Source organism: Toxorhynchites rutilus, chromosome 2 (genome assembly GCF_029784135.1).
Source record: "Toxorhynchites rutilus septentrionalis strain SRP chromosome 2, ASM2978413v1, whole genome shotgun sequence".
NCBI lineage: Eukaryota > Metazoa > Arthropoda > Insecta > Diptera > Culicidae > Toxorhynchites > Toxorhynchites rutilus.
Window position 1 is genome coordinate 57115870 of NC_073745.1, and position 288358 is coordinate 57404227.

A 288358-nucleotide genomic window follows, 5' to 3' on the forward strand; every position below is an offset into this window, starting at 1 on the left:
ATAATTCAGAGTTTAGACAAAAACTCCGAGTTTTTTGTTTAAATTATAGGAACAATACAGGGTTTTCCAACTTTAAATTCCGAAAGTAAATTGAAATAAAACACACTTAGAATTCGAATTTCGATGAAACTTTTATTTCAAATTAAAGTTTGGTTTATGCCATTATGTGTGAAATACAACATCATTCAAATGTCCACCTAGGGCTTCCTCGCACACCTTGATCCGGAACAGGTAATTTTCGTTTACTTTTCGGCACATATGGGGCGGTATCTCGGTCATAACTTCACGAATGTTGTCTTTCAAATGTTCAAGAGTTTGCGGAGAGTTGGCATAGACACAGTCTTTCGCATAACCCCACAAAAAAAGTCTAGCGGGTTCAAATCGCATGATCTGGACGGCCAATTGGCATCACCAAAACGCGAAATTATGCGTCCCTCAAATTTCGTTCGCAATATGGCCTTGTTCGGTCGTGTTGTGTGGCACGTGGCGCCGTCCTGCTGAAACCACATGTCATCCGTATCCATATCTTCAATTAGTGGCAAAAAAAATCGGTTAACATGCGGCCATAGCGCTCACCATTCACAGTTACCGTCTCGCCGTCCTCATTTTCAAAGAAATACGGCCCGATGACTCCACCAGACCATAATGCGCACCAAACAGTGACTTTTGGCGGATGCAATGGCCTCTCAACAATCACGTGTGGATTTTCTGAGCCCCATATACGGAAATTTTGGGTGTTCACATAGCAACCGAGCTCGAAATGTGCCTCATCGCTGATGAAAATTTGATGCGAAAATTCAGCATTTTGCTGCTGTTGTTCGTTCACCCAATCGACGTATGCCCGACGCATTCCATGGTCACCACGCTCTAATTTTTGTACCAGTTGGACTTTATATGGATGTAGGTACAAGTCCTAATGCAAAATTCGCCACAATGATGTGTTTGACAAGCCCAATTGCTGAGCACGCCGTGGAATCGAAACATTCGGGTCATCCTCCACACTGGCAGCAACAGCAGCAATATTTTCGGCCGAACGCACATTACGATGATGCGTAGGTTTCACAATATCCGCTACGGATCCAGTTTGTTCGAATTTACGCACTACATTAGCGATTGTGTGCTCTGTAGGCCGTCCATGACGACCAAAATCCGTCCGTAATGCTCGAAAAACATTTGCCGGTTTTTCATCATTCTTATAGTATAATTTAACAAAATTAACACGTTGTGCGATGCTAAAACGATCCATATTGTAAAATGGCAGACATTCAACTAACGATATGAGGCTTTGGTTGACAGCTATGTCAAACGGTTGTCAGCGCAGGGCTGTATACCTTCGAAAGCCCGAAATGGAAACCCCTGTATATTTCAATTCTTTTTTGCATTTTCACAAGTCCATCCAATATGCGTTTGAGGTGTGAAACTATTAGATAGATAGTGGATCTTCATTTTTAATCTTCTTCAAGATTCCCGAAGACCTCGTCATCATGATCTGGATTTAAGTTGTTGTGCTGTGGTGGCTTCGCGACCATTTTCGTACATCGACTAGGACAGTATGGCCCAATGCGACTTGGTTGCCGGCGCCTGGGGTATGTTTGGGGGATTGTGCTCTGAGCGCTCAACCAATCCAGAGTGGCCTTTGCGTAATGGTACGAAGCTAAGTCCGGCCATAAGACAATACCTTCATCCTTATGGTGATTTTTTACAAAAGCAACCTGTCTCCGCAGAGCGGAGTTTCAGAGATCAGAGAGATGAGAGTAGACTGGCTACCTGATGAGATGAGATCGAATATAAACAAAGCAGGTTTGATGCAGGATACTTTTTATATAGAAAAATTGAATTCAAACACACAATTTTTTCATTTTATCAAATACACCATTTATTTTATAAAAAAAACTGCATGATCTTAATCAGTAGATCCTAAATAGAACGCTTACAGTAAAACAAATATCAACTTGTTGCATATTCAACGAATTTAAACAGAATGTTCTGCCATCGCTCTAAAATCGTGGATTTTCTACTTAGAAATGGCTCCTAAATTAATATTTTACATTTTTGGCAGACCTAAAAAATTGGAGTATTACCAGATACATTTAGATAGTTGCAATATAGTTGTAACGGCCTTATAGAGGGTCAGAGCGCAAATGTATATCGACTGTTATACAGCGATATTCTGTTAGGAGAATTCGCCTAGAAGTATACCAAACATTAGTCATATCATATGAGAAACCAATCTTCAGCACATCTTTCCATACATATACTAATATCTGGGGCCATCCATATATCACGGAGATAGGAAAAATTAATATTTAAAAATGTATATATTTGGTTGAGGAAAAAGAAACCCATTGTTTTTATTAGATTTGCATGTTACAATTTCAAAGATAATCCAATTATACAAACTCTCGTTCTTAGTGGCAGAAAACCGGGACAATCGATTCTTACGAGCTTCTCTAAGAAGCAAAACCGTTTGCTGTAGACAGGAACAAAGGTTAATCACTTGTTGTCAGGTCTGGATTATAACGATAAGGATGCATAAGAATATTCAAATCAATCTTCAGGAGCTCCTGGCTATCGATGCGGCCTGGCGCTGTTCTGATTAGGGATTGTTAATCGGTTTTACCGGTAATACCGGGTAATTTTTCGATGCCAAATTACCGGTAATTTTACAATCAATAACCTGTAATTTCGATAATTTTTATTTTTACACCATGAATAATATTTGCCTTTATGCCGCTTTGAAATATTACTCGAGAATCAAATAAGATCGAAAAAAACACAACTGGCAATGTTGAACCGATTCTACGACCTCCGAACTTCAGTTCAAAAATAAAAAAAACACCAGATAGTCTTCAGCGATGAAGAACTGACAGTGACAAAGGAATTGGTTGATGCCCTTGAACCAGTTCTGGTCGCAGTTGAACTGCTATGCACCCTTTATGCACCCTTTATGAAGCTGACGTTAGATTGCAATTTATGATAGAACAACTATAGGAAATTTCGAAGCAGCTGCTCGAAGCCCCGATTGGAAGGATTGCAGAAAGACGTTTCGTATAAGCAGATTTGTTCTTGTATATGAACAATGGGGTCGTGACACGATTGATGATGACTTTTTGTTTCTGACTTAATTAAATTTGACGATGATGATATTGATTCAGTAGCTGAACAACAGGGGAAAAAAAATCCTCTGGACGATGCGAACCCTGCAGAACAGTTGAGTATCAAGAAAGAACTAGAACGATTGCAACAATCAAAGGTATCAACGTCTAGCCCAAGCTCAACGTCTATAAACAAATTGATGAAAACCCTCGGACAAGAGTTTTCGTACAGAGGGCATCAGTAGGAAATACATGACAATGGTATTCGATGCTCTTCGTACTGTACGCCCAACATAATTGGACTCTGAACGGGCGTTCTCCTCTTCTGGAAACTTTATTAATGAGATCCGATCTAGATTAGAAGACGACAAAATTAACATTCTCTGTGTCCTTAAGTATTACTATAACCAGCAAAAACATGAAAAATGTTTTTTTGTAAACTAATCATTATAAATAAAAGCCGTTTCTTCAAGAAAATGGTTTATTTTTAAAAATATTTTTTTACCGGTTTTACCGGTAATAAAGTTTTTATTACCGAATAACCGGGCATTGAAATTTTGGCACGGTAATGCAATCCCTAGCTCTGATGCACTTTCTCCTCTATTGGCAAAAGCTGGCCGTTTTTTGGCGATTGCTTCCCTCGGACGGTCAAATTGTGTACAGTTAAGGTTAAGTACGGTTAAGTACAGTCAAAAGTATGGGAAGTGTGTGGCATGTCCAGTTCTGGCAACACGGGCGTTGCCAGTTTAGCGATTAAGTGAGCTGGGCACTCGGCACATCTTACACCATCTTATCAGCAGGCAGTCCCCGTTCGGCTTCGGACGGTCCCGATTTTAGCGATCCTGCCAGAAGCGAGAATTAAAGAGAATCATCCGGGGAACCGCCTTGATCTGAACTATTTTCAGGGGCTCTTCGTGGGAGTTGGGTGACACTAGGGTTGCACGTTTCCGAAGTGCATTTGGTGTGATTCCCACCGTGTGTGAAATATTCCGAACAGAAATTAGAAAAAATCTGTTTCCTTTTTCCATTCAAGTTTGTATGTGTGAAAAAGCGCAGTAGAACCTTCCGGGGAAACAACTTGAAATTACATTAATGCATGAGTGGTCATCCCGGGACTACCCCCTTAGCGGAAAACTGCAAGTAGCAGAACTGTCCTACCATGGGAGGCATGAAGATTGTAAGTCAGTAAATGATACGTTTGAAGGGAAGAACAAATTAAACAGCGTAGTTCACAGAAATTACAGGGTGGGCCATTTAAAGTGGAAGGATTTGTTTTTGCAATAGCAAAGTAAAGAAGTGGAATTTTAAAATTTTTTTTTTTGAAATTCATTTATTTTGGTCCACGGAGATTTGTTCTAACTACTTTTTGATTATGATATCTCGTAAATGACCGCCTCTGGCCTTGACCGCAAAATGTGTTTTTTCGGCATTTTCCATCACTTTGCCCAATGTTTCGGCCGATATGGCAGCAATTACTTGTCGGATATTGTCTTTCAGCGCAGCCAGGGTCCTTGGTTTACCAGTGTATACCTTGGATTTTAAATATCCCCATAAAAAAAAGTCAGGAGGCGTCAAATCAGGTGATCTCGGTGGCCAGTCATAATCGCCGTTTTTCGATATTAATCTTCCGGGGAACATTTCGCGCAATAATTTGGTCGTGGCAGCCGCTGTATGGCATGTAGCGCCGTCCTGTTTGAACCAGTAATTGTCCAATTCATTTTCACGAACAAATGGCAATAAAAAGATGCCTAACTCTTGCGAACGATGGCGACCTGATGTCGATGGAGTCTCTGCAACACTGGCTCGAACGGCATCAATATTCTCGTCGAAACGTCTTGGTCGTTGTCTGGACAGATGACTGGCATTACCAACACTACCAGACGATATAAATTTGGCATATAATCGACGTATAGTGTTGTCTCCAGGCGATGTTTTAACTTTATTTTTATTTTTCCACGCACGTTTAGTTAACACAATTGAGAAGTTATTTTGAATGTACAGCTGAACAATTTCAGCGCGTTGTTTCGGTGTGTATTGTTACATGGTTAAAATTGTACTGAAATGACGCTTCCAACGCGGTATGACATTTGTTGATCTGACATCTCTGTCAAAAGTTATGGGGTTGCCAGATGCTTCCACTTTAAATGGCCCACCCTGTATAATGCTCCATGTTAAACAGCAGGTTGACTTTAATAATAACAAAATTGAAACTTGTTGCCGGGAAAAACGATTTATTTTTCAATTAATGCAGCTCAATGCTTTGGATGCTATAGGGTAACAAAACAAAATGTTTTTATTAAATTATGTTTCTATGTTTGGTAGGCGATATTAAAAAAAAAGAACTGATGCACACCAGCCTTGTAAATCCATTGCATTAATACCTATTACTTCGCAGTAACGCATCGAAACTCAAATTTTACTGGTCATATATTAATAAGGAGCATTGCTCTAAAGAAGCACAAAGAAACTTTTTTTTATATAGCAAGGTAAGAGTAGATAGATATTTTATAGCGCGTACGGATCGAGACGACCGTACGATGAAGCCTTAGAATAAAAGTGAATAAGCGCGGATCGAGACGACCGAACAAACGGGTGCGGCTTGGGACGATCGTATGAAAGGGTGATAATGATAAGAGTGCAAATCGGGACGACCGTGCTGTGTAAAAATGGAAGTGAAATTATTTGCGGATCGGGACGACCGCGCAGAACAAATACGGGCTCCCTATGGAGAACAGAACTTGACTCGATATTTGGTTAGTTAAACGTTATCAATTAGCTCATACATCTCAAAGGTGGTACAAATGTGTTATGTGAAGGAAAATACACTGAAAAAAAACATGTATTTGTTTTTTCGTCTTTTTTGGAAAAAGAGAGAAGATGTGTGGCATGCCCAGTTCAGGCAACACGGACATTGTCAGTTTAGCGATTAAGTGGGCTGGGCACTCGGCACATTTTAAACCATCTTATCAGCAGGCAGTCACCGTTCGACTTCGGACGGTCTCCGATTATCCCGCGGACGCTCAGGGACACACAGAAAGCACCCCATAGTAGATGAATCCATACCAAATCTCTCTTGCTTAGCCATCGTTAGCATTGATTCACCTCTTTTTTACCACAACCGTTTTTACTTGACACTGCCAGCACTGTTCAGCAGCGATTCACAGATGGAAATTCGGTCCATGAGTATTTTTTCAGCATTATTGAAGTGGTTCCAATCGGCTTTTTGTGTAATGTTTATCTCATGAGCAATTGAAGTAATGTTCACATGACGGCCATACCCGACGTTTCCCATTATTTTGTCGACCTTTGCGGACAATTATTAGATCAGGGGTTGGTGTATCTCATACTTGAAAATTAAAAATTACCAAAACGGAATCGAAGCAATCAAAACTGCGCGTGATTGGCTGGCACCATATAATGATCCTAAAAACTATCCATATTTTAAGTCGCCTTGCTAGGATTTTCGTTTTTATCGAATTTAAACAATGAAGTATGGGTTGATTTACGTTTACTGGCGCATGTCAATCTTTGACAAGACCCTCGATGTCACATCCATGCAGGGATGCCAGGTTTGAAGACATTTGTTTTGTGAAGACATTTTGAAGACAATATGAAATATGTGAAGACATTTCAGTATGATAGCGTATGTGGATTTTTGAGTGATATTATTTCCGTTAAATTCTAACTATTGGCCGAAATTATCGTCAAAAGAAGTAGGGCTTTTGTCTTTTGTTCGCTTTTTTATCATTGTCACTTGTTCACTTTTGTTCTTAGTAATCAACGGAGACTTTTGTCTCGGGGTTATTAACTTGCTTTTTTCAAACTTTTTCAAGCAGAAAATCCACATGCATATAGAATGAATTAAACAACAAAGCGACTTTTACTCCAAATACTAGAGAACTTCCAGCGATCTGAATGCAAATTGCCCCTTCATTTTTCGAAGGTTTTCCGCTTAAATACCGTTTCAATAATTAGTTTATGGAAATGGTTTGAGTTACAACCAAAACTTCAAAGCTAAATAAAACAAATTGAGTTATCACAGTTCCGTTTTTGTGGATGAACTGGGTCTATATTACCTTAATCGACGGTTTATCAAGCCAATTATCATTTCTAAACTCATAAAATTTAGTTCGCAGTTGCGCAATATATTCTATGTTCACATTTATTGAAATAAACTTCAAAACCTAAAAGTAAGTTTGATAAAATACACTGTATAACCATACCAATTTAAATAAACATTGAATTAGCTATTAAACTTTGTTCAAAAGTAAGTTATGAATTTTAGTTTCATCCGATATAATTGTGAAGACATTTGAAGACATTTTTTCGTACCATGTGAAGACATTCTAAAAAATCACCTGGCATCCCTACATCAATGACAATAGAAAGTATCAACACATTTCATTATCATCATATTCAACTTTTATCATTTCTGCTGACAAAGATATGAAAACTGTTATGAACAAAAAAAATAAAGACAAATCACTAAAACTAAAGCTTCGGGTCTAGCTTAACACGTTCGTCGCCCCGTCACCCAGCTATGAGTGACACTTTCGATTTGATTGAGTTACATGATCGAGGGGCATGTAGAAAAATTATGAAATGAAAACCATAAACATATATTGTTTCTTCTATACTTTTTTAAAAATTTACATTACGGATGGTTGGTACTACTGTTTCATGCGAAACCCATATAATATGACATAGGCATGAGTTATTGTTGTTAGTTTGTCTTCAAATAGAAAAAAAAAATTGCTAGATTATGTATAAGATGTATACAAACAAATTTTGAAATTCAGAAATTTAGAAATTTTGATTAATTTAGTCGCAAATTGTGACCTGCAAGAAACTCAGCCGGATCGCGTTGGGTGACGAACGTACGAATTTAGCACCAAATTCGTTTACGCACAGATTCTTTCTATTAAAAGGGGTAGAACAATTCCGAATGTGTTCATGGTGACACATTTATTGCTTCGTTTTCATCTCACTTTCAGATAGTCAAGGTAAAAAAAAGAAAAAAGGCTCTTCCCTCTTGAGAGGTAGGCTCTTCAGACGGTTTGTTGGTAGATCCTTTATATAGAATCCACGGCGAAAGGGGTGGGGATCAACCATAACGTCCAACTGATACTCAGTGCATCCGCAATATCCCGTGGATGATCGCAGACTAACCGCACGCCAGCACATCCCTGAATACATTTGGGACGTTGCTTAGTTTAGGCGGTCGTCATCCGAAGCCTTCGGGCTTTCCTTCAACTTAGCTTCAAAAGGTCTAATTGCGGTAAATGCTCGCGCACTACCCCAGGTTTTCTTGGTAAGGTTTATAGTTCTATTAATATAGATGTGGGGAGATTTTATAGTCCAATAACAGCGATCTCGAAGACCCAAGCCATTATAAGGTGCTCTACTATAGTCGTAGACAGTTTTTATGAAATTTCATGTTCAGGATAACGACTTCATGGAGTAGGGTTTATTATGAACTTGAAATACCCTGGGAAAAAGATTATGTCGAACCCTTGAAAGACACCTTCCCAAAGTAATTATTCTATTTTTCATTTGTAACCTATTAAACAACGATCATAATCTTAATAAATTCTTTAAAAATAAATAATTTTATTCATTTAACTTAGAACGAATTACAGACATAGGAATCATTGTCGCAACGAAACTGACCATTGGCGCTTCTTTAGAACTTCGAATATTTGAGCTAACAACCGCGACAATAAGGACTCTCAAAGAATAACAAACACCGTTTACATCACTTTTATACTAATAATAATTTATTTTGTCTCTTAATCGATACAATCGATACACAAAAAATGCTGTTCGATTTTGACATTTTTTCCGGTTCGTTATCCAATCTAAATCTAAAATGATAAAATTATTTTTTCTTCTTAACTATTTACGCTTTCACTTTGAGAAGAACATTCTTCCACAACACCCACCAGCTCCAATCACTTTAGCCCTTCACGTTATCATACGGGCGTAGCACACCCGGGGGACCACCAAAGCTACCGGTAAAGGTACTTCCACTACTCACAGGTCGCGAGCTTGATGCGGTCGGTACAGTCGGTCCGGCGGCAGGAGCGGTGAAGCCTACCCCTGGGGATGATGGTGGGAGTATGGAGCCATCGGGTTTCACGTGAGTGCCGGGTTGTTTCTGATTGCCCAGCAGCCCGGGGGATCCACCGAAGCTTCCCGAGTACTGACCGGGTCGCTGTGTGCTAGCACCAAAGGTGAATCCAGGACCACCAGGAGCTTTTGTGGGTTGTGGCGCTTGTGGAGCTGGAGGAGGCTGGAAAGGACTCGGTGGTTTGATGGCGGATGGGGGTTGGGTTTGGGAAGGAAATGAAGGTGTTGGTTGCAGGGGTTTCTGCGGAGTTTGCGGGATTGAGGTTGTAGGTTTGTACGCCGTTCCGAGGTTTTGTTGGCTGCCCAGAAAACCGGGTGCGCCTCCGAAGCTTCCCGTGAATTTATTCACTGTTTGGGTGGTACTCGCGGGTTTCGTTGTTGGCAGGAATTGAGTTTGAGTCGGTGTTGGGACAGTGGGTACCGGAACAGGTTTGCTTGACAGAGGAGTTGAAGTGTATGCTGTGCCGATGTTCTGCTGGCTGCCGAGGAAACCGGGAGCTCCACCAAAGCTTCCGGTATACTTTTGAACGGGGGCTTTCGTAGGCTGGAAGGGAGACTGCTGAGGAATCTGTGGGTGAGGTAGCGTTTGGCCGGGCACCTGCAGAGGTGTTTGAGGAACAAGAGATGGTGCCTGAGGAACTTGGTTGAAATTTACTGGCGATTTGTCGGACGGTGGAGCTAGTCCCTGATCCAGGGGTGGTGAACCAAAGGTATCCTTCACAAAGAACGGCGATCGTTCAGTGCCAACGTTTATCTTGTATGTGGTGGTTTGCTCGCCTGGAAAAAGTGGAGGAACTAGTCCATTCGTCGGCTGTTGAGCGAAAAGAATGTCATCTCCATCTATGGTGGGTATTTTTGCGTTTGGAACGAATTGGAACGCTGTGGTGGGAGCTGCTGTTGTTGAGACTGGTAGTTGATCGGCAAAGCCCGCTGGAGAATTTGGTGGGAGCAAAACCGGTTGAATAATACCCGAAGCGTAGCTGGGGACTTTAAAATTAAGTTGACCGAATTGATCACTCTTTCCGCTTTGTGGACCATCTTTGCTAACATCGGTTAAGAATCCAACGGAATCTAAGCCAGTAGTTCCCAGTGCCGAGAACGGGGTGACCGGATTCCCATAGCTATCTTTAGCCACTTCGGAAGGCGTTGATGCAGGATCCTTCAAGTCAACATTCGACAGTTCATTGTTTAAACCCCCGGGGATAGAATTTAGTGAAACGTCTGGCGTAAATCCCAAATTTCTGGCCTCTCTTGTACCGGATGTATCCCGTTGCTGGTGTGGTTTGATCGATAGGTTGATGACTTTACTGTCAGCAGCCGGAGCGTCGTTTGTGAATTTGCCAATCGAACGCGCAGAAATCGCTACTAATGGAGAAGATAATAATTTATGAGCATACATTTCCATAACTCAGATTTATCGCGGCGTGGAATCAATCGAAACGTGATATTCCATTGCAATAAATGCCACACCGCATATCATACCTGGATGTGCATTACCGCCCGTTCCACCTCCATGGTCCGGCGTCGTGAGTGATTTGGCTCCATCATCCTTAGCGTCAGCCGGTAATATCGCTGCAATGAGAAGGCATTCGGGAAGTTAATAAAATCAAGCACCCATTAATTATAGGAACTACTATTCGTCTTGTGGAGATTTTTTTTGGTTCCCGGAATAAATCGCCACAGAAAACGACTGCAACAGAAACCACCGCTTATAAAATGTGTAGTAGGCTATAAATATTGTGGCGCGGTATTGTATTTCAAAACAAGAATTAACCGGGCAAACGTATCGCCCCAGGCAAACGTAACGCCCCGGGCAGACGTATACCGTCCGACGCTCGCTAGAGCTCGGTCGGACATTGCTAAAGGATCGTATCCTATGTTTCAAACTAACCGGGCAATCAGTGGATCCCAGGTTTGCGTGCGAGACACCGCCGCTTCCGACGGCGGGTCGGCGGTGGACTCGGATTGCGTCATCTTGGCGGCATGGGCCGCCTCGATTCCTTATCCTCGCCAAATGGGGACTTCGTCCCCATTACATTGTCCTCAGAATAAATTTCGAAAAACGAGAACAAGAGAATAAATTTATAATAGAAATGTGAGGCACATGATGTTTTTCCCGCGCCAAATATTTCTAGCCTACTACACTTTTTCTAAGCGGTTGTTTCTGTTGCAGTTGTTTACTGTGGCGATTTATTCCGGTCACCATTTTTTTTAATATGCATGGTTCTAATTATTCCTAACGGTGTATAACTCGCCATGGAGTGACGTTATGTGAGTCGTAGAAACATTTGCCATATAAACATCCGTTTGTGTTGTTTACACAAGTGGGCGTACTGAATCTATCTTTTTTGTCTGCAGTTTGGCCTTGAGCGCAACGGAGCTCAAAAACGCCATTAGACCATTAGACAAGAAAGTTCCTGCAGTAAATTTCATATGAAAAAATTATTTGGCCGGGTTAGATTTGATGCAATTTCGATGAGGCGGAAGCGTTGGCTGTGGTGGAAGTGAATCATGTTCATCAAAATGCAACAACGCTGAGGTATGTGAGGGACATTCGATTGTATGACTCGCTGGAACAGTTTTTGAAAGTTTGAAAAAAATAATTGGTTGGATTCCCAACATGTATAAGATTGAGGATGAATAAACAAGACGCAAACTAAATACCGAATATTGTGAATATGCATCGAACAATGGAATTTATCTATAGGGGGTCTTCGTAGCCACTTGGTTACGCGTTCGCTTACTAAGCGATCGATCGTGAGTTCAAACTCTTCTTCTTCTTCTTCTTCTTCTTCTTCTTCAATGGCACTAACGTTCCTAGAGGAACTTCGCCGTCTCAACGTAGTATTACTTGCGTCATTTTTTTTTTTTTTTTTTATTAGTACTTAGTTGAGATTTCTATGCCAAATAACACGCCTTGAATGCATTCTGAGTGGCAAGCTCTAGAATACGCGTGATCACAGTGCAAGTCGGAGGAAATTTCTTTGACGAAAAATTCCCCCGACCAGAACGGGAATCGAACCCGAACACCCGGCATGTTAGTTATGACGCTAACCACTCGGCCACGGGAGCACATGCAGATGCTTACCGGTACTCCTATTAAAAAGTTATTTTAAAGGGTAGATTAGAAGATCAATCAATGAACAGTTCTGCGATTGGACCCATGAACGTGCGCTTTGTAAGAAAACGTGAATGTGATAACGAAAAAAGGTTCCCGGAATAAATCGGTAAGTAAATGAAAGCAACAGTAATAACCGTAGAGAAAAAAGCATTAAAGGGTGTGTCACATCAAATTGCATCACGGAAAAAACGCTGTAGAAATTCGCCCAGTAGACCGATCCTTTTGAAAATTTTAGACAGTAAAATAAAAACTATTAAACAACTTTTGGCATTTTCTTTTTATTCATACTTCGAGCACAAGCCCGTATGCTCGCACCTTCCTCTTTACCCCGTCCATAAGGTTCTGTACGTCAGGTTGTAGTTTTTTTTGAACAGAAATCCATTTTCTCTTGAAGTCCGCCTCCGATTTGACAACTTTTGGGTTCTTCCGGAGGGCCTGCTTCATAATCGCTCAATATTTCTCTATTGGGTGAAGCTCCGGCGCGTTGGGCGGGTTCATTTCCTTTGGCACGAAGGCGACCCCGTTAGCTTCGTACCACTCCAACACGTCCTTTGAATAGTGGCACGAAGCGAGATCCGGCCAGAAGATGGTCGGGCCCTCGTGCTGCTTCAATAGTGGTAGTAAGCGCTTCTGTAGGCACTCCTTAAGGTAAACCTGCCCGTTTACCGTGCCGGTCATCACGAAGGGGGCGCTCCGCTTTCCGCAAGAGCAGATCGCTTGCCACACCATGTACTTTTTGGCAAACTTGGATAGTTTCTGCTTGCGAATCTCCTCCGGAACGCTGAATTTGTCCTCTGCGAAGAAGAACAACAGGCCCGGCAGCTGACGAAAGTCCGCTTTGACGTAGGTTTCGTCGTCCATTACCAGGCAATGCGGCTTCGTCAGCATTTCGGTGTACAGCTTCCGGGCTCGCGTCTTCCCCACCATGTTTTGCCTTTCGTCGCGGTTAGGAGCCTTCTGAACCTTGTATGTACGAAGGCCCTCCCGCTGCTTGGTCCGCTGGACGAATGAACTTGACAAATTCAGCTTATTGGCGACATCCCGGACCGAACTTATCGGATCACGTCTAAACTGCTTAACTACGCGCTTGTGATCGTTTTCACTGACGGAGCATCCATTTTTGCCGTTCTTCACCTTCCGGTCGATGGTTAGGTTCTCGAAGTATCGTTTTAGTACTCTGTTGACCATGGATTGGACGATTCCCAGCATCTTACCGATGGAAAAATGGACAAACGTACTTGGAGATGTTTAGTATTTTAAAAAGGTTAGTTCCGCATATGGCTCCTGAGAGGATACTTCTGGATTTCGAAAAGGCTTGTATGAATGCTGCGAGAATTGTTTTCCCGGAAACCGAAATTAAAGGTTGTTATTTTCATTTGTGCCAGAGCATTATAAGAAAAATTAATGCAATTGGTCTAAAATCGGAATTTGAATCAAATATTGATACAAGATTAAAGTTGAAGTCATTGGCAGCATTGTCGTTCGTTCCAAAAGAAGACGTACAAGATATTTTCAATAGCCTTGCTAGTACTTTTCCTGATGAAGACAGATTTTTTTTTTCCAAAATATATATTTTATTAAGGCACATGTGGCGTTAGCCTGACGGGCCGGGAGTCCAATATTTTGACAATTTTTGTCTTACAACTATGTTAGTAATATGTAACCGATTACTCGCGGTTGGCTCGAGGTTAGTATTACAAGTGTTCTCATAATTGGTATGTTGCAGTCTCCGATGCTCATCCCGTGTGCCCGACACGGGATACTTCCTATTGGGATGCAGCTGACCATTAATCAGCAACGCCCCCTAGTCTGTACCCCATATCTAGCGTGGTGCGTCTTTCTCGACTCGAGGAATCCAGGATAGAATGGTCACTAGCCGGCGCAATCATCAGCTCGTGTAGAGTTGTCATGAGCGGTACAACCTTTGGCTCTTGTTGAATGAAAGTGGACTGCACAACCTTCGGCCCGTGCATCTGTAAAGAGTGTGTGTATGTATTGCCGCGACTAAGTAAAAGTTTATCGATCGGATAGGAGGGATATGAAACGGGGACACAACGAAGGAAACATCATTAAACGTTGACATCGGCGTTTCTGAGGAACAGGTATAGATGAAGCAGAAGATCAGGATCACGGCTACCTAAGATATCCCGGACGGGGATATCCGATTGTCTGCCTTTTGCTCTCAGTGCTCTAGAGAGCTGAGAGCGAGCAGCATGGAACCGGATACACGACCAGACAACATGCTCGATGTCGTGATAGCCATCGCCACAATCACTAAGATTGTTTGCTGCGAGCCCAATGCGATAGAGATGCGCGTTTAGGTTGTAGTGATTGGACATAAGCCGAGATATCACGCGAATGAAATCACGACCTACATTCAATCCCTTGAACCATGCACTCGTCGAGACCTTAGGGATAATCGTGTGTAACCAACGACCGAACTCATCACTACTCCACATGTGCTGCCAACTTACGAGCGAATGTGGAAAAATTCATTATAAGCAATTTGCCTTTCAAAAAGTGTGCCTGCTAAAGCGCCCACCTTAGCTAGCGAGTCCGCTTTCTCATTCCCCGGAATCGAGCAATGAGAGGGAACCCATGCTAAGGTAATCTTGAATAATTTTTCGACCAAAACACTCAATAGTTGTCTTATTCTTTTTTTTTTTTTTTGACGTAGGACTACGTCTAACCGGAAGATATAGGGGGTGAAATGGAAATCTAGTCACTGAACAAGTAGGAAAAAATGCAAGATTTGGAACGCTTATAACTCGAGCATTTCTCAATAGATCGCAAAGGTTTTTGCATCAATAGATAGGAAATATATCTACGCATCTATCATAACGAATAACATTTCATTTTTCTTGAGATAAATAATTGAATAATTGTGAAATATCAAGCATTGTCAAAATGCACTATGTGCCCATTTTTGATTGGTCCATTTTGTGCTCCTCAAATCGAACCGACCAAAACGGGCAACCAGAGCAGCAGTGAAATAGAATGAACCACGATTGGAAAGGAAAAAGAAAAAAAATGAACGAAACATTGGTCGCAGTCTCACACATGCGTAATTCTCGAGCCAGCCAGTCAGCTTAAAAATCCCCGCTCCGCTGCCGTAACTAGTGATCCCCGTTTTTTGAAATTAATCGTTCATCAGCTAATCGAATAGTTTTCAGCAGTTCGTTATTCGATACGATTAATAACCCAAATAATCGATTAATCGATTAATCGCAATACTGAGAGAAATAATCCGTCAGACTAATATTTCTCATTTGCTAGAAAGCCATATAGAATCAAAAATATGTTAATTCCACCTGAAAATCAATTATTATCCTTTACGCTCCCCTAAAGTCGTAAAGAATGCTCAATTCGCGTTGACGGCATTGAGCTTCGTTTATGAACTTAAGGGAGCGTCAAAGATAATGATTGATTTTCAGGATAATGTGCGATTCACATAGCACGTTACGGAGAAGAACGTCTACGCTCCGTCAACGTCTCACACACACACACAACACAATTCACACATGCAGTCAATGCTTCCACCAGCACCGTCACGTCAAATGCTAAACGAATGATTTATTTAATTTTATTCATGGTGTCGCCACCTACAACAATTTTAAATTGCAATGCCCTCTTTCAAATCAGCATGCCTAGAATCAGTTCTAAATTTTGAAAAATTCAATGAATGATTCTCATTAAATTTTTCAAAATTCAATTATTCAATTCAATTATTTAAATGCTTATACCCCGTAGTCCGACCCTTATGCAATAATAATAATAAATAGAATAATTCTTTCAACTAGTCGCGAATGATTTTCACTCCGAAATTTGGAACTAAGAGATGTGTTGGCATAAAAAGTACAGTAAGTCACTTGTAAAGCGATATGCTGAGGCACCACTCAGTGTCGCATTGGAGTCTGTTTTGACCAGTAATTGGACCTTTGCGACTGGTGGCGACTTTCAATGTGGGGCCATAATTTGGGCCCCGAACTCAATGTTTAAAAAAATGCCCAACTAGAGGTAAAAATGTCTAATTAAACGTGTTGCGTCATAGATCTGTTCAATTAGCTTAATGTCGATGTAGATGTAAATTACTTTACAATCAAATCAAAACAAAAGCCGAGACACAAAGCCCAGACAAAAACCAAACGAGCCGTCCGTCTCCGTCAATTATTCTTTTCTATAAACCCTGCCGGTCGTTTTCGTTGAACGTATGCTGACGGGTCGTTACGTTGCTGGTGTATGTGAATGTTTTCATGAGAATTGAATGGTAGAATCATTGACGTATCGTGACGTGACGGGACGTGAACGTGACGTGTATGTTGTATGTGAATCGCACTTAAAACTGCAACGGCCGTACGTTTTTTTCTCTCAGCGTTTGGATCGATTAATCGACGTAAATTATTCGTTCGCTTCGATTATTGGTTGTGCAGTATTCGTTCGATTAATAATCGATTTCTGTAGGAAGTATTCGATTAATCGATTAATCGAACGATTATCGGGGATCACTAGCCGTAACGATCATTCTCATCTAAACCGTACACCACATCGGTTCGCATCACAACACATCAACAAACCAACACAAGCAGCCATGTCTGGACATGGTAAAGGAGGAAAAGTGAAGGGAAAGGCAAAATCCCGCTCGAACCGTGTTGATCTGGAGTTCCCCGCAAGGGTAGCTAGGCCGAGCGCGTTAGTACCAGTGCACCAGTCCACCTAGCCGGCGTTATATAGTTTCGGCCGCCGAAGTGATCGAGTTAGCTGGCAAAGCTGCTCGCGACGATAAGAAAACCCGCATTCGGAACAGAACACATTCGGTTCGGTGGACATCAAGACAACAGGCAGTTGAAGCGAGTGGCGAGTGGCAAATGCAATCGCAAAACGGCATCAGGTAGCAGAAGAAAAAAGTTTGTTATTTATACAAACTGCTTTGGTGGCAAATCCAGAACAAGCCGGCATCGAGAGCGTTCGAAATGGTTTTTTTCAAAACCACGAGTAATAAGTTTTCTAAATTTGAACCATTCCATGAAAAAAGGCACTTTTCAGGGCATTTAAACCTTCCAAAAAAGAGTTTAGGAAATAAATTTCAATGCTTTCTAAAACATTATCCAAAATAATAATAAAACACAAATTGATGTTTTCATAATTTGTTTGCCAGGATCTGATGAGTATGTGAATTTGGCAGTTGTTCTGAGCTTATTGATAGTTGGGGATTTTCCTGATTATTCAATTTTCACCAATTCTTAAATTGTTTCCAGATTGAAAGTACAGTAATTTACTATTGGTTCGACATTTAGCTAATTGAACGGACATGTAATGCGACTTATTTAGTTGGACATTTTTGTAAACATAGAGATCCAAATTATGACCCCACATTGAAAGTCGACACTGTACCACTGTCATCGCAAATGTTCAATTACAGGTTAAAATCGCCTCCAATGCGATACTGAGTGGCGCTTCGACACGTCGCATTGAATGTAATTTACTGTACAACATGTCACAAAGCTGGATGGGAAGAAATTTTCCAACTGTGAAAGCTGTGGCGAGTGGCAAACGCAATCGCTAAACAGAAAGGTTTAGCCGAACAAGATGGGGATATCGAGTGATAACAATACAATAAACTCTTTAGATTGAAGATAATTTTGTGATCCTGAAGAGGACCCTTTTTAGCCTGCATGTGAATCCAACGAGCGAACAAATCGTAATGAATGTATTTTTTTTGCCATCGCTCCCTTTTAACGCTCATTCGTTCGTCTCGTTGGACTCGCCCCTCTGGCTGAGTCTGCCGATTTGTCTCTATCCTGTGAGTGTGTATAAAACACGTAGAGTATAAAACACGCGGACCCCAAAAAAATATCTTATTTTCTTTCAAACCGTAAACCCGTGTGGTTGTACGGCATCGGCATCGTGGACGTAACAAAGGAGGACAAGTTAAGGGAAAGGCAAAGTCCCACTCGAACCGTGCAGGTCTCCAGTTCCCTGTTGGTCGCATTCACTGATTGCTCCGCAAGGGTAACTAGGCCGAACGGATTGGTGCCGGAGCACCAGTATACCTAACAGCGATTATAGAGTTTGCGGCTTGGCTTGCAAAGCTGCTCACGACAATCAGAAAACCCGCATCAAGAACAGAGCAGCTTCGGTTCGGCGCTCATCAAGGCAACAATTAGTTTCAATGAGTGGCAAAGTGTTTCTCCGGCACGTCGCATTAAATGTAATTTACTGAACAACATGTCACAAGCTGGATGGGAAGAAATTTTCCAACTGTGAAAGCTGTGGCGAGTGGCAAACGCAATAGCTAAACAGGAAGGTTTAACCGAACAAGATGGGAATATCGAGTGATAACAAAAACACAACACCAAAGGTTCTTTTCAGAACCATCAACATGTTCATAAAGAGTTAACAGTAAACTAATCCATTTTTCAGGTGGATAGATAGGTATTCACGTAGGAGAAGAAAATAAAACAATATATTTAAAATATATATTTAACAAAAGCTGTCCCTTTTGTATAGTCCTACGTCACTCCGGTTATGTCCCCGACATTACCCACCCGTCTTTTTTTTTCATTCTTTATTAAAGAGATTTTCAGCCAAAGGCTGGTTCATCTCTAAAACGTCTTATTCTTGTTAGGAAATAAGATGAGCGTTTATCAACTTTCAATGAGCGGATTGCCTCTATTGAGCTGAGACTGTCTGAAAAAATAAAATAGTGGTCGATGGGCAATGTTTCAATGATCCCTAATGCGTAATATATCGCACCCAGTTCAGCGACATACACGGAACAAGGATCTTTGAGTTTGAAAGAGGCACTGGAATTTTCATTGAAGATGCCGAAGCCAGTGGACCCGTTTATGAATGAACCGTCAGTAAAGAACATTTTATCAGATCCAACTTTCCCATATTCTGCCGAAAATATCAGCGGAATAGAATCGGAGCGTAGGTGATCTGGGATTCCATGGATTTTTTGTCGCATGGACAGATCAAAAATGACAGAGGAATTGCAGAAGTAAGGGAAGCAAACTTGGTTGGAGATGCCTGGTGAAGGGTGCACGTCGTGGGTAAGGTACTCATGGTATAAAGACATAAAACTTGACTGAGGAGTCAGTTGGAGTAGATTTTCGAAGTTATCAATCACCAATGGATTCATGATCTTGCAACGGATGAGAAATCTGTAGGATAATTCTGTGAACCGAAGAGTAAGCGGGGGTACTCCTGCCAAAACTTCGAGACTCATCGTATGTGTCGAATGCAAACACCCCATGGCTATACGCAGGCAACGATATTGTATTCTCTCCAGCTTGAGAATATGAATCCTGGCAGCTGATCGGAAGCAAAAACTGCCATATTCTAACACTGATAATATCGTTGTTTTGTACAACTGAATGAGGTTCCTGGATGGGCACCCCACCATGTTCCGGTAATTGTTTGGAGAAAATTGATTCTTTGCTGGCATTTCTGTTTCAAATACGCAATGTGTCTCCCCCAGGTACACTTAGAATCAAAATATACACCCAGGTATTTGAAAAATATAGAGTGTTGGATCGTTTTGCCGGATAGGTGGAGCTGGAATTGGGCGGGTTCGTGCTTCCAGATTTAACGAAGTTCTGTCCTATTTTTTTCAACAAGCTGCCGCCGGAAGAGGTCCACAATTTCATCCTCGAACATGGAACCACTACGATGCAGCTCTCGATCGATCACCAAGGACTACTAATTGTTGCGAAGGATTTCACAATGCCGTCAATTCTATATTTCATTGCAGTCACCCAAGTGTGTGGACTCTTTTCGATGGATTGAGAAGAGATATAGCCTATCACAAGCTTACATTAGTGAACTCTGAAACTAACCAGCTGGAGCCTACTAAAAGGAAATACAGGAAACTTTACGCGATTGTAGCCAGTTCAATAGAAAAATATCATGGAACAAAGGACAAGTTCTGTTATTTAAGCTAATAGCTAATATACAATAATTAATATTCCTCTTTATCAACTATTGCAATGGACTTCAAATGAATTTTCGATATGAGGAAATATTACATTGTTCTTCGAAAAAATAAAAACATATGAATGACATCTATAATTTTATTTTACGTGACACTTCATATTCCTTTAATAACTCATAACTCATGATCGATTAGCCAATATACTAAAATGTACAATGTAATGTCCATCATCTTAACCAAAACTCAAAACGACATAAGATCATGTTCTCATTTAGTACTTCCCTGTTATCCTGTTTTGTTCCGTGTTTTGACCTGCAATGAATATTTCAAAGAAAAAAGATACCGGGCAAACGTCATGCACTAGGTGAACGTATGCCGTCCGACGCTCTCTAAAGCTCGGTCGGACATTGCTAAAGGATCGTATCCTATGTTTCAAACTAACCGGGCAATCAGTGGAACATAGGTTTGCGTGCGAGACAGCGCCGCTTCCGACGGCGGGTCGGCGGTGGACTCGGATCGCGTCATCATGGCGGCATGAGCCGCCTCGATTCCTAATCCTCGTTAAATGAGGACTTCGTCCCCATTACATGAGCCTTAGAATAAATTTCACTACGAACAATAAGTATTACAATTTACTAATAATAATAATATAAATATTACTCCACACTTCTAATTTTCTAATATTAAGATTACGCGCTAAACGATTTTTCCATAAGGAAAATCTGCTACATGAACAAACCAACATTGTATTTTTTCGTTTGAAATAAATTAATAATAACAATTGCGCTTTCTGTCGTGCAGAAATTATACCCATAATGTTTTTTCAGCGTGTGCTTCATTCGGTGTCCACAATTTTTCACATCAGTCTATTTTTAGTAGGCTTGCATGATATAAAGCTTTTTTCTCTGCGGTTGTTTCTGCTTTTTTCTTTTACTTGGCGATTTTTTCCGGTCGCGCGAAAAATATATTTTGGGCGGGACGAAGTTTGCCGGGTCAGCTAGTTTAAACATAAATTAAACCTGTACAGGGTTTCAAAATTCTAAAAAAAAATGAAATTTGGAAATATTTTTTCGTAGCGCGACATACTGTTAATCTTCAGAAAAAATTACACATATCTAGAAAAGGCATAGGAACTCATTTCAATAATTCAGTACATTAGAGTAGTGCTGAATCTCAAAATCCCCAAAATTTTTTTTTCATTTTTAGGATCATACCCAGCCAGACCCTTTCTCCGTCAAATGAAATCCGAAGAGTAGCGATTCTTTGTACACTGACATTATTTTTCTAGTCTCATCTCCTGCATGTATTTGGTGTGATACTAAAAGTCTGGGAGAATTCTAAATGATACTATATTAAAACCAATCTCAACAAACTACATATTACTACGATTCGTATCAAAATCTCGATTTAAATACACACAAGATTTAAACTAATAAATACACACAAGATTTAAACTAAATGGCTATCCTCAGTGAAATATACTACTGGGCTCTAATGTATCGCGTCATAACGGCATCGAGAGTGAAACCGGTATACTAAATCCGCATATGACTAAGCAGATCGTCACGATTACAACTTTGTCCAATAACGTTACTCGATTACTGGGAATAATATACCATGTAATTAAATGCACTCAAAAGCGCAGTGCTTGCGAAGGTAAGAGATGTGAGAAATCCGCTGATAAGATAAATCCTAGCGGGTTAAATTTAAGTTCAAACTGTGGTAAATTTCCAATCGATAACTATACCTAGAGCAGCATTACGATAGGTTAGAAATCAGCACAAACTATTTTCAATCGGAGCAGAAAACAATCGCTTGCCATTAGACGTATTCGTTTCACGTGATTATGTGTACAATGAGTGTGAGAAATTCCTCCGCGTTCGAGAGGATTTAAACTGTGACACTGGATGGTTCGTTCTCAATTGAAGGTATTTCCAGCAGCACATAATACCGCTGACGATAAGGTTCGGAGATGAATCGATACCGGGGTGCCACCGGTGTTACCGAAACCGACAGGTCTGCTGCTATCAGCAGCCCACATTTTGTACTTGTCAATTCGTAAAGGGAAAAATATTATAAAAACTCTCCAACGAAATGTTATCGCTCGCGTTTCTCACAGAGGTTCATAAAATTCTTATCATTCAATTAGGTTGTTGGTGTTGTTAGAGACAGAAGTTCCCTAGATTTGGTTCCTTCAACTAGACAACATTGTGCATTTTGGCTTCAGTCACACGGCAGCTTGCCAACCGAGCTCTTCCGGCGGTTTAAGCGAACAGGCTAAACAGTGTAGCAGTTCAGGGAAATTATAAAAAAATAATTGGATCGGTTATTTTGCAGCACGTGTGTGTGATTACTTCTCGTTAGTTTGAAGGAATTAGATATGCTGATAGAGAACTGCTGCTAGTTGGAACACTCGGAATCGCAAGATCAAACATGGCGGATGAACCGAAGACGGGAGGTTTGTTTTGAAATAGTGATCTGACGAATACTGCCTCTTTAGATGATATTGTAGTTTTGCCTATTGATTGATGCTTGTCGTACGATAATCATCTAACCAATCGATTACTAATGGATGCTGGAAGTGATTGATCATCGGAATTAGTTGCCGGAGTTTGCTCACGTTATGACACACTGAATACAGGGTTTATCCTTTTGAAGTGTGTCATCGTCCCTGGCTTTCTATCAAAGTCCGATATTGTATACCAACAGCATACCAACATATCTGCTTCAGAATATGAGCCTGTTGTTATCATAACCAACAAACTAGCTCTAGAGGCTGGTTACATTTTTAAAACAAGATTTCGCTATTAATACAGCTTTTGTTCTTTAAGAATCACGTTTACCGATGAATATTTGTGAAGCTCGGAATTCGCAATCTTTCCCAACCTCGGTGACGTCTCAAAGTGACAATCGAGTGTGGTGTCGATTGCTTTCATCTTATCTTGAATTGCCAAATCTAGGACGCATTGACAATCGATGAGTTATGACACTAATCCTATTGCACGAATGCCACCCTCACCTTGGCTGATTAGGTACGATAAGAGAAGCATTTCGAGCACTACAAAATCGGCTGACGCGAGTGAGGTTTGTGTTTGTTTGGCGTTTGTTTTAACAGCCAAATCATGAAGCACTGTTAGCAGAATCGGTACCGGGCGTTACAAGTGTCTGCTAATTTTCGCGATAATGAATTCGGTATCATATTTGGGGATTTTCATCGGTTCTAATGCAGTTTTAATGAACATAAACTATTGTTATTGTTACAAATGACGCTACTATTAAATGGAACTATAATCTAATCATTTTATATTACTAGGTTGCGTCATAAGTTCTTAAACAATATGTTTTTTTGGGGAGAAGCATTAGTTTCATAATTTCTGATCTACAAAAGCCTACACGTGAAAAAAGGAGGTTTACATTAATTTTTTATATCCTATATTTAAATTTTTAATATACGCAAATTGTTTACTATTTTGGACTCCCTCTTTCCTACATAACATGTAACAAATTGTCATTTGCATAAAAATGTTTAGACTTATTTGGATTTATTTCTAAGCAATTCTCCACAAGGCATCCTCACCTTCCTTCCTGTGTGTGTTACGTAATATATGAATATTTTAATGATCCCATAAACCTCATTAGTTTCCGTTTTGAGTGGCTCTACTCTGACATAAAAGCGTCTGAAATAGTTATTGTTTCGTAATTCCTCCACATCTCAAGCGTGGAGAAACTTTTTTTTCCAAATGTTTATATGTAGTTCCTTCAATTTAACGTTTCATAAATCAGTTGTAGATAGTTCGAAAAGCAAAACCAAACTCATGTTCCGCGTTTCAGCTTACCCCGCTCTACGATGCATATGAAAACTGGACATTTTAAAAATTGACTTTTTTTTCGAAACATCTCGTGTGAATCTATATTTTTTATCGAAAGTCATCTGTCATACCTTGTATATGCTGCAAACAGATTTCAATTTAGTGGTTTAGTGAAGATAACTTCCAAGTTGAACTTCGAAAAAAATGGTTGCTACTTGCCCCGGTGTACCTTATCGGTTTCACATGGAATGATTGAATTGATAGTTTGGAAAGTTTTATACAATCCATGAACAAATCTTCAACGAACATTACTGCCGTTCTAAGCATAGTTGTCCCGTGGTATTTTATTTTGGAAATTTTAACTTTTCTTCATAAAACGGTGTTTTTTGCACAATATTCCGGAAAAGCACAAACAACTTATTGCTTTAAAAAAAACAACATGTATTTTTGTATATCCATAATAAATTAATCGGTTCAAGTACAAGAATCTTATGTGCATTATTGATATGATAATATAAACTGATTGGACTGCTTCTGAAAGAAAAAGGGTCATCCATAAACCACTTACACACTGATTAGAAAACTTATAAAAATAATTGTTCAGCCAATTGTACAGTGTTGCCAATGATAATAAAAAAAAATTGGGCAAGGGGATAAAGTTCAAAATTTTCAGTTTTTATCGTGTTTGGCATCAAAATGTATGTTTTCGGATACGCAGAGTTCATTTTTCAACTCGGGTTAACCAAACAACTAAAATAGGAGGTGATGCGAAGGGGAAAAGCGCAATATTTTTGATTTTCCTCACCTTACAGAAAAAATACGGGTCTAATGTTTTGTGATAAAGAACAAAACTACCACTTTTCACGAAAATCTGAGAACCACTATATAGGTTTGGCATGGAATGGATGATTTCGGGTTAATATTGAGAAAAAATACATTTTTTTCGGATTTCGTATTTAAAACTCAAGTGCTGAGTAATAAAATACACTTTCAGGAACACTTTCATTAAAAAGTTTTGCGGGGAAATGCGGGGCAAAATTAAACTTTCAAAATAGTACTTACTTTGTGTAGAGTTAACACATACTACAACCAACCGAATTTTGAAACTGACAACAAATGCAAATTCTCCGTTTAAAATGCTTCAAGAAACATAATGAGCCACAAAAAATCGTCCAAAAACTTCACCAAAACACATGTTAGAAAAACACACGAAAAATAGTGGCACCGGCGAGCATACGAAACTGGTATCTTATCGCGTTGCCAGAGCAATGATGCGCGCGCGGGAAGGGGTAAAACATGTGATCCTAGAGGCCTTGAACATCCTAGAATAAGGGACTGTAGGATTTTTTTGTTTTTATGCAACTTAATTTTTGGGGTTTCGGCCGCCTAAATTTTCTCAGAGACCACTGTGAGACGGAGCGATCAAAGTGTTAAAATGTTTGAATGCATGGGAGCAGACTTTTCTTCCTTTTTTTTCATTTTTCATCTCTTCTGGGATTGTATAAAAAAGAAGACTATACGATGGTCAACGGGGATCGAGCCATGGCCAGATGGAATGCAAGGCTGTTTAACACGACCACGCTATCCACATAGCTACTGGCGCTGTTGTATAAATGCGTGATAATAGTACACCTCATTATAGAACGAAGTTGGAAAGTGTTTTCTAAGAGTTAAAAGAACAGCATAAACGATAATCTTTATCTTTCTCGGTCTGAGCCGTGTATTTGGCAAACTATACTAAAAGCTTTCATACGTGCTTATTTGCAACGTGTCTCCTGTTTAGCTCGCTCGTATCGATCATATTTTTCTATAGCATATCTATATATAAAGGGTGTGTCACATCAAATTGCATCACGGAAAAAACGCTGTAGAAATTCGCCCAGTAGACCGATCCTTTTGAAAATTTTAGACAGTAAAATAAAAACTATAAAACAACTTTTGGCATTTTCTTTTTATTAATACTTCGAGCCCAAGCCCGTATGCTCGCACCTTCCTCTTTACCCCGTCCATAAGGTTCTGTACAACGTCAGGTTGTAGTTTTTTTTGAACAGAAATCCATTTTCTCTTGAAGTCCGCCTCCGATTTGACAACTTTTGGGTTCTTCCGGAGGGCCTGCTTCATAATCGCTCAATATTTCTCTATTGGGTGAAGCTCCGGCGCGTTGGGCGGGTTCATTTCCTTTGGCACGAAGGCGACCCCGTTAGCTTCGTACCACTCCAACACGTCCTTTGAATAGTGGCACGAAGCGAGATCCGGCCAGAAGATGGTCGGGCCCTCGTGCTGCTTCAATAGTGGTAGTAAGCGCTTCTGTAGGCACTCCTTAAGGTAAACCTGCCCGTTTACCGTGCCGGTCATCACGAAGGGGGCGCTCCGCTTTCCGCAAGAGCAGATCGCTTGCCACACCATGTACTTTTTGGCAAACTTGGATAGTTTCTGCTTGCGAATCTCCTCCGGAACGCTGAATTTGTCCTCTGCGGAGAAGAACAACAGGCCCGGCAGCTGACGAAAGTCCGCTTTGACGTAGGTTTCGTCGTCAATTACCAGGCAATGCGGCTTCGTCAGCATTTCGGTGTACAGCTTCCGGGCTCGCGTCTTCCCCACCATGTTTTGCCTTTCGTCGCGGTTAGGAGCCTTCTGAACCTTTTATGTACGAAGCCCCTCCCGCTGCTTGGTCCGCTGGACGAATGAACTTGACAAATTCAGCTTATTGGCGACATCCCGGACCGAACTTCTCGGATCACGTCTAAACTGCTTAACTACGCGCTTGTAATCTTTTTCACTGACGGAGCATCCATTTTTGCCGTTCTTCACCTTCCGGTCGATGGTTAGGTTCTCGAAGTATCGTTTTAGTACTCTGCTGACCGTGGATTGGACGATTCCCAGCATCTTACCGATGTCCCGATGTGACAACTCCGGATTCTCGAAATGAATGCACAGGATTAATTCACGACGCTCTTTTTCGTTCGACGACATTTTTCCAAATTTACGAAAAATTGACAGTGAAGCATGGCCAACGTGATCTATACACTCTTATCTGATTATAAGCGAAAGCTGAAGATATAATTCCTAAAAATTAAATTTCTACAGCGTTTTTTCCGTGATGCAATTTGATGTGACACACCCTTTATATAAAAATGGAGTGATGTCTGTCTGTCTGATTCTTATAGACTCGGAAACTACTGAACCGATCGACATGAAAATTGGTATGTAGGGGTTTTTGGGGCCGGGGAAGGTTTTCGTGATATTTTGAGACCCCTCCCCCCTCTCTAAGGGGGGGCTGCCATACAAATGAAACACAAATTTCTGCATTACTCGAGAATTAATCAAGCAAATGAAACCAAATTTGGCATGTGGAGGTTTTAGGATGCAATAAATGTTTCTATGGTGTTAAGATACTCCTTCCCCTTCTCTTAGAGGGGGCTGCCGTACAAATGAAACACAAATTTTTGCATTACCCGAGAATTAATCAAGCAAATTAAACCAAATTAGGCATATGGAAACTTTAGGGTGCAATGAATGTTTCTATGGTGGTTGAATACCCCTCCCCCCTCTCTTAGGGGTGGCTGCCATACAAATAAAACACAAATTTCTGCATTACTCGAGAATTAATCAAGTAAATGGGCGGGACGAAGTTTGCCGGGTTAGCTAGTATATTATACAAATGATATACAAGTATTGGGGAGTAGCGCATTTTCTGTTATTTTTAGGCTTATTTAATGTAATGATGCCAAAACATGTGTTAAAAAATAATTTTGGGTGTAGGGTAAAAGGGGGGAATTTCGACCACCTAAGCAAATCGCCTAATATTTCCAAACTAATACGGTCTAAATAAAAAATGTAACATTGAACACTGAGCTACACTTGTTTTCTCTCAATCAATATTGTTCAATCATTATATAAAGCTTCGATCTACTCAATACACGAGGGTCACTATTTATATTTCGGGAATTGGCAACACTGATGTCATGTGAGTCCATCTGACGGTTCCATCGTAAAGTTTGACATTTTTGACGATATACGTACTCAGAACATTTTGTCATACGGACACTATTTGTTTATTTTATATTTAGTTGAAAGTTTGGTCTCGGCAAAAAAATGGAACTGAATCGTGAATATTTTCGTGCGATGATTTTTACGACTTTCGACGTGGATTATCACAACAAGAGTGCGTCAATCAACTTAATTTGACTTTTGGCGATGAAGCTCCATCAAAAACCACTGTGTATCGCTGGTATAGTGAATTCAATCGTGGTCGTAGTTCGCTGTCCGACGAGTTTCGTGAAGGTCGTCCAAAATCGACTGTAGTGTAAGAAAACATCGATGCTGTGCACGAAATGATTAAGCAAGATCGTCATGTAACCTATTGTGAGATTGAGGCATCCCTAAGCATTAGTTCCACCAGCATATATGCGATTTTACATGAACACTTAGTTGTGCGAAAATTATGTTCACGTTGAATCCCACATAATTTGACAATCGCTCAAAAAAAGGCTCGTGTCGATTGGAATAAATGCTTTGAAAATTGGTTTAAGCGCAAAAGTGTATCGATCATCGTGGCGAGTACTTTGAAAAACAATAAAAATATATTCGCAGCTTAACTATTTGGTTTTGTTCCTATTCCAGAAATATAAATAGTGACCCTCGTATCATAAAACAAAAGAGATGATTTTTGGACATTAAAATATGATGCGGGTGATTTGGAATGTCTGTGGGGTGATTTGGTCCAGTGTGTGTTTCATCAAAAAAAACATGCTTATGTTTATGTAAAGTATTTTGGGATAATGTTACAATCTGTAACAGTGTTTTGGAATCGATACCAGCTGTCTTGGCCAGATTCCAGACCAGAAAAATTGGATTGAGACCATCTCGAATTCTGCATGGATCTTTTCACTGTTGTTCGAGCATTTTCAAACACTTTCGATGATTAGTCAAAGAACATTCGTTTTTGATGGCCTGCGTTGATTCTGGCCATTATCTTTTTGTAATTCAGCGGCATCTGGAATCAATTAGACTAAAGAAAAGCCTCAAACCTGTAGGACTATTCACCCCACACAACATGCAAAAATTCAAATGAAATTAATTTAATTTATTGTTATCAAACTTATAGTTTCGCTGCATCAAATTCTTCCTCTTCTGTAGGCGAACAAAACTTTGCTGCATAATACTCGAAAAGTTTGTTTAATCAGCGGGAAAAACCTTAAAACCACGATCGGAAAACTCAAATTTTTTGTCAATCAAAGTGTTTGTTGTGTTCATGCTACCGTTTCCTTCCAGCTGTCGAATTTCACCAATGTTTTTATACGTTAGGTACATACGGTTCAACAATAAATAGGAAGGTATGACATTATAAAAATCCAAGTTGAGCCGTACTTTTTGAGATAAATGGGTGGTCCAAATCACCCCATATGTCCAACTCACCCCGTGTTACTCTAATAGCGTATCCGTTCTCGCCTTCGATAAGCTCAAAGTTGCTTTATATTATTATTTATAGTTCAATTACAAGAAATTTTCCCGTGCTTCTCACATGCTGCATCGCCTAATTGAACACTCTTTGTAGAATTTTTGGCAAAATGGGTTTTTGTCTTTTTTGTACAATCTATCGAAAGCAAATTTTACCAAGACATCGCATGACTGATTTTTTTTTAATTTTTGGAATATCAATATTCTTTGTCCAGAAATTTATACAGGGTGCGGCAGCATAACTTCCTTTTTTCAAAACTCAATAAAAACAATTGTATGCATCGGAAAATATTTATTTATTTTTTTTAATGTAGGTACATGTCTAAAGTTTTTATTTACATTGTTTTGAAGATCAAATCTGTTAGGTGCCGTCTCTCATTCTCCATACATTGCGTAAACCGATTTCTGGCGTTTGTCATGAGTCATTGTTAGCATAGCAGGTGTTATGTTGGCAATTTCTTCTTGGATGTTGGTCTTCAAATCTTGTAGGGTTCTTGGACGGTTCACATAAACACGGGATTTCAAAAAACCCCATAGAAAAAAATCACAAGGGGACAGATCGGGAGAGCGTGCCGGCCATTCCAAATCGCCTCTAATCGAGATAAGGCGCTCTGGAAAGTGTTCCCTCAAAACAGCCATCGATGCTCTTGAAGTGTGTGCTGTTGTACCGTCTTGTTGGAACCAATTGGCCTCCAAATCCAAATTTTCTAGCCGTGGGAAAACAATTTGTAGCATGTTTACATACCGGTCCGAATTCACTGTCACTGTAACCTCATTTTCCTCAAAAAAACAAGGGATCAATAATTCCAGCTGAGGAAATTGCACACCACACTGTGACTTTGGGTGAATGCAAAGGCTCTTGATGCAATTCTCGAGGGTTGGTGTCAGCCCAGTAGCGCATGTTTTGTTTGTTAACCGCCCCACACAAATGAAAATGGGCTTCATCGCTAAAAAAACAATAGCACCCTCGGGAACGACATCAAGAAGAAGCTCACACGCGTTCATCTGAGAATTGAAGTCACGTTCTGAAAGTTCCTGCACTATCGCCATATTATAGGGATGAAAATGAAGATTCAATTCTTCTCACAGAACGATCGGACAGTCCAAGGGCAGATGCGTGTTTGCGCGCAGAACGCCGTGGCGATCGCAACATTGACGCTCTCACTGCTTCAATATTCTCAGGTGTTCTAACGGGCCGAGGGACTCCAGTTCTTCCTTTTGTCGCACTTGCAGTTTGTCTGAATGTAGTGACCCATGTAACAATTGATTTACGATCTGGGACGGGAGCCAACGGGGCTAAATTAAAGCGATTCTGAAATGCACGCTGTGTTGCAATAACCGAACATTCGCTTGAAAAGTAAACCTCAACGACAAACGCACGCTCCTCACTATTCCAGCGCATGATGATGACTGAACCGTGTCGGGACAAAACTTTACAGCATCCCCTCTTGAACGAGACCACTAGCGCTCCGCTATGACATCAACTAACTGAGTGGCATTTTAAAAAAGGAAGTTATGCTGCCTCACCCTGTATAATGCAGATTCATGCACAGTTTTCGAGAAATTATGAATAATGCGCTATATTTTTTTAATTTCGAGATAAATAAGAAAAAAAATCGCCTTAAAAAAATGTTGAGAAGTTTCTATGTTTTATTTTCATTACTTTCCTAAGAGACGGATGACTTTTGTGCTAGATGCTGTTATATATTATGGCGGGTTTACATTAGGGAGATCTATAGCTATAGATGGATTTATCCACGTGAAAATAGGTGTAAACGGGAGAGAATAAATATGATACACTTATTCGAGGTATATATAACTTGAATAAATTCAGCATATGTAAACGCTTGTGAATTTCTCACTGGTGAGAAATCACTAAAGTTGGATGCAGTTCTACTTTAGGTGAATAAATTCACCGAAAATATGAATATATTCATTATAGAAGTTCATGCTAGTGTAAACGGTTGATGCGATTTCTATAAATCTCATCATATTTCTTCACATGAATATATCACTAGTCTAAACCCACCCTTAGATTGGAGGAAAAGGAACCCATTATTTTTGCGTGAAATTCAAAACATTATTTCATATGTTGATGATTGTCCGATTTGGGTCTATATTTGCATATTTTTTGACATTTCAAAGGTAGCTTCATAATGCCTCTATCATAGAAGTCTTGTTCCTTATTGGCGAAAAACTCTAGTGGTTTGTCCGATTCAGGGTGTTTTCACGCAACTAGTAAATGCAAATCGCTATTTCTTCATGAAAATCACATATAATCAATATTGGGAGTTTGGGTTTGTTAGGAAGCCCCAAGTCTCTAGTTGCTAATACTACCATAAGGCGTTGAAATTATTAAAATTTTTATGTTTTTTAAACGATTTTCCTCAAAGAGAGATTATGATCATGGTTTGACCACCTCTGATCATGGTTTGTCTAAAAAATGATAAGGTTTGTCCGGTTTCAGAAATCACCATTTTTGAATGAAAAATTCGAATTTTCAAGTAGATTTTACATTTCTCATTGCTTGAGTTTGCTGTCATCATATTGATCCATTCATAATTTAGGTTTTCTCCAGAATATTACCTTTTCTTGGGCATTTTCAAAGTGTTCACTTCAAAACACTCAACACAGAGAACTTTATTTTTCTGCTATACGCGAAGGACACAATAAACAAACTGCAGCGCGCCAAGCGGTTGACATAGAAATCATATGGACAAAACGGTGACCGGAATAAATCGCCACAGTAAACAACTGCAACAGAAACAACCGCTTAGAAAAAGTGTAGTAGGCTAGAAATATTTGGCGCGGGAAAAACATCATGTGCCTCACATTTCTATTATAAATTTATTCTCTTGTTCTCGTTTTTCGAAATTTATTCTGAGGACAATGTAATGGGGACGAAGTCCCCATTTGGCGAGGATAAGGAATCGAGGCGGCCCATGCCGCCAAGATGACGCAATCCGAGTCCACCGCCGACCCGCCGTCGGAAGCGGCGGTGTCTCGCACGCAAACCTGGGATCCACTGATTGCCCGGTTAGTTTGAAACATAGGATACGATCCTTTAGCAATGTCCGACCGAGCTCTAGCGAGCGTCGGACGGTATACGTCTGCCCGGGGCGTTACGTTTGCCTGGGGCGATACGTTTGCCCGGTTAATTCTTGTTTTGAAATACAATACCGCGCCACAATATTTATAGCCTACTACACATTTTATAAGCGGTGGTTTCTGTTGCAGTCGTTTTCTGTGGCGATTTATTCCGGGAACCGGACAAAACAACATTAGGCGTCGTGCACAAATGACGTAACGCTAAAAATCCGGATTTTGGACCCTTTCCCCCCCTACGTAACGCAATTCCCTATCTCTAAAACACAGAAAGTAACGCTTAGCGCGCTGCAATTTGTTTATGGTGTCCTTCGCGCATAGCAGAAATAAAGTTTCTCTATATTGAGTGTGTTGAGGTGAACACTTTTAAAATGCCCAACAAAATGTAATATTCTGAAGAAAACCTAAATTATGAATAGATCAATATGATGACAGTAAACTCAATCAATGATAAATGCAAAATATAACTGAGAATTCGAATGTTTTCATTCAAAAATGGTGATTTCTTAATCCAGACAAACCATGATCATTTTTTGGACAAACCATGATCAGAGGTGGTCAAACCTTGATCATAATTCCTCTTTGAGGAAAATCGTTAAAAACCATAAAAAATTGAATAATTTCAATACCTTATGGTAGTATTAGCAACTAGAGACATGGGGCTTTTTAAAAAACCCAAACCCTAGAATCTTTAATACTTCTCAACCAAGCTTCCGGAGTTTATGGCGAGTCACTACAAGGAACCTGATACCTGATGGAATATAACACTCCTTCTGTTGGTCAATTCTGGCCGTTCCTGGCCAATCGCTAGCTTCCGAGGGATATCCACTATTCCGAGTGTTGGGAAACACTGCGATCGATCGGACATTCGTTTTCAAAGATATTGGCAGCTCCGAAAACTCTGATCGACATAAAAATAGCACATACTTTAATGAGATTATAGAATCGTACCCATCGATGTACGAAATAAGTATCAACGGAAACGATCCAGTTGTTGTCAATAGAGGTCTAAATTTAGAGTTAGTCCCATATGGGAGCAACTCATAATATATGATTCCTTTCAAGTACCTCCAAATATACAGTACAAGCTTCCGGGCCGTTAGTTCTGGTTTGGCCACCGTTTGAGCTGCTTCACCACGCTTTGACCACAACCGTTTTCGCACAATATTGACATATGTGGCCCATCTATCATCCCCACTCACTATCCGTTTAAGAAATAGGTCGATTTCATTCCGTTTCACCTAGGCTTCTCAGATGGAAATTCGATACATCGTGTTTTTGGTGTTAATTGGTGTGGCACCTAAACATCTAGCTTCTTTGTGAGTTTTTTGATTAATACTATATGAATAATGGATTCCTGTTTTTCTCATATGAACACAGAAAAATACTTTTGAAACATTCGATGTAACAGTAAATAACGCAGATGTGAAGTTCCGCAATACAAAAAAAAAATAAAAACTAGCTAACAGTTTGAAAAAAAAAACTCTCTGAATTGTTCATCAATTCAACAAAACATTCTACTTCTTTGTTCAAACGTGATTCCTTCAAAAATTATAGTAAATAATAAATTGATATTACGAGATTGATATAATCAGTGCACGATACTAGCTTTTGCAGTATAATTTGGCTTACTACCCACGGTTTTTTAACCCTTTTCGCGTACAACATTGAGTCTTACTCGATGTAAAATGATTGTGCCAAAACGTGAAACATCGAGTCCCTCTCGTGATGCGCTTGCATATCACAAGGCGCTAAGACGTTCAGTAGGGTAGGGAAATTATTCGATGCGTGACTCATCGAAGCGTTTTCATTTGGTGCGCTCTTTTGGAATTTTTTTTTCTTCCTTTATTAAAGAGACTTTCATCCGAAGGCTGGTTAATCTCTGTCTTTTGGAAATTAATGCGGTTGAAAACGCTGACCTTCTCATAACTGAGAAAGGAAAAATATTATTCCAAAGTCCACCGACAGAATTGAAGATAAAGATGAAATCATGAATAGAAAGCTGCGATTTGATTGTTCTTTCTGCCAAACAAGAGATATGATTCATAAATTTTTAAACTACTGTCAGTAGTTATACTCATATCTATTTCTCGCAGAGTTGATGTAATTGAATAGCCCAATTTTTGATGCAAATAAATCCCCGTCTAATGAACGCACAATACCTCCAATTAATCGATCAATCACGATAGCATCCAATTTGACAGCAAAATACCCCTCCGCAGTGTATTAGATACCCCTTATCAATTGTTTTGAGCTACATAATCTTATTCGGCCATTACAATATTACAGAGGTTGTGCCCACCAATGGCGAAGCGAAGGATGTGGAAGGAGAATCGAAGGTAAGCGGGCTACAATTTAGCCGAGATTTCATATGCATTAAATCTCCCTCTATTTTCTCTCTATTGTAGAAATTGAAGTACCCACGTGCGATTCCCTTCATTATCAGCAATGAGTTCTGCGAGCGGTTCAACTACTATGGCATGCGAAGTATGTGTACTTCCCGGGTTTGAGCCACTTTTTACTAACCCAAATTTTTACCCCAACAGCCGTCCTTGTGCTGTATCTGACGCGAAAGCTGGATTACGACGATGACACCGCCACCGTTATGTACCACTCGTTCACGACGCTGGTGTACTTCATGTGTGTCATCGGCGCCATCATCTCCGACAGCTGGCTGGGTCGGTTCCGTACGATCCTGTACCTTTCGGTGGTGTACGTGTGCGGAAGCACGCTGATTGCGTTGGGAGCCATCCCAACCTGGAATCTCGATGCCCGAGCCATGACGATCGTGGGACTGCTGCTGATCGCAATCGGTTCCGGAGGTATCAAACCGTGCGTTGCCGCCTTCGGCGGGGAGCAGTTCAAGATGCCCGAACAGGCCAAGTATCTGGCCGTGTTCTTCTCGATGTTCTACTTTGCGATCAATTTGGGTTCGTTCATATCGACCATGATTACGCCCATTCTGCGGGAAGATGTGAAGTGCTTCGGAGACGATGACTGTTTTTCGCTTGCGTTTGGTGTTCCGGGAGTTCTTATGGTGGTGTCCATCATTATTTTCTTGTTCGGCAAACCACTGTATAAGATTACCGCCCCGGCTGGCAACATGTTCGTGAAGGTTTCCAAATGTATTGCGGTAGTGTATTATTGAAATGATCAAGACAGAATCAAAGCAATTCGTAGCTCTCGTTACAGACAGCCATTCGAACCCGATCGAAGGAGAAGGACGTAAATCCTCGTGAACATTGGTTGGATTACTCGGAGAAGCGATGGGGTCAGCAACTTGTCGATGAAACAAAGATTCTGCTGAATGTCCTGAAGCTGTATATTCCTCTGCCAATCTTCTGGGCGTTGTTCGATCAGCAAGGCTCTCGTTGGACGTTCCAGGCCACCCGTATGGACGGAGATCTTGGATTCTGGACCATCAAACCGGATCAGATGCAGGTTATCAACCCGTTGTTGATCTTGTTCTTCATTCCTCTGTATGAGGTTGCGTTTTATCCTTTACTGTCGATGATTGGCATTCGTCGCCCGCTGCAAAAGCTTACGCTGGGTGGAATTTTGGGCGGAGTTGCGTTTGTTATTTCCACCTTTGTTGAAATCGAACTGGAAAGCACGTATGCCGTGTTGCCGAAGGCTGGCGAGTCCCAGATTCGAATATTTAACGGGATGAACTGTTTGTACGATGTTCAGACGGACATCCCAAACCATGGCAATTTCGTTCTCGATGGAATGAAAATGTTCGAGGAGAAATATGTATGGGTTGGGGGTAAGAAATCATTCAAGTATACCTTTACTTCGAAATCAAGCGGGGCTGGATGTAGCACTCCAATAAGTGGTCAATTTGAATTGGAGGAATTTGAACAGATTTCGTACTTTGTTAATAATCGCGGGGGACAGCCCAACTTGCTGCGTTATGTGGACAACACAGATAAATCATCCAAGGGATATCCACTATTCCGAGTGTTGGGAAATACTGCGATCGATCGGACATTCGTTTTCAAAGATATTGGAAGCTCTGAAACATCCGATAGACATAAGAATAGTACGTACTTCAATGAGATTATAGAGTCGTACCCATCGATGTACGAAATAAGTATCGACGGAAAGCCTGTGATGTCAGAATACCCGTTGCGACTGGGAGGTGTTTACGCATTCATATTCTCCGAGGATGATGGAAATATCGTAAGTACTATCCAACAACCATCTTGATCCAAGCATAAATATACATTTTTCTATTGCAACAGAAAGCTGACGCCATCATCGTAACCGAGCCCAACTCGGTCAACATGCTTTGGTTGGTGCCACAGTACGTGGTTCTAACGCTGGGCGAGGTCATGTACTCGATCACCGGGTTGGAGTTCTCCTTCACCCAAGCGCCGGAGAGTATGAAATCCGTGCTGCAGGGCTGCTGGCAGCTCACGGTCGCCGTCGGCAATCTGATCGTGGTCATCGTGGCCGAAGCGAGAATTTTCGACGCCCAGAAGTGGGAATTTATGCTTTTCGCTGCTCTGATGTTTATCGATATGGGCATATTCGCCGTTCTGGCTTACTACTACAAACCGATTCCGCTGAAGGATTATACACAGGAATCCGATGCTGTTACTACAAGGAAAGATTCTGCACAAGAGAATGACGATCCAGCTGACGCGAGTACGACACGAAAGCGACACTTCCCTTAGAAAACCAATAATCGACAGAAATGAATGACGATATAGTTAATTATGTTTTTATGGGTGCTGTTGTACAGCCGACATTTTTTCCATCGCTGAGTGTGTGGATTAACTATGTTACAGATTAAATGAGATTTCAAAACATGAAACTTTGTTTGATTACCCAGCGGCGGATGTGATGAAATATACCGTGTCGTGCCCAAATATACCACCTCACAGTACATGACTGGCTAAAAAACTCGATTATCTCTTTCCAATTCATCTTCGTCGGGATTTCCACCAGCACGATTCCTGTCTCATACATCACATCAACACAGATTGTGTTAACCCTATAGGTAGCTTGATTATATCCTGATTATGAACGATGTTTTGATTCGGTTGAGATTGAGTGGAATTCCCCTCGTGAGTGGTTTTGCCGTTACGTGTTAACTCTCCGAAGCAGAACTTTGAATTCGAAGATTGAAGGAAGCTCTGAATCATTATAAAAACATGTTATTGTGATATTTTTCTACAACTTTTTTGTAATTAATTCAGTTTACAACAGTTTACAATTGAAAATGTCAAGTGGTATATGTGCATTGATTTTGAAATCATATTATTTAGAATTCTGTTATAGTTATCATTTCGTTTTTTCATACGTTGTGAAACACTCAATCCGATAGTGATAGCAAACATTGAAAAATTGAAAAATTAGGCACTCAATCTAAGCGAATGTCGCTATATAATAAATTTATGACTCTGGAAAGCCCGTCTGCTGTATATGATTTCCAGACCATTCCTTCAATTTTGTTCAATCCTTCTATTAATTTTGACTTGTCAATGAAAGTTTATGTGAGTGGTATTTCAGGTGATCTCCGCCAAATAGTCATGCCTGCAATTTTTTTGTCAAGATATAAACATATTGACTCAACCAAAACTTTTTTACTGATGGATCTAGTCTTAATAGTTCCACAGGCTTTGGGGTATTTAATATTAACTTCTCCATATTCCGTATGCTTAGTTTACCCTGTTCGGTGTTTGTTGCGGAATTGGCTGCAATATACACTGCTTTACAACATATTCAGACCTTGTCACCTGAACATTTTTACATTTTTTCTGATAGTCTCAGTTCTTTAGAGACACTTCGTTCCGTAAGGGCTAGATATTCTTCGTATTTCTTGTCTGGAATCCAACAGCTTTTGAGTGTTTTGATGAGTAGATCATTTAATACAACTCTTGTATGGATTCCCTCTCATTGTTCGATACCAGGAAATGAAAAAGCTGATCTTCTTGCTAAGAAGGGCGCTATGGAAGGACTCTTATTTCATAGGCCCATTACTTTTGATGAATTTCTCCATTTTCCGCGTGAACGTGCACTTCAATCTTGGCAGACAAGTTGGAATGGTAGTGATAAAGGTCGGTGGCTGTATTCTATCATTCCTAAAGTTTCCCTCAAACCATGGTTCAAAGGATATAATTATTCCCGTGATTTCATTCGAGTAGTGTGCAGACTCATGTCTAATCCTTATTCCTCGAATGCACATCTTTTTCGAATTATCATCAGTGATAGTAACCTATGTATTTGCGGTACAGGTTTGTGGTAACCTGTATTGAGCACATTGTATGGCATTGCAATGAATTTCAAAATAACAGGTTATCTTTAATAGAAAATTTTCGCAAAAAGGGAATGCCACTCAATGTTTCGATCCGCGACGTTCTGGCTACTCGTAATCTCGATGCAATTATGTTGATTTATTATTTTCTCAAGTCCATACACTTTCAAGTATGAGTATGTGTGTATTTTTTCTTTTATTTATGATTATCGTTTACTGCTCCAACTTTTTTGTTTTTCGTTATGAATATTTTTATCATTTATCAATAATCTATGGGTATTAACGTTTCCATTTTTCTTCAACTATTTCCCTCAGAACTCAGAAATACTCAGATGCACGCAATCACACGCAATCTTCAAGGAGGTGGTTATCTTTATGAAAAAATCCACAAGAAGAAGCCTTAAATAATATTTTATAATGAATTGTTATATAATTATTTCTATTGTTCCATTTCTTGAAAAATCCATAGGGTTTTTATGCCTTTTTGAGAAAGAACATTTGCATAGTTATACTCACAGATGCTTTTCCCTATTCATAAACACGGCTCATCGATGTTTAACGTTGCAGAACTAGTTGAAAATAAATTAAATTAAAATAAAGAATTCTGTTATAAATAAAGCAAAAAATTTATAACTTGAAACTCAAAACGGAAAAAAATCATAACTTCTCAGAATTTTTTTCTAGAAACATTGTGTCTAGCCAAAGTTGATCCTATGATCCCTGACTTTAATGGGATGACAATAGTTTAATTCACAATGTTATCGCTAGGGCGCACAGTGCTAAAAAAATAGTTAACTTCTTTTTCGAAACATGGTGTCTTCTGAAAAGTTGGTCTTATGATCCCTAGCCAAAACGGTCGCTTGGGCGCACAGTCTGAAAAATCAAAAAGTAGAAAAATTTATAACATTGTTTCTTCTACAAAGTTAATCCTATGATCCCTGGCCATAACTCTTTCACGAAGGCGCTCAAAAAGTTGCTTCCTAGTAACCGAGAATAGCTTCATTCGGCTATAAACAAATAATAACATCAATCTTCACTAGGTATATCTTTTCCATACGTTTATTAATCATAATTACCTGATTTGGTCACCAAATAAATGCTTCCGGTTTACAAATTTCAAACACCACGTCTTGTACTGAACGTAAACAAAACAAATAATACAGCTGTTTGAGTTGAGTCAGGCGTCTTAGTGTGCGCGATGCTTTGACTTGAACGGTACAGCAGGATGTGAAGAAAGTTGATGGGTCTGAGTCTAGGGCCACGGACGGGATCTTGACATAGGACTGTGATTGTGGGTAATAATTGCATTTAAATTGAGTTTTTCATTGTTCAAAATCTGTATTTTTTTTCTCTTTTGATACGTCAAATTGATGCCCTGGAAAAAACGTTTCCTGTATGTACTTGTATCCTTTGAACGGGTTAGATGACATAACGTGGTAGAATTCGGTACCGCATTCTGTCCAAAAATGTACACAAAAATACCATTAAAGCCATTACTACCCTTTTCTTCTGTTTATGGAATCATGCAGACGAAGACAAAGAGTCATCATGTATCATTTTTAAATACAAGTCTAAATAGTTAAGACCTACATATATATAAGAATGAGTCAAATCAATCTATGACTACAAAAATATATTATAGATAAAAATAGCATTATCTCCTTCGTTACCACGTTGTCCGGAACATTGTTTGTAATAACTTTATAGCCCTGTAGGATCGCGACTACTCAAGCTATCATAATCTGATTTACGTGGGTATACCCTCTCGATCTTTTAAATCAGCAGCCATTTAAATTCACTTGTTGCATTTTCACATAACCAAACAACATACTCGGTATTATGACACCGTGGACCACAATTACACAAATTGTTAGTAGTGAGACCTACATGATAAAAACATGAATTGAGCTCAAATTGATTGGACAACATACAATATAACATACATTTAATGCCTATTATCGGTAAACGGAGAATAATTCATTTTACGCATCTCATCAACTCACATTATGGGCTAACGCTCGGATTTAGGCAAAAAGATTGCTCGTTGCGTCGGGAAGAAGCGAGTGGATAGTGCAATCGAAAGAAAACATACCCAATTGAATCGTCAAATTGTTAACTTTTTTCACTATATTCACTGTTCTTGTATCGGCAAAAAAATACTGGATAAATTTCCTGTCTATAACACAACATATGTCGCAATAACCATTTTGAGTAATATGCGTTTGAAAACTCTTAATAAATCGTTACATTTTTCGTAGAGTGACCCCCTATATAGAAATCAAAGACATAGTCCTATGTCAAAAATGGCCGGTGCGGTTGCGCGTCATACAATTTTTTCTTCCTTTTGATCGCAATATGGTTTAGACGGAAATTGCCCAGAATTTTTTCACAACCTCTTAACATAAACTGACCAGACGTCCCGCGTAAGAATCCGTCCCGCGAAACGTCCCGCATTTGGCAAAAGAAACGAAAATGTCCCGCGATTTCAATATATGTCAATATCGCAATTTGATCATGTCGATTTTCTTAAATGGATGAACCTAAAAAAAAACTGTTAATTTGGCAAAGTGCTCAAGTTGAGCTGGTTTCATCACACCGACATTGGGCTTTTTGTTTAGAGAGTGTCAACTGGAAGCGAAAACAACAAAATTGGAAAATGATTTTTATAAAAGTCCCCTATTGATCCGCAGAGACGTGACGTGAGTCAGACGAAAAGTTTATTTTTGGTCCCCTAGCTCGGTCAGGGCTTTACGTTTTAAATAAGCCGGAAGAACGAGTGTATACTCGACAGGAAGAGGCAGAGTTATTTGATGAAGTATCGTAAATGAAGCGCTGGACGGTCTTACGGAAGTTGGCCGGAACCTGAACCATGGCCGATGAAAAGATGTGTATCGACGTGTTATTTTACGTATTCGTGGCTTTGGGTGTCGTCTGTATCTCTATTTTGGCCATTCGCCCAAAAGTTTTTTATCGGGCGCAGCTGGGGAATGTTGGTAAGGCTGGTGGTCTTCGCGACAATGTTTATCTCCAGCCGTTCAATCCTCCAGTGATCTTTTGGCATAATGGGTTGATCCCAGATTCGGCATAAAGACCACATCACCTTCCCAACTCCGGCAAGCACTGCGTACTATATATCTCCCCGTTCACCACTCGAAATAAGAGCGGCTTGGACATTCCCTTCACGTCTGTCAGAGAAAGACCTTCTTCGAGAACTCGATGTGAATGATATATTCGACGTCATCGTTTACCTGGGGAACGCAAAATTACCCGGTCCCCTGTCATTCGTTGAATTCTAGCATCCAGTACGTCTCGTCTTTCATTATGAGTACGAACAGAAGTTTTTCACTTCTTTTGTCGGAAAGAAGTTTTTCACCAGTACCTCAAGCTACTCCTTCTGGGTGGTTGCCTGCTGCTCAGATACGACCGGTCTCATCTGACGCTCCCGCATAAAAATGTCCATTTTGGCCAGACTCTTCTCCACCGTTTGGCCGGTTGCTTCGATCTCCCGGTTTAAGGAACGGCAAAGAGACGATATTGTAAATACCAGATCGGCTATATCTGGCGGACACAAAGTGCCTCAAGATGTCCAACTCCTTCTCTGTGGGGTGGAGCTTGCAGTATGAAAAACTCAAGTTGCTTGAATCAACAGCCTTGAATCATTTTTGTTGTAGACCTCATAAACGTTTAAAGAAAATTTGTTCCTATGAATTATCTTTCATCACCATCCAAATTAGTTCATTTTTTTTAAATGAATACGTTAACACTAAAATCTATGAAAAATGAATTGGAATTTTCGAGCATGCCATTCGATAATTTGGAGAAAATCGTAAAATTTAAATCGTGCTTGCCAGGCATAAATGCTCTGATTGAGCGAGTGATTTTCGGGCGTAAACAAAATCTAAACCACCGAAAAACCACAACTGAGTGCCCAGAAAGAAATAATACTGATCAGTTTAGACTCGCTAAACTATGGTTTATGTTCACATAACGTGTATACATAACGTTTTGTTTTTTGTGTCCCGCGTTAAACCTCTGACCATCTGCACACTTTATCTTAACATGAATACTAAAGAGCATCTTGAACGTTGTTAGAGCCCGGGAACCGTTGTTAATCTTCTATTAATAATTACATATCAGCTAATACAACAAGATGCCTTTTACCTCTTCCTATCTCGATGTATTTAATATTAAATGTGTATTCAAGCTATAAGATTTGTGAAGTACATCCATTCGAATAATTCGACAGGTTTTTGACGTAGGATTACGTCTTTCATTTCTGTACCGAGGTGTAAGTTCAAAGTTTCGACAACGAAAGAGTGACGTTAGATTGCGAGGTTTTCAACGTTAGTACATCTTTTCCGGCTGAACGGAGTGGTATGATAATTATTTCATTCAAAAGACAAAATGTCCACGAGTTATTTGATTGTCAATTATTGACCCGAAAAATTGTTTCAATAGCTTTAAAATAGCTTAGAAAACAGGTTATTGAAACCGTATATAAACTCGCATAAGCTCTGGAAATCCATTCAGTTGATGCGGCGATGTGAAATGAGGACGGTCGCACTAAGACGACTATGCATTATGGTCTTCTTTTCCAATTTCCTTTCTCTTTTACAGTTGGACCGAATGGATGGCTATAAAACATGACGATTCCTTTGCTTTCGTTCATTTCTACCTCTACTCTCGCACCGTGAGGACTGGTTTCATTGGGACCGAGCAGACAGCTCAGAAATCTACCGGTGGTAAGGCACCACGAAAGCAGCTCGGAAAAGCGCATCAGCCACAGGAGATGAGAAGAAGCCAAATCGCTATCGCCCAATCGAAATTATCGACCGGGAACCGACGCTTTGCGTGAAATTCATCGCTATCAGAAGTCGACCGAATTGCTGATCCGCAAGCTACCCTTGCAGCGTTTAGTTCGTGGAATTGCCCATGACATCAAAACCGCACTTCCAAAGGTTATGGCACTGCTGAAGGCCTATTCGAAGATACCAATTTGTATGCTATCCACGCAAAACGCGTCACAACATGCCCAAGGACATTCAGCTGGTCCGTCGTATCCGAGGAGAGCGTGCATATAATCTAGCATATAATCAACGGCCCTTTTCAGTTTTTATATGTGTACGAATGCCGCAATCGATAGTCGATTCTAATTTGCTAATTTGCGATGGGTATTTCCTCGCCAGACTCGATTCCTCCTTTGAGAATTAATAATCTCTTTCTGGCAAATGATAATCACATTATTCGAACGATCAAATGCGGAAGTTTTCTGCCAATCCCCTTTCAACCTCCAACATCTCTTTCTCCTGTTTGTCGTTTTTCAATTCCATTTCTCCTCTGCAGTCGGACCTAATGGAGCATTTAGCGAAAACCGAGATATCGATGATAATTCGATACCGATGGGTACCATTGACTATGGATTTGATAGTGAAGAACACGATATGATATGGTATAGTGGATATTATATCACATATCAATATTTGTTTACGAATGCTGCAATCGATCGTCGTTATTGGGAAGTTGGAATTGTTGGGAAGGGTTGGAAAGATGAAATGTCTAAGATTTATATGCTTATTACTTATTTATTGCTAAGTCAACGTTAGTCCTACGTCCGCCTTGCGGTTATATCAAAGATATCTTCTTCTTCTTCAATGGCACTAACGTTCCTAGAGGAACTTCTCCGTCTCAACGTAGTATTACTTGCGTCATTTTTTATTAGTACTTAGTTGAGATTTCTATGCCAAATAACACGCCTTGAATGCATTCTGAGTGGCAACCTCTAGAATACGCGTGATCACAGTGCAAGTCGGAGGAAATTTCTTTGACGAAAAATTCCCCCGACCAGAACGGGAATCGAACCCGAACACCCGGCATGTTAGTTATGACGCTAACCACTCGGCCACGGGAGCACAAATATCAAAGATATAACCCACTTCTAGTTCTTGCATTTTTCATCACATTCGATGCGTATCATAACACTTGGAGAAACGTTGTTAATAATGCACCTTTTTTTGAATATATCAAGTTTACTATTTGAATAACGAATTTAGTATGAAAATATTCGTAATTTTTACTTCAAGATGTATTTTGTGTTAGCAATAATAAAGTGGGGGCATCATTTATGGTAACGCCGTCACTACACCGCAATGCTAGCAACATTACAGAGAAAAAAGAAACGACAGGGAAAGTTAGTCCACACACAGTTCACCTCAGTTAGTCCACACACGAAACGCATCCAATAAAGACGCATTAAAATAAATTGTCTCGGGAATTAAAACGTTTTATTTTCCTTTGACACAATCACGTAATCCGGAATTATATCCGAAATTCCGCTGGCCTTTTGGGTTGTCTGGTGTTCTGACGGTCCACTCTGTTGTCCCACATTTTTATGACGTTAAGGTACTATAAAATCAGTTTCTTGTGATAGCTGGATAGCAGTGTTGCCACACTTACAGATTTATCTGGAAAAGTACAGATTTTTTCGTTATTTTTGGTACAGATTCTGTACGGTACAGGGTACAGATTTTCGTCAAAAAGAACAGATTGGTACAGATTTGTTACGCGTGTGAAGTTTCTTATTTTTGGACAAAGGAACATTAAGGTACATGACGACTTCTACGCCACAGTTGCTTTTTTGGAGTATGTTTGCCACAGATCAACAGATTGAATCGTTTGTTCCAGGCTAAAAATCCTGAATTCACGATGCTAAATGAAGAGCTGAACGATTTTTAATAATATCTGCGAGGAATCTTACGTTGTTTCAATATCCAATGCTATTAAATTTGAAGATCATTTGAAAAGCGGCAAGACTTTTTAGGTTGAAATGGCAGCAGAAGAAACTATCAGAACAATTAATAGCGAATAGCAGATAATTTTTAACAATTGAAAAAAAACTAAACTGAGAAAAAATATTCATAACTAGAATAGTTGAGAGCTGATGAAGTAAGAGGGTTAAAAAAAGTTGTGCCATGGCGTACACGATTCCAGCCCTTCTGGTTATCCAAAACAAAAAAATCGTACTAATTCTGAATTAGTAAAGATCCCGCTATCGTGTGAAGCTCGGACAAGTCAAAAACATCTTTTTTGACTAAATGGTGGCCGTTTGAAAAACAAAATGCGGCTTAGAATGTTTCTTCTTACGTTCCCCAAAAGTTGTCAAATCGGAGGCGGACTTTAAGAGAAATTGGATTTCTGTTCAAAAAAAACTACAACCTGACGTTGTACAGAACCTTATGGACGGGGTAAAGAGGAAGGTGCGAGCATACGGGCTTGGGCTCGAAGTATGAATAAAAAGAAAATGCCAAAAGATGTTTTATAGTTTTTATTTTACTGTCTAAAATTTTCAAAAGGATCGGTCTACTGGGCGAATTTCTACAGCGTTTTTTCCGTGATGCAATTTGATGTGACACACCCTTTATTGTAATGTGTAGCATATCAAACCAATCTTACAGAATTTCCGATTCGATTGATATGCAAATCATGAGAATTCGTTCACAGTGAAAATAGTTATTAACATTAATTTTATTTCATGAAAACGTGACCTGTTTTTTGATTTGGCACCCTTCCGGAAAGACGTAGTTCTACGTCAAAATATCATATTTTAAAGGTTCATATGATAGCGAGATGCCTGCAGAATGAATCCATAAAAATTCGACATGAATCAGTTCAGCAGAACATGAGATATCTTGTACGCCAGTTTGAAAAGACTAGTTTCGAGAAAAACGCGTTTTAAGTATATTTTTATGTCAAACGTGAGAATTTACACACAAAAACGTTACGAGCAAAACATTATTTTTTCAGGAGTCTTCATACAAAAATGACTTATGTCCCAAAACTATAACAGATAGAAAGTTGACGTCTTTGACAAAACTTTACATTTTAATAAGATCTAAAACTTTGTCGAATACATTCTATCGCTATCTTGACTTTAAACATAATTAGGATTAGTTGTATTTTTTTCGAAGAAAATATAAAAAAGTTGTTGTTAGAAAAACTTTTTCCCTGTAAAAGTGCCTATCTTTCGATGTATGGACGATTTGTTGGAAATTTTAAGGGTTATTCATATATGAGGGGCTCAGAATGCAAGGGGTGTAAGTGACTTGATCGATTTCTCTTCATCAACTTTCTATTTAGTTGATAACTCAACTGCAAAAACGTTCCAATTTAAGTTTGTTATAGAATCCGATAGATGAGGTTCTGACCTATCTTCCACATTGTCAAATACAGCTGGGAATGTATTTGCAGTTAAATTATGACCAAAAGAGAGTGTCGATGTAGAGAAATCGATCAAATCACTTACACCTCCTTCATTCTAAGCCCCTCATATATATATTTTTGGGAATTTAAAAAAATACGTTTCTGTGAAAAATGAATTTTGATTTTTAAAATAATTTTTTTTCAGCGAAATTTTTTTCCAAAAAATTTTTTGTATTTTGTTCGTAAAAATTTAAACAATTTTCTACATTTCATCCTTTGACATGAATTTTGTAGGTATCATAGTTTTTAAGTTATACATTTTTGTAAAAAATTAAGAAAACAAATTTGGCTTTTTCCAAAAAGTTGTTATTTTTCGAATATTTCAGGTATGCAAAGTTGCTTAAATGAGCCATGTCTTTACACCCACAACGTTCCACTGCTATCTGAGATGGTGCTGCCAACGGCCAGTCGAGTTGGCATGAATTTCGTCTGTAGTATTTGTAGTAAATAAATGATTTTTTTAAATGCTACTATAATAAAGTCTTCTTCATCTAATATTGGAACACAAACAATTGCGTGTAGTTCAGTCATTTATTAACGAATTCATAATTTGTTTTTCATACAAATGTAGCATTTTCTTTACTCTTTCATAAAAAAAAATAAAAAAATTATTCATTGCTGTTTCGAAGAAATTCTCGTACTTTTCCCGTAATACGGCACATTAGGCGGCGCACACCCTTTTCGTCCACCGTTTTGGCGATTTGATTCCACCAGTTCTTCATTTGAGTCATGTTCCTAACAAGTTTTCCCTTTGCCTTAAGCCTCCGCTTCGTGATTGCCCAGTATTTCTCTATCGGCCGGAACTGGGGGCAGTTTGGGGGGTTGAGGTCCTTCGGTATTACGCTGACCCCGTTCGTTGCGTACCATTCCATAACCGTTTTGCTGTAATGGCAGCTTGCGAGGTCCGGCCAAAACATTACTGGACGGTCGTGGGCATGAATAAACGGCAGAATCCGTTTCTGTAGGCACTCTTTTTTGTAGACTTCTGATGTCATTGTCTTGTCAGTGAGAAAGACTTTGGTTTTCTGTCCACAACTGCATATCCCCTGCCAAATCATGTACTTGCGGGCGAATTTATCCGCAAACACGAACTTAAATTTTGCAGGTTCATCCCCCCGAGCCGTCGCCAAATAAAATTTTTGACCTGGAATTTGTCCAAAGTCCGCCTTCACGTAGGTCTCATCGTCCATCAGAATACATCCGTCGAACTTGGTCAGCACTTGGTTGTACAGCTTTCGAGCACGGATTCTGGCCACATTGTTCTGCTTCAGCATCCGATTTGGCTGTTTGCTGGCTCGGAATGACCTTATTCCTTCCCGGAGACGAATTCGTCGCACCGTACTGTGAGCGGCCTGGAACTTATTGGCCAAATCGCGGTCTGAAAGATTGGGATTCCTCTTGACGGCCTTGATGACTTTCCCACGCAGTTTCCGGTCGACAGTTCCACTCCGACGCTTCGAATGCGGCTTCCGAGCCGTCGTCAATGTTTCCTTGTACTGCTTGATAACACGCCATACGGTATTTCTGGGCATTTTAAGCTGTTTAGCTAGCTTAGATGCCGACAACAATGGATTTTCAAGAAAACTGTGCACAATTTTATCTCTCCGTTCGGCTTCCATGGCGGTTGTTTACAAAATGCTATCGTTTGGTGTTATGACATAAATACATGGTGAAAGGTAATGAATTTCTCGACACGTGGGTGAAAAAAGTTTCCAAATCCGTCCACTAGGAGCGCCACAATGAGCAAAAGAATTTGTTCCAATATTAAATGAAGCAGACTTTAGATTTTTATCTAAAACGAATAATCCCGATGGTACAGATTTTTTGGTACTCTGAAAATGTGGCAACACCTGTGGTACAGGTGAAAATGTGGCAACACTGCTGGATTGTTTCACTATATTTAAAGGGGTAGTACATCATGGAAACTTGAAAAAAACTTTAAAAAATATTTCTGTTCTCTGGGATGTCTGCTTTACTGTAGTTTTGTGTCCCAGACTTGTCCGATTCTCCGTTCTAAAGTTACAAGCCAATTAGTGGACCCAAGTCGAAAGGAGTGCGGATCCAAAATTTAAAACGCGTTTTTCTCGAAATTAAGGTTTGCAAACTGGTGGGAGTTCTGCCTCCAGAACGGTCCATCCGATTTTGATAAAATAGGTTTTTCCAGATGCTCCACTAAATTTCCTGTCATCATATGTAGGACTTTTTTTTTGATATTTTGAAAAATAAAATTTTGGTGAATGTTTTTGTCTCGATTTTTGAGGCAAAAACGCATTTTTTTTACAAAAAATGTCGCCATTTCGTCAAAAATCAATATTTCGAAAAAATCCTACGTACGATGACTGGAAATATATTCAAAATTACGGAAAAAAATTATTGATTGAAATCGGTCTACTAGAAAAACTTGTAGAACTACCCCCAATGTACAAGGTTTTGTCTGCAAGGGTTCGACAAACCGGTTGGTGCTATTCTGGGGGCAGTTTAATTGACACCAATTTATTTTTTGTTTGTTAAGTAATATATACCTAATAAAACTGTGATATCAGATTAATGATAGTAATTTATTTTCTCGTTGAAAAAAATCGCGAAAATCACATACTTTTTATATTGTTCATAGTGTCCTACCCCCTTAAGAAAGGACTTCTTCATGATTTTTTTCAGTTTCGTACCGTTGTGCCTTGAGGTCCACTAATTTTGGCACAACTGATGATAAGGAATTTGAGTTGTTGGCTGTGGAGGCTTCCCAACCATTTTCGTACACATGGACAGTATGGCCCAATACGACACGATTGGTCACGCCTAGTGTACGTTGTGTAATGTGTAATGGGTGGTCAACAATTCCAGAGTGGCCTTTGCGTGATAACACGAAGCTATAGGTCCGACCAGAATACAATATCATCATCCTTATGATGCTTTCACAAAAGCAGCCATTTTTGGTCGTTCTTCGTGTAGCCACCTTCGATTTCGGATACTGTCCAAGCATCGGAAAGACGCGCTCCCGGAGAAAACTCTGTCCACGATGTTCATCGTAAACAAACGGAGATTTTGGGAGAGGTTAGGGGTTAGGAGGAGTTTTGTATCCAGACAGTTTTTTCCTAATATTTAGCTATTGGGCAAACGAAACAGTGCTTACATGACGGTTGCACTGGACAATTTACATTATATTATGAACGTTCTCGACAATCAGGCGGCTAGAGTGTGATGCATCTTTGATATTAAAATTACCGGAACGGAATCAACGATACCAAAATTGATTGATATCAAGGCCATAAACTCGATTCACATTTCAATTTCAAAACTGTTTGAAAGCTGTAGCTAGTAGGGTTGCCAAAATTACAGAAAATTATTTATAATACAGGTCGGACTCGATTATCCGGAGTATTGATTTCTTTTTCACTCCGGATAATCGAATCCTCCGGATAATCGAGTCTTAAAAAACCATTTTTTTTGTCGGTAAACGTAATATAATTATGATTTGCACTTATTTATTAAACGGTTTTATCTAGGTTGACCCGTTTGTATGTTTGTGACTTTGTAACTTTGTCTGTAGCACTGTACCACATTAATAGAAATTTAACCCCCTTTCTGTTGACCGATTGATCTGAAATTTGGAAAAATAATATTTGCCTTTATGCCGGTTTGAAATATTACTCGAGAATCAAATAAGATCTATGATTTCCGACCTAGGACCTAAGAACTTCAGTTCAAAAAATCGCTGCTCGATTGAAAACGAAACTCAAGATTCAGCTTCAGCGATGAAGAACTGACAGCGATAAAGAAATTGGTTGATGCCCTCGAACCAGTTCTGTTCGCTGTTGAACTGATATTGCGGAAGAAATGCACCCTGTATGAAGCTGACGTCAGATTGCAATTTATGCTAGAATAGCTATCGGAGCAACTATAGTAAATTTCGAAGCAGCTGCTCGAATCCCCGATTGGAAGGATTGCAGAAAGACGTTTCGTATATGCAGATTTGTTCCCGTATATCAGGGATGGCCAAACGGTAGTCAAGGGTCCACCGTTCGCCAGCGTAGGTACTCCTAGGCTCCCACCACCTGGTCTAGGATGGTGACACTATTCAAACGCAATGGATTATGATGTAAAACTTGATATTTCTTCTTCAAAGTTTTCGTTTAAATATTTTTTCTTAAATTGTTAGTTATTAAGGCATATCATTTGTTAAATGCCCAATTGAAAATTCTAGAAACATCCGGCATAAGGTTTCGACAATCAATAAAAACTAAATTTTTGGAGAAAACTTCGATTTTGAAGAATGCGAATGTGAGGTTAAATGAAGTAAAGGGTGTGTCACATCAAATTGCATCACGGAAAAAACGCTGTAGAAATTCGCCCAGTAGACCGATCCTTTTGAAAATTTTAGACAGTAAAATAAAAACTATTAAACAACTTTTGGCATTTTCTTTTTATTCATACTTCGAGCCCAAGCCCGTATGCTCGCACCTTCCTCGTTACCCCGTCCATAAGGTTCTGTACAACGTTAGGTTGTAGTTTTTTTTGAACAGAAATCCATTTTCTCTTGAAGTCCGCCTCCGATTTGACAACTTTTGGGTTCTTCTGGAGGGCCTGCTTCATAATCGCCCAATATTTCTCTATTGGGCGAAGCTCCGGCGCGTTGGGCGGGTTCATTTCCTTTGGCACGAAGGTGACCCCGTTGGCTTCGTACCACTCCAACACGTCCTTTGAATAGTGGCACGAAGCGAGATCCGGCCAGAAGATGGTCGGGCCCTCGTGCTGCTTCAATAGTGGTAGTAAGCGCTTCGGTAGGCACTCCTTAAGGTAAACCTGCCCGTTTACCGTGCCGGTCATCACGAAGGGGGCGCTCCGCTTTCCGCAAGAGCAGATCGCTTGCCACACCATGTACTTTTTGGCAAACTTGGATAGTTTCTGCTTGCGAATCTCCTCCGGAACGCTGAATTTGTCCTCTGCGGAGAAGAACAACAGGCCCGGCAGCTGACGAAAGTCCGCTTTGACGTAGGTTTCGTCGTCCATTACCAGGCAATGCGGCTTCGTCAGCATTTCGGTGTACAGCTTCCGGGCTCGCGTCTTCCCCACCATGTTTTGCCTTTCGTCGCGGTTAGGAGTCTTCTGAACCTTGTATGTACGCAGGCCCTCCTGCTGCTTGGTCCGCTGGACGAATGAACTTGACAAATTCAGCTTATTGGCGACATCCCGGACCGAACTTCTCGGATCACGTCTAAACTGCTTAACTACGCGCTTGTGATCTTTTTCACTGACGGAGCATCCATTTTTGCTGTTCTTCACCTTCCGGTCGATGGTTAGGTTCTCGAAGTATCGTTTTAGTACTCTGCTGACCGTGGATTGGACGATTCCCAGCATCTTACCGATGTCCCGATGTGACAACTCCGGATTCTCGAAATGAGTGCACAGGATTAATTCACGACGCTCTTTTTCGTTCGATGTCATTTTTCCAAATTTACGAAAAATTGACAGTGAAGCATGGCCAACGTGATCTATACACTCTTATCTGATTATAAGCGAAAGCTGAGGATATAATTCCTAAAAATTAAATTTCTACAGCGTTTTTTCCGTGATGGAATTTGATGTGACACACCCTTTATTGTTATTTTTTATTTTAAAACTATGTGAAAGTGATTTAATTATGCAGATTTCTTTCATGAAATATAATCATGAATAGAACAACATTGATGAACGAGAAATTAGAAATTTCTAAAATTAAATATTGAATTCTGAATAACAGAATTATGCTCTATTTTGTCGGTATAATTAATCGAGCTTTTTGGTTTACTTGTTGCATTTCTGATATTTTGCTTTGGGAGAAAAATCCCAAATTTCGTTTCAAAATATGCAATTGACCGTTCGATTCAATTTACATAATAGGAGCCAATATTTCTGACCGATAGTTCTTATACCTCTAGGTAATTGAGAAATATAATTATCATGTTGGATGTATTTTTAAGGAAAATAAAAGTTTGAATCATCAGAGAGGCAATTTTCTCAAAAAAATCAACGATATCGATTGATGAGATTTTACACAAAATAAAGTATTATTTATCAATGATTTAGAAACCGATAATTATTTTTATTTTATAAAATAATTTGTTATTGAGTTTTTATTAGTATGACCTATTTTTTCCTTTAATTAACCATCCTGTACTCAAGCATACGATCTCACAGACCGAGAATAAATAATTCTGTTCTGAAAAGGCTGAATTGAATTACTTTTAGAACTGAATGAAGTTGAAGAAAAAATATTTTCTGGAGTTTGAAGATTCAATTATATATTTTTTTACTTTAATTAAATACCATCACGCAAAATTACAGTCTGCGACACCGTGCGCGAATATACGAGTTATGATTTTGCGCGCGAATACAGGAGAGTTAAAACTAGAGTTGAAATGGACATCCGGTAGCTATCCGGTAAATATTTGCTACCCGGCCAGGTACCGCATAGTGACCGGATATTACAAATAAGAAATTTATTAACTTTTATCTTAAGACAATAAACAAAAAAAAATCTTTCACAAGTAAATAAGGTGTGATTACTGACATGTCAGAAATGTTATTATGTAATTATAATTTTATTATATATTAAATATTAATTATTATCAACTTATAATAGTATTAACTTTATAACAGTACTCAAAATTAACCAGTGGTAAGTTATGATGAAATAATGAATTTCCAGCAGAATAGATACTTTTTTGATGCAACAATATGCAAAATTACCTCGAATATATAAAAGCTATAATAAAAATATAAAAGCGAACTACCCCAACCGCCGGTCGCCGGTCATAATAATTTAGATTTGTAGTGAAATAAGCGTACCCCCTCTCAGATTACCATCTCTGAAGACAACTCTAAATTTTTTTCACTGAATAAAAATAATTGATAGCAATAATTATCTTACTTCTTATTCGACCAATATCAGAATTATTTCAATACACATACAATAATCTCAATAGTATGATATAAAATCATAATCAGGAAAAAAAAAACCGTTCCAGATTCATTGTACAAAACTTGATACACTATTAAATAGGATATTTATTCTGAACGAAAAATTTAATATTCGTTCCAATTCTTATTTAAAACTGTGTTTATTTATTTCTAAAAATTAACGCTTCATTTGCCTCATATTCGCCTGTTCTCTTAATCTTGTATAAGCTTATAAAGGGCCTAGGCTCGAAGCTGGCCTTATCAGTTATGACTTTGGCGTCTTCTATCAAACGTCACAGACTGCATTGATCAAGCAGGCATTTTAAATTGTTCCTGTCTTGATCAAATTTGACGATGATGATGTTGATTCAGTAGCTGGACAACAGAAGGAAAAAAATCCACTGGACGATGCGAAACCTGCAGTTGAGCATCTAGGAAAACTCGAACTACGATTGCAACAATCAAAGGTATCAACGTCCAGCCCAAGCTCAACGTCTGTAGGCGGATTGATGAAAACCCTCGGACAAGAGCTTTCGTACAGAGGGCATCAAAGGCAAATACATGACAATGATATTAGGTACTCTTCGTACTGTACACCCAACATAATGAGATCCGATCTATATTAGAAGACGACAGAATTAACATTCTCTGTGTCCTGAAGCATTACGTCAACCAACAAAAACTTGCAAAATGTTTTTTTTTTGTAAACTAATCATTCTAAATAAAAGCCGTTTCTTCAAGAAAATGGGGTATTTTAAATTATGTATTTTACCGGTGATTTACCGGCTTTACCGGTAATGAAATTTTCGTTACCGAATAACATGTTATTGAAATTTTGGCACGGTAATGCAATCCCTAATTCAAACATACATACAAACAGGGCAAGCTGAATGGAACCATTTAAAAGTAATTGTTGTAATTGAACTGCGGTCACCTTGAAATTGGATTTTTCATGATCTACTGTGTTCTACCAGTCAAGCCCTTTCATTTGATACCCATATTTGCTTTTCAATATAAAATTATTATACAAATTATTCGAAATTTCCGAAAATAAAAAATAAATTACCTCGGATAATCGAGTCTAAAATTCCGGATAACCGAATCCCGGATAATCGAGTCTCCGGATAATCGAGTCCGACCTGTATATGAAATCTTTTTGAAATCAAGAACATGTTGTTACTTCATGAGTGCCAAATATTTGTTGTAGCCTCTTTCTTATAAAAAGTGGGATGAAAAAATTGTTCAGACGATGAACATTCATTTTTGCAACGCTGGTGCTTAATAATGAGATGATATCTTTCGAACGTTAATATTTCAATATCAGTTAAAATCAATGTAATTTTCCTTTACAAAACTTTTGGTATTTTATTATGAAAATTTAAACAATTTTTGAACAAGAATTTTGTAGATACAGTCAACTCTCCCTAACTCGATGTTCTGTATCTCGACATGTTCCGTAACTTCATGGTCCCTCGGATATCGAGTTAGGGAGAGTTGACTGTATTATAGTTTTTTAGTTATGAATTTTTGTAAAAAATAAATTTAAATTAGTCTAATTCTTTTTCGAAGATTCAAGTATGCAAAGTTGTCCAAATGACCAATGCGTTTACACCCACACCGTTTCACTGCAACCTGAAAGGTTGCTGCCAATGTCCAGTCGAGTTGACATGAAATTCGTCAATAATATTTTGTTTTTTTTTTGCAAATAAACAAAGGGCCCGGCCGGGTAAGGGAGTTAAAAGTGCCCCCAAACCAAATCACCAGCTGTATGGAAAATATTGTATAGGATATTTAATAAGAAATTTTGGCGGTTTATTTGAACCCCTATGTGGTTTAACATGGGATTCATAGTGAAAAACGTACTTTTTCGTTTATTTCACGCCATCCTCAAAAGCTACGAGATAAAAATTTGAAAAAAAAAACTGAATGTGCATCTTACTACGGTGTATCAAGAAAAAATATTTTAAAAAAAGAAGTACTAAAAAATATGTAGATTTTGATTTTTTTTTTGTGATTTAGAGATTCAGTACTACTCTAATTCACATTAAAATGTGTTCCCACGCCTTTTCTATATATGTGTGATTTTTTCAGATTTCAGATTTCAGTGTTGCGCGGTTCAAAAATTTTTTTTTTCATATTTCCATAAAGTCTGGCTGGGTAAGGGAGTAAAAAGTCCCCCAGACCAAATCACCAGCTGTATGGAAAATATTGTATAGGGTACTGAATAAAACATTTTGGCAGTAGTACCATATATTTGAGTCCTTATATGGTACACCATAGGATATATGGTGAAAAAAGCACTTTTTCGTTTTTTCACGCCATTCTCAATAGCTTTGAGACAAAAATACTGAAAGTACACCGTACTTAGGTGTATCGATCAATATTTTCAAACATTTTTTTTCATCAGAAAATCAAACACTAAAAAAAATTAATTAACTTTTATTTCCATTTTAAATAATTTTTTTTTTTATTTTGATATTCAGTACTACTCTAGTTTGTATCCAAATTCAATTAGAGTAGTACTAAATCTCTGAATCCCAGAAAATTTCATTTCAAAATTTCAATATTTTTTTTAGTACAGGTCGGACTCGATTATCCGGAGTATTGATTTTGTTTTCACTCCGGATAATCAAATCCTTCGGATGATCTAGTCATAAAAATAAAACAATTTTCTCTCGGTAAACGTATTATAATTATGATTTGCACTTATTTATTGAACGGTTTTATCTAGGTTGACCCGTTTGTATGTTTGTGACTTTGTAACTTTGTAACTTTGTATGAAGCGATGTACCACATTAATATAAATTTCACCCCCTTCCTGTTGACCGATTGATCTGAAATTTGGAACACATCTTTACCTCTGGTGTCATTATGGAACTGCGTATTCCATGGTCTTGAAAATCCAAGATGGCGGCTGCTACAAAATGACGGATTACATATTGTCTCAGAACCGCTTCAATGTGGGTATCACATGAAAGGGATTGACTAGTAGAATACAGTTATTTATGAAAAATATAAATCCAAGATGGCGGCCACTTCAAAATGGCGGATTACATATTTTCTCAGAACCCCATCAATATATATTTATCTTTTTTTTCAATATATTTTTTTTTCAAACCCTCTTCAATATGGATATCAAAAAGAAGTTCTCGACTAGTATAACATAGCAGATCATGAAAAATCCAATTCCAAGATGGCTGCAGTCACCAAACAACTAATTACTTTTTAAATGGTTTCATTCAGCTTGACCTGTTTGTATGTATGTTTGAATGTTTGTATGGTTGTCCCACATTAATAGAAAATTGAACCCGTTCCTGTTGACTGATTTTTGGAAGATTTTTGGAAGACACCTTTAATTCTACTGTCATTATCAAACTACGTATTCCATGATCTTGAAAAATTCAATTTGGCCATCGCTAAAAAATTGCTGAATTACGTGGCATGGAGAACACGAAACATAATAAACAACATAAATTTGAAAAGGTCACCGCCACTAAATGGCCGACTAAGTATTTTTTGCAATTCCCTCAATATTGGTATCAAATGAAATGGTTTGACTTACAGAATACAGTACATCATGAAAATATTCCGAAGAAAATTAGGTAAGAAACAGACGTTAGATTTCCATTATCCACAGTTAGTTGTTTCATCATATACCCCACGATTTTATTTTAGTCTCATCATTGCCCTAGATCAATGAAGGAACGGATGTGATAACTACTAATTGCCACATACCAAATTATTTTCTAGCTCTTAGTACATTAAACCGTTTAACTTAAAATTTTTTTTTACTTATTCTATTTTCTTGTTTTTTAGTAAATTATCTATATCATTAGTATACTTCTCTACATTAAAACCATGCAGAATACTTATGTTTTTTTCAATTTTTGTTTCTTACCTAACTTTCTTCGGAATATTTCGATGATGTACAGTATCCTATTAGTCAAACCATTTCATTTGATACCAATATTGAGGGGATTTAAAAGAATACATAGTCGACCATTTTATGGTGGTGACCTTTTGAATTTATGTTGTTCATAGTGTAGTGTATTCTCCAAGTCAAGCCATTCAGCCATTTTTTAGCGTTGACTGTCGCTAAATTGACTTAAATTTTTCAAGAACATGGAATACGCAGTTTTATAATGACAGTAGAATTAAAAGTGTGTTCCAAATTTCAGATCAATCAGTCAGCGTCAATTTTCTATTAATGTGGGACAACCCTACAAACAGGGCAAGCTGAATGGAACCATTAGAAAGTAATTGTTTATTTGGGAACTGCGGTCATCTTGGATTTTGATTTTTCATGATCTACTGTGCACTTTCATTTGATACCCATATTGATGGGGTTGTGAGAAAATAGGTAATCCGCCATTTTGTAGTGGCCGCCATTTTGGATTTGCATTTTTCATAATTGACTGCATTCTACTAGTCAAGTCCTTTCATTTGGTACCCATATTAGCTATTCAATACGGAATTATTATACAAATTATTCAAAATTTCCGAAAATCAAAAATAAAATACTCCGGATAATCGAGTCCGACCTGTACTAAAATTTTTGATGAATTTTTTTTTTTGATAATTTTTCTTGATACACCGTAGTAAGATGCACTTTCAGTACTTTTTTCAAATTTTTATCTCGAAGCTTTTGAGGATGGCGTGAAATAAACGAAAAAGTACGTTTTTCACTATAGATCCCATGTTAAACCACATAGGGTTCAAATAAACCGTTAAAATTTCATATTTAATATCCTGTACAATATTCGCCATACAGCTAGTGATTTGGTTTGGGGTCACTTTTTACTCCCTTACCCGGCCAAGCCCTTTCACATATAAAAAAATAATAAAAACTTCACAACACTGAGACACTTCCATAGAAATCATTTACAGGAGGAACCCATTTTTTCCACACAATCACTTCAACAAGTTGAAATATATAAATTATGAATGCTAAGCATGTAGGAAACGTCATATCATTTTACGATTCAGATTCAACTCGCAATTAGCATTGTTCGACAGAATTTCAATTAATATACATGCAAGCAACATAGGGTTTTTAGTCTATAATGGAACAATTAAACGCTCATTTGAAATAAAACAATCAAACCACACAAAAGCCATAAAATCTGATGCGAAAGCATATATTCCTATTTGATGGCGCCCAATGAATCAGCAAGCAACAAAATTCCGTTGCAACAATTTTCTTTAAGGCTTGAAAAGAAGTATCAACAGTTATAGGTCAAGGGAGGTCAAGGCGAAGTGTGTTTATTGCTCTACTGCTCCAATGCATTCGCGAGAGGAATCATTAGTGACATTTGCTCACTCCCTTCTAATGCTTTTATATGATTTGTGGATTTATGTTGAGCACAACAAAGTAATCGGCTGAAAATCGGCACTGTGTTGTTGAACGTCCAATTATAAGGAGATAAACTTGTTTTTATATCTGATAAAATTGGCAAACATAACCTGAGCTAAAGATGTCAGTCAGAAGAGCGATGACATTTTTCGAAATACTTGTGGCGTGTGAACATCAGGTATCAACACAGTTAGCTCACACCATTTTAATGCCAAAGAAGTCAGAGCTCTGACAAATATCCACTCACTCAATACAAAAATTACGGTTTACGTTTTGTGGCTTGAACAACGCTCAATACTTTCATTCATCTTGGGGGAAGATACAACAGAACAAACCAACTACAGCGCGAACCCAACTCTGCACACGGTTGACATTTTCACCTATTTTTACGTCTCAAACAAAAACCGAATAATCACCCGCGACCGCCAAAACGCACGGACTCTCACCGCCGCCTGTAAAGGCCAGCTCTCACCGATGTGATCATACACAACGTATTTGTCTTTTTTTTTTCTCTGTCGTGTTTCTGAGGCTCGGCACCGAATGTCAAGCACCTTTGACCACCCAGAAAGAGCCTCGGCGAGTGATCTTAGCCGACCATTTCTGATTAATGTACGCGCGCACAACAGATCCACTACCGTTCAGTATGTACTCGACCGCTCGATTGATATCGATTGCGAGTGCCGGTTGAATGCCGCGCGAAAGTTGGCGTTCTTGACCGGTAAGGACCATGTAAAGGCGACTTGATCGACGCTGCGCGCATTGATCAACGCTTGAAGCGGGGTGCAGATCATCAACAGAAGAACAGATCTGATTCCATTCCGAGGCAGTTTAAATGACACCGTCTCGTGTTTCGAATGCAATCTGATTTTTCATGCTAATAGTTTTCGGAAAACAACCACTTAATGATAGATGAAAGACATTAATACACGTCTAATGACGTTACGTAAGCCTCGCTTTGCGCGTGCTTCAACCTCAAATGTCAAATTCTATGAAGATGCTAGAGTGAAAAATATATGCAAACCGTGTTCGGGTTTCAGAATTCAAATCTCGCGAAGCGGTGAAGCGTAAAAGTAAACACCATTCTCTCAAACTAAGCTGAATTGATGTGCACCATCAATACATCTCGTTTGGACAGTTTCCACACGCTTTCCTGACCTGTTCCAATCGCAATGAATTATTCATGTTTTGGGTGTGAACGTTGTGTGATAGAATTCAAGTTCATGGGATCGATGAATCAAAAATCACCGCCATCATTATATCATCAAACGTGGAAAATAATTCGATCTTGTTTTGGTGTCTGACTTCCTGTTCGGGGAGAATGTTTACGGATACACATCGGAACAATGCGGAGAGAAAAAAATGGAAATAAAAATAGACACGTGCGATAGATGTATTATGTTTTTGGATTCCTAATGGCATTTATTTGTACTCATAAACATAAGAAAACAAACGTTTTTGTAACGGTAAATTTGTTTTGCAACTTGGAAGGCTGCTACAAGCGATATAACCTTCCGGAATATCAAATCATCGTAGATTGTTTGTGCACATCGTTTGAATAAGGTTGTGACACTACACTTTGTGACGCTACACTTTCAATCTTGGGCGTAGAATTTGAGTACAAAATTTATGGTTTTTGAGCAATAAATGTTCTTGTTCAAAATTTTGTTTTGAAGGAAGCTATTTATGAAACTTGTATTGGGTGTAACTCAGGATAATCAAAGCAAATTCCATCTGCATCTACAACCGTCGACCATCTTCTGAACTATGATGGGTTATTTGCCTGAAGAACTCCTGTTCATTGAAGGTGATCTCATTACCAAGCCAAGTCTTTATACAGTACTTTATACATTGTTGTCCTAAAATTAAATTATTAGTCATCGTCAGTAATGAAATGAACTCAGCGCACCTTACTTTAATCAATCTTATTAATAAAATGAACGTGTCCCTGCCCTTTTTGAAGAATGACAAACCGATATAAGAAAATCCGGATTTTCGTCATTATTGCCAGTCATTCCAACTTTGTGTAATTACACGATCATTTTTAATGTCATTCTGTTGAACTAATGAAATTAGCTATTGCTATGTAGCTATGCAGAACTATGCAGAATAACCGTGGATGACAATCATGCACAAATCATAATTTGTTGCATGCATTGTTTAGAGCAGGAGTTCTCAAACTCTTTTGGGCAAGAGACCCCTTTTCCAGAATTAAGTCATACCTTAGACCCCCATATTGAACTTGTTAAGAAATATTGGAAATATATTTTTATCAGCGTAACGCGTTTATTTCATTTTTCGACACTACTGTCATTCATTCGACGTCAAACAAACTTACATATGGTGTTCATTCATATTCATTCTGTTCTATCTGAACTTTCTTAAAAGTTCGAATCATGGGACTTCATTCACATTTATCCATTGCCATTGAATTGTCAGGAATATTGTGACTGTTCATTTTCAACATCCCGATAATAGTGTGATTTTCTGATTGAGACAGTACCTTGCTTATTTAGTTATTTCTGAAATTATTCCGAAATGGCATCGCAAATCGGTGGTTTAAGCGGAATTGTCAACAAAAGCGCAAGATCTGCACGCACATTCACAAAAATTTCTAAGGATTACATAGGAAGCATTCTGCAAAATCGAACCGACAAGCGAACTTCGTCCGCCATTCTAAAAGCACAGTTTGACCTGTCTGCGAAAAAAGCTCGAATTATTCTCAATGCGGTCGTGTCTTGAACACCATTTTCAATTTTTTTTTGTTTGAAGATGCGATCTTGCACCTCTGGTTTTTTTAACCTGATTTTCAAAACTGTTTAGTTTTCATCATAGAACTAAATAAACCTATACAATTTGACTCATATTCCGAACACTTCATTTTAAACACTAAATTTACTGATCATCAATGTTGTAAATAATTGAATAATGAAAACCCCGATATTCTTAGGATATACCCTTCCGTATAACAACATTTATAAGTATCAAAACAACATTGATGCTCGGTAATTTTAGTTTTTAAAATTAAGTGTTCGGAATTTGAGTCAAAACGGTACTTTTTTACTTCGGAATTGAAGTCTTTTGAAGCATTTCCGACAATTGGAATTCATATTCGTATTCACTATGTAAAATGATACCATTTTAATTGAGGAGGAAAACTTGCTTGCTTGAACAATTTAAAAATTCCTCTTCCTCGGCTTACACTATCGATTTCTTCACACTCCTCAGCGCTCATTTGTTGTCACTATTAAAATTTTCTGTGCTTCCTTATCCTCCTCGATGAATTTTACCGTTTTGTCAGTGTCCGAGAACGATGTTGATATTGAATGAACCGGTATATGAATATCAATGAATGACAAAACTAGGGATATTTCCTTTTGTTCACATTCCGTGAACGCAGAGCAGAACGAAAAAGAGAATGAACGAAACTGAATGAATCAACTGTGGGTGGCTTGCTGGGGTTGTGAGGTTTGGAGTTGGTTCATTTGCAGGTATCCCGAACGCAAAGATATAATGATCGAATGTGGTCTGAAATTCAGCTGAAATGATTGATGTGAAAGAGATATTTCCAAGCACTGGTCTTCATATATGTAGCAAAAATCAGTCCTTGGCACATATTTTCATCTTTCGTATATCGAACATACCCAAAAGGGCGAACACGAAATTATTGCGACACATTCAACAGGGCATAACTTTTTTACCATTGGGTAAAAATCAACCAAATTTTGCACACTTTCTCATTGATGTGTATTGTCTACATGCTGTCAAACTAGAAGTCGTGTTTTTCGATTCAACGAAAATGGAGGTGAACCAACGCGAGTCGAGAGAACAAATTCTTTCCAAACACCTGGAATTTCCTGATCTGTCGCACCGGCAGTTGGGAAAAATGTTGAACATTCACCATTCAACCGTCTCCAGAGTGTTGTAGCGGTTCCAGGAGCGGTTGACGTTGGACCACGGCAAAGGAGCTGGGAGAAAACCGGGACCGGAGAACAAAAAGACGGAGGGAAAGGTGAAGCGGATGATTAAAGCAAATCCCAACGTCTCAAGCCGTGATTTGGCTAAAAAGATCGGCATGTCGCAGAGCTACGTCCAGAATGCAAAGAAGAGAGCTGGACTACATACATACAAGGTACAGAACTTCCCAAACCGCGATGAGCGGCAACAATCGACGGCTATAACTCGGGCACGGAAGCTCTACGAGAAGATGTTGACAAAATATGGTTGCTGTGTGATGGACGACGAAACGAATATAAAAGCCGATTTTAAGCAAATTCCGGGGTTGGAGTTTTTCACCGGCAAGAGCATGTTCGATGTGGACGACAAATTTAAGAAGAAGAAAATGTCGAAGTTCGCCTCCAAATATCTCATTTGGCAGGCCATCTGCTCTTGCGGACTGAGGAGTGAGCCTTTCGTGACAAAGGGCACAGTAAATGGCGAGATCTACAAATCTGAGTGCCTCGAGAAGCGCTTTTGGCGTTCTTGCAGCAGCACGACGAAGCTCCGCTATTTTGGCCAGATTTGGCATCATGTCACTATTCTAAAAGTGTCCTGGAGTGGTATGAGGCCAATTCTGTCCATTTTGTTCCAAAGGACATGAGCCCGCCAAACTGTCCGGAGCTGCGCCCGGTGGAGCAGTACTGGGCAATAATGAAGCGGGAACTTCGGAAGAGCAAGAAGACAGTCAAAGACGAGAAGGACATGTTAAGAAAATGGAAAAAAAACTGAGAAACTGGTACCGGATGACACTGTAAAGACTTTGATGGAGGGCATCAAGCGAAAATGCGTTCAATTTTACACTCAAGGCTCCATCGATTAACTTTTCTTTTGATTTTTGAAGTAAATATATGTATAAAACTACCCTAAAATGTTGGTTTGATTCTAAATATTATAAGAGAATTGGCATGATATTTTCGGTGTCGCAATAATTTCGTGTTCGCCCTTTATCAACAGAGCTTCATTGTTGGGTTCATTGTAGACTCGTCCAGCTGTTGGTCTTTATTAAATTGAATATAATTTATCTCTCTTCGCGACTCATCTCAAGTTTCCTGAAATAATTAAAACAAAATTTTGTTACGCCATGCACATAGATGACCAAGCATTTTTTAAATTATTTTTCAATCACTTTATTTTAGTTCACTTCATTTAGCTATGTAAATACCTTGTAATCTCTTGAATTAAATTAGAAGTTGAGTACATTATAACTCTAGCTCCAACGTATTTCAAAACACATATGAAATTGTAACCTAAAGGCAAGCTTGTTATGCAGTAAAATATTAGGAGCATGTTTGGGCATGAATTTGATGGCGGCTTCCTTCGTGTTAAATCGCGTATATGTTTAAAATGCAGAGAAATGTTAAACATGCCTGAAGGATTCGTACGCTCAAACATATTATCTTGCACGAACCTGTTCACGGTTTTTCTACTTGTCGAATTTTTCATTTTCTGTTCTATGTACTTTTTTATTTTCATCTTGTGCGCACTCATCGTCTTGCTGAGATTTTAAAATGTACAGCAATAATATTGTCTACTAAGATATTAGTCATTCTCAGGGTTGCCACATATACAGAATATTCTGTATTTTACAGATTTTTCGCCAAATTTCAGATACACAATCTGTATACACAGAATTAAGCTAATTCTGCAAAGATATAGAATTAAAAGATATTTTTTCAAATTCAAATTTAAATGTTAAATTAACTACAGTTCACTTTCTCTGTCTACCTTCTTACTAATAAAATTTGTTTTTTATCGTTGCGTCATGAAGTTATGTACCTTGATTTACAAAAATGTTGAACCGTATGAAATGTCACCTCACTACTCCATTCCTGCTGAGGATGTTTTTGGGGCACTTTTTGATACTTCCACATTCATCAGCGTGTTTTGAGTGAATATTCTCGTTTTACAATGCCAACAAAACAAAGCTCTGAAATCAGTTGGTTTCCACAATGATGGACTTTATTTTGAAAGCAAAGAACTATGTATCGGCTCAAGGAGGAGCGTCAAGGATGAAATTGACGGAAAATTTAGGAAAAGCAAAGCTCAACAAAACCATGTGAAGGGCTTAGAATGAAAGGGGTGTAAGTGATTTGATCGTTTTCTCTACATCGACTCTCTCTTTTGTAAGTTATGACCATTCCCAGCTGTATTTGACAATGTGGAAAATAGGTCAGAACCTCATCTATCAGATTCTATAGCAAACTTAAATTGGAACGTTTTTGCAGTTGAGTTATTTACTAAACAAAATGTTGATGAAGAGAAATCGATCAAGTCACTTACACCCCTTGCATTCTGAGCCCCTCATGTATAATTACATCATACATTTATTATGAGAAAACTTTTTTATGATTTATTTTGTTGTATTGATACGACATAAGCAAACCATAAATAAGAACAATTCAAAATTTAAATAAACCTTCCTTTCCATTTTTTCGGTTAGATTTTGGATACAGATTTTTTTGTTAATAATAATAATTTTGTTAATAATAAAGACACATTTTTTTAGAAAATTTTACAGGATAAAATGTGGCAATCCTATTCATTCTTATAGCAGAGTGGTTCACGTAACACAACTTATGCAGCATCTTAAATATATCAAATAAGAACTTGTGTTATTTTATAGGGGTCAATGTTCAGACCCCGTCGACCCACAAAATAAATTTTCGTTTCTGTCGGGAAACCGAAATCGACCCCAAGGGGTCGATATCGACCACTTTGAGAAACCCTGGTTTAGAGAATACTTATTCAACAGAAAACAGATGCCTGTCGTCCTAATGAATTAAAGTACAGAACTAATGAACGAACCTCAACGAACCGCATATTCGACTGCAATATACGGTAAACCACAAAGTTTCCCAATGAGAATGACGACCTGTAAACAATCTAACATCATTAATATCTATTAATATTACCTTCACCAATGTAGTGAATAAAAATAAGTTTAAAAAATCCCGGACGTTGCTGGATTCAGGAAAGAGGAAACAGAATATCAATAGCAATATCAATATCTGTTATTCCCTATACTTATTTTGCTGTCAAGATGTCGGCAAAAATGATATAACACAAAAATAGACAGCGATAATGAGAAACTTATTAAGGAGTTCAACAACAACAAAAAAAAGTCAATAAATTATCCACATGTCGATCGTCCCATGTAACAAAAACAAGCAACAGGGTAACAGGATATCCCATCCGTACAAAACAACTGTCTGTTTCGAAACGCCGCAATAAACGTTCTATTCAATAGCGAGTTTTTTCGTCTGCAAGAATTTTCTTAATGATGCATAAAAAAAGGCAACCGGTACGAACATATTCTAAAACTTCTTTGTTGTGGGACACAAGAATCGGATCACGAGTAACACTTGGGAGGAGAAGTTTTAGGATGAATGATTGATTGAACAGAGGTTAGCTGTATAATGTACATGAAATTAATCCATTACCACTCATGCATGTTTTTATACAGCTAATCTCTTCAGCAAACATTATCTTCGGAATCGTTTATCCGATCATTTATTGCGTCCAAGCGGTAATAAATGAATATAATCAGAAAATTGTCCTAAACTAGTTCCCATTCGAGTACATTGATGGTATGTAGCATTGAATTAATCACACAAACGTATCGTTTCGCAGCAATACACGAAAAGCTGCCGTGCGAGAATGACTCCAATGCATCCCACACAACAAACGAGAAACCTTCGGCGCAAGCTTCGAGTTCTTTCACCGGGTTTTTTTTCCTTCTACCGCCCGGCTATCTTCAATAGTCGTCGCCCGGCTTCCAGCCCGCTGTAAGCTGTAGGCTTTCAGGATGATGAAGTCCAGTATGGAAGCCATCATAAAAGTGACCTTCAAACATTTTGTTATGAATGTAACTCCTTCATCCGTGAAACTGATTCATATCTTCTGAGAAACAGCGCAAATGAATATTTGACAGTGAGCTGATTAGTTCCAAGCCGGTGATTTGCCGACACAATGTATAAAAGAATAAACTTTCCTAGAATCTGACGCACTAAATAAATGTTTTTGACGTCCCTCTAAAAACTAAATAAAAATCGGTGGGATAATTACATTTAACGCCAGTGTACTGCTGACCAGGAACTAACGGCGCCGCCAGGAGAACAAAGAACACAATTCTTGCACCTAGAAGATTCATCATTCGGACACTTCGGCTAATTTATTCTTCTTCAAACACTCTCACGGTCTGCAGGACTATTGACACTTGAATCACGATTTATTACTCCGGTACCTTCCTATTAGCATACCACCACAGTTTGTAAAATGATCACAGATAAATTTTTAAGGTGTTCCACTACTCGATGAACTCGCAGTTCAGACTGCTTCAGACTACAACCTACTGGTGCTGGCGACGTGCAAATAATAACTGAGCAAGTTGCAATGCTGAAATCATGTTAAAATATAATCTTCCAGACTTCTGCGTGTCATAGTGCGGTCACTAGCGGCACCCAAACCGCTCTCCTCGTAGGTGTTCTCTCACCGAGTCGAGGTGTTCTCCCAGAAGAGCTCGCAAAATTCTCAGCCCGGCTGAGTCAGCCAGCTACTTTTGAGTGACTTGTGATTGATCTTATCAACACTGACCGGGGCGGCGAGCTCATCTGTGTGCTCGACCCGAGCGCGCTGCGCGCTAGGTGCAGGCTCTGCCCACATACGTTCCGCAAGGTCGCAGATCGGAAAAGGTTGCAATCAACAACATTCTATTAGGCTTGATGAGTATCTTTCAATGGATTCAGTTGGTGATAAATCTGCCCGAGTGAAGCCGGTCACAGCTGTTGCGGCGATGGCGTTTTCATTTATTGATACAGTGAACTATTGCTGGGAGAGTTTGTCGTTTGTGTTGTTCGCAGTTTTCGTTGCTGTTGAATTAGTAACTGGTAGTGTATTTCTAATATTCAATCAACTTAATTGATAGATTAGTACTACCTGGGCTGTAAGGTAAATCACGTTCTTGTGGTGCGTCTGGGCAATGGTGGCCCGAAAGCCTGACAAAGGAACCACAACGCCTTAGAGCTAAACGCACGAGTATCAAGTGGTTGAGGTAATTGGCGAACGACTGTCGACAGTAGGGTAACACGGGGTGATTTGGACCACCTCTTTATCTCAAAAATTACGGCTCTACTTGGATTTTTTATAATGGCATTTCCTTCTATTGTTGAACCGTATGTACCTGAAGTAAAAAAAAACTTTGGTAAAACTTCACAAGTAGAGGGAAACGGTAGCAGGAACACAGCAAGCACTTTGATCGTCAAAAAATGTGAGTTTTCCGATAGTGATTTAAGGTTTTCCCGCTAATTAAACAAACTTTTCGTGCATTGTGCAGTACAGTTCTGTTCGCCTACAGAAGAAGAACAATTTGATGTAGCGAAACTGTAAGTTTGATAACAATAAATGAAATTAATTGCATTTTAATTTTTGCATGTTGTGTGGGGTGACGTGGACACGTTTCTGTGGGGTGAATTGGTCCTACAGGTTTGAGGCTTTTCTTTGGTCTAATTGATTCCAGATGCCGCTGAATTACAAAAAGAGGATGGACAGACAACGTTGGAAGAAGGAGGAGCTTGAAAGAGCAACGCAGGTCATTGAGAGAAAACAAGTGTAGCTTAATATACAATGTGACATTTTTTATTTAGACCGTATTGGTTTGGAAATATAATATTAAGCGATTTGCTTATGTGGTCAAAATTCCCCCCTTTTCCCCTACTGGACAATTGTAGTTCTTTCGGTGCAGGATCAGTAAAGATCAGTTGTCATAAAAGTAAACTTCGTAAGTAGTTCTAACATTGGAAGAATTCTTGTGTTAGAGTTCTGAGTATCGTAAGAATTGTGTTGTTTATTATATACATAATGTTGTAAAAAAAATTGTCATTCTGAAAGATGAGCATGAAACTCAAAGCTTTTTAATCATTTCCAAAAGCTATTCGAATTCTTTATTCCAAGGTTTCATGAAGAATTCCCGATAAAAAGGTTCTTTCTATTATTTAATTTTGACGCTTCAAGGAATCAATTGATTTTAGCAAAAAATGTTTTAATACGAAAAAATGTAACTCTTAAGTCTAAATTCAGGGATAGGGTCCTAAGGGTCGCTTGCCGGCTACAATCTTTATCACGTCTGACCGTTTGAAGACGAGAGCTGACGACTCCTTCAGAGCCCGGTGGGCGATAACAGTGAAGGAAAAGGAGTAGTAGAAGAACACGATTATATTCCCTTGGTTGTACTGTAATTTGGGAGCAAATTGATCATTTTAAAAAAAATGTAAATATTTCCCAAATTTCTTTTCAATTTATACTCAATTATTTCTACGACCAGCATTGGAGCTAAGGACACAAAACGTTATGAAAATTATTGTTGAAAAATTTCCGCAAGCGTTAGTTTGGAAAAAAAATGTCGAAAATTTTAAAACATAGCTTTGGAGTGAAATTGATCAATCTATTTCTCACGATTTTCTAGTGTAATACACTGCATTTCACAATTATAGAACTATTAATTTTTTCCGAGTTTCCAAAGATATTTAAGGATTCGGATGAATTGAAGTATATAGTGTTGGACTTTTTTTTTTCCAAAATATATATTTTTATCAAGGCTCATATGGCGTTAGCCTCACGGGGCCGGGAGTTCAATACTTTGACAATTTTTCTTATTATCTATGTTAGTAATATGTAACCGATTACTCGCGGTTGGCTCGAGGTTAGTATTACAAGTGTTTTCGTAATTCGGATGTTGCTGTCTCCAATGCTCTGTACGTGTGCCCGACACGGGATACTTCCTATTGGGATGCAGCTGACCATTAATCAGCAACGCCCCCCTAGTCTGTACCTCATATCTAGCGTGATGCGTCTTTCTCGACTCGAGGAATCCAGGATAGAATGGTCACTAACCGGCGCAATCATCAGTTCATGTAGAGTTGTCATGAGCGGTACAACCTTTGGCTCTTGTTGAATGTTCAGTGGACTGCACAACCTTCGGCCCGTGCATCTGTAAAGAGTGTGTGTATGTATTGCCGCGACTAAGTAAAAGTTTATCGATCGGATGGGAGAGATATGAAACGGGGACACAAGGAAGGAAACATCATTAAACGATGATATCGGCGTTTCTGAGGAACAGGTATAGATGAAGCAGAAGATCAGGATCCCGGCTACCTAAGATATCCCGAACGGGGATATCCGATTGTCTGCCTTGTGCTCTCAGTGCTCTAGAGAGCTGAGAGCGAGCAGCATGGAACCGGATACACGTCCAGACAACATGCTCGATGTCGTGGTAGCCATCGCCACAATCACAAAGATTGTTTGCTGCGAGCCCAATGCGATAGAGATGCGCGTTTAGGTTGTAGTGATTGGACATAAGCCGAGATATCACGCGAATGAAATCACGACCTACATTCAATCCCTTGAACCATGCACTCGTCGAGACCTTAGGGTTAATCGTGTGTAACCAACGACCGAACTCATCTCCACTCCACATGCGCTGCCAACTTACGAGCGTGTACTGACGAGGAATGTGGAAAAATTCATTATAAGCAATTTGCCTTTCAAAAAGTGTGCCTTCTAAAGCGCCCACCTTAGCTAGCGAGTCCGCTTTCTCATTCCCCGGAATCGAGCAATGAGAGGGAACCCATGCTAAGGTAATCTTGAATAATTTTTCGACCAAAACACTCAATAGTTGTCTTATTCTTGTTAGGAAATAAGATGAGCGTTTATCAACTTTCATTGAGCGGATTGCCTCTAATGAGCTGAGACTGTCTGAAAAAATAAAATAGTGGTCGATGGGCAATGTTTCAATGATCCCCAGTGCGTAGTATATCGCACCCAGTTCAGCGACATACACGGAACAAGGATCTTGAATTTTCATTGAAGATGCCGAAGCCAGTGGACCCGTTTATGAATGAACCGTCAGTAAAGAACATTTTATCAGATCTAACTTTACCCCCATATTCTGCCGAAAATATCGGCGGAATAGAATCAGAGCGTAGATGATCTGGGATTCCATGGATTTTTTGTCGCATGGACAGATAAAAAATGACAGAGGAATTGCAGAAGTAAGGGAAGCAAACTTGGTTGGAGATGCCTGGTGAAGGGTGCACTTCATGGGTAAGGTACTCATGGTATAAAGACATAAAACTTGACTGAGGAATCAGTTGGAGTAGATTTTCGAAGTTATCAATCACCAATGGATTCATGATCTTGCAACGGATGAGAAATCTGTAGGATAATTCTGTGAACCGAAGAGTAAGCGGGGATACTCCTGCCAAAACTTCGAGATTCATCGTATGTGTCGAATGCATAACAATCTTCATTTTAAAGACTGGCCATTTGAACTTTATTGTTGCGTTCAGGCGCGAAACTTTCCAAAAACAAAAATTCCAGTGTTTCATAACTATAGAACCAGATGGAAAAACACTCACTCCTTTACAAAATCAACATCAGTTTCAAAGAATTACATTAAGTTTATAATTGATAGATCATCTTCAGTTCCCAATCAGTTCAAATAACCCATTGGGTGTGGTTTTGAGCAAACTGCGCAATGTTGTAGTGTGTATTTCGTTCTACGCAAGTGATACTGCTCGTTTAAGCTCCTCAAATCATTCATACTACTTGTAAGCTGCATCTACTATTCATCCGATCACTCTTGATAAGTTCCTGACAGGGTTTTGATTTGGTAAACAATCTGACCAGTCCAGAATCTGATGCCCCTATTCATTCAACCATGCTATAACCTTCCAGATTTTATGAATTGATGCCAAATTACCCAATTATCACGTGGTTTTTGATCCAAAAACAGAAGTAGACGATTCTGAAGTACTTCGTTGCACTTCGGACTGTACATTGGTGTTGATGAAAAGCTCTCTGAACTAGGCCGTTTTGAAAATATTATCCTCAAACCATAAAACTGTCGCCTGCAAGGTTACCAGTTGAAAAACTATATGACACGTTCCGTAAATCCTTCCATTATGAACAAATTCTATTCAAGTTGTATTCATTTTTAACAGAGAAGTTCTCCAGATATAGTGAAACCCATGGGATCAGCTTTCACATTAGTTTTTGGAGCCGCAGCTTTCGAAATGAGATTTTTATGGTTTAGGGAGAAATTTCTCAAAATGGCCTGGTTTAGGGAGGTTACCATCAACACGAATGAACAGTTAGAAGTGCAAAGAAGTTCTTCAGAATCATTTACTGCTGTTTTTACATATCAAACAATGGTATAATTGGGTAATTTGGCATCAATTCATAAAATCCGGAAAGTCAAGTTTATTGAATAGGGGCTTCAGATTCTCAGATTGTCAGATTGTCAGCTTGTTTACCAGATCAGAAACCTATCAAGAACTCATGAGGAGTGATCGTACGAAGATGCATATTACAAGCAGTATGAATGATTTGAAGAGCTAAAAAAAAAGGATCAACTGATACAAACTACAACATTGCGCAGCTTGGTCAAAATCACCCGAATGGATTATTTGAACTGATGAAGAACTAAAGATGACCTACGAATTAGAAACTTATTGTAATTCATGTTAAATTAACGTTAATTCTGTAAAGGAGTGAAAGTTTTTCCATCTGGTTCTATAGTTATCAAACACTGGAATTTTTGTTTTTTGAATGATTCTCGCCTGAACACAACAATAAAGTGTCACAAATGTTACTGGACAAATGTACAGTAATTTAAATGAAGATAGTTGTTATATCCTACACTATAAACTTCAATTCATCCGACTTCTTACATATCTCTGGAAACTCAGAAAAAATGAGTAGTTCTATAGTTGTGAAACACAGTGTATGCACTGATTTCTTTGCCTACGTTCATTCAAATAATAATTCAAAGGTTTGAATATACGAAATTCTGATTCAATCCACCTAAAAATGTAGTCGTGCCTTCCTCATATCTCGATTAGAAGCTTGATTTGCAGGTCATATGAAATCCGGCCAGGTTATCCTTATGTGGCCGAAAACTCTTGAAATGATCAACAATATGCTAGAGTTTTGGTTGTGGCCAAAAAGAGGTCGCTTCCTTCGGAAACCTGATCCGGAACCTATCCAGGTTAGATAAATGAGGTCACATACACTCTGTCCAACTTCTATAAGACCAGGTGATGATCTTGCTGCTTTGTGTCATTGTAAACAAACAATGCTTCAATTTATATTCTAGTTTGTAGGTATTGGTGACTACCATACATTGCATGATTTCCATATGTGTGTGTGCAAGCGCTGAACGTAAACGAATGATTTTGTATTTTTCAGGTGTCAAGTTTCTATAAGACCAGTTACATTTTCCGTTGTTTTAGTTTGTTTGATCAATAAATCAGGAAAATTCAGAAGGGAAAAGAGCTCACGGAGAGAGAAGAGAGACAAATCAATGCTTTTCATCAAGAAAATATTGCTATCAGAGGAATTGCTCGTCGGATTGGATGATCCCATCAAGTAGTGCTCAGTTATTTAGCTAATCCTCAAGGATACGATAAGAAGGAGAGAGCTTCACGTAAACCGAAGTTCTCTGACCGGGATAAGCGGGGAATAGCTAGAACAGCTTCGAATACTTCAAAATCGCATATGCAAATAAAGCAGTATTTCGATTAAAATATTGCTCGGGTGACAATTCGTCAAGGTTTGGTAAAAAATCTTCACATAAAGAGGGCTTAAAGGTTAAAGCTCCTCATCTTACACCATCTCACATCGGAAGACGTCTGTGTTTTGCCAAAGCTCACAGGAACCGATAGTGGGACATGGTATGTAATGACAAAAATGTTTCCGAAAGAATACATTTTGCTATATACCATAACGAAAAGTTCTTCAATATTATCTTCACAGACGAAAAAAAGTTCAATTTGGATGGTCCTGATGGTTTCAACGGATACTGGCATGATTTACGGAAGAAGGAACAGTATTTTTCAACCAGGAATTTTGGTGGAGGCTCGTGCAAGTTTGGTCGGAATTCTGTCCAACCGGAAAGCTCAAGATAGCTTTCAATTCATTCAAGGATTACATACATATTCTGGAATCCTTTCTCCTACCGTTTTTGCGTGGATATCGTTACAAAAAATCACATTCCAGCAAAACAATGCTACTATTCATACCAACAAGGAAACTAAACAATGGATTAAGGATCAAAAACTTAATTTTTGGGACTGGCCGGTTCGCTCTCCAGACTTGAATCTTGTTAAAAATCTTAGGGGGATTTTTGTACGTAGAATCTACACTGAGGGAAAGTGGTACCCCACTATTGAAGAGCTCAAGGTCGCAATTTCGGAAACAAGCAAAAATGTCGAGAAATCCGTTCAGCAGAATTTGGTAAATGGTATTCCAACACGAATTTTTCAGGTTTTTGGCCGAAATGGCAAGGTGGCAAATTATTGACATGTAAATCAGTCGATCGCTTTGAATTTTTCATTGATAATACCAATGAATTTTGAAATGATCTTATAGAAACTGGACAACTGAAATTATCATATTTAAGCACAATAAATAGACAAACGAATCTTTCGAACGAAATTGGCGTTAAATATACCTTATTCTAAGCATTCAACAATATATGAATGTATCTTGTTGAAATTCTAACTGTTTGTGTTGCAACGAAATAAAATCAGGGTGGTCTTATAGAAGTTGGACAGAGTGTAGGTTACAATTGGACTGATGACATCGCTTTTCCAACTGTTGCGGATGAATAGTTGAGATCAGTTCTTGCACCAAATTTCTTCTTGGAAGTTCGAGTCATTTTAAACGAAAATAAAACTTTTGGTTTGGTTTAAACAACACTCAAAGATTTTCCGAACGCAGGATGAAAAATGAAATAAACAGTATGGTTACTTCTGAAGCTGATTAATATTAATGATACTGTTTGAGTAGAGAGTTCCTAGTTAAAGCATATTAGGATAAAGCAATTTAGGTTAATTGGTTAAATAAAAATGTTATGCTGTTTTTGTAAAACTGATTTTTCTAACAGTTTGTATACTTTTTGACCTCGTAAACAATCGGCTGGGTATGAGTTTATATGTTTAGCGTCTAACAATATATTTTTCATTTGTTGAGAATATGTTTCTTCGCCATGCTTAAAAATGGGAACGAAAATGCTGTTCGGAAAAATATTAATTTTTATGCAATTTAATGAGCGATTCATTGGAAACCATTGACAAACAGTATCTTCAAAAGATTATTGAACATAATCCCTCCAAAAATTAATGCTTTTTTTCAGTAGTACGTTTGACAATTTCACCCCGGTGATCAATTTGCCCCCGGATGACGGTACATACAACATTTTATATCTCTTTATTTTTGCAGCTATCTATTTCCTGTCCACATGTCCCTATTTCTTCTTGTGGAGTTGCTCAGCTTGTCAAGCTAAGAATAATCTAATACGTAAAGAAGGCCCGATGAACGGGTGTACGGGTCAAAATAACTATTGAAATTTAACACTCCAAGAATCAACTGATTCGCTCGGCGGCTCAGAAGGAAAAAATCGAGTCGGTTTTGTTTCGTGAATTCGAAACCTATCGAATATTCTAGAATACTTTTTTCTGTCCTTTTTCCTTACTGCTTCCGGTTTCACGAATATTGTTCGTGACCACCTGGTGGAAACAATTTTTTTTTTCTCTGTCTAGTTGACAACCCAGTTCGATAACTTTAGGCCAACTGGATAGTGTACCACGGTGGTTCAAGCCTCGGAGTTCTATGACAATTTAAAAAAATAGATCGATTTACGGTTCTTCTGAATATACAAAAGGACCTTTCCATAATGCCACAGAGCCCAACAAACTAGTTCAGGAACTGCCCATTTACTTAAGTAAGTCCTGTTTGTGGAATACCCAGTAATTGTATAATAAATTCGGAATGTTTATTAAAATGAAAACATTATTTAAAAAACATTCCATTTTGGTCGTATCAGCTATCTGAGCGGTTTTTATTGTATTGTGCATTCGCATGTACTGTATAATGTATTGTGGGGAGAATCCGTCTTTGAGAAGGTTACAAATGGTATTGAGCATGTGAACAACACAATCGGACCACCAAGTGAGCAAAATCCATACCCGTAGGACTAATTGCCTGGTGTTGACAAAGGTGAAAAAAATCGGTTTGTTTGGTTTGAATGAAATCGCGAGTTTTTCTTCGAATACCTTGCACTGTTTTTTAGTCACTCGATTAGTCAAAATGACCGGCCAATTCATGCTACCATCTCTTCATATCTTCAGCAACCCTTTCCAGCTCTCTTTCTCTCTCAGTTCTCTTTCGACCCTTTCTCTCAGTCACTCTTTCCAGCTTCCGTATAACAATTGCCCGATATTTCTCGATTCGGAGAACTTGTACTAGACAAATCTGGCACATAGGATATTTGTTTTATTTTATGCATGATAGCATGCGTTTTTTCAGACAATTGCGCTTCTTCATAAGATTAACATATCTGATTTGTAACGAAAACCACGGTTTTTCAGTCGCAGCAAAATATATCTTGCAATAAAAAACGACTACAATTAATGATTACGAAAATAAAATCCCTTTTTTGTCGCAAGTTCAATATTTTTTGACAAAAGGCTCATTAGTTTCAATTTGATATGTCGATTATTCAAAGTAGTTCAGTGGTTCAAAAGTTATAATTTTTTGAGAAAAGTCATTTTTGGGAAAAAATGGAAAAAAATATTTTTTCAGGCCACCCTAAAATGTAAATGGGCACCCTAACAAAAAAATAAAAAAATACGAGTCTAATGTTTAGTGATTAAGAAAAAAATTACCACTTTTGACGAAAATCTGAGAAATACTATATCGTTTTGGCATGGAATGGCTGCTATTCAATACGACATTGGCGACACTTAGAATTCGAATTTCGATGAAACTTTTATTTCAAATTAAAGTTTGGGTTATGCCATTATGTGTGAAATACAACATCATTCAAATGTCCACCTAGGGCTTCCTCGCACACCTTGATCCGGAACAAGCAATTTTCGATGACTTTTCGGCACATATGGGGCGGTATCTCGGTCATAACTTCACGAATGTTGTCTTTCAAATGTTCAACAGTTTGCGGAGAGTTGGCATAGACACGGTCTTTCGTATAACCCCACAAAAAAAAGTCTAGCGGGTTCAAATCGCATGATCTGGACGGCCAATTGGCATCACCAAAACGCGAAATTATGCGTCCCTCAAATTTCGTTCGCAATATGGCCTTGTTCGGTCGTGTTGTGTGGCACGTGGCGCCGTCCTGCTGAAACCACATGTCATCCGTATCCATATCTTCAATTAGTGGCAAAAAAAATCGGTTAACATGCGGCCATAGCGCTCACCAGACCATAATGCGCACCAAACAGTGACTTTTGGAGGATGCAATGGCCTCTCATCAATCACGTGTGGATTTTCTGAGCCCCATATACGGAAATTTTGGGTGTTCACATAGCCACCGAGCTCGAAATGAGCTTCATCAAAATTTCAAAATTTGATGCGAAATTCAGCATTTTGCTGCTGTTGTTCGTTCACCCAATCGACGTATGTCCGACGCATTCCATAGTCACCACACTCTAATTTTTGTACCAGTTGGACTTTATATGGATGTAGGTGCAAGTCCAAATGCAAAATTCGCCACAATGATGTGTTTGACAAGCCCAATTGCTGAGCACGCCGTGGAATCGAAACATTCGGGTCATCCTCCACACTGGCAGCAACAGCAGCAATATTTTCGGCCGAACGCACATTACGATGATGCACAGGTTTCACAATATCCGCTACGGATCCAGTTTGTTCGAATTTACGCACTACATTAGCGATTGTGTGCTCTGTAGGCCGTCCATGACGACCAAAATCCTTCCGTAATGCTCGAAAAACATTTGCCGGTTTTTCATCATTCTTATAGTATAATTTAACAAAATTAACACGTTGTGCGATGCTAAAACGATCCATATTGAAAAATGGCAGACATTCAACTAACGATATGACGCTTTGGTTGACAGCTATGTCAAACGGTTGTCAGCGCAGGGCTGTATACTTTCGGAAGCCCGAAATGGAAAACCCTGTACTTGTGGATCTTCTGCTTGGAAAAGTTTGAAAAAAGTGAGTGAATGACCCCGTAACTAGCTTTGCGCAGTGGCGATATCATAACCATCGAGGTTCATTCGAGGTGTGATTATTGCTAGTTGAACACTAAAAAACCCCGAGGCAAAAGTTTCTGTTGATTACTAAGAACAAAAGTAAACAAGTCACACTGATAAAATAGCGATCTAATGACACCGATACAAAAACCTTACTTCTTTTGACGATCTTTCCGGCCAAAGAAAGAAATTCATGAAAATAATATCTCTCAAAAATGCACATACGCTATCATACTGAAATGTCTTCACATATTTCATAATGTCTTCAAAATGTCTTCACAAAATCAAATGTCCTCACGGTAAGTCAAATGTCTTCAAAATGAAGACATGTCTTCAAACCCTGCCGATTAGTTTGACGATGACAGCTAAATTGACGGTACAATGATACACTTTTTTTTTTTTTTTTTTTTTTTTTTTTTTCTTTATTATAGTGACTTTCAACACATTTCGGCTGGTTCGTCACTTTTACTTCCATTTTTGGAAGAATGTCGGGAGTGAGAATTGAACTCGTGATCTCTGCGTGAGAGGTATGGATGTTACCACTACGCCAGATCGCCTCCTAATGATACACTTATTCGAGGTATATCTAACCCGAATAAATTCAGCATGTGTAAACGCTGGGGAATTTCTCATTGGTGAGGATACAAAATTGCCTTTCATCATTGTTTAATCCGCTGGACCCACCGTTAGTACGGATTTGATACCTGTATTCTCATCTTGTAAGTAAATGGAAATACCTAAACCTCGGTTATTTCCTTGGCTTTCCGACCATCATTTAACTCTCACTCCTCTAAATTGAAAATGAGGCATGTAACGATTGTTAAGGGATTTTCAATGCATAAAACGCAAAAACGTCATAGTGATATATGTTATACTGTATACTATTAGACGGGATTTTTCAGCTAATTTGCTACCTAAAACACAAAAAATGGAGATAGTAAAATACATCGAGTTAGGGAAAATATCGAGATACAGAACATCGAGTTAGGGAGAGTTGACTATAATTATTACGATTCTTTACGGGCTATTTTTTTTATCCCATTTATTTATTTAAGGCTCATTAGCATTTTAGCTGTAACAGAGCCGAATTTTAATCGTGTACATGTCACATGGTTATCATATCTATAATTAGCACATTACACAGTTGCCATTCGCCAGTATTCCTTCTATACCATTACATATGGTACATTCACACAGTAGCCATTTAGGCGTAAGGGTATTCTTTCTGTTCTTCCATTATCCAGTTGGACCACCGGACAGCGGAGACAGTTGTTTGATCATTGTTGAGTTATTTATAGAACAGTAGCCCGATGTGTCTGGCAGAGCAGAGCAGTTGTATGGATGAATCGATCTTATTTCGACCGTGGATCGATCTCCATCGCTGATGATTGTTGCGTGGACGTAGTTATTCTGTAACAACACAAAGATGGTCAATGAGGGCCCTGAGTTTTGAACTCACGATCGATCGCTTACTAAGCGAACGCGCAACCAATGTGGCTACGGAGACCCCCATACGGGCTATTTAAAGTTAAGAATATACCGAAAGAAGAGTCATCCTTCTTGACCTATTCAGCCAAATTGAATAAACAAGAAAAAAAACAGACGAACGATCGATTAGTATTTCTGTTTTATCAATAGTGATTTTTATGTACATTTATGAACATCGATATAGGAAAGTCAGAGAATGTAGAGTTGTTCGTGGCTAAGTTTGAATATCTATATGATTTTTTCAACTATTTACTACTGAAAATAAACAGGATTAATAATTAACGGTTCCGAATTCGGCTTCCCCTTACAACCTTTAAACTTATACAACCGCAATAAAAAAAAATTGTGTATAATTCGACGTATAATATGCATAATTCTTTGGAACTCTTCGTCTTTTTCCAACGAAACCAATAAACGTTTATTCTTTTAACCACGGAATTATCGTACGCACAATTTAGGTAGTTTCATCGCACCTGGAAAGGCACGACCGAATATAAAAGTTTTGCTTCCGAAATAGGCCGTGGAGGTGTGAATTCGATAATCGCGGAACGTTATCGAATGATGATCAACGTGCGCTAAGCTGTTGACATAACGTTTGCGACACGCTTGATGATTTCCGTATGAGTGACACATCTATCGGTCATTGCTATTTTGCCTTTTTTTATCTTCTAGACATCTGTGAATGTTTAAAAACAGAGTCATTATTTCATGCTCGAAGTGGTGGGATGGAAAGTAGGGCTTTCATCACGTTCTGTTAATATGTTGGAGCAACAATTTGTTTTCAATTCAATTAAAGTTTGAATAAAGCACTTTTTGAAACATTTTTTTTAAATTACAGCGGTATAGCCTAGCTTCTATTATAACTATCTTTACAAAATAAGAATCAAATCATGCCTCTTCAACGCAGGCAATCGTTCTGTGTTGTGTTATTTTTTTTACGATCAGCTTCTTGCAGAGCAATAATGACTGCTGTATATCATTACGGTATGACATCATAAATCTCGCCCCCTGGAAAGAAGTGCTGCTACTCCATTCCGGCGACGATCGAACCAAGCATTCTGCATTCATTTCTTGAACTCTACAATGACTTGGCGTGATTCCCACGCATTTTGAAAGAGTTATCTGTTTCATACTATCTAGTGCGATGACTATTTAATAGACCTTGAGGTCTTTCTCTCAAAACATTCATGCGAAACTCCCCCTTAATCCGCAAAGAAGCACCGCTAATCGAATAACCTTGGCCGTCGAATGGCTGATTTTATAATTGCTAATGCGGAGTTAGAGGTATAAATTATAACGTTTATTTAATTCATCTGCAAAAAACTGAAAAGAAACAGTCAGAAGCTGCCGTTTGTGAGTCACTGCTGCGCCCAGCATGGCCTGTCACGAATCAAATGTTCCAACGAAGTGCATAATAATGAAGTTAATCTTCCAAAGCTCAAATGGTTCAAATTTATAGGTTTTTCTTGTCGTCTTTGTTGTTAATTGACTATAAGATAAATATTAATTCGCACCATTAGATGCCGTAAGGCGTTTGTGATGGATGGTGTACAGGAACAGTGATTATTGAAATGAGTGCTTTCATGAGAATAGTGAGAATAGTATATTCAATAGTTGTTTAAAAAAAACAACTATAATTTCTCTCACTACAAACGGTTGAGTTCCGCTTAACAAATCAACTTTTATTCATAGAATGGAATTTGAAGAGTTCATAATATACACTTTGAATGAATGCTATTTTTGATATTATCACATCGAGTGGATATTCAATTTTATTTGAGGAAATAGTTAACATATATTAGGCTGTCAAAAAAGTCCTGCGGTATTTCCGCGAGGTGTCGTTGTAAGCGCGTAGTTCTAGTTGTATTCATTGTATCGAGTCATACTATAACTAGTTGGAAAGGTATTTTTGCGCGCTACAGTGTTTTGTTTGGTTAAGTCGTTCGTGAGTTATAGTGTCGCAAATATGGAGCAAAATAAAGAGAAAATCCGACATATTTTACAGTACTACTATGACAAAGACAAAAATGCATCTCAAGCTGCCAATAAAGTTTGTGCAGTTTATGGACCCGATACAGTTTCCATTTCCACCGCACAACGATGGTTTCAACGTTTTCGTTCTGGTGTAGAGGTCGTCGAAGATGCGCCACGCTCCGGAAGGCCTGTCGTCGAAAATTGCGACAAAATCGCTGAATTAGCCGAGAAAGACCGGCATAGTAGCAGCCGTAGCATCGGCCAAGAGCTGGGGATAAGTCATCAAACCGTTATTAACCATTTGAAGAAGCTTGTATTCATAAAGAAGCTCGATGTATGGGTGCCACACACGTTGACGCAAAAAAACATCTTTGACCGTATCGACGCATGTGAATCGCTGCTGAATCGCAACAAAATCGACCCGTTTCTGAAGCGGATGGTGACTGGCGATGAAAAGTGGGTCACATACGACAACGTGAAGCGCAAACGGTCGTGGTCGAAGCCCGCTGAAACGGCTCAGACGGTGGCCAAGCCCTCATTAACGGCCAGGAAGGTTCTGCTGTGTGTTTGGTGGGATTGTCAAGGAATAATCTATTATGAGCTGCCTCCCTATGGCCAAACGCTCAATTCGGACCTGTACTGCCAACAACTGGACCGCTTGAAGGTAGCACTCATGAAGAAGAGGCCATCTTTGATAAACATAGGCCGCATTGTCTTCCATCAGGACAACGCCAGGCCACACACATCTTTGGTGACGCGCCAGAAGCTCCGGGAGCTCGGATGGGAGGTTCTTTTGCATCCGCCGTATAGTCCGGACCTTGCACCAAGTGTCTACCACCTGTTTTTGTCCATGGCGAACGAGCTAGGTAGTCAGAAGTTAGCCACAAAAGAGGCCTGTGAAAATTGGCTATCCGAGTTTTTTGCCAATAAGGAAGCGAGCTTCTATAACAGGGGTATTATGAAGTTGGCATCTCGTTGGGAACAAGTCATCGAACAAAACGGCGCATATTTGACTTAAAACAGATGATTGTAACTAATTTTATGAACAAATGATAAATTTAAAAAAAAACCGCAGGACTTTTTTGACAGCCTAATATAAGTAATAGCGCTCTCGAATATTATACATTATTATTATAAAGTTATTTTCCTTTGAATTAGATTTCTTTTTCAACTTGCGCAACTCTGCTTTCTACTATTTCTGTTATCCTCTTCTGACAGTTCTCTTTCATCCGTATTCTGCCAATGTACGGAAGAGTTCGTTAACATTCCCCTGCCCGTGTAGTTGCAGTACGCTTGAGACCTCATCTTACAGAGTATCTCGAATGACCAACAGTGCTAACTTGATTGCTGGTAGACTCATCGCTCCTTTCGTTGTATACACTACTGCTCGTCTAACTAGCCCGCCCTATTTCTCCATGACGTCCATAATGCGACCCCGAATCCAACCGTTTCTATACCCTTCGACTACTACAACCACCAGATCTCCGAGTTCCAACGGTATCACCGGATGGAACCATTTGGTGCACCGAGTCAGCATCGGCAAATGTTCTCGGAACCAGCGTCTCCGGAATGTATCAACTAGGTATTGCACCATATTCCAGCTAACCCGTAAAGTTTCAGAATCTCTGGCCAGGATCCAAAATGGTCGCCTTCCGTTCCATAAAAAAGGTAGTGATTCGGCGTCAGTGCCTCTTGTGACCTCATGTGAGTGGTCTCGAATTTACCACCGATTCAGATTCAAGCACTACCGTTTCCAGGACCTCATCACTGTGATGATGCGGATGATCCGCAATCGCCGCCATTGCTGTCTTCAACGATCTGACCATACGCTTGGTGTCGCAATTTGTAAATGTTAAGTCGCAGTCTTCGTGGATTGCTTTGAGTTGTACTTGTTGTACTCTGAGCAAAACGTCGCTGTTGAACCTTCGTGCGCTACGAATCTTCATATGGTCGTTACGCAGGACTTAGTTGACAGGCTTTGTTTTAATTGAAAATGCACCGCTCTGATTGACAGGCACGTGAATAGCGCTATCCAACGCTTGCTCAGACTACGGCCCTGCTACACGGAAACCGGTCCGAAAAAGTCCAAATCTGATTCATCCAGCTGCTTTGGTTTCATTTCAGGATGCTGTACACGAGCGTTGCAATATTCGTCTACGTACTTCTGCATCAACGCATGACGCCAGTCCAATGTTTCCGCTTCCTTCAACTTTTCGTGCGTCAGAGGACCCTCCTGGTTTTATCTGAAGTTCCATAACAACCGTGAGAGAAAAACTGACAAACGGTTTGAAAGAGCTGCCAGATTATGAATATTTCGGAGTGGACATATCCTCGCTCACAGGCGATTATATATTCGTACGACCATCACCTCTATTATTTCAAATTAATTAAGATTGCAGTATTCTAGCTTCGGTAACCAATGAAAATAACAACAATGTATTCGTGTGATGCGAAAATACTAACTATCTCTACCAGACGTCATAAAAACCGGCGTGGTGTATTATCTCATTGAGCCACCACCCTGGATTTGTAGTCGCAAACAAAATCGCACCACGATATGACATCAGGTGTATCAAGTAAAACCGCTGTGTATGTACATCAGCATTAGGAACAACTGTTGTAAATGAAAACGAGATTGTCTCCTTCTATACCTTTTTTAGTTATAAACTAATTAAAAATTTTAGAATGGAGCAAAAGCAATTATCAAAATGCGAAACCTTTTTAAATGCGCGCCGGAAACATATCAGTTGATCGAATGTTCGCACGACGATGATTGTTTATCTAAGACAAGAGTTTTCCCATGATATAAGGTAAATGATATTGGTTTGTCCGATTTTGGATGTTTTCACGCATCTAGTAAATGCAAATCGATTTTTCTTCATGAAAATCACATGTAAACGAGCTGAGTTCGGGCTTGTTGAAAAGCCCCAAGTCTCTAGCTGTTAATAATACCATAAGACGTGCAAATTGTTAAATTTTTATGTTTTTCAATCAATGATTTTCTTCAAAGAGAAATTATGATCCACCTCTGATCATGGTTTGTTCGCTTTTAGAAATCCCCATTTTTGAATGAAAAACTCGAATTTTCAAGTAGATGTTGCATTTTAGCACAGAGAAACTTTTAGCGAATTCGTTTTCAAAACTGAGTTAGTTGCAAAGTGATTCTGTAATAAAAAAAACGTTTTCAGTTTCACGAATGCGGTGGTTTGTTGGTTTGCGTTATATAGTATGGTTTGTTTATATTTGCGATGATAAATGTACAGTGTCGACGTCTGGTGACGATATCAGTGCTTGGGAGGTAAATTATCAGTTCAGAAGGGCCAACTGCAGTGTATAAATATAAAAATTTGAATGAAAATTTCTACTTCACATTTTTGAATACCTAACACATGTAGTCCTGACCCTCACTTAACCATTTGTCGATGCATTTCTTGTTTGTTCCACAAATAATTACTATTATAATATAAAATCATCATCAGACACAGTTTTCGTTCAATATGTTTTTGCAATCTCGGAAAAAACCTCTTATCTCATCACATAAAATAAATATTCAATACGTTAAAGTAAATTTTCATTCATAATTTTGATTTTGAAAGTATGTTTATTCCACCTGAATATCCATCATTATTTTCGCCTCCCAATGAAAGCACACGAAGATAAATGTCGTCTACGCGAATATACTCCTCAAAATCAGAATCCGAATTGGATTACGATTCCAATAATACAAAAGCAAAAGCAACAGGTTTTCCATTTTCATAGTCTTTATTTTTAGATGTCCCAAAACAATACTAGGATCTTGACAGTTCAGTATAGTTGTATTGGTGAACCCGAGTGCCAACCCGTGAAACATCTCAGTGCGAAACCAACAGCTTTCGGGGCGAACTAGTGCGACACTGAGTGCGAAACTGAGTGAATAAAAAAACGTTTTGACAGCAGTTAGTGCGGCACTGGGGTTGAAACTGAACAAAAACGAATTCGCTAAGAGTAATACCAGGGACAGACATACAGCTGTACTAGCGCTGTACGTGTACAGCGTTGTACGAGTACCATCGTAGCATGACAGACATACTTTGGTTGTTCATTGTACCGCATGTCAAACTGACAATCAGGAATTCGGCCAATTTTCATCAAATATTTCAATGAAAAGGGTTTTTACTTAAGGTGGCCGTGCACTGTTTGCCCGGAGGTCAAATATTTCTTATTTTTTGACAGATAAGGTTTGATTTGATATTTGTACAAACACTATTTTGTTTGCCACTCTTCAATTTTCAACAGTAGTAAACAATATCAAACACCGAACATGGAAAAAAATCAACTGAAATATTCAAGGTAACCTAACCATGTACCGACAGGTTCGAAGAACAGACTGAAAAAATATTTTAGGCATCCAATAATTGAATATTTGGTTGTCGTGTTTTGTGTAGAATATATTTGATCAGTACACGTTGACCAAATTTTATCTGTCAAAAAGAGTCAAATATTTGGCTTCGGTCAAACAGTGTATGAGCACCCTTAGCGTCTAAAGTATCAAACACAACAAACAAGTCTCCAATCTGAGTTATTGACTCAAGAGGAAGTCAATGAAAAGAATTTTACCAAGTGTTTTGATTCGGTTTGTTCATGCTATCCACCACTAACCGTCTATGGCGCTGCGCACAGTACAACTGTAGCCATGTACAGCGGTGAAACAGGTCGGTACAGGTACAGCGATTGTACCGAGTTGCTTGCATGGTTCTAGCGCTGTACATGGTGACAGACATACAATTTTCGAAGTACAGCGCAAGTACAGTTGTATGTCTGTCATAAGTATAACACGGACCGTGAGAAAAAAACTGACAAACGGTTTGAAAGAGCTGCCATATTATGAGTATTTCGAAGTTGACACACTCTCGCTCACAGGCGGTTATATATTTGTACCACCACCACCTCTATTATTTCAAATTAATTAGGTCACAAAAAAACTGGAAAACCCAGAAAATTTGTATTTTTAAGCATTCATCTTGTACGGTCATGGAATTATTCAATCAAATAATATATTGGAAATTAATTATTAGAAATTCAACAACTGATACTCATCCAGAACTCCGCTGACAATAATCTCATAAAATCCAATCGTGCCATATGTCTTGCATTTAGTTGAAATCTTGATAGTGGTCCCAGTTCTAGAAAAGAACGTTTCAGCTAGATCTGATGTCACCTTCCAATTTCGTCACAATTTTCACTGTCAGCTTAGTGAATATGATTGGGTAAATATAACTTATGACTGCTTGTTCTGTAATGACCAAACTTACAAAGCTGCTTCTGCTCAATTTACGGCCAGTTATTTGACAACCTTGAAAAAGATCCTATGATTATGAAATTTATCAGGTGGTTGAGAGAGATTCAAATGTTCACTTAAAAACAAATTTACAAAAACAAATCTACGATCAAAAAGATCGGAAAGATCTTCTAGATATCGATCCAAGATCGCCCAATCCTAATTTAATCCATATAAAAGATGTAGCCGCGTTTACGGCATTGAGCTTCGTATTACGGAATGGCATGACAATAGGGGTTTGCAGAAGAAATGAACACACTTTTAAAATAAAAATTATGAATGAAAATAATTTTTCCCAAATCAAATTAGTATTCTATGTAAATGAAAATCACTTTTCCTTGCAAGTAGTGAAAAAATATCATACGAAAATTGTGTCTAAAGATAATTTTATATTATAATGGTAATTTTTCAAATTTCATGCAAATTTTAGCAATTTAAAACTGCCTTAGGGCCGACTAATCTGATACCAAGGCCATCTACACACTAGGCAACCTAAGTTGGAAACCAACTTAACGAATATGTCAAAAAAGTTGAGAGCATGTATAATCAAATGAGGGCATACATACTAGGCAACTGGCAACTTAGGTTGGACCAACTATTTCGATTCAAGTCAGCATGTAGAGTCGCGCGCGATATATGTTGCCAACTTTTACGTTCAATTACTTTTGATGTTTTGATTCCTGCGTTCGTAGAATTTCAATTTACATTCAAGAAACAAACAAATGACAATCTTACATTTGATTTTTTAAGAATATCTAGAGCAACATGTCGAAAAAGTTCATCTTCTTTGATCGATTCTCTTCATCTACACTCTCTTTCAATAATAACTCAGCGGTAAAAGCATTTACTGATGTACTTGATGATAAGGAGTGTGAAAGGTAACCTAGATATCCTCAGATTACGGTTAACTCCAGAGATGCCAGATGACTTTTTTGAAAGTTTTCGACGAAATTCTGAATTGTCGATGTGTATAAATATCTGCCAGCTACCTTTGTAACCGCGAGAATCGCAAAGTCATGTCTTAAAAAAGAGGTTGTAAGCGCAGGGAGCTGAACCAAACCATAAAGAAAAGAAATACCATATCCCTGCAGTCTGCAACCGGTTCTGTTTGTTTCGGCAGTAAAAGAAATGGTATCTCTGCCAGTGGTAATGCACTTTATGTTGACAGATAAAAACTTAACGATATCATCACGTTTGAGTTGTCTCAATGTGCAGAGCTGAGTTGGAGATCCGATTGACATCGCCAATAGATCGGGTTGCGGTTGCCTAATGTGTAGAAGGCCTAAGACTAATCGAATTGAATCCGGTGGAAACTACCATGAAAAAAATTACATATATTTACACTGTGTATCAGGATAAACTGCATCATTTGCTTTTGTTCGGGTTTGGCGAAGAGAAATTAGGTGTAGTGATTTGAGTGAACAAAAACTAATATAGTAATTCCTTTACTTCCTGTCACGTAATCACACATATATTTTTTGGCACGATAGCGCAAATATCAAAGGGCCTACAGTATATTATTACTAATTTTCTTTCTGAGTGTAGTCCCCCACAGTTTGATTTTTGTTTTCATTGAAAAGCACAATAATGCCAGCAACAGTGTTCATCTTTCTCGCTTCCACCACCGAACATAGCTCGTTTGTTTACCGGCTTTCGCGGCATTTGCTATCTTCTTCTCTCGAATTCATCTTCGCCGGATGAACTCAAATGAATAATTTTGCTTGAGTTGGCAATGAACGGTTTGCCCGTCTCATGTTCACTTGTCATCGGGAGCTGCTTGATGTTGGCAGAGATTTTGTAAGCAGAAAATTTGAGGACGCGTCTCTGACCTACAAAATAGGAAATTTCAAACAAGTGTTACTTTTTGAAGTAAACGGTTTTGAGTGGTAAAAGGTGAATAGATAGTTTGAAAATGTTCTTATTTACTAAATAGGCTGATCCACGAAAACAATTCCGTCTAGCTCAGCGCGTTGCATCTTGGTTTTTTTGTATGATTTGTTATATACAATTATATGTTGTTACCGATTTGAAGTCGAAAACAAAAGGATTTCGTCTTTTGTTCTTGTAAAGCTGAATCAGAGAAAAAAGATGATCTTTCAATGCACAACCAAAAGTTGAAAAAAAATCAATACACCCTAATTGAGGTTATGTTTGAACTTTCTAGCAGCCCGTTTCGGCCAAGTTATTCAATCGAGAAAAGATGGCAGATTCTGATGATGAGTATGACCGCAAGAGACGCGACAAATTTCGCGGTGAGCGAAGCGCCGGTGATAGCTACGCCCGTGGAGCGGATCGCGCTGACCGGTCCCGTGGTCGGGATGATTGGCCGGAAAGGTTTGCATAGCATCTAGTGATGGTGTAGAGAGGAAGGTGAATCGTATGTTTACCATTGCAGAGGCAGACCAAGGCCGGACTATCGGGACTACCGACCACCGCCACGAGATCGTGGCTATTCGCCAACTCGCGAAGGCCCTCCAATGAAACGAATGCGTGGTGATGCGTGGGGCGACGAGGGAAGGCAACGTTTCGTTGGTGAGTTTTCCAGAAGTAGTTATATAGAATCATTTTGTGGAGTATATTTACACTACAGAGGAAATATTTGTAGGACACGATAATTACGGGATGTATGGCTACGGGCATGATCATTTCGGGATGCACCCTTCCGCAGGACCATACGGTCATCAAGGTCCTGCGCACCAAAGGTATGGAGTTACATTACGTTTAAAGTAGATTTTCAATAATGGCGAAATGATGTATAAAGCACATTTTACTAATGTATCATATACGACCATCAAATCTTTTCAATAAGTGTTTCAGTCCTCCAAAACGCTCATACTGTGTTCAAGTTCTCAAACTCGAGTATGAGTTTTCGAGTATTTATTTTTTTTTAGAATATTCTAGAATATGACGCTAAAATACTCAAATAGTCGATTCATGAAAAAGTGGAGATCATTCTTCCCACTAAATATATTTTTTTCAGTCTTCAGTTCTCTAATTCACGATTTATGAAACTTTTTTCAAGGAAATTACTTCTCTCTTGCAATGGTATACGCGTACAATCAATCTTTCCACTCAGAATACAGTCAAGTTGGCATAAGAGTATCTTTGAGTATCTCTTGTTGGTTTCGTTGTTAGTAGATCCTCCTGATTTGGACGTTTTTAGTCCAAATTTTAGTAAGTTGTTTAGCGCACCATGTATCCAGTTGAAGATGCATCGCATTTTTTTCCATAGCTCCGCTTCTAAAGTTGTCAATATTAAGAAAATATACATTTGGAGAAATTCCTTTAGCAATGACAGATTTGTTTATTTTTGAAATCAACGTGTGAAGTGCTGTTTCAGTTGATTTACGCGCTCAATGGGCAATGGAAATTTGTTCAGTTATTCACTCTCCAAATGTAATCTTCATATCAAGACCAGAGATTTTTTGTTCCCATTCTTGAAAAAAAAAAGTTGTTAACGGACCCCTAGCCATTGACTTAGATTGTAGCAATGGACCTGATTCTCGAATACACTTCACGGTGGAAACGGAATGAAACGTATTCGCGATGACAACGGTATGATGTCGACATCTGGATACGAGATTAGTTTCCCACTAAACTTAGCATTATAATATCAAATTATCTTCAGATGAAATTTTTGTATGAGATTATTATACCACATGAAGAAAACAAAGTTTTCCACTCACATTAAACACCAGTTTGATACGAAGAAGTTAATTTTCATTAATGATTTTTATTTGAAAAGTGCTCATTCTGCCTGAAAACTCATAATTATCTTCGACACTTCACTAACTCGTAAAACGTAGTTCAGTAGCGTGCCGTTTATTTCGTTTGCGCCGTGAAGTGTATTCGAGAATCAGGCCCAATGTCTTCCATGTTTTTATTTCTGAGTCACTTTCAACCTTATTGGCTGGTTCATCACTCGGACCACGGCTTTACTTCCATTCCCGAAGAAGACTATCGCGAGTGAAAATTGAACTCTTAAATTTAGGAAGTTTGAAGGACTTTAAACGGACGGAAGAGCTTGATTTGGCACTTTTTAACAGGGGTACGGGTGAATTGGGGGTAGAAAAATCTAGATTCTATCGCTCATCCATTTTTCGATGGATTTAACACCGCTCACGAGCTTTCTCGTTTTCGCGTTCCATCTTTACGGACTTGTGTGAAATTAGTGGATAAATGTTTCTGTTGCGTATAAGCTTCTGTTCAACGTTTTGCTGGATTTAATGAATTATGAATTACACTCAGGTTTTTGCCTACGCGTTTTTTTTTTGCACGGTACCCGTAAAAGACTAGCGCAATATCACGTCTCCCCCTCAGCGCACATTTTTGTCTCATGTTCCCTCAGAGCATATTACGGTAATTAGTGCTTGTAACGGAGCTTAGTGCTAAGTGCCGCACCTTATCACGATTCTTACGTGGATTTTAGGTATTGGGTAACGGGGAGCTCGCCGGGCGGTACAACGGGACGGGGGTTTTACTGCGATTCGTGAATGTCTTCCCCTGTCTACTTAGCTCTGGACGTTCCAACAGTGGTACTGCACGTGTATCGGCAGAATTGTACAAATTACTAGGGAATCTTCCAGCAACAGCAGATGACCTCATTCGTGAGGAAAACCGAACTATAGCTACCAGTAACCAACGAAATTGCAGGAAAAAACTACGGGTTTTCGGGTTTTGCGAGGTACGTATCCCCCGCGTAAAAAAACCTGGGTGAGTTTCAATTGAAATAAATTGATTGTTTATCAAGTAACAACCAACAATCATGCTCATTAGATAAAGAATTAAATCATTCATCTTTCCACATAATTCATTTTTTTTCTTGATCGTGACAGAGAAAAGTTAAAGACTGAAACGTGAGCATGGGTCAATGTAGGAAAATTTACAGAATCAATCCAAAAATAAAAGTCACAGGAGGGTTGTGTCCGAGACACGACCGCATAGTTGACGTAGGATTCTGTTAGGCTATCTGTTTATTTTAGATATGTTTGAAGAATTACATCGTTAAACTCTTTGATAATGATTTGGTGGCCCTGGAAAAGGCAATTTTGTTTGGTTGTTGGGTATTATTTGTTCACTCCACCAGTGTTTATCGAGTGATGATGACAGAAGGATGGTAAACAGTCGTTAGATGGTGCGTATCAGATAAAAGATACTGCCCTCTGTGATCCTAGACGAGATGCCTCCTGTGTTATGTATGGATGAAATAAAGAAAAAAAAACTCACTAATGTAATATGAGATAATTACCAATACCGAACACAATTATCAATTTTTCTCATAAGTAAAAACATGTTACTTTAATATAGAGAAAACATATTTGAAATGGAAAAGGTAATTTTGTTTTATATTTTTTACTTTCTGAATGTTTATTCAACCCAATGCGAATTTTAATTGGACTAACAACACCTAATACTATATGTAGAGCATATATGAAATAACTTTTTCGAATATTTCTTCATTTTTCCAATTTTTTCTCGCCGCATGAATTTTCCTTGGATGAAAATGAACACAACAAAACAGACAGCTTAAACCGAACGACCCGTTCTCGAGCGGGAACACACCTTGGTTTCATTTTTGAAAATAGAAATAACTCGTTTCATATATCAAGTCATTTTTCACACAATTGCTACCATATACAATTACACTTGTGCTAAATTTTTCACAATACACAATATTAAATTTCCAAATTTAAATTATATTTGCTAGAATTAATCGTATCACTCAACATACTTGCAATATAAAAATCCCCCCGACTATATTTGCAATGTCGATTTCCCTCGGGCACCTTGGTTTTGATGTCTCTGTTAGGGAACACATTTCGGTGGGAACAAAAGCTCCTCCTACTTTCATGTATTTACAATGTCGATTTCCCCCAGGCAGCTTGGTTTTGATGTCTCTGTTAGGGAACCGCCGCATGTGTCGTCAATTTCGACCAATTAGAAGTGGATATTTCCGTTAGGAAAGGGGTTGAGATTTTTCAATTGTTCGATAGTTAGTTTCATGACATATATTATTTTATTCAATATAAAAAATTGTTATGGAGTGCCGAAATCGATTGACGCAAAACTTTCATCAATCCATCATGAAATGACTGAGCAATAAACGTTTCAAATTGGACAATTTTCACGATGTGCTCGATTTTCGGTTTTCAATTTGTACCCCAATATGTTCCCGAAAGACGTAATCCTACGTCAAAAAAAAAGTTGTTCGAATAGAGTTATCGAAGTTATTTTACCTATCTTCCAGCCACAATTTTATTAATCGTAAAAGGGTATGAGAAAAGTTATAAGTCAAGTTGTATGGAAGAAACTAATTATGTTAAAGAAAATTGAAAAAAGTTATTTGAAAGGACCCAAAACACATTTTTGAGATAATACTCATTGGAAAGAGAATACTTTTATCCATCTTCAGCCAAATTTTCGTTGGCCGGAAAAGAGTCTGAGAAAAGGTATGGGCCAACATGTATACAAATCATAGAAGGGAAATTAATAAATTTATCGAAAATAAAAATAGAACTTTTTTACACTCGAAAAAAAATTACGGAACAGAGTTCGAAGTCGAAATTTTTAGGCTATTTTTGAAATGCTTTAAAATCGTGAAATATTCACGCATGGGTATTATGGGGTATAAATCTCTTTAAAGCACAATTTACATGGATTTACAAGGAGACGATCCTTTAGTTAGGCCCGACCGAGTGTTAGCGAGCGTCGGACGGCATACGTTTACCCGGTTAAGTTTTGTTTTGAAATATATCATTTATATTTCATTTCATAAAATACGAAAGTACCGGAATATTTTACAGAGAAATTTGTATTTCGATGTTTGTAGATGTAGTGGATAAAAATGTCGGGAAGAAATGAGAAATCGATTTCTTTCTGTTTTTTCAAAGATAGCAAATCCAATTAACGTTATCAACTATCTTTCATTTGATTTCTATAACGTTGTTGTGGACCATTCAGTAATGAGATATTATTGTATGAATGAAAAATTTCGAATTCGTATTCGATAACAAATAGTTCAATGTATAATCATCGAAAAACAGTTTTGAAAACTCTAATAAATTCTATACACCCAGGATTTTTTTTATGCAGGGGATAGAATTTTGTTATAATTGGTCCCGGTACACCATAGTAGATGTACTTTGAGTATTTTCTCAAATTTTCATTTCCAAGCCTATTGAGAATGGGGATGAAAAAGAAAAACTATTTTTTTCACTATAGCTCTTATAGTGAACCATATAGGAGAGTTATATTATTATCATCTGAAAAAAATCACACAAATCCATAAAAGCGCACATAAAAGAACACATTTAAAAACGAATTATAGTAGTACTGAATTTCTAAATACTAAAAAAAATTCAATGTTTCAAGATTTTTGTTAGTACTTCAATTTTTTAGGAATTTATTTTTTGATTATATTTATCGATGTATCATAGTAAGACGCACTTTCAGTATTTTTTTTTTTCAATTTTTTATCTCAAAGCTATTGAGGATGGCGTGCTAAAAATTGAAAGGTACGTTTTTCACAATAGATCCTACGGATGGGATTCGAAAAATAGTCAAAATTTCTATACAACAGAAATTTTTACTTTTTACTTCCTTACCCAGCCAGACCCTTTCCCCCGTACAACTCGTGAACGTTTTGGCCAATGACTTTTCTCTCAATACCCTTTTCGGACCAATGAAAATTTGGCTAAAGACAAAAAAAAATATTCTTCATCAAATGAGTACTATCTCGAAAATGTGTTTTGGGTTCTTTCAAATAACTTTTTTCAATTTCCTTTAAATTAATTTATTTCACCCATACAAGTTGTACCAATGAAAATTTGGCTAAAGATAAATAGGAATATTCTTTATCGAATGAGTACTATTTCGAGAATGTGTTTTCGGTTACATAAGTTTTAAGGAGTTGAATTCTTAACTATATTTTTATAACTATATCTGAACAATTTCCTAATTCTATGGTTAGTAAGGTAGAAAACCCATTACTCGCGGTTGACTCCCTCCCAAACAACTTGGCCTATAACTTTTCTCAGACCTTTTTCCGATGAATCAAATTGTGGCTGGAAGATAGGTGAAATATTTCTCTATCGAATAACTTCGATAACTTTATTCAAACATTTTTTTTTATTTTCAAAATTATGTATATTTTTCTATATTGACCCACGTTACACGTTTCATTCTATAACTTTTCTCTGTCACGATCAAGAAAAAAATTGAATTATGTGGAAAGATGAATGATTTAATTCTTTATCTAATGAGCATGGGTTTGAAGATTGTTACTTGATAAACAATCAATTTATTTCAACTGAAATTATTCATTATTTATAAATCCAGCAAGACGATGTACAAAAACTTGCACGCAACAAAAACATTCATCCGCTGAACTTTAATCCGCAAACTTCACACATAGAGACGAATGAACTGCAAAGTTTAAAGCCTCCTTGCAAGCAAAGCAAGCAACTTCACACAAGCCAAAACGTGCGGTCCCAGGCGTGTGTCTTACATATTTCTTCCCGGTTCTTAAAGTGTTAAGAGATTTTTTGCACCAATCCATCTTTTCATATACATATAATTAAGCTCATCCGCATGCTCACAAAAATTGTCCCGTACCCAAACTGTTAAGGAATCAACTGCCCATTCAATTTTCGACTTTGTAAAGATAGCTCTTTGGCTTCAATTTTGTCTCTTGGCAGGATTGAGCTGTATTGAAGACCTGCGCGTTTTCGGGAGTTTTCGGGAGTCATTTGGATGAAAATGCGTATCCATCACAATACTGAGTGCATCCTGAGAATCGGTTGTGAACTTTTTCGTTTTCATATTTTGGACTACCAAGTCCATTGATATGATCTGTTGAAAGAGCTTTACAAATTGCTTTACGTATTGCTTTCAACTCACTCACAAGTAAGCTTTTATTTCCTTCATTATTATTGAATGGCGCTAACGTTTCCTGTGGAACTTTTGCCGTCTCAACGTATGCATTAACTAGCGTCCTTTATTAATACTTAGTTGAGATTTCTTAAGCCAAATAACACGCCTTGAATGTATCCCGAGGGGCAAGCTCTAAAATACGCGTGATCACAGTGCAAGTATTTATCCAATGAATTGGAGAATTTATGGTACCTTTTGTGAAAAAAGTAGAAGATCGCAAGTCACATATATATGGCTTGCCAGACAAGCAGCTGTTTTTTTTTGTGTAAAACGAAGGTAGCTCCGATAGCTTTCTTGAGTCCTTTGGTAGGAGAGGGGTGGTAAAGACGGATACCCTAAGTAAAAGTTGATTTTTTTTCGTGAGTTTCACGAAAAATATAAAGCTATCTCACCACAAATCGATAGACTAGGTCTTTTTTAAAATAAAATTTATCTTTAAGGCAGAATTTTTTAAAAATGAATGTGTCCGGCATCTTTGAAAAACTAAGATTGATTCGGGAAAGACGGACATCTGGGGTGGGAAATATGGACACTAACTGAAAATTCAAGTTTATGTAATCCATAAGTTTAGGACACATACAGGACGGACTCGATTATATACAGTCTCGGATTTCTTTTCATACAATCTTTTTATAGAAATCCTGTATATAATCGAGCCAAAAAATTTTTTTTCGATTCGTTTTTTATGCATATATGTTTGGTTTTTTGAATATAAAAGAAGAGTTTAAGTTTTGATTCATCCCCTTAAAGTCAGAAAACGCCTTTCTCACATGAAAAGAATACTTTTATCCAGAATCTCTCAGAAGATGATAGACGATTATATTTGATGGAACAGTCCTTCTACGCATATGTTCGAATTTCAAAAATGACAGAGTCTAGAACTTTTTTACTGTTTCAGACTCTGTTGCCTCAAACAGACTGTATATTAAAAAGTACGCTACGGAAAACTGTTCTGTTGCTTCCATTTGAAAGATGAGAAAATTTATTACGAGATGTAGTAGTGAAACATCTGAATTAGTGGATTTAAATAACATTTCGGAAGTGAAAACTTAAAAGTTAATAATTTTGAATGTGTTATTAGAAATTTTATCATAAAAAATCATATTAAACTTGACTGTTTCTATCAGTTAAATTGAAGCTCCGTAACCGCTCTACAATTTGTTCTTTGACACCAAACTACTCGAGTTTAGAGGGATACATCTTTCAGGAAAGGGATGGGATATAAGGGAATTGTTACAATGTTGATGATCACACTCGATTCTTAAATCTATTGTATATTTACATTTCAACTTATTTTACTCTTTATACCAAGGGGGCCAATCGCTCGCAATGGATGAAAAGGAGGGTATAAGGACATAGGTACAATCACACACGAAGATCGATAGCTTTAAGGAAAACATATATTTGGGTCATGTAATCAAGGTCTAACCGAGCCAACACATCTCTCACCGGCACATTGGGCTGTCTTCCTCGGGCCACTTCAACGTTGAAAGGTTACATTTTTGCTTGAAATGAGTCGTTTTTGCAATGTAAAAAAAATTGCTTTTTTTTCAAACTGTATATAATCGAGTACAAAATTGTATATAATCGAATCATATATAATCAAGTTTGTATATAATCGAGTCCGACCTGTATTGCCCAAGTCCATATCATCCAATTCGGGCCAAAAATATTCGGTTATCATTGAACGGTAGCGATTTCCATTCACAGTAACGTGCCGCTCTTGATAATCACAGAAGATGTACGGCCCAAAGACGCCGCCGGACCATAAACCGCACCAAAGCGCATGCAATGGTGACCCATGGAGTACGTGTGGATTGCTGCCTGACCAATAAGGCATATTTTGCTTATTGACGAAGCCATTCAGCCAGAAATGAGCCTCATCGCCCGTGTTTGGATTTCGATCAATATCGAATGATACACAATGTGTCATGCAAGTAACCTCTCACGAACAAATAACCAAATATGAAAGGATCATTCAGATACTTGTATGAATGACAGTAATCACTTGTGTAACATTACATGATTAAACCAAGAGAGAAACGAATACTGTTGTTTGCATATTCGAGCTGTATCAAATATCGCAAACCATTTTCGAAGCCTGCATACAAGTTTGAACCGCATATATCGTCTCGCTCTACTATAGCGAAACCCACTGCACAGACAAGTGCAAAGCAATAAATGATACAAGAAAAATTACGTCATCATTTCGTCACCATTTGCGGAGAGCAACGAATGGGAAAAGAGAGCGGTGTTGCTGGTAAAACTATGCGGTCTATATGAATATACATATTTCAAGGGACAGCAGCGTTAAAAATGGAAAATATAATCTGACTACCCTTCCCTTAGGCTCTATCGAGTTAAATAATCATATAGTTTGCACTCTCTGAGACTTAAAAATCAGTATCTGCTACATTAGCTGAATATGAATCATTCGCTTTGCGTAATCCGTACGATCCTGCTGTTTCATGGTGCATGGAGAGGTCGATATACATATGTTAGAGGCAAAGAAGAAAATATACTTTCTGCACCGAAAGTGTATATGATACTTCTGCTTGCGTGTCGGTGTATCATGAAGTGCGAACCGATGCAGAGTTGTCTCATTCTCTTTTGTGTCATGATTTGCAGCACGTAACAACAATAGGATGCCGCAGGGGGGAAATGATTTGTGTATGATCATATTTGAACGAACGAAAGCGATTTTTTCAGTGAATGGATCATTTGGCAAACACTGCTCATCGCTGAAGATGATTTTTCGATGAAAATCCGAATCATTTTCAAGTTGGTGCTCAGCCCAATTCACGAATATACGACGCTTCTGGTGGTCAAATGGCTTCAGTTCTTGCGTCAATTTGATCTTGTAAGTATGTAGGTCATGATCTTTTAGCAAAATTCACCACAACGACGTCACAGAGATGCCCATCGCTTATGTGTTGTCATTCATTTGGTCGTACCGAGTTTGGTGTGAATTTGTGCGTTGACACTACAACAAATATGCGCAACAATGGTATCACGATAACAGAGTAGACGTTATTTAGAAAGAGATTAACCCCTCAAACTACTAAAAAACTCCGCCTAATCGAAATGAATTGCGATAGCATTAAAGCTAAACTTACGAGGAGATGAAACATAGCTTAAAATGCTTCTTCAATGAGGATACTGCAAGAAAGCAACTGATGAAGATGATCATCAGCTTGTGCAGAAGTTGATGACACGTAACAATCTCAAAGTTCGAATCTTTAAATTGCTATAAACATAGAATATTTTCACGTTTTCAATAAAGTTTTTATTATAAATCAGGCAGATTACGAGATATATAGGATAGATTAAAAGCTTCTAAATTGGCAAGGTTTTATATTGAAATCGACAAATCATTAACATTGTGAGTCATTATTTATATCAATACTTATTGGAAATAATATTATAATATTATATATTGGAAATAACACAATAAAACAAAAGAACGATTTAAAGCTGCATCAAAGAGACCATTTGTTGTATTTTGGCTTCGTATTTGAAAAGGAATAACTATTCCGCTGAAAATCATAGGGCAATTCATTAGATGTTGATTGTTACTGTACAGTGTTAAAGTAATGAACTGATGATCGTATTAACAATTTGGCTCTTAAATATTATTGTAAAGATTGCTACTCAGGCCGTTCGAAAGGCGTAAAAGGTTGATCATAAAATGTTCTTTTTTTCTTCCTAGGGGACAACAACCCGCCGGCGACATGCAAACTCAGCCCTGCATGATGAACCTCAAACAGTTCTTGGACATACAGGATGATTCCATTGATGATTCGGTTGCTCTCCAGAAGTACAATGACTACAAGTTGGAATTCAAGCGCCAACAGTTGAACGAATTCTTCGTAGCACACAAGGACGAGGAATGGTAAGACTTTAAGCAGATTGGTTTAGAGTGGTCGTGATTCGAGCGCGTTTCCAATGATTGAAGCCGTCCCATGTTTTATAGACATGAGCTTTTGGAGACACTTTTGTCGACTGCGCCTATCCTTCTTTTGCGTCCGTGCATCATCATTCGCAGCATCAGCGTCAACAGCAACGGCTAAAACTATATATTCTTTGTCAACAGAACAGAAGTGATACCAGCGAATGCAGCGCGAACATCATTTCACACACACCACTCTTTTACGGAAATGCATCACTGGAATGTCAACTCCTGTTCTGTGTTCTAATAATAATTTTTCTCCTTGACAGCGCTAGGGCGGGGAACAGTCTTCGAGCGGTGCTCCAACTGCTCGGCTGTTCTAGATGCACACTGTCTGTCACTTTCCCCACTGGCTAGGAACTCTCTCCCCCCTATCCGCGTGACTTAAACTCGAACAAGTATTACGCGCGTTGTCTTGGTTAGGGACCCAAATACCCCAACGCTTGGCGAGCAATGCCAGACGTTCAGCTTTAGCTACCTACCTTCGTGGTCGCGTTTGATCTTTCCCAAATAAGATACCATAGAGGAGTGAGAACGCACGCTCGCTATGACAGAGACAGGTACTTACATTTCTTAATCACGGTAAACAGCTATAAAGACGGAAATATGCGAATGCGCAACCTTTGGTTGCGCCATAAACACTTTGAATTGTAGGATTACAATAATCCACTTGGGTAAGCTCTTCCAGTTGTGATGAAGTGGATTTTTCGAGACTGTCTCGCGTACTCTTTCTCTTGGATTTTTTCATTATCGATACATTATTAATCTGATATCTTTATATTCTTTTTTCTCCTAAACATCGAATCAGGTTCAAAATCAAGTACCATCCCGAGGAATCGATGAAACGGAAGGATGAGCAGCTGGGCTTTCTGAAGGTGAGTTCGTATACATTGCGCGATTTCGCATCCAACCGAAGCTTCGATACTTACAGCGCCGCTGCGATGTTTTCATTGATCTGCTCGAGTCCAACGATGTCACGAAAGTTACAGTGGACACGACCAACTCGGACGCGCTGCTTCGACTGTTGGACACGGTTGTCATCAAGCTGGAGGGAGGCACCGAGGAGGATCTAAAGGTGCTCGACGAGAAGCCGGTGGAGATTGTAAAGCCGTTCCTTCCGGAGAAACCCAAGGTTGTGATCAGGACGGATCCGATTGAGGATTTGATAAAGAAGGAAAAGATTGACGAGGAAAGGCCAAAGGGTGAGAATGAAGACGAAATTGAGTTGAAAGAGCCAAAACAAGAAGAGGAAGAAGAAGAAGCGGAAGACGAGAGTGAGAAGCCGTTGTCGCTGGAAAAGAACTCTGAGGAGACTGAACCGGTCGAACAGGAGGAACCCAAAGAGCCTGACAATGAGGACGATTCTGCAAGAAAAAAGGATCGTCGGAAGAGGAGCCGCTCTGATTCGGCCTCCAGCTCATCGTCATCCTCGTCGTCAAGTTCAAGCGACTCGGAAGATGAGAACAACAAGGACAAGGAAAAGAAAGATGACAACGAAGAGAAGAAGGACGACGAGGAGAAAATCGCCGAAAGTCCGAAGCCAGTGGAGGAGGAAAATGTGACTGAAAATAATGGTCACAAGAGTGGTGGCGAGGAAGAGGAATCCGCTGAAAAGGATAACAGCGAGATACAGGAAAAGATGGATACAGGGGAGAACACTTCAGTTGAGGACAAGAAAGACGATGACGAACATAAAAACAACACTTCAATGGGGGAAACAGATGAAGTCGCTAAAAAGGCCACTCACGAGGAGGAGGGAGAGGAAGGAGACAAACCGGAAACCATCGATTTGGTCAAAGATACCAATTCAAATGGCGCCCCACGTGCTTTGCATCGCACCAGTTCCATTTTCTTGCGGAATTTGGCACCCTCAATAACGAAGGCGGAAGTGGAGGCGATGTGCAAACGTTACAACGGATTTTTGCGTGTGGCCATTGCGGACCCTCTTCTTGAGAGAAGATGGTTCCGTCGCGGTTGGGTTACTTTCCGACGGGATGTAAATATTAAAGAAATTTGCTGGAACCTGAACAATATTCGTTTAAGGGACTGTGAGTTGGGGGCGATTGTTAACAAGGATTTGAGTAGACGGGTTCGGCCGGTAAATGGAATCACTTGTCACAAGACGATTGTGCGGAGTGATATAAAGCTCTGCGCGAAGATCGCTCACAATTTGGACGACAAAGTTGGCTTGTGGAAAGACTCGGAAGGCAATGGAGAGGAAAATAATGGTGAATCGTTTGGATTGCAATCGAAAAATCCCGTTCTGCAGAATATTACGGACTACTTAATCGAGGAGGCTTCAGCGGAAGAGGACGAACTGCTCGGGCTGTCAGTTGACACCAAGAAAGCTAGCGACGGCGAGTTGGTGGAACGCGATCCGCAACTGATCGAAGTGTTGGACAAATTGATTCTCTATCTTCGCGTGGTTCACTCGGTTGATTTCTATAACCACTGTGAGTATCCGTATGAGGATGAGATGCCCAACCGTTGCGGAATCATCCATGCCCGGGGTCCCCCACCGCAGAATAAAATTACCTCCAATGAAATCCAAGAGTACATCCGCACGTTCGAGAACAAGATGGGATCGTTCCTGACCAGAATTGGCGAAGTCCAGTTGGAGGAACTGCAAAAGCTCGGAGCGAAAGATGCCGAGGCCGAGGTGGAAAAGTTCATCCAAGCTAACACGCAGGAACTGGCCAAGGACAAGTGGCTCTGTCCGCTGTCGGGTAAGAAGTTCAAGGGTCCCGACTTTGTGCGGAAACATATTTTCAACAAACACGCGGAGAAGGTTGATGAGGTGCGCAAAGAGGTGGAGTACTTCAACAATTATCTGAAGGATATTAAACGGCCGCAGCTACCCGAACATCCGGGTAACACTAAGAAGCCATCGACCGAGGCGGCTCTTCCCCAAGCCGGGTAGGTTTTTGGATTGGTTTGGGATGGAATATTCTTTGTATTGTGAATGTATTATTTGTTTTCAGTTATCGTCCACCTTATGGAATGTCTCATGGGTATGCACCGATGTATGCTCCCTATGCACCACCAATGATGGCCCCAGGAGGCCGTGGTAGGCCAGGATATGGACGCGGTGGAAGGTTTGTGGATTTTGATTTTTATATTTTCATTCTGAACAAATGTTATATATTGATGTATTTTACGTGCAAATGTACCGAATGCTTTACTATCAATTGACTGCGTAAAATTTATAATGAGAATGGGGCGGTCAAAAATGGAAATACGTAATTTTCAAGTTAGTTTTGCTGCGATAATTTACGAAATCTCGATGCTGTAATAGACGGCATTGATCACAGCGGATAGCTGGGATAAGGCGCTCTAAATCGGTGGAACTATTTATCCAAATTGCTGTTCATAGTGGCGTCTCGTAAGTAAATTGTCTAGTTGTGCACCTACTCGGTGGCCCAAAACTTTTACTCAAAGTTGCAAAATGGGGGTTAATCAGTGCTCGAATATTGTTTTCTTGATATAAGAATCTTAATCGATTGACTGAACTACCTCGTGTTTCATCTTATTTCAAACATTTCTGAGTCTAGTTCTAATTTTGAGCTATTTTTCATAGTCGTGCGTAGTTGGTATATGTTGTATATAAATTCAATATAACACTGCAAAAGATTAGATGCGTAATCGAGTATGATAGGATGTTTCTTTAATATAATATTACAGTCTTGTTTACGGAGACAAATTATTTGTTTAACCGTTTGAGTATGGGGCAAATTTTGTGAGGTATATTTTTATGACTAGATCCCACAAGTTGTGTTAAAGTTAAAAAAAACACATAAAAAGTAATATTTATAAAATTTATAAGCATTGACTTATTTATATAAATCTTTATTTTTTTAAAATAATGTTTAAATTTTAAAAATTATAATTAAACATTTTTTCACAATTATGGTTTGCTGCTCAAAGCGCATGAAGTGAGCAAGTTAGATGTGATCTTTTCACTTTTTTATCCTCTTGATTATTACACTCTACACATCGCTTTAAATTTCGCCCTGGTAGCTTTTAAAGCGCTTTTCAAAAATCTCGCAAATCGATCGAAAACTGGATGAGCAATAAGGGATAGAATTTATATTTATTCAGTTTGTACCTCCAATATGTTACGTCAAAGGTGCCGAGCATAAAACAAGAAGAGCACTATCGCGCTTCTGCCTGCTCAAACGGGTAATTGAATTTCTTCTAGCGATACAGTAATGGAATAATTCGTTCAGTACGAAGGTCAAATCGGTCGATTATGTTTTCCAAAAAATTACTGTGACGTTGGAGCTCAAGATACATTTTGTTTTCAATAGCCATAAGTATAAGCTTTTCGAATCGCTGCTCTCCCATCATTGATCTTGAGTAGGTCTTCGGTCTATGAAGAACAGAAAAACTTCGTTCGACCGATGCTGTGGTTGATGGAAGCGTTAGCGTTATTAGCTTTGCGAGTAAAATAATTTTCGTAAAAAATATCGTCAAGGTAGCTATCGATCACTGTTTTTATAATCTTTGGTTTTTTCTTCTCGGCAAATTCTGACTTCGTATAGAACACTCGCAGTTCATTACCTAACTTCACTTTGTCGAAATTAGAGAATCGACAGCACACATCAGCTATTAGCTGTGAGGAGCGATCTGACGTAGTGGTTACATTCGTACCTTCCACGCTAAAGATCACAAGTTCAATTCTCACTCCCAACATTCTTCCGAAATGGAAGTATAGTGTCGAACTAGCCAAAAGTGTTGAAAGTCACTATAATACAGAAAGAAAAAAAAATCTATTAGCTGTTTGGGAAACTCCGTGTTGATGTGTTCAAATTTTGAGCAGTCGAGCAAACCTGAAAAGCTTTGCTTATTAAAATCAGCAAACTGCATATTCAGCCCGTGGAGGATGCAGTCGATAATTAACACGTAAAATTCAACATACAATTTGATCTCCGCGAGTTCTCGTTGCTGTAGTGTATGATACAGAATGTCAGTGAATAAGAAAATTGATGCGAACTCTTTCAGAAAGAAAATTGTATCAAAATCCAGCATGTATCCATGCAGCTCCCATACAAGTGAAGTATTACCATCCCACCTAGATACATTTCTCCAAGACAAGTAGTATTTTTTATTATATTTCTCAACCAGAGATGCCAATCTTCTTGATTTTTCAGGATTTCCCAGACTTTTTGGCTCGTATCCTGATATCCTGACAACCATTCAATTTTTCTGAAATGATCGTGATTCGTCCTGATTTTTGAGTTTTTTACTTTATCACAATAAAAACTATCCGTAATGAATATACCGGGATTCCTTTCAAAGTTTCCCTGATTTGAAATGAGAACTATCAGCCTACATAAAAAAAGCTCAAAATAGAATATAATGATTGGTCTTTCTTTGGTTAATTATTTATTCCGAGGCGATTCACGTTTTTGAAAGTACAGTGTCGACATTTATAAAATTTTGAAGTTGACGTGAAAAAAAGATTATTAGATTGAAACGCTCGAATACAGTTTCAAATTTGTATATTTTGAAAGAAAATAATTAGTTGGTGTTTTTTGAATGTTTAAAACACGTAGTGCATTTTTCCACCTGAAAATCCATTATGATTTTTTCATCACTATGACAGAAAATGAAGCTCAATGTCGTTAACGCCAATTGAATAAATGAACCATTGAGGATAATTTTGCGAGATCTTTTTTTCTTTCACTCCAAAATCCAGTTCATGCCGCCACTGATCCACCGTTGATGAGCATCTGGTGAAGCTTGGCCTCGTAAATCTTTACGATATGAAGGTTCTACACAATTTGATTGAGATACCTTCAATAGATTGCATTTCAATCTGCGACTCGCTTGAAAAACGCAACGAAAATGTCGTTTTGAAGAGTGACGCTTCATGAAAATGGATAATTTACAACAATTTTGATCGGCGAAAAAGATATACGCGAAATAAACAACCTTAAGCTAACCCCAAAAGTCGATCTCCAGCCGAAGAAAGTCATGCTCTGTGTCTGGTGCGATTGGAAGAAATTCTGTACAAAAACTTTCTATCAAGTAACCAGTCGATAAATTCCCATAAGTACTGCCTAGCAGATGAACAAATTGAAGGTAGCGATCAAGGCGTAATCTTCCCATCAGACCAACGCAAAACTTCATATCACTATAGATTACATAATAAAATATTTTGGAATCTGGCTGGGAGGTCCTATCTCACCAGCTAAACTAACCGGTTATTACAACCTCAGATTATAACAGGTTCAGGTCTCTGCAGAATTATTTTATGGGCAAGAAGTTCGATTCTATGGACAATATAAAATAATACCTTGGACAGTTTTCGACGTGAAGGCAAACATTATCTGGTAGGAAAGAATTTTTAAACTGTATGAAAGAGAGATTGTGGAGCAAACCTAAGTATATAAATTTAAACAAATGTATGTCTATCTATAAAAATTGTGCTTTTGTTCTTTGAAAAATTGACACAAACATTCGGGATAACACAATATGAGCTATTCTGATTATTCCTGATTTAAATTTCCATTCTCCCTGATTTTTGAATAAAAAAGTACAGTAATCGTTCGCTAACTGGTCCTGGTTTAACTGGTCTGCTATTTAACTGGGCGAACGTTAACTGGTCCTTGGACCAGTTAAAAAGCACAATTTCGTAAACAATCGACGCCATATTCAAATGGAAGATTTGCTGTGAGGGGTATTCGAATGTAATTTTAAATGTTATGAAAGTTGACATTATTTTCGCACGACAAAAACATTGATTAAACTACAGAAAAACAATTTTCTCAAATCATATATCATACCTGTTGTCGCACTCAATGCGAAACTTCCATTGGAATCCTTTTATTTATCCAATTACAGGAACTAAGCGAATCAAACAATTCATTGAAGTTTCCCTCGATTTTATTTGACGTTTAACATGCCGGACCAGTTAAAACGCGAATGTCGATAAGTGGTCTTCTCTTTTCGCCCAGTTAGTGAATGTTTACTGTAGTTGGCCCTGGTCTCAACTGTTGATCATCCTAGAGCTGTAGACCCGCTTGACTTGGCTCACGTTCGGGATCTTTTTTTTTCAACTCGCAATCGCGCTTTGAGCTTTGAATGAGGAATGATGCCAACGAAGAGAAGAAAGAAAAACGTTTCCGTGTTTCCATGCCTTCCATATCCTTCACAATTGAATTACGCTTGTTTCTTGCGACTTCATTAGCATGATCTTCAATGCGAGTTTTCCTAAAAGTGCGGCATGTCATGTTGTTATTGATATGTTCTTTGGTAGCTGAATGAGCTTTCATAGCGGAAGATGGATGATTCAAATCTACATATCCTCTTTTTTCCACACACTGTTTTCTGCTTCGTCCTGAAAAAGTAAACAAGGCCAACGGAATAGCTTTACGCTGGTCTCTGAACCACATAGTCACTTCGCGTCGTAATCTTTGGCATTAAAGTTCGTTGTAGTTATTTTATCCTTTCCAACACAAGTCGTTTTCAACTTGTTTAATTTTAGCCGCAGAATATCCATTTTCGCAAAGACTAATTGCACTTCCACAGTCCTTTTCGCAAACGGCCTTTTCAAAAGCTCGTCAACAACATCCTGTCCAACCATGTCCTTAATTACTTTTAATTTGTGATGATATATCGCCATACATTGGCGCCGTTCTATCTGTACTTTAAGGGGGTAGCTATGAACATCATAAAAAGTATGTGATTTCACATATTACATACTGATATCACAGTTTTATTAGGCATAGGGTAGTGGGGGTAATGTGCTCACGTGGGGTAAAGTGGTCACCTGCTTGTTTGGTAGAATAACTATTGACTATTAACACCGCATTGATAGTTGATAGTCATATGTTTGAAGAATTTCATGACTTTTGAGTTACCCTGTACTACAGTGTAGCTGTCGCCTGTCAGGATATAAATAAAAACAAAAAACGCTCTCTCGGTAGCCATTCGGACATAGTTTTATGCGTTTTGAATTTAAGGAATTTCTAGAATTTTTTGTTCAATTTCAGCGATTATTTCGCATGAAACGTTATGTGTTTCCTACTACGTTTTTGTACGTATGAGAAATTTTCAATCACGATTCTAGGTGAATAGGCCTAGCTCATTTCATACATGTACTTACTATTTCAATAATGATTTAAACAAATTTGGCCAAGAAAACACGCATAAATATATCTTTTCTAGCGAGATATGTGCGAGTGACCACTTTGCCCCCCTCAGGTGACCACTTCACCTCCTCACTAAAAAAATTTTCGATTTTTCAACCTTCTAATAATGAAAAATGTGAAAACGGATTTTACAAGCGGTTCAAGAACTTACATCAAACTCGTCGTACGGAATTCTCAACATTGGAAGCTCAATACGGTTCATAGTTCTTTCAAGGAGGGGCTGAGGAAAACCGAATGGAATTTGGGTGACTTTTTGAGAGCATTGTACAGTCTGTTTAAAAACATTTCTATGAGAAGGGCAGATTACACGGCTGTAACGGGTTCAACTGTATTTCTGTTGAAGTTTTGTATTCTTCGCTGGTTGGAGAACGAACGTGTTGCGGGACGTGCAGTTCAAATGCTACCACACCTGGGAACAAGAGGAGAATAAGCTTAAAGGAAGCCATCCAAACTTTAAACGGAATTTTGCATCAGTTTCCCGGTCAAAGGTATTTGAGATTATCGCCAATGTTGCTTGGACAGGAATTGACTTTTTTTTGTTACGGTCAAGCAAACCATTTGTCATGACAATGTCATGCGAAAATGCGAAAACAGAATAGAAACTGAGAGAGGTTGGCGCTCATACGGTATGACTCATACGGTATGATGTCGACGCCAACCTCTCTCTCAGTTTCTATTCTGTTTTCGCATTTTCGCATGACATTGTCATGACCAAGGATGGAAAACAAGGGAGCATGATGTGATTTACGATTAATCGCAAACTGCACAGATCGTAATCTGTGCAAATTGCGACTAACTATTAATTCAACTAACTATTAACCCATCATAACCAAATGATTTTCTCTTGGTAACTCTGAGTTGACCAAAGCATTGCTAGACTGAAACTAGTTCGAATAATTGAGATACTCTCCTTTCTCGTTTTGCTTTCAACTCCTAACAAGAATTTGCTCCATGGGAATGAGTGTCTCTATGACGTACGATTCTCGCTCTTTCATCCGGGCGTTAAATTTTCTTTTCCGAGCGCGTTTACTTCGATGAAACTGGGTAAAATAAAAAAAATGCGCTACAGCAGATAGATAGGATTTCTCAGATGGTGTTTAAATTAATCAAGAGACTACAAACAATAATCCCTCTCAAATCACTAATTTTATGAGTTAATGTAAATGCGTTATTGGCCAAGGCTTTTACGACATCGAACACGTGGTCTTGCGAGATATATTTTTCCGCCTGCCCAAATACAGACCACTTTTTTCGGGCCGAGTAAACTGGTGTCTAGAAAAGACCTTGATTACCTTGAATTAATAAAAAAACATAAATTAGCGCAAATATGTCAACATGTGTTTTTTTGTTTAAGCACGTAAATATTTGCTCATATTTTTTTTGGATTGTGGCACTCTACATAATTTGTATGCAGATAGACTATCCACAGTTTGTGGGGGAATTGAATACTCATACAACTCAAATGGATAATGATTATCTGCTATCACAAAGCTGAGAAATTTTTTGACGTTTTGTTTTACTATTGATTCATTAAAAAAAAAAGCTTTATTTTTAAATGTTTTCTTATCCTGAGACTGGCTCACCATATTGCACTGCTACTAAAACCGTAGGCTAACTTCAAGGATATTTTTTATTCATTTTCGGCGAATAATCAATAGAGTGCCGTGTTATGAAACATCAGAATAATAGCAAAAACAATATTACGATCATAAGGTGTTGGACAGGTTATTCCAGACGACATTGGAATATATTCCATCTAATCATCTTTAGAAAGGTTAATGACCTTCAAAGGATAAATTTATCTTGGGCATATTGAATTGATGTTCATGATTTCCAGTCGGACGTTTATTCGCTCTGATAATTGTGTGGTCCTCACAAAGCATATATTCCAATGCCGTCAGTTCACTGAAATTATTCGTATACCGTTTGATGATAAGGTAGGATGTTGATAATCATTTGCTGCGATACCTATTGTTCCAACAGTATTCATTCGACAATATGAAGACTGAATACCTGAAATTAACCAGATTCTACCATGCAAATCTGCGGTCAAAGCAGTATGTACACTTGAGAGATGCATCAAGTTTGAAGGGATATAAAAAAACATTAGTCGTTCGACAAATCTACTGCCACATATGTCGGAAGTCCGCGATACATGAATATCATACGTCCATACTATTTCATTACATTTATTCGCAACGAAGAACGTAACCACACAGAATTGAATTAATCAAATATGTGATCCGTTTTATCTACAAAATAAAAAAGGGTCTGAAATTCAATCGAATTCGAAAGGTGTTTCGTGAAGTCACTAATTGAATTACTGTTGGAAAAATTATTTGGAGAGAAATGTGAATGTTCAGAATTATTGGAATCTAAAAACGATTTTGGGCGGGATGAGATTCGCCCAAATCTGCTGGTAATAAAATTAATCAATTGCATCCATTACCCGTCTGCTGTTTATCGGGCGGGAGACGACAGCAAAATAAAATCGACACGAGACTGAGTCAGCCACTCACTGCGGACAGTGCAATAGAGAATTAAAAATCCCTCGACGAGTGTCGTAAGATTTCAGTTGATCGTCTCTTGTAAACTTCCCGTTCAAGAACTCATCATCCGCTGTATGGGATGGGATTAATTGTTTGTGGCTTGCACTCACGATAAAACTTGAGTAGTAGAAGTAATGCTTCGAGAGTGCAAGCAGTGGGGATTCCGCTCTCATATTGCTTTTTTGAGATCTTGGTAGCTCACCGTTCCAAGTATTCTCTCTGTGTACATATGAAGAATAAAAGAGCATCGCCTGCTGGGGGTGATTTAAAAACATCCGACTAGAGGGATATACTTATTCATTGATCGTTGAATGTGATTTTTTACCATCCCTGGTCATGACAAATGGTTTGCTTGGTTACGGTAACATCGACAATTAAATCGTGATTGCATGAATATCAGACAGAAGCACCGATGGTTCTTTTCCTTTTCGAAGACATAACAGGACTTGGGAAGAGCTGTAATGGAGAAATTTATGAAGCCCGAACGACTGAAAGTGAGATCTAAATCACTTGTTGAATTTGAACTAGGATTGAGTGTTCTTTGAAAAAAAGATTGATCTTGCCGAATCGATTTTCTAAACGGCGTAGGGATCCACTGATTAAATCGGTAATGAAGAATCGATCTTTGAAAAATCAAATTTCTTTCTCACAATTTATTTATTTATGAGAGCCGTCTTTTCTTTAAACAGGCAATACAAATTTCATCTATTCAATCATCAAAGGCATTTCATTTTGATTTTCAATATGAAGGCCACAGAAAAACATTAAACCCCAGAAAAAATGCATTTTCCAGAGCATTCATCTTGTAGTGTTATGGAATCATTCGTGCCATACGTCTAGGATTTAGTCGAAACCGATTCATAGCCGTAGCGGCCAGTAGCTGCCGCTAGTTGTGATCACGGTATCACTTGTACGAAAGTCAATTTTAGAAGAATCAGACTGACTTGGACATTCCCCTTTCCTTAGCAGTTGCAAGGACGTGGCCAGGACAGTTCTTAACTGTTGAAAAAAGAATGCCTTCATCTTAGAGATATTACCAATCATCAGCTACGGATGGAGGCTAGTTTTTTAACATAACAGTTTTGAATTCGTACCACGTACCTAGCTCAATGCTAATGCTAATGCTAATCAGACTGACTTGGACATTATGTTTATAGAATTCATTAGGTCTTTGGTGAAATTAAAATGGATGTGCACTGGAAAACAAATCTACAAACTAATTTTCTAGGATAAAAAAATCGGAAGAAGATCGATTTTTGCGATTTCTTCGAATACAAAGAATCGATCCAAACGATCGGAAATCGAAACGGATCTATTAAATATCGATCGAAGATTACCCAATCCTAACTTTAACTCATAAAACCAATCTACTGCTTCCTGGAAGTATTGAAATCAAATTTGCAACGAAACAGCAAAGGATTCCGTCAAAATTTTCATATAAAGATCCTCATACTTCGAACCACCTGCAATTGTTCATAGGATTACCTTTGACGTATCCCATCACTCATTACCTAGCGTGTATGAAACCGGATGTGATTTCCAACTGCCCGGATATAGCGAAGAAACAGATGGAATTATGCTTGGAAGTATTCGTCGCTAAAAACGAAAGCGGGAAGCAGCAAAAGAAGCGAAGGAACTTGAGGCTAAAAAATGAAGATGCTGGCGGACGCCCAGAGAGATGTAGCCTTGATGGACGAGAAAATTAAAATGCTCAAAAAGTGTTGAAAGTTGAACTGAATTTGCAATAACGCTTAATAAACATAATAAGAATACTTCACATTATTCTCTGTTATGGTGTTCTTATGGCATCCAATATAATCATTCGATGTAGATCCAGGATAGGGGTCTGAACAAGTCATTAAAATAAATCAATTAAGAAAGTGCTACTCACTTCGTATCAGTGGCGTAGAGTGAAGTTTTCGTACCCGGGATGGAAGGGTTGATTTGCAGACCCCCCCCCCCAATGAAGCTATAGTCAGTTCTTCTAATAAATGGTCTCAGAAACAGTATTCCTTAAACAATCCCGTCCGTATCTCCTGAACCCTACATCCAACCCAAAATCTGTTGCTGAGAAACACATCGTTCAATTTTTTGTCACATGCGGGACTTGAAAACAATAAAGTAAAAATATTTTCGCAATCCGGGATTTTTAACTAATCACACAATATTATTTTCATTTTTGAGAGTCGGGAATTTTCTGAAATCATGCAGGAAAAAGTCGGGAAAAATGCGGGAATTCAAAAATTGAGATTGAGTGGCCTTCCTGATAATATATCTCTCAAACTTAACTAGTTACATTTAAGGGACATTTTACGAGCATAGGTACATTTACACACTCGGTCTTGAATTTTTAGATTAGTAGTTTCAAGCTTTATTTCAGTAATTTTGTTAGTTAAAATTCCTTCTCTGGACTCACGAATTTCATTGTATCATTTAACTCGCGAAGTACCTTGGAACTGCTGCTCTAATAATCCCCTTTTTAAGCTAGATAGGTCGTAGCGAAGTATCTTCTTGTAATCATTTCAACCGGTTACGTTTTCCAGGGAATCAATGACAGAAATTCGTCGACCAATCGTAGCGTACGGCGACTTAGACATGCCCAATTTCAGCGATAGTTTTTTGTAGACCAGCTACAATACACGTGTGGGTGCGGTACGGTACTGCGGGTTCACGTGAATCGTGTGAATCTAGTTGTAGAATAAAACATCTTTTAATATGTAATATAATACCACTTTTGTCGAATATCATGACCGTAAACGAGGGACGCTTCCAAAGTACTCTCGCATTGCTAGTTCCAGAAATGGCACCTTAAAAATAAAGTGTTCATGTCGCTAAATATTTGATTGAAAAATTTATTCACACTATTCCAGAATGGCACCCGACTTCCGTCCAGTGATTCATTACCGCGATCTGGACGCACCGCGTGAACCTGATGAGTTTATCTAGGTTATCAAGTATGATATTGCGTACCCAGCACAGATGGTGGGAGTACGCTTGAACAACACACTTTGCAAATGCGTGAGTTAAGCATTTTTAGGAATAGTTTTGCAATTCTTATATGTTCTGACTATCCATCAAATAAAAGTAAGCAATGAACTATAAAGACGCAGCAAGCGCTGTATTCAACCGATATGTTATCTTATTCATTTTTTATCCGAAAATTTCAAACACAGCAACCTCTGACTGAGGGCAGGCTATTGTTCCTTCTGCTGTCACCGTCTGACACGGTTCCATCTTTCGAGATCTTCTCAACGTAATTTTCACTAATCCAGACGAAAAAAAATCGCGAAAAATTCTTTCAATATATACGAAACAGTTAGATTTAGCATTCAGCAGCAGGCAAAACCACTCAAGATGACCAACTGCAAGCGAGTGAACACGACGAACCGTCGCTTCAAGGATTTCCACCGACGCTATCTAGCGCTCTGCAGAGCGAGGAACTTCCCACCGTTGGCGGAGCTTAGCGGAATCAGAAGTGGAGGAGGGTCTGGTGTCTACAGGTGTGCCAGCGATCAACAGCTGCATAAGGGGGTGGACCTTTATGGGGATCGTTTCAAAGAAACCGACTGGCAGCTGATCGCCGACGCTCTCATCGAAGATGGCTCGCTTGAATTTTTAGCCATTCGGCTGCGGAAGGTCTACAATGACGGTACGAAAGGCGATGATGATGACATTGTTCGATGTGGTATTTTGATTTTTTTTTTGCAGTACTCGACAACGGTTATATCCGAACTGATGGCAATTTTGATCGTCCGATCATTTTGAAGAAACGATTGTTTACCCGACTTATTGAAGGCCTGGCACATTTTTTGGTCAACAATCAGGTGGTGAAGGTTTTCGTGCTTGAAGCCCTTCCTATCCAAGATGTGTACATGGCAACGCTTGTAGATGTAAGTATGTTTTAATGATTTAACAGATAAAAGTAGTGAGTTTGATGGGAAAATGGTCTTTAGGTTGGTCAACTCCCATAATATATTTCGCTTGTAAATTGCCACTTGTTTGGGGCCAAAAAAACACTCCCAAATTTAACACTAATCTAAATTTTTAAATCCCGCCAATCAGAATTTTGATTATTGCAGTAATTAGAAATTTAAGGTGAAGGTGGAAGCTAGCCACAAATGGCTCCCACAATGGCGCTCATTTCTTTTATCTACCTCCCTTACCCCTCGCCCGAAAATCAATAATTTTGCGAAACAGTGTGAAGAAAATGATCGTTTGCACACACTTCCCACCAAGTAATATTAATCAAAATCTAATAGATTACTCACCAATTATGAAATTTTCATCTGCCATCGCAATGTATAGTGGAAAACGTCGTAAAACTCGAGCTAGTGCTCTGAAAGTTAACTTTTCCTTTTTTCAATTTTCCACAATGGTTTTGTTTGTACTGGTGAAAACATCGTTACTTTTTCGACACTGATGCCAGACAACATAATCGAAACAGCTATAAAAACCATTGAATAAAATGTCATTCCTGAGTCATAGCGTTTCATGCTATGAAAATTAATAAAATAAAATTGTGTTGATATCAATACAATTATTATTTTTACGTTTAATGGGTCTATAATGTAAGTTTTAGCAACTTTAACATTGGTTAAGAAAATTGTATTGTTGCAAAGATCGGAACACTGCCACGGCTACCCATGCTTTCAAAAATAGTAAACGGAAAAGTATTACATTCAATCAAAATGCCTCGACCAACGAAGAAAATGGTTAAGGCTCCCCAACGTGAATATGTGAAAGCAATACGATCAACGAAGGAAAACATCAAGGAATTATCAACGTCGAGTTACTATGCGGAAAAACTTGTTAACACCAAAAGAGCCACAATTCGCATGTGTTATAAATTTGCTCATGTTATGCTCGCGTATAATCAGAATTTTACTTCATTTGCAAATACACTTATACATATTTATATTTGCAATTGTTCATCGGAACACATCGTTCATAGTATTGAATTGTTATTTTTTTTTTCAAATGTATTCTAAGACTCGTGTCAGTGAAGCGCCACACAGTCTGATAAGTGAATTGATCTATTTAGGGGAGATGGGGGTAAGACGGACATGTTAAGGAAAACTTCAATTGTATATTTGAAAACTCATGTACTGAAATTGAAACAAGCCGAAAAGTAGAGCATTTTTATCGGTGCGGGTATAATGAACATGTAGTGGGGGGGGAGGGATATATGGACAGGTTCATAATATACGAAGCATACGGCCTTATTCTGCGTGGCGTGTGAGGTGAGATGACAATTGTCACTTATGTCACGCGATTCCACCAGGCGTATGCCGTGAGAAATCTCACTTGAATGAACTCTCACTTTATTCCCGCTCTCAAATATACGTGACGATTGTCACATGAACTGGGATTTCTAGGTGACAATCGTCGACATGTCTTGAGGTGTCGACAGTGCATGTAAACAAATGAAAAAAGGAAAAGGAATAATAAGTGTTTTTTTGGGTCGTATAGAATCGATAGTAATGGTATTATATGTATCAATAAATTCAATTTATCTTCAATTTTCACAGTACGAAAGACAAATTGCAAGTAGTTTGTTTTTTTTTTGTGAAAGCGGTAGTGAGTCTGTTATTCCTCAATTGGACGAATAAGCACACCGAAATTATTTTCATTTCATGAAATCTATTTATTTTCTCTAAAATATATCTATCATATGGGTCTTGTGTTTCATCTATCTATCCGCGAGTCATCGTCACCGAACTGCATATCCATTTCAGAAGCCGTGGTATATGCCCGAGCCGGAGCCAGAGCAACAATTTAACACTGAGAGTGCAGAGAGCAGCAGCAACTACGACCAAAACAAACAAAAATGCTAAACTTTACAGGATGCAATCAACTGTTTCACCAAATCTAAATCAAATACCTGCAAATTCGGCAGAATGTCCTGATACACTAACAACAGGCCAGGTTAAATCAGATCTATAGATACGGTACTGACTGCAGCAAAACAAATATCTGACCTCTCTGAGCGAAACAAATAAAATTCTGGGATGCCAGATGTTTTTTCTCAAATATATGCGATAAAAATCTGAAATATTTGTAAATATGTGCTAATGTCTGACATACTGACCAGCTTCGTTTATCATATGGAATTAATAATGTTTTGTCACTATTTTAAATAGCCTGCAGCAGGAATAAAAGGTTGTGATAAAAGTTAAATGTCTGCAAATTCGTGAACACATGTGCGAATGTGGCATCTCTGATCAGATTTGGCAACCAGCAGAATGAACGCCTTGTCACTTGCTGTTCATCCTCTCACATACATCAAATGAACCTCTCACGGCATCCGAAACGACTGTAGGAATAGAGTGAGGAGAGTTGCGTGATGGTGATGTGACAATTGTCATCTCACCTCACACGCCGCGTAGAATCAGGCCGATAGAGATTTTTCGCTCGCGAGAGGAATAATTTCACTTTCTCTCAGTGTTTGTGCGTCCAGTAACTGAAATAGAACAAAAAAGAAGGCAATATAAAAAAGAGTTCAATATTCTTCCCTTCACTTTCCATCATGCATTAGATGTGATTATGGAAGTGACTGTCCATTCAATAATTTAAATTTACCTCTTACGAATGAATTTACTTTTCCGTACATACCTAATATTGCTTCTCTGTCAAATCACAAACCGAAATATAACCATCAGCTAATTGATATATATATATATATATATATATATATATATATCTATATATATATATATATATATATATATATATATATATGTATATATATATATATATATATATATATATATATATATATATATATATATATATATATATCTATATATATATATATATATATATATATATATATATATATATATATATATATATATATATATATATATATAATGGATTTCTGTCTGTCTGTCTGATTCTTATGGGCTCGTAAACAACTGAACCGATCAATATGAAAATTGGTATGTAGGGGTTTTTGGGGCCGGGGAAGGTTTCGTGATTGTTAGACACTCCTCCCCCCTCTCTAAGGGTGGGGCTGCCATACAAATGAAACACAAATTTTTGCATTACTCGGAAATTAGTCAAGCAAACGAAACCAAAGTTGGCATGTGAAGGTTTTAGGGTGCAATAAATGTTTCTATGGAAGTAAGACACTCCTCCACCCTATCTAAGGAGGGGCTGCCATACAAATGAAACACAAATTTCTGCATTACTCGGGAATTATTCAAGCAAAAGAAACCAAAGTTAACATGTGAGGGTTTTAGGGTGTATAAATTTTTCTATGGTGGTTAGACACTGCTCCCCCCCCCCCCTTCCCAAACTAATGAAGCATATATATATCTGCCTAGCTCAAGAACTAATCAAACAAACAGAACCAAAGTTAGCATGTGAAGGGTTCAGGGTGCAATAAATGTTTCTATGGTGAATAGACACTTTTCCACCCCTCTCTAAGGGGAGGCTGTCATACAAATAAAACACAAATTTCCGTACAACTCGAAAACTAATCAAGTAAAGGGAGCCAAATTTGGCATGTGAATGTTTTAGGGGGCACGAAATGTTTCTATGGTGAATAGACACTCCTCCCCTCTCGTTAAGGGATAGCTCGAGAAATAATCAAGCAAATTGAGCCAAATTTGGGATGTGAGGGTTTTTGGGTACGAGAAATGTTTCTGTGATGGTATGACACCCCTCCTTCCTCTGGAATGTAGAGGAGGTCCCATAAAAATAATACACATATTTCAATCAAACAAGACAATTGAAAATTTTCGGAAAACTCTGAAAAAAAGTTCGAAAAATTCTATTCGCATATGTTCAACAATTACATATCGACAAGCGTTCTTAGTCCGTTTGATGTTTGCGCTAACGATTGAATTTGGATAGCTTCGGATTGCATATTGTACACGATGCATCCAGAATGTATGAATTCAAAAAACTCGCCAAAATTTTACAACAGACACATCCTCTAACTTCATCTGGGATGCGAAGGAATGTTAAAATCATTGGTATTAAAGTTCATGATGTGTTGATGTATCCTGCGATAAAAGCCGTATCCTCGTTTGAGCTCGTCTTCAATCTTGCGTCGTTGATTCCGATAAAAAAAATGAAAACTAGTCGAGAAGCTTTTGAATCGCTTCAGAACTGCTGCAATTTCACGTTCGATATTCGTACGAAGTTCATCAATCGTCGCTGGCTTGTTGGCATAGACCATAGACTTGGCGTAGCCCCACAGGCAATAGTCTAACGGCGTCAAATCGCACGGCCGAGGCGGCTAAATGACTGGGCCATTTCGCGAGACAACACGCTCACTAGAGTGCCAATGAATGTATGGGAAAAAAGTGACCTTCGAATTTCCAAAGGGAACTTGATTAAAAATGTTGATTCCCACAAAAAAACTACCTTATGCAAAGTATCAGCTCAATTGGACTTCATTTACTAGCGTTGCACAGCCGACAAAGTTTGAGTTTTTTGAAAATCGTAAAATCACCCATCGTCATATCGATTTTTCGTACGGGACTTACTGCGAAATATTGATTCGCACGATAAACTACCCTATGCATTTAAAATCAAATGAAATGTCGAGATTTACTGACATCTCGAAGAAAAAAATTGTCAAAAATCGAATTTTCAGACGAAAAAACAAACAAGTGGCAAAAAGTCAAGTTTTAACCAAAAAAATTGTTTTCGAGATAACAGTAAATCTCGAAGTTTTATGCGTTGGCATTAATTTTTTTTTTGGAAAACCCCGATTTCCTTTAGTCCTGGGCGATTTCTTTATTTCAGAAAACCTAAATTTTGACATCTGCGACAATAGTAAATGAATTCCGAATGAGCAAATATTTTGCATAGGGTATTTTATCGTGCAAATCAACATTTCGCAGTAAGTTCCGTATGAAAAAGCTATATAACGATCCATTGGCAGCCTTAATGATCCGTTTGTCTCGTATTCCGAAAAAAACCCACTAAGTTCCAGTGTCGATTTTTGACAAAAAAGACGGGTGGGTAATGTCGGGGACATAACCGGAGTGACGTAGGACTATACAAAGGGGACAGCTTTTGTTAAATATATATTTTAAATATATTGTTTTATTTTCTTCTCCTACGTGAATACCTACCTATCTACCTGAAAAATGGATTAGTTTACTGTTTACTCTTTATGAATATGTTGATGGTTCTGAAAAGAACCTTTGGTGTTGTGTTTTTGTTATCACTCGATATTCCCATCTTGTTCGGTTAAACCTTCCTGTTTAGCTATTGCGTTTGCCACTCGCCACAGCTTTCACAGTTGGAAAACTTCTTCCCATCCAGCTTGTGACATGTTGTTCAGTAAATTACATTTAATGCGACGTGCCGGAGAAACACTTTGCCACTCACTGAAACTAATTGTTGCCTTGATGAGCGCCGAACCGAAGCTGCTCTGTTCTTGATGCGGGTTTTCTGATTGTCGTGCGTGAGCAGCTTTGCAAGCCAACTCGAGCACTCCGACGGTCGAAACTCTATAATCGCTGTTAGGTATACTGGTGCTCCGGCACCAATCCGTTCGGCCTAGTTACCCTTGCGGAGCAATCAGTGAATGCGACCAACAGGGAACTGGAGACCTGCACGGTTCGAGTGAGACTTTGCCTTTCCCTTAACTTGTCCTCCTTTGTTACGTCCACGATGCCGATGCCGTACCACCACACGGGTTTACGGTTTGAAAGAAAATAAGAATTTTTTGGGGTCCGCGTGTTTTATACTCTAGCGGTACACACTCACAGGATAGAGACAAATCGGCAGACTCAGCCAGAGGGGCGAGTCCAACGAGACGAACGAATGAGCGTTAAAAGGGAGCGATTGCAAAAAAATACATTCATTACGATTTGTTCGCTCGTTGGATTCACATGCAGGCTAAAAAGGGTCCTTTTCAGGATCACAAAATTATCTTCAATCTAAAGAGTTTATTGTTTTGTTATCACTCGATATCCCCATCTTGTTCGGCTAAACCTTCCTGTTTAGCGATTTGTTGCCACTTGCCACAGCTTTCACAGTTGGAAAAGTTCTTCCCATCCAGCTTTGTGACATGTTGTACAGTAAATTACATTCAATGCGACGTGCCGAAGCACCACTAGGTATTGCATTGAAGGCGATTTTAACCTGTAATTGAACATTTGCGATGACATTGTTACAGTGTCGACTTTCAATGTGGGGTCATAATTTGGATCTCTATGTTTACAAAAATGTCCAACTAAATATGTCGCATTCCATGTCCGTCCAATTAGCTAAATGTCGAACTAATTGTAAATTACTGTACTTTCAATCTGGAAACAATTTAAGAATTGGTGAAAATTGAATAATCAGGAATTTTGGATAATGTTTTAGAAAGCATTGAACTGTATTTCCTAAACTCTTTTTTGGAAGGTTTAATGGCCATGAAAAGCGCCTTGTTTTATGGAATGGCTCCAATTTAGAAAACTTAGTACTCGTGGTTTTGAAAAAAAACCATTTCGAACGCCCTCGATGCCGCCTTGTTCTGGATTTGCCACCAAAGCAGATTGTGTAAAGAACAAACTTTTTTCTTCTGCTACCTGCTGCCGTTTTGCGATTGCGTTTGCCACTCGCCACTCGCTGCAACTGCCTGTTGTCTTGATGTCCACCGAACCGAATGTGTTCTGTTCCGAATGCGGGTTTTCTTATTGTCGCGAGCAGCTTTGCCAGCTAATTCGATAACATCGGCGGCCGAAACTATATGTCGCCTGCTAGGTGGACTGGTGCACTGGTACTAACGCGCTCGGCCTAGCTACCCTTGCGGGGAGCTCCAGATCAACACGGTTCGAGCGGGATTTTGCCTTTCCCTTCACTTTTCCTCCTTTAACATGTCCAGACATGGCTGCTTGGGTTGGTTTGTTGATGTGTTGTGATGCGAACCGATGCGGTGTACGGTTTGAATGAGAATGATCGTTACGGCAGCGGAGCGGGGATTTTTAAGCTGACTGGCTGGCTCGAGAATAACGCATGTGTGAGACTGCGACCAATGTTTCGTTCATTTTTTTCTTTTTCTTTTCAATCGTGCTTCATTCTATTTCGCTGCTGCTCTGGTTGCCCGTTTTGGTCGGTACGATTTGAGGAGCACAAAATGGACCAATCAAAAATGGGCACATAGTGTATTTGGACAATGCTTGATATTTCACAATTATTCAATTATTTATCTCAAGAAAAATGAAATGTTATTCGTTATGATAGATGCGTAGATATATTTCCTATCAATTGATGCAAAAACCTTTGCGATCTATTGAGAAATGCTCGAGTTATAAGCGTTCCAAATCTTGCATTTTTTCCTACTTGTTCAGTGCCTAGATTTCCATTTCACCCCCTATATCTTCCGGTTAGACGTAGTCCTACGTCAAAAAATTGAGATGACGTGAACGAAATATGGCCTTTTAGGGGACACGTAGAATTCAACACACACTTTCATCTTCATTTTCAGGCATTGCAGCACAATAATTCCATCACCGAGTTGAGCTTAGCGCGCAGCGCAATTCGCGACGAGGGCTGTGAAACGGTCTGCCGGGCTGTGATGCATCTACCCCGGATCGAATCACTTAATCTGTCCGGCTGTCAGCTTACGGTTCGCGGTTGTCGGTCAATCGCCGAGTTGATCAAGTTCCAAAAAATTCAACGCTTCGCCCAAAGCTGGCAACACTCGCTCCGCTATCGGGATGTTGACATGAGCAAGATACAGGGCTTGCGTAACATTATGCTGAACTCGAACCCGGATGTCGGTGATGAGGGCCTGTGCGAGTTGACCGAGGTTCTCAAGGATGACGAATGGATTCGGCAGGTGCACTTTAGAAGTTGTGGTCTAACTGATAAGGGAGCAAAATTTTTGGTGGACTGTTTGAATATGAACAAAGCGATCGAAAAGTTCGATATCAGAGGAAATGGGGATATTTCCAATGTCGCTTGCCACGAGATCTTGGTAAAACTGGGAATAGATATGGAATCGTCCGACAGCAGCCAGTCTTTGAATGAGAAGAAAGGCGTGGGACAGGGTAAAATGAGGCTGTCTGAGCAGGTTAAGTATTTGCAACAGCAGTTGACGGCGGAGCGTCTTCGGAGTGCGCAATTGCAGCATCTGGTCGAGCAACTTCATCTGCAACAAACCGAATGTGTGATTCAGCTGAACAATTTGAAGGAAGAGTACAGGCGAATTGTTGATCAGTAAAAACGATACCGCAACACCTTGAAAATTGGACACAATTTTTATTTTATTGTTTAACTTTTCAGACATGAAGAAATGGTGAAAACAATGAAACGCCAGGAGAAGGGAAGGCCGAAGAGTAGAAAGACTGCACTTCGTAAAAGTCGCAGCGAGGCGCTTCCTACATCGATGTTCAGTCGTAATGCCAACGCCGGACGGATCTATACTCGAGGTAGTAACAAATCTAAGTCAGAAATGACAATGAAATGGATTCATGATGGTCACGTTACTGCAACGAACTGTGCGGGTGGTTATGCCAAACGACCCCACGTGTTGGAGGGAACTATTGGGGATACTGGATTGAACACGCGTTTGAATGATATCGCTGAGCTGAATGAAGGAGTCCATACGCTACATAAGAACTTCGAGGAGGCTGGATTTGGTGATATGGGAGTCGGATGTTCGGCTGTCAGGATTAGAAGTGCAGGATATAATAACAAACGCTCCGTTCAGTTAAATACAAAAGAAGACACTAGCGAGGAGGAGTATTTTAACGATATTGGGGAACCAGTCGATCACATGGAGAGAAATGACGTTAATAAAGTTTGGCGAGATTGCGAAGAGGAAGGAGACGATGACAGCGGTACCAATTCTATCTCCGGTGCAGATTTGTTAAATATGGTCGTCAAAAAGAGATCAATGGAGCATACAGGTGAATCACATTCTGTTTTTTTGAGCGTTTATGATGCAGATGAGAATTAAACACTATTCATTGGGTATCATGATGAAGGCTCTATATTTTATAAGGGTATACTCAACTTTCGGAAGGATCCGCTCAATAAAATTCCACATGTATCGATGGTACAATTTTGCTATTTTTTTTAGTTTATTATTCATCACTAGTGACATAGAAGAGCTGTTCCACTGTAAATGATGATTTTTTTCATAAATTTTATTTTTGTATTTTTTTATTTGGTTCAAGTTTTGCAAATACATGATTAAAAAGGACAATTGGCATTATCAGTTTGCCATTTTGACTCTAGTCTTACTTTTGAGAAGAGTTTAACCCTCTACCGCTCGAGTTTTTTATTTATCTAAAAAACTACTCCACTTTTATCTCGAATTTCCGACTTTCAACATAAAATACTCCTAGCAGAAAGCTGCCAGCATAAAAACAATGTGTAAGTGTGATAGATGAAAATATTCTAAGGACATTCTAGTGAAAGTGAACATTGAAAATAATGTCTGAATAATTTGAAAAGAGAATCCGCAAAGCCCGTCTAAAGGCGGTCTTGGGCTGTAGAGGGTTAAGCAAAGATTGCTTGAAAATTTTCAAAAAATGTAACTCAAACTGTTGGTCTGATTGATTTGGGTTCTTTGGCAACGTTTTAGGTTGTTATTAGGACTATATGGAAAAGTAAACAAGTGTTTTATTTTCATTTTATTTCGGAAATAGCACTTGAAACTACGTTTTTTGAATTTTCTTGTGTATTGAACAGTGCCCCAAAATGAAAAAATAATGGACAAAAAATTTTTTTTTCAAAAGTTGAATTTTTGAAAATTATTGAAATGTTTCTTATATGGTAAATGATCTTGGTTTTTGACGTGGGACTACGTCTAACCGGAATATATGGAGGGAAAAATGAAATCCTAAACACAGAACATGCAGGAAAAAATGAAAGATTTCGAATGCTTATAGCTCGAACATTTCGTACTGGATAGGAGAGATGTTTGCATCACTTGATAGGGAATATTTCTACGCATCTATCGCAAAATGTTGTTTTTCATTAGATAAACAATTGAATAACGGTAAAATATTAGGTGTTATCTAAACGCCCTAACTGCATCGTTTTGATTGGCCCGATTTACGGTTTCCCTAACACAGCCATCAAAACCAAGCAGCCTTGGGGAAATCGACATTGCAAATACATGAAAGTAGGGGGACTTTTGTTCTCATCGAAAAATGTTCCCTAACACAGACTTTAAAACCAAGCAGCGAAATCGGCATTGCAAACACACGAAAGAGCCTAGAGGCGAGTAAACTGAAAAGTTTAAACCCTCTTAAAGCCAAAAAGAAGAAAAAGAACACAGGAAAGTAGGGGGAGCTTTTGTTCCCACCGAAATGTGTTCCCTAATAGAGATTTCTAAACCAAGGTGCCTGGAGAAATCGGTATTTCAAATTCATGCAAGTCGGGGGTATTTTTGTTCCGACTGGAATGTGTTTCCCTAACACAGACTTCAAATCCATGAAGCGTGGGGAAATCGGCATTGCGAATTCATACAAATCGGGGGTATTTTTGTTCCGATTGAAATGTGTTTCCCTAACACAGACTTCAAAACCGAGGTTTCTGGGGAAATCGGCTCTGCAAATAAGTGCAAACTGCGAGAACTTTTGTCCTCGCTTGCCTTTGTGCAGAGTGGAATATGTCTGTCCTAACATGATCTTCTAAACTTAGGAACCTGGGAAAATCGTGCAGCCACTAGAAGCGAATGACATATATTTTACACATATATTTTGTTCTAGTCATCATACCAAACGTAAAAGGTCCGTCATTAAATTTACTTGTAACGAAGAACAATCAATCACAATAAATGAATTGACTTTACACGGCATTTGTTCATTTTTTTCACTCACAGAGCAAATATATTGAACTCAATTGAATTTGGAAACTGTTTCATTCCATCAAGAATTTAATCAATACAAACGAATGTTTGCTAAGCTAAGGTAGTTTCACGTGAACCTTGCGGTTATATCATAGATATAACCCACTCATTTTTTTCGATTTATGGTGTTTTCACGCAACTAGTAAATGCAAATCAATTTTCTTCATGAAAATCACATATAATCGATACGAGTTTGGGTTTTTTGAATTGCTACAAGGCTAGTTGCTAATACAGTTCGGACTCGATTATCCGGAGTATTCTATTTTTGATTTTTTATTTTTAGATCAGAAATTTTGAATAATTTGTTAATATGCTTTATAAATTTTATCATTTGAACAAAATTGAACGTAATTAGGTAGATGAGGGGGCTGGAATAGGGGTTGTTCCATACAATCAGTTTCGATTATCCGCAGCAGATTTATATCCGTAGAAATTTCCAAATTCGAATGAATATTTTGAATTAATGGGCCCTATTATAGAAATCGAGGCGATAAGAATTTTGCTCGTTAGCTCTATTTTATTATTATAGAAATCGAGCAATTCGATAGCACCGAGCGAGTGATAGCTTTCGATGCAAGTGTCATTTTGTTTCGGTTTGTGTCCTTGATATTTTCCTTTGGGAAACATTTCAGAAACACTTAAATATATGCAATTTTCAACACATGTTCGTTTGTTTTGATCAGTATTTGTTTCACGGTGCTGCCAGAATAGTCTATACAAGGTAAGTGTCCAATCCAGCATTATTTATATTAATCATGTTATAGTTTAGAATGCAGAACTTACCTCCAGAGCATATTTCAGTGACTGAAAATAAGTGGACAGACAAATCACACCCAGTTTGAACGACTCGTTGAACCAATGAAAGCGAATGTAAACATTGCTCGAGGTATTTGTGGCGGCAGTTCAAATAGAATCCCGGTTAAGGAAAAGTGGAAGGAATTCATTGAGGAGCGTAATGCACTGAGACCATCAATGTGTCTTGGTTCAGAATGGCAGAAATTATGTGTTTCTTCTACGATCCATATATCTTCATAAGTAAATTTTATCATATTCTTTGAATTACTATCAACCGAATTTCCTACCTAAAAATTGCTTATTCCTGTTAGCGTACATTAGTACGTGTTACTTTTGTCAGCAATTTTCTTTTTTATTGCTATACTATACCGAACTTTCTATACCATATGCTAAAGCTGAAATGTCTTGCAAAATAATTTTTTTTGACGTAGGACTACGTCTAACCGGAAGATATAGGGGGTGAAATGGAAATCTAGGCACTGAAGAAGTAGAAAAAAATGCAAGATTTGGAACGCTTATAACTCGAGCAAATCTCAATAGATCGCAAAGGTTTTGGCATCAATTGATAGGAAATATATCTACGCTTCTATCATAACGAATAACATTTCATTTTTCTTGATATAAATAATTGAATAATTGTGAAATATCAAGCATTGTCAAAATGCACTATGTGCCCATTTTTGATTGATCCATTTTGTGCTCCTCAAATCGTACCGACCAAAACGGGCAACCAGAGCAGCAGCGAAATAGAATGAAGCACGATTGGAAAGGAAAAAGAAAAAAAATGAACGAAACATTGGTCGCAGTCTCACACATGCGTAATTCTCGAGCCAGCCAGTCAGCTTAAAAATCCCCGCTCCGCTGCCGTAACGATCATTCTCATTCAAACCGTACACCACATCGGTTCGCATCACAACACATCAACAAACCAACCCAAGCAGCCATGTCTGGACATGTTAAAGGAGGAAAAGTGAAGGGAAAGGCAAAATCCCGCTCGAACCGTGTTGATCTGGAGCTCCCCGCAAGGGTAGCTAGGCCGAGCGCGTTAGTACCAGTGCACCAGTCCACCTAGCCGGCGATATATAGTTTCGGCCGCCGAAGTGATCGAGTTAGCTGGCAAAGCTGCTCGCGACGATAAGAAAACCCGCATTCGGAACAGAACACATTCGGTTCGTTGGACATCAAGACAACAAGAGTAGGAGTAGGAGAAGAGTAGGAAATACAGTTCAATGCTTTCTAAAACATTATCCAAAATAATAATAAAACACAATTTGTTTTTTTATAATTTGTTTGCCAGGATCTGATGAGTATGTGAATTTGGCAGTTGTTCTGAGCTTATTGATTTTCACCAATTCTTAAATTGCTTCTAGATTGAAAGTACAGTAATTTACATTTATCTCGACATTTAGCTAATTGGACGGACCTGTAATGCGACATATTTAGTTGGACATTTTTGTAAACATAGAGTTCGGGGTCCAAATTATGACCCCACATTGAAAGTCGACACTGTACCACTGTCATCGCAAATGTTCAATTACAGGTTAAAATTACCTCCAATCCGATACTGAGTGGTGGTAATGCGACGTGCAATTGGATGTAATTTACTGTAAAATATGTCACAAGCTGGATGGGAAGAAATTTTCCAACTGTGAAAGCTGTGGCGAGTGGCAAATGCAATCGCTAAACAGAAAGGTTTAGCCGAACAAGATGGGGATATCGAGTGATAACAAAACAATAAACTCTTTAGATTGAAGATAATTTTGTGATCCTGAAAAGGACCCTGTTTAGCCTGCATGTGAATTCAACGAGCGAACAAATCGTAATGAATGTATTTTTTTGCCATCGCTCCCTTTTAACGCTCATTCGTTCGTCTCGTTGGACTCGCCCCTCTGGCTGAGTCTGCCGATTTGTCTCTATCCTGTGAGTGTGTACAGCTAGAGTATGAAACACGCGGACCCCAAAAAAAATATCTTATTTTCTTTCAAACCGTAAACCCGTGTGGTTGTACGGCATCGGCATCGTGGACGTAATAAAGGAGGACAAGTTAAGGGAAAGGCAAAGTCTCACTCGAACCGTGCAGGTCTCCAGTTCCCTGTTGGTCGCATTCACTGATTGCTCCGCAAGGGTAACTAGGCCGAACGGATTGGTGCTGGAGCACCAGTATACCTAACAGCGATTATAGAGTTTGCGGCTTGGCTTGCAAAGCTGCTCACGACAATCAGAAAACCCGCATCAAGAACAGAGCAGCTTCGGTTCGGCGCTTATCAAGGCATCAATTAGTTTCAGTGAGTGGTAAAGTGTTTCTCCGGCATGTCGCATTAAATGTAATTTACTGAACAACATGTCACAAGCTGGATGGGAAGAAATTTTCCAACTGTGAAAGCTGTGGCGAGTGGCAAACGCAATAGCTAAACAGGAAGGTTTAACCGAACAAGATGGGAATATCGAGTGATAACAAAAACACAACACCAAAGGTTCTTTTCAGAACCATCAACATATTCATAAAGAGTAGACAGTAAACTAATCCATTTTCAGGTAGATAGGTAGGTATTCACGTAGGAGAAGAAAATAAAACAATATATTTAAAATATATATTTAACAAAAGCTGTCCTCTTTGTATAGTCCTACGTCACTCCGGTTATGTCCCCGACATTACCCACCCGTCTTTTTTGACCAGAAATCCATTTTCTCTTGAAGTCCGCCTCCGATTTGACAACTTTTGGGGTTTTTCGGAGGGCCTGCTTCATAATAGCCCAATATTTCTCTATTGGGCGAAGCTCCGGCGCGTTGGGCGGGTTCATTTCCTTTGGCACGAAGGTGACCCCGTTGGCTTCGTACCACTCCAACACGTCCTTTGAATAGTGGCACGAAGCGAGATCCGGCCAGAAGATGGTCGGGCCCTCGTGCTGCTTCAATAGTGGTAGTAAGCGCTTCTGTAGGCACTCCTTAAGGTAAACCTGCCCGTTTACCGTGCCGGTCATCACAAAGGGGGCGCTCCGCTTTCCGCAAGAGCAGATCGCTTGCCACACCATGTACTTTTTGGCAAACTTGGATAGTTTCTGCTTGCGAATCTCCTCCGGAACGCTGAATTTGTCCTCTGCGGAGAAGAACAACAGGCCCGGCAGCTGACGAAAGTCCGCTTTGACGTAGGTTTCGTCGTCCATTACCAGGCAATGCGGCTTCGTCAGCATTTCGGTGTACAGCTTCCGGGCTCGCGTCTTCCCCACCATGTTTTGCCTTTCGTCGCGGTTAGGAGCCTTCTGAACCTTGTATGTACGCAGGCCCTCCCGCTGCTTGGTCCGCTGGACGAATGAACTTGACAAATTCAGCTTTGGCGACATCCCGGACCGAACTTCTCGGATCACGTCTAAACTGCTTAACTACGCGCTTGTGATCTTTTTCACTGACGGAGCATCCATTTTTGCCGTTCTTCACCTTCCGGTCGATGGTTAGGTTCTCGAAGTATCGTTTTAGTCTCAAGCGTTAATACTCCTGCTACGGATCAACGATGATTCCAACTGTCGGGGCTTGGGGAGTGGGTACTATTTGCGCTGGGTATTTCCGAGGAGGAATCGATTCCCCCTTCGAACGTTAATAATTCTTTTCCGGATGAACGAAGTGGTATGATAATCACTTTATTTGAAAGATGAAACGTCTAAGATTTATATGTTTGTTACTTATTGATTGCTAAGTCAACGTTAGTCCTACGTCCACCTTGCGGTTATATCAAAGATATAACCCACTTCTATTTTTTTCGATTTTCGAAACATAACTCCTTTCCCCAGAACGCGCCAGACAATTTCTGGCTACGACACTGCAATATACAAATAAATCAGTGCAAATCATAGTTATTTTCCTCATTCTAGATTTTTTTTTAATTTTATTTTTTTATGATTCGATTATCCGGAGTGAAAAAAAAATCAATACTCCGGATAATCGAGTCCGACCTGTACTACCATAAGGTGTTGAAATAATTCATATTTTTATGTTTTTGAACGATTTTCCTCAAAGAGAAATTATGGTCCACCTCTGATCATGATTTGTCCAAAAAATGATCATGGTCCCGTTTTAGAAATCACCATTCTTGAATGAAAAAATCGAATTTTCAAGTAGATCGATCAGTAAACTCAAGCAATGTAAAATGCAACACATTGCTTGAGTTTACTGATCGATTCATAATTTAGGATTTCTTCAAAATATAGGGGAAAAGGGGGGAATTCGGACCACCTAAGCAAATCGCCTAATATTTCCAAACCAATACGGTCTAAATAAAAAATGTCACATTGTATACTGAGCTACACTTGTTTTCTCTCAATAAATAATGGGCCTGATCACGAACATCACTGCCACGTACGCTGGCACGTCACGTACACTTCACTTAATCTTTTTGTGTCTATCATCATTGTCACGGACAGTTGCGTGTAAAAATGAACTCCGTGAAGTGGAAGTGTTCATTCCCGTTTTTAAAAGTCATGTTGGTTGCATAATGTCGGGTGTTTGAACGTTGTGTCGGTTGCATAATTTCGGACGTTTAAACGTTATGCAGGTAAAATCAATAAAGCGTATGAGATAATATTCGATTTAATTAATCGTATGTTTTAGAATGACAAGTTTGCGATTATACCTCGATGATTAGTTTGCTGAATCAAATGCTGGCTCAAAGATGAGGAGGAATACTTGGGTGCTCGGGAACAATGTAGTTGTTGAACATATAGGAATGTAATTTTACGCTAGAGATAAAACATGACTATTATGTTTAAAATTCGAAATCTCGCATACTCTTGTGCTAAGCTCTGTCTTAGTCGTTTGAATATTGAGAAATATTTAGAATCTTTTTTATGAACCGTTCCTACAATTCTGATGAATAATAATATCTTCTATATCTCAGAACAAACCCGAATTTATCCACCTCACGATCAGTATAATTTGAGCTACTCCCATATGGGATTCTGAAGTTTAATCCTCTTATCCTTCCATTCTCGTGTAATTTGATACACGGGACATAAGGTTTGATTTAATTATTTAAACAGAAACTGGTCAGCACTTTTTTAAAGTTCTTTCATTCAAAGTATGTCATCAAAACAATACCGTTGAAAATATCTATAACGTAAAAAGTTATAACTATCGTCCTGATTCTGGTCTGGTCCGCCAATTGTGAATGTTTGAATTACAAAAACTAACTCTGCAATGTGGGAAAACCTTGACAGTTATTATTTTGTATTCAAAATATCAACAAATCAATGTTATACATAATCAATGCTTGCTGTGTTTATGCTACCGTTTCCCTCTACTTGTGAAGTTTTACCAAAGTTTTTTTTACTTTAGGTACATACGGTTCAACAATAGAAGGAAATGACATTATAAAAAATCCAAGTTGAGCCGTAATTTTTGAGATAAAGGGGTGGTCCAAATCACCCCATATGATCAAAACATATTTGGGCCAGTGGCCTCCATTGCCATTTCATGGTATTGCAACTCTCTTAGTCTAATCCTAAAAATAGAAACAAAAAACTTCTGTTCATTCAGGACAATCGGAAGTAGGCCTTCGTCATGTTTCAATGGGCCTACGAGAGCTACATTTTTAATCATTAATTACGTCCCATAGCGCATTTACGGAATCCAAATGAACAAATTTACGTCCTCTGGATACGTCAGAATTCCGTTCTAAAAAGGCCACCAGGCAGGTAAATTGCGAGGGGCGCAACGTGAATTGGTTATATTACGCGAGATGCAACTGATCTTTCAAAATGGATTCATTGTTTAAGCTAACTAAATGTTATAGGAACTAAAGCTAAAGTGCCATTAGGGAATTCGATTACTAGTCTACATCTAGAATTTTTCTGAAAATTACTGGAATATCAGGGAATTTTTTTCTGATTTTGAGTCGACACCCTGCTTAGGAAGAACACTGTAACGCATGGCGACAAGGGCTAGCCTAGCAAAAGAACGTGAATATCCCATCAAAAATGCAATGGAACTGTTCGATTGGGCTCAAAGGCGAAAGGAAGAGTAACTAACCCAAGTTTTCTTTCTCTATGCAACTACAACAGATTATGAACATATCAAGCTTAATAAATAATATTCGAAACCGATTACTGTTACTATTATCAAACTGTAATGATAGTAAAAAAAATGCTTTCAGAAAAAAAAATTCTTGTTTGAATAAACTCGAAAAACACCTGAAAACGACCAAAAGTTGGCGATTTTCAGCAAGGCGTTGTACTATAGGTGGACCGCAATGTCAAAATTGCTGTTCGGCCATTGCTCGTGAAAAAACAAATTTGTTTACAAAACAAATCGTATCTTTTGGTAACAAATGCATTCGTTGGAAAAATAGCTACTCGCGCTTTACTGTCGAATCATAACAGTGCAGAAGGATGTTTTCAGTATATCTTTTCGCTTCTATCTGCGCAATCAATGCCTTTTTTCCAAGCAAAATGTACTTCTGTTTGGCTCCCATCGGCGGGGAAAAGAGTACTATCAGCTTATGGCGATGGTGACGAGAAATAACGCTGATTATGTAATTGGCTAAATCAAAAGGAGGGTGTGCACTCTTTTTCACGAATATATATTTGCTTATTTTTCCTTCAGTTATTTTCCTCAGCGAGTTTATATGAAACCATAACCGCACACACAAACAAAAAGTAAATAATTCTGAAAGTTACGTCTCGCTACTCGTCTCATGTCATGTCCTGAAAGTGTCAAGAACGAAACACCCATCGTTCAGCATCTTGATTTTCAGTAAATCTTATTTCGAAATCACTGTATCTCAAGAAGGGTAGCAATTTGCAAAACATTGCTGTGCACCTTTTTTATTGCAAATCATGCGTACTTTTCTAAATCGGATCGAAGAACATCCATAAGAATCATTTCAACAGTTTTGAAAAATCCAACTTTATTTTTAAAAAATTATACATATTTTGTCATTATTTCTCCTTCTTGGCGCACTGTGCAATTGACTTCAATAGTTGTCCTCTGCAACATATCAAAAAATCCAAAAACATCTTTTTGAGAAAATTGAGTTTAAGGTTTGTGTTCGGAATAAAATGAAAATAAAACATTTTTTTAACAATGCATACTTTCTCCATATAACTCTAATAGTAACCTGAAACGTTTCGGAAGACACCAAATCAATCGGACCAATCATTTCTGAGTTATATATATTTTTGAGAATTTTGAAGCAATTTTTTTTAGAACCTTCTCAAAAGTAAGGCTAGAGTCAAAATCGAGAACCGGTGATAATATTTTTTTCTTTTTTGGTCATGAAGAATGCGTCTGAAAAATTTGAACCAAATAAAAGGAATACAAAAAAATCGACTTTTGAATTCAAATGGAATCGCTCAAAAATAAATCGCGCACGCCTATACTCAGAAAGACATCATCATCTCGACCCGTTCAGTTGCTTTCACGATTTCTTCTAGCAACTTCTTTCCCTGCTGGGTTCCCATTTCGTTAGCGAGAACTTTCTTGGCACGCATGAGACAATGCAGGGCCTCATTGTAGTTCTTCCGTACATCAGCATCACCTTTCGTAGCTCCGGCTCGTAACTTTCTTTCAGTGATCTCAACAAGAGCTGATTGCTGCTCGAAGAAGATAACCCCGGCGTACAAGCTGAGTCGGAACGATTCCGGATCCAGAATGTCGATGATCTTCATCATTTCCCGGCATGTTTCGACTTTCTCGGCGAGAATTTTGTCCGACAGCTGGTTGGTGCGGAATCCCTCGAGGTGTCCGTACATCTGGATCAACGAGTGTTTCAGCGATAGCAGGAAGTAATGATTGGGGTGGAGGAAAGTAAATAGCTTGCGGATAAGCTCCTCCATTTCACGGACGGAAGATTTACGCTCCATCACATCATCAACCTCTTCGCCAATTTTTGACAGTAAGAAGTTCACTTGATCGGCTTGCACCTGAACCGGGCATTGATTACACTTCCAATCGCTTGTCTCTTTCAACGGATCGATCGGCAACTGATAGCCGTTGCAGTAGTTCTCATCAACACCCACACATTTGAGGGCACTAAGGTAGGTTCCCAGCTCGGTTGGATCCGTGCACCGCACGCAGGTACAAGCAAAGTATTTGTTGGTTTTAAGATGCTCACGACGTTGTTGGGTTCCCCACAGGGAGTGTGTGTAGGTTGTGGACAGATGATCTCCTGAAATACCAACCACAAGAGGCATGAAGTCATTTTTGAGTGAATTAATTTACATACCTTTCTTTATGTCTTTTCCCGCTTTGAAAGTAAGCTTCATCCCTTTGGAGCAGTCAAATGTGTAGAAGCAGTTTGGCATACAGCAGTGCTCCAGCATACAACCGAGCGGATAAAGTCCGCAGATCTCCCGCCCGTTCGACAATGGAATCACCATAGCGTTGACCTCCAGTATGCCGCTAATCATGTGCAGAACCTTTGCGTCACAAACCGGAAGCACAACTTTACCCTGTTTCTCTTCCAACCTCTTTAGCGGTTGCAGAAAGTTTCTCAGCAAGTACTGCACGGTTCGCTCATCAGCTTCCTTGTAGTACTGCGTTCCCTTGCGTGCACTGTAGTGACTCTCCAGCTCCATCATCTGATCGAACGCTGCCTTATTTCGTATCTGCAGAGCCAAACACTTCAGCACAATCAGTGCATCGTATCGATAGTAATCGAATATAGCGTCTGGATTATCTTTTGGTTTGGGTCCACCGCCCATACTCAGAATACCACACTCAAGCGCGTGAAGATTTGCGTTCTCCAGTCCGGGGCAGTCCGGTTTGCAGGCAGGCCAATTACAGGCCAAGCACCGGTGCAGCCCTAGCTGACAGTCCGCGAAGCAACCCACGCAGGGTACTATCGACGAGCGCTGTTCGTACTCGGCCAGGTTCCACTTGGGACCAATTATCAGCGGTGTCTCGGTGAAGATTGGCGTGTCCTTGGGAATGTCCCGGTTCGCTTGGAAGAATCGACCGACCTCTTCGCAGCGAGCGAGCTGGCGTTTGTGGGTTAAAGTAAGACTATTAGATATTTGCGATTAAAGCACACGAAATTTGTTAGGGTACACATTGTATTGTTAGTTACAGAGAAGACGGGTTCATAATTTACGCCACAGACAAGTTTACATCACAATTGGGATATCGAACGAGTACATTTTGATGGCATGGCATGACGATCTGAGGACGGAACAGGTACAATTGCTATATACAGTGAACAACATATGGATAACATAATTGACATAAATAAACCATTAATACCTTTGCGTTTGCCGAGTGCTGCACAATCTGCGTTTAGTGAAGTTAAACAGCAAAGAAGCGCTATTAGATGGCTATTTCATTTCAAAAAGGTTATAGAAGATAGTTGATACATATTTTCCAGCGATTTACCGTAAAGAATCTATCGAGGCAACGCTTGTGTTGGACATCAACAGACACGTAAGTATAAGTTCTATAAAATTAACGATATTGTAGACATAGTGACATAGAAGCCATGTGATAATTCCTTCAAAGATCTTCAATCTAAACTTTATACAACAAATCATTGATTAATATTTCAATTACAATGAACTGCTAGTTAAGTGTTTTGGTAGAATTCAAGATGTTATATCTTTGATATAAACAAACTACATTGGTAGGCATGAAAAAGCCTATCTTGCATGTTTAATTTTTTTTTCTAAATTTGAGAACTGTCTTCAAAAAATTCAACCGTAATTTCATAGAATTGCATATTAACTAGTATTCTCTCAAGTAATCAACAAATTTTGCTTTTTTTGTTACATTTTGTTTAATTAAATTGTGCAAATATTCGATGACAAAAATAAAAGCTCACCCCCAAAAAATAATATTAAAATCATTCAAAACTTTTGAGTAACCCCTTCTTTCCACATGTTATGATATGTCATGAGGGCTGTGCGGTATTATTTACAATCTTTCATTGATTCAATTGACGCGATCAAAAAAAAAATCATGACATGAAAATCGATTGTTGTTGTCTACACAGAGAGTTTTCAACAAAATAAGAAATGGGTGGAAAGAAAATCAGCATGCAAGTTATAAATCTCGTTGTTTAGGATTATTTGCAGCAGATTTTTCTGCGGAAGATTGCAGAGAAGTTCGGAATAAGCCAGGGAGTAGTCCGTGAAAATGTGCACAGCCACAAAGCTTACGATTCGCTTGCTGACAGTTCCGGAAGAGGCCGTCGTCGGTAGACCAATAACCAAACGGATCAACGAATCCGGAAAGTAAAGAAATCTCCAAAAGTATCATTCAGAGTCATTTAGGAAAACCTCTCGTTGGCGGTATCGGCCAGATCCGTGCGCTGCAGACTAGCTGAGCGTGGACTCAAGAGCAGATTCACGAAAAACGTCCGTTTGTCAGCGAGAAAAATAAACTGAAACGGTTGAAATTTTCCCGAAAATATGTTAACAAACTCAAAAACTTTTGGAAAAAAGTACTTTGGATTGGCGAATCGAAACTTGAGCATTTCAACAAGAAGCTGCACGAAAAAGTCATTTGCAGGCTACAGTCAAGCACGGAGGAAGCAATGTAATGGCGTGAGGATGCTTTTCCTGGGCTGTTGTAAATCTGGTGCTAATTCCGAATTTCCGTTCACGCAAAGTGTAACCCCTTGAATGGCCACCACGAAGTGTGATCTCAACCCGATTGGGAACCTGTGAGCCATTCTCGACAACAAAGTGGTGAAAGATGGTGTCACTAATAAGGACACTGATTTCACGGCTCTCCAGAAGGCGTGAAACGAAATCGAGCTTCAGCACCTCCAGAACTTGGTCGATATCAAGCCCAAACGTCTTCAACAATTCATTGAAGCTTCAGGAGGCCACACAAAATATTGATGCTCTTACTTTTTTTTTGCTTTTGACGTAGGACTACGTCTAACCGGAAGATATAGGGGGTGAAATGAAAATCTAGGCACTGAACAAGTAGGAAAAATGCAAGATTTGGAACGCTTATAACTCGAGCATTTCTCAATGGATCGCAAAGGTTTTTGCATCAATTGATAGGAAATATATCTACACATCCATCATAATGAATAACATTTCATTTTTCTTGAGATGAATAATTGAATAATTGTGAAATATCAAGCATTGTCCAAATGCGCTATGTGCCCATTTTTGATTCCATTTTGTGCTCCTCAAATCGTACCGACCAAAACGGGCAACCAGAGCTGCAGCGAAATAGAATGAAGCACGATTGGAAAGGAAAAAGAAAAAAACGAAACATTGGTCGCAGTCTCACACATGCGTAATTCTCGAGCCAGCCAGTCAGCTTAAAAATCCCCGCTCCGCTGCCGTAACGATCATTCTCATCGAAACCGTACACCACATCGTTTCGCATCACATCACATCAACAAACCAACACAAGCAGCCATGTCTGGACGTGACAAAGGAGGACAAGTTAAGGGAAAGGCAAAGTCCCACTCGAACCGTGCAGGTCTACCGTTCCCCGTAGGTGTATCCGCCAATTGCTCCGCAAGGGTAGCTAGGCCGAGCGCGTTAGTACCAGTGCACCAGTCCACCTTAGTCGGCGTTATATAGTTTCGGCCGCCAAAGTGATTGAGTTAGCTGGCGAAGCTACTCGCGACGATAAGAAAACCCGCATTCAGAACAGACCACGTTCGGCTCGGTGGACATCAAGACAACAACAGGCAGTTGCAGCGAGTGGCGAGTGGCAAACGCAATCGCAAAACGGCAGCAGGTAGCAGAAGAAAAAGTTTGTTCTTTAAACAAACTGCTTTGTTGGCAAATCCAGAACAAGGCGGCATCGAGGGTGTTCGAAATGGTTTTTTTCAAAACCACGAGTATTAAGTTTTCTGAATTGGAACCATTCCATAAAACAAGGCGCTTTTCAGGGCCATTAAACCTTCCAAAAAAGAGTTTACGAAATACAGTTCAATGCTTTCTAAAACAATATCCCAAATAATATTCTAATAAAACACAAACTGATTTTTTTATAATGGACCTGATCACGAACGTCACTTCACGGAGAAAACGGAATGAAATGCAGACAAATCGCATACAAATCCTTTCTTTTTCACCGTGAAGTGAAGTTCGTGATCAGGCCCAATTTGTTTGCCAGGATATGATGAGTATGAGAATTTGGCAGTTGTTCTGAACTTATTGATGGTTGGGGACTTTCCCGATTATTCAATTTTAACCAATTCTTAACTTGCTTCTAGATTGAAAGTACAGTCGACATTTAGCTAATTGGACGGACCTGTAATGCGACATATTTATTTGGACATTTTTGTAAACATATTGTTCGGGGTCCAAATTATGACCCCACATTGAAAATCGACACTGTACCACTGTCATCGCAAATGTTCAATTACAGGTTAAAATCGCCTCCAATGCGACACTGAGTGGTGCTTCGGCACGTCGCATTGAATGTAATTTACTGTAAAACATGTCACAAAGCTAGATGGGAAGAAATTTTCCAACTGTGAAAGCCGTGGCGAGTGGCAACAAATCGCTAAACAGGAAGGTTTAGCCGAACAAGATAGGGATATCGAGTGATAACAAAACAATAAACTCTTTAGACTAAAGAAAATTTTGTGATCTTGAAAAGGACCCTTTTTAGCCAGCATGGGAATCCAACGAGCGAACAAATCGTAATGAATGTATTTTTTTGCCATCGCTGCCTTTTAACGCTCATTCGTTCGTCTCGTTGGACTCGCCCCTTTGGCTGAGTCTGCCGATTTGTCTCTATCCTGTGACCGTGTACCGCTAAAGTACAAAACGCGCAGATCCACTGAAAAATATATCATTCTTTTTCAAACCGTAAATCACTGTGGTTGTATGGCATCGTTTCACATCACACCGCATCAACGGATTGGTGCCGGAGTACCAGTATACCTAATAGTGGTTATAGAATTTCGGCCGCCGGGGTACTCGACTTGGCTTGCACAGCTGCTCACAACAATAAGAAAACCCGCCTACAGAACAGAGCACATTCGGTTCGATGGCTAAAATATATAAAACACTATATCGATTTCGCATGGAATGGCTGAATACTACACAGCGAGCAACTGGTTTCAGCGAGTGGCAAACGCAATCGCAAAACGACAGCAGGTAGAAGAAGGAAAAAGTTTGTTTATACAGACTGCTTTGGTGGCAAAACCAGCCACCGTAAAACACGGCGCTTTTCAGGGCCATTAAACCTTTCAAAGAAGAGTTATTAAAAGTTTTTCACAATACCAATGCATTCTAAAGTGACATAATATGACATATAATATAAACTGATTTTTTTTGTTTATGCTTGTTCTTGAACTTATTGGTGGTTGGGGTCTTTTAAATTGATCATTCAGTTTTCACAAACCCATGTATGGTTTCCGAATTAAAAGTGGCTTCAAATTACAACACATTGTATGCAAGATGGCATTAACGAATTTTCTCGGTAGCAAGAACTGCTTTCTTTGGTTGATAACTGATGTTGAAAATTGACTGACGTTACATCTGCATTGCATAGAGAAATAACTAAGGAGAAACACGATGAGCTATGTATTTCCTGCTGCTCTGTTCTTATTTTAAAGGACTTTAATCCGAAGGTTATCCGTCCCTGTATTTGATGTTGATTTTTCAGAACGCTTATAGCTCGTTTATTTCTCGACAGATCATAGAGTTCGTCTCCAAAACCTCAGTTCTTTTTCATTTTTATTTACTTTGTTTGCGGAGACTACAAATCATACAATTTATTCGTCTCCGAAACCACAGTTTAAGGTACGATAATCTGCTCAATAGTGAAATATATGATAGTGAATGAGCTGATGACCATCTATGCATTCCCTATCACAGCCATCATTTTGATTGTTCGATATGTTCTTCTTTCTTCTTCTTCTTCAATGGCACTAACGTTCCTAGAGGAACTTCGCCGTCTCAACGTAGTATTACTTGCGTCATTTTTTATTAGTACTTAGTTGAGATTTCTATGCCAAATAACACGCCTTGCAATGCATTCTGAGTGGCAAGCTCTAGAATACGCGTGATCACAGTGCAAGTCGGAGGAAATTTCTTTGACGAAAAATTCCCCCGACCAGAACGGGAATCGAACCCGAACACCCGGCATGTTAGTTATGACGCTAACCACTCGGCCACAGGAGCACTTGTTCGATATGTGTATACGCCGAAAGATGCGTTGAACATTTAATAAGTACAAAGCCTTCAGAAAAAAATCAAGAATCAAGTTTGTAAAAAAAATAAAACGCAAAAACACAACACCAAAGGTTCTTTTCAGAACCCCCAACATGTTCGTAAAGAGTAAGCAGTAAACTAATCCATTTTTCATGTAGATTTTTTTTTTCAGGTCACGTAGGAGAAGAATAAAACAATATATTTAAAATATATATTTAGCAAAAGCTGTCCCCCTTGTATAGTCCTACGTCACTATGGTTATGTCCCCGACATTATCCACCCGTCTTTTCATAAGTTGGTTTTTAGAATCGTTATTTTTAGAAATTTAATGTTCTTTAATGTCAATTTTCATACATTAGCACATACATTCGTCATTTTTAGAGAAATAAAAACCTTTGTTTTGAAAACAGACACCAAACTTTCTAACTCTCATGTGACATTTTATCTAAATAGAATGTTCCGAAAGCTTGTTTTCGACTTTCAAAAGAAGGGAAAAGAGCTTTGCATGGTGGAGTACGATTACGGATTTGAGTCACTGTATTTGAGAGTAAATCAACAGGCCATGTCATTGCATCTGAAGGCAATAGGCTGTAAATTTCAAAATAAAATCTTTTAAAACTTATTTGTTCACCCAATATAATGGATAGGTTGATCCACATGTTTGAAACTCGAACCCAGAACGATTTTGTGACCTTGCAGGGGAAAAAAAAACTACATCTCCGCTTGTGAAATGCACCAAAACACGATTCACATCCAAGTTGTGAAAGTGTCGATTCATTCGCCGGCATACCGTAGATCTATTTATAAACATACTTCATTCATTCAGGTCGTTCCGATTCTCGATTAGGTAAAAATCAAGTGCACAGAAAGCGATACGGAATAGTGGGCACCAAAACATTCCTCATTCCTCGCAGCATCCCATATCGAAAGCGTTTATCAATCTGTTGCAAATCGGCTGCTGCTAAGTTGGAAAATGCCTTTTTCTCCAAATGCTACATCATAAAACGTTGTGGTTAAATATTTCCCTCCGAGCGATCCCCCCGTAATTTCACCTCGTATGGCTTAGAGCACGCATTTTTATGCTGCAGCTTCCAGTGTTTCTTCTGATGCTCCGGACTGCAGTACACGATCAGCTTGCAGCCGGCACATTTCAGCTTTGCCGGAACTCCGCATAGACCACAATTAGACGGTTGAAGGTTCATTACTGAAAAAAATCACTGTTATTTTCGCTAGATTACTACCGTTGTGGACCCGAAACGGAACCCGATCGAATGGGGGAACGACGTGAAACTGACAGAAAGTTGGATCGCTGACGGGATTGCGTTGGGTGGCGCATGCGGATTGAGATCAACGTGATTAACATGCGCGATCGATCTGTTGGTTTTGAGGTGCTCCCACCTTTTTGAGGTCCCACCTTTTTATGTACACCATGGTGTTTTGTTTGTGGAAAATCGAGCACGTGAGAATAATCACACTCTTTTTATCGCTTGTAGTGAATCAGGCTTGCAATCGTTTAACTCTTTCTTGTCCATCAGCTGAACCCTCTTTTGGGATGTTTCACAAAGAGAGAAGGCACGCATTTTGCTTCCATGATTTTTGAGTAACGTGCCGAAAGCGCCACGTGGCTAGAAAACAGAGGAAAGCCAGATTTACAATTATTCATGGAACGATACTATCAGCGTGCAAAGGCTCACCGCTCCTAGATTCCTTCTCCCCGCGAATGCCGGAAGGCGAATTGATAAGAAAGTTGTTTCCGCTTGTCGCTACGACTGGCATGACATAACCAGGGGCAAGAGATTATGATACGAGGACTTTTCTACGATTTTACCTTTGTCACATTTTCTGGAAATGGTACCATCTTGATGATCTCATTCCTGGTTTGGAATTATGTTTTACGAGGGACAGTCATTTCTAAAACAAATCCACGAAACTTGATTATGTCTATAGACGGTTTCCGAGTAGAGATAACTATTTCGGATGATATTACAAAATAGAAGATTCATGAATTACCATAAACGTTCCCATAATTTCGGGCGTATATTTTCACACGTAGAAAACATACGCTGCCCCTTTTTCACCTAAAAAGGACACGCACTTCCGCATAGGCGCGTATAAACCGTGGGAAAACACCAAAATTAGAATAAATAATCATACCAAACGGAACGAGGTCGACCATTTTCCGGCGGAAATTAACTTCAGGTTGCGTGTCAGGTTTCAATTTCACGCTCGGCAGGGAGGAAAAGAATGAAACAAAGCTTTCATAATTCTGAGCCAGCTCCCGGATGCTCCAACCGGCGAGCCTATAGTAACGATGGTGATTTTCCACGGTGGTATCAAAAGAAATCCAAGAAACTGAGGGAATGGCGAGAAATCAAATTAAATCATTTAAACGATGAGGATTATATGATTTAATCGCTACGCCCCGACAGGACGCGGTACCCATTTGTTCTGTGCGTTTGTAGGTGTCCCTCGCAGGGAATACGACTCTTGAGATACCGCTCTGCAAACGGGGCCATTCGTTATGATAAAAGTTACGTGCTTCCATCCGGAGGATGTAATCATCTCGCGACATACAATTTGTCTTATTGTTGACACTGTTCTGTGGAATATATATTCTTGCGAACTCGAATATTTATCTCCCACTCGTCGGACGTGTTGGCCAAGGATGCTGATATTTTTTGTTGAAAGCTTGAAGTGAGTCACGTTGTTCTTTTCACTGTTTGGTTACTCCATTGAGGACCAAAATTGAAAGCAGTCGTGATGTAGGGGAAGTTATAACATTTTCCGTTTCCATGATGTTCATTTATCTACTAGAGCATAGGTTTCTTGCGGAAGGTATAATGGGGGTTTGGACAAATTTCCCTCTTACCTTATCTCGATCAAATGGTTTATTCGCGGTGACGGCATTGAGTTTCGTTTGTTTAATTTATGAAACGAAAATTACAATGGATTATCGAAAGGAATAAATACATATTTTTAAATTTTTAATTACGACTGAAAATTAACTTTTTGTAATCAAATATGTACTCCATGTAGTAGAGTAACTCGTTTTTCTGCAAGTGATGAAAAAAAATCCGATCAAAAATTGTATCTAATAGGGTAAAGGCACTAAAATTCGACCCATAAGTCCAGCTCATGGTAAAAGAAACGTTTGTATATCACAAAAACAGTATGGTTTTTCATGGAAGATGTCCCAATGTTAGAGATAGACATTCATTGAATCTGGTTTTATAAGAAAAATAATCATACAATACCTCTATATTTTCTTATATCCATTTTCCCCTGTAATGTTCTATTGTTCTAATTTTCGACCACTTGTTTCAATTTTCGACCTCTAAGTGTTCTAATTTTCGACACAAGTGAAAAAATACTGTTTTCAAAACAAAAAGCAATATATTTCATTGGTATCTAACTACAACTACAACTACATATACTATTTTATGGTATAGTACTATCATTACTATTAAAACATCACGGCAATCGAATGCTAATCCGTTTGAACTATATTATATGTTTCTTATCAATCCATTTATATCCATCAATTATAATATTGATCAATATTGATCTTGCTTTAATAAGGTACTGTTGTTAGACTTTAGATTAAGTTCCTTTTCTTCGAACGATGATTTTCTCCGGTCAACTTATCGTGCTTCAAACTCTGCCGCATTCGTTTTGCCTCCTCTTGTTTCTGTTTCTTCAATTCGGATACCCGTTTACGTTCCATTCTAGCAATCTTCCTGTTCTCCTTTTCTTGCTCCAAACGACGCTTGTCCTCTTCCATTTGTTTGAACTCTCGAGTTAATTCTCGCGTAACTTTTGTAAAGGTCCTATGTAACAAATGTAAACAAATCGAGTTAATGGATGCACGCTATTAGTTTTCAATCATTGAATGCATTACAAAAACAATCGTTCACGTATCTATCTTCTTCATCTTTTAATCGCCGATGCAAAAAATATCCAATGTACAGATTCGGATTTTAAGCACTCGGCTGTTACTTCAGACGCCTCTTTCCTCCGACGCTCGAAACGTCCAAAGTAACAAAGCAATCAAAACAACACGAAGTCGTACTTCGGTCGTTTTGAGTTTTTGTTTCTTTCAGGTGTTGTTATCTATGTCAGTACAATTCAACGAGTGATGACAATAATAATCTGTCTTTAGAATGAAATGCTGCTGTTTCGATTGTTCTTCAGTAGTTAGTTTCAAAATCTTATCGTGAAACGTAATATGTCCAATGTGCAAACAGGGGCAGTCAAAACGTCCAATGTAACATTTTTCGCTCCGAGGCTTCAAATTTAAGCTTAAATCACGGAACAACTGTTACGATTGGTTTTTCAGAGTTATTATTGACTGCTAGTGGTAAAAGTAGTGATAAAGATCGATACCTTTTAAGACAATTCGCGGAATAATGTTCGGGTCTTCAACTTCATTTTTCTCGAGTTGACGAAAATGTTACATTGGACCTTTTCAAAAATTACGCGAGAATTCATCTGACATGATACCTTTTCGATTTATATTCTCGTGTATTTTTTCTCGTTGGAGTAGGAGGTGTCGTCAAATAATTTCCCAATGCTGGCTCTGAAGGCATCGTTGCTAGATCTGCTGCATCAGCTGTAACGTGGCTGAAGGTGCTGCTTCCAAGGAAGTAGATGCAAGAGGCTTGTTATGTACAGAATCGTCATTGATAACTTGCATTGCAGCAGAAACTCCTTCTACTGGTGCTACAAGCGGTTCACCATAGTCGATGTCGCATAGCAAGTTATCGTTGAGATCATTTTCCTGAATTGTCTCAATAAACTCAGGAAAATTATTCTCTATTATAGTAAAAAATTTAAATAATGCTCTTTCATCTTCGTTTTGTAGGCAGACGAGTTCACTCTTGAACTTTTTAATTCTTCGTGAGCCAATAGTTTTAACACATTCCTGCAACGTGTTCGTGGCAGTAAATAATCTTTCTTGGAGTTGAAATGATTCCTCAGATGTTTCCAACTGATCTCTTTCAATTATTTCCAGGGAATCTGACTCGTTAGTATATTTCCCCAAACACTTTGAATAATCAATTGCTGTCTGATCCCATGGATATAAACCAGAGGACCTAAAACCATTCTTAATGGTTTGGATAGTCAAAGAATTTCGAAGACAGTCTTGAAACACTAATGCAAAATTCATGGTTGTCACAGAAGCCATCAGATTTTGACTCCTGAATCTCGCAACAGCTTTTGGCCAACCATTTTTAGGAGGTTTGAAGGCCGCGACATCAGCTGGCTGCATGATTCGCGTTACGTTCGGATACAACGCGACTAAAATGATACCCAGTTCTCGGCACAACAGTGATGTGTTTAAATTAATGTGGCTACTGTGGCCATCAATAATGAATAAAACCGGCTTTGAAATGTTATTGCTTTCAATGAATGGGCGAAAAACATTGCGGATATAATCCCGGAACACGTCCGACGTCATCCAACCATTGTCAGATTTCGCGATTCCCCATTTTGATGGAACCGAGTGAGCTACTTTTTGACGTAGGACTACGTCTAACCGGAAGATATAGGGGGTGAAATGGAAATCTAGGCACTGAACAAGTAGGAAAAAATGCAAGATTTGGAACGCTTATAACTCGAGCATTCCTCAATAGATCGCAAAGGTTTTTGCATCAATTGATAGGAAATATATCTACGCATCTATCATAACGAATAACATTTCATTTTTCTTGAGATAAATAATTGAATAATTGTGAAATATCAAGCATTGTCAAAATGCACTATGTGCCCATTTTTGATTGGTCCATTTTGTGCTCCTCAAATCGTACCGACCAAAACGGGCAACCAGAGCAGCAGCGAAATAGAATGAAGCACGATTGGAAAGGAAAAAGAAAAAAATGAACGAAACATTGGTCGCAGTCTCACACATGCGTAATTCTCGAGCCAGCCAGTCAGCTTAAAAATCCCCGCTCCGCTGCCGTAACGATCATTCTCATTCAAACCGTACACCACATCGGTTCGCATCACAACACATCAACAAACCAACCCAAGCAGCCATGTCTGGACATGGCAAAGGAGGAAAAGTGAAGGGAAAGGCAAAATCCCGCTCGAACCGTGTTGATCTGGAGTTCCCCGCAAGGGTAGCTAGGCCGAGCGCGTTAGTACCAGTCTACCAGTCCACCTAGCCGGCGTTATATAATTTCAGCCGCCGAAGTGATCGAATTAGCTGGCAAAGCTGCTCGCGACGATAAGAAAACCCGCATTCGGAACAGAACACATTCGGTTCGGTGGACATCAAGACAACAACAGGCAGTTGCAGCGAGTTGCGAGTGGCAAACGCAATCGCAAAACGGCATCAGGTAGCAGAAGAAAAAAGTTTGTTCTTTATACAAACTGCTTTGGTGGCAAATCCAGAACAAGGCGGCATCGAGGGCGTTCGAAATGGTTTTTTTCAAAACCACGAGTACTAAGTTTTCTAAATTGGAACCATTCCATAAAACAAGGCGCTTTTCAGGGCCATTAAACCTTCCAAAAAAGAGTTTAGGAAATACAGTTCAATGCTTTCTAAAACAATATCCAAAATAATAATAAAACAAATTGATTTTTTCATAATTTGTTCGCCAGGATCTGATGAGTATGTGAATTTGGCAGTTGTTCTGAGCTTATTAATTTTCACCAATTCTTAAATTGCTTCTAGATTGAAAGTACAGTAATTTACACTTATCTCAACATTTAGCTAATTGGACGGACCTGTAATGCGACATATTTAGTCGGACATTTTTGTAAACATAGAGTTCGGGGTCCAAATTATTACCCCACATTGAAACCACACTGTACCACTGTCATCGCAAATGTTCAATTACAGGTTAAAATTACCTCCAATCCGATACTGAGTGGTGGTAATGCGACGTGCCATTGAATGTAATTTACTGTAAAATATGTCACAAGCTGGATTGGAAGAAATTTTCCAACTGTGAAAGCTGTGGCGAGTGGCAAATGCAATCGCTAAACAGAAAGGTTTAGCCGAACAAGATGGGGATATCGAGTGATAACAAAACAAAAAACTCTTTAGATTGAAGATAATTTTGTGATCCTGAAAAGGACCCTTTTTAGCCTGCATGTGAATCCAACGAGCGAACAAATCGTAATGAATGTATTTTTTTGTCATCACTCCCTTTTAACGCTCATTCGTTCGTCTCGTTGGACTCGCCCCTCTGGCTGAGTCTGCCGATTTGTCTCTATCCTGTGAGTGTGTACCGCTAGAGTATAAAACACGCGGACCCCAAAAAAATATCTTATTTTTATTCAAATCGTAAACCCGAGTGGTTGTACGGCATCGGCATCGTGGACGTAACAAAGGAGGACAAGTTAAGGGAAAGGCAAAGTCTTACTGGAACCGTGCAGGTCTCCAGTTCTCTGTTGGTCGCATTCACTGATTGCTCCGCAAGGGTAACTAGGCCGAACGGATTGGTGCCGGAGCACCAGTATACCTAACAGCGATTATAGAGTTTCGGCCGTCGGAGTGCTCGAGTTGGCTTGCAAAGCTGCTCACGACAATCAGAAAACCCGCATCAAGAACAGAGCAGCTTCGGTTCGGCGCTCATCAAGGCAACAATTAGTTTCAGTGAGTGGCAAAGTGTTTCTCCGGCACGTCGCATTAAATGTAATTTACTGAACAACATGTCACAAGCTGGATAGGAAGAAATTTTCCAACTGTGAAAGCTGTGGCGAGTGGCAAACGCAATAGCTAAACAGGAAGGTTTAACCGAACAAGATGGGAATATCGAGTGATAACAAAAACACAACACCAAAGGTTCTTTTCAGAACCATCAACATATTCATAAAGAGTAAACAGTAAACTAATCAATTTTTCAGGTAGATAGGTAGGTATTGACGTAGGAGAAGAAAATAAAACAATATATTTAAAATATATATTTAACAAAAGCTGTCCCCTTTGTATAGTCCTACGTCACTCCGGTTATGTCCCCGACATTACCCACCCTTTTTTTTATTATTATTTTTAAATACATTAGATTATAAGTACAAATTGTAGAATGTCAGAAGGGGGGTCTCCAAATATGGAGATCTCTGACGATGACTCCCCAATGTTAGTAAAAAATAATAAAAAAGGAACAGCGAAAACACTTAAACGCGTTACTTTAACAGGAGATGCTTCGTCCGGGGACGAGTCAGCTAACTCCACCAAGCCCCCCTCTAAAAAGTCTGCCACTCACTCCTCTCCATCCCCTAGCACTTCCGCCCTTCCTTCGATCCCACCTCCCCTCCCTGTTGTCACCGATCCCACCCAATCCACGTCATCTCCTTCTCATGTTATCACCTCTCCACGTGTCAAGGTCTATCCGGAAGATGCACTTGGAACTGGTCCATGGGTTGTTTTCCTCAGGCCTAAGCCAAACGGAAAAGCGCTTAATGTTATTCAGATCATGAAAGATCTGACAAGATACTCCTCCGTGAAAGAAATTTCAAAAGTTAGACCGACCAAACTGCGTGTTGTCGTGGATAATCGGAAAGAAGCAAACGATATTGTCGTCGACCAGAGATTTACCCTAGAGTATCGTGTCTACGTACCTTCCCATGACGTAGAAATCTCGGGAGTGATAACCGAAACGGGTCTGACGAGCGAATCAATTATAGAAGGAGATGGTAGATTTAAAAAACTACCTTTGATGAAAATCAAAATCTTAGAATGCCGACAACTCGGAAAAGTCTCCCAGGAAGGGGAAAACTCTAAATTTACGCCGTCCGACTCGTTTCGAGTAACTTTTGCTGGTTCAGCTCTCCCGGACTACGTGATGGTAGAGAAATTGAGGTTAGCCGTGCGACTTTTTATTCCGAAGCCAATGATTTGTCAAAAGTGCAAGTCAGTTGGTCATACGGCTGCTTATTGTGCCAATAAAGAACGCTGTGCCACTTGCGGAGAACAACATGTGGGCGAAGCCTGCAGTGCGACGGTAAAAAAGTGTCCATATTGCAGAGGAATTCCACATGTGCTCTCGGCTTGTGAAACTTACAATAGTCACTGGGAGAAACAGAAACGCTCTTTAAAGGAACGCTCGAAGCGTACTTTTGCGGAAATTTTAAAGGGCGCTTCTCCACCGGCCGAACAACAACAAGAACAACCAATCCCCACACACAATGTCTTCTCCACGTTGCCAGTTGACGAAGTAGAAGCGGACACAGCTGAAGAGGGCACACCGTTCATTTTCCAAGGGAATCCCCGGCGCAAAAATATGTCCACTCCCAAACTTCAACGACAAGTTCCATCGGTGATACCCCCTGTTAGCATGCCTAAAATATCGAGTGCAGCGGACAAGCAAAATCAGGTTCCTCCTGGCTTCCGTGGGAATAGTTCACCTTCGAACGACCCAGCACTCGAGGGGACATCAAAAACCCCAACTGTCCCTGTTTCGCCGTCAAGCTCAACTTCCCAATCGGGATTTATAAAGTTGTCTGACCTTGTGGACCAAATCTTCAAGTGTTTTAATGTTTCTGACTCCATCAGAACCCTTGTCATCTCAATGCTTCCAGTATTAAAGACAATTTTACAGCAATTGATGCAAACATGGCCCCTCCTTGCAATGATTATCTCTCTTGATGTCTAATTTAAATAGAGAGGTCGGAGATATCACTGTTTTACAGTGGAATTGTCGTAGTCTTATCCCTAAATTGGATGCATTCAAATTTTTAATTCATAAGTTCAATTGTGATGTTTTTGCTCTGTCCGAAACATGACTTTCTTCGCGAGATGATCTCTCTTTCCACGATTTTAATATTATACGCTTGGACCGTGATGACAGATACGGAGGGGTGCTATTGGGGATCAATAAGTGCCACTCATTTTTTCGAATTGACCTTCCACCTATTGGAGGGATCGAAGCTGTTGCTTGTCATGCAAACATCAGAAGCAAAGACCTCTGTTTTGTCAGCTTGTATTGGCCTCCGAGAGCTGCGGTTAGCCGCAAACAACTTGATGACATGTGCTCACTCCTTCCTGAGCCACGATTGATCTTGGGAGACTTCAACGCTCACGGAACTGCCTGGGGGGAACAGTACGACGACAATCGTTCATCGTTGATCTATGACCTTTGTAACAGCTTCAATATGACCGTTTTGAATACTGGGGGAACAACACGTGTACCTAAACCTCCTGCTAACCCAAGTGCTCTTGACCTCTCGCTTTGCTCGAATTCACTATCGTTAGATTGCAAGTGGAATGTAATTCAGGATCCCAATGGTAGTGATCATTTGCCAATCAAAATTTCCATCACCACTGGGTTGAATTCTTCTGAATCTATAAACATGGTATATGACCTCACAAGACACATTGACTGGAAAAAATATGCGGATTGCTCTAGCCATCAATTCCAGAGATGGCTTACCTCCATTGGAGGAGTATAACTTCATTTCTCGTTTGATCTATGACAGCGCGGTTCGCGCTCAAACGAAACCCATCCCAGGTTCCACTATTCGCCGAAGGCCTCCCAATCTATGGTGGGATAGCCAGTGTTCCAAGCTTTATGTAGAAAAATCGAATGCATTTAAAGCTTTTCGGAAACGTGGAACCCCTGAAAATTTTCAAACGTATTTAGCCCTTGAAGATCAATTTAATAACTTAATCAAAGGGAAAAAACGTGCTTATTGGCGAAATTTCGTGGGAGGTTTGTCACGAGAAACGTCAATGAAAAAATTATGGAAAGTGGCTCGAAACATGAGAAATCGCTCTTCAACGAATGAAAGCGAAGAATATTCACATCGATGGATTTTTAATTTTGCACGGAAGGTTTGTCCTGATTCCGCTCCTGTGCAAAAAATTGTTCGAGATATACCACAAGATAGGTGCGATCTTGATTCCGAGTTTTCGATGGTAGAATTCTCTCTTGCTCTGCTTTCATGTAACAATTCTGCTCTGGGATCGGATAGAATTAAGTTCAACTTGCTGAAAAACCTCCCTGATGTGGCGAAACATCGCTTGTTGAATTTATTCAATCGGTTTCTGGAGAATAATATTGTTCCAGATGATTGGAGACAAGTACGAGTTATAGCTATTCAAAAACCCGGAAAACCCGCGTCCGACTTCAATTCGTACCGCCCAATAGCAATGATGTCTTGTATACGGAAATTGTTGGAGAAAATGATCTTGTTTCGCCTTGATCGATGGGTTGAAACGAATGGCCTACTCTCAGATACACAATATGGGTTCCGCAGGGGCAAGGGGACGAATGATTGTCTTGCGTTGCTTTCTTCAGAAATTAAAATGGCTTACGCCGAAAAAAAAACAAATGGCTTCAGTATTCTTGGACATAAAGGGGGCCTTTGATTCTGTTTCAATAGAGGTTTTGTCAGACAAATTACAATCTCGGGGTCTGCCGCCTCTATTGAATAATATGTTATATAACTTGCTTTGTGAGAAACATTTGAACTTTTCTCACGGAGATTCGGCAGTAAGTCGGGTCTCTTACATGGGCCTCCCCCAGGGCTCATGTTTAAGCCCCCTTTTGTACAACTTCTATGTAAGCGACATCGACAATTGCCTTACACAAAATTGCAGCCTAAGACAACTTGCAGATGATGGAGTGGTGTCTGTCGTAGGATCTAACGAATCCGACCTGCAAGGACCCTTACAAGATACTTTGAACAATTCTTCAACCTGGGCCATTGGGCTAGGGATCGAATTCTCCACGGAGAAAACAGAGATGGTGGTTTTTTCTAGGAAGCATAGACCAGCAAAACCAAAGCTTCAACTTTTGGGTAAACCGATCACTCATGCTATGTCATTCAAGTATCTTGGAGTCTGGTTCGACTCCAAATGTACTTGGGGGGCCCATATTAGGTATCTGAGTAAAAAATGCCAACAAAGGATAAACTTTCTCCGTACAATCACCGGCACCTGGTGGGGAGCCCATCCCGAAGATCTTATAATGTTGTATCGAACAACTATTCTCTCAGTGATGGAGTATGGCAGTTTCTGTTTTCAATTAGCTGCTAAAACACACCTCATTAAACTCGAGTGAATTCAGTATCTTTGTCTCCGTATTGCGTTGGGATGTATGCCCTCAACGCATACCATGAGCCTCGAGGTTTTGGCAGGCGTACTCCCACTAAAAGATCGCTTCAATTTATTATCTCTTCGGTTCCTCATCCGGTGTAAGGTTATGAACCCATTGGTGATCGGAAATTTTGAGCAGCTGATCGAGCTAAATTTTCACTCCGGATTCATGAGTTCATATCATGAATTCATCTCCATGCAGGTTGATCCTTCTTCGTATATTCCCAACCGTGTTTGTTTCCCTGACTACATCAATTCCTCTGTGAATTTTGATCTGTCCATGAAGCAAGATATCCATGGATATTCAGATTACCAACGATCGAGGATAGCTCCAACGATCTTCGATGAAAAGTATGGGGGTATCAATTGTGATAATATGTACTTTACTGATGGGTCCACTATAAACGAGTCCACAGGATTTGGAGTGTTCAACGAATTTTTTAGCACCTCACACAGTCTTCAGAATCCTTGCTCAGTGTATATTACTGAATTGGCAGCAATTCATTGGGCGCTGGACAGCGTCGCCTCACGACCTGTTGAACACTATTACATTGTAACGGATAGTCTTAGCTCTGTCGAAGCTATCCGTTCAGTGAGGCCGGAAAAGCACTCGCCGTACTTCCTTGAGAGAATACGAAAAATTTTGAGTGCTTTATCCAGACGCTGTTATGTCATTACCTTTGTCTGGGTCCCTTCACATTGCTCAATTCCGGGTAATGAGAGGGCTGACTCATTAGCAAAGGTAGGTGCGATTGAGGGCGACATTTATCAGCGTCAAATCGCCTTCAATGAATTTTATTCTTTAGTCCGTAAAAATACCATCGCTAATTGGCAACGCAAATGGAATGAAGATGAATTGGGCCGGTGGTTTCACTCAATTTCCCCTAAGGTTAGCCTCAAACCGTGGTTCAAAAGTCTGGACTTGAGTCGGGACTTTATTCGCACCTTCTCCCGACTCATGTCCAATCACTGTTCGTTAGATGCGCTACTCTTTCGTTTCAATCTTGCCAGTAGCAACCTCTGTGTTTGTGGCCAAGGTTACCACGACATCGAGCACGTTGTTTGGTCGTGCGAGGTGTATCTTGTTGCCAGATCGAATTTAGAAAACTCCCTTCGGACCCGAGGTAGACAGCCCAATGTACCGGTGAGAGATGTGTTGGCTCGGTTAGACCTCGATTACATGTCCCTAATATATGTTTTCCTTAAAACTATCGATCTTCGTGTGTGATTGTCCGTACACCCTTATCTTCTCCTTTTTTTTCCTTCGCGAGCGACTGTTTCCCTTCTGACTAACTATAGAATAAGCTGAAATGTATATACATAATAGATATAATAATAGATTTAAGAATTGAGTACGATGAGCGTGAGTGTGAATGCGAGTGTGAACATTGTACAATATCCTTATATCCCCTCCTTTTCCAAAAGAAACTATGTCACCCTTCTAATCTCGAGTCGACCGCGAGTAATCGGTTTCCTACTTTATTAACCCTAGATTTAAGGAAACATGTTGATATATACTAATAAAAGTATAGCTAAGAGTTCGGCTCCTTTAAACCTATGTAACTGAGTCTGTAAAAATAAATGACTTAAATAAAAAAAATAAAATGATATAGTCGAGTCGGTAGAGGGAGATAGCGACTAAACGTCCGACTGACTGTTCAGTCGTTTTGGCCGAGAAACTGCGTGAAGAAACCAAAAGTCATTACTAACTGGCTACGGATATAGTCAGTCAGATAGTCAGCTGACTATCCTCAGTTGACTATGACTATGCAGAGCCCTGGTTAAAACAACAATAAATGATTCTGAAGTACTTATTTGCACTTCTGACTGTTCATTCGTGTTGATGGTAAGCTACCTAAACCAGGCCTTTTAGAGAAAATTCTCCCCAATCCATAAAAATCTCATCTCTAAAGCTGCGGGCTCAAAAACTAATGTGGAAGTTAATGCCATGGGTTTCATTATTTCAGGAGAACTTCTCTGATAAAAATAAATCTAACTTCAATAGAATTTCTTCATACTGGAAGGACTTACGAAACGTGTCATGTGATTTTTCAACTCGTAACTTTGCAGGCGTAACAAATATTTTCTAAAAGGCCTGGTTCAGATAGCTTTCCATTAAAACGAATACACAGTCAGAAGTGCAATGAAGTTGGGTGATTTGGCATTGGTTTATCAGATCAAAACCCTATCAAGTACTTATGAGGAGTGATAGTACGAATAGTAGATGCAGCTTACAAGCAGTATGAGCGATTCGAAAAGCTTAAAAGAGCAGTATCCTCTGCGTAGAACGAAATACACACTATAACATGGCGCAGCTTGGTCAAAACCACCCCGAATGGGTTATTTGAACTGATTGATGACATCTGGATTAGAAACTTATTGTAACTCATTGGAAATCGACCATCATTTTGTAAAGGAGTGAGAGTTTTTTCCATCTGGTTCTATAGTTATGAAACACTGGATTTTTTGTTTTTTGAATGTTTAACGCCTGAATACAACAATAAAGTTCAAATGGCCAGTCTTTTAAATGAAGATAGTTGTTATATCCTACACTATATACTTCAATTCAATCGACTTCCTACATATCTCTGGAAACTCAGGAAAAATGAGTGGTTCTATAGTTGTGAAACGCAGTGCATAAACACTGTTATGTAATGATCAGTACCACGTGTTTCACAACATAAAATAATATGAAGTTAAAATTTTCATTCAAATTTTAACAATTTAAAATTGCCTTCGGGCAATTAGATTTTGTTAATTTGTTAATTAGATCAATATTAATTTGTCTAATTAATTAAACTAAACGGATGTCGCCACCAGACGCCGAAACTGTAAATCTGTCATCGCGGATTATTTGTAGTGTCGTTTATTTGTTCCCGTCGAAATTTGCATGCATGTGATTAGTGCGCTCTGAATGTCATACTAAACATAATTTCATGGTTCGGTGAACTAGCTCACAGAACATAAATTTTCAAACAGGTAACAACTAAGTTTCAATGAATTAAATTTTCAATGTTTATTTTCTGCTCAAGAATGATGTTAATGCATCATTCGCCATTCGCCTTTTTCGAGCCGCCAGAATCCACCAAAAGCCTCAGTACTTCAGCACAGATGGAATGCAGCGCTGGAAGAGTCAAATTTGCTCAAATATCGATTATGTTATATGCGAGAATGCTTCTGTTTGCATCCAGTTGAAGAAGTACCCTAGATGGAACGGGGCAACTTGTGATAACGATGATTTATTGAAATGGGCATAACTCACTCGCTCGGAGTTATGCTGGGCAGAATTTCGATGATGAAGAGTCAACAAATTTATGCTAATGGATTGTAAATTGCTTGATTTGGTTGAGGATTGATAGAGCGAACTTACCTCCCCCACTCTGTTAGGCTTGAGTGGGATAATGGGATTCAATCGGAAGTTGCATATACATACATATACATATACATATACATACATACATACATACAATTTCGTGTCAAACGGCGACTACTGTTAAGAGACCCGGGAGATGAACAACGATAACTAATAATATAATTGTTTCGTCATTAATCGATTAATTATGGCAGGGGCCCATATAAAAGTGAGTACGCTATGTATTGTAGGCGTGTATGATTATATTTAATATTAGGTTGGGCAAAATCCATTATTTTTTCGGTAGCTGACTTTAGTAGTCAATATCTCGCGTAATATGGACCACACATTTTCAAATTTAGGTACAGGTGACATTTCACACTAAAAAATTTTTTTACTGTTTGAAACGAGCATAGTCGTTTCAAATAGATTTAGGTAAACTTGACGCTTAGTAGTAGACTTGTAGTAGAAGACAACCTATACGGAATCAGACTTAAGTAATTAATCGACGTAGACTCCATATTTCAAATATGACGCTGCGGGATTGAGACAGGTCGTGAATCCGGAAGTAAAAAAGGAAAAGGAGAAACGAATCTATAATAATCGATAGGTTTCGAGTTCACGGAACAAAACCTGAACGATCTTTTTCTTCTGATCAGTGCTAGTGAAAATAAAGAGTTTTTTTATTTCTATATATTTATTTATTTATTTATTGTCGTCAATCTATTGTAGACCAATACATTCTTAATACTACCTAAAACTTAAGAAAGCTGGCAGAATAATTTATCCGTTTAATCCAAAAGAGGATTTGAACAAGTTACTTAATAAAAACATGTTTACATCAATTATTTCACTGTGTTTGTTACTGAGGCTCGTCATACGATTAATACACTCTGTCCAACTTCTATAAGACCAGGTGATGATCTTGCTGCTTTGTGTAAACAACGCTTCAATTTATATTCTAGTGTATTTGTATTGGTAACTATCATACGCTGCATGATTTTCATATGTGTGTGTGTGCAAGCGTTGAGCATAAACCAGGGGTTAGACATCAATTGAATATAGGCTACCCAAAATCAAAATCAATATGGCGTCATTTGTTTACTAACATATCATTTACGAGGATTGAAATCATTGAAATCACGGAGATAGTATGCTTTATTTTTAACTGCATGAGCGATTTTCATATTTCGGTTTCACATGGAGGTGTTCAAATTTAACATGGAATTTAAAGTTAGCCACTAATCGACTATATAACCGGACCGAGTTGTAAACAATAGTAATTGATAGAACCAAAATGTCAGTAAACCGCAGCAATATTGGGTACACTGGCAATACGAGGGATTTGACGTTTTAGTCATACCCGTGGCATAAACGAATGCTTTTGTATTTTTCAAGTGTCAAGTTTCTATTAGAACAATTACATTTTTCGTTGTTTTAGTTGTTTTCATCAATACTCTGGAAAATGCTGAAGGTAAAAGTGCTCACGGAGAGTGAACAAAGACAAATCGATGCATTTCTCCAAGAAAATGTTGGTGTCAGAGAAATTGCTCGTCGGATTGGACGATTCCATCAAGTAGTTTTCAATTATTTGACGAATCCCCAAGGATACGATAAAAAGAAGAGAGATCCACGTAAATCGAAGCTCCCTGACCGGGAAAATCGGGAAATAGTTAGAACAGTATCGAATACTTCAAAATCGCATATGCAAAGAAAGCAATCCCTGAATCTAAATGCTTCACGGGAGACAATTCGTCAAATTTTAGTAAAAAGTCTTTACATAAAGAGGGCTAAAAAGGTGAAAGCTCCTAATCTTACACCATCTCACATCGAAAGACGTCTGAGTTTCGCCAAAGAACGTTTTCAAAAGAATACATTTTGACGTAGGACTACGTCTTTCATTTCTATACCGGGGTGTAAAATCAAAGTTTCGAAAACGAAATCGTTACCTCGGAGACCGAGATTTTGAGCGTTAGTAGCTCTTAATCAACTGAACGAAATGGTATGATAAACACTTCATTCGAAAGATAAAATGTCTACGCGTCATATACTTGTTACTTTTTCATCCAAAAACTTGTTTCAATAGTCTTAAAATTGCTTTCAAAACAGGCTATTGAAATCACCAATCGGTATATAAGCGAGCGCCGCTCGTACATCCACTCAGTTAGGATTGAACAGCGATTGGAGCATGTTGTCGCTGTTGTTGTGAATCTAATTTCGTTTATCATGAAAGCGCTGATGAACGGTGTCACCAAGAGCCTGTTTGTGCACCTAAGGCCAGAAGTGAATCCATTAGGAGAAGAGTGATGCCACGGTTCCGCTTGAAACATCGGAGCAGTCGCCACACACACATACAGGCGCGGAACCCTCGTTGTTATAATCGTTGCTGAAAAATAATCTACCAGTTCCCCTGGAAATTGAAAAATACATTCATGCGAAAGAGTTTATTTTAATGTTTTCTATGCATACAACACTGCAACCAAATACATTTGGTTTTGTGATTTTTCAATCAATCTCAATTAACAGGAAAACTTCTGAATATTATTTTTCCCCATCAGTAGAAAAGTTTCGTATCCAATATTGGATGCATAACATGAAAAACGGATAATGTTTCACATCGCGAAAATCATGTAATTTTCTAGCGATTATTTGCTTCCTACTCATATGATGCTGTGACCAAATACATTTCGTTTTGGATTTTTCAATCAAGTGCGATCAACGTAAGACCACGTCTTTCGGCAATTTATTCGAGATGCAATGAATCTTAAGGAATTCCCGCTCTACGCGCACTGGCAAACGATGTTTACTCGACAATTTTTCAAACGAGAAATGGGTGTTGTGAGAAAGGATTAGCGAACGCAATAACGACAAACGGGAGAAAGAGATGTTTGGAGGTTGAAGGAAATTGGCAGAAAACTTCTTCATTCTATCATTCAAATAATGTGATTCATACCACTTCGTTTTGCCAGAAAGAGATTATTGATGCTCAAAGGAGGAATCGAGTCCTCCGAGGAAATTAACCAGCGCAAATTAGAGAACACTATCGATTGCGGCATTCGTACACAAATAATTTTATAATGCAGTTTCATCAAAGTGATTTCTTCGATATGGGGATATATTCACTACATCATGTCATATATTTCATATTCTTCATTATGAAATCCATATCCATGGCACCTATCGGTGTCGAATTATCATCGACACCACGATTTTCGCTAAATGCTCCTTTCAGTTCGGCCTGTAAAAAACTTTTCTGTACTCTAATCCATCAAATTTGGAGCCCTGAAAAGGACAGTTGATTATATGCTAAGCTAATATAGCACGCTCTCCTCGGATGGTTCCCGGAATAAATCGCCACAGAAAACGACTGCAACAGAAACCACCGCTTATAAAATGTGTAGTAGGCTATAAATATTGTGGCGCGGTATTGTATTTCAAAACAAGAATTAACCGGGCAAACGTATCGCCCCAGGCAAACGTAACGCCCCGGGCAGACGTATACCGTCCGACGCTCGCTAGAGCTCGGTCGGACATTGCTAAAGGATCGTATCCTATGTTTCAAACTAACCGGGCAATCAGTGGATCCCAGGTTTGCGTGCGAGACACCGCCGCTTCCGACGGCGGGTCGGCGGTGGACTCGGATTGCGTCATCTTGGCGGCATGGGCCGCCTCGATTCCTTATCCTCGCCAAATGGGGACTTCGTCCCCATTACATTGTCCTCAGAATAAATTTCGAAAAACGAGAACAAGAGAATAAATTTATAATAGAAATGTGAGGCACATGATGTTTTTCCCGCGCCAAATATTTCTAGCCTACTACACTTTTTCTAAGCGGTTGTTTCTGTTGCAGTTGTTTACTGTGGCGATTTATTCCGGTCACCCTCCTCGGATACGATGGGCCAGCTAGATGGCCTTGGGCATGATGTGACGCGTTTTGCATGGATAGCACTCAAATTGGTATCTTCGAATAGGCCTCCTGCAGTGTCATAACCGCGGAACTTTGGAAGCGCAAGTCGGTTTTGAAGTCCTGAGCAATTCCACGATCCATATGCTGCAAAGGTAGCTTGCGGATCAGCAATTCGGTCGACTTCTGATAGCAACTGATAGCAACCATAAATATAACCCACTTCTTGTTTTTTAATACATAATTAAATACGTATATTTTACATTTAATTATAACAGTAGTGAGAAAACAATCATTTCGGCCCGCGGCTATAATGAACATTCTAATGCGGCCCGCACCATGTCTATACCTGGCTATCATTGGGGTACTAACTGGGGACTAAGAGGGCGTTGATGATTAATGGTCAGCTGCATCCCAATAGGAAGTATCCCGTGTCGGGCACACGTACAGTGCATTGGAAACTACATAGTCGGGATTATGACAATGAACTGTAATACTAACCTCGAGCTAACCGCGAGTAATCGGTTACAAATTACAGTCAACTCTCCCTAGCTCGATATCCAAGGGGGCCATCGAGTTAGGGAGGTATCGAGATATAGAACATTAAAAAAAAATTAATATCTTCAATTGCAATTATATTATATTAGGGTAAGTGTCCCAATCATGGGATGAATTTGAATTTTTGATTCATCCCCTCAAAATCAGAAAACATCTTTCTCACGTGAAAAAAAAAACATTTTTTACAGAATCTGGTGAACAGAAGGTGATAGACGGATATATTTGACGAAAAAACTCCTTCTATGCACATTAGGGTGCCAATGAATGTCGACCCTAAAATTTCAAAAAGTTACCCTATACAATATGTTCACCACCTCGAAAAAACACCCTATGCCGAATTTCGGCTCAATCGGACTTAAGGGAGAGCGCAAAGCGGTCAACGTTTGAGTTTTTTGAAAATCGAAAAATCACCCAAGGAGGGAGTAAAGGAAATCGGAGTTTTCGAAAGCTTTTTTTTGATGCCAAATGTCTTAAAATTGCATAAAACGTCGAGATCTAGCGTCATCTCGAATTTTTTTTTTGTCAACAATCGGCACTCTGGGAGTTTTTCGGAGTACGAAACGAAAAGTATGGTTTTGGGTGCCAATAAAAATAGTTCTCTCGATTTTTCATTCGGAACTTGCTAGGAAATATTGATTTGCACGATAATATACCCTGTGCAAAATATTAGCTCATTCGGGCCTCATTTACTGGTGTCATAAACGTTAAAACTTGAGTTTTTTGAAAATCCAAAAATCACCGGAAATCAGGATTTAAAAAAAATGGTGCCAAATGTCTTAAAATTGCATGACACGTCAAGATTTACAGTCATATAAAATTTTTTGTCAAAAATTGATTTTTCAGGCGAAAAAACAACAAAGTGCCAAAAAAACTTTTTTTTTCGAGGTAACTGTAAATCTCGACGAGTAATGCAATTTTAAGACATTTGTCATCAATTTTTTTTTTGAAAACCTCGATTTTCGGTGATTTTTTGTTTTTTAAAAAAACTTAAATTTTCACGTTTATGACACCAGTAAATGAAGCCCGAATGAGCCAATATTTTGCATAGGGTATATTATCGTGCAAATCAATAATTCGTAGCAAGTTCCGAATGAAAAATCGAAATAACTATTTTTATTGGCACCCAAAACCATACTTTTCGTTTCGCACTCCGAAAAAAACTAAGTCTCAGAGTGCCGATTTTTGAAAAAAAAAATCTTTTTCGAGATGACACTAGATCTTTCATTTCACGTTTCATGCAATTTTAAGACATTTCAATCAACAAATTTTTATCGAAACCCCCGATTTCCTTTACTCCCCCCTTGGGTGATTTTTCGATTTTCAAAAAACTCAAACTTTGACCGCTTTGCGCTACTCTCCCTTAAGTCCGATTAAGCTGAAATTCGGTATAGGGTGTTTTTTCGAGGTGGTGAACATTTTTTATGAGGTAACTTTTTGAAATTGGCATCCTAATGCATATGTTCAAATTTCAACGATGACAGAGTTTTAGAACTATTTTTTTTTTGTTTCGGACTCTGTTGCCTCAAATTGGCTCTACATTGAAAAGAACGCTACGTAAGCCGATTCTGTTGCTAACATTTGAAAGATGACTACAGTATTTAGTACAGGATATAGTAGTGGAACATCTAAATTAGTGGATTTAAATAATAACTTGGACGTAGAAAATTTGAAAGTTTGTAATTTTTTATGTCTAATTATAAATTGTATCTCAAAAAATCATACTAAACTTGATTGTTTCTATCAATAAAGTTAATGCTCTCTAATCATTCTACAATTTATTCTTTGACACTTCACTTCTATCTCTGTTAGTTTCACTGCAATATCGATATCAACAATCCCTGGTGAAAATTCAAGCAAAATCTTCAAAAATCGCTATTTTCAACCCACTTTACTTATAAAAGCCACAAAAATTTCACTTTAACGTTGAAAGGTTACATTTTTTATTGAAATAGTCATATTTTAATAATCAAACAAAAAAAATTATTTGTATATAATCAAGTCTAAAATTGTATATAATCGAATCTTATATAATCGAGTCTGTACATAACCGAGTCCGACCTGTATAAAGAACTAGGTTAACAAAGACAATATTGATTAAGTATGTTATTCAAACTAAATTGTAACGATCACGCAGGATCTGTTCAATCACAAAGAAGTGTTCAAATAGTTTCACAGGAAAATTTTTAGTTGATTTCAATATCCCTGACATATTCTTCTGGTTTGATTCAACGTTCGAAGGTGTAATTTCGACACAATCATCTGAACCTTCCTGAATATTGTCCATCTCAATAGAACTACTATCTTCAGCGTTTTGCTTAGCTTTTTAAACACTTTCCAGTAAATCGGTATCTGGCATCAGATCACAGCAAATCACGTTTTGGTCCTTTCCGCAGTGATCATTATTAACTGTGGCAGCACTTTCTACTTGTATCATTTCCCTGTGCGATGCTCCGCCCAGTAAATTATGAAAATGTTTGTGTAGAGTTTAAGTTTATTTTGTAAACTAGTATATAAGAACATATTTTGTAAGAGACAGCCGTCTCATCAGTAGTTTGTAGTTGAAGGCAGACCACGGTTCGTGTTGGACCGGGGTCCTGCGCTTTATCTAAATAAAACAATCTTCATTGGACAGTTTAACCACCGCGTTTTTGTTTAACATGTTACATAACCCTCTACAACCTAACCCCGCCTTTAGACGGGCTTCACGGTGTTTTTTTCAAATTATTCAGACATTATTTTCAATGTTCACCCCCACTAGAACGTCTTCAGAATATTTTCATCTACCACACATACACATTGGTTTTATGCTGGCAGCTTTCTGCTAGGAGTATTTTATGTTGAAAGTCGAGATAAAAGAGGAATGGGTTTATCTTTTAAACAAATGAAAAATTTGGGTCTTAGAGGGTTAAAGGACATTGAGCAATCGAACGGTACTGTACTGTCGACATCAGCAAGCTCACGACGTGTTGATTCTGCCAGCGGAATGTCACCATCATCATTGAAAGAAAATTAGGCTTCGTGAAGTAATTTTAAATAGTCTTAGATTTAACCTTATTGATTTTAGAGGGTGAAGGTATTTCAATTGCATCCAATACCGGTATACCGGTCTGAAGGGTCCTAGAGTACATTTAAATACAGTTAGAAGGCTGAATAACATGAAGGTTAAAAAGGACAAAAATACCGTCGAATCCTCCATTTCTTGCAGTCTTTGTTTAACTAATCGAACTAATTAATCGAAAATGACGATAGTAGAGATTTTGGGTGCGCTGTACAGTTATCAATGAACATAACCACCTTTTAGATGAAATAGATATTTCGTCAGCCACGAACTTGCCTCTAATTGCGCGGTTCTTGAGGCACTCGAACCACTAGTCAAACGATGCAGACATCATCCACCGCTGCAAGTAACATTACGTTTCCGTCAGGCTTGTTCGTTTCGTAGTACAATAGACACCGTTTCCTACGATTATCGTAAAGCTGACTTCGAGGGAATGATCGCTTTTTTTGATCATATCAACTGGGACGATGAATTCCGAGATTGTGACGCGAACGCAGCCTCATCCGTTTTTTCGAATATTGTTGTTTATGCAATCGATCAGTTCGCACCAAAGAAAATTCCGTCCCCACCTATTAACCCACCTTGGTCCAATCTTCGACTGTTGCGACCAGTGTTGTAAACGGTCGACATTTCTCTCAACCATCACATACTGCCCTTGCTCAAGAGTTACGGCTCAATATGTATTGCGAATGTAACCAAGAATGCATTGCACGGTTCTAACAGTCACATCAGAAATAAACGCACGGCCGCAAACACGACTATCAATTGAACGTTTATATGTTTTCTCTTTCTGTCGACCGTACCCAGAAGAGCGATGAAAATATGCTATTTCCATTCTACCATTTGTGCTCATAACCATCCCTCAATTCCGGCTAATATGACTGTAGTTTTAATGTCATTTGACATCAAAACTGCAGTGGTGTGCATTCTTTTTCTCCCTTTATTCTGCATTCAAGCGTAGCTGCACATATACATCCACCTGCTTACTCACACATCTACACACGATGGATGGTATTCAGACGGATTGCTATATCAAAGCAACCGTTGAACTCTCCCCTATCAAGTGCGAATGTGTTGAATGAACGTTTTCAGCGGTGAGCGTTCCCCGTGAACACTGTTGTTTAATTACGGGGCGATGGATATCAAATGTATAGGACGAAAAAAAGCCGAAATGTCATATGACATTTTTAGTTCGACGGTTGTTTGACTGTTCATTTTATGATGTTCATTAATGACACAGCACATACGTCTCCATGAACAGTCATACGATGGTGACCATTAGCAACACTGGTTGCGACTAAAGTCATATAAACGTGCTGCTTTAAAGAAATTTTGCAAACAGCGTACGGTCGTGTCAAAACGGAATTATAACAACGCCAACAAACAGTATAAGCGACTTAACAATCGGCTTTACCAAGCCCATCAACGTGAACTTCAAAACAAGCTTAAAGTGAATCCGAAAAGTTTCTGGAGACACGTGAATGATCAACGGAAAGAGTCAGGGTTACCTTCTTCTATGTTCAATGCAGATCAAGAGGCAACGGATACTGTGGGAATTGCTGATCTGTTCCGGTCGCAGTTTAGCAGTGTTTTCGTCAACGAACATTTGTCTAGAGACCATATATCAGCTGCCGCTAGTGAGGTTGCTATACATCGTGACATTGGGTCGCATCCGCCAATTTCGGGTGATGACGTACGGAAAGCTAGCCTCCGTCTCAAGAATTCTGTCTCCGTTGGTCCAGACGGAATACCTTCGCTCGTCATTAAGAATTGCATTGAAGTTTTGTTCTCACCATTAGCATCGATCTCCAACCTCTCGTTGAATTCTGGAATTTTCCCCGAGATCTGGAAGTTCTCGTTCGTTTTTCCTATATTCAAAAAGGGTGATAAGCAATCGGTTACGAACTATCACGGTATTGCTGCTTTATGTGCAGTCTCTAAACTATTTGAGCTGTTGGTGCTGGATTATTTGAAGTACAATTGTTCCAGCTACATTGCCTCCGAGCAACACGGGTTTATGCCGAAGAGATCTACTGCTACAAATCTCGTACAATACACCTCTTCAATCATACCCGAGATGGTAAAGGGACATCAAGTCGATGCTATTTACATCGATCTCTCGGCTGCATTTGATAAAATTAATCATGACATTGCAATTGCCAAATTAGAGTTACTTGGCTTCCACGGTTCTCTTCTTAATTGGCTTCGCTCATATCTTACCGGTCGACATATGGCAGTAAAAATAGGTGATCATATTTCCGAATCGTTTCCAGTATCTTCTGGCGTGCCTCAGGGTAGTCACCTAGGACCCTTCATCTTTTTACTCTATTTGAACGACGTTCATTTTTCTATTTGTGGCATGAAGCTGTCTTACGCCGACGATTTCAAATTGTATTCTGTTATAAAGGACCGAGGTGACGCTTTATTTCTGCAGCAGCAGTTATACGTTTTCGCTGATTGGTGTCACAAGAACAGAATGGTGCTAAACGCTTCAAAATGTGCAGTTATCACGTTCTGCAGGACAAAATCGCCAATCTGTTTCGCATATTGCCTGACGGATCATATTATCGATCGTGAGTCAAACATCAAAGACTTGGGTGTCATACTTGATTCGAAACTAACATTTAAGGATCAGGTTGATTACGTTTCCGCCAAGGCGTCAAGTTTCATATTTCGGTTCGCCAAAGAATTCAGGAATGTTTCTTGTTTGAAAGCTCTCTACTCATCTTTGGTTCGCTCAACACTGGAGTACTGCTCGGTAGTATGGGCTCCTTTTTACGGTATTGATAAGAAGAACACCGTAAAATAAATTATTAAGCCTAACACGGGACACATTGAAATCGAAACAATTGTAACACTTATTGAACGCCTTGCACATGCCGGTTATCGGCTCATTTGCACCGTAGGTCGTGCGAAAGACTGGGACGTTTATAAAATAGTAAGAACGTAGATTCACGCGTCTGATGTTGATGTTCAGTTGTTGCAATAATGCACCACAATCAATATCAGACCGCAACAGTAGTTCTTCCCACGGAAATATACTACTGATGGGGAAGAATAATTTTCAGAAGCTATCCTGTTAATTGCGATTGATTGAAAAATCACAAAACCAAATGTATTTGGTCACACTGTTACATGGATAGAAAACATTCAAATAAACTCTGAATGTATTTTTAAATTCAGATTATTTTTAGTAACGATTAGATATTTCCACATTTTCCTCGATACTGGAAGCCCACCAGTGGTTAATGCTAATTCGATAACAACCTGTTAATAGCACTTGATTGAAAAATATTTGGACACAGTGTTACATGGATATAAAACATCAAAATAAACTCTTTCACATGAATGTAATTTTAAATTCCCAGAGGAACTGGCAGATTGTTTTCAGTAACGATTAGATATTTCCACATTTTCCTCGATACTGGAAACCCAACAGTGGTTAATGCTAATTCGATAACCATCTGTTAATAGCACTCGATTGAAACATATTTGGTCACAGTGTTACATGGATAGAAAACATTAAAATAAACTCTTTCACATGAATGTATTTTTAAATTCCCAGAGGAACTGGCAGATTATTTTCCGGATCTTTCTCGATGCTGAATGGCATCCAAACGGAAAGAATTCCGCGCGTGTATGTGTGTGTGTGTGTGTGTGTGTGTAGCGGCTGCTTCGAGATCTTCCCGGGGAACCGTTTGTGGCATCACTCTCCTTCTGATGGATTCATTTCTGGCCTAAGGTGCACAAACAGGCTCTTGGTGACACCGTTCATCCGCGCTTTCATGATAAACGAAGAGCTTCACCACAACAGCGACAACATGCTCCAATCGCTGTTCAATTAGAACTGAGTGGATTTCCGAGCGGCGCTCGCTTATATACCGATTGGTGATTTCAATAGCCTGTTTTGAAAGCAATTTTAAGACTATTGAAACAAGTTTTTGGATCAAAAAGTAACAAGTATAGAACGCGTAGACATTTTATCTTTCGAATCAAGTGTTTATCATACCATTTCGTTCAATTGTTTGAGAGCTATTAACGCTCAAAATCTCGGTCTCCGGCGTAACGCTTTCGTTTTCGGAATTTTGATTTTACACCCCGGTATAGAAATGAAAGACGTAGTCCTACGTCAAAACAATCCGATTCAACACCTGAACAATGCATTCAATGTGGCCGAGGGGAAGCTAGGCCTGACCAACTGCTAGACGCGGAGAATGTTTTTGGCAAGCATCCAGATGAGAAATCCATCATCACATACTACCACTACTTCAGTAAACTGAAGCAAGATGTGCAAGGTAAACGTATTGGAAAGGTAGTCGGTATCGCAATGGATAATGCCCTATGATCAGTGAGTACACTGATAGAAATAATTAGTAAATACGACGAATTTTTTGGTACATGTTACCAATTCTCTAGTCATTTTCTACCCTACTAATCATTAGTACATGATACAAAAGAAAAATGGTAGGCACAAATGTCAAACGAACTACGATTTGTTGGTCCAACATATGTTAAATATCAGTGAAAATGTTGCTTCTTATTTGTGAGAGATAATCATCAGGGATAATGACAATATTTTTGATGATTATTTTTAAATTTAAAAGTTGTATTTGATTTCATTCAATTCTACATACTTAGAATACATTATAATTATAACATATAACTTATTCTATATACAATACAATTCTACAATAATTATTGTCAAGAATAATAACATAATATATAACAACGTCAATAAATCTCGTTACAATTAAAAGTAGTGTACAAGGGGAGAGTTATAAACGCAGCCTCAACCACATCAATTTCATGCGTTTTTCCATGGTCACGAGTACTTCAACAAGTTCCCGTTTCTCTTCCTACTGCATCGCTCTGGTTTCGTCCGTATTTTGTGCTCCCATGTCCCTATGAAGAAGAAAAATACTCATATTTTGATGATATAAAATATGCAATAAAAGTGTATGTTTACCTGAGATTTTTTTGGATAGTACAGTTGTCCTGATAGTATACTGTGCGGTTCAAATTCAGCCGCTCGCTCCGTCCATTTATTCTGAAGTTGGAGAAGAGAAATACCAAATGATCAGTGACAAATATTAGGTCATTATTATTAAAACATCTGTTTGTTTCTCCCCGGAAATTCTCGACCAAGGAGATGTTTACATGCAATAAAACATAATAAGAATAAAAGGCTTACCTCCGAATCGTTTCGTTTCCCAAAGAGAAATGGCGATTTCAAAGTGCGCACATTACAGATGTTAGTATGACAAAAAAAAACAAGATTACTAATGGTATGGAGTAAAATATACGAGTCTCTGGTAGGGACGTTCAATGAATCTGACATTCCTTGTACTGAATTTTGGTAATATTTACAAAAAATTTGTATATTTTACCAATGTTTTGGCTACTAAAGATTTGGTAGCTGCTTTTACTAAACTATTTCTCCAGTGTATGAATCACTATCGAGTGAACTTCTGAAATGGATACAATCGTCCAGCTTGGTGATCGGCAAATTGCCAACTACCTCGTCGGTGTGCAGCAGCAGTTGGCACAGTTTTCCAACTACCCAAATTTGTGTAAAAAAGCAATCTGGAAGTGCTGCTTTTCACGCTGCAATCCAAAATGATGGCAAACAATCAAAAGCCGTACACACATAAAGAGGGGAAAATGATTCCCGACATCAACAGAGCATGGAAGCGTTTGGAGAAATATGAACACGAACGTAAGCTAACCTTTCGAGAGGAGCTGATCCAACAGAAGAAGCTCGAAGTTTTTACCGCAGGGCAACCATGAGAGAAATCTGGCTTTCAGAAAATCAACGTTTGGTCAGTACCGATAATTTCGAATTCGATCTGGCTGCAGTGGAAGCAACCGCCAGAAAGCATAAAGCGCGATTCACATACAACATCCACGTCACTTCACGTTCCGTCACGTCACGTTGCGTCAATTATTCTTCCATGCAATTCCTATTGAAGCATTCACATACACCAGCAACGGCAAGTCGAAGTTGCCGTTGCCGGTATATGTGAATGTTTGCATAAGAACTGCTTGGAAGAATAATTGACGCAACGTGACGGGACGGAACGTGAACGTGACGTGGATGTTGTATGTGAATCGCTCTTAAGGCTATCGAGACCAACATTTTCAGGCTGTGGTGACCATCTGGAACGAGCTGGAAGTTGAACGTTACCACGATATGGAGCTAATTGCAGTTCTCAAAGAAAATGTGTTGTGACTTTGGAACTACTTGCAGAAGTTGCTGCGCGCTAGAAGAATGCGACTGGAATTCTTCATTCACTTGTAGCAGAAATTCTAGTTATATAGTCTAGCAATATAGTTGTTTCCATGATTCTAAAATGGAACTGTAGCGGCACGAAACTGTCTCAACGTCAATGCAAGTCGCTCGCCGGCAGGAATTGCTTTCCGCATTTGTGTATCCTGTTTTTTAATCAACGGAGTGACCAACCGGATAAGATAATCAAAATCTACTGACGCTACAGAAGTTTTTATATAACTTATATATGTTCTAATAAATATAACTATAACGGAACGGTGTTTGTTCTCTTGGTCTATCCTCCTCAATTATCATAGCTGCAGTGGCCAGAGCTACAGCTATAGCGCCATCCAACAGTAGCATCTGTTGAAGCCATTTTCATTTATAAATATTTTCTTCTTTGAAAAATGACAGCGGACGAACACAAAATAGTATCCGGCTCGACAAACAGTGTACTATGTGTTAACAGTGTTTGTCATTCATTCCGAATAGCTGTATTTGGCCAAATAGATTTATGTCAAATGTTTGACAAAAACAAATAGGTGTAATTATGGTTGTAAAATATTTTTGTCAAACATGAAATTTGTACTAAATTTTGACCAAATTTTTCCTGTCAAAAAGTGTCAAATATTTGACCTCCGATCAAACAGTGTACGGCCACCTTAAGGGAGAGTACTAATATCTATTTATATTGTTGTGACCGAGATGTTTTCCGTTTCGGATTCGTGGTTGTCTAGCGAAATTGATTTTCGCAATAGAACTAACTGGTTCAAATTTTTGTGCTCTACACTGTATATTATTATACCGCGAACTATTAAACTGAACTGTGTTCTGTGAGTTTGACAATGTGACTGGCTGGGACAATAGTGTGTTCAAAAAGCTCTGAACAATAAGCGTTACGCTTGTCCCTGATGGCATATTTTTGTTGTGATCAATCTATATATATAAAAATGGAGTGATGTCTGTCTGTCTGTCTGATTCTTATAGACTCGGAAACTACTGAACCGATCGACATGAAAATTTGTATGTAGGGGTTTTTGGGGCCGGGGAAGGTTTTCGTGATATTTTGAGACCCCTCCCCCCTCTCTAAGGGGGGGCTGCCATACAAATGAAACACAAATTTCTGCATTACTCGGAAATTAACCAAGCAAACGAAACCAAAGTTGGCACAATAACACTAACAGCACTTGTCACTATGTAATTGTAGAACATATGGGAATTTAATTTTCCGAATATTCCTTTTTTCCTTCAGAGTTTTCCGAAAAATTTCAATTGTCATGTTTGGAGGGGTGTCATACCATCATAGAAATATTTCTCATACCCAAAAACCCTCACATCCCAAATTGTGCTTGATTAGTCCTCGAGTTATGCAGAAGTTTGTGTTTCGTTTGTATGGCAGCCCCCCTTAGAGATGGGGGATGAGTGTATTCACCATAGAAACGTTTCTTGCCCCGTAAAATATTTGCATGCCATTCGCTTAATTAATTTTCGAGTAATGAAGAAATTTGTATTCCATTTGTATGACAGCCCACCCTTAGAGAGCGGGTGGAGTGTCTCACCACCGTAAAAACATTTATTGCATCCTAAAACCTCCACATGTCAAATTTGGTTTCATTTGCTTCATTAACTCTCGTGTAATGCAGAAATTTGTGTTTCATTGGCAGCCCCCCCTAAGAGAGGGGGGAGGGATATCTAACCCCCATAAAAACATTTATTGCACTCTAATACCTCAATATGCCCAATTTAGTTTCATTTGCTTGAATAATTCTCGACTGATGCAGAAATTTGTGTTTCATTTGTATGGCAGACCGGGAACAATATCCATTCTGACCTGAGAAGGTCACTGAGAAAACTCATCTAAAAACTCTCGAACGATATATCTTCATTCATCACTCGTATTACATTTAAATTTTTTAAATTGTCTCGACAGAGTTTATTTTTGGCAATCTGAGAAGGTCGCCAAAAAATCCTATAATATTCCTCGAATAGACGACATATTTTTCAACCGTAGATAGTCACAGGAGGAATTTCTTACTTAGGAGTTTATCCATTTTTTCTTTGCATAACAGTCACTGCAACCATCCTATCTAGAGGCCTTGGACCCTCTGGTCTGGTTCCCAATAGTTTCAGGTCCCTTCTCGGACATGCTACTATAGGGATCCGTTATTCGTGGGCGGAGTTCCAAGTGTGAAGTCTAGCGCCCGAAACATAAAATCTTTAAAATGGAGGGTCAAATGAGTCTGCAATTTGAACCTAAATCTGCATAAATGGCGAACATAATCTTTAATCGGTTAATTTAGTTTTTTTTAAATACGTAAACCGAAGAAAAATAAACTGAGAGATGAGATGAGATAAGTGAAATATTCCATTTTTGCTAAAACACTATCGTCACAACAAAGCACAGTCTTAGTAACCTACAGCGTGGCACATAAATCACGCAACCGATTTGCACAAATATACCTATGACATATATACATTACATCAACGACGTTAGTCGAAACCAACACGCTCGATAGTTGCAGCGCAATCGTTATTTTTGACGTAGGACTACGTCTCTCATTTCTATACCGGGGTGTAAAATCAAAGTTTCGAAAACGAAAGCGTTACGCCGGAGACCGAGATTTTGAGCGTTAATAGCTCTTAAACAACTGAACGAAATGGTATGATAAACACTTCATTCGAAAGATAAAATGTCTACGCGTTATATACTTGTTACTTTTTGATCCAAAAACTTGTTTCAATAGCCTTAAATTTGCTTTCAAAACAGGCTATTGAAATCACCAATCGGTATATAAGCGAGCGCCGCTCAGAAATCCACTTAGTTATAATTGAACAGCGATTGGAGCATGTTGTCGCTGTTGTGGTGAAGCTCTTCGTTTATCATGAAAGCGCGGGTGAACGGTGCCACCAAGAGCCTGTTTGTGCACCTTAGGCCAGAAGGGAATCCATCAGGAGGAGAGTGATGCCACAAACGGTTACCCGGGAAGAGTTCGGAGCAGCCGCCACAGACACACATACACGCGTTGAACTCTTCGTTTGGATGCCATTCAGCATCGATAAAATTCCGGAAAGATTCAATCGTTGCTGAAAAATAATCTGCCAGTTCCTCTGGGAACTGAAAAATATAATACATTCATGCGAAAGAGTTCATTTTAATGTTTTCTATCCATGTAACACTGCGACCAAATATTTTTCAATTAAGTGCTATTAACAGGTGGTTATCGAGTTAGCATTAACCATTGGTGGGCTTAGAGTATCGAGGAAAATCTGGAAAGAACTAATCGTTGCTGAAAAATACCCTGCAATACATTCATGCTAAAGAGTTTATTTTAATGTTTTCTAACATATAACACTGCGACCAAATACATTTGGTTTTGTGATTTTTCAATCAAGTACAATTAGCAGGAAAGCTTCTGAAGATTTTTCTTCCCCATCAGTTCTATGTTCGTTTCCAATATTGGATGTGCGCGCAACGGAAAATGTTTCGCATCGCGAAAAACATAATTCTCAATCGATTATTGCTCAGTCGCTGAAAGTTTCAAACTCAGAGAGTTCATTCGTCTCTAGTTTCCCTTCCAAATTGGTATCGTAAACCACACCTTTTCTCGATTCAATCACGGACAAAAAGCATACTTAAGCGATATTCTGGCGGTGAAACGCAATCTGTTAGAGGCGAATGAACTGAAAAGTTTAAAGCCTCTTTAATTCAACATCATCATCATGAAACGCAATCATTTTTCGTGAGGACATCGACAAGACAACATCGTTATTGAACGAGCTGAACGTGCTGGACGAGCTGGACGGCGAGGGATCAAGAGATTCATTACCTGACATGAAACGCATTCAGTTAGTTTGGAACTGTGAGGGAGCGCAGAAAAACCGATCCATCAGAAGAAGAGAAGATGACCGAGAGAGTATCAGTACCGAGAAACGGTTCCGTTTGAGATATCAAAGCAGCCGACACACACACACACATATATACGTGCGGAACTTCTTTCGTTTAAACGCCATCCTGCATCGAGAAGATTCCGGAAGAATATTATCGTTGCTGAAAAATATTCTGCCAGTTCCCCTGGGAATTGATAAATTCATGCGATAGAGTTTATTTTAATGTTTTCTAACCATATAACACTGCGACCAAATACATTTGTTTTTGTGATTTTTCAATCAAGTGCAATTATCAGAGTTTATTTTAACGTTTTCTATCCATATAATACTGCGACCAAATACAATTGGTTTAAAATACAATACAATTGGTTTTGTGATGTTTCAATCAAGTGCAATTAACTGGTGGTCATCGAGTTAGCATTAACCACTGGTGATGGACTTCGAGAAGAATCCGGAAAGATATCGCTGCTGCAAAATAATCTGCCAGTTCCCCTTGGCTTTGAAAATAACATGCAAGCGAAATAGTTTATTTTAATGTTTTCCAACCATATAACACTGCGACCAAATACATTTCGTTCTGTGATTTTTCAATCAAGGGCAATTAGCAGGAAAGCGTCTGAAGATTATTCTTCCTCATCAGTAGGATATTTTCGTATCCAATATTGGATGCATAAAACCTTGTACCTCTAACGTAACGCGCTCGTTTTCGAAGTCCCTCGAATATTCATTTATTTTTCATTCAGAATGGATTCAGATTCAACTTCAAACAAATGATCACTGAATCAACGATAGTCCTACGTCACCATTGCGGTTATACCATAGATATAACCCACTTCTTGTTTTTTTTCCTTCAGAGAGCGTTGTCTGACTTATGCACCACTCTGTATTTAAACATAGCTTTTTAACATATGAACTCAAAAAACTATTAAACTAACAGTTACGTACATAATAAATTTAATGGGCGTGAAAATTAAATCTAAAAACATCCTGAACTTGAACATCTACAAATCTGTTATAAAACATCTATTTGGACCTATCTTTGTACAGGGCAAATGTTTGCAAAATCCCAGCCTTAAGTATAACTACAGAACAAAAACTTTCGGCATGAGCATCTCTAGGAATTCTTGCTTGGTACATCAGACCCATTTTAGAAAGTGCGGCGCTGTGAAGGGAACAGAGCGCAAATATCTGAGCGGAGAGAACCCGCACAAAATAATTCTTGCCTCTGCACAACCACACACTCATATATGAAATAATGAGAGAGCGGCAGAGGGAGAGACAAACAAACTGTCACGTTAGAGATCACGTTTCATTCGCTCTACTGCATGCTATCGTTTACACTTATAACCTTTCGCTCACTCTCACTAAAACGGCTATTCAAAATGTCTTCACAATCGTAGGTGTTACGTCTACATCTTCTGCTTTTGCTCTCTTTACTACTAACACATTATTTTAATCTGAAAGATATGAATACTAATACTTAACTGCAGTAATTTCAATCCTATTGAAATGACTGCGAGGCTCCTCTTCTTAGTGATAATATCACTGCTGTCCATCAAATGTGCCATGTTTCGTACACATTAAAGAGCATAAATGATATACGCACACACGTTGCAGTACGTAAGAGTGAGAAGGAGAATAACCTCACTTTGGAATACGGATACGTGATACTTCGGCACAGAAACTTCGCACTTGTTTTGGAAGAAAAAAAATATAGGAGGTTGTGTCCAAGATACGGCCGCATTGTTGACGTAGAACTACGCTGTTATTTTATATATGTCGCTTATTTATACCTTCGGATATTATTCTATAATGCTGTGAAATTTTAGAAACAACTGCCTCATAGAATAATCTCTGAAATGTTTTTTTCATTGTAGAATCAGTTTTACACGATAATTGATTGATGATTCATTCTTGCCATCGCAAAACAATACACTAGCTGATCGTATGTCGCAATTTATTGCATGTCAATGCATTGAAAATTTGCCTCGAACGCTATTCCGATGGCCTTTTTCGCAATTGACATAGACTCGGCTACAGTCGATTATATACATGTTGAACCAGCACCATTAACCCACATCTCATAACTACATCAATATATCTTTGGCACCGCATGGAAACAACAACAATGACAACACTTGAAAGTATCAAATATCATGCTACATGTTATTTAGTATTGCCTCAAAGGAATCGCACCTCTAGGCATCGTTCGTACAACGTAAACCAAGCGCCAAACAAGCGATCGCCATAGCATGCATACAGCATACACCATACATTGGTGGCTTGAAACTACTAGGAATATAAACACTTCTCATCATTTTGCGCTATTCTCAAAAGAAACGCTTCTGTTAATATTACTGGCTTCGAAAAAAGTTGCACTACTTTCTCATGCTCGAGAGAAGCGCAGCTGTCACCCATAGTGGAGGAAGTTTTGCTACTGGCAAGCGAAGCCTAATCACATACAAAATTCCAGGACGACATTAACTTTCTTGGTGACTAAACAAGCGAAATAAACACTTTTTGTTAATAACAACCTGAAAAACAGTAGCAATACTTCATTATGATCAATATTAGCGCAAATGCAATCCTAGTTGAAGGCAGTTTTGCGACTGGTACGCGAACCCAAATGACTTATAACATTCCAGTAAGACATTCAAGATGCTTGGTATTCCTCAAATAATTTTTTGGCGCACAAGCTTAACGCATGCTTCGCCATAACGTCAGTTTAATGAATTGATGCATTCTCAAAGGCACCAAAGAAGCCCGTATGATGACGGAAAACAAATAATGTTAACTGCTTGGAAAAAGACTGAATTATGCCACACAGCTTGTACTCTGCTGCAATACCCATCGATGCGAATTCGCTGATGAGTTTGTCAAGAGCGACCGCCTTCACCACCAGCGGGGGGAGCTTGGTTTTGGTTGCTGCCTGGGTAACGGCGTTTACATTTTCGACCCATCGTCACTTCGCTGTTGTTCGATGCGGTGTCACACTCGCGAAGGCTCGTTTCAGTGCTGCGATTTGCGGTTTCACTGCACCAACATTGTGTGCATCATTAGATGACGCTTGCCTCGAAATTTTATTGCTCCTGGCAATGCGTTCGTTTTTTGCAAGGCTCAAGCCTGCCTTCCTCTTCTTCTTGCTCATCACACACTACGCGAAGCATCCAATTTATGACGCGGAAAGAAGAACACACGATACGAATAACGCGAAAAACGAACAGAAAAACCAAACGACGATATCCAAGTTGGATTACCACTGGTGGGGTCCAATCTTAGATCGAAGCGCAGCGAAAACAAAGTGAACTGGATTGCTCAACAGTCCGATGCCGAATGAAAGTTTGCCTCAGCGAGTTCCACTGTTTATACTGTAGGCAAATATTCCCCTTCATTCTTCTACCTTTTCCTTTGTTCACGGAGATTAAAGTCTACGTCTACGATTCCTACGAGTCTTACGATTTCCCCTCCGTTGGTCGTCGATAAGTTGTTCGTTATTGACAGCTCTGTTCGGGAAAGCACACAAATGGACAGAACAAATGTATGGGAAAATGGAAACGCTTAAGGTTTTCATGAATTTTAACCATCTACAAACCAGGGGAATCTAATGTATAGCATATTAAACAAATCTTACTGAATTTCCGATTCGTTTAGTATGTAAATCGTCAAAATCCGTGCGCGACAAAAATAGTTATTAACGTTAATTGTATTTCATTAAAACGTGACCTGTTTTCTGATATGGTACCTTTAATGAAAGACGTAGTTCTACGTCAAAAACAGAAAAACAAGAACATATTCGTTAGCAAGTTTGACTAAACCGATGGAACCTAGCATAACTTTTGCCACAACAATATACACACGCGACGGAAAGAGACACGACGATTGGACTCACAAGTTAAGCCGACAGCACAACGAACGGAAAGAATTTTCACTAGAAAATGCGAGCTGAAGCCATTTGGGCTTCGCTCGATTGATACTATGACACTATTCGGTTTTTATTTTTTTTTATTTCTCCATGTAATTCAACTAAATTTCACAAATCTTCGATCCAGTAGAACAGAGCAGATTAATTTTCACACGTTACAAAAATTGAAAAGCTATTTAACGACTAAAACACATGAATTCAAACATCACATTACGAAGCGAAAAAACACGCGTCTACTCCCGCTCGTTGCACAACTCGAACCCTATTGTAGCGCGTCCAACATTATCTATCATATGAAAAATTCCGTGATCCCAAAAACCCCTACATTCCATTTTTCATGTCGATTGGTTCAGTAGTTTCCGAGTCCTTAATATTTATAGAAGATAGATACAGCCATTCCATGCGAAACCGATATAGTGTTTCTCAGATTTTCGTAAAAATGGTAATTTTGTTCTTTATCGCAAAACATTAGATCCGTTTTTTTCAGCCGTATGGCATCCGCCATGTTTTTGGTGCCAACATCTCAAACGTCAAAAGTATTTGTTTTCTTCAAAACAGCGATCCGCGTAGACGCCATTGACCTTCGTTTACTAGTCTAGGGGAGCGTCAAAGAATAGCTGATTTTCAGTCGGAATAAACGTTTTCAAAATTAAAATTATGAATGAAAATTAGCTTTTCCATATCAAATTAGTATTCTATTTAAATTAGAAACATTTTTGTTTGCAGTTGGGGAAAAGGTCTCATACGAAAATTGTTTATGGAGACAACATTATATTATAATAAAAAAAATCAGTAAAAATGTTGGAATTGTATAGCCATATGGTAGAATAAAAGTCAGAAATATGTGCCTCAAGTAATTAAATAACATGATGTGAAAATTTTGATTAAAATTTTGAAATTCATAAACCGGCTTGGTGTCTTCTAATCTGATAGAGATTACACTAACAAGTTTAGGACCCAAATTATGGCCCTAATTTGAAATCGCCACCAGACGTCGACACTATTTTTCTGTCATCGCGAATTACCAATTTACCACCATCTGACATATCGTGAAGTCGATGATGAACTTTTACAGCAGAGAGATAGTGAGATATGCGGTGACGGTAGGTAGAGTGAGATCGGATAATCGGATAGCGGTACGAATAAAGTCTCGACTCAAGTCCAGACTTTTGAACCATGGTTTGAAGCCAACCTTAGGGATAATTGAGTGGAGCTACCGGCCCAATTCATCTTCGTTCCATTTGCGTTGCCAATTAGCGATGGTATTTTTACGGACTAAAGAGTAAAATTCATTGAAGGCGATTTGACGCTGATAAATATCGCCTTCAATCGCACCTACCTTTGCTAATGAGTCAGCCCTCTCATTACCCGGAATTGAGCAATGAGAAGGGACCCAGACAAAGGTAATGACATAACAGCGTCTGGTTAAAGCACTCAAAACTTCTCGTATTTTCTCAAGGAAATACGGCGAGTGCTTTTCCGGCCTCACTGAACGGATAGCTTCGACAGAGCTAAGACTATCCGTTACAATGTAATAGTGTTCAACAGGTCGTGAGGCGACGCTGTCCAGCGCCCAGTGTATTGCTGCCAATTCAGCAATATACACTGAGCAAGGATACTGAAGACTGTTTGAGGTGCTAAAAAATACGTTGAACACTCCAAATCCTGTGGACTCATTCATAGAGGACCCATCAGTAAAGTACATATTATCGCAATTGATACGCCCATACTTTGCATTAAAGATCGTAGGAATGATCCCCGATAGAAGATAATCTGGAATTCCATGGATTTTCTCCTTCATGAACAGATCAAAATGTACAGAGGAATTGATGTAGTCAGGAAAACAAACACGGTTGGGAATATACGAAGAAGGAACAACCTGCATAGAGGTGAATTCATGATATGAATTCATGAATCCAGAATGAAAATTTAGCTCGATCAATTGCTCAAAATTTCCGATCACCAATGGATTCATAACCTTACACCGGATGAGGAACCGAAGAGATAATAAATTGAAGCAATATTTTAGTGGGAGTACGCCTGCCAAAACCTCGAGACTCATGATATGCGTTGAGGGCATACATCCCAACGCAATACGGAGACAAAGATACTGAATTCGCTCGAGTTTAATGAGGTGTGTTTTGGCAGCTGATTGAAAACAGAAACTGCCATACTCCATCACTGAGAGAATAGTTGTTCGATACAACATTATAAGATCTTCGGGATGGGCTCCCCACCAGGTGCCGGTAATTGTACGGAGAAAGTTTATTCTTTGTTGGCATTTTTTACTCAGATACCTAATATGGACCCCCCAAGTACATTTGGAGTAGAACCAGACCCCAAGATACTTGAATGACATAGCATGAGTGATCGGTTTACCCAAAAGTTGAAGCTTTGGTTTTGCTGGTCTATGCTTCCTAGAAAAAACCACCATCTCTGTTTTCTCCGTGGAGAATTCGATCCCTAGCCCAATGGCCCAGGTTGAAAAATTGTTCAAAGTACCTTGTAAGGGTTCTTGCAGGTCGGATTCGTTTGATCCTACGACAGACACCACTCCATCATCTGCAAGTTGTCTTAAGCTGCAATTTTGTGTAAGGCAATTGTCGATGTCGCTTACATAGAAGTTGTACAAAAGGGGGCTTAAACATGAGCCCTGGGGGAGCCCCATGTAGGAGACCCGGCTTACTGTCGAATCTCCATGAGAAAAGTTCAAATGTTTCTCACAAAGCAAGTTATATAACATATTATTCAATAGAGGCGGCAGACCCCGAGAGTGTAATTTGTCCGACAAAACCTCTATTGAAACAGAATCAAAGGCCCCCTTTATGTCCAAGAATACTGAAGCCATTTGTTTTTTTTTCGGCGTAAGCCATTTGAATTTCTGAAGAAAGCAACGCAAGACAATCATTCGTCCCCTTGCCCCTACGGAACCCATATTGTGTATCTGAGATTAAGCCATTCGTTTCAACCCATCGATCGAGGCGAAACAAGATCATTTTCTCCAACAATTTCCGTATACAAGACAGCATTGCTATTGGGCGGTACGAATTGAAGTCGGACGCGGGTTTTCCGGGTTTTTGAATAGCTATAATTCGCACTTGTCTCCAATCATCTGGAACAATATTATGATCCAGAAACCGATTGAATAAATTCAACAAGTGATGTTTCGCCACATCAGGGAGGTTTTCCAACAAGTTGAACTTAATTCTATCCGATCCCGGAGCAGAATTGTTACATGAAAGGAGAGCAAGAGAGAATTCTACCATCGAAAACTTGGAATCAAGATCGCACCTATCTTGTGGTATATCTCGAACAATTTTCTGCACGGGAGCGGAATCGGGACAAACCTTCCGTGCAAAATTAAAAATCCATCGATGTGATTATTCTTCGCTTTCATTCGTTGAAGAGCGATTTCTCATGTTTCGAGCCACTTTCCATAATTTTTTCATTGACGTTTCTCGTGACAAACCTCCCACGAAATTTCGCCAATAAGCACTTTTTTTCCCTTTGATCAAATTTTTGAACTGATTCTCAAGGGCTAAATACGTTTGAAAATTTTCAGGAGTTCCATGTTTCCGAAAAGCTTTAAATGCATTCGATTTTTCTATATAAAGCTTGAAACATTGGCTATCCCACCATAGATTGGGAGGCCTTCGGCAAATGGTGGAACCTGGGATGGGTTTCGTTTGAGCGTGAACTGCGCTGTCATAAATCAAACGAGAAAGGAAGTTATACTCCTCCAATGGAGGTAAACCATCTCTGGAATTGATGGCTAGAGCAATCGCGTCCGCATATTTTTTCCAGTCAATGTGTCTTGTGAGGTCATATGCCATATTTATAGATTCAGAAGAATTCGACCCAGTGGTGATGGAAATTTTGATTGGCAAGTGATCACTACCGTTGGGATCCTGTATTACATTCCACTTGCAATCTAACGATAGTGAGTTCGAGCAAAGCGAGAGGTCAAGAGCACTTGGCTTAGCAGGTGGTTTAGGTACACGTGTTGTTTCCCCAGTATTCAAAATGGTCATATTGAAGCTGTTACAAAGGTCATAGATCAACGATGAACGATTGTCGTCGTACTGTTCCCCCCAGGCGGTTCCGTGAGAATTGAAGTCCCCCAAGATCAACCGTGGCTCAGGAAGGAGTGAGCACATGTCAGCAAGTTGCTTGCGGCTAACCGCAGCTCTCGGAGGCCAATAAAAGCTGACAATACAGAGGTCTTTGCCTCTGATGTTTGCATGACAAGCAACAGCTTCGATCCCACCAATAGGTGGAAGATCAATGCGGAAAAATGAGTGGCACTTATTGATCCCTAATAGCACCCCTCCGTATCTGTCATATCGGTCCAAGCGTATAATATTAAAATCGTGGAAAGAGAGATCATCTTGCGAAGAAAGTCAAGTTTCGGACAGAGCAAAAACATCACAATTGAACTTATGAATTAAAAATTTAAATGTATCCAATTTAGGGATAAGACTACGACAATTCCACTGTAAAACAGTGATATCTCCGACCTCTCTATTTAAATTAGACATTAAGAGAGATAATCATTGCAAGGAGGGGCCATGTTTGCATCAATTGCTGCAAAATTGTCTTTAATACTGGAAGCATTGCGGTGACAATGGTTCTGATGGAGTCGGAAACATTAAAACACGTGAAAATTTGATCCACAAGGTCGGACAACTTTATGAATCCCGATTGGGAAGTTGAACTTGACGGAAAAACAGGGACATTTGGGGTTTTTGATGTTCCCTCGAATGCTGGGTCGTTCAAAGGTGAACCATTCCCACGGAAGCCAGGAGGAACCTGATTTTGCTTGTCCGCTGCACTCGTTTTTTTAGGCAAACTAACTGGGGGTATCACCGGAGGGACTTGTCCTTGAACGTTGGGAGTGGTCACATTTTTGCGCCGGGGATTCCCTTGAGAAATAGGCGGCGTGCCCCCGTTAGCTGTATCCGCTTCCATTTCGTCAACTGGCAACGTGGCGTAAACATTATGTGTGTTGATTGGTTGTTGTTGTTGAGCCAGTGGAGAAGCGCCCTACAAAATTTCCGCGAAAGTGCGTTTAGAGCGTTCCCTCGAAGAGCGCTTCTGTTTCTCCCAGCGACTCTTGTATGCTTCACAAGTTGAGAGCACGTGTGGGGTTCCCCCGCAATATGGACACTTTTTTACCGTCGCACTGCAGGCTTCGCCCACATGTTGTTCTCCGCAAGTGGCACAGCGTTCTTTATTGGCACAATAAGCAGCCGTATGACCAACTGACTTGCACTTTTGACAAATCATTGGCTTCGGAATAAAAAGTCGCACGGCTAACCTCAATTTCTCTACCATCACGTAGTCCGGGAGAGCTGAACCAGCGAAGGTGATTCGAAACGAGTCGGACGGCGTAAATTTGGTTTCACCCCCTTCATGGGAAACTGTTCCGAGCTGGCGGCAACCCAAGATCTTAACAGTCATCGAGGGCAGTTTCTTAAAACGGCCAGTACCTTCACTCGTAATGTATTCGCACGTCAGACCCGTTTCGGTTATCACACCCTCAATTTCAACTACGTGAGAGGGAATGTAAACCCGATACTCAATTGTAAAATGCTGGTCGACAACAATCTTGTTTGCGTCCTTTCGATCAGTCACGACAACTCGCAATTTGTTTGGTCTAACCTTCGAAATTTCCGACACGGAGGTATACCTTGCCAGATCTTTCGCGATCTGCATGACTTTCAAAGCTTTTCCATTTGGTTTGGGCCGAAAGAAAACAACCCATGGGCCAGTTCCAGATGCATCTTCTGGATAGACCTTGACACGGGGAGAGGACGTACCAGAGGGGGAAGACGAGGACAAGGATTGAGTGGGAAGGGAGACAACATGGGGAGTAGGCGAAGGTAAGGATTGAGTGGTAGCGGGGATAACAGAAAGGGAACCCGAAGTGGAAGGTAGGGTGGGAGCGTCAAGAGGTGGAGAGGAGAGATTTGCGATTTTTTTATGAGGGGGCTTATTAGCATGAGCTGATTTGTCCCCAGAAGAAACATCTTGCGATTTAGGAACACGTTTAAGTGTTTTCCTTTTTTTACCTGATGGGGGGGGGGATTCATTGGTTTCATTGTCTGAGATCTCCATATTCGGAGACCCCCCACCTTCTGCCATTATAAATGGCACTTAAATTCTATTTTTTTAAAAATATTTCACAATAATAAAATAAAAAATTATAATATTTCAAGAAAAAAAATAAAATAAAATATAATATTTATATATATTTTCTCTAAATGTATTTTTATGCGTATTCACCTAAATGCGCACCCCGCGCAGATAATATTCGACTCGTTCTGCACCGTCCAGTTGATCACGTGTTGGCGTCTATTGCTACACTGCTGTTGGTGTATTGGTGGGCGAGCGCACCTACGTCGGCGGTGGAAATGGCGATGATTCGGCGATCAAAAGTGTCTCTCTATAGACCTTCACCAGTATCTGCTGTGAGAAGCTATTCACTCCAGCTGGTGGGAATTGTTGAGCGCACTTCACTGTTCCCACAATTAACACGCGATGGAAGAAGCACACTTGGTTGAGGAAAAAACACCAGCCAATAACAATAGCTGTTACCGAAACGCGAGCACAATAGCACAAAGCGTCCGATCGCTTCAAGCTGAACTGTGTGCTCTCGTACCAATTGAAATTGTTCTTAATTATTGATTGTAGTCGTTTTTTATTGTTTTCATGGCTTTGGAGTACAGGGCGCTATATTTTTTGAAATATTTTTTCCTGAAAGCTGAGGATTTTTTACACAACATATCTCTATTTCAGAGACGATATTTTTTTCGTTTTTGAGATATAATTTTTCAAAATTGACCGGTGGTTTGAAAGATCATTTTTCCCCCTTTATACAAAAATGACTTTTTGCAAAAAATTATAACTGAACGGTTGAACTACTCAACCGATTTAGATGATCGATATATTACACACAGCTCATCGCGCGGATGTCGTCTATAGACGACACTCGTAGCGAAAAGGTTAATGTAAGACGTAGCCATACGTCAAAAAAAGTATATTTTCATGAGCCGGCGTTAATAGTGCTAAATTTTCCGCCATTCCGTGTGTTTGTTCCCATTTGGCGGTTACGGTGCAACCACATGTTTCTCCACACGCAGAGAAGCCAACGCGTGGAGCTCACAATGAACGAAAAATTCAAACCCAAACTCTCCCAATTTTCATTGCAAGAGAGAAATGACATTGTATACATGCTAGAGAGTGAGTACTTCGACACCCCTCAGCATGGCTGCGTTCTTTACAACGAAGGAAATGAATCAAATTTACAGACTAGAAAGCAGATGCGAATGAATTCCGAGAGGCGCTCGGCACTCGTCGTCGGAGTATGTATTTTCCTGTTTGAAGCATGCTTGTGAGTTCGTTTCAGTTAACGTTCACGCGTGAATTATTTCTTGGAAATACTTCAAAGGAAATGCACGGATACTAGATTTATGCTCTAGTAAATTGGAAGTTGCATTGTGTGTTGTACTCCACATGTCATGAGTTGTTTTGTAATTCTGACAACTTGAAGGAATGCAGGAACATGAGAATATAAGTCTGCGAATGCCCGACGGCTGAAGCATCCGGACCACGACCCATCCCATGAAAACGCAAAGTGAATCACCTTTTACTTCTGAGGCCACTTCTGCCCGGTGAGGTGGGATACCTGCGTGTAATCTGTTTCACGTGTCTAATAAAATAAAAATTCACACCCAAACATGGCCCACAACGAGCGGAGCTATTTTTTTACGACACTTGGGACTCGGGCGGAGATGACGAGGCCTCGTTTATCACGAAAATCGTTCTCATCTCGTAACCCGTGCATTGTTTTGGGTTTTGGATCACGTAGTTCCACTGCCGATGGGCTTTTGCGCCCGACGCTTCTCGGAGATTGAAGGTTATGTATAGTCGTTGTAACGTCTGGTAACTTTCCTTGCCATGAGTACGCAGTACGCGTGAATGTCAGGAGATCATGAAAATTTATTACAGAAGTAGAAATATTTCCGAATTTGATGCGAAACGAGCAGCAATATTGTTGATTATCTCTTGCAACCACTAAATCAACTCGATTGAGCTCTCCAACAGATCGGTGGCAGTTTGCGTTAAATACAGAATAATTTACCTGTCAACCTCGGCAATCTCATGGTCGATTGGTGGATTGTGGTAGACCACGCTGTTGATGACCATCGACTAGTTGGCATCTACAAGCCGCCCCCATATCCACACACCCACACTTAGCCACATCGTTTACCATTTTCAATTTCGTTGAACAATGCCACCATTGCTCGGTGATTCGCTTGCTGCTGGTGTCACACAGGATCGGAGCACATGTATGTTTTCGCTGCCACGCTTTGCTCCTCGCAAAGGGAATCCTCGACTGGCTGCTCAATGGGGACTGGAATTCATTATACGCCCATTCATGACCTTCTGCGACAGGGATTAGTGCTGCGAGACAAGCTGCGAACCGGCGAACCGGAGTCGAGGGAAGCGATATTATCACCATTAGTTCGAGGACAGCTAGCATTGGCATGGATTCCAAACTAGTCACAGCGTCGTCGTCGTTTGTGTTGTTGTCGTATGGGGGTATTAAATTTACATAGTTCACAGTACGTTTGGGATACACACCACCCTGGAGGGCACCCAAAACCCCAAAAAACAATGCAGGTGGAGTGTTCATTAAAATGCAAATTGGCTGAAGTTTACTCCGCGAATTGTTAGGTTGGGTTAGATGGATCAGCGAAACGTACGAGAGTCATCCCAGAATTACTCAGCCTGGCGAAAAAATTGTGGTTGTGCTGGAAAAAAAATACTGTGACTGAAAGTCTCAATTTAATGCCTAGAGATGGCATGGACACAAAATTGCAACTGATATAGAACAGTGATAAAAATGATAAATAAATGAAGATCACTCTTCAATGTTCCAGAATTTGGATAGTGTTGTTTCTGGAGTGTAAAATTGTACCATGCGTTGGAAAACAGCTCAACGTGACAACACTCCGACAAAAAGGTTTTTTTTTTATCTAAATAACTGATAACTAAATCTTTTTGTTTTCAGAGCCCGATTGGGGGAAACCTAGTGAGCAAGTTTTGTTTTACGAGTTATGTGTTCTGCTATTCGTGACCGATGACAGGAACGACAGTCCATTCAAGGTCTCGATGATAGTAGCAGAGCAGAGGCACGAAAAAACGATTGTGTATCATTACAACGCTTGACCTCACATTGCCAAATTCATTAAATACTACTCTCGGAAACATTCAAATGGGAAGTCTTACCTCGCACCCTACAGGGTTTTCCAACTTTAAATTCCGAAAGTAAATTGAAATAAAACACAGTTAGAATTCGAATTTCGATGAAACTTTTATTTCAAATTAAAGTTTGGTTTATGCCATTATGTGTGAAATACAACATCATTCAAATGTCCACCTAGGGCTTCCTCGCACACCTTGATCCGGAACAGGTAATTTTCGATGACTTTTCGGAAAATATGGGACGGTATCTCGGTCATAACTTCACGAATGTTGTCTTTCAAATGTTCAAGAGTTTGCGGAGAGTTGGCATAGACACGGTCTTTCGCATAACCCCACAAAAAAAAGTCTAGCAGGTTCAAATCGCATGATCTGGACGGCCAATTGGTATCACCAAAACGCGAAATCATGCGTCCCTCAAATTTCGTTCGCAATATGGCCATGTTCGGTCTTGTTGTGTGGCACGTGGCGCCGTCATGCTGAATCCACATGTCAACCGTATCCATATCTTCAATTTGTGGCAAAAAAACCGGTTAACATGCGGCCATAGCGCTCACCATTCACAGTTACCGTCTCGCCGTCCTCATTTTCAAAGAAATACGGCCCGATGACTCCACCAGACCATAATGCGCACCAAACAGTGACTTTTGGCGGATGCAATGGCCTCTCAACAATCACGTGTGGATTTTCTGAGCCCCATATATGGAAATTTTGGGTGTTCACATAGCCACCGAGCTCGAAATGTGCCTCATCGCTGAAGAAAATTTGATGCGAAAATTCAGCATTTTGCTGCTGTTGTTCGTTCACCCAATCAAAATATGCCCGACGCATTCCATGGTCACCACGCTCTAATTTTTGTACCAGTTGGACTTTATATGGATGTAGGTGCAAGTCCAAATGCAAAATTCGCCACAATGATGTGTTTGACAAGCCCAATTGCTGAGCACGCCGTGGAATCGAAATATTCGGGTCATCCTCCACACTGGCAGCAACAGCAGCAATATTTTCGGCCGAACGCACATTACGATGATGCACAGGTTTCACAATATCCGCTACGGATCCAGTTTGTTCGAATTTACGCACTACATTAGCGATTGTGTGCTCTGTAGGCCGTCCATGACGACCAAAATCCGTCCGTAATGCTCGAAAAACATTTGCCGGTTTTTCATCATTGTTATAGTATAATTTAACAAAATTAACACGTTGTGCGATGCTAAAACGATCCATATTGAAAAATGGCAGACATTCAACTAACGATATGACGCTTTGGTTGACAGCTATGTCAAACGGTTGTAAGCGCAGGGCTGTATACTTTCGGAAGCCCGAAATGGAAAACCCTGTATATTCACCAGGTATTGTTCCGTTCGATGACACATGGCTTGACTGATCAGCAGTTGCATCTTTTGTATTCAGTGTACTCTAGATTTTCTCGTTCCTAGAAGTTAAAACAAAATTGAAAGGACATTTTTGACGACTGTTCACGAGCATCACTTGCAGTGCGTGATTTCAAGTTAAAAGCGCCCCCCCCCCCCCTCCTGCTATCCGCAACGGGAGTCGAATAAATTCAAGTGACCATTGTGTTACCGTCGAAATACGGAAAAATTTAATGTTACCGTAAATAGTAGAATTTTGTGCTTGTTTTTTTTGTACAAAGTTTGTTTTTTTTTGTGACTGGTCTAAATGATGATTGTCGTTAGGTTTAATTTTTTTCCAATGAAAATTGTACCCACTAACTCAAGCCCACTGTGCCGCAAAAACGGGGTAACGCTTGGGTGAAATATTAATCCCGCCTAGCTGTCACTGCCATTGCCTCTGATAGTAACCGGATACAGAAAGGATGGAATAAACAGAGGGAAACGAGGAGAAGAACGGAGAACGAAGAGGGGAGAGGAAGTTTAAAAGAAAAGCGGAAACGAATGGATCGGCCTTAGAGGCGAATGAACTGGAAAGTGTAAAGCCTCTTTAAAACAAAGAAGAAGAATAATGGTTCGGGCATTAAGGTGAAGGTGGAAGCTAGCCACAAATGGCTGCCACAATGGCGCTCATTTCTTTCATCTTCCTCCCTCACCCTCGGCCGAAAATAAATAATTTTGCGAAACAGTGTGAAGAAAATGATCGTTTTCGCACACTTCCCATCAAGTACTATCAACCAAACTCTAAACGATTACTCACAAGATATTAAAGTTTCATCTGCTGTCGCACTGTATAGTGAAAAACGTCAGAAAACTCGAGCTAGTGCACTGAAAGTTAAATTTTTATTTTTCAATTTTCGGCAATGGTATTGTTTGTATTGGTGAAACCATCGTTATTTGTTCGATATTGATGCCAGACAACATCATCGAAACAGCTATAAAAACCACTCAATAAAATCTTATTCCTGAGTCATAGCGTTTCATGTCATGAAAATCAATAGAATAAAATTGTGTTGATATCAATACAATTATTATTTTTACGTTTAATGAGTCTATAATGTATGTTTTATCAACTTTAACATTGTGTGAGAAAATTGTATTGCAGAGCTCGGAACAATTCCACGGCTGCCTGTGCTTTCAAAAACAGTAAACGGAAAAGTATTTCATTCAATCAAAATGCCTCTGCCAACGAAGAGAAGGGTTAAGGCTCTCCAACGTGAATATGTGGAAACAATACGATCAACGAAGGAAAATATTAAGAAATTATCAACATCGAATTACTATGCGGAAGAACTTGTTAATACCAAAAGTGCCCCAATTCGCATGTGTTATAAATTTGCTCATGTTACGCTCGCGTATAATCAGAATCATATGCAAATGCACCTTCTATATATATTTATATTTGCAATTGTTCTTCGGAACATATTGTTCATACATTTTACTTTAGTATTGAATTGTTATTTGTTTTTTTTCAAATGTATTCAAAGACTCGTGTCAATGAAGCGCCACACAGTCTGATGAGTGAATTGATATATTTACGTGTGCTTTGCTCTACTCTCACAAACACTATTACCCCATTTTCACACGTGGGTTTAGTTATACTACTACAATGGCTAGCTTCCACCTTCACCTTAAGATCCAAGATATGAAGCGATATAGACGTGAGTTTAGAAAAGAAAAGTTTGGATACAGTGAGCAGCAGTGAGGCCAAAGTACGCAAGGAGTGCAAGAACGGATACCGGCATCATCTGACGACACGAGTTCTGCCCACGATTAACGGAGCAAACTTGTGAAGGTAACACCCTTGGATCAACCTTCCCGAGCCAAAATAAATTCCGCCGTTCTCGAACCCGACTCACCCACGAAACAAGGCATAATTATCCCGCTTTTTGAAGCAATCTTCGATCGCTGGGACCAAGCGAAGAAGGGACGGTATTGACCGTGAAACGCAGTTGGAAGTGGAATCAATCCGATACTCCCGTATTACCGAGAAAAACAGAAGGTACGCTAGCAGATGGACATTACTAACCCGAAAAGAAAACTTCATACAGTAAATCCAGTCTTAAGTTAATTCACAATAAGACCAGTCCTTCTACTTCGGTGGCGTTCAATTGCCTCTCTTGACTACGCGTGTCAGAGTGAGTCCTCCCGAGATTGGAAGCCGACCCTGAGAAACGGCACAGGTGAGCTAGCTAGGAAAGGTACCGAGCAAAAGGTTACTTTCAATTGGAAGGAATCAGGTGAGCCATTACCATTCAGAACGGGTTTAGTGCTCTGCAATTTTCAAAGCATTTAATTTGTTCGTTGTATATTGTTCTCGGAAATGTTAGCTACTCTCAATACTTTGACTATGGTAATTGTAAAAAAACTTCAAGTATCATGCCGAAAAAGGCATTTATTTGACTGCTTATACGTACATGGTCCACTCTGACTGAACCAAATGAAGCATTTTTTCTGATTTGGTTTACTATGACTGAACAATTTCGAAATATTTCTCAATCAATTGACAGTTGTGAGTCAAAGTGTGCCATTCTTTCATGAAAATAAGAGCGAGAGAGATGCGAGGATGGTACGGTGTAAATATTTTGTTGCGTTCAGCATAATAGTGTCTGCCAGGGTCCGAAATCTTCGAAGGTGAATTAATGAAGACTAGAACTGCTTCGACAGTCACCGCCTACAAAAAATGACTTGACTAGAAAATGAATTGACTAGCGTTGACTAGCGAGGATGATTGGAGAAGTAGTCCAGTCAGTGGTTATTTTAACTGACTCGACTAATGAATACAAATCTGCCTCTTCATTCAACTGACTTCAATCAGTACTTCCATTTCCCCCTGACACTAATTTTGTACCCGCGTATGCAGTCTTATTTCACGTCCATATAAAGAGGAACGAAAACTTGATTCCTGATGCAAAAAAGTAGTGACCCCATCAATGGACGGTTTATTTTCTACCCATCGTGAGCTCGAACCAACGAACTTAGACAGTTATCAAGTATGCTATAAAGGTCCTCGCGTTAGTATTAGTTAGTATTAGGCGTGCAAAATAGCGCACATACACTGCACGCAATTTTATACGTTTGAGTAATTTTCGTGTATCAAACCACGTTTCGTGTGTCAAACCACGTTGAACTCAAACATCGATGCATGCACACGTACATGGGAGAGAGAAAAAGAGGAACTAATTCGTTTTGGGGGAAGTCACTTCAAAATGCAATGAGGACAATTTGATTGCGAAGAATGAAATGATATAGTCGAGTCGGTAGAGGGAGATAGCGACTAGACACCCGACTGACTGTTTAGTCGTTTTGGCGGAGAAACTGCGTGAAGAAGCCAAAAGTCATTACTAACTGAATACGGATATAGTCAGTCAGATAGTCAGCTGACTATCCTCAGTTGACTATGACTATGCAGAGCCCTGGTCTCTGCCATCTGTTACAGGCATGAACATGATTGAACGGCAAACATTTTAAAGCATAAACTTCTCATTTTCAATCATCTTAGATAGTATTCGTCAATAGAATCGTCAAATTCAAATTCAATGTCATCGCTACACTGAGAGGAAAATTTAGTATATATGACCAATTTTTTGGTAAATATTACCAATTCTCTAGTCATTTTCTACACTACTAATCATTGGTACATCCTACGAAAAAAATTTGTAGACACAAATGTCAAACAAAACTATGGTTTGTAAGTCCAATGTTGGCTCAATTTCGGCTTTAGTAATGGCTAATTTGTTGGCCTTCCATTGGTTCAATAAAATGTTTATTTAAAATATTTTTATTTTTATTAATATTCTTAATCATTTCCTATTTTTTATAAAATATTGAAAAGTTTTTCCTGCATGCTTTTAGCGAGCGAGTTGGTATCACAGTACTCAAAAGTGTGCTTTTTCGGACACTTGCCAAATTTTGCGGGATCGCAAATTGCATCGATTCGTTCTCATCTTCGAAGATGATTTGACGTCGGAAATCGACACCGCTTCGTACGTACTCAAACGGTACATCGAAACAGTAAACCTCGATAATGCATGCCGTACGCTCTTCGCTTTCTTTGATGTAGCTCACACTGGTCACGGGGGTCTCTTATTCGAATACGTTGCCAAATATGATAACCGCGTTCAACACATGGAACAGCGGTATTTCTATAAAATAGAACGAATTGCGTAACATAGTGCCAAATATTTTAAAAATAATTGAACATTTACCTATTTTTACTGGAAATCCCAATGGAAGCTGCATAGTGAAAAAATCATTCAGTTCAGTCACATGCGGATTGATCATTGTGGATCAAAATTGGTAGTACTTGTTGTTGTTAAATTTGATAAGAAATTCTCCACTCAGCCACATGTTAGCTTAGAACCGCTGCACATTAGATGTGATTATTTTCGATTTTCCAATACCTCCTCCCTAGAGTTCGATGTCAGAAAAATACTTCTTCACGGTGGAATCTGTCATGGGCAATACCTTCGAAGAGATCGCAGTTTTTTTTCCAGTGGACTGTTGTTTTCCGATCCTATGCTGATGTTGTTGTCCGAGGGGAACATGCCAGTAGGGGCAGTTGACTTGGTTTGGCGCTAGGCTTTTTTTCTGCCGTGTCGACGATGGATTTGGATCTCTGTGTGATGATGATGGTTTTCGCTGGGTGCCGTCGCCAAGTACTGCTGTAGAATTAATGTTGTCTTGATGATGTGTTTGAAATTGTGATACTTTCGCCGTAGCATATCGTTCATCAGCTAGTGGAGTTTTTACTGCAGACAGTATATGGAATAACTGTTGATTGCTCAATGTAAAACGGTTGTTGTTGGTTTCCTCGCTGCTGACGGCACGATTGGCCCAACTGATATCCATCGTTTCCTGGAACAACGAATCGATCGAGAGGCGATCCATTGCTGCTGTTGGTTGTGGTCTGTGGATAATAGAATAAAGAGAAAAATCAAACAATAATCGGATCATCAATAAATTGTGCACGGCGACATCCGCCGTTTTTGGCCTCTGATGTATCTGAACACTTACGGCTGCGTGAAACCGTTGCTATGGATTTCTACGATTTTAAGATGAAGAGGGAAAATATTTAGATAAAATGAATCATAATACAACCAAATGTTTACCTCCGTACCGCTTCGCTTCTATTAGAGAAATGGCGATTGCATACACACAGTTGCCAAAAATGAAAATAATCAAGGTTACACATGCTATGAAGTAAAATGTACGAATCATTGGTAGGTATTCTTAGGTGACCTCAACTCCCATGGAACAGCATGGGGGTCACACTATGATGACAGCCGTGCCACGTTGATTTATGATCTGTGCGACAACTTTAACATGACAGTTTTAAATACAGGGGAAGCAACTAGGATAGCCAACCCTCCTGCACGGGCAAGTATGCTAGACATATCACTTTGCTCTTCTTCATTATCCCTGGATTGCACGTGGAAGGTAATCCAAGATCCTCACCGCAGCCGGCAACTTGGCCGATTGCAATGTTATCCTGTATTCGTAAATTGTTAGAGAAAATGATTCTACTTCGTTTGGACAAGTGGGTTGAAACGAACAATTTGCTGTCAAATACGCAGTTTGGCTTCCGCCGAGGTAAAGGGACGAACGATTGTCTCGCGCTGCTATTTTCTGAAATCCAAATCGCATTTGTTCGCAAAGAACAAATGGCTTCCGTTTTTCTCGATATCAAAGGGGCATTTGATTCAGTTTCCATGGAAATTCTCTCAGAGAAGCTTCATAATCGTGGACTTTCGCCAATTCTGAATAATTTTCTGTACAATTTACTCTCAGAAAAGCACATGTTTTTCAATCATGGCAGCTTGAAATCTTCTCGATACAGTTTTATGGGCCTGCCACAAGGCTCCTGCCTAAGCCCCCTCTTGTACAGTTTTTACGTCAATGATATAGATGATTGTCTAACTAGAGATTGCACGTTGAGACAACTTGCAGACGATGGAGTTATTTCCATCACGGGTACTAATCCCGCCGTTCTGCAAAAATCCTTGCAAGATACCCTGAACAACCTGTTCACGTGGGCTCTCAAGCTGGGTATCGAATTCTCTACGGAGAAAACCGAAATGGTCGTTTTTTCTAGGAAGCACGAACCCGCCCAATTCCAGCTTCACCTATCCGGTAAAGCGATCCAACACTCTATGTTTTTCAAATACCTTGGAGTATATTCTGACTCTAAATGTACCTGGGGAATACACATTGCGTATTTGAAACAGAAATGCCAGCAAAGAATCAATTTTCTCCAAACAATTACCGGAACATGGTGGGGTGCCCATCCAGGAGACCTCATTCAGTTGTACAAAACAACGATATTATCAGTGTTAGAATATGGCAGTTTTTGCTTCCGATCAGCTGCCAGGATTCATATTCTCAAGCTGGAGAGAATACAATATCGTTGCTTGCGTATAGCCATGGGGTGTTTGCATTCGACACATACGATGAGTCTCGAAGTTTTAGCAGGAGTACCCCCGCTTACTCTTCGGTTCACAGAATTATCCTACAGATTTCTCATCCGTTGCAAGATCATGAATCCATTGGTGATTGATAACTTCGAAAATCTACTCCAACTGATTCCTCAGTCAAGTTTTATGTCTTTATACCATGAGTACCTTACCCACGACGTGCACCCTTCACCAGGCATCTCTAACCAAGTTTGCTTCCCATACTTCTGCAATTCCTCTGTCAATTTTGATCTGTCCATGCGACAAAAGATCCATGGAATCCCAGATCATCTACGCTCCGATTCTATTCCGCCGATATTTTCGGCAGAATATGGGAAAGTTAGATCTGATAAAATGTTCTTTACTGACGGTTCATGCATAAACGGGTCCACTGGCTTCGGCATCTTCAATGAAAATTCCAGTGCCTCTTTCAAACTCAAAGATCCTTGTTCCGTGTATGTCGCTGAACTGGGTGCGATATACTACGCTTTAGGGATCATTGAAACATTGCCCATCGACCATTATTTTATTTTTTCAGACAGTCTCAGCTCAATAGAGGCAATCCGCTCAATGAAAGTTGATAAACGCTCATCTTATTTCCTAACAAGAATAAGACATCTATTGAGTGTTTTGGTCGAAAAATTATTCAAGATTACCTTAGCATGGGTTCCCTCTCATTGCTCGATACCGGGGAGTGAGAAAGCGGACTCGCTAGCTAAGGTGGGCGCTTCAGAAGGCACACTTTTTGAAAAGCAAATTGCGTATAACGAATTTTTTCACATTCCTCGTCAGGACACACTCGTTAGTTGGCAGCGCATGTGGAGTGAAGATGAGTTCGGTCGTTGGTTACACACGATTATCCCTAAGGTTTCGACGAAAGCTTGGTTTAAGGGATTGAATGTCGGTCGTGATTTCATTCGCGTGATATCTCGGCTTATGTCCAATCACTACAACCTAAACGCGCATCTCTATCGCATTGGGCTCGCAGCAAACAATCTTTGTGATTGTGGCGATGGCTACCACGACATCGAGCATATTGTCTGGTCGTGTATCCGGTTCCATGCTGCTCGCTCTCAGCTCTCTAGAGCACTGAGAGCACAAGGCAGACAATCGGATATCCCCGTCCGGGATATCTTAGGTAGCCGTGATCCTGATCTTCTGCTTCATCTATACCTTTTCCTCAGAAACGCCGATGTCAACGTTTAATGATGTTTACTTCGTTGTGTCCCCGTTTCATATCCCTCCTATCCAAACGATAAACTTTTACTTAGTCGCGGCAATACATACACACACTCTTTACAGACACACGGGCCAAAGGTTGTGCAGTCCACTGATCATTCAACAAGAGCCAAAGGTTGTACCGCTCATGACAACTCTACACGAACTGATGATTGCGCCGGCTAGTGACCATCCTATCCTGGATTCCTCGAGTCGAGAAGACGCACCACGCTAGATATGGGGTACAGACTAGGGGGCGTTGCTGATTAATGGTCAGCTGCATCCCAATAGGAAGTATCCCGTGTCGGGCACAGGTACAGATCATTGAAGACAGCAACATCACAATTACGAAAACACTTGTAATACTAACCTCGAACCAACCGCGAGTAATCGGTTACATATTACTAACATAGTTATAAGGCAAACATTGTCGAAATATTGAACTCCCGGCCCCGTCAGGTTGACGCCATATGAGCCTTAATAAAAATAAATATTTTGGATAAAAAAAAAAAAAAAAAAATTGGTAGGGGTGTACATTGCATCTGACATCGGTTTAACAAAGTTATTGTAATATTTACAAAAAATTTGTACATTTTTCAAATGTTTCGACTACTAAAGATTTGGTAGCTGCATTTACTAAAGTTTTTCTCCAGTGTACAGTCTAAATTGCACTCTGAAAAATTACACTCTGAAAAATTACAATTTGAAGACCAGCATATTTCACTGATCCGTTCAGTCAGAGTGGACCAAGTTAATTTTTTAATATAGTCAAAATGTGCACATTTTACACTAACGAGTTCAAGCATATTTAAACAAGGTACTTATTGGCGCCAATAAAAAGTTTTGTTGGTTTGAATTCGGCACTTGAAAATTGTTTAAATTTAATATGGGGGAGGTGGGGGTGAAACGGACATGTTAAGAAAAACTTCAATTATATCTATGGATACTCATATTTCCCAAAACTTTGATGTAGTTTCTTGCAATTCAATATACTGTTTTTCTACCTAATTGGCCAAATATTTTACAAAAAAAAAAATGTTTTTCATTGTTTTTTACTGAAATTCAAACAGACCGAAAAGTGCAACATTTTTTTCGATGCGGGTAATATGGATAGGTTTGTAATATATGAAGCGTAGCGGTTTATCGATCGCGAGAGAAATAATTTCATTCAACCAAGGTCTGAACTCATCACAAATGTCCGTTCTTCAACTTTCAAAATCACATCTGGAGTACCACAAGGAAGTGTGCTTGGACCGCTGTTGTTTGTTCTTTTCGTCAATGACTTGTGTCCCCGTTTGTCATCTTTTAAACAAATGTTTGCTGACGACCTGAAGATTTTCTGCGTTATTATGACTGCACTCGACTGCCTCGCTCTACAAAAAGACATCGACGAACTGCTAACTATGGTGCAATGAAAACGGTATGAGCGTCAATATTAACAAATGCAAGGTGATTTCATTTTCCCGAAGAAACACCATCATCGAACATCAATACGCTATCGGATCTTCTCCACTAGAGCGCGTTACCTCGATTTGTGATCTTGGTGTCACGTTTGACTCCAAGATTAGATTTAATGAACACATCGCACTCATCACAGCCAAAGCCCCTACTATTCTTGGTTTCATTCGACGCTTCACTTGGCAATTTACCCACATCTACGCCCAGAAAGCATTATTCTGTAGCCTGATTCGTAGTGGCTTAGAATACGCGGCCCCTGTTTGGGCACCTTATCACGTATCCATGGTTGTCAGAATTGAAAGAATACAGAAGCGTTTTATTTGATTCGCTTTACGAAACCTACCGTGGAAAGACTCGTCAAATCTGCCCGATTACCCTGCCCGCTGCATGTTAATCAAAATGGAAACATTAAATGCCAGGCGCAGAGCAATTCAGCTACTAATGGTCTTTGAATTCTACGTGGCAACATTGACTGTCCTCAACTCTTGCAGGACATTCCTCTATACGTGCCCCCTCGACAACTGAGGAACTCACAAATTGTCGCTGTCCCCGCACACCGGACCGGTTACGGATACTTTAACCCTTTCGACACAGCCCTCCGTGCTTTTAACGATATTAATGACTGTTTTGACTATGAAATCAATCGATGCGTGTTTAAAAATAGAATTAAGATTTTTAGGAGTAATTAGCGGTCTGTACGTTTAAATCGAAGACGAATAAATAAATAAATAAATAAATTATAAATGATGAAAAATTCGAATTAATCCACCTAGAAGTGATATCGTGCTTTTCAGTATTATAAACGGACAGACCCTCAACTATTTTGCTTTTGGTTCCAGTCAGCTTCTAAACAGTCTACATTTGGCGATTTGATTTCCGTTTAGGCAAGGCGCAAATTGAGACGCATATAGCGCGAGTAACTTGGCGCGATATAGCGCCTGTTTTTGTGGCTAATGAAAACAGATAGAACTTCGCAAATTGGCCAGATGACGCGATATGGTGGAGCGCTCGTGAGACACGACTCGCGCGACGCTGTGGCTGAGCCACAGTTTCTCGTGCTGGTCATGCCAGTTGTGGTAGTTGTGTTGGTGAACAATCATATAGCGCCGTGGGTTTGACACTGTATGGCTGTACTGGTCGGGTGATTGTGTTAGTAAATAAATATATCGCGCAACTCTGTGTTAATCAGTCTTTGTATGCGAGTGGCATGTTATTTACACCAAACTGCGACTCAATATGCGCTCCAACACGCTACGTTTGTGGCACGTATGAGCGCTTACGAGCGCTATACGCTTCTCAATTTGCGCCTAGCCTTATAGATGCTGGGCATTCCTTAGAAATAGATTTAAAATACTTTTCGCAGTCCATCTCACTCCCACTGACAGCTGTCCGTTTTACCCCACCAGTACAATTATTTCAATAATTAAAATTTACCACTCAGAAATGAATTCACTTTTCCGTACATAGCTAATATCGCTTCTCTGTTAATTCACAAACCGAAATATAACCATCAGCGAATTGAATTTTGATATTTAACCACTCAAAATGCTTAATATCGAAGCAGCTAAAATTACATCCACACGCGGAATCATGTATGATTTTCGGTTTTTGTTTCCCTTTCCCCACTTTTGATCAGTGTTCATTGCCATAGGGTGGCTTAAATATCATAGAAGAACATGTAGAAGGTGTTCTCAGTAACAGAAATTTGAAATTCAAAATGTAAATATACAAATGAACCACCTGCCCATATTACCCCCACTGTCCGAGATAGCCGCAGTTCCCCTACAAATGATTGATAAATGTTCCGCTCTGACTGCATACTATGAGGGGTTTTCGTTGATCAAACATAACAATTTCGATCAATTATTCCTGCTGTATGCGTTATTTTCCAAATCCGATAAATGTGGTATGTACATAATGCTTAACCAAATGTAATGAATAACTCAAAATTTTCAACTTTGCGACTTGGTCCCCTCTGACTTAACATCGACCATTTGTGTCACTTATTACAGAAAATGTGTTCGCGACTCGGTGCACCGGTGCAAATGTTCCGAGGTTTCGCTTTCGGCATTACAAAATCGACAAATATCATCTTGCACTAAATCTTTGTTTTTAAGTTTTTGAGATGATATTAGCTCGGGCGGTGTCCTGTTATAAGACCTGTGATTGTGCTAATATCTTTCTTATTAAGACTCGGCAATTGTTGAGCAATTTTAATACTCGGCGTGATAAATTTGTTTGGTTGGTTGAGTTGTACAGCCATTCAATTGGCTGTCACTTCCAGGTCTTCCCATTTCTTCACCTCGCAATCAAAAATTCCACAGAATGGTTCTGGACCAGTGAAGGGTGAGCTTGAGCCGCATCTTGCGATTCAGTGAACCCACGTGATAGAGAAAGATAGCTATAGCTATTTATAGTATTGATGTTGCTCCCATACTCTCCGATCAAGTCCATTGTTTACCGAACAATGATTGGCGCTTTTAGCTGTCGTCAAAGTCAATATCCATTAGCGAGAGCATTTTTCATCCCCAAATCCGCCGATCGCCCAAGTCGCCATGAAAATCATCCTTTTCCGTTCGATTTCCAATAATAGCACGATGACTGTTCAAAAAATTACATTTGTCCCACTTTTGCGCCTCGGCAAAACCTGCTTTTGAGATTTCCACCTCCTCAAGTTCTGGAAAGGTACAATCTAATTTCCTGTTTTTCGCCCGGCAAATGGGAGCTCACCAGGTGTGCAAGTCTTGCCGAATAGAATGAGTCGCGCTTTTTTTACTTTCTCACTTCGCTCCACCATGCTTACACAAGGTGTTTTTCGGGGGAGGAACGAAAGAAAAGCTTAAGTAAGTAAAAGATGATGTGGTGAGTGGCCGGCGAGTCCTTTTGACGCGGACCGCTCCGGCTTTTATAGTCGAACAAGAACGTTGGTGGGAACGACCAACGAGAGGGGACTGACCATTCCCAAAGGAGATCCCACGGAGGTTAAATGTAGCACAAGGACAAAAATTACTTAGCAGGGACAGGGACTTTTTTGCAGAGGTCGACGACATCGCCGCCCGGTGCGATTGTAGGTGTCAGCTTCATTTTCGTTTGGGATTCGCGTCTCCCTACGCAGTTTTACAAAAGCTACAGATTTTGGGTGATTCAGAGAAATGTAATCAGCTTCGGCAATCCATGTTGGGTGAAAGTGACTTCCAATTTAGAATTATAAAATCCATTCCGAAGTGAATAAGATCGTTTGGATCGTGCTCTCGGATTCAATCATATTTCCCATCACCGTATTGACATAAAGATTTATTTTCTCGCGAGAAAAAAAAGGTGAACAAATCAATCTGACAGCCAGTGAAGCTTGGGAGATGATGGAGGGAAAAAAAAGTAAAAATCAGTTATTTTCCCATCGAAGATTTTCCCGCGCGCAGGTAGCGCCCCTCGAAGGCACTTTTCCGAGAATTGTGCAATGAACCTAATTGAGTTCCGTCGCCAGCAGCAGCAGCAGTGATATCCACATTTGCATTCGCGACGCTGTGTTTATTTCCTCGTTGCTCGCTGTTGGCCGGAACGGAACTGTCGCTGTCGGATGAGTGCAAAGTTACATATTGACACAGTTTATAAAGCTGGGATTTTATGCGGAAAACCGTGCAGCTCTGCTTGCACGATGGATGGATGTTGCAGTTTGCAAATATCCATCCGACAGTCTACATTTGTAGTTCTCTGGGTTTTTGCTCCACTGTTTTTGACGACGATATTCGGAGGGATTTATTCAGTGGAGTTACGATAAATGCTCGCACAAGTCGTTCCTAATAGCTCATGATTATTTTACTCGACACGTCAAAACTTTCGCCCAAACTCCAACGGAGAAGTTATTCTTTCGGTAAAATCGTACAACAACCCGACTAATTGCTGTTTTGGTTCGAGTTTTGTTCGATCCATCGTGATTAAAGGGGGAACTGGCTTGGGGATGACCTTCTTCGGGATTCGATGTGATTCGACCTGATTTAGTGCTGTGTAGTTCGAGCAGTGGTACTTAATTGTGTTTTTACACACATATACTCTCTTCACTTCCGCTTTTGCCGCCAATTAGAGATTTTTGACGTAGGACTACGTCTTACATTAAGGGTGCCTAATCAGAAAACAGGTCACGTTTCTATGAAATCAAGTTAACGTTAATAACTATTTTTGCTGCGATTGGATTTAAACGATTTGCACACCAATTGAATTGGAAATTTTCTAAGATTTGTTTTATATGCTATACATTACAATCCCATTTTTTTGCATTAATTCAGTTTTATTTGCGACCTTTCGGTTGTCATCTTTATTCTACAGTTTATCTAATTGTATCTAATTAATTGTTACAAAGTTGATTATGAAAAACAAGTAATAATGGTTTTTTAAATGTTGAAACGTCTAGGGTTTTGAATTATAAAAATAATAATAAAAGAGCTACCTACTTAACCTAACTTAACCTAATATTTACAGATTTTGACGTAGGACTACGTCTTTCATTTCTATACCGGGGTGTAAAATCAAAGTTTCGAAAACGAAAGCGTTACGCCGGAGACCGAGATTTTGAGCGTTAATAGCTTTTAAACAACTGAACGAAATAGTATGATAAACACTTCATTTGAAAGATAAAATGTCTACGCGTCATATACTTGTTACTTTTTCATCCAAAAACTTGTTTCAATAGTCTTAAAATTGCTTTCAAAACAGGCTATTGAAATCACCAATCGGTATATAAGCGAGCGCCGCTCGTAAACCCACTCAGTTATGATTGAACAGCGATTGGAGCATGTTGTCGCTGTTGTTGTGAAGCTAATTTCGTTTATCATGAAAGCGCTGATGAACGGTGTCACCAAGAGCCTGTTTGTGAACCTAAGGCCAGAAGGAAATCCATCAGGAGGAGAGTGATGCCACGGTTCCGCTTGAGACATCGGAGCAGCTGCCACACACACACATACACGCGCGGAACCCTCGTTGCTATCATCGTTGCTGAAAAAGAATCTGCCAGTTCCCCTGGGAATTGAAAAATACATTCATGCGATAAAGTTTATTTTAATGTTTTCTATCCATATAACACTGCAACCAAATACATTTGGTTTTGTGATTTTTCAATCAATCGCAATTAACAGGAAGGCTTCTGAATATTTTTTTCCCCATCAGTGGAAAATTTTCGTATCCAATATTGGATGCATAACATGAAAAACGGAAAATGTTTCACATCGCGAAAATCAAGTCATTTTCGAGCGATTATTTGCTTTCTACTCATATAATGCTTCGACCAAATACATTTCGTTTTGGATTTTTTCAATCAAGTGCAATCAAAGTAAGACCACGTCTTTCGGCAATTTATTAGAGGTGCAATGAATCTTTAGGAATTCCCGCTCTACGCGCACTGGCAAACAATGTTTACTCAACAATTTCTCAAACGAGAAATGGGTGTTGTGAGAAAGGATTAGCGAACGCGAAAACGACAAACGGGAGAAAGATACGTTTGGAGGTTGAAGGAAATTGGCAGAAAACTTCTTCATTCTATCATTCAAATAATGTGATTCGTACCACTTCGTTTTACCAGAAAGAGTTTCTTAATGCTCAAAGGAGGAATTGAGTCCTCCGAGGAAATTACCCAGCGCAAATTAGAGTCGACTTTCGATTGCGGCATTCGTACACAAATAATTTTATAATGCAGTTTCACCAAAGTGATTTCTTCGGATATATTCACTACATCATGTCATGTATTTCATATTCTTCATTAAGAAATCCATATCCATTGCACCTATCGGTAACGAATTATTATCGAAACCACGATTTTCGCTAAATGCTCCTTTCAGTTCGGCCTGTAAAAAACTTTTCTGTACTCTAATCCATCAAATTTGGAGCCCTGAAAAGGGCCGTTGATTATATGCTAAGCTAATATAGCACGCTCTCCTCGGATACGATGGGTCAGCTGAATGTCCTTGGGCATGATGTGACGTGTTTTGCATGGATAGCACACAAATTGGTATCTTCGAATAAGCCTCCTGCAGCGTCATAACCGCGGAACTTTGGAAGCGCAAGTCGGTTTTGAAGTCCTGAGAAATTCCACGAACCAAATGCTGCAAAGGTAGCTTGCGGATCAGCAATTCGGTCGACTTCTGATAGCAATGAATTTCACGCAAAGTTCCCGGTCGATAGCGATGTGGCTTCTCCACCTATCCTGCTACTGGTGCGCTTATCCGAGCTGACTTCGTGTGCCTTACCACCGAATGACTAACGAGCTGTCTGCGAAAGACTAACGAGCTCGAGTCCTCACGGTGCGAGAGTAGAGTAAGAAATGAACGAAAGCAAAGGAAGCGTCATTTTATAAACCATAAAAGTATAGAATCTAAAAAGAGGCGAATGAACTGCAAAGTTTAAAGCCTCTTAAAAACAAAGAAAGAAAGAAAAGAAGAATCTAAATCCCACCCTTATTATATTCGTGAGTATACAGTAAGCTTATATAATAAAGAGGGTGGGGTTTACATTCGATTCTTTTATGTTTTATAAAATGACTCTTCCCTTGCTTTCGTTAATTTCTAACTCTACTCTCGCACCGTGAGGACTCGTTTCATCGGGACTAAGCTCGGGATTGAAGCTCGTTAGTCCTTCGGTGGTAAGGCACCACGAAAGCAGCTCGGATAAGCGCACCAGCCGCAGGATAGGTGAAGAAGCCACATCGCTATCGACCGGGAACTTCGCATGAAATTCGTCGCTATCAGATATCGACCGAATTGCTGATCCGCAAGCTACCTTTGCAGCATTTGGTTCGTGGAATTGCTCAGGACTTCAAAACCGACTTGCGCTTCCAAACTTCCGCGGTTATGACGCTGCAGGAGGCTTATTCGAAGATACCAATTTGTGTGCTATCCATGCAAAACGCGTCACATCATGCCCAAGGACATCCAACTGGCCCATCGTATCCGAGGAGAGCGTGCTATATTAGATTAGCATATAATCAACAGCCCTTTTCAGGGCTCCAAATTTGATGGATTAGAGTTCAGAAAAGTTTTTTACAGGCCGAACTGAAAGGAGCATTTAGCGAAAATCGTGGTGTCGATGATAATTCGATACCGATAGGTGCCATGGATATGGATTTCATAATGAAGAATATGAAATATATGACATGATGTAGTGAATATATCCCCATATCGAAGAAATCACTTTGATGAAACTGTTTACCGTTTGTCGTTTTTAAGTGTTGGGAAAGGGCATTAGTTTTGCTGAGTAAATTCCAAGAAAAAATCCATTCCTTCTTTAAGCGTGATTCATTCTGCTTCGGATCAACGGAACAGTGATAATCATTTCATACAAAAGATAAAATGTCCAAGAGTTATATGATTGCTATTTATTGAGTCGGAAAATTGTTTCAATAGCTTAATGATAGCTTCGAAAACAGGTTATAAAATGACGCTTCCTTTGCTTTCGTTCATTTCTTACTCTACTCTCGCACCGTGACGACTCGTTTGTTTGGGACCAAGCAGATAGCAGGTTAGTCTTTCAGTGGTAAGGCACACGAAAGCAGCTCGGATAAGCGCACCAGCTGCAGGATAGGTGAAGAAGCCACATCGCTATCGACCGGGAACTTTGCGTGAAATTCATCGCTATCGGAAGTCGACCGAATTGCTGATCCGCAAGCTACCTTTGCAGCTTTTGGATCGTGGAATTGCTCAGGACTTGAAAACCGACTTGCGCTTCCAAAGTTCCGCGGTTATGACGCTGCAGGAGGCTTATTCGAAGTTACAAATTTGTGTGCTATCCACGTAAAACGCGTCACATCATGCCCAAGGACATCCAGCTGGCCCGTCGAATCCAAGGAGAGGGTGCTATATTAGCTTAGCATATAATCAACGGCCCTTTTCAGGGCTCCAAATTTGATGGATTAGAGTTCAGAAAAGGTTTTTGCAGGCCAAACTGCAAACGAGAATTTTCGTTTGGATGCCATACAGTATCGAGAAAATTCCGGAAAGATCTAATCGTTGCTGAAAAATAATCTGCCAGTTCCCTGGGAATTGTAGAATACATCCATGCGAAAGAGTTTATTTTAATGTTTTGTAATTATATGGCGAACACAGCGACCAAATACATTTGATTTCGTAATTTTTCAATCAAGTGTAATTAGCTGGAAAGCTTCTGAAGATTATTCTTTCCCATCAGTAGGATATTTTCGTATCCAATAATGGATGCATAACATGAAAAACGGAAAATGTTTCGTATCGCCAAAATTATATAATTTTCAATCGATTATTGCTCAGTCGCCGAAATTTTCATACTCAGAGAGTTCATTCTCCTCTAGTTTGCCTTCCAAATTGCCATCGTAAACCACACCTTCTCTCGATTCAATCACGCACGAAAAGCATACTGAAATGATATTCTGGTGGTGAAACCGATTCATTTTTCGTGAGGCGTCGTGCACAAATTACGTAACGCGATAAGGGGGGAGGGGGTAGATGTTGCGTTACTTTCTGTTAATTAGAGATAGGAAATTGCGTTACGAAAGGGGGGGGGGAGAGGTGGTTCAAAATTCGGATTTTTAGCGTTACGTAATTTGTGCACGACGCCTGAGGACATCGACAAGACAACATTGTTACTGAACGAGCTGAACGGCGAGGGATCGAGGGATTCATTACCTGGCCTGACCTGACCTGAAATGCAATCAGTTTGTTTTAACTGTGAGGGAGCGCAGAAAAGCCGATCGATCAGAAGGAGAAGAGAAGGTGACCAAGAGAGTATCAGCATCGAAATACGGTTCCTCGGGAAGACATAGAAGCAGCCGCCACACACACACACATACACGCACGCAACTCTTTTCGTTTGCTGGTTATCGAGAGGAAACCTGGAAAGAAATGATCGTTGCTGAAAAATAATCTGCCAGTTCCCCTTGGAATTGAAAATTACATTCAAGCGAGTTTATTTTAATGTTTTCTATCCATATAATACTGCGACCACATACATTTGGTTTTGTGATTTGTCAATCAAGTGCAGTTAACAGGAAAGCTTCTGAAGATTATTCTTCAGAACAAGGTTTTTTGTATCCAATATTGGATGCATAAAACCTTGAGTCTTCAAAGTAACACTCTCGTTTTTGAAGTCACCCAAATATTTATTTATTCATTCATTCAGGATGGATTTAGATTCAACTTCAAACAAATGATCTCTAAATCGACGATAGTCCTACGTCACCCTTGCGGTTATACCATAGATATAACCCACTTCCTGTTTTTTGTGTAAAGATTTTGTATCAATGCGTGTTCGGAAGTGAAGCACCTCTCTCGAAATTTTTGGCTATATCGGTCGAATTTCGTTTCTAGGGTATCCAGTGAGGCCATTTCATGCACCTCTCCTGTTCTAGTCCAAGGGGGCAGATTTGGGATGATCTTTAAAATTCTATTTTGAGCACGTTTGAGCTTCAGTATGTGTGTTTTAGCGCAGCATTTCCAGACCAGAACCGCGTATTCAACCACGGGATAAATTACTTGTTTGTAGACGGCCAACTGATTCTTCAGGTTCAGTTTCGAAGTTCTACATATGAGAGCATACAGAGACCGGACTAGTATGTTATATTTTGTAATTGTTTTGTTAACATGAGATCTGAAGAACAGTTGTCTGTCTAATGTAAGCCCTAAGTAAATTACCTCTTCGGACCACTGAATGATGGAGTCTCCAAGCCGAATTTCGCAATCATCAGAGGGAGCAAGTCTTGGCGATTCTGAATGTGGAAATAAAATAGCCTGAGTCTTCGCCACATTAAGAAAAATCTTCCAACTACGGTAATAATCAGCTAAAGCATCCAGGCTAGAGATGGGCAAACCGTTCACGAATGGTACGAAACAACTAGTTCGCCGAAAAGAGTGAACGAGCGGTCGTTCTTTTTCAAAGAACGATAGTTCTCCCCACGAACTGATTGCGAGCGAACGGTTTGTGAACGAACTGATTCCGTAAGAACGGTTTGTGAGTGAACTGTTTGTGAACGAACTGTTTACGAGTGAGCTGTATGGGAATGAACTGATTGAGAGTAAACTGTTTGGGAACGAACTGTTTGAGAACGAAGTGTTTGCGAGTAAATTGTTTGCGAAAGAACGAGTGCAGCTGAACTGATTTGCGCTGGGCAGAATCGATAAATATAACGAGAACGCTTGTAAGGAAAATAAAACGATTTGTCATTTATGAGCAAAATGCGTGTAACGCAGGGTTTATTTTGTTAATGTATTCTCAATTTTGGGTTAAAAATTAAATTAGATTCTCTTAGTTTTGAAAGCAAAACTTCATATATATATATATATATATATATATATATATATATATATATATATATATATATATATATATATATATATATATATATATATATATATATATATATATATATATAAATTATGCCGTGACTTAACTCGCGGTTTAAAAAAAAACTTTTATTTAATTTCCAATTACCCTTTTTATTCGTTTATAACACTTTACATTCGGTTCATAAACCTTTATGCCCGTATTCAACTCGGCTACGCTCAAGACTAAATTCTATAATTGTATTACAAGGCTTAAATAGACTACATCTGCTGATCTCATTATTTCCGTCGGTGGTTCGAACCTGATCGAACCTTTGTTCGCGTCGTTCGATTGATTTCCGCGGCGTCGGCAAATGTTGGTTTACACGCGCGGTGTAACTTTGACGCCTCTGTCTGTTGCTATGGGTCTCGGCTGGGCTTTTGCTGACGTCTTGACTTCTGGGACGCCTTGGTCGGTCTTTTGTGGTGTAACGCCTCCCCCCTTAGATTCTCGTCCGTCCTCGGACGATCTTTCGAAAAGGACGAGACTCGGTAATGGTCCAAATTCTCCTTTTCCAATGGTTTGTTTAAGTTCCGTGGTGGTTCCAACATGGCTTCGAATTTCCAGAGTTGCTCTTTCCTTCGCTTTGAATCTTCTGTCGATGATATAAATGGTAAAAGAACAGATAATGATTAGCATGAGGAGGACTCCTCCTCCGATGGTTGTTGTCCTTTTTGAACGATGCAGGTCTAACTTTATGTCCTGCAGACTGTTAAGGTTTTCCAATTTGAGGTGGTTGATTTCATTATTCTCCTCTGTATAGTTTAATTGTATCAACTTATTTCCGTATATTGGGAGAAGGTATTCTTCACTATTTCCAAAAGTTACTTGGTTATTGAAGGTGATGTTCATCACTTTGATTGTACAGTTGTTTGTTTCGATGATTGTCGGGGTGTTGATCAGTCTGGAATTGTTGCATGAATCAGAGATCAATACATTTTTGTTTGTGTCAACAAGTATGACTCCTTTCTTAATTTCTTCGACACGGATGGGTTGTCTGACGGGTTTTATGATACATTTTGGTGTTTGGTGATTCAGAAGGTTATAGATGCAATCATCTTCGAGAAGGGTTGTAGCTTCGCAAATGTCGCAAAGTTCGCTTTGTCTGTAAATGATGTCTCCATGCTTTGCCACCAGTTTTACGTCTGTGCTGATTCGTGTACTGTTTATGTTGAGCGTCTGAATGTTGATCAGGTCGAACTCGTTGTCCCCGAGGATGGGTATTTTCACCAGTATTATAATTTCACCTTGGCTTACAATAACGCTTCCTGAGCTGTACTGGAATATTTGATCTAAATAGTCTAGCTTTAGCTTTTGAGCATTGAGTCTGTTGAAAATGTACTTTTTCTCTTCAAATGAAAATAAATTTCTGTTTAAAATGTTGAGTTTAGCAAACTCGATTTGTTCTTCAATATTTCCGAGAATCTGAATTATAGAGTCAAGGTTTACAATCATGTTGATATATTCCAAATCTGCTCTGGTTACCAAAGAATTGTTCCTCTGTTCCACAATCTGTTTATTGATCTTTTTGAGTACGTCTGTTATGTTATTAATTTTGTTTTGTATTTTTTCGTTAATGATTATTTGTCTTGATATAGATTTCGATAGTAAATTTTCCTGTTTCTCTAAAGTTCCCAAACTATGGTTTATAATTTCTAAATCGTCATTATCAGGGTTTCCTGCTATTAATTTTATTGCTGTTCCTAATGCGTTTACTAATGCTCTTTTACTTCTGTGGGAATACAAGCTCATCAATTTACCTTTTGAGTTTTGTATTTTGAAATCTAAAGTACTTCTTAAGTGGTCTATAACTTTAATATTTCCTGCGATTTTTTCAATGTAATTGATATTATGTTCGATAGAGTGGATATTAATCTTTTGGATAATTCTCTCGAATCCTATCCTAATCCTGACTTGTTTTAATTTTATGGCAATTATACCATTGTTGTGAGATAGATCTTTAAGTTTTGTGCAATTTATTATGACGATGCATGAAAATCTGCAACGAGAGTTAAATAATTGATTTATCGGTTATTTCTTTATTCTATTTTTGTGGATTTTAATATTATTGACGTCTTCAAATGTTAGTTCGTTGTTGTGTTTAATCGTTGTTATTTTAAACGGATCTTTGTCCTTTGTTAAACGTTGAGAGTTTTTTATGTATTTAATTTCGCCTGGTTGAAGATCTTCAGGTTTTTCGTTATTCATATTTTGTTGTTCGTATTTATCTTTTCGTCTATTTAGTTCGATTCTAACTGCAGATTGCAGGTTTTTAGATTTTTCAGATATTTCTTCCATATTCGTAGATCCAGAGTTATTAAAAATCAAATTTCGCGGTTGGGTTTTTATTACTGAGTGGAAACTATTATTGTAAATGTCGATGGCGATATTTACTTGCTCGTTTAATGTTAAATCTTTAAATTTTGCTTTGTTTGTGCGGAAGGTTTCAATTAAAGTGGAGTGGAAACGTTCCACGATACCATTTGAATTGGATCCACTTGCGAGGTGTATCTCTATATTGAGATCATTTAGGAATCCCATAAAGTCTATGGACCTGAAAGATGGCTCTTGGTCACTCACTATAGTTTGAGGTCTTCCAAAATTTCGAATGTGTTCGGTTATTGCGGTTTTGATATCAACTATTGTTCTTGTGCTTAATGGAATCGCGTTTGCAAATTTTGAAAATGAATCAACTATGGTGAGCCACTTTTGACCTTTTAGGAAGAAAATGTCAATGTGGACTCTGTCGAAAGGTTTCTGTCCAAATGTGCTTTTTCTAATTAGTTTGGGTGGATTTCTGTCATATTTGGCTTTTTTGCAAATATCACAGGAATCGACATAAATTTTGACCTTTCGATCGAGTTGCGGGAAAAAGTGTGTTTGTAGAATCTGGTTCCGGTTTTCTTTGATTCCTCTGTGTCCGTATTGGTGAATTCTTCTTATGATCTCGTCTTGCTCGACTTCCATTCTGATGTCCTCCAACATGGTCTCTGAAATAAATACTTTGTAAATAATATTTGAGGAAAAATGTTTTTTATACGTCTCCTGCACTAGTTGTGCTAATGAGATAGGTACTTTTATACAACTCAAACCCTTCGGATTCAGGGTCCGTTTCAACGTTTCAACTATGTCTTCTTCGGTGTATGTTCTTTTTACTATTGTGTGTCTGTGATATTTTGGAAAAATTTGTTCGTAGGCTGCAAGTTCTACATTTCCTATTTTGAATATGACTTGTGTCCGAAAAACGTTGATAGGTCTCTCAGTATACCGAATAAAGTAGTCATCACTCGTATCCGCTGAGTGTACTGTCGTTCCATCACTTTCGTCGTCTGAAGGTTCGTTTCCTCGCTCAGAAGGTTCAACATTTAGGGAAAGCGATGATTGCGAGTGTGCGTTCAGGTGTTTTTCTATGTTTACGCGCGACAGCGCGTCGGCGACAACGTTTTGTTTTCCCGGTTTGTAGATTAGTTCGTAATCGAATTCCTCTAAAGCCAGCTTTCCTCTAATTATTCTGTGGTTAGCGTTCGTGAAAGAAAATGTTAGTGGTTGGTGGTCGGTGAACATTTTAAACTTTCTACCATAGAGGTATGGTCTGAAATGTTTCACTGCCCATACTATCGCGAGAAACTCCTTTTCGGTAGTGGAATATCGTTCTTCCGTTTTATTCAAAGTACGTGAGGCGTATGCGATGGGTCGGTCGTTACCTGCTGGCCCTTGTGACAACACTGCACCAATAGCGTGGTCACTCGCATCCGTTGTTAGTGAAAATTCTTTGCTAAAATCAGGGTAAATTAATACCGGGTCGATCGTCAGAAGTTGCTTACACTTTTCGAAGCATGTTACTACTTCTGGTGTAATTTCGAATTCAATATCCTTTCGGAGAAGTGCTGTTAACGGCTTTACAATTTTTGCGAAATCCTTAATAAATCGCCTGTAGTAGCCAAGCATTCCTAGGAATTGTCTCACTTCTTTTTCGCTTTTAGGTATTGGCCATTGCCTTATTGCATCAATTTTGTCGCTGTTTGGTCGTACTCCCTCTTCAGAGACTGTATGACCTAAAAATTGCGTTTCTTTCCTAAAGAACTCGCATTTGTCCAGCTGAATTTTTAGTCTTGCTTCTTTCAATTTTGCGAAGACTTGCGACAAATTTTTCAAGTGCTCTTGAAGCGAGCTGGAGAAGATGATGATATCGTCCATATAGACGAAACAACATACTCCTACTAAATCTCTCAGAATGCAATCCATGACTCTTTGAAAAGTCGCTGGGGCATTCTTCAAGCCAAATGGCATACGAGTAAACTCATATTTGCCACCGTTTACGGAAAAAGCAGTTTTTTCTGTATCTTCCTCCGCTAATTGAATTTGGTAGAAGCCAGAAACTAAATCGATTGTTGAAAAATATTTCGCCTTTCCTAATTTATCCAGAATATCCGTAATTTCTGGTATAGGGTATTTGTCATTAATTGTTTTCTCGTTTAGTTTTCGGTAATCGATCACTAAACGGAATTTTTTTCGTCCAGATGCATCGGACTTTTTAGGAACCACCCACACAGGTGACGTGTAAGGCGAGATTGACTCTTTTATGATTCCGTCTTTCAGCATCTTTTTAACTTGCTCCTGCACCTCGCTTTCGTACACGTAGGGGTACTTATACGATTTGGAGTGTATCGGAATACTGTCCACGGTGCGTATTTTATGTTTAATTTTAATTTTAATTATACATATAAAACGTCGTTGTATTTCCTGATCAATTTCCTGAGGGTATATTTCTCCTCCTCATTCATATGATCGTCTCTTATGGTGTAATTTTCAGAGTCAACCTTTTTCGGTAGCTCTGTCAGCTCGAATGGGTCAACCTCTGTATCCAAGTCATTGCAAAGCTTGATCTCGTTCGAATTGATTTCCATCGATTTTTTTGTATAATTTTGCACTGCTACAAAGGCTGTGTTATTAGCACTTCTGTAGAGGCCTGGCAAGATAGAAAATTTTCCGTGAGGCTTTTCTTCCTCTATAAGAAAATCTCCATTTTTCTTGGTTTTCAATTTTATGAACTGATATTCTTGTTCGTTTAAATTGATTTTATGTTTCTCGGGAAATCTCTTTTTCATTGCGAAAGTTTTTCTCCCGATCCTCAATGTATTTTTACTGACGTCGATTTTAGCATTTAAATTTCTCAATGACTCGTATCCGATGAGTCCATCGAAAAATTTATGAAATTTGAAAATGAAAAATTTCAGTTTTTTATTTATAAGAAATGGGTCGAAGGAAGCGGATTTATCGATTGTAAAGGTTCCCTTAATGTTGGTTACTTTTGAAATCGGTTCTGTTTTGCAGTTTTCTATGTTTACATGCTCGGGTGATATGTAATTTTTGTTCGCTCCTGTGTCGATCAAAAATTTCATCTCGCCTTTGGATGTTGCAATGGTGATGTAGGGAATAAAGTTATTATCGTTCATTATTTTTCTTTTTGTAGCGCCTCGGCCACGTGAAAATTTAGTTCATCGTTGACGAAATAATCGTCATCTTCCGAATCGAGGACGGATTCGTCCAGCTGTTCCGAAGTGTCAGGTTCTGTTTGATGATTTTTGCTGTGTTCTGCTGTTTCGTGGCTGTTAACCTCTGCCCGCGATTTCGCTGTCCTCATCGAGACATCGTCATCTGGCGGTGGAGCTCTAGCTTTGAATTTCGCAGACCCGTATGGTTTTTGATTATGCAAGTTATTGTTAGAATTTGAGGTGGATGGCTTCGCGTTAAAGTGATTGCCATTACTATTGGGGTTGGGAGACGGTTTCGAATTATGTGAACCGTTACTATTGTTGGATCTGATATTTTTATTTGTGTCAGATGGTTTTTGGTTTAACTTCTGCCTATATGCAGCGTTGGCATATTGTATGGTGATTGCATACGCTTCCTCCAGACTTTTAGGTCTGTAGCTTCGCACGTGCATAGACAATTCCTCTGTGAGTCCATCTATGAATCTAGTGAGAGTCATAAGGCTCACTAGATTATTTATTGCTCTTGTAGAGTTGTTATAATCATCCATTGTCGCTGCTGTGGATTTAATAGCAGTGTCTATGGTTTTGATTCGGTTGTAGTATTCAGTGATGGATTTTTTTCCTTGGTTTATATAAAACAACGATTGGATATGAGATGTCAAATCTCTCCTATCGCCGTATGAATTTAGAATAATTTCTTTGATTTCTGCCCAACTGTTCGGGTTGCCGGCAGCAATCAAAATTTCTTTGGCCTCTCCCACGATTTTATTCTTTACCGCTCTGACCAATTGGCTGTAGACCGGATCATCTCTGTATCTTTCAAAAAGATGCAGGGTGTTTTCGGCGTCTTCAAGCCATGCGTTTGTTTCCCGTTTGTTTCCGGAGAATGTTGGTAAATTCTTAATAGGATCCGGAGTTCTAAACTGCATAAACGGATCCTCCGCTTTTGCTTTAAGTGTTCTCAATTGCCCAATCAGTTCGTTCTGATTGTGAGTTAGGCTCCTTATGTGTTGGAGTAACCCTTGAATTGTTATTTCTTGTTGCGGAATTGGTGCATGATCATCCAATTCCGGGGCCAGAAGTTCCGGAGAAATCATTTGCTCCCGCTCGGCCATTTTAATAAATTTGTTTTTTTCAAAAGAGTTTGTTCTTTTTTTTTTTTTTTTTTTTTTTTGGCAGACTTATCTCACTTCTTAACTAGGCGAACCTAGCCAGAATTTTCACCTGCCCCCGGGCTTCTGAATGCCAAAGGGGAACTAGGCTCTGCGGAATGCACGTATCTGCATGCTCGTGCTGTTTTAGTCCTGACCGAGGAATTCTCGGACAATCGCGCAGGTGCTAAGGATGACCGACTTTTGGATGCCGGCCAATTCCTTCTCGATGTTCAACACCTTAAGCGCTTCCAGAAGTGTCTTCGGGATAATTCCAGTTCCAGAGAGAACGACTGGAACAATTCTTGGGACCTCCCTTAGCCCCCACAGTTCCTTGAGCTCCACGGCCAATGGTCGGTACTTGCAGATTTTGCGACCGTGGGTCTCCTCCAGATTCTGGTTCAGTGGAATAGCGACATCGATGATGGTGACTTTGCGGTCGCTCTTGTCGTAAACCATTATATCTGGCCGGTTGTGGTGGATCGAGAGGTCGGTCAGAACAGTGCGATCCCAGTACAGCTTGAAACGGTCATTTTCCAGGACAGGTGCAGGCAGGTACCGGTAGTTTGGTACGTTGTCTTCCAGTAGAGCACATTGGAGCGCCAGTTGTCGATGAACAATACGGGCCACGTTGTTGTGGCGCTCGGTGTAGGCTGCGTTGGCCAAAACGGGACAGCCTCCCATAATGTGCTCTATGTTTTCACCTGGTTGATGGCACATCCGGCAAATGTCATCAACGTCTTGATGCCAGACGTACCGCCTGCAGTTTCTCGTCGGCATTATCCTGTCCTGGATGGCTATCATGTCGGCTTCTACTACTGAAGAGAGTTCACCACGCGTTAGCCACAGATTAGATGCGGCCTTGTCGACGTGTGGCCGGTCCAGTTGATGGGGGTGGGCACCATGCACTGCCTTCTGCTTCCAAGCTGCAATCTTCTCCTCCACTGTCTGCAGATTGCAGTTGAGTTGGTACTCCGCTTGCGCCAAGTGCAGAGCGCTGTATCCTCTGTCGGCGGCGCAGACAGCCCGGTATAGCGCGTTTTGGTTGGCGCGTTCTGCGAAGTACTCGCGCAGTTGTCGTACCTGGGCAACACACAGTGCAGATATGTCGACTATTCCAAGTCCCCCTTCTTTGCGTGGCAGTGAAACTCTCTCCAGTGCCGATTGAGGATGGTGCATTCCAGCCTCTTTGAATGCTTTCCTCATCCTCCTCTCAAGGTCCTCTAGGTTAGTTTTGCTCCATTTGACTACACCAAAACTGAAGGTCAGTAGGGGAACCGCGAATGTGTTGATCGCGCGTACCTTGTTCCCCGCGTTGAGGAAAGTCCTCAGGACACAGTTCACTCGACTCAAGAACTTGTCTCGCAGCTCCGTCTTGATGTCGGAGTGGCGAATCCCGGTGAGCTGTCGGAATCCAAGATATTTATAGGATTCGCCACGAACCATGTCTCTTATGAACTCGCCGTCATAGACCTCGTAACCTCCGGATTCGGTAAGCTGCCCTTTCAGCAGATGGACACAGCGGCACTTGTCGAGGCCGAACTCCATGCAGATGTCCCTGCTTATGTCTTCGACAACCCGGATAGCTACACCTAGACGCTGACGTGAATCAGCGTAGACCTTGAGATCATCCATGTAGAAGGTATGGGTCACTTCTTCGTGGGCGCCGTCGCCATACCTTATTTTATAGCCATGACCGTTTCTATTGAGCGTCCTACTGAGGGGGTTCAGTGCCAGACAAAACCAAAGCGGGCTGAAAGAGTCGCCTTGGAATATCCCCCTCTTTATCTGCAGCGTTCTAGACTGCAACACATTTTCCCCATCACTGAGGTGCAGAGACGTGCTCCACTGCCTCATCGCATGCTGCAGGAACCTAACGACGACGGGATCAATCTTGTATAGCTCCAATACCCGGACGAGAAACGAGTGAGGTATGGAGTCATAAGCCTTCCTGTAATCGATGTAGGCCATACTTAGGTTCCGCTGGTTATATACCGCCTGGCCGACTATGGCTGCGTCGATGATGGCCTGGTCTTTGCAGCCATGCGTATTTTTCCTGCATCCTTTCTGCTCTTCTGCGATGATATGGTGTTGTTCGCAGTGGGCAGAAACTTTGGCGGTTATGATGCTGCTTAATATCTTGTACAGACTCGATAGGCACGTTATCGGCCTGTACTTTGATGGGTTCAATGTGTTGCTGTCTTTCGGGAGGAGGAATGTGACGCCACGGGTGGCGAATTCAGGGAGGTTGTGTGGGTCACGTAGCACCTTGTTGAAGCACTCAGCTATCTTTTGATGTGCGACGGTCAGCTTCTTGTGCCAGAAGTTCTGAACACCATCGGGGCCCGGTGCTGCCCAGTTCCTCAGGTACCGCGAGGCTTCGCGGACATCGTTCTCTTCGACGATGATAGCTGGCATCTCTCCAATTTCACCACAACTCTCCTCCTCCCGTCTTAACCACATTTGCCCGTCACGATGTTGTACTGGGGTCTCCCAAATACCAGCCCAGAAGTTCGTCACATCGCTAATATCTGGCAAACCTTCGCGGTAGTCGGGCTTCTCGTCGCTAATGTGGTCGTAGAACGCTTTTTCGTTATCTCTGAACATCCGATTTTGTTCCTGGCGCTTTGCAGAGTCAGAGTAACGTTTCAGCCGTTTAGTTAGGACGCTCAATTGCTGTACCAGTGTGTCGAGTTTTTCCGTCAGCTGGTGAGCTCCCAGCTGGCGAGGTTCAGTAGGCCGCACGATCACAGCAACTTGGCGACATAATTTCGCCGATCTGTTGCCTCTTTTGTACGCCATCAGTCTTCCAATTGCGGCGCGCTTGTTTAGGATCCGTTGCTCCAATCTCCTTCGCCATGGAGGCTCACGCCTTTCACGGAGATGTTGGAGCAGTCCGCCTCTTGGCCTAATACGGTATCCTAAACTTTTGGCGGTCGCCACAGCAGCACAGTAAACTTTCAGTTGCAGCTCCTCCATGTTCTCAGCATCAACCAAGTGCAGCGGAAGAACGTGCTCGTTCATGAGCTTTACTGCACTTGTCAGCCTGCGGGAATGCTGCAACTTCGGGATCCTGGGGCGCGACAATGGGTCTGTGTCGCGGAACTGTGAGATCGCCTCGTCGTAGTGGAAGACCAGATCGCGTAGTAGTTGTTGATCTGGCTGTGGGTCTTCCGGCTCAGGGGGTTGTAGTACTGTGGCCTCCACTGGTGCTGATTCGCGTGCCCCACTCGCGAATGAATTGCTCAGCCGTACTGAACTTCGTCTCGACACATCGCTTGCTCTGTTGTTCCTGGAGCTTATTTCTCTCTGCACCTGCTGCTTGATCTCGTCGATTTGCGTTTGGGAGAGCATGTTGTTGCGTACTATCGCTCTACGCCTCGCGTTCATCGCGTTCTGATCAAGCCTCCCGACGAACTCTGGATACGCTTCCTCGAACATTGTTAGTATTCGAGGGCGACCGCTCATGTCCGTCTCCAAAGCAGTGCAGATGTAATAGGCACGGATCACGAATTCATTCATTTCGTGTGTCCACATGATCCGGCGCCTAGTGGTACCCACAAGTGTGGACGACTGTCGTCTGGCAGTCGCAACACGTCTCGTAGGCGCAGCGTTTCTTGGGTGATGTCGATGGCTGCTGTTTCCGTGTGGCGGTAGCTCTTCGGGTTGAACCCGGCTGGTGGCCCGCTCTTGCACATCGCCCTCCAGCCGCTGGCCGCTCGCTCTTACGCCCGTTCCAGGACCAGCTCCAGTTCGGGGACCCTCCTCGGGCGATCGCATTCTGAGTATTCTTCGTGAACGTAGCTCCATTTTCTGGGTGTATCTCCTTTGCCCGGGAGACAGCGGGTTGGCAAGGCCTCCATGACCCGGGAGGCCTTCCCCAGGAGAGATATAGCGCTCTGACTCGCTCGCACCCCCTCACTTAGCCACTTTCGACACCCGTTCTCGGAGCCAAGACCAGGTGTGTGTTTCCAGTTCACGCCCGATCTAAAAATGTCGTCATATGATCTTCGTGGAGGCGTGAGATAGGAACATTTGAGACCAACAGGCAGGCTCCTACCCTATGTTGATCCCCATTTGAGAACCAAATTTTTTTTTTTTGGCAGACTTATCTCACTTCTTAACTAGGCGAACCTAGCCAGAATTTTCACCTGCCCCCGGGCTTCTGAATGCCAAAGGGGGACTAGGCTCTGCGGAATGCACGTATCTGCATGCTCGTGCTGTTTTAGTCCTGACCGAGGAATTGTCGGACAATCGCGCAGGTGCTAAGAATGACCGACTTTTGGATGCCGGCCAATTCCTTCTCGATGTTCAACACCTTTAGCGCTTCCAGAAGTGTCTTCGGGATAATTCCAGTTCCAGAGAGAACGACTGGAATAATTCTTGGGACCTCCCTTAGCCCCCACAGTTCCTTGAGCTCCACGGCCAATGGTCGGTACTTGCAGATTTTGCGACCGTGGGTCTCCTCCAGATTCTGGTTCAGTGGAATAGCGACATCGATGATGGTAACTTTGCGGTCGCTCTTGTCGTAAACCATTATATCTGGCCGGTTGTGGTGGATCGAGAGGTCGGTCAGAACAGTGCGATCCCAGTACAGCTTGAAACGGTCATTTTCCAGGACAGGTGCAGGCAGGTACCGGTAGTTTGGTACGTTGTCTTCCAGTAGAACACATTGGAGCGCCAGTTGTCGATGAACAATACGGGCCACGTTGTTGTGGCGCTCGGTGTAGGCTGCGTTGGCCAAAACGGGACAGCCTCCCATAATGTGCTCTATGTTTTCACCTGGTTGATGGCACATCCGGCAAATGTCATCAACGTCTTGATGCCAGACGTACCGCCTGCAGTTTCTCGTCGGCATTATCCTGTCCTGGATGGCTATCATGTCGGCTTCTACTACTGAAGAGAGTTCACCACGCGTTAGCCACAGATTAGATGCGGCCTTGTCGACGTGTGGCCGGTCCAGTTGATGGGGGTGGGCACCATGCACTGCCTTCTGCTTCCAAGCTGCAATCTTCTCCTCCACTGTCTGCAGATTGCAGTTGAGTTGGTACTCCGCTTGCGCCAAGTGCAGAGCGCTGTATCCTCTGTCGGCGGCGCAGACAGCCCGGTATAGCGCGTTTTGGTTGGCGCGTTCTGCGAAGTACTCGCGCAGTTGTCGTACCTGGGCAACACACAGTGCAGAAATGTCGACGATTCCAAGTCCCCCTTCTTTGCGTGGTAGTGAAACTCTCTCCAGTGCCGATTGAGGATGGTGCATTCCGGCCTCTTTGAATGCTTTCCTCATCCTCCTCTCAAGGTCCTCTAGGTTAGTTTTGCTCCATTTGACTACACCAAAACTGAAGGTCAGCAGGGGAACCGCGAATGTGTTGATCGCGCGTACCTTGTTCCCCGCGTTGAGGAAAGTCCTCAGGACACAGTTCACTCGACTCAAGAACTTGTCTCGCAGCTCCGTCTTGATGTCGGAGTGGCGAATCCCGGTGAGCTGTCGGAATCCAAGATATTTATAGGATTCGCCACGAACCATGTCTCTTATAAACTCGCCGTCATAGACCTCGTAGCCTCCGGATTCGGTAAGTTGTCCTTTCAGCAGGTGGACACAGCGACACTTGTCGAGGCCGAACTCCATACAGATGTCCCTGCTTATGTCTTCGACAACCCGGATAGCTACACCTAGACGCTGACGTGAATCAGCGTAGACCTTGAGATCGTCCATGTAAAAGGTATGGGTCACTTCTTCGTGGGCGCCGTCGCCATACCTTATTTTATAGCCATGACCGTTTCTATTGAGCGTCCTACTGAGGGGGTTCAGTGCCAGACAAAACCAAAGCGGGCTGAAAGAGTCGCCTTGGAATATCCCCCTCTTTATCTGCAGCGTTCTAGACTGCAACACATTTTCCCCATCACTGAGGTGCAGAGACGTACTCCACTGCCTCATCGCATGCTGCAGGAACCTAACGACGACGGGATCAATTTTGTAGAGCTCCAATACCCGGACGAGAAACGAGTGAGGTATGGAGTCATAAGCCTTCCTGTAATCGATGTAGGCCATACTTAGGTTCCGCTGGTTATATACCGCCTGGCCGACTATGGCTGCGTCGATGATGGCCTGGTCTTTGCAGCCATGCGTATTTTTCCTGCATCCTTTCTGCTCTTCTGCGATGATGTGATGCTGTTCGCAGTGAGCAGAAACTTTGGCGGTAATTATGCTGCTCAGTATTTTGTACAGACTCGATAGGCACGTTATCGGTCTGTACTTTGATGGGTTCAATGTGTTGCTGTCTTTCGGGAGGAGGAAGGTGACGCCACGGGTGGCGAATTCGGGAAGGTTGTGTGGGTCACGTAGCACCTTGTTGAAGCACTCAGCTATCTTTGGATGTGCGACGGTCAGCTTCTTGTGCCAAAAGTTCTGGACACCATCGGGGCCCGGTGCTGCCCAGTTCCTCAGGTACCACGAGGCTTCGCGGACATCGTTCTCTCCGACGATGATAGCTGGCATCTCTCCAATTTCACCACAACTCTCCTCCTCCCGTCTTAACCACATTTGCCCGTCGCGATGTTCTACTGGGGTCTCCCAAATACCAGCCCAGAAGTTCGTCACATCGCTAATATCTGGCAAACCTTCGCGGTAGTCGGGCTTCTCGTCGCTAATGTGGTCGTAGAACGCTTTTTCGTTATCTCTGAACATCCGATTTTGTTCCTGGCGCTTTGCAGAGTCAGAGTAACGTTTCAGCCGTTTAGTTAGGACGCTCAATTGCTGTACCAGTGTGTCGAGTTTTTCCGTCAGCTGGTGAGCTCCCAGCTGGCGAAGTTCAGTAGGCCGCACGATCACAGCAACTTGGCGACATAATTTCGCCGATCTGCTGCCTCTTTTGTACGCCATCAGTCTTCCAATTGCGGCGCGCTTGTTTAGGATCCGTTGCTCCAATCTCCTTCGCCATGGAGGCTCACGCCTTTCACGGAGATGTTGGAGCAGTCCGCCTCTTGGCCTAATACGGTATCCTAAACTTTTGGCGGTCGCCACAGCAGCACAGTAAACTTTCAGTTGCAGCTCCTCCATGTTCTCAGCATCAACCAAGTGCAGCGGAAGAACGTGCTCGTTCATGAGCTTTACTGCACTTGTCAGCCTGCGGGAATGCTGCAACTTCGGGATCCTGGGGCGCGACAAAGGGTCCGTGTCGCGGAACTGTGAGATCGCCTCGTCGTAATGGAAGACCAGATCGCGTAGTAGTTGTTGATCTGGCTGTGGATCTTCCGGCTCAGGGGGTTGTTGTACTGTGGCCTCCACTGGTGCTGATTCGCGTGCCCCACTCGCGAATGAATTGCTCAGCCGTACTGAACTTCGTCTCGACACATCGCTTGCTCTGCTTGTTCTGGAGCTTAGTTCTCTCTGCACCTGCTGCTTGATCTCGTCGACTTGCGTTTGGGAGAGCATATTGTTGCGTACAATCGCTCTACGCCTCGCGTTCATCGCGTTTTGGTCAAGCCTCCCGACGAACTCTGGATACGCTTCCTCGAACATTGCGAGTATTCGAGGGCGACCGCTCATGTCCGTCTCCAAAGCAGTGCAGATGTAATAGGCGCGGATCACGAATTCATTCATTTCATGTGTCCACATGATCCGTCGCCTAGTAGTACCCACAAGTGTGGACGACTGTCGTCTGACAGTCGCAACACGCCTCGTAGGCGCAGCGTTTCGTTGGTGATGTCGATGGCTGCTGTTTCCGTGTGGCGGTAGCTCTTCGGGTTGAACCCGGCTGGTGGCCCGCTCTTGCACATCGCCCTCCAGCCGCTGGCCGCTCGCTCTTACGCCCGTTCCAGGACCAGCTCCAGTTCGGGGACCCTCCTCGGGCGATCGCATTCTGAGTATTCTTCGTGAACGTAGCTCCATTTTCTGGGTGTATCTCCTTTGCCCGGGAGACAGCGGGTTGGCAAGGCCTCCATGACCCGGGAGGCCTTCCCCAGGAGAGATATAGCGCTCTGACTCGCTCGCACCCCCTCACTTAGCCACTTTCGACACCCGTTCTCGGAGCCAAGACCAGGTGTGTGTTTCCAGTTCACGCCCGATCTAAAAATGTCGTCATATGATCTTCGTGGAGGCGTGAGATAGGAACATTTGAGACCAACAGGTAGGCTCCTACCCTAGTGTTGATCCCCATTTGAGAATTTTTGACGTGGGACTACGTCTGACCGGAGTATATGGGGGGTAAAATGAAAACCTGAACACAGAACAGGCGGGAAAAAATGAAAGATTCCGAATGCTTATAACTCGAACATTTCTTACTGGATCGGAAAGATGTTTGCATCAATTGATAGGGAATATTTCTACGCTCTTATCGCAATTAATAAAATGTTATTTTTCATTAGATAAACAATTGAATAACTGTAAAATGTTAAGCGTAATCTAAACGCCCTAACTGCCTCATTTTGATTGGCCCGATCTATGGTTTCCCTAACACAGCCATCAAAACCAAGCAGCCTTGGGGAAATCAGCAATGCAAATACATGAAAGTTGGGGGTATTTTTGTTCCGACTGGAATGTGTTTCCCTAACACAGACTTTAAATCCAAGGAGCGTGGGGAAATTGGCATTCCAAATACATGTAAGTCGGGACATTTTTGTTCCGACTGAAATGTGTTTCCCTAACACAGACTTCAGAACCAAGGTGTCTGAGGAAATTGGCATTGCAAATTCATGCAAGTCAGTGGCATTTTTGTTCCGACTGAAATGTGTTTGCCTAACACAGACTTCAAACCAAAGATGTCTGGGAAAATCGGCTCTGCAAATAAATGCAAACTTCGAGTACTTCTGTACTCGTTTGACTTTTTTGGGCAAACTAGAATGTTTCATTAACACGGTCTCCTAATCTTAGGAACCTGGGAAAATCGGCAGACACTAGCGACGAATGAACTTTCAAATTTAAATCCTTTATAGTATAAAAAGTAGAAGTCCTTCTTCTTCTTGAATAGCGTTCACGTTCCCTGTGGAACTTTTGGCGTCTCAACGTATGCATTAACTAGCGTCATTTAGTAATACTTAGTTGAGATTTCTTCAGCCAAATAACACATCTTGAATGTATTCGGAGGGGCAAGCTCTAGAATACGCGTGACCACAGTGCAAGTCGGAGGAAATTTCTTTGACAAAAAATCCCTCGACCAGAACGGGAATCGAACCCGAACACCCGGCATGATAATGTGAGACGCTAACCACTCGGCCACGGGTGCACCCAGAAAAAAGTAGAAGTTAAAGTCTTTGATTCATGCAAGTCGGGGGTACTTCTGCACCCTCATTTTTTTGCACTCCGAAAAGTGTTTTCCTAGCACGGATTACAAAAGCGGGTACGAACACAACGCTTCGGCTCGGTTATTCATTATTTCATTGAAGGATATGCCTTCATATCTTCTGCTCACTGAGTTTCTACGCATACCATTTGATGATTAGGCAAAATGTTGTTAACCATTTGCTGCGATAACGTCTATTGATTAAACAATATGCGTTCGACGTACATGTCAAATTCGGAACTGAGTGCCTGAAGTTCATCAAATCAAGCAAATTTGCGGTTCGAGAAGTACGTATACTTGAGAGATGCAAACTTCAGAAGGAAACGTAAAATAAAATAATCGTGTGATAATTCTTCCGTTCAAATATTTTGTCCTAGGCATCATACCAACCGTAAAAGGACTGTCATTAAATTTACTTGTAACGAAAAACATTATCTATCACAATGCATGAATTGACCTTACGTGGCATTATACAATCTTTTTACACACAAAGCAAATATATTGAATTCAATTGAATTCGGGAATTGTTTCATTCCATCAAAAATTTAATCAATACAAACAAAGGATTACTAAGCTAAGGTAGTCCCACGTCAACCTTGCGGTTATATCATAGATATAACCCACTCATTTTTTTTTTTGGCAGACTTATCTCACTTCTTAACTAGGCGAACCTAGCCAGAATTTTCACCTGCCCCCGGGCTTCTGAATGCCAAAGGGGGACTAGGCTCTGCGGAATGCACGTATCTGCATGCTCGTGCTGTTTCAGTCCTGACCGAGAAATTGTCGGACAATCGCGCAGGTGCTAAGGATGACCGACTTTTGGATGCCGGCCAATTCCTTCTCCATATTCAACACCTTTAGCGCTTCCAGAAGTGTCTTCGGGACAATTCCAGTTCCAGAGAGAACGACTGGAACAATTCTTGGGACCTCCCTTAGCCCCCACAGTTCCTTGAGCTCCACGGCCAATGGTCGGTACTTGCAGATTTTGCGACCGTGGGTCTCCTCCAGATTCTGGTTCAGTGGAATAGCGACATCGATGATGGTGACTTTGCGGTCGCTCTTGTCGTAAACCATTATATCTGGCCGGTTGTGGTGGATCGAGAGGTCGGTCAGAACAGTGCGATCCCAGTACAGCTTGAAACGGTCATTTTCCAGGACAGGTGCAGGCAGGTACCGGTAGTTTGGTACGTTGTCTTCCAGTAGAGCACATTGGAGCGCCAGTTGTCGATGAACAATACGGGCCACGTTGTTGTGGCGCTCGGTGTAGGCTGCGTTGGCCAAAACGGGACAGCCTCCCATAATGTGCTCTATGTTTTCACCTGGTTGATGACACATCCGGCAAATGTCATCAACGTCTTGATGCCAGACGTACCGCCTGCAGTTTCTCGTCGGCATTATCCTGTCCTGGATGGCTATCATGTCGGCTTCTACTACTGAAGAGAGTTCACCACGCGTTAGCCACAGATTAGATGCGGCCTTGTCGACGTGTGGCCGGTCCAGTTGATGGGGGTGGGCACCATGCACTGCCTTCTGCTTCCAAGCTGCAATCTTCTCCTCCACTGTCTGCAGATTGCAGTTGAGTTGGTACTCCGCTTGCGCCAAGTGCAGAGCGCTGTATCCTCTGTCGGCGGCGCAGACAGCCCGGTATAGCGCGTTTTGGTTGGCGCGTTCTGCGAAGTACTCGCGCAGTTGTCGTACCTGGGCAACACACAGTGCAGATATGTCGACTATTCCAAGTCCCCCTTCTTTGCGTGGCAGTGAAACTCTCTCCAGTGCCGATTGAGGATGGTGCATTCCGGCCTCTTTAAATGCTTTCCTCATCCTCCTCTCAAGGTCCTCTAGGTCAGTTTTGCTCCATTTGACTACACCAAAACTGAAGGTCAGCAGGGGAACCGCGAATGTGTTGATCGCGCGTACCTTGTTCCCCGCGTTGAGGAAAGTCCTCAGGACACAGTTCACTCGACTCAAGAACTTGTCTCGCAGCTCCGTCTTGATGTCGGAGTGGCGAATCCCGGTGAGCTGTCGGAATCCAAGATATTTATAGGATTCGCCACGAACCATGTCTCTTATGAACTCGCCGTCATAGACCTCGTAACTTCCGGATTCGGTAAGCTGCCCTTTCAGCAGATGGACACAGCGGCACTTGTCGAGGCCGAACTCCATGCAAATGTCCCTGCTTATGTCTTCGACAACCCGGATAGCTACACCTAGACGCTGACGTGAATCAGCGTAGACCTTGAGATCATCCATGTAGAAGGTATGGGTCACTTCTTCGTGGGCGCCGTCGCCATACCTTATTTTATAGCCATGACCAGGGTTGCCAACTATTTTTTTGAAAAATCAGGGAGAATGGAAAAAAAAATCAGGGAAAATCAGGATAGCTCATATAAGTCCGTAAAGTTCGTACCGATTTTTGAGAAAACAAAAGTATTCTTTCTTGAATTTTATATACATAGTATTGTTCTGCAATCAATTCAGGAAGTTCTCCAATCTATCAGGTAGCCTAACAATTCTAAACATTAACTAATTATGGAAGCTAATTTCAATTTATCCAGTTGCGAGCAGTACTTGTAGGAATGTATCGACTGGTTGCTTGGTAGAAGCTCACAATACAGAATTCCTCTCCAATACCACCTGACCCATATCATAATTTTTTTTCAGGTGAAGACCGGTTCAGCCGGATTGTTATAAACGACCCGTTTTCTTCACCTGCCAGGATTTGCTTTAAAAAAATCGATGCATCGATGAAACGCACAAGCCGTAACGATTTACGTAACCATGTTTCAACTGATGCACATGAACGGTGATTTTAAACATCTGTAGTGAACCTGCTAATTCATTTGTCGTGTCCCACGGATAATTCTTGCAACATCTTGCTTTACAAACAATTTTATATATATTGTTCAAGAAATAAAACACTTTTTGATTATAATTACAGTTTAATTAAAAAAATATGCTTACACGTTCTTACTTCTAAGATTCTTGTACATCGATTTGTTATATTTTGATGTTATTTGCTTCGAAAATGTAATGAAACCTGTATCGTTTTTATTTAATTCTACATAATTTTTGGTCGCTAATATACCTTTCATCGTTTCCGTTCCTATTCTGTTTCTAATCTTCGTTTTATTGAGATTGAATTGCGAGAAAAGTCGTTCAACCGAAGCAGAGGAATGTGGAAGAATTAATAAACAAGGTATGAACTCTCGCAGAAGTGGAAAAGCCAATGTGTCGCCGGATCTTTTGATCGTTAAAATTTTTTCCCAAAAATCTACGGCATCACTACACTCAATGGTAGAAAAATCTATGTTCAAAATTTCTCTGAATTCATCATCCATGTCTTGGAATGAGTCTTTGCTAACCAAATGAGGAAAGCATATCAGAAGTGGAAGAATTGATGAATGTTTTCTAATTTTGATGTTATTAGGTTCGATTATAGACATATTTACCATAATTTTATCATTGAAGTTGATTCTACTTTGAATCTGCTGGGCAAATGTTACATAAAATCTTGTTATATTGATTTTGAATTCGCAAACTTTCTCTTGGGTAATTTTACATTCTGAAACATATTCCCTCATCAATAACTCTGCAGCTACTCCTACATACACATCATCCTCGCTAAGGTAATGTTGTGCCTCAAACTTAATCTCATTATAATTTCTTAAACTCGTAAGATATTCTGGTTTCATGAAGTTATCCAGCACTGTTTTGAAAAGTCTCGAAACATTTGAGTGTAATGAAAATAATTCCGGATTTTCACTCTGAAAAAGCTTATTCAGTCGATTTACAACTGGCAATATGTATGATAAAAATGTTAGGTACAGCCTCGTATCAGGAGATTTTAATGCTTCGTAAATTAAAATAACTTTCGCCTTTTCGACTCGATCTACGCTCTTTGCACAATCAAAGTATGTCTTGAGTGAATCAAATCGATCCAGAACTCGCTGTACCACACCTTCTAACGACAACCATCGTGTGGCGCTAGGATGTAGCATTTTTAGGGGTTTCAGCTCTAGTAGCGATTGAATCTCGCTAAATTTGCTCGAACGCATTGGGCTACAACTAAAATAATTATAAATGTTCCGACAAAGTTGTTCTACGTAATCAGGAATATGTTTACATGCATAGGAAGAGCACAATGCAATGCTGTGGCAAACACATTTCATCACAAAAAGCGAGGGGCAATCAATTTTTAGTAAAGCAGCTAGAGACAAATTTTCCCCTGTCATATTTTTTGCACCATCAGCTCCATATCCAAGCATATTTTCCGTGTATGGAATCCTATCCTCATTGAATGACTTGGTTACTAATTCATGCAAAGTCCTAGAGTCGGTTTTGACAACTTCAAATAAATTGTAAAAACAATCCTTGATTGTTAGAGAATCACCTTCCCAGAAGTAAGTCCGCGTAATCAACACAAGAGATTTTTTTCCGCTAATATCGGTGGACTCGTCTACTATCAAACTAAACTTAGCGGTTTTGAGATGAGCTATCAGTTCTTCATGATACCCTTCGCCGACTACGTTAGTAATGATAGAGGTTACTTTTGTTCGTCCCAACTTGATTCCTTTTGCGATATCCGAATCAGGACAAATGTGACGCATGATAGCTGCAAATTCCTCAACTTCGGAAGCGGACTTATTACGCGAGGCTCCCCAAGCACACATCTGCAATTCAGCATTCCGAACCTTTTCGTTAAGACTTGAAGTCGTAAGCTGTTCGATGCTCTTCATGGGTACTTTAAGTGTCCTTTCATTCTGCTGATGCTTTTGTGTATCGGCGTGCTTCAGCAAGTCCTTGATACCAGCGGAAACTTTTACGTCTTTCTTACAGACACGACAAAATCCGAAATAACAATCTGCACTCGGAGCCAACCAAGACAATTGCCTTTCCCATTCTCTGGAGTATTTCTGGCCAACTCTTTTTCGCTTCTTCGACAGGGGTTCAGTATGCTCATCCTAATCGAATCAATGAAAAGTGGAGTGAAATTTGAGTGAATACTCTCCGAAAATCCATTACTTACGTAATTTGAAGATTTATTTACTGCAATATGCTCGGAATGCTCGACGTCGTCAGTGTCATCATCTGACGTATCGATGGTTAGAGTTGGACCACTGCCACAATCACTTATTTCTCGTGCTACTGGAATCGATTGCTCTTCCTGAACTGACTGCTTCTCCGAAATCGACTCCTCCATCAGAACCGACTCTCCTCCCGAAGGCGACTGACTTGGAAGATTTTCTGGAAAAAAAATCATCAATGATTACTAACATAATCTTCAACATATGATTTATATTTTTTACGAACCGCTTTTTTTGAAATATTTGAGCAAACTTCCGCTTGCAACTGGAGCTTGTCCTTTTTTAGGCATTTTTACCACTACACGTTTTTCGAGTATAATTTGTGATAGTATAACTACGACAATTTAGAAACATCAATAACAATAAAACAATATATAACATTCGAATTTACCTTCGGGCGTATGATTTTTATAGAGTATATTTCTCTCACGTTAACTTCAAAATTTGAAAAATATCGACACTGTTTCTTCGGAAACGCGAACAGATAGAGTATAATCGAAAGAAAGAGTAAGCATTATAAAAGCGCGAACCGGGAAGCTTTTTAGTGTAGACTATTATGACAGTTCTCATCGTTCTCATACACACCTTCGAAATCGTGAACAGATAGATGATAAACGAAAGAAAGAGTAACCATTATATGAGCGCGGACTGGAAAGCTTTTTAATGTAGACTATTATGACAGTTCTCATACACAACCAACAGAACTTTGCCAGTGATCCCAGTATATTTATTATGAATTATTTTTTTGTTCTGATTTAGCAAAAAGTAAAAAATCAGGGAAAATCAGGATCATTTTATAAAAATCAGGGAAAATTGAGTGTTCGTCAGGATATCAGGGAGCGTGCCAAAAAGTCTGGGAAATCCTGAAAAATCAGGGAGGTTGGCATCTCTGGCCATGACCGTTTCTATTGAGCGTCCTACTGAGGGGGTTCAATGCCAGACAAAACCAAAGCGGGCTGAAAGAGTCGCCTTGGAATATCCCCCTCTTTATCTGCAGCGTTCTAGACTGCAACACATTTTCCCCATCACTGAGGTGCAGAGACGTACTCCACTGCCTCATCGCATGCTGCAGGAACCTAACGACGAAGGGATCAATTTTGTAGATTCGGTGTTTTTTTTGGCAGACTTATCTCACTTCTTAACTAGGCGAACCTAGCCAGAATTTTCACCTGCCCCCGGGCTTCTGAATGCCAAAGGGGGACTAGGCTCTGCGGAATGCACGTATCTGCATGCTCGTGCTGTTTTAGTCCTGACCGAGGAATTGTCGGACAATCGCGCAGGTGCTAAGGATGACCGACTTTTGGATGCCGGCCAATTCCTTCTCGATGTTCAACACCTTTAGCGCTTCCAGAAGTGTCTTCGGGATAATTCCAGTTCCAGAGAGAACGACTGGAACAATTCTTGGGACCTCCCTTAGCCCCCACAGTTCCTTGAGCTCCACGGCCAATGGTCGGTACTTGCAGATTTTGCGACCGTGGGTCTCCTCCAGATTCTGGTTCAGTGGAATAGCGACATCGATGATGGTGACTTTGCGGTCGCTCTTGTCGTAAACCATTATATCTGGGCGGTTGTGGTGGATCGAGAGGTCGGTCAGAACAGTGCGATCCCAGTACAGCTTGAAACGGTCATTTTCCAGGACAGGTGCAGGCAGGTACCGGTAGTTCGGTACGTTGTCTTCCAGTAGAGCACATTGGAGCGCCAGTTGTCGATGAACAATACGGGCCACGTTGTTGTGGCGCTCGGTGTAGGCTGCGTTGGCCAAAACGGGACAGCCTCCCATAATGTGCTCTATGTTTTCACCTGGTTGATGGCACATCCGGCAAATGTCATCAACGTCTTGATGCCAGACGTACCGCCTGCAGTTTCTCGTCGGCATTATCCTGTCCTGGATGGCTATCATGTCGGCTTCTACTACTGAAGAGAGTTCACCACGCGTTAACCACAGATTAGATGCGGCCTTGTCGACGTGTGGCCGGTCCAGTTGATGGGGGTGGGCACCATGCACTGCCTTCTGCTTCCAAGCTGCAATCTTCTCCTCCACTGTCTGCAGATTGCAGTTGAGTTGGTACTCCGCTTGCGCCAAGTGCAGAGCGCTGTATCCTCTGTCGGCGGCGCAGACAGCCCGGTATAGCGCGTTTTGGTTGGCGCGTTCTGCGAAGTACTCGCGCAGTTGTCGTACCTGGGCAACACACAGTGCAGAAATGTCGACGATTCCAAGTCCCCCTTCTTTGCGTGGTAGTGAAACTCTCTCCAGTGCCGATTGAGGATGGTGCATTCCGGCCTCTTTGAATGCTTTCCTCATCCTCCTCTCAAGGTCCTCTAGGTTAGTTTTGCTCCATTTGACTACACCAAAACTGAAGGTCAGCAGGGGAACCGCGAATGTGTTGATCGCGCGTACCTTGTTCCCCGCGTTGAGGAAAGTCCTCAGGACACAGTTCACTCGACTCAAGAACTTGTCTCGCAGCTCCGTCTTGATGTCGGAGTGGCGAATCCCGGTGAGCTGTCGGAATCCAAGATATTTATAGGATTCGCCACGAACCATGTCTCTTATAAACTCGCCGTCATAGACCTCGTAGCCTCCGGATTCGGTAAGTTGTCCTTTCAGCAGGTGGACACAGCGACACTTGTCGAGGCCGAACTCCATACAGATGTCCCTGCTTATGTCTTCGACAACCCGGATAGCTACACCTAGACGCTGACGTGAATCAGCGTAGACCTTGAGATCGTCCATGTAAAAGGTATGGGTCACTTCTTCGTGGGCGCCGTCGCCATACCTTATTTTATAGCCATGACCGTTTCTATTGAGCGTCCTACTGAGGGGGTTCAGTGCCAGACAAAACCAAAGCGGGCTGAAAGAGTCGCCTTGGAATATCCCCCTCTTTATCTGCAGCGTTCTAGACTGCAACACATTTTCCCCATCACTGAGGTGCAGAGACGTACTCCACTGCCTCATCGCATGCTGCAGGAACCTAACGACGACGGGATCAATTTTGTAGAGCTCCAATACCCGGACGAGAAACGAGTGAGGTATGGAGTCATAAGCCTTCCTGTAATCGATGTAGGCCATACTTAGGTTCCGCTGGTTATATACCGCCTGGCCGACTATGGCTGCGTCGATGATGGCCTGGTCTTTGCAGCCATGCGTATTTTTCCTGCATCCTTTCTGCTCTTCTGCGATGATGTGATGCTGTTCGCAGTGAGCAGAAACTTTGGCGGTAATTATGCTGCTCAGTATTTTGTACAGACTCGATAGGCACGTTATCGGTCTGTACTTTGATGGGTTCAATGTGTTGCTGTCTTTCGGGAGGAGGAAGGTGACGCCACGGGTGGCGAATTCAGGAAGGTTGTGTGGGTCACGTAGCACCTTGTTGAAGCACTCAGCTATCTTTGGATGTGCGACGGTCAGCTTCTTGTGCCAAAAGTTCTGGACACCATCGGGGCCCGGTGCTGCCCAGTTCCTCAGGAACCGCGAGGCTTCGCGGACATCGTTCTCTCCGACGATGATAGCTGGCATCTCTCCAATTTCACCACAACTCTCCTCCTCCCGTCTTAACCACATTTGCCCGTCGCGATGTTCTACTGGGGTCTCCCAAATACCAGCCCAGAAGTTCGTCACATCGCTAATATCTGGCAAACCTTCGCGGTAGTCGGGCTTCTCGTCGCTAATGTGGTCGTAGAACGCTTTTTCGTTATCTCTGAACATCCGATTTTGTTCCTGGCGCTTTGCAGAGTCAGAGTAACGTTTCAGCCGTTTAGTTAGGACGCTCAATTGCTGTACCAGTGTGTCGAGTTTTTCCGTCAGCTGGTGAGCTCCCAGCTGGCGAAGTTCAGTAGGCCGCACGATCACAGCAACTTGGCGACATAATTTCGCCGATCTGCTGCCTCTTTTGTACGCCATCAGTCTTCCAATTGCGGCGCGCTTGTTTAGGATCCGTTGCTCCAATCTCCTTCGCCATGGAGGCTCACGCCTTTCACGGAGATGTTGGAGCAGTCCGCCTCTTGGCCTAATACGGTATCCTAAACTTTTGGCGGTCGCCACAGCAGCACAGTAAACTTTCAGTTGCAGCTCCTCCATGTTCTCAGCATCAACCAAGTGCAGCGGAAGAACGTGCTCGTTCATGAGCTTTACTGCACTTGTCAGCCTGCGGGAATGCTGCAACTTCGGGATCCTGGGGCGCGACAAAGGGTCCGTGTCGCGGAACTGTGAGATCGCCTCGTCGTAATGGAAGACCAGATCGCGTAGTAGTTGTTGATCTGGCTGTGGATCTTCCGGCTCAGGGGGTTGTTGTACTGTGGCCTCCACTGGTGCTGATTCGCGTGCCCCACTCGCGAATGAATTGCTCAGCCGTACTGAACTTCGTCTCGACACATCGCTTGCTCTGCTTGTTCTGGAGCTTAGTTCTCTCTGCACCTGCTGCTTGATCTCGTCGACTTGCGTTTGGGAGAGCATATTGTTGCGTACAATCGCTCTACGCCTCGCGTTCATCGCGTTTTGGTCAAGCCTCCCGACGAACTCTGGATACGCTTCCTCGAACATTGCGAGTATTCGAGGGCGACCGCTCATGTCCGTCTCCAAAGCAGTGCAGATGTAATAGGCGCGGATCACGAATTCATTCATTTCATGTGTCCACATGATCCGTCGCCTAGTAGTACCCACAAGTGTGGACGACTGTCGTCTGACAGTCGCAACACGCCTCGTAGGCGCAGCGTTTCGTTGGTGATGTCGATGGCTGCTGTTTCCGTGTGGCGGTAGCTCTTCGGGTTGAACCCGGCTGGTGGCCCGCTCTTGCACATCGCCCTCCAGCCGCTGGCCGCTCGCTCTTACGCCCGTTCCAGGACCAGCTCCAGTTCGGGGACCCTCCTCGGGCGATCGCATTCTGAGTATTCTTCGTGAACGTAGCTCCATTTTCTGGGTGTATCTCCTTTGCCCGGGAGACAGCGGGTTGGCAAGGCCTCCATGACCCGGGAGGCCTTCCCCGGGAGAGATATAGCGCTCTGACTCGCTCGCACCCCCTCACTTAGCCACTTTCGACACCCGTTCTCGGAGCCAAGACCAGGTGTGTGTTTCCAGTTCACGCCCGATCTAAAAATGTCGTCATATGATCTTCGTGGAGGCGTGAGATAGGAACATTTGAGACCAACAGGTAGGCTCCTACCCTAGTGTTGATCCCCATTTGAGAACCTTCGGTGTTTTTTTTTTTTTTTTTTTTTTTTTTTTTTTTTTTTTTTTTTTTAAAAAAAAAATCTTACGTACTTTATACGCGCGAGAAAATGTGTTGTTCTACACTTCACTTGTTAATGAATTAGTTATTCACTTTGTGATATATCAAGTGTCCGCTTACCACTGGTGGGGGCTCGCACTTCTGAATTAGTATTTTGTTGTGTTAGGTTTAGATAATTGTTTCGTGTTTACTTACAGGAAGATTACTGCTTTCATCTCCTGGAGTCTGGGTAGGTTGAATCGGTTTCCTCGTAGATCGTTCGTTCCAGGTGGCGGGATTAGTTTTCCTAACGGCAGCGAGTCCTTGATTTTCGCTCAGGGGGTCCTCTCGCTTGTTCGTTTGGTTTCTTCAGTAGATGTAAACTTCTCCTCTTTAACTCGGTGGCGGTGCTTCCAGATATCCGCTCTATAAACACTACTCACTTCGTTGTACCACTTGGCCAATGACTGCGCCAATTATGCCGTGACTTAACTCGCGGTTTAAAAAAAAACTTTTATTTAATTTCCAATTACCCTTTTTATTCGTTTATAACACTTTACATTCGGTTCATAAACCTTTATGCCCGTATTCAACTCGGCTACGCTCAAGACTAAATTCTATAATCGTATTACAAGGCTTAAATAGACTACATCTGCTGATCTCATTATTTCCGTCGGTGGTTCGAACCTGATCGAACCTTTGTTCGCGTCGTTCGATTGATTTCCGCGGCGTCGGCAAATGTTGGTTTACACGCGCGGTGTAACTTTGACGCCTCTGTCTGTTGCTATGGGTCTCGGCTGGGCTTTTGCTGACGTCTTGACTTCTGGGACGCCTTGGTCGGTCGGTTGTGGTGTAACGTATATATAGTAAGTATATATCATATACTTTCTAATTATCAGAAAAAATCTGGGGGAAGCTGGGGCGATTCATGGATTAAGTAAACAAAAAATTTTATAGGGTATGTTGAGAAAAAAGTTTTTTTCGTTGCTTTCAATTCATTGTTTTGCCTATTGCGTGAACCTGTGTGTTGTCCAAAAAAAGAATATGAAAAATTGCACATATTCTGTGCGCATCAAATTATTACATAAACTTTTGTCGACCGATAAACATATTTTCACATACAGTTTGCGACTTTTAAAGAAGCAGCACATCTTTTCCCACTAAATTTCAAAAATATAAATCCCATACGTACACTATCCAATCCAACGATATCAATATTGATGCTGCTGTCTATTGATGTTGGGTTCCAGCCAACATTCTATGTTGTTCTTAATATCGCTGAAAGAGCGAAAGAACGGTTCAAAAAAGCTGATTCACTTAGAAGAACGGTTAGTGAGTGAACCGTTCATCAAAGTGAACTGTTTTGCCCATCTCTAATCCAGGCCTCCCTGTAGCTTACGGGTGAGTGCACGTACAACACGACCTTCGTAAATGATGGCAGTGTCATCCACGAATTGAGATAATACACCGCCACCTGGAAGGGATATCCGAAGTATAGATATTATACAGGATAGGTCCAAGAATGCATCCTCGAGGCACTCTTGCGGGGATTTCGAAGGTTTACGAAAAAGTGTTATACAGGGACACCTGGAATGCTCTGTTGGATAGGTAGTTTCGAATGATTTTAATTAGATACATTGGAAAATTGTGTAGATGTAGCTTGTACACCAGACCATCTTGCCACACATTGTCAAACGCTTTTCCAATGTCCAAGAGCGCCATTGCTATTGTCTTGGACATCGACTTGTTCCGCTGGATTAAGTTAGTAACTCGTGAGAGTTGATGGATATTTCTAATACTCTTTGTCTCTTTATTCTTGGTAAACTAAAAATTAATGCCTTTTTATAGATAGGGCATAAAAAGATGATATAAAAGGATTTCTAGGAACTTCCTTTTCTGTCTCTTGTTTTCTTATTGATATTGTCCATTATAAAAAAATAACCCCGAAACTGTAACTGTTAAAAATTACCATAAGCCACCGATTAGTTTATAGTTTACTGTTTACAATTATTCCACAAGTGAAATTCTTTCACAAGTGTGTATATGTATGACCATTATACTTAGCGAATAACTATACGAAAGTCAAACATTTACATTTTGCTTTTGAACATATGGATCTAACGACGAATAGTTAATATATGGATCTGTTCAATCCAGTTACAAAAGGGACTGAAACCAAATAAGAATAGTCCGGTAATGATCTTATGCATTATATTCAATAAATATTCCACGCCACTAACATTAATTTATACATTTCATTAAACAATATTCTAGAATATGAAAAAAGGCACATGTCCAAAAAAGTTACTCCTATACTCGCGTCGGTGTGTCAGACCGAAAGTGTTGAAAAAGTGGCACACGTCCCCTTTGTACCAACACATGCGATACGCTAAACGATGACGAACGACGAATAACGAAGCTAGAGAGAATCGCAAAGTCGTAGTGTTCATATTTTCTGAGAAATGAACCAATTATTGATTTTTCGGTCTGACAGACCAATGCGCGAGTATAGGAGTGTTAATAATGATTACTGGCTTCATTATTCCTTGGTTCTGAATCAATGTCCTGGAAAAAAAGGTAATGAAGATGGTCGAGTTTCGAGCGATGCGCTGCCATAACTATTTCGCAAATAGTGACGTCAGTCGTTGTGTTTATCTTTGATTGTCCACCGCATTCATGCAAAAATGCTATTTTCAGGAAGTAATTTATCAATTAAAAACGTACATTTTTGTAGAGCTCCCGCTGAATGTGAGGCTAATGTAACAGCGTGGAGTGAATATTTGTGAAACCCCGTCGAAAAAGACGGATAAAAGTGATATTTCCATGTGGCATTTTCACTCCCCCACGTTCATAGAAACAAACGAAGTTTCATTATTTTACCGTTATGAAGTTAATGTTTTGAAGGCTCTCAGTGTCGGTGTGTATGTTGTGAGATAATAATCCCCAATTAATTAAAATTTCACCGAAAATGTTACTGCTTTCGAGAACTAAGCATACGACTGCTCTCTGGAGCTTTTTACCCCATGAATATTCGAAATAAACCAAGATACCATTTGTTTGCATATAAGATGCAAATAGACCACAATGCCACTCATCGGTCAAAACAACTCGTCATCGACGTCGCGACGTCTATGAATGTGACATCCCACACACATAAGAAGGCCTGCGTTCATCCCGAATGCGAGTGGTCAACGGCTGCGCTGGTATACCGACTCGATCGAGAGAGGGAGATAAATTTCACGAACGTGAGGCTACGAGCATGATCGAGGTCGATCGTACTGGATGCTGGACTGGACATCGCTCGGACTTTGATCCACCGACAGTACATTCTCTACACGTCGCCGGGATCGGTCCGTCGTCGAGACGGTTCCTTTTATTAAGCTCTTTATTAACAATTAATTCCGTTATAAATTAAACAATTATTTGCTATAATTAAATAGTGTTCTTTAAAATAACAGTTTTTATTTTGCACTAAACATCTGGTCCTTCGAACCGGATGGTCGTCGACACAATTCCGACCACCCGGTGAAGCCGCTGCAAATGGCACCGACGCCATTCCTGCATACTTGTGAATAGGATATTCAACGTGATATCGCCATTGCAATTTTGTCACCGACGTCATCCAACATTGGTCATTATTCGAACAAAGCTGATTAAATTTATTTGGCATTGCTAAATGCAATAGAAGGTGAGTGGCATTCCAATCGCCCTATGTTTTTATCGCTCGTCTACCGGATCCTTTATCGCTTGCATGTTTTCGTTGGCTCATCGGCAACTCTGTATTGCCCATCCTGATCCTGCCTCGTGGTCTCGGTTCGCACACCCGGAGCGCTACGATTGATCAATCAATCAATGCACAGCGAGTAGCCATACTACTGAACATTGAAGGGAGAAAGTGAATAGAATATTTGAGAATTTTGAGAGCCTTGCCGTTCTGGTAATCTGCAAGGACGCACACGAGGACTATTTTCAACGGTCGATTTCTCCACGGTTGATTTTGATCGATAGGTATCTCTAATTCTTCCAAGCACGTAGCATAGTTCAACAGAAGGAGTATTTTGATATTCAAGGCAAAGAATTGCCTCAAGGAGGTAATTACCGCTCCAATCCACTATCTTTTCCTTTTCCGGGCTACCTGGTCTTATTTCACAGATCACATTCGCCATACATCATCATGTCTGGAGCTGAACGGAAGCTGCGCCACCTGAAAACGAGACGTCGTGGTATCCTGTCGTCGTTCACTCTCATCAATAACTTCGTCTCTTCGTACCAGGAGGAAAGAGACAGAGCAGAAGTTCCCGTACGCCTGGAAGCGGTCGTGTCGCAATGGACGGAGTTCAACAAGATACAAGTGGAATTAGAAACTTGTGATGAAGCTCCTGAAGCGATAGACCAGTATTTTAAAGAAAAAGCCGAGTTTGAGACGCAGTATTATAAAGTGAAGGGTTTTCTTCTGCAACACTGCCAAATTCCTGCTACGAATGCGCCTTCTTCCGCCCCCCACACGCGAAGTCATAATTCGAGCAACGGTAAACTGCCTGACGTTAAGCTACCGGTGTTTGCCGGCAACTATGAGAGTTGGCTCAACTCTCACGACTTGTTCGTATCGCTTGTTCACTCGTCGTCGGAGCTTTCAAGTATCCAAAAATTTTATTATCTCCGGTCGTCTTTAGCTGGGGAAGCACTGAAGCTAATCCAGACGATACCGATTAGTGGCATTAATTACCAGAAGGTTCTTAAGCGCAATTATGTTCAGGCATTGTTTGACTTTCCGGTCCTTCGTCGAGAGTCTACTGAACTGCATTCGTTGGTTGAAAAGTTCGAAGCAAATGTTAGGGTGCTCAAGCAACTTGGAGAAAGCACCGAACATTGGGACATATTGCTGATCCATTTCCTCACGAGTCGTCTCGATCCTGTAACTCGCCGTGATTGGGAGGAATTTTCTGCTACTCTTGACAACGCTGTTTTCAAGGACCTCATCGATTTCATCCAGCGGAGAGTCAACGTATTGCAGCACGTGTCTTCCAAGCAAAGCGATATTCAACAACTTTCGCAATTTCGCAAAACGACGAATAATCGTGTTAGTAGCCACGGAGCATTTCAGGAGAATCGTCGAAAGTGTCTCGTCTGCCCGGAAGAACATCCCATCTACCAGTGTAGCATCTTTAGTCGTATGCCTGTAGAGGAGAAGGAGAAGCTCGTCAAGCGTCACCAGCTGTGCCTGAACTGTCTTCGAAAAGGCCACATGGCACGTGATTGTCCGTCGGAGAACTGCTGCTGGAAGTGCAGATCTCGCCATCACACTCAACTGTGCACAAATACATCGAATGCTAGAAGACCATCAAACGCTGTAGCAGGTTCAAAAAATAACAACCGAAATTCGAACCATTCCACCACCAGTACAACCCTTCAAGATCAACAACCCCCATCCTCATCGATGCAAGTGCCAGCACCTGTTTTGAATGCTGCACACTCCGGTTTGAGCAGCTGTAACTCACAACTGTCCGCGAGATCCAAGGTTCTTCTAGCCACTGCTGTGGTAATTGTAGTAGACGACGCTGGAAGAGAACATATCGCCCGAGCACTTTTGGATTCGGGGAGCGAATGCTGTTTCGCCACCACACAGTTGTCTCAGACGATGGCTGTTACTCGAACGAGAATCGATCTGCCGATAGCCGGAATCGGAAAATCTTCGACCAATGTGAAGCACCAATTTCGTGCCGTCATCAAATCCCGAACTCGCAACTATTCCTCTTGTGTCGATTTGCTTATTCTGCCGAAGCTCACTATCGATTTGCCATCGGTCGATGTAAACATCGATCATTGGAACATTCCCACCAACATTGATCTAGCCGATCCAGCGTTCTTCAAATCGAGCAGTATCTACATTATATTGGGCGCAGAGATATTTTTTGACCTGTTCTCCATCCCAGGTCGCATTTCGCTTGGAGATTTTCTTCCTTCACTCACCAATTCCGTCTTAGGATGGGTAGTGTCAGGCCGAACTGCAAAAAGTCAACGCCAATCTTCTGTTCGCTGCAACGTTGCAACCATAGCCGATCTTCACAATGATATGGAGAAATTTTGGAACATAGAGGAAGATCCATCCGCCACCAATCATTCCCCGGACGAAACTGCCTGCGAAGAGTTCTTCCAGCGCACTGTCGCACGCGATTCATCGGGTCGATACATGGTTCGACTACCATTCAAGGAATCTCTAATGCAGCGATTGGGAGACAACAAGAAATCGGCTCTGCATCGCTTTCGCCTGCTGGAAAATCGACTGTCACGTGATTCTACGATCGCTCAGAAGTATCGAGACTTCATGGCCGAGTATCTGCGGCTGGGCCATATGACGCCACTCAGCGACTTCGGAGATGGGATTCATCCGAAGTATTACCTTCCACATCACCCCGTTATACGAGAGAGCAGCAGAACAACTAAGCTGCGCGTCATTTTCGATGCGTCCAGCAAAACGAGTTCGGGAATCTCACTTAACGATGCCCTGCTCGTCGGCCCGACTGTGCAGGACGATCTGCGCTCTATCATCATGCGTTCCCGCACACATGAAATCGTTCTCATAGCGGACGCCGAAAAAATGTATCGCCAAGTTCTACACTTCCCCGAAGACTATGCGTACCTGTGCATATTTTGGCGATTTTCTCGGGACGAACCACTTCAAACATACGTTCTCCGAACCGTCACGTATGGGACAGCATCGGCTCCTTATCTGGCTACTCGGGTCTTGAAGCAGTTAGCAAGCGACGAAGCGAGAAATTTCCCAGTTGCAGCGAAGGTAGTTGAAAGAGATTTTTACCTGGACGATTTATTTTCGGGAGCTGCTACCGTGACAGAGACAATCAAGCTACGGGAACAAATCGAAGGCATGCTTTCCAGTGGAGGCTTCCAGTTGAGAAAGTGGGCATCTAATTTTGAGGCCGTTCTTGAGGGTATTCCGCCTGAGAACCGCGCTCTTCAACACTCAATCGATCTCGATCGTGACCAAATAATCAAAACGCTCGGTTTGCACTGGGAACCAGCATCCGATCGTTTTAAGTATAGAATTGAGCTTCTTCTGTCATCAAACGTCGTGCTCACGAAGCGTCAAACGCTGTCGTATATCGCTCAGCTCTTCGATCCATTGGGACTCGTCGGTCCAGTCGTCGTAACGGCCAAAGCGTTCATGCAAACACTCTGGACGCTTCGGGACGAGAGCGGAACGATTTGGGAATGGGATCGAGAGCTTGCATCCAGTCTACGGGATCAATGGATCAACTACCACTCAAATCTACCTGCGTTGAATGAATTGAGTATCGATCGTTATGTTCTTCTCCCAAACTCGGTCGAGATTGAGCTGCATCTGTTCTCGGATGCTTCGGACATCGGATACGGTGCGTGTGCTTACTTGAGGTCCGTCAGTAACAGTGGACAAATCAAAATCACACTTCTGACGTCAAAGTCCAGAATTGCTCCTCTGAAGAAACAGAGCACACCTAGACTCGAACTGTGTGGCGCTCTACTCTCTGCTGAGTTGTACCAGCGAATCGCCGCTTCTCTTCAGATTACGTTTTCTACTGTTTTCTGGACTGACTCCACGACAGTCATCAATTGGCTCAAAGTAACCCCGTCTACTTGGACAACGTTTGTCGCAAACAGGGTGTCTAAGATTCAGCACGCGACGCAGCACTGTTCTTGGAACCATATAGCCGGACTGGAGAACCCAGCTGACGTCATCTCTCGTGGTTGCATGGCTTCAGATCTCATCATCACAAACTCTGGTGGAAGGGTCCAGGATGGCGGCAGCAGGAAAAAGAGCACTGGCCTGTTAACGGACAACACTGCGGACCTACCGATCAAAGCAATGCGGAACGACGGAAGACTGGTGCAATCTCCACTACTGCCACTACCACACTCTCGTTCATCGACGAATATACAGCAAAATTCTCTAGCTACTCAAAGATGATACGAATCACTGCCTATTGGCGTCGCTTTTTTTCGTTTCTGCGAATACCAACGAAAATTCGCAAATTTACCTTCCTTACGACCGATGAACTCAAGACTGCCGAACATGCGCTCATCCGATTGCTACAGCAACAATGCTTCTCCGACGAATGGAAACGGTTGGAAAATGGACAGCCAGTTCTGAAAAGCTCTCGACTAAAATGGTTTCACCCAATGCTCTCACCCAACGACAGAATCATCCGGATCGGCGGTCGCTTGGGACAGTCGACACGACATGAAGACTTCAAGCACCCAATCCTGCTGCCAGGCTCTCATTATCTGTCAACACTGCTACTATTGTCATATCACCAGAAACTTCTGCATGCTGCCGCGCAGCTGATGATCAACACAATTCGTATTCGTTACTGGCTCTTGGGCGGAAGAGGGGCGGCTAAGCAGATCGTACACAAATGCGTCATCTGCGTACGCGCTCGACCGAAGCTCATCGAGCAGTTTATGTCCGAGCTCCCGGCTGCTCGTGTAACTGCGTCTCGACCTTTCTCAAAGGTTGGCATAGACTTTTGGGGACCAATCTACATTCAACCACGGCATAGACGCGATGCACCCATCAAAACATACGTTGCCGTATTCGTCTGTTTTACGACGAAGGCGGTACACCTCGAAATCGTTGCAAACTTGACTACCGCAAAATTTCTACAAGCCTTCCGACGATTTGTGTCCCGGCGTGGTCTATGCTCTGACGTCTACACAGACAACGGGAAGAATTTTGTGGGCGCAGCCGGCGAGCTAAAACACATTTTGCAAAGCGCAGAGCACAAAGGTCAGGTAGCTCGAGAGTGCACGGAAAACGGCATCCGTTGGCACTTTAACCCTCCCAAAGGCTCTCATTTTGGCGGACTGTGGGAGGCGGCAATAAAATCGGCGCAGAAGCATTTCACTCGGGTACTAGGCCCTCGAGTACTGGCGTACGACGACATGGAGACTCTCCTAGCGCAGATAGAATGCTGCTTAAACTCCCGTCCGCTTACACCTCTAAGCGACGACCCATCCGATCTTGCTCCACTTACCCCGGGGCATTTCCTTGTGGGTTCGGAATTAAAGGCAGTTCCAGATGTCAATCTCGACTCAGTTCAGTACAATCGGTTGACTCAATGGCAGCAGACACAGAAAATGTTCCAGGAAATATGGAATCGATGGCACCTGGAATATTTGGCTACGTTGCAGCCCAGAGCCAAGTGGTGCAACCCACCGGTACACATCGAAAAGAACCGACTTGTCATCATAAAAGAGGAGAATATTTCACCGATGCGATGGCCAACCGGCCGAATTCATGAATTGCACCCCGGCAAGGACGGCGTTGTCCGGGTTGTGACGCTACAAACAGCTCGCGGGTTCATCATTCGTCCAATTGCGAAGCTGTGTCTTCTTCCTGTCTTCTCATCCAACGAAAAAAACATCAACGACGGCGAAACTGTCAACAACGATAAGCTGACAAAGTTACCAGAGAAATTGAAATAACTAGGCCCAATATCCTTGGGTCCAAGGTAAGGACCTGTCCAATGCGTTACCAGTTTCCTCCGGATCTACCGGGTCTTAATTTTTTTTACATGTAATCTTCAATCATCTAACCGAGGCGGACATCGACGGCGGAATCTACGAGCATCCCATGAGCAACAGCGACAGAACCAAGCCCTGTAAAGCAGCGTCGTACTACAGCAGCAACGTCCAGAAATGGTTATTTCTGGGGGAGGCAGGATGTTTGCATATAAGATGCAAATAGACCACAATGCCACTCATCGGTCAAAACAACTCGTCATCGACGTCGCGACGTCTATGAATGTGACATCCCACACACATAAGAAGGCCTGCGTTCATCCCGAATGCGAGTGGTCAACGGCTGCGCTGGTATACCGACTCGATCGAGAGAGGGAGATAAATTTCACGAACGTGAGGCTACGAGCATGATCGAGGTCGATCGTACTGGATGCTGGACTGGACATCGCTCGGACTTTGATCCACCGACAGTACATTCTCTACACGTCGCCGGGATCGGTCCGTCGTCGAGACGGTTCCTTTTATTAAGCTCTTTATTAACAATTAATTCCATTATAAATTAAACAATTATTTGCTATAATTAAATAGTGTTTTTTTAAATAACAGTTTTTATTTTGCACTAAACACCATTGTCATCTGTTAAAAAACAACCAGTTGAATGATTTCTTGAGAATTTTGGCTCAAATTAGCATGCAACCGTGAGTACTCTCAACATTGTTTTGTTTCTTCCATATACATTCCATATTGAATGCAAATAATTACGACACGATATTTTGCTTGCCAATACAGATACACTTCGCGTACTGCTCCACCTTTATATGTACCTCATTGGTTCTGAATAATCCCGAATTCCGGCAGCTTGCACACCCTTTTAAAATCGAGTTGGCCATGAGAAAATACATTCGAAGAACAGTCCCTTCCTGAACTAATTGCAACTTACATTGGACCTTTGTATTGTATTGCTTCAGCATGACCAAGGTGTCTAAGCTGGCTGCTGTTAAGTCCATTACAACCAAGAGGCAGACCTAGATGTTCCTGGCGACGGAGACGCACAAACGAGATGGGAAGAGTCGACCTAAATTTGACCTGGACACGGGTCAAGGCGAGAGTTGCGGATCACCCAGGTTGGTAGCTACTAACGAAGGTACTATGCTCCAAGCGCGGAGCGCAGCAACAATAAGTAAGTCAGTAAGAGCAAGAGTGCTGTGCCTGAACCACAGTTTCTCGTGCTGGTCGTGCAGGCTGTGGCGGTTGTGTTGGTGAACAATCTTAAAACACGTGAGTCTGACACTGTCTGGTTGTGCCAGTTGGTCGGTTGTGTTAGTAAATAAATACATCGTGCAACTCTGTGTGGATCAGAAATCGTATGCGAGTGACACGTGGCACAACTCAATATGCGCACCACCACGTTACGTTTGTGGCACATGTGAGTCGGGTTGGTAGTCTCTTACGAGTTTACGAGCTTACGAGCGCTATACGCTTCTCAATTTGCGCCTAGCCTAACATAGGAGTCGAGACGCGTGAACTTTGCTTAGTATATTGAACGAAAACAGCATGAATGAATTTCGAAAAGTTTGCATTTGGGCACCTTCCTTACTGTTAGTAATTTCAGGTTATCACGAAAGTCAAATTGATATTCATTGCTTGCAGTGAATTTTCATTGAAAACGTGTTTGATTTCCATATTTAGAAAAAAAAGAAAGGACCAGGGTTGCGGAAAAGGCAATCATTAGTTTTCGTTGATCGTTGACCGTTGTGCGGCGATGAGCGTTGCGTGTTCAACGGCGTTAAGCGTTGAGCGTTAGGTGGCGTTGAACGTTGATCATTTAGCGGCGTTGAGCGTTGACGTTGACGTTGCATTCGTTTCTGTTTCCGTTTCTAGCTACCTAGCATCTAGCTAGCAGTTCGTTCACCTAATGTTACACTTGCTAACACTCTTTGGGTCGGGGTTAGTTGTGGTAACAAAGTATGCATCATTCGCCTCTGTAGTTCCCGTAGTGATTTTGCTGCGTCATGATGAATGGAGGGGTTCGATATGAAACGAATGAGGGACAAAGAAAAATATAAACGAAATATAATCGAAAGTGCTCATGACGTTTTGGTTCGCATGCTTGTGTATCATGAAGTGCTAACCGAAGCAAAGTTCTCTCGTTCTCATTTATATTTGAACAAACGGAAGTTTGTTCCTGCATTCAGGCACTTTCTTTACTGTCAATAATTTCATGTGATTATCACGAACGTTAAGTTGATCTTCATCGCTTGCAGTGAATTTTTATTGAAAACGTATTTGATTTCCATAAGTTGCATAAGTTGAAAACTGTTCAAGCAAATGGAGTCAAGTTTGGCATGTGAAGGTTTTAGGGGGCACAAAACGTTTATATTGTGAATAGATACTTCTGCCCCTCTCCAAGGAAGGGCTGCCATAAAAATGAAGGATAAATTTTTGCATAACTCAAACACTAATCTAATTTATTTATTACAATAATATTACCCTCTCTGACACCTTGTGCCCTAGATACTGAATTTCTCTCACTAGAAATTCACTCTTGCTCAAGTTGACCTTGACTTTGATCAAGTACTTCGTATGTTGTAGCAATCAAACCCTCAATAGTATCGCTCCCTATCATAATATCGTCCAGATAACTCTGAACTCCCTCTATTCCGGTTAAGATTTCATCCATAATCCTTTGGAAAGTGGATGCTGCACTCGAGATTCCAAAAGGTAATCTAGTAAACGCATACAGACCTTTGTGAGTGTTCACAACTAAAAATTTTTGCGACTTTTCTGTAACCGTAATCTGCATATACGCACCCTGTAGATCCAACTTAGCGAAATACTTATATCCACTCATATTGGCGAACACATCGTTAATATTCGGTAACGGATAATGCTCATTGCAAATGACTTTGTTCCATGTCACCTTACAATCCATACAGATTCTCACGCTGCCGTCTGCCTTAGGAACCACTACGATTGGTGATGCCCAATCGCTGTGTTGAACAGATCTAAGAACATCTTCTCTCACCAACCTATCTAACTCCTCTGATACCTTCTCTCTGAGTGAAAACGGCACATCATACGGCTTGTAAAACACTGGAGACGCATGGTCTCTCATAACAATATTAGCTTCAAAACCTTCCATTGGATGCTGCAGATTTTCTGCGAATAACTCACGGTACTTGGTATTTAACGCAAAAAGTATCTTATTTCTTTCTCGATCACAAATCTGGTCACTCACCGACACATTCATACCTGTACTTTCACACAATTCGTGAACGAAATAACCTCGCCAATCAGGATACAATACCTCCAACCAATCCCGACCCATGAGTGGACAAAATCTATCACTATCAACTATGATCAACGGTAAAACGAATAATCGATCATCATCGCACCTAACCTCCACTTGGATCGATCCTGCGATCTTAAGTAAACTCCCCGAAATCACTTTCAACTTAACCTCACACGTACATAATCGTACTTGCTCATAACGGTATACGTTGCCCCAGAGTCGATCTCGAAATGATACCACTTGCCTTCTAGTCATACTTTCCTGAACAGGGGAAGATTCGTCACGTGGTTCAACTCGGCTTCGTTGTCACAATCCGGTAATTCCACCTTATCGTCGTCGTTCGCCAGTCCGTTCATATTCCGCTTACTCCAACAGTTCCTGGCGATGTGGCCCTGCTTTCCGCAACAGAAACACCGAACGTGCTTATTTCCTCGACTCGTCGAATTCTTCCGGGAAATGGACCGCCCCCCTTGGCTCCCTTGCTGGCTGCGCTTGCCATCTTCGTGGCCACGTGTCTTCGAACGACCTCGTTTCCTGTACTGTCCCGCATTGATCCGGTTGTTGTACTCCTGCTTCCTTTTCATCTTCATCTGGTCCTCCTCGATTTACTCCAGATTCTTGGCTTTGGATACTGCTTGGTCGAATGTGGTGTCGTCCGCGCTTGTCATTAGCTCTCCTTGGATTTTGGCATTCCAAAGGCCTGCTATGAACTTGTCTCTGAGCGCCTTGTCGAGGAACTCTCCGAAAACACAGTGCTTTGAGAGAGCTTGTAATTCAACAGCGAAATCTGCTACCTTTTCGAAGCTGTTCTGGTTCCGTTTGAAGAACTCCACTGATTGAGCGATCCGGTTTTTTTTGGGACTGAAGTATGATTTCAGCTTCTCTATCACCGTCTCGTACGAAACATCCTTATGCGTTTGGGGATACAGCAACTGCTGAAGCTTTTTCAAGGCTGGCAATCCGATGAAATGGACAATCAGCTTCCGTTTGAACGTGTTGTCCTTGATTTCATTCAATTCGAAGAAGTTTTCTGCTCTCTCCAAATAGTCGTCGAAGTCTGCACTTGGAACAAAGTTTTCCAAAGTTCCGATCAGCCTCGTTCCACTGACTGTTTCTTGTTTCGCGATCTGCGACCCAGTAGCCATAGCTGCCTGTTCCTCTTTCGGCGGCATTTGTAGCGATGACGATGATTCGATAATTCACTTACACGCGTTTCCCGCAAAACTTTTTTTGCTATTTTCTCGTCGCCACTGATAAATGTTACTTGGTACATTTAACCAATCTATTTATTCATTGCTCAACGTCTATCTGGGCAAAAAGAGATATCTTCGGAGAACAATCGCTTTTATAATTCTAGACCGGAAAAACAAATTCATTTCAAGAAAGCACTATAAACTCAAGCTATAATTAGTTGATCTATTGATCTAGATATCTTTACGAGGGGTGTAACCTATCTATTTAACACACGGCAAGCGTCGAAGAGAAAAGCGCACAAACCTGCGCTGTACAGCTTCAATTCTGTCGACACCATTTTGGTAGTAAGCACTCCAAACTTGACAGCCGTACTCAAGAGTCGAACGTACCAGCGAGCAGTACAAAGACTTCAAGCAATATATGTCATTGAAATCTTTACCGATTCGAAACAAAAAGCCCAGACTTCTGGAAGCCTTGCCAACAATATATGAAATGTGCTGCTGGAACGATAGTTTGCTGTCTAGAAGTACCCCTAGATCTTTGATACAGTTGGTTCTCTCGATGGAAGTATCCAAGAGTTTATAATCGAACAAGATCGGTTGCTTTTTTCTTGAATAGGTGATAACGGGTCACTTGGGTGTCACCCCTCCAAACATAGCTGAACATGAAATGTATTTATTATTATATTAGAAAGGACGAACAAGAAATCACAAAATCTTAACGCGTTGGTCACTGGAACTGATAATTACAAAATAAGAGAATAGATAAAATATGGTTTATTTTTGGATGTCGAAATGTGACTCAAATAAACATCTTTGGGAGCTGAGGCCGACACTGATATTGTACAAATGCTTCCCGCTTAGTGCGCTTTCACTCTCTTGTTGTGGGCTCAATGGAATGCGCAGCCAAAACGATACGGTGCTCAACGTGTTCAACATGTCTGTCGCATCGCAAATTTTCAATTAATTTCAACTCTGATTATGCTCTTCACAAGATGCCACAGAAACGTACACGGTTAGAAACTATTTCAAATTCACTTTAAAATTAGGAACCGATTTATGGAAGTCCCACTTCATGCCCATAACACATCCAATGCAATCTCATTAATGACATCATTAGAATTAATACCAGCGGTCTTTTTCAGTTCGCAGTCATGTACTCATAACATGTGTCTAGCTTGAATTGCTCCGAAAATTTCGGCTTCTTTTTTGGACGATTTCGACCATTCTTGTAATTCCCGATGAAAATGACCAATGCACTCTAACATTCCCTCTTCCATCGTTGGACCGGGTCCGGAAGACTTTTCGCCTGGTTTGCTCATTTTATCTTATCTAGCTATCTAGATAATACACAGATGGAACAGCTCTAATAATGTCACACACATTCATCACATTCTTAGCGAAATCATGTTGCCCTCATACGCCCAAAGATTATTTGTCTACAAACCCTATGGGCACGGCTTTTGACGTAGAACTACGACTTTCAGGAAGGGTGCCAAATCAGAAAACAGGTCACGTTTTTATGAAATAAAGTTAACGTTGAATGCATTCTGAGTGGCAAGCTCTAGAATACGCGTGATCACAGTGCAAGTCGGAGTAAATTTCTTTGACGAAAAATTCCCCCGACCAGAACGGGAATCGAACCCGAACACCCGGCATGTTAGTTATGACGCTAACCACTCGGCCACCGGTGCACACACCGGTTGGTAATCATATCAAATGTAAAAGGACGTTCATCAAATTTATTCATAACGAAGAACATAATCTATTTCAAAAATTTCGATGTATTCTAAAATAATATTCGAAGAGATAAACAAGTGGATCCCATAATATAATTTCGTTGTTCTACGTCGAAAATATGCGGTCGTGTCCTCGGTACAGCCCCTACAATTTTTTTCTTTTACTTTCTCAACAAAAACTGAACTCTTTGATTTGATACTGACATGTTTGGTGCGGTCGATAGCCTGCGAACGGTACTTCACGAAAACTAAACCCTGGCCCTCCAGTTGTTGAAGGATGTCGTTATTCAAATCTGCAGTTTTTTCCACCCAAAACGAAAAAAAAAAACTAGGAGTGGGTTAAATCTGTGATATAACCGCAAGGTTAACGTAAGACTACCATTGACATAGTAATCATTTGTTTGAAGTTGCATCTAAATCAATTCTCAATAAATGGGTGAATGGATATTTTGTTTTCCCTTGGAATTGTCTTGCGTTCTGTTCAAATATATACGGAATAATATACTTTCGTTTGAGGTCTCTTTTTGATGACACTCAAATCATCAAGACAAGCTTTTAAATCCTTCGTACATCCGAAATATCTTTTCCGTGATATGAAAAATCATCACGGGAACACCTAGTTAACTGCCCAAATGTGTGCGAAATCATATTCTACCCCTTGAACGCACAACAAACGATTTTACATGTCCGTTCATCAAGGCAGTAAAAGAAAAACTGACTAGGTTGTCCAGCCGACGCAGATCAATCGAGACTGAAATTAAATTTCAAGAAGCTATCGCTATTTATTGAGCTATTGAAACAAGTTTTTATGGGCAATAAGTGAAAAAAAATCTCGTAGATCTATTTTCTTTCGAATAATGTTCGTACCACCTCGTTCATCCGGTAGAGAGATATTAACGCTCAAAACTTTGTGCTAACACCTTCTCGAGACTTTGGATTTCCACGCAGGACAACAATGAAAGATGTAATATGATGAAATAATGAATATAAAAAACAAGAAAGATTCTATAACATGCACTTTTCCATAGTGACTTGTTTTGTTAGATAATAGCATAAGTAATAACTTTCATTCAAAGCAGTTCATTCGCATCTGAAACAATAATGAATTTGAATGGTGAAATGCTATAGTCAACTCTCGCCTCACATACGGACTGGCCATACCAAAAGGGGCCGGCAGCAATCTAAGCCCATCAACTACTAAAATTCACGAAAACAAGTGGGATAAAGAATTCTAGACAATCGGACGTGACAGTTCGCGTGAGCATTTCATGTGTAACCTAAAATCTTTATTAAAAAAATGGGAACCCTCAATGAGTCGTTGACTCTAGACTTGTGACTCGAGTCTTAGTTCCATGTCTATCTTCTACCTCAATCTACTTCGCCCATGATCGAAAAAAAAAATTAAAGGCGGTTGTGTTCAAGATACGACCGCATTGTTGACGTAGAACTACGATATTATTTTATATAAGTCGCATAATTATAACTTCGGCTGTTATTTTATAACACTGTGAAATTTTAGAAATTACTGTTTAGTGGAATGGTATGATCACCTTGAAATGTTTTTTTTTATCGTAGAATCAGTAGCACCAGCACCATTATTCCACATCTCATAACTACATCAGTACATCCTTGGAACCGCATGGAAACAACAACAATGACAATACTTGCATGTATAAAATATCATGCTACATGTATTGTCTCAGTGGAATCGCACCTCTAGGCATCGTTCGTACAACGTAAACCAAACGCCAAACAAGCGTTCGCCATAGCATGCATACAGAGTCATATATTGGTGGCTCAAAGCTACTAGAATAAATACTTCTCATCATTTAGCACTATTCTAAAAAGAAACGCTTCTGTAAAAATTACTGGCCTCGATAAAAGTTGCATTACCTTCTCTTGCTCATGATGAGCGCAGCTGTCATCCTTAGTGGAGAAAATTTTGCTACTAGCAGGCGAAACCACAAAAAAATCACATACAAAATTCTAGAATGACATTTACTTTCTTGGTGAGTAAATAAACTGTTAATCTCAACAATCTCGAAAAGAGTAGCATTGCTTCATTATGATCAAGATTAGCACAGATGCAATCTTTCCTATCTCCTCTCCTTGTTTATATTCATCATCACGGCTGCACAATTTGCAACCCCCAAACAATTTTGCACTCTTTTCAACAGAAGCCCTTTCTGTTAATATTGCCGGTTTAGATTAGCTTGCCTTTCATTCTTTGTGGAGAGAGTTTTGCTACTGTCATGCGAAACTAAATCACCGACAAAGTTCCAGAAATTTTCTCGGTGAGCCGACGATAGCCTAGCTTGATGATTCCCCACACAATTACGCAGCTTAAAACCTTAATGCAATGGCGTCAGTATGATGCAATAGTTGCAATGCCAGAGACATCAGCGAGTGAGTGATTTGGTCGCGTCCACAGCTCAATCCGAAACGAAGACATTTGATGACGCAAAACAAGAAAGACCAAGCGATGTTCATTGCTTTGAATACAGAACGAGACTGAAAGTTTGCCTCAGCGAGATCTACTGTTTATACTCTAGGCAAATATTTCCCATCGTTCTTCTTCTTTTCCTTTGATCGTGGAGACTTCTAAACTTACGATTTTCCTTTCGTTACTCATCGATAAGTTGCTCGTTATTGACAGCTCTGTTCGGGAAAGCACACAAATGGACAGAAAAAATGTATGGGAAAATGGAAACGCTTATAGTTTTCATGAATTTTAACCACTTACACACCAGGAGATTGTAATGTACAGCATATCTAACAAATCTTAGGGAATTTCCGATTCGTTTGGCATGTAAATCGCCAAAATCCGTTCCCGTCAAAAATAGTTATCAACGTGACCTTAACTTCATAAAAACGTGACCTGTCTTCTGATTTGGCACCCTTAATGAAAGACGTAGTTCTTTATTTATTTATTTATTTATTATTATTAATCTTCGACCTAGTCGCACAGATCTTAAACTTAAACTACGTTCATTATTCGGTTTTTAAAATAATTTTTAGCCATATTAAAGTCGAAACTGCTACTAACATTGGTGAACGCCCTTAGGCAGCTGCTGAATGGGCTGTTGAACCCATAACTTGTTCTATGTCTAGGAACGATAATTAAAGGCAATTGTCTAAGTTGACGTTGAGGAACGTAAAACGAAACTTTTTCAAGTAGGTCTGGACAATCGATGTTGTTTTTCAAAAGGTCGAATATGAACAGCCGTTGTGTCTGGGTTCTTCGTGCTGATAGTAACTGAAGGTCTATAAGTTGGCAGCGAGCCGCATAATCAGGGAGATTAGCCGGGTTGTTCCAGGGAAGGTTACGGAGGGCGAAGCGCACGAATTGCCTCTGTACACGTTCAATGCTGATCACTTGAGCAACGTGATAGGGTGACCAGATCGGCGAGGCATATTCCAGAGTACTGCGCACTAACGTACAGAAAAGCGCTTTCAGGGCATAGATGTCGGTAAACTGCGATGCGTTTCGGCGGATGAATCCGAGAACAGAAAACGCTTTGGCTGTTATGGTGGCGATATGTTCGTTGAATGTCAGCTTGGAGTCACTGACAACGCCCAGATCGCGGATGGACTGAACACGTTCTAAAGGAGTTGTGTTAATAGAGTAGACGTGATTGATCGGCGACATACCACGGGTGAACGTGATTACCTTGCATTTAGTGATGTTCAAATGCATACCATTATCGGAGCACCATTGCGAAGTGATGTTAATATCCGTTTGTAGCGCAGTACAATCCAGTGTTGACTTGATTACTCTGAATATTTTTAGGTCGTCTGCATATAATAGCTTCCCGGATGACAATCGGGGGCATAGATCATTTATAAAGAGAACAAAGATAAGAGGACCCAGAACGCTTCCCTGTGGAACACCGGACGCTATTTCAAATAATTCCGATCGTGCAGAGTTGAGTTGTACGAACGCCTTCCGGCCCGTCAGATAAGATAATCCCAAATTCTGGGATCCTGAAGTACATGGGATCCAGTTTGGAAAGCCCATGTACTTCAGATTCTCCACTGCGAAGGCATGCGGTACAGTGTCAAAGGCCTTCGAGAAGTCGACATAAATAGAATCGACTTGATTCCGACGTTCCATTTCCTGGAACAAGCTGCTTGTGTAGCACATCAAGTTGGATGTAGTGGAGCGACGAGGAACAAATCCATGCTGGCATTCAGAAATCGACGGTGTTGCTGCAGCCAGTAAAACTTTATGAATAAGGGATTCTAGAACTTTTCCTAAGCAACAGAGTATCGAGATGCCGCGGTAGTTCTCGACTCGTTGCAAGCTTCCAGCTTTATGAATGGGGATCATAGAAGCAGTTTTCCACATAGCCGGAAACGTTTTCTCTTGCACGGATCGATTAAACAGTAGTGTCAAAGGCTCCACTAGAGATGTAACACAGTTTTTGAACGAAAGTGGTGGTAAACCATCGACTCCTGCTCCTTTTGACACGTCAAGATCTTCTAATACATTCCGCACTTCTGCCCTAGAGAAATCGATGAGGGGCAGATGAACATTATAGAAAGGCACATCTTGGAAACTACTTTGATGAATTTGAAGCGAGGTAGAGCTGAACACACTTTGAAAGTAGTTTGAAAACAGATTTGCTGCTTCTTCGGCAGAGGTAGCCGTAGATGAGTTGTAGCTTACGTTGTTGGGCACACGATTATTGGTTCGTTGTAGTTTTACAAATTTCCAAAATGTCGAAGGATTTTTCTTCAGTGATGACTGTGACCTGATCACATAATCGTAGTGGGCAGAGACCAGACGGTCCTTATAGCTGACTTCAGCTTGCCGTAGAAGATTTCTATTTGAATCTGTTTTAGATTCGAAGAAATGTTTACGGGCTTTGCGGAGTCTGTTTCGCAGGTTACGCAGCTCGGCATTCCACCAAGGCTTCCTGTAGGTAGAGCTGATAGCACGGCGACGACGGGGAACATTAGCGTGCAAGATTTCGAGTAATTTATCATAGAACAGCAGTACGTTCTCATCGACAGAGTCACCTTGGAAATAATTCTGCCAGTTTACTGACGAGAGTTCAACATTCAGAGATGAGAAATCACACCTCCGAAAGTCAAAATCGAAAGCTGCGGGATGCAAATCTACCTGGTCGTAAATGCAGCAATGGGTATCTACTTGCGAGACGAATGGTACGTGATGAACGTCGATATTCAGGAGAGGAAGTGGAGGTGCGAAAATCTCGAGATCGTCCGGTGAATCAACGAACGCCAAATCAAGGAGCCTACCATTGCAATTTGTGAGAGAGTTCACTTGTACCAAACCACAAGAAAGAATGGATTCCGTAATTGTAACTTCATGTTCACTAGATGCGTTTACCGGCAAAAGTCCATTGATATCTTCGTCAAAATGCCAACGCAAATAAGGGAGGTTATAGTCGCCCAATAGTAGAACGATATCATTTTCAGATGATCGATCACAAATGCTCTGAACGGCCGAAGCGTGAGTGGAATATAATCTTGGATCAGAGTTAGGTCGTAAGTAGATACCGACGACGTATATGGATCGATGTGGAAGCACTAAGCATATAGCAACTTGCTCTATTTGCTCACAATTCACCAAGGAGACTGCACTGCAGAAAATACTGGCTCTAACTGCGATAAACACTCCACCGCCCCTCTGAAGATCGCTAGTGGACTCATTACGATCGCAACGAAACACTGAGTAATCTGACGGCAGCTCGACGTCGCATATATCCGGGCGAAGCCATGTTTCGGTGAGCACGACCACGTCATAGTCACAACTCGATAAAGCAAGTTTGAGATCGTTCGTTTTAGTGCGTAGTCCTCTAACATTCTGGTAGTAGATGGACAGGATGGAGACTCCGTTGCAGTTGCAGTGGTGGCTGCTGGCAGAAATCGAAGAGGCTAGGCGATAAGACTCTGGCGTTCCGCTCGCAGGTTCATTGGCGAGTGTGGAACTGTCGACGGAGGTGCAGCTGAAAACGGGTCGAGTATCAGGAAGCGATGATTGGGCGAACGATATGTACTTGCCTTGCATAGCAGGCTGGAAGCCCCGTTCTGTAGCCACAGACACAGGACCGGGACGACTGCGACGGCTGGAACTGGATTTATTTGGTTGCGACAAAGTGGTCGGTTGAACGGTCGCGACTGTTCTGGGCGTAGAAGGGGCTTCCGTAGTGCTTTTTGATATACGTCCCGGCGAATGCTGAATTCCATTGAATTGGGTGCGTCGATGCCAGCGATCTTTTCGCAGTAAGTTGCTGGAAGCCGAGGATTGGTCAGAAAGCGTCGAGGTCGTATTGTAAGTGTACTTGCCCGACTGAAAAGGTTGGGCAGCCCCCTCTCCGGAATCGAACACAGGACCGGGACGACTGCAGCTGCAACTGATGAGATTTGGCTCGACTGTGCCGAAAGGATAAGGGCTACCCATAGAACCTGTTCGCATGCGTCCCGGATTGCCCTCAGTGCAAGATGTTGATGAAGCTTGTTGACAAGGTGATCGATCGTTCGTTTCTGATTCTAAGGCAAGTTCGGATGTGGCAGAGCAGAGCTGTTTTTTTGATTGTGATTGAACACACGGACAGTAACTCCGTCGAGCCAATACCAAGGATCACCGACCACGTCGGACACGGCATTGCTGACGGTTACTTTGAATGAAACGAATGATAAATCCTCGAGGCTTTTTCCACGCGGAACCAGTTTTACTACATTCACGAACGAGGAGTCCACATTTGCGATGTTGTGAACATGCTGTTTTATATTTTCTTCTTTTTGGTCTGGAGTAAAGGGTGTCACGTAAAAAGCCACTGTGTCAGTTATAGTCTGGCCAACTTTGGCGACGCTCAACGTTCCCGTACTTGGCCGGATACCATTACTACCGGAGTGGTTTTCATTATTAGGTACGATGGGCTGATTAGGGACTTTGCGTTCATTAACAAGTACCCGGGCGTTGGACGGAGACTTGTGGATAGATGACTGCCTCGAGTTATCGACTGGAGCAGCAGGCGTAGAGTGGGAAGCGGATCTAGTCTGTCGGTTTGGTCGGATTTGCACTCGTCGGTTTGCAACAACAAGTTTGTTAGGTTGGGTAACTAAGCTGTTCACTTCGTCCAAAACTTCGAAGAATGATGTTTCATCGCAAGATCTAGAGTGATTGATGGGGTCAATGTTCTACGTCAAAAACACTTCCTTTGAATACTGTCCCAAAATACATCCACTCGAAAGCCTAGATTTCGAAGACGCAAAAATATCTTTTACACGCTGAGCATGTTTTTTCGTTTACCTTTCCACAGATCAACTATTTTATCGAGTTGTTCAAATATGATAGAACAACAAGCTCAGCAACATAAATATGAAAAATTTACCCGTCTTTCCCCCAGTTCCCCATCAAATAAGTACACTGTGAGTAAGTCGAAATCAAGTTTCGGGGTGCACCCAGCTGCACTGAACCTTTCGACACAAAAAAGTAACATTAAGTAGGATTGAGGCAGCTTTCGGCAGCATGAGAAGAAAGCCGCAAAATTCGGCTTCATTTACTCTGTGGGAAACCTTCTAGGGACATATTTGAGAATATAACGACGATAGTTATGCGGAACGATGAACGGAACGACGATGGTAGCGCTGGAAAACACCACAAGGGTTTCTAGGGATAGCAGAATTCAATTGGGAAATTTAATATTCATTGTCACAAAAAGATGCGGTAAAACGGATCATTGATTGGCGTTCTTGTGCTTCTCTCATTTGCCAACCTTGCCATAACCATTGTCTCACTATCAGATTTGAGCCATGAATTGTGCGAGCGGTTGCTGCAAAACCCAGCTCCCATCATTGCAATCGGATTGAAAATTAATGTGGTGTTCTTATGCTCCACCACGAGGATTTGAATAATCCCGAATGGGACTGATTTCTGGATATCTTATGTATGCACACGCGTATGGACGGGAGACAAGAAATACAATAGTCACGTTTTAAATTGGATCTGTCCCGGTTTTGGGAACAGGTTTTGTTCTACGTCAATTTGCTTGGCAGCTCATTAGTTTACGATCAAGCTGTCCCTAATGACTTTTGCTATTCGACAAGTTTGACATTCTATCATTTATTCTGATTATAAACGTCTTCGTCTTTTCTCCCTCCTCTTGTAGTTCAAATATTTTTTCTATGTGATCCATTATGAAAATAGACACACATTCGACAACTTTCAGGAATGTTCCGACTTAAAAACATTTTGTGATCAGAATTATGAATTTAATACAAACTGATTCGGAAGTACATAAACTCCAATCAAAATCGTTAGCTCCAACGAAATTCGAAATTAGGTTAAATGGGATTGTGATAGCTATCATAATGAGTCCAACAACAAATATATTTGCGTGCTCGCTTTTCCCGGGAAGAGGTTGACCTCTGAGCTCATTAATTTCTCGCTACGATCGGTACGTTGTTTTCATAGTAATTAGCTCCCGAAAACAGAACGAATATTGACTAAATTGAATGGATAATGATGTATAATGTGTGTAATTCCGCGAATTTCAGCATGATAAACAGATTACTCTCTGGCCGGGAAACCAACATAGAGTTCACCGCGTGTTTCCGATTTAATAATTGGGCAGATACGAAAATTCAATCAATTCCAAATAAAACAAATCACCACTGGCGGTATATCCCGTCGATTTGGTTTGCCGAAAAGGTGGCTCACGAGTGATATCGAAACCCGGACAACAGACAAACGCAGTATAATCACAGTCTCACCTTCCGAGTAATCACTAAACCAATCAATCGGTTTGTCGCATCCAAATCGAATTATCGATGCCATTCTCTCGGCAGCAATCACCTCGGGCTCACGTTTTGCGGAAAAGTGCGTTCGTCTGTCACATCATACTTCGCCGGATGTCGAAAATCAAAGTGACGGACATCACGGGCGAACGCAAATGCGCCCCCTTATAAAACTCATTATTCTTCTGCACTTAATTCACCCTTCGTGTCGGGGGTGTTTATGTGGTGGCTATTTATCAGCGATTACAGTCTGCTCCACCGCCGCGAGGGGGAGACGATTCATGGGGAATTCTTGTCCTGATTGAATATTTCATGACAGAATTGGTCCGAAACGGCTGGCCGACCGGCCGCGCTGCCTCCGGACCAGAAGTTGTTCCGGAAATAGGCAATCAGCATTAATTCCGATACGGGTTTTTATTCGCTTGTCCGCTCCAAGGGCGCACCGTCCGAGTACTTAAATCTTATCGCTGATGGTATTTTTCTGCTTGTTAATTGGGCTGTTTCGTGGATTTCGTTGATTCGCTCGGCTCCTTTTGCGTTTTTGGAGGGAAAAAAGGCTATGCTTGAGGTGTTTGGTAGGTACGGGTGGTAGTTTGATCAGGTGTTTTTGGGGGTTGTTCAACAAAACCGAAAGTGTGCTAAGAAAAAAGTGTGTTTGATTAGCACCTTTATGGGGTAGTTTTCGATTGTGTAAATAGATAGCTGGGCGGTAATTAATGGGTGAGCATTAGAATGAACTTAATTTGCGATAATTGCTTGGGCCGGGAAATGACCTATTCGTAGTGAATTCCGATTGATTGCTGTTCGATTAGCGGCATGAGCAAGAATTACAATCCATTTCATCATTAAAGTGCGATTCATTACAGTTTTTATTGAACAATAATAATTATCTGCGATTCAAATGATAATTTCAATCGAAATGTATTACAGCCAACCAACGAATATATGTTTGGTACATACAGTGTTGGACAAAACATTTGCTTCTGAATATAAACGACTATAAAAAGTGTCAGCTAGCTTCAATGTTCTAGAATAGAACGATGTATGTATTGTCGTTGTTGGTTCAGTTATTTAGCTTTGTGCCATCTACAGGGTGGGCCATTTAAAGTGGAAGGATTTGTTTTTGTAAAGAAGTGGAATTTAAATTTTTTTTTTGAAATTCATTTATTTTGGTCCAAGGAGATTTGTTCTAACTACTTTTTGATTATGATATCTCGTAAATGACCGCCTCTGGCCTTGACCGCAAAATGTGCCCTTTTTTCGGCATTTTCCATCACTTTGCCCAATGTTTCGGCCGATATGGCAGCAATTTCTTGTCGGATATTGTCTTTCAGCGCAGCCAGGGTCCTTGGTTTACCAGTGTATACCTTGGATTTTAAATATCCCCATAAAAAAAAGTCAGGAGGCGTCAAATCAGGTGATCTCGGTGGCCAGTCATAATCGCCGTTTTTCGATATTAATCTTCCGGGGAACATTTCGCGCAATAATTTGGTCGTGGCAGCCGCTGTATGGCATGTAGCGCCGTCCTGTTGGAACCAGTAATTGCCCAATTCATTTTCACGAACAAATGACAATAAAAAATCGGTTATCATTGTCCGATAACGCTCCCCATTCACGGTTACCGTTGCTCCATTTTCGTTTTCGAAGAAGTACGGGCCGATGACTCTATCGGCATAAATGCCACACCACACAGTAACTTTTTGGTCGTAAAGAGGTTGCGTTTCGATGAATTGAGGGTTTTCAGTAGCATAAAACCGACAATTTTGTTTATTCACTCCTCCATTCAAGTTGAAATGCGCCTCATCAGACATTATGATTTTTTGCCAAAAGCCACAATTGAGAAGTTATTTTGAATGTACAGCTGAACAATTTCAGCGCGTTGTTTAGGTGTGTATTGTTCCATGGTTAAAATTGTACTGAAGTGACGCTTCTAACGCGGTATGACATTTGTTTATCTGACATCTCTGTCAAAAGTTATGGGGTTGCCAGATGCTTCCACTTTAAATGGCCCACCCTGTATATATACAGCCATTCCATGTCAAACCGATATAGTAGTTCTCAGATTTTCGTCAAAAGTGGTAGTTTCATTCTTTATCGCAAACTATTAGACCCGTATTTTTTTTATTTTTTTATTAGGGTGCACATTTTCATTTAAGGGTGATTCGAAATATCGTCTTTTTCCCTTTTTTCCAAAAATGATATTTTTCAAAAATTCATAACTCGTGAACTACTTAACCGATTTAGACCGACCCATATATCAAATTAAAGCTTATAAGCTAGTCATTCTTGGAAAAATGCTACGCTTGCAAAAATTTTAGGTTTTGGTTTTGTCATTATTGATTGTATTTGTTTTTTATAGTTTTCAAGGTCTCGGGACCATGGGCGCTCTATTTTTTTATATTTTTTATGGAAAGCTGATGATTTTTCACATAACATGTCTCGAAACCAGGGAGGCGTTTTTTTGTTTTTGAGTTATGATTTTTCAAAGTTACCCGATGGTTCAAAAAATCATATTTCCCTTTTTTCCCAAAAATGATTTTTTTAAAAATTTATCACTTTTGAACTACTGGACCGATTCAGATTATCGACATATTAAATTAAAGTCTATTAGCTAGCCTTTCTTGAAAAACTAACACACCTGCCAATTAATTGGATAATAGTTACATACATCCAGTCTAGTCGCATAGAAATATTGAACGAAAACGAAACTTAAAAACGAAAAATAACACCTCTCTGGTATTCGGATGTATTATGTGAAAAAACCTCAGCTTTCAGGAAAAAATATAAAAAATATACCGCTCTTGGTCCTGGATCGATGTAAGCTATTGGTCTTATCAATGCCCTAGACTAATGAAGGAGAGGTGTGATAACTGCTAACTGCTACTTGCCTAATTATTTTCTAGCTTTTAATACATTGTTATGTTTAATCTCAATTAAACCGTTTAACTTAATTTTTTTTTTAATTATTTTATTTTCTAGTTTGTAATACATTATCTGTTTCATTACAATATTTTTCTACAATAAAACCAAAAAAATTATTTTGATACCGATATTGAGTGAATTGCAGAAAATACATAGTGTGTTCTCCGAGTCAAACTCATTCGTTTGATACACATATCTCAATCATTTTTTTTTTGAGATGTTATGGTATCAGCTATTTTGTAGCGGCAGCCAAAATGGATTTTTCAAGATAAGCAATTTTAAAATGACAGCAGAGATAAAGGTGTTTTATAAATTCGGTCAGTTCCTATTGGTCAAATTTCGGATAATTTGGGACAACCCTACAGACATACAAACAGTTCAAGCTAAATGAAACCGTTTAATAAAGTAATTTGCTATTTTGTGATTGCGGCCATCTTGGACTTGGATTTTTCATGATCTGCTTTGATCTACTATTCAAGCCCTTTCATTTGATACCCATATTAATGATGTTTTGAGAAAATATATAGTCCACCATTTGGTAGTGGCAGCCATCTTAAATTTGCATTTTTCATAATAAACGTATTCTACTCGTCAAGCCCTTTCATTTTATACCCATATTAACGGGGTTTTGACATTATATGTAGTCCGCCATTTTGTAGAGGCAGACATCTTGGGTTTATATTTTTCATAAATAACTGTGTTCTACTAGTCAAGCACTTTCATTTAATACCCATATTGATGGGGTTTCGGAAAACCCATATCGATGAGGTTTTGAGAAAATATGTGATCCGCCATTTTGTAGCGGCCGCCATCTTGAATTGTCAAGATCATGAAATACGCAGTTTTATAATGAATACAGAGATAAAGGTGTGTTCCAAATTCCAGATCAATCGGCCAATAGAAAGGGGGTCAAATTTCTATTGATGTGGGTCAGCGCTACAGACAAACACGTTACAAACATACAAACATACAAACAGATTACAGGGCAAGCTAAATAAAACCGTTTAAAAAAATGGAGTGATGTCTGTCTGTCTTTCTGTCTTTCTGTCTGTCGGATTCTTATGAACTCGGAAACTACTGAGCCGATTGACATGAAAATTGGTATGTAGGGGCTTTTGGGGTTGGGGAAGGTTCTTATGATAGTTCGCAACCTCTCCCTCCTCTCTGAGAGGGGGGGGGGCTGTCATACAAATGAAACACAAATTTCTGCATTACTCGAGAATTCATCAAGCAAATGAAACCAAATTTGGCATGTGGAGGTTTTAGGGTGCAATAAATGTTTCTACGGTGGTTAAACACTCTACCCCCCTTTAAGGGGGAGCTGCCGTACAAATAAAACACAAATTTCTGCATAACTCGAAAACTATTCAAGCAAATAAAGCCGAATTCGGCATGTGAAGGTTATAGAGGGCACGAAACGTTCCTATGGTAGATAGACACTTCTCCCCTCTCTCTGAAGAATAGTGTTATAAAACGCACTCCTACATCTTCTTCTATCTATATAAATAAAAATGGATCACCGAATGTTTTGATAAGAGCAAAACTCGAGAAAGGAATTATCCGATTTAGGGCTGTCTTTATTCTATCATATTTTCTGTATCAAACATTTATTCCATGTAACGGATAAACCTGTTATATGCAAGTGGTTGAAAAATCTTGAATGAGAATTGTGTCTGAAAATAAGCTTATATCATAATGACGAGTTTTGGTAGAAGTACTAGGAATTTTATAGTAAAAGGCAATTTTAAAGGGTAGGTTAGAAAATCAATCAATAAACAGTTATGCGATTGGACCCAAGAACGTGCGCTTACTGAACGTGAATGTGATAACGAAAAATAAATTCTGTGCGGGACGATGTTTGACGGGTCAGCTAGTGTTATATATTTATTGTTGAGCTGACACAGACTTGCATCTTTTCACCTTAGATCGAACATGAGAGAGCAGCACTTCACGCTGACGAACCAGCCTATGGCTGAAAGTTTTTTAAATAAAGACAAAAAAAAAAAAGACTTCACGCTACATATGAATGCAAAAATGACTCTCATTCAGACTGATTAGAATTATATATGAATAAAATGGTGGAATGCGAAAAAATATTATCGACATCGACCCATAACAAATATTGGACCGCTATTTTCAAAAATCTGTAAATCTGTATGAAACCCAAAATATCTGTCAACAGATTCTCGGTTTCAAAATGTGTGAAAAATCTTCATAAATACAGATTGTTCCGTAGGTATGTTCGATTTTTCGATTATTTTTATGTTTTGAAGATAGTTATTATACCCTATATGTATACATTTCATTTCAACCGAGCTTTTACACATCGCTGGAAACCCAAAAAATACTCGATATTTTTCGCACATTATGATATGTAGTGTATTTGCACTTAACACTTTGCGGACCGCTCACGAGATTTCTCATTTCCGCGTGCCTTCTTTATGGACTTGTGTGAAATTAGCGGATAAAAGTTTTTGTTGTGTGCAAGTTTCTATTCAACGTCTTGCTGGATTTTATGAATAATGAACTATTTCAGTTGAAATAAATTGATTGTTTATCAAGTAACAACCTTCAAAATCATGCTCATTAGATAGAGAATTGAATCATTCATCGTTCCACATCATTCATTTTTTTCTTGATCGTGACAGAGAGAAGCTATAGACTGAAACGTAAGCATGGGTCAATTTAGGGAAATTTACAGAATTTTGAAAATCAAAAAAAGTTGTTCGAATAGAGTTATCGAAGTTATTCGATAGAGAAATATTTTACCTATCTTCCAGCCGCAATTTTATTGATCGAAAAAGGGTATGAGAAAAGTTATGAGCCAAGTTGTATGGAAGAATTTAATTATGTTAAAGAAAATTGAAAAAAAGTTATTTAAAAGGACCCAAAACACTTTCTCGAGATAGTACTTATTCGATATAGAATATTTTTAACTATCTTTAGCAAAATTTCCATTGGTCGGAAAAGGGCCTAAGAAAAGATATAGCCCAAGACCTATACAACGTGTATGGGGAAAATTAATTAATTTAAAGAAAATTTAAAAACCAATATTTCAAAGGACTGAGAAAAGGTATGGGCCAAAATGTATACAAGTTGTAGGAGGGAAATTAATAAGTTTTATAGAAAATGGAAATAGAACTTTTCCACAATCAAAAAAAAAAAAATGAAGGAACAGAGTGCGAAGTCGAAATTTTTAGGCGATTATTGAAATGCTTTAAAATCGTGAAATACCTACTCATGAGATGGGATATAAATCTCTTTAAAGCATAATTTACATCGATTTACACGGAATATTTTACAGAGAAGAAGAAATTTGAATTTCGATGTGTGTAGATGTAGCAGATAGAAATATCGGGAAGAAATGAGAAATCGATTTCTTTCTGTTTTTTCAAAGATAGCAAATCCAATTAACGTTATCAACTATCTTTCATATGATTTCTAGAACGTTGTTGTGGACCATTCAGTACTGAGATATTATTGTATGAACTAAAAATTTCGAATTCGTATTCGATAATGAATAGTTCAATGAATAATCATCGAAAAACAGTTTTGAAAACTCTAAAAAATTCTATACACCCAGGATTTGTTTACGCAGGGAATAAAATTTTGTTATAATTTGTCGCGGTACACCTTAGTAGATGTTCTTTGAGTATTTTCTCAAATTTTCATTTCCAAGCCTATTGAGAATGAAAAAAAAAAGAAAAAAAATCATTTTTTCACTATAGCTCTTATAGTGAACCAAATAGGAGAACTATCTTATTATTATCTAAAAAAAAATCACACATATCTATAAAAGGCGTAGGAGTACATTTCAATTCGAATTTTAGTAGTACTGAATCTCTAAATACTAGAAAAATCTATTTTTCGGGATTTTTTTTGATTATATTTCTCGATAGATCATAGTAAGATGCACTTTCAGTATTTATTTCAATTTTTTATCTCATTGCTATTGAGAATGGCGTGCTAAGAATTGAAAGGTACGTTTTCCACCATAGATCCTATGGATAGAGATTCGAAAAATAGTCAAAATTTGTATACAATAGAAATTTTCACTTCTTTTTTACTTTTTACTTTCTTACCCAGCTAAACTCTTTCCCCCGTCCAACACGTGAACGTTTTGCCCAATAACTTTTCTCATACCCTTTTCGGACCAATGAAAATTCGGCTAAAGATAAATAAAAATATTTTTTATCGAATGAGTACTATCTCGAAAATGTGTTTTCTGTCCTTACAAATAACTTTTTTCAATTTTCTTTAAAATAATCAATTTCTCCCATACAACTTATTTTTTATTAATTTGTTTATTTTTACAGGCTCAGTTACATAAGTTTTAAGGAGACGAATTCTTAACTATATTTTTATAACTATATATGAACAATTTCCTAATTCTATGGTTAAAAGGTAGAAAACCGATTACTCGCGGTTGACTCCCTCCCATACAACTTAACCTATAACTTTTCTCAGACCCTTTTCTGATTAATCAAATAGTGGCTGGAAGATAGGTGAAATATTTCTCTATCGTATAACTTCGATAGCTCTATTCGAACACTTTTTTTTATTTTCAAAATTCTGTCTATTTTCCTATATTGGCCCATGCTCACGTTTCAGTCTATAACTTTTTTCTGTCACGATCAACAAAAAAAAAGAATTATGTGGAAAGATGAATGATTCAATTCTCTATCTAATGAGCATGATTTTGAAAGTTGTTACTTGATAAACAATCAATTTATTTCAACTGAAATAATTCATTTTTCATTAAATCCAGAAAGACGTTAAACAGAAACTTACACACAACAAAAACTTTTATCCGCTGAACTTTCATCCGCTAACTTAACACATAGAGGCAAATGAACTGCAAAGTTTGAAGCCGCTTAAAAACATGCAAGCAAAGCAAGCAACTCCACACAGGTCAAAACGTGCGGTCCCAGGCGTATGTCGTACATATTTCTTCCCGGTCCTTAAAGTGTTAGGAGTTCCTTCCTAAATTTCTATTATGTTTGTTCTCGCCGGCAATAATTTCATAGTCCTACGGTAACAGCCCAGTCGTTTCTCTGATGCCACCTTTCTAGTTTTCAATATTAAATTCAATTTATGAGTAAGTTTTTTTTCAGTCTATCTCAATGTTGTTTTTCCCAGAAAGTTATTTGATCTTCCAGCAACGTAAAAGCCCTCATAAAAAAATAAGTCGTAATTCGAATTGGTGATAAGAAAATGACAATTTCAGTTTTGGATAGAAGCTTCCTTATATACAAAGTATAATTAATTCGGATAGGGTTGGGGCTGCCCCGGGTAATTTGACGCAGATTTGCTCAAAGGTCTAACAATTTCCAATTTACATATTCGATTCATTTCGAGGGCAGTAGCGAACCGAAGAAGGAATGAAAGTAAGTATTTTGTCAGTGGTTTGGTAATAAATTGGAATGTTATCATCCATAAAAATGAATTAAGATGCTGTGCTTATACTTTGGAGTGAAGTAATGAATTTTGAGGATTCTTGGAAGTATGAACAATTTTAATAATAATTAATAACAAAACTTTTACCAATCATTAGTACTAGTGACGCACAAGTTCACGTACCGAACCACCGGGTTTCGGCACGGGTACACGAGGAGGGAGGACGGCTGAGTAATTTCATTTCCAAAGTTGGCTGACAAACGGTCGTAATTTCTCTTTCTCTGGCCTGGAAAAACCTCGAAATAAACCCTCACCCGACTATTGCCGATACTGGTACGATCAATTTTAATTAACGAGGGTACAGTATTTAGTCTAAATTGTGACCACCCATGGGTTTCGCAGTAGTCTACATCTCCCCGCGCCCTAGGTACGCATTTGAAAAATTATTGGAATTTATCGAGAAATAGCGTGACAACAGCTGGGAGCGTCAGCTTGGGGCCAGACAAGACATGACGAACAAAAAAAAAAGCGAATGAAGGCGAATGTTTTTTTTTTGCTACTATTTAGGCTCGGGCGCCATTTAATGATGTTTAGAATAAATTATCCCTCTCGTAATGTTTTCCGTATTTTTTTTCATTTACGAGCACGCGGGCCAGCTTTTGTTGATTTTACCGTCATCGTTATCGTCATCAAAGTTTGTTTTTTAGGCTCCCATATTTTCCCTCCCACGCGATCTCTCTTGCGGGAAAGTGCTCTTCTAGTGAGCTTCAACCCGTCCCGAAGTGAATATGCGGAAAAGCTAAATCGAATGAGGGGCTTCGCCGGGTTGCAGGGGAAAGTCGGCGGAGAGAGATTATTTTTAACGATAATCCATACAAATTTTGTTTGGGAAAAACAAAGTTTGCATTCACCGTGTGTTGTTAAAAAATTTGTAACGTAAACTTTCGCTGGAAATTCATCGAGAATGTGACGGAGTTTTAAAAACCAATCAGCGGCATTAAATTGGTGCTTGACAAAATGTTTGTAAACCAAATGTGATACATGTCACCAGTGATGTTTTTTGTTGCTGATTTTGCTTGACGCGAACACGTGCGACGCAAATCGTTCCAAAAACAAAACAAAATATAACTATAATAAATTGATAGCAGATATGCCACAATCCTGCCAGGTAGAACACATGCATACCTTAGCGCAGCAGACGATCCCAAGAGCAGTACTCTCTGTGCCGTATCCGCGCGTGTTTCGTGTTCGCGTCCCCGGGGAGCGACAGATGTTTTGTTATTAAAGGCCGCCCAAAAATGGCGCAGAACAAATTGATGAAGGTGCCGGTTTCCGGAGGCTCGTGTGAGATATGTACTGTGAAAGCAAGCGTGTTTATTTTGCATGTAACCTGTGCGCGACAAAAGCTGGTTCAACATGCGAAGTCAGATCATCGTCTGCTGCTGTGAACTATGATGAAAGGTGGGTGCCGTGGAAAACATTTTTTTTCACGGATTACATCGACATCGGTTGTGTCACCGGTGAAAGCCTCATGTTTTTCATGGTAAAAAATATTTCCTACTACGTGCATGGAGGACAAATGTGTGGATATTGAATCCAGACTTGTTTCTACGAAAACTCGACGAGTCAATGAAGCTGATACTGATACTTACATAATGTAACGGAACGAAAATAACAGATCTCAGAATGATGATAATATCCATATCCATATTTTACTTCCTTATCTGTGGCTTTGCGGCTTCGTTTGCTGTGATTACAGACGTGACGATATCATCAACATTCTATTAGATTGTTAAAAGATAAGCCATGGCCGATTGTGAGAAGTAAGATATCATATTACGTATATGCAAAAACGGGTTGAGAAGGCCTTGAACTCTAGCATAAACTTATAACTTGTGATTTATTTATAAGCAGAAGAACTACGATCTAAGAACTAGACCTAGAATAACATGTTCTTTTCCAGAAATCGGAGAAGAAATGTAATGTGTATGTTTGGAACAAATTAACATATAAACTATTCTACTGGGAACTCAATTCAAACAAGGGTAGAACGACTTGAAGGGATCGGTATTACATTCAAACCACGAGGTAAAAGTCGTGAACAAGGGTAGTGTAGTGTCATAGATCTCAAGGTTTTCAAACCTCAAGTGTCACCTAGGAGAAATGTCTTATTAGGCTGTCAAAAAAGTCCTGCGGTATTTTTTTTTTTGAATTTTCATTTGTTCATAAAATTAGTTACAATCATCTGTTTTAAGTCAAATATGCACCGTTTTGACGTAGGACTACGTCTTTCATTTCTATACCGGGGTGTAAAATCAAAGTTTCGAAAACGAAAGCGTTACGCCGGAGACCGAGATTTTGAGCGTTAATAGCTCCTAAACAACTGAACGAAATGGTATGATAAACACTTCATTCGAAAGATAAAATGTCTACGCGTTCTATACTTGTTACTTTTTGATCCAAAAACTAGTTTCAATAGTCTTAAAATTGCTTTCAAAACAGGCTATTGAAATCACCAATCGGTATATAAGCGAGCGCCGCTCGGAAATCCACTCAGTTCAAATTGAACAGCGATTGGAGCATGTTGTCGCTGTTGTGGTGAAGCTCTTCGTTTATCATGAAAGCGCGGATGAACGGTGTCACCAAGAGCCTGTTTGTGCACCTTAGGCCAGACATGAATCCATCAGGAGGAGAGTGATGTCACAAACGGTTCCCCGGGAAGATCTCGAAGCAGCCGCTACACACATACACACACATACACGCGCGGAATTCTTTCCGTTTGGATGCCATTCAGCATCGAGAAAGATCCGGAAAAAAATCTGCCAGTTCCTCTGGGAATTTAAAAATACATTCATGTGAAAGAGTTTATTTGAATGTTTTCTATCCATGTAACACTGTGACCAAATACATTTGGTTTTGTGATTTTTCAATCAATCGCAATTAACAGGATAGCTTCTGAAGATTATTCTTCCCCATCAGTAGGATATTTCCGTATCCAATATTGTATGCGCCCGCAATCGATTATTGCTCAGTCGCCGAAAGTTCCGAGCTCAGAGAGTTCATTCCCCTCTAGTTTGCCTTCCAAATTGCCATCGTAAACCACGCCTTCTTTCGATTCAATCACGCACAAAAAGCATACTTAAGCGATATTCTGGTGGTGAGACGCATTCATTTTTCGTGAGGACATCGACAAGACAACATCGTTGCTGAGGATGCTGGACGGCGAAGGATCGAGATCTGCCCTGAAACGCAAGCAGTTTGTTTGAAACTGTGAGGGAGCACAGAGAAGCCGATCCTTCAGGAGAAGAGAAGGTGACCATCGAAGCAGCTGCTACACACACACATACACGCACGGAATTCTTTCCGTTTGGATGCCATTCAGCATCGAGAAAGATCCGGATCCAAATATTTTTCAATCAAGTGCTATTAACAGGTGGTTATCGAATTAGCATTAACCACTGGTGGGCTTCCAGTATCGAGGAAAATGTGGAAATATCTAATCGTTATTGAAAATAATCTGCCAGTTCCTCTGGGAATTTAAAAATACATTCATGTGAAAGAGTTTATTTGAATGTTTTCTATCCATGTAACACTGTGACCAAATACATTTGGTTTTGTGATTTTTCAATCAATCGCAATTAACAGGATAGCTTCTGAAGATTATTCTTCCGCATTAGTAGGATATTTTCGTATCCAATATTGGATTCATAAAACCTTGTACCTCTAACGTAACGCTCTCGTTTTCGAAGTACCCCAAATATTCATTCATCCATTCATTCAGAATGGATTCAGATTCAACTTCAAACAAAGGATCACTTAATCAACGATAGTCCTACGTCACCATTGCGGTTATACCATAGATATAAGCCACTTTCTGTTTTTTTCGATGACTTGTTCCCAACGAGATGCCAACTTCATAATACCCTTGTTATAGAAGCTCGCTTCCTTATTGGCAAAAAACTCGGATAGCCAATTTTCACAGGCCTCTTTTGTGGCTAACTTCTGACTACCAAGCTCGTTCGCCATGGACAAAACAGGTGGTAGTCACTTGGTGCAAGGTCCGGACTATACGGCCTCCCATCCGAGCTCCCGGAGCTTCTGGCGCGTCACCAAAGAAGTGTGTGGCCTGGCGTTGTCCTGATGGAAGACAATGCGGCCTCTGTTTATCAAAGATGGCCTCTTCTTCATGAGTGCTACCTTCAAGCGGTCCAGTTGTTGGCAGTACAGGTCCGAATTGAGCGTTTGGCCATAGGGAAGCAGCTGATAATAGATTATTCCTTGACAATCCCACCAAAAACACAGCAGAACCTTCCTGGCCGTTAATGAGGGCTTGGCCACCGTCTGAGCCGCTTCAGCGGGCTTCGACCACGACCGTTTGCGCTTCACGTTGTCGTAAGTGACCCACTTTTCATCGCCAGTCACCATCCGCTTCAGAAACGGGTCGATTTTGTTGCGATTCAGCAGCGATTCACATGCGTCGATACGGTCAAAGATGTTTTTTTGCATACATCGAGCTTCTTTGTGAATCCAAGCTTCTTCAAACGGTTAATAACGGTTTGATGACTTATCCCCAGCACTTGGCCGATGCTACGGCTGCTACTATGCCGGTCTTTCTCGGCTAATTCAGCGATTTTGTCGCAATTTTCGACGACAGGCCTTCCGGAGCGTGGCGCATCTTCGACGACCTCTACACCAGAACGAAAACGTTGAAACCATCGTTGTGCGGTGCAAATGGAAACTGTATCGGGTCCATAAACTGCACAAATTTTATTAGCAGCTTGAGATGCATTTTTGCCTTTGTCATAATAGTACTGAAAAAAAAGTCGGATTTTCTCCTTATTTTGCTCCATATTTGCGACACTATAACTCACGAACGACTTACCCAAACAAAACACTAGCGCGCAAAAATACCTTTCCAACAAGCTATAGTATGACTCGATACAATGAATACAACTAGAACTACGCGCTTACAACGACACCTCGCGGAAATACCGCAGGACTTTTTTGACAGCCTAATATTAATATTGGGTGTGCAACCAAATTTATTCCGTTTTTGCTTGCAAAACACGTTCACTTGAATAGTACAATGAATTAATACCTTACTTAAAATATTGGCCATCGTTGACCTTCACTTTTTCTCAACTTTCTGGAAATTTAATCCGTGAAACGTCCTCGCAAAACCCAAGCAATCTTTCGAAGCCAAGAATGAATCCAGATAATTTTTGAAGTAAAGGGTATTCCACTCAAAGCATTCTGGATCGATCGAAACAAATGGTAGTTGGTGTAGGGTCCTATCCCGAATAAAGCGTACCTGGAATATAACTAACTTTGACTTTTGAATTGAATTGACTTGATGACGAAAGGAGAAATGGGATGGTAGACAAATGTGAACGTTCGAGAGTGCGAGGACGCGTATAACGAGTGGGATAAATAAGTGTATATAACGAGTGGAACAAAGGAGCTAAACGAGACGCTTGAGACCCGGATAAACGGTAATCTGGAAGAAGCAGACGAAGTAGTTACACCTGGCGACGAGGATTAAAGGTATTTCTTATTTTTTTAAATGGCGTATACAAAAAATCATTTGCCATATGAATAAAATGTAGACCGAGCCCGATTGAAGAAAGAGGAATTCGGTTTTTAGGTTATGTGAAATGAAACAGAATGGCAAAGAAAAACATTCGTACGTCACTAGAGATGGGCAAAACAGTTCATTTTGATGAACGGTTCACTCATTAACCGTTCATCTAAGTGAATCAGTTCTTTTGAGCCGTTCTTTCGCTCTTTCGTTCGGCGGTATTAAGAACAACATAGAATGTTAGCCGGCACCCAACATCAATAGACAGCTATCAATTGATATCGTTGGATTGGATTATATTTTTGGAATTTAGTGGGGGAAGATAAGCTGCTTCTTCTTTAAAAGTCGCAAACTGTATGTGAAAATATTTTTATCGGTCGACAAAAGTTTATGTAATAATCTGATGCGCACAAAATATGTGCAATTTTTCATATTCTCTTTTTGGACAACACACAGGTTCCATGTAAGATCATATTTCATAATGTTCATTCAGGGGAAAAAATCAGCAGCGATTTTCACTAATAATCAATCATACAAACAATCACGATAACACGTACACGCAATAGGCCAAACAATTAATTGAAAGCAACAAAAAAACTTTGCCCTCACTATAACATTTTATGTTTACCTAATCCATCAATCGTCCCAGCTTCGCCAAGATTTTTTTCTGAAATCAGGAAATATATGAATGTTACGCGGAATTGAAAGAATATATGAAATTGAAAATATATAGTTTTGCTTTTAAAACTACGGAAATCTAATTTAATTTTTAACCCAAAATTGAGTATACATTAACAAAATAAACCCTGCGTTAGATGCGTTTTGCTCATAAATGACAATATCGTTTTATTTTCCTTACAAGCGTTCTCGTTATATTTATCCATTCCGTCCAGCGCAAATCAGTTCAGCTGCACTAGTTCGTTCGCAAACAGTTCGCCCGCCAACACTTCGTTCTCAAACAGTTCGTCCCCAAACAGTTCACTCTCAATCAGTTCTTTCCCGTACAGTTCACTCGTAAACAGTTCGTTCTGAACCACCTGAACCGTTCTGAACTAGTATAATTGTATGTCTGTCATAAGTATAATACATAATAATTTTCATTACGCGACATTCCCGCCACCAACCGGCGACTAGTGACAACTCATTTATGTATAGTAGAAGTCTGAAATGGAGTAACAAGCTATACAGTGGAAGCTCGGAATTGAGTGACAAGTTCACGGATATTCGGAGTTATAATTTAATCGAATCAATGTTTTGAAGAGAGCTTTAAATTATAATGTCTCAAGTAGAGCTGAAAAATTGGACTCTGGTAAATGTGATATTGTTGGAAAGAGAAGAAATATGAGATTCTAGTGTGTGAAAGCTTAGGATGATGACCGTGGCTAGGGGGCCCGGTGTAAATTTGAGATTCTAGTGCGGCTATGCTGATAGCCGGCGAAGAGCAAGACCCAGCTGCATAGAGATCGGAGATACAGTTTGGCTAAGCGGATGAAGAAGGAGAACAAGCTTAGTTCAGAGTTTTCTCCAGAGGAGTTCATCGTTGTCAAGAAGAAAAGAATGGATGTAACCATTCGCTCAAATTTAACTAGAAAGGTGTACAACAGAAGTGCTTCGGAGGAACTGGGTGAAAAATCAAATGAGGATGAACAATTACCAGTGCCGGAATCAAGCGTAAATGAGGAACCAGTGAACATGCAAGAGCCAGTTACAGATTTTAGAGAAGAGAATAACGTAATAACAGGATCAAAAAGGAATAAAGTTGAGCCAAGTCGTCTGAAGGACTTTATTAAGAATTGAGATTAAGCCTAGGGTAAAATGATCTTTTGTTGAACTAATGAAGGGTAGGAGTGTAGGGTTCTATCCTGAATAAAGCGTACCTGGAATATAATTAACTTTGACTTTTGAATTGAATTGATCTGATGATGAAAGGAGAAATGTGATGGTAGACAAGTGTGAACGTTCGAGAGTGCGAGGACGCGTAAAACGAGTGGGTTAAATAAGTGTATATAACGAGTGGAACAGAGGAGCTAAACTATACGCTTGAGACCCGGCAGAACAACCGGGAATCTGGAAGAAGCAGACGAAGTAGTTACAGTTGGAAGGGGCAAGGCCTGGGCTATGAGGTGAGTGAATCAGAATTTCCCATCCACTATATTTCAAATATGTTCTAACTCGAACAGCACCATAAGTTATCCGTTATCCGATCCGGGACGCTCGACACAAAGCAGTAAGGAAGTCCCTGAATCACCTTGCTCTGTCGTACCAACTACCATCGAACAGCTACAATATCTTCGCTCATATCCTCCAAGTCGTACCGGCCGTGAGTTTAATGTAGACGAAGAAGTCTTCCGACCTGCCTCCCACGGCGAGTACTCCATTAGTAATGGCAATTCTTGTCCTGATCTATATTTACCCCCCAGGAATGCGCAACAACAGAAAAATGGCACTCCAGATTCTTCGGATATCTTAATTTACTACCAAAACGTTGACGGTATCAACAGCTCCCTCTCTCCGAGTACTAATTGGCTCTACATCTACACCCTTTCCGAAACATGGCTCAATGGAAACACTGTATCTAGTCAGCTTTTAGACAATTCATACGCCGTCTACAGGCAGGATCGTTCGCCGCTGAACAGTTGTTCACTCAAGCATCAAATCCGGTATGCCCAATACTCCGAGTTGCTCGACTGTAGTGTATTTGTGGGTCCCTATAACCACTTTGGACGCTACACTTAACTGTGCGTAGTTTACATGCCTCCTGATAGGGTAAACGATGGACCTTTTATCAACCAACATCTTGACTCAATTGGGTGATTTCACAACTAGGACCGAGAGACGACATTATCGTCCTGGGTGACTTCAACTTGAGCTCAAGCTTTTGGCAGCATAGTTCACATGGCTTTCTCTACCTGGTCTCTTCGCAATTCTCAATCTGCTTGACGTCACAAGAACTGCTCGATTCCTACTGCACCGCTGGACTGAGGCAGATGATAGGAATAAAAAATTGAAACGATCGTATACTTGCACTGTACAGTCATGCAACGACCATCATAACTTATTAAAATAATGCGACATTATCCTCCTATACTGCTGCTATATTAAATTGGAACCTTTTCGATAATTTCACGATGCTTCTGAAAGTGTTTCGCACGATTTCAGTAAAGCTGATTTCAAAGCGATGTACAATTTTCTCGTGCAAACTAAGTGGAAAGACTTTTTTTGAAGCTTGTAACACTAACCTCGTTGCATTGACGGTGTCCAGTGTTCTGTTGTATGCAATCGATCAGTTTGTTCCAGGAAGACGAGGCATAAACCTGCCTGGTCAAACGGTGCCCTGAAGAAACTTAAAGCATTGAAGCAGTCTGCTTTAAGACAGTTTAGCAAGCACCGTATGGATTCAACAAAGGCGAAATATTTGAAGACGAATGCTGAGTATGAACAGCTTAATAATCGTATCTACAGTGCTTACCGAGACCGTTTGCAGAGTCGCCTTAAGGTAAATCCTAAAAGTTTTTGGCGTTATGTCAAAGACCAACGAAAGGAATCCGGTTTACCATCTACGTTGGCCAACGGTTTATCGAAAGCTGATACGACTACCGACATCGTCGACCTGTTCCTCTCTCACTTCAGTAATGTGTTTGTCAATGAACACATTGATTCGCTGCCTCTACCAGAAATATACCCAGACATCTTGCTTCTGAACTGGTTTTTGATTTTTGACCACCGACGATATGGTAATTGCGGCAGCTATGAAAATGAAAGCCTCCACAGGGTGTGGTCCGGATGGCATTCCATCGCTTGTCTTAAAAGGTTGTGTGGACACAATTGCGTCACCTCTAACAACACTGTTCAATTTGTCTTTATCTTCCGGTGTATTTCCGAGATACTGGAAACAGTCGTATGTTTTCCAGTATATATGAAGGGGTGCAAGCGGACCGTTTCGAACTATCGAGATATAGCCGCATTAAGGGCCACTTCTATATTTGATTGAAACAACACGGATTTATGCGTAAGCGTTCCACGACCACTAACTTGACGTGCTTCACCTCGTTCGTGATACATCAAATTGAGAATGGACTTGTTCCATACATTTGTTCTGCCGATCTGTGTGCTTACCTTCCCGTACCGCCAGTAACGAGTATGAATGTATGGGAAAAAATCGACCATGGGGAATATAATCTAAAATAGGGGCAAAAGTGTTTACAGTTTTTGATCGATATCTGAGTGGGAAGGAGGAAGTCCGGTGCGAGATGGTGGCGCAGTTCAATCGTAAAATGAGGATGGAACCAAATAAACGTAAAGCACTGACAGCTTTCGACGATTCTCTTCATCGTTGATTTAGAAGAACTCAAAGATGAAAATGCAGCGTTTGTTGTACGGCCAATGAGAGAGGAGAGAACATTTAAGGGGGGGACCCCTGTCTGGAAGGTCGTAAAATAATGGATTTTCGTGATTTTTGACATAGGACTATGTCTTTGATTTCTATATAGGGGGGTCACTCTACGAAAAATTTAACGATTTATTAAGAGTTTTCAAACGCATACTACTCAAAATGGTTACTGCGACATATGTTGTGTTATATATCATTAGACAGGAAATTTATCCAGATTTTTTTTTTGCTTGAAACATGAACAATGAATATTGTAAAAAAAAGTTAACAATTTGACGATTTAATTGGATATGTTTTCTTTCGATTGCACTTTTTACTCGCTTCCTCCCCGACGCAACGAGCAATCTTTTTGCCTAAATTCGGGCGTTAACTCATAATGAGAGTTGATGCGTAAAATGAATTATTTTCCATTTATTATTTTTGTTATTTTTTATATTATATTGTATGTTGTCCAATCAATTTGTGCTCAATTCATGTTTTTATCGTGTAGGTCTCACTACTAACAATTTGTGTAATTGTGGTTCAGGATGTCATAATATCGAGTATGTTGTTTGGTTATGTAAAAAAGCAATAAATAATTTTAATTGGCTGCTGATTTAGAAGATCGAAAGGGTATACCCACGTAAATCAGATTATGATAGCTTGAGTAGTCGCGATCCTACAGGGCTATAAAGTTATTACAAACAATGTTCCGGACAACGTGTGACGAAGGAGATAATGCTATTTTTAACTATAATATATTTTTGTAGTCATATATTTATTTGACTCACGCTTATATTTATGTAGGACTTAACTATTTAGAATTGTGCTTCAAATGAATCATGACGTTTTGTTTTCTTCTGCATGATTGAATAAACAGAAGAAAAGGGTAGTAATGGCTTTAATCTTATTTTTCTGTACATTTTTGAACAGAATGCGGTACCGAATTCTACCACGTTATGTAATCTAACCCGTTTAAAGGATACAAGTACATACAGGAAACGGTTTTTCCAGGGCATCCATTTGATGTATCAAAAGAGAAAAAAATACAGATTTTGAACAATGAAAAACTCAATTCAAATGCAATTACTACACACAATCACAGTCCTATGTCAAGATCCCGTCCGTGCCCCTAGGCTCAGACCCATCAACTATTTTTCGGATGTTAAGAATAAAGTGAAGTGTTCGGGTATTGTGATTATTGTTTAAGGTATGTTTGAAGATGTATTTTCCAATTTTGGAGTGCACGAATAATGATTATTACGCTGTTAACAGCAGGATGCGTAGATGCTGTGTGAAAATCGGTACCTTGTTGAGGGTATCGATTATGAAGCAACAGGGTGTCGCAGAACGAGTTCCAATAAATATTTTGAAACCTTAGGACAATACCTAAGTCGTTACATAGGAGTTTTTGAAAATTCGAAAAATTGCCAAAACGGCGGTAATTTTTTGTTAAAAATGAGTTTAGTTTTCATGACCTTGTTTAGAAGCTCATAAAAAATCGAAAAAAAAAGAGATATCAAAAAACGGCTATGTATCGCTTTAGATAATTCATTTTCACATGATAATAAAAAATTTCAGCCCAATCGGTCGAGTAGATCCTGAGATATCGATACCACCAGTTGAAAAAACATGGTTTCGAGGAAAACGCATTCGAAAATTTGTACAGCAGTACAATATCCCTTGAGGTGACTTCATACTTTTGGCTGTAAATTTCTAACGAAATTAAAAATCGAAATATCCTTTTAGGACAACATTTCTGAGGGCGTAAGTTTCGCAAAAATAATTAAAAAAAATCGTTTTTCTTCGACTTTCCAGACCGGGGTCCCCCCTTAAGCTTCACCATTTCTCAACAGTCGCAGGCATATTTGCATCAATCGATAGGAAATATATCTGCTCGCGCAACTCAATGCTAACATTATGTATAAAAGTTGATAGTTGTTGTATGAAATAATGGTTTGTTATGAAGTATGTTGTACATAGAGAACAAACATGGTTACACTGATAAACATGAAATGTTTATATGTCTGAGCGGGTTCTCAGTTCAGGGTTCAGCACAGACGGAGCGAAGATATTTGTTTTTGGAGCGAGAAGGTTAAGCCACGTTGACAACATTAAACTTTCTATAATGAATTTGTGATGCGAAAAAAATTATAATATATTTTCCGATGAAATGAACATACTTTTAAGATGAAAATTATGATTTTTTTTTATCTGTATTATAGTGACTTTCAACTCATTTGGCTGATTCGTTACTTTTACTTCCTTTAGCTTTTACTTCATTTAGCTTATCAAGCTCATCAACCATTCCCTACAAAATCTATCCGACCATAAACGTCCACAAGCTTTCGATGCGCTTCGATTGCACTTTTCTTCCAATGGACATATAAAAACATAACTTTCTGCAAATGCTGCTTATTTGCAACGAAACTTGACATTCTCAACGCAGTAAAAATTGAACTCGTTGTGCAAAACTCAAAGACTTGTCAACAATATTTGGTTGACAGATGTCGACTCTTCGCGATTCAACAAAAATCAGCTATCGCCGTCGATTATTTATAGCAAATTGAGCCATTTTAAGGAAGCGAAACGAATTAAGGGGGGACCCCTGTCTAGAAGGACGAAAAATAATTAATTTTCGTGATTTTTTTCGAATGTTAGGAATTGAATGTGTTCGTATATTTGAAGATGTATTTTCCATTTTTTGGGTGCACGAATAGTAATTATTACGTTGTTGACAGTTGGATGCGTAGATGCTGTCTGAAAATCGGTACCTTGCTGGTGGTATCGGTTCTGAAGCAACGAAAACGGTATCGCAAAACGAATTGCAATGAATATTTTGAAACTTTCGGACAATACCTGAAGCGTTACATAAGGGGTTTATGAAAATGGTGGCCATTATTTGTTAAAGATGAGTTATTTTTCATGAAAAATCGCTGTTGAGAAGTTCGTAAAAAAAAATTAGTGGGTTATATCTATGATATAACCGCAAGGTTCACGTGGAACTACCTTAGCTTAGCAATCATTCGTTTGTATTGATTAAATTTTTGATTGAATGAAACAGTTTCCAACTTCAATTGAGTTCAATATATTTGCTCTGTGAGTGAAAAAAAACAGGAAGTGGGTTATATCTATGGTATAACCGCAAGGGTGACGTAGGACTACCGTTGATTTAGAGATCATTTGTTCGAAGTTGAATCTAAATACATTCTGAATGAATGAATAAATGAATATTTGGGGGACTTCGAAAACGAGAGCGTTACGTTGGAGGCACAAGGTTTTATGCATCCAATATAGGATACGAAAAACCTTGTTCTGAAGAATAATCTTCAGAAGCTAACCTGCTAACTGTACTTGATTGACAAATCACAAACCCAAATGTAATATATGGATATTTTATGGATAGAAAACATTAAAATAAACTCTTTCGCTTGAATGTAATTTTCAATTCCAAGGGGAACTGGCAGATTATTTTCCAGCAACGATTGAATATTTCCATATTTTCCTCGATACTGGAAGCCCACCAGTGGTTAATACTAACTCGATAACCACCTGTTAACAGTACTTGATTGAAAAAAATTTGGTCACAGTGTTACATGGATAGAAAACATTCAAATAAACTCTTTCCCATGAATGTATATTTGAATTTCCAGAGGAACTGGCAGATTATTTTCCAGCAATGATTAGATCTTTCCGGAACTTTCTCGATGCTTAATGGCATCCAAACGGAAAGAATTCTGCGCGTGTATGTGTCGATCCTTCGCCGTTCACCTCCTCCAGCAAGTTAGGCAACGATGTTGTCTTGTCGATGTCCTCACGAAAAATGAATGTGTCTCACCACCAGAATATCGCTTAAGTATGCTTTTTGTGTGTGATTGAATCGAGAGAAGGTGTGGTTTACGATGGCAATTTGGAAGGCAAACGAGAGGGGAATGAACTCTCTGAGCTCGGAACTTTCGGCGACTGAGCAATAATCGATTGCGGGCGCATACAATATTGGATACGGAAATATCCTACTGATGGGGAAGAATAATCTTCAGAAGCTATCCTGTTAATTGCGATTGATTGAAAAATCACAAAACCAAATGTATTTGGTCACAGTGTTACATGGATAGAAAACATTCAAATAAACTCTTTCACATGAATGTATTTTTAAATTCCCAGAGGAACTGGCAGATTATTTTCCAGAAATGATCTTTCCGGAACTTTCTCAATGCTGTATGGCATCCAAACGGAAAGAATTCCGCGCGTGTATGTGTGTGTGTAGCGATGTCTTCCCGGGGAACCGTTTGTGGCATCACTCTCCTCCTGATGGATTCCCTTCTGGCCTAGGGTGCACAAACAGGCTCTTGGAGACACCGTTCATCCGCGCTTTCATGATAAACGAAGAGCTTCACCACAACAGCGACAATATGCTCCAATCGCTGTTCAATTAGAACTGAGTGGATTTCCGAGCGGCGCTCGCTTATATACCGATTGGTGATTTCAATAGCCTGTTTTGAAAGCAATTTTAAGACTATTGAAACAAGTTTTTGGATAAAAAAGTAATAAGTATAGAACGCGTAGACATTTTATCTTTCGAATGTAGTGTTTATCATACCATTTCGTTCAGTTGTTTAGGAGTTATTAACGCTCAAAATCTCGGTCTCCGGCGTAACGCTTTCGTTTTCGAAACTTTGATTTTACACCCCGGTATAGAAATGAAAGACGTAGTCCTACGTCAAAAAATGAACAAATGCCGTGTAAAGTCAATTCATTTATTGTGATTGATTGTTCTTCGTTACAAGTAAATTTAATGACGGACCTTTTACGTTTGGTATGATGACTAGAACAAAATATATGTACGGAAGAATTATCAAACGTTTGATGAACCAGCCTAAGGCTGAAAATCTTTCCAATAAAGACAAAAAAAAATTATCAAACGATTATTTTATTTTACATTTCCCTCTGAAGTTTACATCCCAAAAGTGTACATACTCGAATCTCGAATTTGCTTGAAACTGGGAAGTTCATTCGCTTCTAGTGGCTGCACGATTTTCCCAGGTTCCTAAGTTTAGAAGATCATGTTAGGACAGACATATTCCACTCTGCACAAAGGCAAGCGAGGACAAAAGTACTCGCAGTTTGCATTTATTTGTAGATCCGATTTCCCCAGAAACCTCGGTTTTGAAGTCTGTGTTAGGGAAACACATTTCAATCGGAACAAAAATACCCCCGATTTGTATGAATTCGCAATGCCGATTTCCCCACGCTTCATGGATTTGAAGTCTGTGTTAGGGAAACACATTCCAGTCGGAACAAAAATACCCCCGACTTGCATGAATTTGAAATACCGATTTCTCCAGGCACCTTGGTTTAGAAATCTCTATTAGGGAACACATTTCGGTGGGAACAAAAGCTCCCCCTACTTTCGTGTGTTCTTTTTCTTCTTTTTGGCTTTAAGAGGGTTTAAACTTTTCAGTTCACTCGCCTCTAGGCTCTTTCGTGTGCTTGCAATGCCGATTTCGCTGCTTGGTTTTAAAGTCTGTGTTAGGGAACATTTTTCGATGAGAACAAAAGTCCCCCTACTTTCATGTATTTGCAATGCCGATTTCCCCAAGGCTGCTTGGTTTTGATGGCTGTGTTAGGGAAACCGTAAATCGGGTCAATCAAAACGATGCAGTTAGGGCGTTTAGATAACGCCTAATATTTTACAGTTATTCAATTGTTTATCTAATGAAAAACAACATTTTGTTAGTTGCGATAGATGCGTAGAAATATTCCCTATCAAGTGATGCAAACATCTCTCCTATCCAGTACGAAATGTTCGAGCTATAAGCATTCGAAATCTTTCATTTTTTCCTGCATGTTCTGTGTTTAGGTTTTCATTTTACCCTCCATATATTCCGGTTAGACGTAGTCCCACGTCAAAATTAGTTATCAAGAAACGGATATGTAACGCTTTAGATAATTCATTTTTAACATCCTGAGAAAAAAATGGTTTCGAGAAAAACGCATTAAACAGGTGCTGCCCCATTTCACTTCGCATGATTGGATGATTTAGGATTTGAGTGTGCACTTTTTTATACAGTATCTAAAGTACAGAATGGTTACAGTTGACTTGGTTAACTAAACTACAAACCTACAAACCTACATAACAACCTCAATTTTGAATAGTATGTTTGTATCCATTTTTTTCTTACGCGTATTACTTACTTATCTTATTTATGTAAAACTCACCAACAAAGCATTGGAGCACACTTAGTTTTAATTCTACTCTGAAGAGTGGAATGACAAAAATTGTCTCGTCTTCAATCGTTTCAGCAAATTTTTGACGTAGAACTACGTCTTTCATTAAGGGTGCCAAATCAGAAAACAGGTCACGTTTTTATGAAATAAAGTTAACGTTAATAACTAATTTTGTCGCGAACGGATTTTGGCGATTTACATACTAAACGAATCGGAAATTCCGTAAGATTTGTTTAAAATGCTATACATTAGATTCCCCTGGTTTGTAGATGGTTAAAATTCATGAAAACTTTAAGCGTTTCCATTTTCCCATACATTTGTTCTGTCCATTTATGTGTTTTCCCGAATAGCGATGTCAATAACGAGCAACTTATTGACGACCAACGGAGGGGGAATCGTAGGATTTAAAGTCTCCATGAACAAAGGAAAAGGTAGAAGAATGAAGGGGAATACTTGCCTACAGTATAAACAGTGGAACTCGCTGAGGCAAACTTTCATTCGGCATCGGACTGTTGAGCAATCCAGTTCACTTTGCTTTCGCTACGCTTCGATCTAAGATTGGACCCCACCAGTGGTAATCCAACTTGGATATCGTCGTTTGGTTTTTGACGTAGGACTACGTCTTTCATTTCTATACCGGGGTGTAAAATCAAAGTTTCGAAAACGAAAGCGTTACGCCGGAGACCGAGATTTTGAGTGTTAAAAGCTCCTAAACAACTGAACGAAATGGTATGATAAACACTTCATTCGAAAGATAAAATGTCTATGCGTTCTATACTTGTTACTTTCTGATCCAAAAACTTGTTTCAATAGTCTTAAATTTGCTTTCAAAATAGGCTATTGAAATCACCAATCGGTATATAAGCGAGCGCCGCTCGGAAATCCACTCAGTTCTAATTGAACAGCGATTGGAGCATGATGTCGCTGTTGTGGTGAAGCTCTTCATTTATCATGAAAGCGCAGATGAACGGTGTCACCAAGAGCCTGTTTGTGCACCTTAGGCCGGAAGGGAATCCATCAGGAGGAGAGTGATGTCACAAACGGTTCCCCGGGAAGATCTCGAAGCAGCCGCTACACACATACACACACATACACGCGCGGAATTCTTTCCGTTTGGATGCCATTCAGCATCGAGAAAGATCCGGAAAAAAATCTGCCAGTTCCTCTGGGAATTTAAAAATACTTTCATGTGAAAGAGTTTATTTGAATGTTTTCTATCCATGTAACACTGTGACCAAGTACATTTGGTTTTGTGATTTTTCAATCAATCGCAATTAACAGGATAGCTTCTGAAGATTATTCTTCCCCATCAGTAGGATATTTCCGTATCCAATATTGTATGCGCCCGCAATCGATTATTGCTCAGTCGCCGAAAGTTCCGAGCTCAGAGAGTTCATTCCCCTCTAGTTTGCCTTCCAAATTGCCATCGTAAACCACGCCTTCTTTCGATTCAATCACGCACAAAAAGCATACTTAAGCGATATTCTGGTGGTGAGACGCATTCATTTTTCGTGAGGACATCGACAAGACAACATCGTTGCTGAGGATGCTGGACGGCGAAGGATCGAGATCTGCCCTGAAACGCAAGCAGTTTGTTTGAAACTGTGAGGGAGCACAGAGAAGCCGATCCTTCAGGAGAAGAGAAGGTGACCATCGAAGCAGCTGCTACACACACACATACACGCACGGAATTCTTTCCGTTTGGATGCCATTCAGCATCGAGAAAGATCCGGAAAATAATCTGCCAGTTCCTCTGGGAATTTAAAATTACATTCATGTGAAAGAGTTTATTTGAATGTTTTCTATCCATGTAACACTGTGACCAAATATGTTTCAATCAAGTGCTATTAACAGATGGTTATCGAGTTAGCATTAACCACTGGTGGGCTTCCAGTATCGAGGAAAAAGTGGAAATATCTAATCGTTACTGAAAATAATCTGCCAGTTCCTCTGGGAATTTAAAATTACATTCATATGAAAGAGTTTATTTTAATGTTTTCTATCCATGTAAAACTGTGACCAAATACATTAGGTTTTGTGATTTTGCAATCAATCGCAATCAACAGGATAGCTTCTGAAGATTATTCTTCCCCATCAGTAGGATATTTCCGTATCCAATATTGGATGCATAAAACCTTGTGCCTCCAACGTAACGCTCTCGTTTTCGAAGTTCTCCAAATATTCATTCATTCAGAATGAATTCAGATTCAACTTCAGACAAATGACCTCTAAATCAACGATAGTCCTAAGTCACCTTTGCGGTTATACCATAGATATAACCCACTTCCTGTTTTTTGTTCGTTTTTCGCGTTATTCGTATCGTGTGTTTTTATTTCCGCGTCATAAATTGGACGCTTCGCGTAGTGTGTGATGAGCAAGAAGAAGAGGAAGGCAGGTTCGAGCCTTGCAAAAAACGAACGCATTGCCAGGGGCAATAACATTTCGAGGTAAGCGTCATCTAATGATGCACGCGATGTTGGTGCAGTGAAAAGCGCTCGCACTGAACCGAGCCTTCGCGAGTGTGACACCACATCGAACAACAGCGAAGTAGGCGATTTCGGCGCGTCGGTCGAAAATGTAAACGCCGTTACCCAGGCAGCAACTAAAATCAAGCTCCCCCCGCTGGTGGTGAAGGCGGTCGCTCTTGACAAACTCATCAGCGAATTCGCATCGATGGGTGTTACAGCAGAGAACAAGCTGTGTGGCATAATTCAGTCTTTTTCCAAACTGATAACATTGTTTGTTTTCCGTCATCATAAGGGCTTCGTTGGTGCCTTTGAGAATGCATCAATGCATTAAACTAACGTTATGGCGAAGCAGGCGGTAAGGTTGAGCGCCAAAATTTTTTTTGGGGAATACCAAGCATCTTGAATGTCTTACTGGAATGTTATAACTGTTTGGGTTCGCGTGCCAATCGCAAAACTGCCTTCAACTAGGATTGCATTTTCGCTAATATTGATCATAATGAAGCATTGCTACTGTTTTCGAGGTTGTTATCATAACAGTGTAGTTCTACGTCAACAATGCGGTCGTATCTTGGACACAAGCTCCTATTATTTTTTTTTCTGAATTATTTTCCAAGAGTATTTGATACTTTCCGAGTACAGCTGTTTAGGATTAATACCAATTTATACTCAAATCACTTTTCTGGTCTCGATAGCATACAAAACCACAATCTTTCGTATCGCCGCTTATGTCACAACCGGTGCACAACCGCTCTTTATATCACTACACGAAAAGCAGCATTTTTGCGATCTAAACAAACTCGACAAATACATACAGTGTAATTCCCAACTGAGATAGGATCTATTGTACAAACTTCAGCGGATTATTTCTCTCGTTTGTCGCATTTGTCCGGATGGCATCAGCATCAGCAACAGCCGCAGTAGTAGCGTTAACGAAGAACGATGAAAATGGTGTATTTAATTTGATTCTAGTATCAGATTGGATATAATTAACAGCTACCCTTTGGGAACGTTAATTTCAATGAGATACGATAGACCTTCAGAGCGCTGGAAAGGAGAGGAATGGGGAGATGGGAGGTCCTAGGTCAGGTCTGCCCGGATAACGGTTAGTCGACTTTGATCGACTAACCGTTATCCGGAGGGGCAAATGAAGCGAGTAACAGCGTCAACACTATTGACCTACAGACTGATCCATTCGTTGGCTTTTACGGCAATTCTAGATGGAATCCGTTGCATGAACTTGTTCATGCTCAGCTGAGCGTTAAGTAGATGTCTGGGTTTACTGCCGGAGTAGAATGTAGGCTCGTTCTTATTTATGGAAATTTCTGCTTGCATAACTGTGCCATATTAAGGAGCAATATTCGTTTCGCGAATCGTAAAATTGAAATACCGACTGCCTCTTTAAACATCGTAATTTAATGAGTGCTGCAGGTTCAGTGCTGAAAATATGCCATAATAATCCATTCCGCAATTAAATAGAAAAGCTACCTCAATGCTCTTCGGATGTTCTGTTCTTCTGGAATCTTGTGTCTTCTGTGCATTACAATTGGAAGCGTCATTGCATACATTGTATAGGCAGAAGTACCTATTATCGCAATAGTATCATTATGGTAATATGAGTGAGTTTTATATTAGTTTAGAAAACATATCTTATTTTTAATGACCCTAAACAGAGTTTTAAACATCAGAAATCCCTTCTTTGTCGATTTTGATACTTGATCCTATGCGAAATGTTGTGCTTTTGTTGAAAAATCTAGTTTGGAAATAGTGTGTCCCATTGATGCTTTTTGACGTAGGATTACGTCTTTCGGGAACATATTGGGGTACAAATTGAAAATAGAAATCGAGCACATCGTGAAAATTGTCCAATTTCAAATGCTTATTGCTCAGTCATTTCATGATGGATTGATGAAATTTTTGCTTCAATCAATTTCGGTACTCCATAACTTTTTTTTATATTGAAGAAAATAATATACGTCATGAAACTAACTATCGAACAATTGAAAGATCTCAACCCCAATTCTAGCGGAAATACCCACTTCTGGTTGGTCGAAATTGACGACACATGCGGCGGGTCCCTAACAGAGACATCAAAACCAAGCTGCCTGGGGAAAATCGGCATTGCAAATACATAAATTAGGGGGATCTTTTGTTCCTACCGAAATGTATTTCCTAACAGAGATATCAAAACCAAGGTGCCCGGGGGAAATCGGCATTGCAAATATATGCAAATCGGGGGTATTTTAACCCATTAGTGCCAAGCGTATGAAATTTAATACGCAAAAATGCCCGTTTTTGATAAACTGTTTTTGATGAAACTAAAGTGTTAAGCGCATTTTAAATGATACTAAATGACAATTTAAGAGTGTTTTTTTTTGTGTCAGTGTCATTTTTGTTATTTTGTTGTGTATTGAAGCTTGCAAAGTTCGAGTTTAATGAAGTCGCAAAAGTAAACATAAATTTATCAAAGTTTTACCTCTTAAAGGGTTCTAAATTGCTCTAATCTGTGACACAACACTACTAGACGGGTGTAAAAAATGATATCTAGCAAAAAATCCGGAGAAAATTATGAAACCGCAAAAAAAATCTATGTTTACTTTTGAGCGTATGAAATTTCATACGCTGTGCAACTATGGTATATTTTTTTCTCAATAGGATATATAAGCTTCCCGATAATCCGGAGAAGCTGTACAATTATCTGATTGATTTGGACGAAGACGCTTTCGAAAATCTAGTGTCAACAAATCATATTGACTTTGTCATCGTGCCCCCAAGCGGTGGAGACAGCGATGTGGATGCTGGAGATAGTGACTCGGAGGACGGCCCTTACGGTTTTGGCAAACAAGTGAATGTCGAGAACAACATTGAACGAGGCCAATCACAAGAATGCTCCTCGGGCAGCAGCAAGAAGCGGAGAGCCAGACACTGG

The 288358-nt window shown here is 40.1% G+C and overlaps 9 protein-coding genes and 1 pseudogene across 14 annotated transcripts; 6 read left to right on the forward strand and 4 right to left on the reverse strand.

Moving 5' to 3' along the window:
- Positions 1-8850: 8850 nt before the first annotated feature.
- LOC129769341 (nascent polypeptide-associated complex subunit alpha, muscle-specific form-like) lies at positions 8851-67847 on the reverse strand. Of its 2 annotated transcripts, none has more exons than XM_055771551.1 (3): positions 67521-67847; positions 10707-10796; positions 8851-10586 (listed from the first exon to the last, which is right to left on the reverse strand). In XM_055771551.1, the coding sequence occupies exons 1-3, from the start codon at positions 67606-67608 to the stop codon at positions 9052-9054; spliced, it is 1713 nt and encodes a 570-aa protein (XP_055627526.1). In that variant the 5' UTR covers positions 67609-67847; the 3' UTR covers positions 8851-9051. The 2 variants fall into 2 exon arrangements, with proteins under 2 accessions (XP_055627526.1, XP_055627525.1); XM_055771550.1 differs by having other exon boundaries at positions 8851-10589.
- On the forward strand, positions 22089-37638 carry LOC129769340 (peptide transporter family 1). Its single transcript, XM_055771549.1, has 7 exons — positions 22089-22206; positions 22428-22736; positions 34942-34991; positions 35061-35139; positions 35199-35785; positions 35845-36834; positions 36897-37638. The coding sequence occupies exons 2-7, from the start codon at positions 22712-22714 to the stop codon at positions 37329-37331; spliced, it is 2166 nt and encodes a 721-aa protein (XP_055627524.1). The 5' UTR covers positions 22089-22206; positions 22428-22711; the 3' UTR covers positions 37332-37638.
- A 10660-nt stretch (positions 67848-78507) lies between the features above and the next one.
- On the forward strand, positions 78508-78626 carry LOC129772165 (U4 spliceosomal RNA; annotated as a pseudogene).
- Positions 78627-89042: 10416 nt separating this feature from the next.
- On the forward strand, positions 89043-114017 carry LOC129768366 (serrate RNA effector molecule homolog). 4 transcript variants are annotated; one of them, XM_055769968.1, is made up of 9 exons: positions 89043-89195; positions 89467-89636; positions 89698-89849; positions 89908-90004; positions 99943-100125; positions 100991-101057; positions 101114-103098; positions 103164-103277; positions 113758-114017. In XM_055769968.1, exons 2-9 carry the CDS (start codon positions 89503-89505, stop codon positions 113831-113833), a joined length of 2808 nt encoding a protein of 935 aa, XP_055625943.1. In that variant the 5' UTR covers positions 89043-89195; positions 89467-89502; the 3' UTR covers positions 113834-114017. The 4 variants fall into 4 exon arrangements, with proteins under 4 accessions (XP_055625943.1, XP_055625942.1, XP_055625941.1 ...); XM_055769967.1 differs by lacking the exon at positions 113758-114017 and adding an exon at positions 113431-113726 and having other exon boundaries at positions 89470-89636; XM_055769966.1 differs by lacking the exon at positions 113758-114017 and adding an exon at positions 113431-113725.
- An 88-nt stretch (positions 114018-114105) lies between these two features.
- Positions 114106-123913, forward strand: LOC129768369 (protein Cep78 homolog). The gene is made up of 4 exons (XM_055769979.1): positions 114106-114536; positions 114596-114777; positions 122325-123058; positions 123125-123913. The coding sequence occupies exons 1-4, from the start codon at positions 114242-114244 to the stop codon at positions 123798-123800; spliced, it is 1887 nt and encodes a 628-aa protein (XP_055625954.1). The 5' UTR covers positions 114106-114241; the 3' UTR covers positions 123801-123913.
- A 9484-nt stretch (positions 123914-133397) lies between these two features.
- On the reverse strand, positions 133398-141894 carry LOC129768370 (SET domain-containing protein SmydA-8). Of its 2 annotated transcripts, XM_055769980.1 has the most exons (4): positions 141667-141894; positions 135726-135752; positions 134710-135463; positions 133398-134652 (listed from the first exon to the last, which is right to left on the reverse strand). In XM_055769980.1, the coding sequence occupies exons 1-4, from the start codon at positions 141814-141816 to the stop codon at positions 133865-133867; spliced, it is 1719 nt and encodes a 572-aa protein (XP_055625955.1). In that variant the 5' UTR covers positions 141817-141894; the 3' UTR covers positions 133398-133864. The 2 variants fall into 2 exon arrangements, with proteins under 2 accessions (XP_055625955.1, XP_055625956.1); XM_055769981.1 differs by lacking the exon at positions 135726-135752.
- An 86601-nt stretch (positions 141895-228495) lies between these two features.
- On the reverse strand, positions 228496-229572 carry LOC129765765 (uncharacterized). Its single transcript, XM_055766193.1, has 2 exons — positions 228987-229572; positions 228496-228920 (listed from the first exon to the last, which is right to left on the reverse strand). The coding sequence occupies exons 1-2, from the start codon at positions 229048-229050 to the stop codon at positions 228496-228498; spliced, it is 489 nt and encodes a 162-aa protein (XP_055622168.1). The 5' UTR covers positions 229051-229572.
- Positions 229573-238135: 8563 nt separating this feature from the next.
- Positions 238136-241924, forward strand: LOC129765766 (uncharacterized). The gene has a single exon (XM_055766194.1). The coding sequence runs from the start codon at positions 238136-238138 to the stop codon at positions 241922-241924; it is 3789 nt and encodes a 1262-aa protein (XP_055622169.1).
- On the forward strand, positions 241921-243441 carry LOC129765767 (uncharacterized). The gene has a single exon (XM_055766195.1). It carries the CDS (start codon positions 241921-241923, stop codon positions 243439-243441), a length of 1521 nt encoding a protein of 506 aa, XP_055622170.1.
- Positions 243442-246016: 2575 nt separating this feature from the next.
- Positions 246017-246727, reverse strand: LOC129765768 (uncharacterized protein K02A2.6-like). Its single transcript, XM_055766196.1, has one exon. The coding sequence runs from the start codon at positions 246725-246727 to the stop codon at positions 246017-246019; it is 711 nt and encodes a 236-aa protein (XP_055622171.1).
- Positions 246728-288358: the final 41631 nt, after the last annotated feature.

Coding starts and splice junctions, on each gene's coding strand:
- LOC129769340 (XM_055771549.1), top strand. CDS start 22,712: ATGGCGGATGAACCGAAGACGGGAG. Junction 34,992..35,060: donor ATGTGGAAGGAGAATCGAAG/GTAAGCGGGCTA, acceptor TCTCTATTGTAG/AAATTGAAGTACCCACGTGC. Junction 36,835..36,896: donor CCGAGGATGATGGAAATATC/GTAAGTACTATC, acceptor CTATTGCAACAG/AAAGCTGACGCCATCATCGT.
- LOC129769341 (XM_055771550.1), bottom strand. CDS start 67,608: ATGATGAATCTTCTAGGTGCAAGAATTGTGTTCTTTGTTCTCCTGGCG. Junction 10,797..67,520: donor GCAGTACACTGGCGTTAAAT/GTAATTATCCCA, acceptor TTCTCATTGCAG/CGATATTACCGGCTGACGCT. Junction 10,590..10,706: donor GGGCGGTAATGCACATCCAG/GTATGATATGCG, acceptor CTTCTCCATTAG/TAGCGATTTCTGCGCGTTCG.
- LOC129768366 (XM_055769967.1), top strand. CDS start 89,503: ATGGCAGATTCTGATGATGAGTATGACCGCAAGAGACGCGACAAATTT. Junction 89,637..89,697: donor CGGGATGATTGGCCGGAAAG/GTTTGCATAGCA, acceptor TTACCATTGCAG/AGGCAGACCAAGGCCGGACT. Junction 103,099..103,163: donor GCGGCTCTTCCCCAAGCCGG/GTAGGTTTTTGG, acceptor ATTTGTTTTCAG/TTATCGTCCACCTTATGGAA.
- LOC129768369 (XM_055769979.1), top strand. CDS start 114,242: ATGACCAACTGCAAGCGAGTGAACACGACGAACCGTCGCTTCAAGGAT. Junction 114,537..114,595: donor GCGGAAGGTCTACAATGACG/GTACGAAAGGCG, acceptor TTTTTTTTGCAG/TACTCGACAACGGTTATATC. Junction 123,059..123,124: donor TACAGGCGAATTGTTGATCA/GTAAAAACGATA, acceptor TTAACTTTTCAG/ACATGAAGAAATGGTGAAAA.
- LOC129768370 (XM_055769980.1), bottom strand. CDS start 141,816: ATGAACCTTCAACCGTCTAATTGTGGTCTATGCGGAGTTCCGGCAAAG. Junction 135,753..141,666: donor CGTGCTCTAAGCCATACGAG/GTGAAATTACGG, acceptor CACTAAACGCAG/ATTGTGCAGCACTCGGCAAA. Junction 134,653..134,709: donor GGGAAAAGACATAAAGAAAG/GTATGTAAATTA, acceptor TTGGTATTTCAG/GAGATCATCTGTCCACAACC.
- LOC129765765 (XM_055766193.1), bottom strand. CDS start 229,050: ATGCCTAAAAAAGGACAAGCTCCAGTTGCAAGCGGAAGTTTGCTCAAA. Junction 228,921..228,986: donor CAAATATTTCAAAAAAAGCG/GTTCGTAAAAAA, acceptor TTTTTTTTCCAG/AAAATCTTCCAAGTCAGTCG.
- LOC129765766 (XM_055766194.1), top strand. CDS start 238,136: ATGTCTGGAGCTGAACGGAAGCTGCGCCACCTGAAAACGAGACGTCGT.
- LOC129765767 (XM_055766195.1), top strand. CDS start 241,921: ATGATACGAATCACTGCCTATTGGCGTCGCTTTTTTTCGTTTCTGCGA.
- LOC129765768 (XM_055766196.1), bottom strand. CDS start 246,727: ATGAATGTGTCGGTGAGTGACCAGATTTGTGATCGAGAAAGAAATAAG.